Here is a 285,515-nt window from a genome sequence, read left to right on the forward strand (position 1 = left end):
TCCTCCTCCTCCTCCTCCTTCTTCCTCCTCCTCCTCCTTTGTATTATCTGACCTTGCGATGGTTGCTAAACGGTTGTCGTATTTGGAGCCAGGAAAAAATTTGCCTGCAGACAGATTGGCCAGTCTGGAGGTTTTGCCTTCCTCATAGCAAATGTCACAATGTTTGGTGGTAAATGGACGCGGGTGGTGTTGTGGGTTAAACCACAGAGCCTAGGGCTTGCTGATCAGAAGGCTGGCGGTTCGAATCCCCGCAACGGGGTGAGCTCCCGTTGCTTGGTCCCTGCACCTGCCAACCTAGCAGTTCGAAAGCATGTCAAAGTGCAAGTAGATAAATAGGTACCGCTCTGGCGGGAAGGTAAATGGCGTTTCCGTGCACTGCTCTTGTTTGCCAGAAGTGGCTTAATCATGCTGGCCACATGACCCGGAAGCTGTACGCCGGCTCCCTCGGTCAATAAAGCGAGATGAGCACCGCAACCCCAGAGTCGGCCACGACTGGACCTAATGGTCAGGGGTCCCTTTACCTTTACATTGGTGGTAAAAGACATTGGGTGGAATCCTAGCCATCAAGCAGAGCCAAACCAGTGGCACGTTCAGGGTATCCTGTTAGAGGGGTGTAGGTGGATGTCTCTGTGCGGAAGCCAAATGTGGGTCAGACAAGCCATAGAGCTTCCAGTTGTGGCCTGAGAAGAGACCATAGTCCTTGGCCCATCCCTATAGAAGTTTCAGTCTTCCGCCAGGAGGCTGAAATAGAATATACAACCAATGCTACAATAGTTGGGGCTTTTTAATAGAGGGGGGGGGAGGTAAAGGTAAAGGTCCCCTGGATGGTTAAGTCCAGTCAAAAGCAACTATGGGGTTGCGGCGCTCATCTCGCTTTCAGTCTGGAGGGAGCCGGCCTTTGTCCACAGACAGCTTTCCAGGTCATGTGACCAGCATGACTAAACCACTTCTGGTGCAACGAGACACCGTGATGGAAGCCAGAGCGCATGCAAACGTCATTTACCTTCCTGCCATAGCGGTACCTATTTATCTACTTGCACTGGTGTGCTTTTGAACTGCTAGGCTGGCAGGAGCTGGGACAGAGCAACGGGAGATCACCCCGTCACAGGGATTTGAACCTCCAACCTTCTGATCGGCATGCCCAAGGGGCTCAGTGGTTTAGACCACCCGCGTCCCTAAATATAGAGAAGAGTAAAGGGAGGCATGAAAGAGGTGTATAAATTATACAAAGTATTGAGAAAGCAGATAGGAAGAAGTTTTTCTCCCTCTCAAAATACTGGAACTCAGGGCCATCCATTGAAGTTGGAAGATTTGGAACGGACAAATGAAAGTGCCTTTTCACACAGCTCGTAGTCAAACTATGAAATTAACGAACCTGACTAAGTTAGGTCCATTAATTTCAGTAAGTCTGCTCTGATCAAAACTTAAATTGAATATCACCCAGAATGCTTCAACTAGATGGTTCCTGGCTTGATCCAGCAAAGCTAGAACATTTGTTCCGTATTTTTAAGTATCCTCCTGGTAATTGCATACGGGAATTGAATTTGTACATTAGAAGAAATTAGCAGAAAATGCTGGTGGATTTTCATGAGGACTTCTTTTTTAAAAATTGCAACCAAAGTTGAAAGTAAAGAGATGAATCTAAAATTGGAGAAATGATAAAACTGAGTGAAACTGAAATGGACAGATTCGCCCAACCCTCTCTGTGTAGATTCTCAGTGAAGGACGCACTCATCCTGGTATACTTTTCCCAAATGGGATTTGTGTCTTCCTCCAGTTTTCAGCTCCCAGGCATACTGCGTGGATTAGGCCTAGGATTTTCTAGCCCTCCATTTGTTTCACTTTCTCATATTTGTTGCGCTCAGGAGCACAAAGGAACCGCAACCCAACCCACAACCACCCACCTCTTTTGTTTGGGGTTTTCAGGCAGTTGATTGCAGAGGCAGCAAAGCAGCTGTTCTCCCACCGTGTCACAGGCTGGACCTCCAGATCAGCTGCAGAAGACAGAATTGTTCTTAGATGCATTTTCTTTTCTTTTACAAATGCACAACTCTTCTACAAATGCATGCTGTGAAAAAAGGCACATCTGAGTAAAACAAAATAGACTATTTCCACCGTTTTTACAAGACAAGGCAATACATAGCAGTTTCAGGAGTGCGTGTTCATGCACACACCTGTCGTTTAATGCTTTCATGTGGCAATACTGTTTTTTGAAAAGTGGGGAGCATGCAGACTGTAACTTTTACACCAACTCTTGTAGCGATGTTCCAAAGAAACTTCAAAAGGCTGTGGTTTTCGGCGGAGATGCAGTGGGTGGTGTTTTTATTTTATTTTATTTTATTTTATTTTATTTTATTTGTAGTGATGCCACTGAAAAATAAGCCAGTTCGTAATTTGAATGGAGCATGTATAAACCCTGACTTTGACCCAACAAACAGTGACCCAACAAACTTACGACTGTCATAATTCAGACTCAGATTGATTATGAGTTAATCTGTGTTTTCTTGCACCTGTGCAGTCTACATGTGTGTTGCGAAGTCTTTGTAAACTTACAGTAATGAAAGGTGGCTAAGGAATTTAATTTTTTAAAAAGTTTTTATTATTAAAATAATTCAGCATTAATACACACATATCGCGAATATACAAGCATACAAACATACAAAACTGTTCAAACATACCTACACTCAATCCCACAGATAATTCCTTTTCCCATCACCATCCACCACTCCTCACCCCACCTTTGTGTTAGACTTCCAATCTACTCAATTGCAATTTCTTTCCACTTCTGTTACTTTCTTTCACACACCTTTAATCTAATTTCATTCTTCTTTTTCTATTACACATTGTTATCCATCTTATTTAGTATTTCAGTATTTAAAACGGAACTTGTTTATTCTAATAGGAGTTCTGATTTTTCAATATGGTTTTGCAAGTATCCTTTAAACACCTTCCAGTCCCTGTCTATATACTCTTTTGAGATCCTCCCAATTTCTCCCATTGTTTTGGATATATTGTAACACTCCAGTAATTTGGCAAGTCACTCTATTTTTGTAAGTATAATACCACTTTTCCAATTTTTCCAATTGCGGCTACTGTTGCGTATAAATATAATGTCTTGTCTTCTTCCTTTAGACTTCCTGGTACTATTCCCAATAGAAAACCTTCTGGTGGCTAAGGAATTTTTAACCACGTTCCTCTTTATTTTTTGTAACTCCCTTAAAAGTAAATGTCTCTCCAAGAGATTAAGAAAAATAACTCTCTCTGCACACTTTAAAAACATTTTAAAAACAGCTGTGAGGTGTTGGGGCCACTCCCTGCAAGACCCTTTCCACCTGGCCTAGTGGGCAGGACCCAGACTTACCCAGCCCTGCTGTGTTAAATATGTATTCTGTAGTTGACCTCCTTTGTAATGTTTTATTTTGATATCTGCGTCCCTGAGGACTACTTTCTACTTTTGGCTGAAAAACCCCCACTGAGGAATTTCCTGGAAACCTTGTTGCTGAAGAAGCCCGGTGGGCGAAACAATGGTGTATCCTGAGAACAATTCTACCATTAGCTGCCTTTTGTTACTAATTATTTCCGTTTGCGTGTCAAGGACCCCCAAGACACCCCTGAATAAAAACACGTTCACACATCATTTTTGTTTTGGTTTTTGGCATCATTTTGGCCACACCTTTATTGAATTACAGTAAGTGAGTGTTACAGATAGGTAGCCGTGTTGGTCTGCCATAGTCAAAATAAAAAAATTCCTTCCAGTAGCACCTTAAAGACCTACTAAGTTAGTTCTTGGTATGAGCTTTCGTGTGCATGCACACTTCTTCAGATACACTGAAACAGAAGTTGCCAGATCCTTCTATATAGTGAGCCATTTCTCACCTCCTCACCCCTTGCCTTTTCCTGTAAGACCTATTACAGTCGTTAAGAGTCGTCAACAGGCTCATCTCAGCTATCTGCCAATCTCCCATTCCCACCACCCTTCTGAGTAATACCCCTCCCCACCTTCTCACTATATAGAAGGATCTCGCAACTTCTGTTTCAGTGTATCTGAAGAAGTGTGCATGCACACGAAAGCTCATACCAAGAACTAACTTAGTTGGTCTTTAAGGTGCTACTGGAAGGAATTTTTTTATTTTGAGTAAGTGAGTGGTTGCTTAGGCATTGGTTAGCGACTATCTGTTCCCACTTGGTGGTAGGAACAGAACTGACAACCACAGCCGGGCGGAAGTCAGTAATTGTAAGCAATTTTGGGGAGAGAATAAAGCTGGGCGCCAGGCTCAGACCTCTCCCCAAATGCTCCCTGGGGCTCTTGCATGGCCCTAGCCATTTGTGAGGGATACGGACAAAAGCATGGCGAGCCCCTGGATTCCTTTAACGGAATACCCTTGCAGCAGCAGCATTGGAGGGGCAGGCACAGCCTACCTCATCCCCTCCACCAACCAAAAAATTCACCAATACCTAACCGCAACTTACAAGTTGTGGCGATTTGCTACGCAGTAGGCAAAACCCAAATGGCACCAGTCAAATGGTAAAATTCCTACCAGGTCCCTGCTCCAAAGCAAACAAGCCCATGACAGGCATAGCAAGGTCAGCGCAAACAAACCCTAAATAAAGGGAGGGTGGGCGGGTAATCCGATGTGCGCAGCAAAAAGAAGAAGCTCAACGCTGCGCACAGGGAACATATGTAGCACTCCCCTCAATCAAAAAAAATTGCAACAATCAATTTTCCCCAGCAACATTGGAGGTGCCCAGTCAAATCCGTGGTCATCCAAACTAACCCGCCCAGCAACAGGGGATGTCATGGTTGCTCCTACCGCAACACGTGCTCTCCATGAAGGAGAACTCGCTTTGTCACACTTTCAGACATAGGACGATGCAGAAGGTAGTTTCGCTTGTTACACATTTAAGATGTAGGACGATGCAGAAGGAGGAGATCAGCATGGAATGGCATTGCCAACACGAACTGTGCATTGTAATCTTTGGACTTGACAATCCTTGGACGTTACAATACCAATACATATAGAAGATATGATATGCTGCCATCAGGAACTGTGCTTTTTGATATGACGATTGAAATTACAGTTTTATGACATATCATGTTATGTTACTTTACAGCTAGTTACGTGGGTGTTGTGGGGTTCAAAAGATGCTTCACGTAACGAGGCAATAGTGCTGTCTTTTGGTTAGCCTAACTGATGCCATTTTGCTTCTGTAAAAAAACCTGCCTGCTTTAGAATTTGTGAGCCACTGTTAATGGAGAAATCTGAGGGCTCCCTTGGACAAAAAACAAGGACACCAGCCAGGAATACCAGAGCAAAACAGCAGCCAGTAGGCTTGGTCTTTATTGAAGACTGTTGTGACAGGACTCCCACTTGCCACAAGGTGGAACAAGATGGAAGCCACGAACAAAAGAGCCCCCAAACTTTTATTAGCTGCTAATCCCCATGTTACACCCCCCCCCAAACTACATCACTCATACATCGCAGTTACATCATGAAAGGGGAGGTCTGGTAGCAGTAATCTGAGCATCCTGGACCCTGCCCCATGGTTCTCCTTGCCCTCCACAAAACACCCATCAAGTGTAACAAAAGAGATCTTTACATTTCCAGAGTCGGCCACAACTGGACCTAATGGTCAGGGGTCCCTTTACCTTTACCTTTAGCTAAGGTTGTGAATCCACAGCATTGACCAGAGGAAGAAAGACCGCTGGGAGGAGCACAGAAAGAAGAAATGCCATGGTGCATCTGCATGAGTACAACCGGTCGCCTTCATCTGGCCCAGCTGCAACAAAACATGTCTCTCCCATATTGGTCTCCACAGCCACAGCAGGCGCTGTAACCTTCCAGCAGTTTGACTTCACCCCCAAAGGCGCACTCCTCCTTAGTCTCCCAAGACAGATGGATGTCAGCGACAGGAGATAAAACACATATATAGAGTGAATGTTAAACATCTACGTCGGTTATCAGTTTCATTATGAAATGATTGACCACAGTGCTATAAAATGCTTAGTATTTTTCCTCACAATAAATGTGGTGGTTTGCTTGCTAGAAACGAGAGCCTGTTTTTATTTCACCCTTGAGTTAGTTTGCCACTGGCAATGGAAATAATCTATTTTAAGCTTCTCAAATGCGCTAATCATGTCCTGCCCATGGACTTTCTGTAGGCATCTGACTGGATACTGTGAGAGCAGAAAGCTGGACTTTATGGGGCTTAGGTCTAATTTTATGTTCTTTGTAAATGCACACACAGAGATGCAATTCCTAGCACCCTTGTTGTTGTTGTTGTTGTTGTTGTTTAGTCGTTTAGTCGTGTCCGACTCTTCGTGACCCCATGGACCAGAGCACGCCAGGCACTCCTGTCTTCCACTGCCTCCTGCAGTTTGGTCAAACTCATGCTGGTAGCTTCCAGAACACTGTCCAACCATTTCGTCGTCTGTCATCCCCTTCTCCTTGGGCCCTCCATCTTTCCCAACATCAGGGTCTTTTCCATGGAGTCTTCTCTTCTCATGAGGTGGCCAAAGTATTGGAGCCTCAGCTTCAGGATCTGTCCTTCCAGTGAGCCCTCAGGGCTGATTTCCTTCAAAATGGATAGGTTTGTTCTTCTTGCAGTCCATGGGACTCTCAAGAGTCTCCTCCAGCACCATAATTCAAAAGCATCAATTCTTCGGTGATCAGCCTTCTTTATGGTCCAGCTCTCACTTCCATACATCACGACTGGGAAAACCATAGCTTTTACTATATGGACCTAGCACCCTTTGCAAACTACAATTCCCAAGATCCTTGCTGGGGGGAACCATGTACTTTAAATGTGTGATGTGGATGTGACTAAGAAAAAACCAGGGAATCAGTTCAACACCTTTGCAGACCCTCCAAGTGTCCCTATTTTCGGAGAGCATTCCTGGATTTAAAGAAGCTGTCTCAGTTTCTGATTTGATCCCAGAATGTCCCGCTTTTCCTTAGGACGTCCATATTTTCATCGGAGAAATGTTGAAGGGTATGGAGTTATGTGACCCCTGAGCCAAGGAGATCAGTAACTAGACAACCTTTAGAAGACATCTGAAGGCAGCCCTGTATGGGAAATGTTCTTCAAAATGTTTAATGTTTTATGATGGAAGCTGCCCAGAGTGGCTGGGGCAATCCAGTCAGATGGGCGAGGTATAAATAATAAAATTATTTATTATTATTATTATTATTATGGAATAGGACGTCCCCATTTTCATCTGTGAAATGTTGGAGGGTATGAGTCGTGCACATGAGGTGAAGACATCCCACTCTGGTTTATACAGCAACCTGCAAATGTGACTTGAAAAGTGGGACAAGTTGGGGGGCAGTGATGACACACACATGACCTTGCTGAATTCCAGCCACTAATGTGTACATCGGGATGCGGGTGGCGCTGTGGCTTAAACCACAGAGCCTAGGACTCACCGATCAGAAGGTCAGCGGTTCGAATCCCCGTGATGGGGTGAGCTCCCATTGCTCGGTCCCTGCTCCTGCCAACCTTGCAGTTTGAAAGCACGTCAAAGTGCAAGTAGATAAATAGGTACCTCTCTGGCAGGAAGGTATACGGCGTTTCCGTGCGCTGCTCTGGTTCGCCAGAAGCGGCTCAGTCATGCTGGCCACATGACCCGGAAGCTGTACGCCGGCTCCCTCGGCCAATAAAACAAGATGAGCGTCACAACCCCAGAGTTGGCCACAACTGGACCTAATGGTCAGGGCTCCCTTTACCTTTAATGTGTACATAGCATCTGAAATGGTCTCAGTCCCAGGCGCACACCATCGCAGATTGCTCCCTTTGCAAGGCTGCAGCCTCACACCAAGAGGTTTACCTGTACCAACCCTCATGTTTAACATGTATGGTCAAAGGATGTTTTGAACTGCAAACGTCCGCTACCAGCCAAGCCTAGAGTAATCCCTGTAGGCAACAGCACATGTTTTTCTCACGAAGATGTCAGAGAGGTGTGGTAAACTGGAAGGAAAAGGCTGAGCTCTGCTCCACTGAGCTACTCCTGGAAACTTAGAAGATGACCTCCAGATCACCTTACAGTTCTGCCTTCGGTTAGCTCTCTGTTCCATCCTGTTCTACTCTGCCAGCTTTTGTGTTCCTCTCCTCTAGAATCAGGTACTTTTATTTTTATTTTGCTCTGCCAAAGAGTATTCCTCTGCCACCACATCCTGCCTATCCAACCTAGATTATAAGCAACATTATTCTGGCATATATATGTATATGTAAGGCTGGCTCATTACACAGTGGAAGACAGATGACGGGGGGAAATATCATCCATACTGGGCATTCTTCACGGGTCTTTTTTGTTTGCTTGTAGTCAGCTTGAAAGAAGAAGCTGAGAAACTTCTCTTCAGGGGTGATACTGACATCACATCCTTTCCACTCAGGAGGTCTTGCAGCCATCAAACTCGCCTCTGCTCACTTCTGCTTTCACTGAAGAAAAGAGAAAATGGCCAGATTTTTTTCTCTCCTGTGGCCCGTCGGCCTGATACTATGTGAGTATGATACCACGGCTGTGGGTCTTTTTTACTTAAGCCACAATTGGTGAGAGGGGTAGACTTTGGATGTGATTCAGGGCTGCAGTTTGTCCAGCAAGACTTTTGGATTTGTTTTCTGTGACTACACGGTTCCCATGCTGTATAGCAAAAATTGCCCAAAATTACTGTAACTTTCCAAAGCAGCCTGCTATATCTATGGGATGGTGATGGTGAAGGAGGAGGCTGCTGTTGAGAAAAATAAATCTACAGTCATGTGGAGTTTGTTGCATGGTTCTTTTAATTTTTGAAGTTAGGAAAAAGAACTTTTTTTAATAAAAAAATAAAAAACCCACACCTTTTATTTGATAGAAGTATCAAAAGACCTATGTGAAAACACAGACTTTTCTTATTTAGAACATTGCAAAAAAGTGCAGTATAAAACAAAAAAACCTAATCAGATATCAAATGATACATTCTTAACTAAACATGAGAGAAAAAGCAGAAAATAAAATGATTACGCACCATAATATATTAATAATAATAATAATAATAATAATAATAATAATAATAATAATAATAATAATAATTTATTATTTATACCCCGCCCATCTGGCTGAGTTTCCCCAGCCACTCTGGGGAATAATCCTTGAACAATCCTTGAATAATAAGAAAAGGTAATAATCAGAAAGAGGATTGCTGCAGCTTGCCAACAGGACCGTACAAATGAGAATAATGCATAGCGCATAACACATTTTGAAATGTTGTATTAAATTGGCTTCATCTCTCAAAAATGTATTTGGTGCACATCCTTCCACACTCCATTTATAATGTGAGCTTAATTAGAAAGGCTGTCTCCATGCTCCTCTAATCCCATTGCCATTTGTCAGAATATTTAGAGGATTTAGCACATGTTTGTGAGATAAAATATATGTATTTTAGGCCTGAAGGTTATCCTTTATATGGTGCTCAACCATTAAAATCAGTCATGGCCAAGGATTACAAGGAGTCATTTATATACAATAACAACAACAACAACTATCTTTATTACGGTCCAGAGACCCAACAAAACATTACAAATCAATACAGAGTTCATACATCCTACCTCCAGGTGAATCAAGCACTTGGTTTGGAATATGGGGCTCATTTGTTCTTGCAACCACCAATAAAAACTTTGCCACTGCCAACGTTCTAGCTTTTGTCCGGTCTTCCAGTAGGAACCTGACATAGTGAGCCTCTGACTTTCCCGGGAAAGGCACCAGCAAGGGTAGTATCAGTTCAGCCCCGGCTTGCTCATACTTCGCACAATGTAACAAAATATGATCTATGGAATCAATGTCTTGAGCACACGAGCAAAGTCTGTCCTGGTAGGGAACTCCTCTCAACCTACCATCTAGCACTGCAGAGGGGAAGACATTCAGTCTGGCTTTGGTGAAAAGCCTTCGACAGTTAGGCACTGTCAGGTTTTTGATGTAAGATGTTAACTCAAAGACATACCCATATTGAACTCCTGCTGACAGCGGACTACAGACTGCGTGTGACCGAGATCGCAAGTCACTGTGTGCACTGTCCCATAATCTTTGCTTTAAAACCTTTTGGGCACCTTCATAGCCCAGGTAATACAGCTGGGGGGGAGACAGACCAATAGAGGTGGCTTTTTTAGCCATGGTTTTCTGCCATTTGCTGACAAATTCCTCATTGGTCAAATGTTGGTACAGACCCTTCCCTAGATTAAACACTGAAATCCTGAGCCAATGTTTTAGGGCAGCCCACCACGCTCTAGCTGAAATTGGGCATTCACCAGCTTCCAACAGAAGTACGGAGTTGGGGACGCAGTTAGGTACCTGCAGCAGAGATCGTATAAATTTTGCCTGAAAGCCATCTAGCTTTGGCAGGTTCCCATTATGCCAGACATTTGCTGCATACAGGAGTTGGGAAACGGGCTTTGCGTTGAAAACCCTTAAGGCTGCTGGAACATATTTGCCGCCCTTTGTGAAGAAGAATCTATGTATGGCTAGCTTTGTAATCTCCGCCTTTTGAAGGGAGGTTTGCCAATGGTGCTTCCAAGATCCTGTATGATGGAATGTGAGCCCTAGGTAACTGAAGTATTTTACCTGTTCAAGGTTATGGCCATCCAGCACCCATTTAGACTGGGAGAATCTTCTTTCGAAGACTAAAATTTTAGATTTTTCATAATTAATGGATAAACCATTTCCAGAACAGTAATCAGAAAATTTCCTCAACAGATAATTCAAGCCCGGTCTGGAACGCGAGATGATGGCCGCATCATCAGCATACAACAACAAAGGGGTCCTTCTCATTCCTATTTTTGGAATGTGTCCATCTGGGTCCATTAAGTTCTCTTCTAGGTCATTTAAGAATAGACAAAACAATGTGGGGGCCAAAATACAACCCTGTCTCATCCCCCTAGTCATCTCGATGCTGTTTGATAGCTGTCCCTGTCGACCGCATCGGACCTGCAGTTTGGTTCCATTGTACAGGGCTTTTATAAGAAAGAGAAGTTGTTTGTCCTGCAAAATCAGATTCAATTTGGACCATAGCTGGGATCTGGGGATGGAGTCAAATGCTGATTTCAGATCCATAAAGGCCACGAAGAGTTTACCCTATAGAGGTCTGGTATACTTCTCAGCTAGGAAGGACAGCATTAAACAGTGGTCTGTTGTTGAATGGTTCTCACGAAAAGCTGCCTGGGCTTCAGATAGTATATTATGTTCATTTACAAAAGTTGTCAGTTTGCTACTGAGGAAACGGGCATACAGTTTCCCAATTATTGAGAGCAGGCTAATAGGCCTATAATTGGAAGGTACATTTCGGTGGCCTCTCTTAAAGATTGGAACTACTATAGCATGTTTCCAGCTATATGGTACCTTACCCGAGTTATTTACTACTGTAAAGAGTGCTGCCAGAAGCGGAGCCCACCAGTGCTGGTTTGATGTAATCAACTCAGCTGGGATATATTTATATACAGTACAGTGGTACCTCTGGTTACATACTTAATTCATTCCAGAGGTCTGTTCTTAACCCGAAACTGTTCTTAACCTGAAGCACCACTTTAGCTAATGGGGCCTCCCGCTGCTGCCGTGCTGTTGCCGCGCAATTTCTGTTCTCATCCTGAAACAAAGTTCTTAACCCAAGGTATTATTTCTGGGTTAGCAGAGTCTGTAACCTGAAGCGTAAGTAACCTGAAGTGTATGTAACCCGAGGTACCACTGTACACGAATTAACACAATCAAAGCTACTTCGAAATGTAAGGAATTCTGTTAATTTTACCAAGGAAAGGGCATCCCATGATTTTTGCAAATATTCTTGTTTCAAAGGTATCATCTTATGTTTCCAGTGACACACATAACCAAAAGTGTGCTTGATATTACTGCACTTTGGTATAAAGTTTAGAAGATAAGCAAAAGGATCCATAACTACATTGCTCGGAAAGGACCACGTGGCTTGCCCAAACATTTCCCAAAATGACAATATTTCATTTTACCAATGCGAATCTAATGTGCAACCCAAAATAAAACAGAAGCACAGGAATTTGCAAAAAAGGGAACTGATTAACCAGAAAAGAGAACCAAATAGACCGGGTGCATTATAGAGCAAATACAGTTAATAAAAGAAAACCAACAGGAGCAAATCCCTGGCTTAATGACTACCATCAGCCCCTTTGCCATGTGCACAATATATTAAGAAGACAGTGTTGTTGTTTTTCAGGAGTGTATATGATGATAATTATATTAATCTTCTTACATCTTATAGTGTGGTGGTTTGTTTGATTTTTCTGTTATTTGTTTGTTTGATTGTATATTTGTTTACTTGTGTGTACGTCTGTTTTTCAGAAATGTATTTATTTTAAATTAATAAAGATATATATTTTTTAAAAAAGTCTATGCTTCACAGTCTTTGTTGTCATTCCGTAAACGGTAAATAACAAAGCAGTTTCTTTGCTCTCCAGGCTGCTGGTGGCCCCAAGCCAACAGTATGGTGCAAATGAAGTTGACCGGTGCCGTTCCCCAAGCCTCCAAAACTCCAGTGGAACTGAAATGTGAGCCCAGCAAGATGGATGTTGGGGTGTACTGGGTCCGTCAAAACCCGGACCTCAGCACTGACTTCATCCTATATACGTCTTCAAGGCCTAGAAGCCCACAAGAAACAGTGAGAGGCTACACAGCATCAAAATCTTCTGACTCTTACCAGCTAAGAATTGTCAGCTTCGGGAAGGAGTATGAGGGCATCTATTATTGCTTTTTGTTCTACAACCAGGTGGTCTACTTCAGTTCAGGACTCAAAGTCTACCTGCCAAGTAAGTTTCATTCCAAGTGTTTAACGCCCGCGGTCAGTGGTCTGAGTTTGGTACACATTCCCTGCCACACCAGCTGTTTCCCCTGCCCCCTTTTGAGAGGCATTTTCCAGAACGTTGCTATTTTGGGGAGGGGGTGGGTGGGCTTCAAGCACATCCTGGCAATTTCAAGGTCTGCAGTTACAGTCGGCTGGGAGGTTTTGTGCAACAAACCCGCTTCGCCAAAAGATCGTGCTATATGTGATAAGGAAAATGTCAGGAAAATGATGATAATAAAAAATAAATAATACATTTTTATTTATACTCCCTGGCCAAGACTGGGCTCAGGGTAGATAACACTGAATATAAATACAGTAAAAAAACATTTTAACAAACCGAAAAACCAAACAAAAGAACAATTAATTAAAATGTAAGAAAGAATACAGTTTAAAATGCAGCTTAAAATGTAGCCTCGTTTTAGTGGTAGCCTATAGATCAAAGCCATAAGGGGAGAAAACGTCAAATATTCACCGGGGCCAATTATCCATGCTGGTCCTACATGGGCCAGCAAAAAGAGCCGAGGGAAAATTTCTATACAAATCCCATATAAGGGGGTTCCATAAAAATAAATAAATGGGGGGGGGGGGGGTTAGACTGAGTCCAGCCCAAAGGCCAGGCAGAACAGCTCTGTCTTGCAGGCCCTGCAGAAAGATGTCAAATCCCGCAGGGCCCTGATTTCCTACGGTAGGGCTAAATCCTCTAAATATTCTGACAAATGGCAATGGGGTTATAGGAGCCTTTCTAATTAGCCTTCCTGCAAACAAAACAGACTGAAAGCCTATTAAATAGTCAATGCCATCTACTCTCCCTACATACAAATCAGATTCCAGGTTGTCTGGAAGCACCCTTGGTGACTCCTATTTTAGAAAGCCTTGCAACTCTAATCTTCTCGTCCTTGACTATTTATCACTCTTCATCTGGAGAATCTTGAAGAGTTTTCCCGTTTCTTTCTGCCCTGCTCCCAAGGTTGCTTTCCTTTCCACCAGATACTACAGAATCGAGCCATTTCTGTCTGATATCTGAATTTGGTAAGGTGGGCAGCAAGGATAAGTCCCCCTCCTTCCTTCAGTGTCTGATTCAAGAAGTTCTAGTCTGGCCTAATATTAATAATAATAATTTACCACTTATATTCCACTCACCTCCACCACTCTGAGGAGCTTCCAGCACAATAAAAGCACAGCAAAACGTCCAACATCGAAAACTTCCCTAAACAGGGCTGCCTTCAAATGTCTTTGGAAAGTTGTGTAGTTATTTATCGGTTTGACATCTGATGGGAGGGCATTCCACAGGGCTGGTGCCACTACCGAGAAGGCCCTCTGCCTGGTTCCCTGACACTTCACTTCTCACAGTGAGGGAACCACCAGAAGGCCCTCAGAGCTGGACCTCAGTGTCCGGGCTAAACAATGCAGGTGGAGGGCCAAGACCAATTGGGTCTTTAAAGGTCAGCACCAACACTTTGCATTGTGATCAGAAATGTACTGGGAGCCAATGTAGATCTTTTAGGACCGGTGTTATGTGGTCCCGGAGGCTGCTCCCAGTTACCTTTCTAGCAGCTGCGTTCTGAATTAGTTGTAGTTTCTGAGTCACCTTCAAAGGCAGCCCCACATAGAGCGCATTGCAGTAGTCCAAGCAGGAGATAACCAGAGCATGTACCACTCTGGCAATTTACACTTCTCTGAAATTTACACTTCTCTGAATTTTGCATGAAAATGAAAATGCATGTGCTAAGATAAAATGTGTTGGCTATTTGCAGATTAGTTACGCTGCAGAAGGCGTGCTGGGGAGACCACACGTTCAAGAAACGCAAAGTAACTTTTGCTAGATTTTAATAACAAAAACAAAAACTCCTTTTACACTAAATTACAATATATCAATAAGCATAACCCACCCACCAGGGTACTGAGAGAGCTACATGCTGCTCTTTATATACCATACCCAACAGCTTAATTACCACAACTTAACAGCACCTGCTATACTGCTTCACAGCTGTAAAACTAGGTCACGTTATTTGCTCTGGCCTTTAAAAAAATACACATGTTGTGGAACAATAATGAACCTTCAAATTTAAAGAGACAATTCAACAAAATGTGCATAAAAATGCATATATTGGTGAAAATAACATACAGTGGTACCTCGATTTACGAACTTAATCTGTTCCGGAAGTCCGTTCTTAAACCAAAACCATTCTTAAACCGACGTGTGCTTTCCCTAAAGAGGCCTTCCGCTACCACTACCTCAGCTTCCATTCTTAGACTGAGGTAAAGTTCGCAAACCGGGACACTACTTTCGGTTTTGCAGAGTTCAGAAACCGAATAGTTCGTAAAGAGGGCTGTTCTTAAACTGAGGTACCACTGTACAGTGGTACCTCAGGTTACAGACACTTCAGGTTACAGACGCTTCAGGTTACAGACTCTGCTAACCCGGAAATAGTGCTTCAGGTTAAGAACTTTGCTTCAGGATGGGAACAGAAATCGTGCTCTGGCGGCACGGCAGCAGCAGGAGGCCTCATTAGCTAAAGTGGTGCTTCAGGTTAAGAACAGTTCCAGGTTAAGCACGGACCTCCGGAACGAATTAAGTACTTAACCCGAGGTACCACTGTACATGTGTTAGACTAGGGGAAACTGATTTACATGAATGTGTATATTGGGAGAAGTTTGTACAAAAATGATGGTGAATTTTCATGAGTGCCTTTTAAAAATACACACGTAGCAACAGATGTAGAAACGACGAGGAAAGAACTTAAGAGCGGAAAAATGAGAAACTGGGAGAAACTAAAATTGACAGATTCGTCCATCTATAGTCCTTAGGCAGTAGGGCTGCCACCTGTTCTCTTTAGGATTGTCCCATACAGTGGTATCTCGGGTTAAGTACTTAATTCGTTCCGTAGGTCTGTTCTTAACCTGAAACTGTTCTTAACCTGAAGCACCACTTTAGCTAATGGAGCCTCCTGCTGCTGCCGTGCCGCTGGAGCACGATTTCTGTTCTCATCCTGAAGCAAAGTTCTTAACCTGAAGCACTATTTCTGGGTTAGCAGAGTCTGTAACCTGAAGCGTATGTAACCTGAAGCGTATGTAACCCGAGGTACCACTGCATTTGAATATAAAATGCTATGTCCTGTATTGACACAGTTTTGTCCTGTATTTCAGGTCCCCCACTCCCCACCCCCAGTCCAAATGGATGCATTTGAAATGGAGTATGAAAGGTCATGTATTTAAGCTCTGCGAAGCCACGTGCAGTTTTACAAATTTTGTGTGTATGTGTGTGTGTTTGGGCGCGACAGATTGCAATCCTGTTAGGCTGCAATGGACCGTAATGGATTGCTCTGAAGTCACTTCAGCACCAGATTAAAATAATAATAATCACCCCCCAACCACCCAGTATTTTGCCAGGACAAAGGTGGCAACCCTATTAGGCAGGGATTGTGGAGCCCCCTTCCCAACCAAGCCCCGAGCCATTGTAAGCATGCAGGAAAAGTCTTCATCTTTGTTTTCTTTACAGAGGCTACCACCATCGCACCCCAGGTTTCAACTCCCCGTGAAGGACTTACAACAACCATGCGACTTCCACATTCCACAGCCTCAGGTATGTTTCCTTCTCCCTGCTACTCATTTGGGTCATAACTGGCCCCAAAACAAGAAGAAGTGAGTGAGAGTGAGGCCCCTGGATGTTGCTGGACCACCAACTTCCATCATCAATCCGAACTGGCCATACTGGCAGGGGCTGATGGGAGGGGAAGTCCAACAGGGCACCGCCATTTTGGCTACCCTGGTATGTAAAAAGATACAAAGCCACTTTTATAACCAGTGCCACGTACTGCTCGGGGTATGGTCCAAAAAGCGAAGGAAGCAGGGAGATTACTGAAGCTAACTACTGTATTTTTCGCTCCATAGGGCGCACCGGACCATAGGGCACACCTAGTTTTTAGGGGGGGAAATAAAGGGGGAAATTATTATTTTTTCCCCCAGCCCCAAAGAGCAAAGAAGGCAAGACAGCGAGCGGGATCCATCCCCTTCACTGTCTTGGCTTCGTTTTTAGCCGCGGGGCTGGGGTGGGGAAAGCCCAAGCTTCCCCTGACCCCAGCCCCCAGAACAGGTCCAGGAGCGGCGGCAAGATTGCACCTCACCGCCGCTCCTGGAGCTTGCGGATAGCTACCTGAAGCCCAGGCAGCGCAGCGGGAGTTGGCACTGCACTCCCCGGGCTTCAGGCTGCTATCCACAAGCCTTCGGAGCGCTCCAAAGGCTTGCAGATAGCTGCCTGAAGCCTGGAGAGCAAGAGGGGTCGGTGCGCACCGACCCCTCTCGCTCTCCAGGCTTCAGCAAAAGCCTGCATTCGCTCCATAGGATGCACACACATTTCCCCTTCATTTTTGGAGGGGAATAAGTACGTCCTATGGGGCGAAAAATATGGTAAGCAGGTCTGGTTATATTCCCCGGATACGAGAGACCATCTAGTGATCCTTGAGGTCCCCTGTGGGAGGAAGATGGGTGGAGATGCCAAAAATTCCAGCGGATCAGAAAAGAATATTTATGTATGCAACCACAGCTGCTTGAATGCTAATGGCCCAGAGAAAGAAGACAAAGTCTCTAACAGAGAAGAATGGCAGATTAAGTTGATGGATTATGCCAAAATGGCAAAAATGACCGGAAGAATCGGAAACCAGAAAGACCAAAAATTTTAATGAGGAATGGGGGAAATTTATAATTTATCTTTAAAAAAAACAACATTGTAAACAGCTAAAATCGTTAGTAGGATTGGAATGACACTAGTAGTTTAATGTTGAATTTTGAATATAATGGAGATGTAAAAGATTTGGATTATTATAAAAGATGCGGGAGGAAATGGACCTACAAAGGGGAGGAGGAAAGTTCAGGAGGTGCTTTGGAATATTGTTGTTATGTTGGTTGTTGGATAATTGACTGTAAAACTTTAAACTGAAAAACTACATAGTTTTGTTTTAAAAAAGGAAGAAAGTTTGGTGGGATGCAAATGAAGGCTTGGATCCAGACCACGTTAATAGATCTTAGGTACTGATAAAATTGTGAGGAATTATGGTATTTTGCTCATAATTCATTGACAGCTTAGGCCCAGTATTGTTTCTCCAAACTGGCCTCTCAGCAGAGTCAACACGCACAGCAGCAGCTTTCAGCGTGTAGGAAACCAAAGCACAAAGAAGAGCAAAAAATCCACACAGCATTCCAGACGTCAAGTAGAATGGTTTGTTGTTGTTGTTTAGTCATTTAGTCGTGTCTGATCCCATTGACCAGAGCACGCCAGGCCCTCCTGTCTTCCACTGCCTCCTGCAGTTTGGTCAAACTCATGCTGGTAGCTTCAGTAACACTGTCCAAACATCTCGTCCTCTGTTGTCCCCTTCTCCTTGTGCCCTCCATCTTTCCCAACATCAGGGTCTTTTCCAGGGAGTCTTCTCTTCTCATGAGGTGGCCAAAGTATTGGAGCCTCAGCTTCTGGATCTGTCCTTCCAGTGAGCCCTCAGGGCTAATTTCCTTCAGAATGGAGAGGTTTGATCTTCTTGCAGTCCATGGGACTCTCAAGAGTCTCCTCCAGCACCATAAGTCAAAAGCATCAATTCTTTGGCGATCAGCCTTCTTTATGGTCCAGCTCTCACTTCCATACATCACTACTGGGAAAACCATAGGTTTAACTATACGGACCTTTGTTGGCAATGGTTTACTACTGGCAAATTGAAGCTTAATGGTTGCAAATGAGCACTGAGTCCATAAAGGTCCACCAGAGCCCTGATGAAGGCAATCCTTAGAGTGAATCTTTCACTCTCCTTTTTTAATATACATAAATTTATTTATTTGGTTTTTCAGATTACATTTTTACAGTCACATATAGAACATACAACATAAAAAGAAGATTCCAAGGAATCTCCTGACTTCCCTCCTCCCCTTTGTGAGTCATATTGTTAATCATTTCCTCCCGCCATCTTCTATGATAATCTAAATCTTTTACATCTCCATTGTGTCCAAAATTCACCCTTAAGCTACAAGTGATATTCCAATCCTACTAACGATTTTAACTGTTTACAATGGTTTTTAAGATTTCCCCCATTCCTTATTAAAATGTTGGTCTTCCTGATTTCTGATTCTTCCAGTCATTTTAGCCATTTCGGTATAATCCATCAACTTGATCGAGAATCTTTCGCTCTCAGTCCTGAAACAGTCTTAGTCCAGATGGAAAGTGTGACTGAGAGAGTGATAAGAATCACAGTCCACAGACTCTCCTCTTAAATTCAGTTTCACTTCTTCCCGTTTCCCATGGAAACTGTGTAGGTCAAACAACATCATTTCTTTGACCTTGCAGGTGGCGGGCAACTCCCAAGAACTCGCCTCATGTAGATAATTAAGATAGATAACTGTTTTCTGAGAACAAATGACCTAGTTTTACAGCAATCCCGAACAAAAAAACAACTCAGGTTTCATATATTTCAGTGGGAACTACATAAATTTATTTATTTGGTTTTTCAGATTACATTTTTACAGTCACATATAGAACATACAACATAAAAAGAAGATTCCAAGGAATCTCCTGACTTCCCTCCTCCCCTTTGTGGGTCATATTGTTAATCATTTCCTCCCGCCATCTTCTATGATAATCTAAATCTTTTACATCTCCATTGTGTCCAAAATTCACCCTTAAGCTACAAGTGATATTCCAATCCTACTAACGATTTTAACTGTTTACAATGGTTTTTAAGATTTCCCCCATTCCTTATTAAAACGTTGGTCTTCCTGATTTCTGATTCTTCCAGTCATTTTAGCCATTTCGGTATAAACTGTGTAGGTCAAATGACATCATTTCTTTGACCTTGCAGGTGGCGGGCAATTCCCAAGAACTCGCCTCATGTAGATAATTAAGATAGATAACCGTTTTCTGAGAACAAATGACCTTGTTTTACAGCAATCCCCAACAAAAAACAACAACTCAGGTTTCATATATTTCAGTGGGACCTAATTTAGTTCGAATCCAACCTAAGTAAATAGCCAACCTCTGCAATAAACACACAAATTGTTCTGCAGTGCTTTGAATCTTCTGTCTCGCTGCTTTTAATGTGAGGATTTCAGTAAAAGCATTGGGGCAAGTCAATCCCGCCAATGAAGTGAATGGAAAGAAAAACGAAACGCTGCTTTCTGCTAGAAATGATCTCAGCACAGTGATGCCTCTAATTTGGCAACACAAAAGCTATTTTTTAAGGACCATCACGAGGGGGTCAACTCAATGGGCACAGCCTTCAAGCTTAGCCGTGGGTTGGGTTTTTGTTTTTTGTTTTGGTACGTTACTTTATTTTCTGCCGTGTTGTTGTATTACGTTGTTATGAAATTTCATTTGCACTGTTGGATTTTGAGATGCCTCCCTGTTTTCTTCGTTGCACACTGCTTTGAGCACGATTTGGTAGAAAAGAGCATGTAAATAAATCATGGCCGGCTGGGTGGATGATGGCCAACTATTGCAACCCTGCTGCTCTGATCCTCACTGCTACTGCTTTCAGTTGTCCAAGTGAGTGAGCATGAGGCATGAGACTGGCCACTATCAGAGATTTGAGGTTAGCCACTTAGTGGTTGGAAATGGGAGAGTTGATGGACCTTTGCTTGATCCAGCAAGGCATCATCTTGCAGTGATTTTCTCGTGCAGGTATAATTTCTTTGTAGGAAAAAGTGTGCACAGCATTGATAAACAGTCATGTGTGCCAAACTCAGATCATTATATCTTTCCATGTTTACACACATCCAAGTCCAGCGAGAATAGCCGCTTAAATGCTCGCTTTCTTGTGAACTCAATTGCAAATATTGATTAGAAGTATCTTCTTTGGCGATCACTCATAGCCAAGTAAGATTGTCTTCCATAAACATGGTCTTAACCGTGAGCCCATAAGTGACTGTGGAGGCCAATTCTGGATCCACACATCCTTCCACAGTGGGGACATAGGTTTCCGGGCAGGAGTTGATCATGTTGAGGGTTTGCAAAACCCTCTTAGCACCTTTCTCCCTTTCGCCCTGAGTTTGAGTGTCTTCAAAGCCCATGACACCTTTGGCAAAGGCTGTTCTCGAACTGGAGCGCTCGCAAGCCAGTGTTTCCCAATTATTGGTGTTTATACTACATTGTTTTAGATTTGCCTTGAGAGAGTCTTTAAACCTCTTTTGTTGACCACCAGCATTACGCTTTCCATTTTTAAGTTCGGAATAGAGTAGTTGCTTTGGAAGACGATAATCAGGCATCCAAACAACATGACTAGTCCAATGAAGTTGAAGAATCATTGCTTCGACACTGGTGATCTTTGCTTCTTCCAGTACACTGGCATTAGTCCGCCTGTCTTCCCAAGTGAGGTGTAAAATTTTTGGAGACAGTGTTGATGAATGTACTTAAAGCTGGAATGCTAGAATGTCCCTTACTGTGGCATTCAAGAAGGACAGTGGTCCTCCCTCCATTGCAGAAGGACTTCCCGATCAGAAGGTTGGCGGTTCAAATCCCCGCAACAGGGTGAGCCCCCGTTGCTCGGTCCCTGCTCCTGCCAACCTAGCAGTTTGAAAGCACGTCAAAGTGCAAGTAGATAAATAGGTACCACTCCGGCAGGAAGGTAAATGGCGTTTCCGTGCGCTGCTCTGGTTTGCCAGAAGCAGCTTAGTCATGCTGGCCTCATGACCCAGAAGCTGTACGCCGGTTCCCTCGGTCAATAAAGCGAGATGAGCGCCGCAACCCCAGAGTCGGCCACAACTGGACCTAATGGTCAGGGGTCCCTTTACTCTTTTTATACCAGCAGATGTAAAAATGTACTTAAAGCTGGAGTGCTAGAATGTCCCTTACTGTGGCATTCAAGAAGGACAGCGGTCCTCCTCCATTGCAGAAGGGGTAAGCGAAGGTTGAGCACCATGCTGGCAAATGGATCACAGAATAGCACCAGGGAGGGAGAGGCCCCAGTCAAAAACTGGACAGCTGTAAATCACAGGTTTGTTACTAGCTGTTGATTTCTGGTGTGCTCTTGTTTCTGCAGATCCAGATGATGATGTGATGTTCCCCTGCGAACTGTACATTTGGGCCCCCTTAGCAGGTGGTTGCTTTCTTCTGCTGGTATTGTTGGTGATCACCCTGTCGGTGTGCTGTGGTAAGATAATTTCCTTTCAACTCTGTCGGATGGCAGTACTGGGGTAGTAGGTTCACTTAAAACTAGCTGGGAACTAACTAATTCAAAGACCTTGTTTACCATAGCAGCCCTTTATAATCTCCTAGGCATTTTGTTTCATAATAACCAGGGTACCTTTTTTTTTTTTTACAGAACATGCCTGCTTTCTCTCTTAACAAGTATAGCTCTCTCATACATTGCTGGATTTGTAGGGCTCTGCAAAGGGAGGCAGCCTAGAAAACAAATCTCTCTCCATTTCTCCACACACACACCTCTTTTTCAGAATTCTGGTGAATTAGCAGACGTGTCCACAAATGGGTTACAGACTAATTATAAGCATTTTTAAAAGACTGGTCGGGAGCTGGGTAAAGGAGTCAAGCAGCAGCAGAAATAGAACAAATTTTGTGATGCATTGATACAAAAACCTACAGCTTTTCACAACACCAAAATTTGCCTTTAACAAGGCTGGGTGGAACATATGAAGTGGACACCATATATCTATCTATCTTTCTGTCTATCTAACTAATTACATATATAAAGTGGGCAAAGTCGGGCAAAGTTTTCAAGCCTTCAGTGAATCTCTTAGACCAGAGGTTTACAACCTTTTTGAGTCCACGGCTCCCTTGACCAACTACATTCTTTCTGCGGCACCCCTGTGGGGCTCGGGAGCCCAGTTATGTCACCCCTTGCCTGCAGAGCTCGCAACCTCTCACCCTTTTTCAAACATCCTGTGGAGTGTTTCCTCAGCCTCCCCAGTGTGGTGTAGTGGTTAAGAGCGGTGGACTCGTAATCTGGTAAGCCGGGTTCACATCCCCGCTCCTCCACATGCAGCTGCTGGGTGACCTTGGGCTAGTCACACTTCCTTTGAGGTTTCTCAGCCTCATTCACCTCACAGAGTGTTTGTTGTTGGGGAGGAAGGGTAAGGAGACTGTTAGCCGCTTTGAGACTCCTTCGGGTAGTGATAAAGCGGGATATCAAATCCAAACTCCTCCTCCTCCTCCTTCTTCTCTCCTCTCCCCTCTCCTTGGGAGTCCTCTGGGCAGCTGCTTCTGCCACCCCTGGTCTCTGAGCTGCCACACTCTACCCCAAAGAGAGGTGCCTCCTCACACTGCCCCACAGGGGCCTGGGACTTGTCTGTCCATTCCCAACAGCAAAGGAAGGCAGACTAGCTGGCTGGGCTCCCTCGCCCGCTCGCTTGCTTACTCTAAGGCCACCTCAGCTCCTGGCAACCAGCACCCCCTGACCAGCCCCAGAGGCACCATTCGCCTGCGGAGCTTGTAGCTAGTGCTGCTGCAACAAACAGCTGGGCAAGCCTTTTGGAGGCAGAGACGTGAGGGGGCAACAGAGGAGGAAGGGGAGGAAAGGAAGACAGGGGCCAGTGTTGCTTGCAGCACCCCTGACCATCATTCAAAGCACCCCAGGGTGCCACGGCACACAGGTTGAAAGCCACTGCCTTAGACTGATAGAAATCCCTGTCATAATGATACGAGCTGAGGCACCTAGAATCTCTTGCATGAGGAAATTCAGCAGCAGAAAGCACTCTTCCTTCTGCCTCCCTCATTCACAGCTGAAAAAAGGTGATTTTATATATACATATGGCTCAAAAATACAAAATGAAGAGGTCACAAAGCACTGCATCATTTTAAATATACTAATATTTAAAATATGGACTACTGCAGTGCGCTCTACGTGGGGCTACCTTTGAAGGCGACTCGGAAAGTGCAATTAATCCAGAATGCGGCAGCTAGACTGGTGACTGGGAGTGGCCACCAGGACCATATAACACTGGTCCTGAAAGACCTACATTGGCTCCCAGTATGTTTCCGGGCACAATTCAAAGTGTTGGTGCTGACCTTTGAAGCTCTAAACGGCCTCGGCCCAGTATACCTGAAGGAGCATCTCCACACCCATCGTTCTGCCTGGACACTGAGGTCCAGCTCCAAGGGCCTTCTGGCGGTTCCCTCCCTGCAAGAAGTGAGGTTACAGGGAACCAGGCAGAGGGCCTTCTCGGTAGTGGCGCCCACCCTGTGGAACGCCCTCCCAGCAGATGTCAAGGCAATAAACAACTATTTTACTTTTAAAAGGCAACTGAAGGTGGCCCTATATAGGGAAGTTTTTAATGTATGGTGCTGTATTGTTTTTAATATTCGATTGGAAGCCGCCCAGAGTGGCTGGGGAAACCCAGCCAGATGGGCGGGGTATTAATAATATATTATTATTACTATTACTATTACTATTACTATTACTATTATTATTATTAAAATAACTTGCACATTTCTCTCCCCCTCCAAAATGAATTGCAGGCCCAAGGAGGAGGCGACGGCATTGCAGATGTAAAAGGTGAGTCCTCTCCAGTCAGGCATCCCGTCACATTAAATCCACAATGCAATCCTAAGCACACTTGCGATGGATGGGTGAGAAGTTCACTTCACTTCGCACTTAAAGGGGAACTTACCAAATTTTCCAAAGCGATGTGCAAAGTGAAGCACCGCTCCGCTTTGAAATTCACACTTACCTGAATTTTGCGATGCAGCTCTTCAGCTAAGTATTGTGCACAAAAATTGCATATACTACAAATAAGTAGATAAATCATTGCATACCTTGACAGGAATTAAAGTAAAGGGACCTCTGACCATTAGGTCCAGTCATGACCGACTCTGGGGCTGCGGCGTTCATCTCGCTTTATTGGCCAAGGGAGCCGGCCTACAGCTTCTGGGTCAAGTGACCAGCATGACTAAGCCACTTCTGGCGAAACCAGAGCAGCGCACGGAAACGCCGTTTACCTTCCCGCTGGAGCAGTACCTATTTATCTACTTGCACTTTGACGTGCTTTCGAACTGCTAGGTTGGCAGGAGCAGGGACCGAGCAACGGGAGCTCACCCTGTCATGGGGATTCGAACTGCCGACCTTCTGATCGGCAAGCCCTAGGCTCTGTGGTTTAACCCACAGCGCCACCCGCACGCTACACTGACAGGAATTGCAGCTCCTAATTTTTCAGTTACTGGATGCTAACTTTTGGCACTGGCAAGATAAAGACCCATGCCTTCCGGATACAATACGAGGCTTGTTAGGCCAATGTATGGAAACTAATGCTTTCACCAAACCCGTTTGCTGAATCATGTCAAGACTTTGTCATAGCCTTACTGAAGCCTTTGCTCCCTCTTCTTTCTAGGCCTCTGAATGGAACCAACGGGACGGTCGCTACGTCACGCTTGATCAAATAGGACATTTCAGCCAGATTTTCCCATTGCATTCTCACTGCATCATACCTTCCAGCCTTGCCAGAAAGACTCTAGAATGCTCATAATGACTCTGTGCTCCTATCCCAAGGAGGAATGGCTTTGCAGGAAAATCTTATCCACCTGCTGTATGTTGGGATAATTTACTTTGCCTTGACCTATCTTGCACTAGGAAACTGCAACAGTTTAAGGTGGAGATCTTAAATAGATCTTCATCTCACAAACTTTGGCTGTCCTCGTTATAGAAAAGCTGCAAAGATGTTCAGCTGTACGCCGGCTCCCTCGGCCAATAAAGCGAGATGAGCACCGCAACCCCAGAGTCGGCCACGACTGGACCTAATGATCAGGGGTCCCTTTACTCTTTTTATACCTGCCAAATTTACTGCCTGAATAGCGTTTAAGGGAGGAAAATGGAGCAACTGACTGCTGCTTAGGATCTGTGCAGGTGCATTTATATACATTTTCATACTAGACTTTTTGCAGCTGTCCTCTTAGATCTTTGACGCCTAGCGACTTGGGAGGCAGGGTTGAAACCCAAAGAACTCTGACGCGTGCCTGTGTATACTAAGAAAATGTTGAATTTCCCCCTTCCCCAAACATCTCTCCCAAAGACTAAGTCCAGACAGTGTGTTAGCACCGCTGTAAACCATCAGAATGCCTTTATTTCGCAAATCCAATTGAAAACACACGTAAACGTAATAGGCCATATAGTAACAAACGCAAAGTTATTTTCTAGAACTACTTCTCAAAATCAGATACTTCTCAAGTGGTACGTAATTTTTGAGAAGTAGTTCTAGTAAAAAACCTTTGTGTTTGTTACTATAAAGGTAAAGGGATCCCTGACCATTAGGTCCAGTCGTGGCCAATTCTGGGGTTGCGGCGTTCATCTCGCTTTATTGGCTGAGGGAGCCGGCGTACAGCTTCTGGGTCATGTGGCCAGCATGACTAAGCCGCTTCTGGCGAACCAGAGCAGCGCACGGAAACGCCGTTTACCTTCCCGCCGGAGCGGTACCTATTTATCTGCTTGCACTTTGACGTGCTTTAGAACTGCTAGGTTGGCAGGAGCAGGGACCGAGCAACGGGAGCTCACCCCGTTGCGGGGATTCGAACCTCCGACTTCTGATTGGCAAGTCCTAGGCTCTGTGGTTTAACCCACAGCACCACCTGCGTCCCAGCGTTTGTTACTATACGGCCTATTAAATTTACATGTGTTAGCACTGCTGGGCACCAGAAAACAGGAACTATACCTGGCAAATAGGGACAGCTGGAGTCTATGCAGTACAAGCGAAACCACGTGACATTTCCTGTCCTCCTCTTTTGTGCTTTGCCATCTATAAGCAAACCGCGGGAGCATCGCTATGGTTGAGGTGTGCGACGTTTCCCGCATACCTTTGTTCTACAACGTTAAAAATAAAGCCTGAGAATTTCTTTTCGTCATAAAATCAAGTTGCCTCTACTTAATGTAACTGCTTCAGAACCACAACCATGAACTAAAAAGCAGAACTCCGGGCAGAGGGAAGAAAGCGTAAGTGGTGTTTATTCCACTTGTGGGCGTCTCATGGACATAGAGTTGGTCGCTGTGGGAGCAGGGGGCTGGACTAGGTGGGTCATTGGTCTCAAACTGCAGGCTCTCTTTAGGTCTATCCAGTGGGGGTGGTTTTCCGCAATCAGAGAGCTGTTCCGGCAACTCAGGTGAGCACCATTGCAGGCCAGCACTCCCCCTCCACTGCCTGTTTCTTGCCTGTACATACCGTATTTTTCGCTCTATAAGATGCACCAGACCATAAGACGCACCTAGTTTTTGGAGGAGGAAAACAAGAAAAAAAATATTCTGAATCTCAGAAGCCAGAAGAACAAGAGGGATTGCTGCACAGCGAAAGCAGCAATCCCCCTTGCTGTTCTGGCTTCTGGGATAGCTGCGCAGCCTGCATTCGCTCCATAAGACGCACACACATTTCCCCTTACCTTTTAAGTGGGAAAAAGTGAGTCTTATAGAGCAAAAAATACGGTACTTCTGAGAAGCCCAAAACGAGTATTTCATGTCAAAACGGATGCTGGCCAGTGTGCACAAGTCTATACTTTTTTTTTTTTTTTTAGATCTAGGACTCTCCACCTAGCTCCTAGCAGCTCCTTTTTTAAAAGCCTTCTCCCGTGTAGCAGCGGCAGGCGTTAAGCTTTCCAGTCAGGAACTGTCATTGATTTCAGCAGGCCTTATCAAAATCAGATTGCCTCAACCTTCCTTTGCGCCTCCTCTCCCCCACCAGCAATGCTAGTTTCATCTTCGGGTAGTAGTAGTAGTAGTAGTAATAATAATAATAATAATAATAATAATAATAATAATAATAATAATAATAATAAAAATAATAAAAATAATAAAAATAATAAAAATAATAAAATAATAATAATTTATTATTTATACCCTGCCCATCTGGCTGAGTTCCCCCAGCCACTCTGGGCGGCTCCCAATCGAGTGTTAAAAACAATGCAGCATTAAATATTAAAAACTTCCCTAAACAGGGCTGCCTTCAGATGTCTTTTAAAAATAGGATAGCTGCTTATTTCCTTGACATCTGATGGGAGGGCATTCCACAAGGCTGGCGCCACTACCGAGAAGGCCCTCTGCCTGGTTCCCTGTAACCTCGCTTCTCGCAATGAGGGAACCGCCAAAGGGCCCTCAACGCTGGATCTCAGTGTCTTAGTTATGGCTAAAACCAAGGTCATTGTATGTGGCATGCAATCCTAACATATAAATTAGGCAACGGGACATGATTTTAGGGGCCATTCCCCCAACCACACAGGAGACTCAGCTATACAGCTGCAAATAAAATGTGTTAAGTGTGTTTTAAGTGCAATATACATATGTGACACTAGATGGCGATGGTGAGCCTTATGGAAAATTCAATGTATTTTTAAGAACACTTTTTTAAAAAAAGCATTTCCATAACATTTTTTATATGTGTGTAGACTCCACCATGGTCGCATAAAAGGCCTTAAAGCAGTTGGGAAAATACACTGCAAGGTTGGAAACGCGTTTTTTTCATACAAAATATGGCGCAAACAATGAAATCAAACAAACCCAATTTAGCAAACTTTTTTTTTTTTACTCATTACCAGTAACAGTGTAACAATATACATCATCTGTAAATATAGTTAAGCCTAGAAGGCTCCACCCATTTCTCACCCCCATGCATTCATTTGGGTATGCTTTACATCTTTCCCACGATAAGCAGGGAGCTGCCGTAATAGAGTCTCAGTTAACCATGCTGAACACAGAAAAGAATTTTATCTGTGACACAGTGTCTAGAAAAGCACGCAACAATTCACTGGAACATGTTGCACACATTTAACATGTCCATTTGCATCATTTTCACGATCGCTTTCTTGAACATACCAGCTCCACGTTGCTCTAGATGCTGTCAGTCCTAATGAACGCCCTCAGGCTTTGCTCTCCCTCAGAGTAAGGAGGAAATGTTTGCAAAATAAAACCTTTATGTGTAATGGCTACTATTCTTGGGAATATTTGGGGGGTGGGCTGGGCTGGGCTGGGCTGGCAAAATTAAAGGTGTAGAAACTACACTATGGTGCCCTGAAATTCAGCTCTCACAATTCAGCTCTCAGCTGTGGTTGTGGCCACTTCTGCTTCTCCTACAGTTAACAAGATGCTATTATAGAGTCTCATTTTCAAAATCGCCAAAAGTGAAGCCATTTGCTAATCTTGAAAGAAGAAAAAGGCTCAATTCCTCCTCCTTACTGGATACAACAGAGCAAGTAGACGAGGGGTTATTTGCGTGCGCTATGCAGGAAACCCAAAACATCTCATTCATGAGTTTCCATGAATTATTAGAAACGTATGGAAGCAATCACATTGAAGTAGCTGGATTCAAATTAAATAAAATAAAAACAAGACTACTGGTTAAGAACATATCAAACCAAGAAAAAAGAACTGGGTGAAAATGTTTGGTTTGAAAATCTACCAAAAAGCAAAATACTTGGTCGTCTGGCTAACTTCAAAGAATATTAACCTATTTCATGATAATTATGTAAGAACCTGGGAGGAGATGAAAGGAAATTTGGATAGTTGGGCCAGACTTAAACTATCCTTTACAGGAAGAATCTTAGTCATAAAAATGAGCGTTCTGCCAAAACTATTTTTTCTATTCCAGTCGATCCCAATACCGGGCAAGATGGACCAGCTTAAGAAATGGCAAAGAGCTATTGCAATCACATAGATTAATAGCTTCTCACACAACCCATGCTCTTTGCTGATTTGAGGGAGAGCAAACCTCACCATCACCTGGGATGCACTAAAATCATGTCAGTCATTACATTTTGGTATGAAGACGTCAGTCGTTATAGTCTTATGTATATGGCAGGCAACCAACTTGGGCTTTGGGGAGGGGAGAATGAAGCAGACATTGTTGGCTGTAAGCCCAACAACTTAGGTACACCCAAATCCCACTGAAATTGATGGGCCCTACACATGTGTGTAGGTCCACAGATATTCTCGCATTACACAATTCAACTTGGATAGACCGTACGCTGCCGTTTTCAAAGTTTACATCACTTTGAGTACACATATGCATTTAGTATGCTGAGGTCCACAAATAATGCAATTCCCTTCCATGTTAAAAGCAATTTCACTGAGACTATAAACCTGCACAGAAAATATTACCCCTGTCGTTATTGTCATCAGTTTCCCTTAGGAGTGCAATATGGATAGAAGTCGCTTATTAAAAGGTAACGCGGTGGCGTCTTTTCCTTCCTCTGGTTTTTCTGCGTGAGTAAAATCAGCTTGCCTGAATGTATCTGCAATGGTTTTGACCCTTTGCTAGGGCCAAAAGCACATGAAAAAAATTTTTCAACATTCTTCTGTGTAGTGCATTGTGCTAGTGCATTTCTCGTATCTTAGTAGCCAACCAAAGTTTGGTGCTTTGAAACGGATCCAGCACAAAGCATTGTGCTGCCCAAGCAAAGCAGATAATACTGCCACCTCTTCATATACCAGCCTCCTCTGCCTTCACCTCCTACTTAGTATTTCATATGGGGACTCCTAATTCCCTTTGGGTTCACCTTGCCCATGCCTTCCTCCAAGGAACAGAAGGCCCTTCCTTGGAGTGAGCCCTGGAGATCACCTGTAAACGCTACTGCTTTTGCGGCAGCGATTCTGCCTGAAATTTTACCATAATAATTCTGACACTTGAAGCAGGTGTTCTCTGGGGTTACCTCACCCACAAAGGACTCGCTTTCAGGACCCGCTTCCTCGCATCAAAGCATAGGCAACCCTAATAGCCCCACTGTTAAATATTGGCAAAGTGGCAGAGCTCTGCTGGATGCCCTAGGCATCAGCCACGAGACCAGAGATGGCAGCTGGCTTGCCAATGGTAGTAGCGGCAGCTGTGGTCAGCCTGCCAGACAGCTTTGCAGGTGGGTGGAAGCAGTGATGGATGGGCTACAGAGCACTGTTCCACTGCCTCTCCCCATCTAGGACCCGAGGCAAAGGGCTCACCTTGACTAACGGGTGGGCCAGGCCTGCTTTTAAGCCACACAGCAAATAAATCTATTATTTCATCTATTGTAAGGTAGCTCCTTTGTCCTATCGCAGGACAATGTAACAAATGCGCACGAGAAATTTGTCACAGTGTGCATCAAGCTTAGAAGCGCATATTCACTTCGGATATAATCTGTATCTGTAGAAACATGTATTAGTTAATCTAGTGTAGCTTTCCCAGGAGAATCCAAAGCAATGTAAGCCGGCAACGATACTCCAAACATTAGACATTCATCCCCTCCCAGACTACGATTCTGAGGATTCTCTAGGGATGAAAGTCAAACTAAGTCAAGTGTCTCGCCTAGATTTACCCTTTGTCGTAACGAATTTAAGAAGAAAAGTAATATTAGCTGTCAGGGCACAGTCACAAGCACAATGCTCTTTACCGCAGAAGACAAATTAGTTACTAATAAGATGGAGGCCCAGTCCTGTAATCAACAGGCCACAGAGTTATTTACGATTACTGGAGGATGTTCTTTTCCCCTGTCAACAGTTTATTTGGTTCTGATAACTTTATAAATAATGTAGCTTATCATGTCTAGTAAACTGTACAGCAACATGACACGGACGTTAAGTACAAAGCTTAGGTTATAAGACTAAAAAAAGCTGGAGAGCAAGTATCCATTGACAAAGGCTTCTTTCCAGTCCAGAGTTACATTTATTGAATACTCGCAGCTACACAAAGAGCTCTCACTCAGTCAGGAAATCAGAAGTGATTTCTAAATCAGAAATGGTTTTGAACTCTGTTATATATTCATGTAGTTTATATATATATATATAAGCACATTCATTTGGAGTTCTGTTTAAAAGCTGAAAGGAAACAAAACGCTCAACAAAAAAATATCACAGCTTTGGGTTGGGGTAAACCAGTAAGAACAGAAATACAGGTATGTCTATAACCACTATTCAATTTATCAAACCTTTTTCCAAAGTTCTCTTTGAATTATTTACACGCTAAGGAAATAAAAACTTTCCCCCACACATTCCTTATGGCGACGTTCATCTAACAGGGTGATAAAAGCAGGGCAAATATTAGGCCTATATGATGCTTGTGGTTGGTGTCTGCTTTTAAAAAGAGAAGTCACCATACAATTAAGTACAAAAACCTGCATTGAATGACAACTGCTGGTGTCGTATCTTGATCGGATATGGAGACCAAGGTTAAGAGTAGAAGCCCTATAACAGATATTACTTCTGCAGATTTTTTTCCAATCTGTATGTCTGCACTAAATGTGGCAAAAATTTCTGGAGCATGAGGCTTATACAAAACACAGGAGTCCTCTTCGGCCTGTACAGCGTAAAATGGAGCCTTTGTCTGCTTCCGTCTTCCAAAACACACAGATAAAACTACATAGCGAATTGTGTCCTCAGAAAAATATCTGTTTGGCATCTCCAGGACTCTGTTCCATGGGACAATAGGGACATTTTAATCTGAAAACAAAGAAAACGTTAATTTGTTGCAGAACGTAAGAGCAGAGAAGAGTCCTGCTGGTTCAGGCTTAAGGCCCGCCAACTTCAGTATCCTGTCGTCACAATAGCCAACTGGTTGCCCGCGGGAAATTCACAAAAAGAACCTAAATGCAACATTCAGTAACTCCCAGCACCTGGTGGCATTCAGAGGCATTCTGCGGCCGGCAATGGAGACAGAACATGATCGTCATGAATTTGTCTATTCCTCTCTTTAATAATAATAAATTTTATTTATACCCCGCCCTCCCCAGCCAAGGCCGGGCTCAGGCCGGCTAACAACCAATAATAAAAGCAAGTTGACTGAAACACAACTTTAAAAATGAGATTAAAATACAACATTAAAACATTAAAATGCAGCCTCATCACAGGAGGAGAAAGGGGAAAAAGAAAGAGGGGGAGGGAATCAAATTGACTCCAAGCCAAAGGCCAGGCGGAACAACTCTGTCTTACAGGCCCTGCGGAAAGAGATCAGATCCTGCAGGGCCCTGGTCTCATGAGACAGAGCGTTCCACCAGGCCGGAGCCAGTGTTGAAAAGGCCCTGGCTCTGGTTGAGGCTAATCTAACTTCCTTAGGGCCCAGGACCTCTAGGGTGTTGCTATTTATGGACCTTAAGGTCCTCCGTGGGGCATACCGGGAGAGGCGGTCCCGTAGGTACAACGGTCCAAGCATTGTTACTTCTTGTGGGAGTCAATTTCCCTGCATAGTCTTACACATTTCTATAATGCCCCGCTTTATTCTCAACTTAAAAAACCTCCAAATGTTGTAACCTTTCCTCCTTGGGGTGTTGCCCTTTGATAACTTTGGTTGCCCTTTTCCGAACCTCCTAGCTCTAGAATATCCTTTTTGAGGCTGAGGCATCCAGAAATGTACACAGAATCCCAAGCGCGGTTGCATGTCAGGTTTGAACATCCCTGTTGTGGTATTTGTCCCTGGCGTGGAATTTGCTTTGCTCACAACTGCCGCACAGATGTGGGTGGACATCTTCCTCAATCTATCCAATATCTAAGGTCTCCATGGTCTACAAAAATCAGGCAACGTAACCTTATAAAGACGCGAGAGGTAAAACTTGCTTCCAACCATCTTGCAATTATGAATATGAAAGTTCAGTAGCAAATTTAATTTTTGTCATACTCCATGTTCCCCTCTACATAGTTCCATTCTGATTTCAGACATCTTGATATGTCGGTATACTGTGGTACCTCGGGTTACATACGCTTCAGGTTACATACACTTCAGGTTACAGACTCCGCTAACCCAGAAATAGTACCTCGGGTTAAGAACTTTGCTTCAGGATGAGAACAGAAATCGTGCTCCGGCGGCACGGCGGCAGCTGGAGGCCCCATTAGCTAAAGTGGTGCTTCAGGTTAAGAACAGACCTCTGGAACGAATTAAGTACGTAACCAGAGGTACCACTGTAATTCATTCCAGAGGTCCGTTCTTAACCTGGAACTGTTCTTAACCTGAAGCACCACTTTAGCTAATGGGGCCTCCTGCTGCCGCCGTGCCGCCAGAGCACAATTTCTGTTCTCATCCTGAAGCAAAGTTCTTAACCCAAGGTACTATTTCTGGGTTAGCGGAGTCTGTAACCTGAAGCATCTGTAACCTGAAGCATCTGTAACCCGAGGTACCACTGTATTGCAATGTTTAGCTGGTTATATATTGTGAGGTTGAAAACCAGATATTGCCCATTCCATACTTCATCTCCCAAACTGCATATTCAGTCTCAAATAAGTAAGATCTGTACTTACTTGCTGCCATTAAACATTTTATTTAGAGCATCTCTCGATATAATATGACCGCAAACCAACTTCATAGGTGGGTTATTGTCTGTTGTTTGCTGACGAAGGATGGGGCAGGCAAATATTGAATGATACCAACACTTTTTTCCAAGGTCCACTTCAATCTGTACGAAAGCAAAACATTGTCACTGCCTAGTTTACTCAATAAAATTTATATACTGCTTGACCGCAAAAAGAAAGAAAGAAACCTCAAAAGTGGATAAAAACAAGAAAAATCAAGGAAAAAAATACAATACTTTAAAAACTAAAACAGATTAAAATCCACACCAGCTTTTCTCTTTTCATTTATATCAATGGCTTACACTTGCTACCTATGAATATCTTCACTGGGAAATATCCATAGCTGTTCTATGTTGCCCTGCCACAATTAAAATCCCAATAAAGTATTGGAGGGAAGACTCACAGTAGTATAAAAAGAGTTCTTCATCATAGTCCGTGATGGCCAAACTTGGCCCTCCAGCTGTTTTGGGACTACAACTCCCATCATCCCTAGCTAACAGGACCAGTGGGCAGGGGATGATGGGAATTGTAGTCCCAAAACAGCTAGAGGGCCAAGTTTGGCCATCAATGTCATAGATACAGGGCAGTAGCGGAGAGTTCCACTTTTGAGGGTTGGGGGCTTTTGGGGGGGGTGTTTTTTTAACAATCAAGCGGTATATAAATTTCACGATATAAATAAATAAATTACAAGGACTCTGTCACACTGTTAGAAACAAATTAGAAAAACTTCTTTTTTTAAAAAAAAATATTTTTATTACATTTTTTCCAGATAAAGATATACAGTACAAGAAAAACAAAGAAAACAAGAAAAGAAAAGAAAAAAAAAGACAAATTATTTCAAAAGCTTGTTTCAATCTTCCATCGAACTTCCCCACATCTCCCACACAGTGCAATCTTGATAATAAATTTATCAGCAAATTATAACCTTGTTTCATGTGTTTCTTTTGTACTTTCAATTGCATTTTAAGTTTAAATCACTTATTATCCATTTACTCTATAAGCAAACATATTATCATTTTTAAACATTTAAACATTGATTCTTTCATTAATATTGTCTAATTTCATATATATTCCACTCTCATTGCTGGAGCTAACGTTCCAAATCATGCGAAAAACTTCTTATCACAGGAATAGGTAAAGGTAAAGGGCCCCCTGACCATTAGGTCCAGTCGTGACCGACTCTGGGGTTGCGGCACTCATCTCGCTTTATTGGCCGAGGGAGCCGGCGTACAGCTTCCGGGTCATGTGGCCAGCATGACTAAGCCGCTTCTGGTGAACCAGAGCAGCGCAGGGAAACACCATTTACCTTCCCGCCAGATTTACCTATTTATCTACTTGCACTTTGATGTGCTTTCGAACTGCTAGGTTGGCAGGAGCAGGGACCGAGCCACAGGAGCTCACCCTGTCGCAGGGATTTGAACCGCCGATCTTCTGATCAGCAAGTCCTGGGCTCTGTGGTTTAACCCACAGCGCAACCCGCGTTCCATCACAGGAATACTTTATTATTATTATTTATTAATCAGCAAGCTACTCCCAGGAGCTCAAAACATTCATTATAAGTAAATTAACATCACCACACTGCATAATGAAAGAAATGCTTAGCTTGCTTTCGTCGGTGAACAAAGTTGTTGCAATAATTGGATGACACTGGGTACACAAAGCTACTCACCGGTAGTTCATCTTTCTGATTCCAAACCCCAGTGCACTGTCTCTGTTCAATCACAGCTTTTATATTAATTAGAGCTGGCAAGGCGACACAACCTGCTGAAAAGCTGGGGACAGAACAATATTTTAATGTCAAACATTGCCTTAAAGAGGAATACTTTCACGTTTCTATTTCAAAAGTAAGGGGGGGGGAATAGGTTCATGTTTTGAAGAATAAAATGACAAAGCCTAGCACATGTGCCTTATTTACACACATGAACTATATAATTTTTTTTAAAATGTGCAGTAACACCTTAGAGACCAACTAAGTTTGTTCTGGGTATAAGCTTTCGTGTGCATCCACACTTCTTCAGATACACATGCACACAAATTTCGTGCATGCGCACGAAAGCTTATACCCAGAACAAACTTCGTTGGTCTCTAAGGTGCTACTGGACAATTTTTTACATTTTTAAATTTATTTCGACTGCGTCAGACCAACACGGCTACCTACCTGAATCTAGACACATGAACTATGTATGTACAATAGTTCACGTATGTAGAAACATGGGCAACTTTTTAGTGCCAATAACCTCAAAGAGAGCACATGGTATATGCAGATGCCAAGGATGGGGTCAGAAAACGTCACGGAATTCACTTCTGTGACAATGGTTTCCAGCACACTTTGCATAAGCTGACTATTTGGGCATCACAAAAACTTGCACTTCTAGACAAAGAGTACTGGTGAAGGCAGATCTATATAGATTGCCGGCAGCCCTCTCAAGCCATCAACTGGCCTTTGAAATAGTCCAGAAGTATATGAAAGACAGAGAACAGCATTGGTTAGAAACCACTGGAAAAGCACATGTCGCAACTTGTTTTCGTTTAGTCCAGCAATTAACTCCCAGTATGATGGGGAGCATTGGACCCCAATACTATTTCTGTTAATTTGACATGCTTAACATTAAAAGGCATCACTGGCCCGTGTATCTTGCTGCCGTTTTCCTCCTGAACTGACAAAATGAACTTCTAAAAGCGCTGATTTTTTTCCATGCGAAATGCAACAACTCCCCCTGGTGGTGCAGGTTCTTATTTGGGGGTATGCTGTGCTGATCTCTCTACACAGTACTTGTTTAGTAAAATATAATTTTTGTTCAGAAAAAAAGTGAAGACTCTATAAACAACCTTTAAGTATTGCTTCATTTGGTTTATTTGTGTATTTTATGGCCTTTCCATTCAGTCAAGCTATCAGGGCAGCTTAACTATAGTCAGCAACGAAGGAACCACAAAAGTACTTCTCTGAGCCCAAGAGAGCTTTACAGAGTAATCCCAGGCATATCCACTCAGAAGTAGAATTAAACTGGGCTTACTCCCACAACTCTTTGTATTAACAATTATGTAACATTTCCCCTTCTAAACTCTCAAAGTGGCTTTAACTATAGCAGGGATGTTCAACAGGTCGACTGCAATCTACTGGTCAATCCCTTTGAGGTTTTGGTTGTTGGAGAACGGAAGACGGAGTTTGCAAACCGAGGCTGTTTTTCCCCAAACCTTCGGTGAGTAGTTGCTGTTTCTCTTTGACCCCAGAATAATTTATAAGCTCGACAACTTTGACCTGAACCCCAAGAAAACGGGGCTTTCCCCCTCCCTAAAAAAACTCATTAACTTTGACATGACCCCCAATAAAACGGAGGTAGATCACTGGTAGTTTTTAATTCTGTGAGTAGATTGCAGTCTCTTGGAAGTTGGCCACCCCGACCTATGTTGTTGTTGTTGTTTAGTCGTTTAGTCATGTCCGACTCTTCGTGACCCCCTGGACCAGAGCAAGCCAGGCACTCCTGTCTTCCACTGCCTCCCGCAGTTTGGTCAAACTCATGCTGGTAGCTTCAAGAACACTATCCAACCATCTCTTCCTCTGTCGTCCCCTTCTCCTTGTGCCCTCCCTCTTTCCCAACATCAGGGTCTTTTCCAGGGAGTCTTCTCTTCTCATGAGGTGGCCAAAGTATTGGAGCCTCAGCTTCAGGATCTGCCCTTCCAGTGAGCACTCAGGGCTGATTTCCTTCAGAATAGAGAGGTTTGATCTTCTTGCAGTCCATGGGACTCTCAAGAGTCTCCTCCAGCACCATAATTCAAAAGCATCCCCTGACCTATAGCATTTACTTATAGGTTTTTAACCTTCACCTTGGAGGTTGTTGTGGATGCTTTAGCCATTATCCCGGCACTGCAGGGGGTTGGACTGGATGACCCTCAGGGTCCCTTTCAAATCCACAATCCTATGATTCTATAATTTCAGCAAACCTTACAACAGCCCCATAAGGTAGACCAGCCATCACCATTCCCTTTTCCAACACTGGAGGTGGGGGGGGGCAAGGGGGGATATTGGCTACCCCAAGGCTACATATAGATTTACAGTCGTTGATTTGTAGAAGAGGATTTGCATTCTTAATCTAATAAAAGGAGAAGGAATGTAGCATTGAAGGAAGCACTGTACTTTTCTGTGTATAAGACAAGGTGTTTTTCTTTAAAAAAAATTATGCTAAAAAGTGGGGGACGTCTTAGACATGGGTAGTGCATAGGGTGGAAGTTTGATTGGTTGCGCCCGCAGCTGTGAGCGGCTATTGTGCGGGTTATTGGTTGCTGCATCGATGGCAGGTGTTCATTGGCTGGCGCTGCGGCAATTTGGTGTGAGACTGGCAGCTTCTGCCAGTGAGGAGACAAACGAGAGGCGGATTTTGCGATGCGTGCAGGTGAGCAATTTTCAGCAATCCCCCCTAAAAACAGCTCGGCACCCTTGGGTAATCCCCGCCATAAAAAGCTCAACAACTGTGTGCCATCTCCCCTCATTTTCTTAAATTTGAGTCCCCCAAAATAGGCAGTGTCTTATACATGGGGGCGTCTTATATACGGAAAAATATGGTACGTGGAAGAAATCTCTGTATTCAGTGCTGCAGTCTGTCTGAAAGAAAAGTGCACCACACTGTGAATCACTGCTGGAACAAACCATTTCCAGACGCCACATTATGTTTATGTATATTTCCAGTTCTATCTCCATGGAAGGACTTTAGGCAAATCTGTATTCCTAAGATGCCAACGACTAGGTGAGGTTTAGATAGCCAAATCTTTAAAATATGTCTAGCATGAAAGCAGCCATACCTAACGCTAAGAGGCGATTCAACCGAGAGTCCCAGCAGAGCACAGGCATCCCTTGTAAAGATGTCGCAGATGTCCGCCCACTGATTTGCATCCAACAAATGGACGTACGGAGAATTTTCGATTCCTTGCCTCAGGTACACTAAACTTCCCATCAAAACTTGAATATCTGTGGAAAGTCAGAGGAGCTGTAGTTCATGTATTCCATTATTTATATATATGTCGAGGAAAAATAAACGTATGCTTAGCACATATATGCACAACCTGAAGATACATACAGAGAGGGAAGGAATATATGAATGAAAACATAATAACTGGCAATTCAGAAAGGAAGCCACATTATTTACAACCGTAAATAACCAACCGTAGTTTATCATGGCATTTGAATGAAGCCATTGATTTGTAAGGGTTCTGGTTCTGTGCCTTTACAGGGGTAAGCAAACTTTTTCAGCAGGGTGCAGGTCCACTATCCCTCAGACCTTGTGGGGGGCCAGACTATATTTTTTGGGGGGGGATGAATGAATTCCAATGGCCCACAAATAACCCAGAGATGCATTTGAAATAAAAGCACACATTCTACTCATGTAAAAACACGCAGATTCCTGGGCTGGATTGAGAAGGCGATTGGGCTGGATCTGGTCCCCGGGCCTTAGTTTGCCTACCCATGTGTGCTTGTAAAATGGATTTCAAAATTATTTTCATATTTTTAAGCCTGAACACCCTGGTGGCGGTGATCAAGTTTATACAAAAGAACATCACAAGAATATGAGCCCCTAGGTTGGGATCTAAACAACCACTTAACATCCATGCGCCAAAGTGTCGTTTGTACTTATGTTTCTTGATCAGCACCTTTCTGTCATGTTGCATGGAAAAATGATTACAAAACAGAAGAGAGTTCCAAAAATAAACTTGTGGTATTGCAAACGGGGAGCAGGGGGACATGCCCAGCGGTTCTTGGCTTGCTTAAAGCAGCTCTTTGGACCCTCGGAAATATTTCAGTGGGAGGATATTACAAACAATACAGACTGTTGAGGAAGGGCTTTTTGTATCTCATTTTTGCCTTTTTGAAGGGATGGACAAGTGTGCCTATAGCTAGTAGATAAAACCCCCTAAAAAGGATAATCAAAATACCGTATTTTTTGCTCTATAAGACGCACTTTTCCCCTCCTAAAAAGTAAGGGGAAATGTGTGTGCGTCTTGTGGAGCGAATGCAGGCGGGAGGCTCTGCTCAGTGCTCCCTTTAAAGAGCCGCGTGGAGCGTGTTTGCGGCTCTTGGGCCCTTCTCCCTCCTCGGGGAAAAGCCCCCAAGAGCCACACACACACTCCGCGTGCTCTTTAAAGTTAGTGTGGCTTTTGGGGGAGCCTTAGCCACACACAGCCTCTCCCGGGCAGATGAGGAAGGCTCCCCTTGCCCAGGAGAGGCTGCGCGCACCTAAAGAGGAAGCCAGGACAGCGAGCGGGATCCCGCTCGCTGTTCTAGCTTCTGGCTTAGCCACACGAAGCCTCCGCAGGGGAGCGGGTAGCCTTCATCCCGCTCTCCTGCGGAGGTTTCGTGCGGCTATCCCTGGCTTTTGCGGGAGGTGGGGGAAGGGACAGAGTGGGCGGCTCTGTCCCTTCCCCCACCTCCCAGAAAAGCCCCCAAGAGCCACACTCCCTTTAAAGAGCGTGCAGCTCTTCCGGGAGGAAAACCAACAGGCTTGCTTTCGCTGAAGCCAGGAGGGCAAGAGGGATCGGTTTGCACCGAACCCGCTTGCTCTCCTGGCTTCAGGGGTAGCCCCGCAAAGCCTCCTGAGCGAAGATGGAGGCGCGCTCCCTCTTAGCACAGGATGCTTTGCGTTGCTTTTTTATTTCTTGTTTTCTTCCCCTAAAAACTAGGTGTGTCCAATTGTCCGGTGCGTCTAATAGAGCGAAAAATGCGGTATACAGTGGCGTAGCGTGGGGGGTGCAGGGGAGCCTGGCTGCACCGGGCGCAACATCTGGGGGTTAGGGTTAGGGGGCGCAAATCCACGGGTTAGGGGGCGCAAATCCACGGGTTAGGGGGCGCAAATTTCTTGCCTTGCCCCGGGTGCTGACAACCCACGCTATGCCACTGGCGGTATATGAAGATAAGAAGTGCACATCGTAAATTCAGTACAATCACCATTCTTAGCCTACAAATATGAACTCGGGACTCGGGTGCATTTAATGCAGCTTACCTTTCTGATGGTTTAGAGCAAATGGCTGAAAGTTTTTAGCGTATTGCAGTGCTTCTCTCTGGTTTGTAGTTCCGCCCATTAATAAACTAATAAAATATAATCTGTGTAGCTTAAATTCTAAAGAGCTGTTCTGTGCCATAAGCATTTCTCTGTTTGATACAGCCCACCTAAGAGATAATGGAACAAAAAGGGGAAAAGGGGGAGGGGGAAGCAGATTTACCTTAATAGGAACACTGGTTTATCAATTCAACCTTTTCCCTCAGGGTGTTTCAATGTCTGTTCACAACATTTTCCCTATAGGAACTTTTAACATACTACCAATGGGGGGTGGGGGGGGGTTCAACCTGGAGACAGAATACCACGACTGTTCTTTTAATACCACTAGCTCCTTTTCAGTTTGGTTGGCTTGAGCACTACTTTTTCGCCTCTGGTCACAGAAGTCATTCATTGTCTTGAACTGAAATTTGCAGTTAAAAAATTGGCAGATCATTACAGAGGAGTTGTGGCTTAACAGGTCCTGGGAGGAAGTAACCCTGAGGGCGGCTGAGCGTCATCAGTTGCAGTCGGGATCAGAATTGAAAAGAACCGCCTCTGGCCTGTGAACAGCCACTCACCTACATTCCCGTACCAGGTATGAATTATCTCTAGGCAACTAGGCAGGGAGGTTTCCATAAACTGGAAGAATATGAGGTTCCCACCTCTCGGCTACTGATGTGCCAAAGTGACTTGCATGTGGGAAAAGGAGTTAGAAAAACATTTTATGGACTCGTAACTTGTGTAGATTTGTTTGCAATAGTTACAAATAAATATTTACCACTTGTATTTTGTGAACCAATGGAAAATATCGCAGCCTAATAACCCGCAATTAGCCGTTCTAAACGTTCCATTCAGCTTATTGAGTAAACATTAATCCTGTTTGTCACACATCCTGAAGGCTGTTTTCAATGCTCTGTTTCTTTGGAGCAGTGGTTAAAGGCCAGGGACTGCAGAGATTGGATTGCAGTGACTTCCCAGAATTACATTCGGAATTTGAAGGCAAGTTATGCAAATTTCAAGGGGACTGATTTCCATATATGTGTGTGGGATCATGGGTTGTGGACCACAACCAACTCTGAAAAATGAAGTCACAGGTGAAGAAATATTACTATTATTACTTATTGAATTTATATACCACCCTATATTTGCTGATCGATAACGGAAAAGACAGATATAGTTAACACTTGCACACAAATCAATATTTCTACTTCACTCTTTTGTTTAATGCTTGAGAAACAGGAGATTTCCTGGTATACATTTTCATTATTGCTGATGTTTACATTTTTATTAAAAATATACAAATGAACACAATAATTTTCCTTGTCTGTATTAACAGCCCTGAATGTGGGCAGGCCACCACCTTCCTCCAATAATGTATATTTATTCAGACATTTCATTCTCCTGGAAACTTTGGAGAAATGAAAACCCTAGAATCTGGCAAATACCAAGATCAGATAGTACCCTCCAGATTTTCTTGGACTCCAATTTCCATCAGCCCCAGTCAGCATGGCTTATGGTCAGGGATGATGGGAGTTGTTGTCTAGCAACAGCCACAATTTTGGCTACCACTGACCTAGATAATTAAAAAGAAAAGGCACTCTGGCCAAAGAGAAACAGCATCACACACAAATGAAAAAGGATAAGGATTGATAAATCCGTGTATCCTATTTTCAAACTTTTTATGTGTGTGCGAGATGGACAGACAGACAGATAGATGGGTCTCTTATATCAGGGCAGCTTAACTTTACATGAGCATGGCAGTTCAAAACGATATAACAAAGCTGACATAAAGTTATGAAGGGCAACTCATCAGCTGATTAATCAGAGGTTAAAACCTAAAATCACTCTGCTTGTATTTTATCAATTTTTCAGTAAATTAGTTTGATGCAAATAGGTGTTCAAATCAAGCTGCATTTTGCTGAAAAGGCAAATGCACAGTTAATTGGCGATATTCGGTCTTAGTCATTCTCGGAACAGGCCTACTGAAACCACAGAACTTAGGTTCATAGATTTCAATGGGACTACTAGCGGCATATCACCCACTAAATCTGCGCATTTGCAATCAATCCCTCTGTCCAGGGAACTCTGTGAACTGCCCCGAGACCTCTGGGTATAGGGCGGTATACATATTCAATAAATAACAACAACTACTACTACAACAACTCTGAATTGTAGCCCTGTGAGAGGAATAGGGGTCTCCTAACAACTCTCAAGGGACGCGGGTGGCGCTGTGGGTTAGACCACAGAACCTAGGGCTTGCCAATCAGAAGGTCGGCAGTTCAAACCCCCGCGACAGGGTGAGCTCCCGTTGTTCGGTCCCAGCTCCTGCCCACCTAGCAATTCGAAAGCACACCAGTGTAAGTAGATAAATAGGTACCGCTCTGGCGGGAAGGTAAACGGCGTTTCCGTGCGCTGCTCTGGTTCGCCACAAGCGGCTTAGTCATGCTGACCACATGACCTGGAAGCTGTATGCCGGCTCTCTCGGCCAATAAAGCGAGATGAGCGCCGCAACCCCAGAGTTGGTCACGACTGGACCTAATGGTCAGTGGTCCCTTTACCTTTTTAACAACTCTCAACTTCCCTTAACAAACTGCAGTTCCCAATATGCTATAAAAAAATACGAGGACACAAGTCCAAAGCGGGCTCTGTCACTTTAAATTAGTGTTAGCTCTCAGATGATGGGTTCAGCTTAGGTACCTAACAAGCTGATCACACCATTTGTTGGTTCGTCACCATTGTGGGCACAAGGTCTGCCTCACCTGAGAGCTGCCAGTTCCTGTGGAACATAAACCCACCCTGATATTGGACAATTCCTGCTGTAGACAAGCCCCATTTGACTTTTGGGATTTCAGCCCAGCTGGAACACATTTAGTGAACATCTATTCACTTGAGAATCCCCAGCATTAATGAGTATGTTAAAATAAGAGACTTTAGATGGCGTTTTATCTGAATATTAAATAATAAATAAAATAATAATAAATAAAACAGATGAGTAACTCACTCTAACGCAGGTCTCAAAACTCTAACTTTAAGTGCTTCCAATATTCGGTTGAGCTCCACAAACGGCTGCTTTTGACTTTGGTCTATCGAAAGTCCGGACTCCTGAAAAACAAGATCATATCACACATTCTTTAGTTATTTTTATAGATGGGCAAAATAGTGTTTTCGTGTCCGCGGACCACTAGAACATGGGGTGAAGACTCCACAGTCGCCTGGAAATTCAACTAAAACAATAGGTGAAAAAATTATTTTGCTTCCCAGGAACGAGGAATTCTAGCTGCAATTACCTGGCAAAGTTCCTCAGCTACGTCTAGCATTCCTTGCCGGAAAAAGTGTTCTACCATCACCTCATTCAGAATCCGCTGGCTATCAGCCTGCCAGCATCCATCTATTCCCACGCTGCTGATGTCAGAGTCAAAATTCTGTGAAGGAAAAAGTGACAATCAGTTCCAGAAAAAAACCAAGCTCTTATGTTTTTATTTTTGCATTAGGCGAATTATATAAATCTCCACTCAGAAGTGCTTTTGCCTATTTCTGAACTGCCTTGCTTCGCTTCTTCTTGTCTTTTAAGATACAGTGGTACCTCAGGTTACATACGCTTCAGGTTACAGACTCCACTAACCCAGAAAGTGCTTCAGGTTAAGAACTTTGCTTCAGGATGAGAACAGGAACCGTGCTCTGGTGGCGCGGCGGCAGCAGGAGGCCCCATTAGCTAAAGTGGTGCTTCAGGTTAAGTACGGACCTCCGGAACGAATTAAATACTTAACCCGAGGTACCACTGTATTCCTTTCACATGATTCATTACGTCCTTTATACAAAAAGAAGACACCATTTTGTTTCTTTCTGGTAACCATTAATACATTCTATATTCACAAATTTTAAGAAATTAAAGATAGGAAAGGGTGTAGTTCATTACCAGAAGGTAATGCAATACATATTCTATCAGAATATGAAGTTATTGTGCATAAGTCATGTCGGCTTTTAGAAGGTTGCTTTACACGTTTTTCTAGGCTGTCCTTCAGAGTGGTGTACAGTAAGGCCCCCCAAAACACAAGTCTCATCTATAAAACCACATATAAGCCACCAGACATAAACATCCAGCAAATCAGATAAAAGTGGCCTTGTATTTAAGCTTTAGCATGGTAGGAGATTGACTATCAGCTGACAGGGATTCCAATCAGATGACTTGCTGATCAGGTGACTGGTGGGATGAGGTCAGAGAGGGCAATTTGTGCGCACACATCCACACACCCGATCAGGGTTCTGAATTGGGATTGCAAAACGCCTGGCAAGCTGTATTCTCTTCTCCGTGACTGTGGCTCAAGATCTGCTCCTTGTGGCAGGAGGTACGGCCACTGCTTGCTCTCCTTTTTATTTTTTTAAACACATTTGGCATATTTGAGGAATTGAGGGGGTTCTATCATTCTTGCCAGCCAAAAGGTGATTTGTGTCAACATTTGAACCAGCCTCCCATAGAGTGTCTTCCCCTGACTGTGCTACCATACGAGTCCTGGTGCTGGAGCCTACGTACCATATTTTCCACCCTATAAGACGCACCAGACCACAAGACGCACCTAGTTTTTGGAGGAGGAAAACAAGAAAAAATATATTCTGAATCTCAGAAGCCAGAACAGCAAGAGGGATCGTTGCACAGTGAAAGCAGCAATCCCCCTTGCTGTTCTGGCTTCTGGGATAGCTGCGCAGCCTGCATTCGCTCCATAAGACGCACACACATTTCCCCTTACTTTTTAGGAGGGAAAAAGTGAGTCTTATAGAGCAAAAACTACGGTAATAACCGTTCTGATTCCTGCTCTTCCTTGTACATGAGGCTGTCTCCCTGGCAAAAAGCCCTTTTTTTCTTCACATAGGCATCAACAGGAGCGGTCTACCGAGTGCAGTTTTCCCAGAGGACTTTGATGCTCCTTGGGAACCTATGTTCTACTCTAGCCATGAGCTCTGGAATGAACTGGACGCTGCGACAAGAATGTCTGTCCTCCCCTTGCTGTTTGGCTCCACCTATTTGTCTGCAAAAAGAACTGTTCTTTTCAGGCTTGCCTCCAGACTCTTCGTCTGGAGGGAGCTCTGGGTGACAGTTGCTGGGCTCACGCGCACTAGGGAGAGTGCTGTGTCCCTCGACTGCTAAACTGTGCTTCGTAGATGCGCTTGAATATGATCTTGAAAGACTACATTGGCTCCCAGTATGTTTCCGAGCACAATTCAAAGTGTTGGTGCTGACCTTTAAAGCCCTAAACGGCCTCGGCCCAGTATACCTGAAGGAGCATCTCCACCCCCATTGTTCTGCCCAGACACTGAGGTCCAGCTCTGAGGGCCTTCTGGCGGTTCTATTTTTTTTTTTAAATAATATTTACTACTTTTAAAAGTTACAAAAAGGAAAGAAGAAGAAAAAAGAAGAAAAATAAGAAGAAAAAGGAAGAAAAAACATACAGTACAATATATAAACAATACACAACACAACATTAACACATTAAACAAAAGCAAAAACAGTTCAAAAAACGCACATCATACCATCTCAATATCCTCTCTTTCATTCCCTTGTTTCATCGACCTCCTCTCACCTCCCTTTTTGTATTCCATTTCTATTAATTGTTTCAGCAAATCCTTTCCATCTTTCTCTATTTTCTGTCATATGATTATCTTAACATATTTTAACCTTATTTTCCATTAAAACGATAATACTTATTTATGCTTAATTCCTTAAAACATTTCTACTAAAGCCATATAATTTCCTTCCAACATTTTCCTAACATTCCTTCTGGCGGTTCTATCACTGCGAGAAGCAAGGCTACAGGGAACCAGGCAGAGGGCCTTCTCGGTAGTGGCGCCCGCCTTGTGGAACGCCCTCCCATCAGATGTCAGAGATCAACAACCACCTGACATTCAGAAGACATCTGAAGGCAGCCCTATTCCGGGAAGTTTTTAATGTGTGACATCTTAGCTGTGAGGGTTTGATTAGCTGCTTGTGCGTGAAAACGTGCTCCCTCAGAGTTTGTGCGACCCCACAAACCTCCGTGTGTGACGGAGCTCCTCAGACATGTCTGCTCTAGTCACTAGTAGTGTCCGACAGTGGCTGTCTGCGGAAGCGTTTCCAGCAAAGAAGTTCCTTAACGGAAACGCGTCTCCTGGACTCACGGCGTGACAGTTTCCTGCGAGGTGTGGGTCTCCCTATGGGAGACTCCGATACCTCCCCACTGTTCTCGCTGGAAGCCTCCCTGAGCCCTCCCTCCTGCTCGCATTCCCTCAGAGACCCACTCCTCCCCCTGCTGGTCCCTGCTTCAGCAGTTGAGTCTCTTTCATCCTGCCTGAGTCCCTCCACCACCTGATGCTCTGATGGCAGTTCCCTGACATCCACCTCCCCTCCAGGGCCCCCCTCACCCCTCCCAATTCCTCCCCCCTGGGAGGTGAAGGGCTAAAACCCCGAAACGAATCTTCCTCATCTTCTGACGTCTCGAACAATTCTCTCCATCGATCGTCGTCCTGGCCAGCTGAATCCTCCTCCTCTTCAGAATCTGGGAACCCCTCCAACTCCTCTTCCTCGTCGGTGGTGGCAAAGTATTCCCTTCGGAACCTCGCTACAGGCTGAGGTTTACGTGGGAACCTCTGATGAAAAGTCTCTATTAAAACCTCGTCATTGACATCCTCTGCCCTAACCCAGGTGTTTTCCGACTCCGGTTCCCCTTCCCACATTACCAAATACTCTACTTGATCTCCCTTCCACCTGGAATCGAGGATCTCCGCTACATGGTAGCTGTGTTCCTTCTCCTCCATTGCTGGTCCCCTAGTGACCCTCCCCTCACTGTCTCCTCTATACGGTGACAGCAACGACCTGTGAAAAACTGGGTGCAGCTTCATGTGGTTCGGTAACCGGAGCCTGAAAGCCACTGGATTGACCTGCTGTATGACTTCAAACGGACCCAGCCTTTTGGGTCTTAATTTCTTACAACCTCCTTTGAATGGCAACCCTTGGGTTGACAGCCACACCTGGTCCCCCACCCTGATGCTTTCACCTTCCCTTCTGTTTTTGTCTGCCTGCCTCTTATATTCCTCCTTAGCCCTGTTTAAATTGAGTTGGAGCTGGCGATGGATCGCTTCCATTTCTTCCACGAACTGTTCTGCAGCTGGAACGCTCCAGTTCTCCCCCTCCCCCCCTGGGAAGGCTCTGGGATGGCACCCGTGATTAGCCAAAAAGGGGCTCATCCCCGTGGACACGTTCTCTGCATTGTTGTAGGCAAATTCTGCCAACGCCAACTTCTCCACCCAATCATTCTCTCTGTCATTAACATAACACCTCAAATATTGTTGGAGAACCCCATTTGCTCTTTCCGCCTGCCCGTTGGTTTCAGGATGACGGGCCGTCGAGAAATTAACCTCTACATGCAGTAAGCTCATGAGCTTCCTCCAGAACCTGGAAGTAAATTGTTTCCCTCGGTCTGAAACCACCCTCAAGGGGGCGCCATGCAACCTAAACACATTCTCTACAAACAATTTGGCGGTTTCTTCTGCTGTAACCGCATGTGAGCAGGCTATGAAGTGGGCCATTTTAGTTAACAGGTCTACTACAACCATGATGGCTGTTTTCCCTCTAGACCTTGGCAGATCAGTCATGAAATCTATTGCCACTGCTTCCCACGGTCTCTCAGGTGTGGGCAGTGGTTCTAATAAACCAGCCGGCGCCTGCCTCTCCCCCTTGGCTCTTTGGCATTGTTCACACCCTCTCACATACTCCCGCACATCTTCCCTGACCTTGGGCCACCAAAATTCCCTGGTAACCAGCCACATGGTTTTGTGTTGCCCAAAGTGCCCTGCTGTGGGGCTATCGTGCAGCTGCTTGAGTACCTTCTCCCTCAATTCCCCTTCAGGTATATATAACGCTCCCTTATAATACAATGCCCCATTTCTCTCCTCAAAACCACCGGATTTGTCTTCCTCCCCTCTGAGATCCCTGAGTTTCCCCTGGGCGTATGCATCCTGCACCGTACCCTCTACCAATTCCCTTTGCCCCACCAAAGTCGCCCCACACACCCAGCGGTCCTCTGGAATGATATGGGTTTCTTCGGGTGCTCCCTCCCCCTCCAAATATTCAGGTTTGCGTGAGAGAGCGTCCGCCCTAACATTCTCTGGGCCTGGCACATAACAAATCTCAAAGTTAAATTTGGAGAACTCTTGGGCCCATCTCAACTGCCTTTGGTTGAGCACTCGCGCCGTTCTCCAGTACTCTAGATTTTTATGGTCCGTGCACACTTGCACTTTATGTTGTGCACCAACTAGCAGATGCCTCCATCTCCGGAACGCCTCATGAATAGCAAGCAGTTCTCGGTCGTACACCGTGTAGTTCCTCTCGGATTTGTTCAGCTTCCGCGAGAAGAAGGCACACGGACGCCACTCTGACTCCTCCTTCCCCGGCTGCAGAAGAAGCACCGCCCCTATGGCTCTGTCAGATGCGTCTGTTTCAACCCTTAGCTTCTTTCGTAAATCCACATGCAGAAGTTGTTCTTCAGAGGCGAAGGCCCTTTTCAGTTCCTCAAACGCTCGCTCCGCCTCCGCCGTCCATACAAACTTCTTTTTACTGCTGAGACAGTCAGTGATGGGCGCCGTCAGATGGGCGAAGTTGCGGATGAACTTACGATAAAAGTTTCCAAACCCTAGGAACCTCTGCACATCCTTCTTGGTTTTAGGTGTTTTCCATTCCAGCACTGCCTGTACCTTGCCGGGATCCATGGCCAATCCCTTGTCTGACAGGCGGTACCCCAGGAATTCCACCTCCTTGGTATGGAACCGACACTTCTCCAGTTTGACCCACAGCCTGTTGGCTTGCAGTCTGCTCAACACTTCTCTGACGTCTCTCACATGTTGCTCCTCATTCTCAGAATACACCAACACATCATCTAGAAAGGCAACGCAATTCTTGTAGAGCAAAGGGCCCAGCACGTGGTTCATAAAAGATTGAAAACACGCGGAGCCTGCTTGTAATCCAAATGGCATAACGAGGTATTCAAACGCCCCCAAAGGGGTAAACATGGTGGTTTTCCATTCATCCCCTTTCCTTATGCGTATCAGGTTGTACGCCCCCCTTAGATCCAGCTTTGTGAAAATCTTTCCCTTCCTCACCCTGGTCAAAATATCATCAATTCTGGGCATAGGGAACGCCACCGGTTCAGTCACTGCATTCAGCCGCCTAAAATCACATACAAGTCTCGGCTTGTCCGCATTTTTTTTGTCCACAAAGAACACTGGGCTCCCCCCTGCTGCTTTGGACTCTCTGATGAAGCCTCTCTTCAGGTTCTTGTCAATGAACCCTCGCAACTCCTGCATTTCCCTGTCTGACATGGCATACAACTTGCCCACGGGAAGCTGTGCTCCTGGGAGTAAATTGATCTGACAATCAAAGGGTCTATGAGGTGGTAGTTGGTCAGCTTCCTTCTCGCTGAACACGTCGCTGAGATCTGCATACTGTGGTGGTACCTTCACCTTCCCCATTACTTCAGTCCCTGCTAGGGTGGCTTGGGCCCCTGCTGAACCCTTCTCCCCTTTGCAGTGTTCTAGGCAATGTGCTGAACCAAAGGACACCACTCTTTGATGCCAGCCAACCAGCGGATCATGTAGAGCTAGCCAGCTCATTCCCAAAATAATGGGAGCGCCTCCCAGGGTGGCCACATTAAACGCTATCAGTTCTGTGTGCCTTGCCACCCTCATTATCATTGGGACAGTCTGCAAGCGGACTCCTCCTCCCAACAACTCCCTGCCATCAATCGTGGTCACCTGCAGGGGGTTGCTTAAAGGGATGGTCTGTATCTGGTGTTCAGCAGCAAACTCCTTGCTCATAAAATTGCAGGAGCTGCCTGAGTCCAATAGCGCCTTTATTTTTAGGGGGTGCCCATTCTGCAGCTCTAGCGACACTTCAATCACTAGAGCAGGTCGAGGAGCTTCTGGCACGGGCACTTTCACTGCTCTTTGGCCTGGCTGCAGTGCCCCAATTGTGGCAACCAGGCGTTGGCTTTTACCTGCTCCGCTCCCCCTTCTTCTCCCCCCTCAACAGCTCCCACCATCCCTTGCCATTCCTTCCTCTGGGGGCAGACTCTGGCAAAGTGGCCTGGCTGTTGGCAGAGATAGCATTTCCGGGGGCCCTTTCCCTCCTTCTTAGCTCCCTCGCTGGTTTTTGAAAATGCGCGCGCGCGCGCTGTTCCGATTTCCATCGGCTCTGCCGGCGGGAAAGCTGGCTCAGGAATGTCTGGAATGCGGAACTCCTTCCAACGTTCCCCTCTCCCTTCCCGCCTCTCCAAGGCTCTTGCCTCCTGCCGCGCTCCTATGGTCAGCGCAGATTTGGTCAGCTGATCCATAGACTCCGCCCTGGGGCTCCGTGCCAGCTCGTCTTTCACCCCCGAAGAAAGACCTTCTTCAAATAGCATTTGAACGGGTGCCGCCGATAAATCCCAACTCAGTCTGTGAATCAGCATGGTAAACTCAGTCCAATATTCACGGACAGATCGACTTCCCTGCTTACAAGCCATTAGCTGTCTGCGCACCACCCCTTCCTCAATATCGCTGGAAAACATGATATCCATTGCACGAAAGAACTTCATTGTGTCCTTTAGTATGTCATTGTGCGTTGCCATTAGGGGTCGAACCCAGTCTCTAGCCCCTTTCTCAAGATGCCCAATTACAAAAGCAACTCGCGATTCCTCATCAGGGAACTCATCGAACTGCACATTAAGGGCATATTGCATCTCTGTCCTAAAAGCATGGTAGTCCTTGGGGTCCCCCCCAAATTTCTGCACCAATCCTGGTACCTTTCTGGGGAATTGCGTGGCTCTCCCCTTCTTGTCTGCATCCTGAGCCCTTCTCTCCTCCAACCTCGCCGTCTGCAGGGCCAGTTGAACCTCCAACGCTCGGTATCTATCTTCCAAGCTTGGACCAGCTCCAGCCCCTGCTCCTCCGGTTCCGGTTGGTTCGCTCATGATGCCTTCTCTTGCACAGGCAGCGTACAAAGACTGTCGGACTGCTGTGAGGGTTTGATTAGCTGCTTGTGCGTGAAAACGTGCTCCCTCAGAGTTTGTGCGACCCCACAAACCTCCGTGTGTGACGGAGCTCCTCAGACATGTCTGCTCTAGTCACTAGTAGTGTCCGACAGTGGCTGTCTGCGGAAGCGTTTCCAGCAAAGAAGTTCCTTAACGGAAACGCGTCTCCTGGACTCACGGCGTGACAGTTTCCTGCGAGGTGTGGGTCTCCCTATGGGAGACTCCGATACCTCCCCACTGTTCTCGCTGGAAGCCTCCCTGAGCCCTCCCTCCTGCTCGCATTCCCTCAGAGACCCACTCCTCCCCCTGCTGGTCCCTGCTTCAGCAGTTGAGTCTCTTTCATCCTGCCTGAGTCCCTCCACCACCTGATGCTCTGATGGCAGTTCCCTGACATTAGCGTATTTTTGGTCTTTGTTGGAAGCCACACAGAGTGGCTGGGGAAACCCAGCCAGATGGGCAGGGTACAAATAAATTATTGTTGTTGTTGTTGTTGTTGTTGTTGTTGCATTTGGGGCACATTCAACTGTTATGTGCATTGGCTGGTTCCTTCCTTTTATAGAAAAAGATGTATTTTGCATTTTTAATAATGTTGAAAACTACCCAGAGGACTCACTTAATGAGCATAACAACAACAACAACAACAACAACAACAATAATAATAAATATACAGATAACATGGGATGTCACTGGCATGCATGCAATGGCAGAATCACTGGCTGGTGGGATATTCACGAAGGCTGGAGCGGTGTCAGAGTTGCTACATTATTTCTTGCAGAAAGTGGTTTTGTTTTACTGCCTGCCTTGCTGCTGAAAGTCCATAGGATCTTGATTACGTTACGCTACCATAACCAATATAGCAGCTGCTGGCACAGTAGGACCAGAAGACCACTCCGTAGGACGCAGGAACTAGGGTAATAGACAGGTGCAGCTTGACGGGTGAGTTACATGTAAGGCCAAGAAACGTTTTATTTACACAACGTGTATTTATAGCCTGAATAATGGACTACAAAGGAAAACCCCTATTTAGAGACAATAATTTTTTTTAAAACCTGGGGGAGGGTTTGATCCCAAGGAATCAAAACTGGGTCAAATTGCCTCTCTGAACACGTTGGGAATGGTCTACTCTTATGAAGGCAGAAGTGGGGGTTGAGGCAGGGGCTATGTCTTGCCAAAACAGGTTTATGGGCTGAAAATTCTTCTCTAATAATAATAATAATAATTTATTATTTATACCCCGCCTCTCTGGGCGGCTTCCAAAAAATATTAAAATACAATAATCTATTAAACATTAAAAGCTTCCCTAAACAGGGCTGCCTTCCGATGTCTTCTAAAAGTCTGGTGTAGTGGTACCTCGGGTTAAGTACTTAATTCGTTTGGGAGGTCCGTTCTTAACGTGAAACTGTTCTTAACCTGAAGCACCACTTTAGCTAATGGGGCCTCCCGCTGCCACCGTGCCGCTGGAGCACGATTTCTGTTCTCATCCTGAAGCAAAGTTCTTAACCCGAAGCAATATTTCTGGGCTAGTGGAGTCTGTAACCTGAAGCATATGTAACCTGAAGTGTATGTAACCTGAGGTACCACTATAGTTGTTTTTCTCTTTGACATCTTGGTGGGAGAGCGTTCCACACGGCGGGTGCCACTACCGAGAAGCCCCTCTGCCTGGTTCCCTGTAACTTGGCTTCTCGCAGCGAAGGAACCACCAGAAGGCCCTCAGCACTGAACCTCAGCGTCTGGGCAGAACAATGGGGGTGGAGACGCTTCTTCAGGTATAGAGGACCGAGGCCATTTAGGGCTTTAAAGGTCAGCACCAACACTTTGAATTGTGCTCAGAAACATACTGGGAGCCAATGTAGGTCTTTCAAGACCGGTGTTATGTGGTCTCAGCGGCCACTCCCAGTCACCAGTCTAGCTGCCGCATTCTGGATTAGTTGTAGTTTCTGTGTCACCTTCAAAGGTAGCCCCACATAGAGCGCATTGCAGTAGTCCAAGCGAGAGATAACCAAAGCATGCACCACTCTGGCGAGACAGTCTGTGGGCAGGTAGGGTCTCAGCCTGCATACCAGATGCAGCTGATAAACAGCTGCCCTGGACACAGAATTGACCTGCGCCTCCATGGACAGCTGTGAGTCCAGAATGACTCCCAGGCTGCGCACCTGGTCCTTCAGGGGCACAGTTACCCCATTCAGGACCAGGGAGTCCTCCATACCTGCCCGCCTCCTGTCCCCCCAAAACAGTACTTCTGTCCTGTCAGGATTCAACCTCTCTGTTAGCCGCCATCCATCCTCCAACCAGCTCCAGACACTCACACAGGACCTTCACCGCCTTCACTGGTTCTGATTTGAAAGAGAGGTAGAGCTGGGTATCATCCGCATTCACATGATAACAAAGACCCCCATCTCTTCTAGTCTGATCCTGTGAACTGTCCTGTTTAGCACTGGCTAAAGGTGAGGTGGCAATAACATTATGCTGCGCATGACATAACCTGCTTGGTGCTTTGTGCAAATGGGGGGGAAGCAAGCAAGGTGTGGGGGTGTAAATCATTTCAAGAGATATGAGATGCAAGATTATCCCAGGGGTTGTTCCCGCCTGACCATGTGAAAATCAGGGAAAATTGGAGAAGGGTGATAGCTTACTGTTCCAGATTCAATCCCTGGTGTTTCCAGGTAAAGACCCTTGGCCTGAAACCTTGGAAAGGGACTGCCAGTCAGTGTAGGCAATAATGACCTAGATGGGCCTATCCCCTGACTCAGGCAGCGTCTTCTGTTGCAAAATTTGCTTGCATTGACAACTCATAATTAAAGGCAGTAACCCAGCCACTGCCTCTCAAGAGCTTATCGGTTTAGGAAACTCCCTAAAATCTAGTCACTGTGCTAAAGATTAAAAACAGGAAGGGTTTTTTTTCACTTTTAAAACAATGCTATCCAGCTTTTCCATAAAAATGCTCAACTCGCACAGTAAAAACATAGTAAGACGGTAAAATGGCAGGGGAAAAAGATAAGATAAAAACTAGGAGACAGCTGAATTTTCAGATTGGAAGCTTAGCCAGGTGGCTAGATTGCCATCAGAAGGCGAGAAATGAGGAAGTAAGATGGACCTCTCTAGGAAAGAAGTTCTAAAGCTTTGCTGCAGCTACAGAGAAGACCCTGTCCTGCATCCTGAACAATGCAATTCAGAGGCTGGCAGGGTAAGATAGAGAGGCTCTCCAGAAGATCTTAGTAAGCAGACATGGTCATATGGGAGAAGGTGCTCCCAGAAGTAGCCGGATCCCAACCCAGTTGAGGGCTTTAAAGGACATAACCAGCATTTTGAATTGAACCCTTTATAACAAACCAAAGGGCAATATTCCATTACGCACGATGCCAATTCTATTAGGAACGATACATTATTCTATAAAGAGATTCAAAATTGTGAAATTCCTCTTACGTTTTCTGCTTATTAGAAGACGATACAATCTTTATTGTCATTGTCCCATACAGAACAACGAAACTGAGAAAATCTACATCAGACATTCAAAAACCAACAAGCCTGCTATCCCAGCCTGGTTAGCCCCCTAAAAACTCTGATAGCCCATAATTAAGTACAATATACTCCCATAGAGACTACCTTACACTGCGTTTAAAACCAAAATCGCATTTGGATAGAAACTGTTTCTCAGGCGGCTAGTCCTAGTCTTTATAACCCTGTACCTTCTTCCAGAAGGCAGAAGCTGAAAGAGATCATTTCTGGGGTGCGCACTATCCTGCACTATCTCTGCAGCTTTCTTATGGCACCTGGAAGCGTAGATTTGATCCAAGGTGGGAAGAGTGCACCCAATTATTCTCTCCGCAGTCTTTACAACCCTGGACAGCATTGTTTTTTCCCTGACTGTGCAGCTCCCAAACCACACACACAGACCGTAAGTTAATACACCCTCAACAGTACAATGGTAAAATGCCATCAACAGGTCCTTTGAGAGATTATTTTTCCGGAGGATTCTCAGAAGATATAACCTCTGCTGTGCTCTCTTCATCAGGTCTTTGCTGTTATCTCCCCAGGTTAGAATCTGCTCATGAGTTGCCAAATGTAGGTTTTGCACATATTTGTCCGTGTTTGATGGGTTCCAAGATAGTAAAATGAATAATCTTCCCTGGCAATCAACAAAGCTCAATAGTACTCTCTCCCCTGTTCTTCCTCTAGCTTCTCCTTTACAGGTAACATGGCCTATTAAGACATTCACATCATCTGTCACCAGAAATTTATCTAGGACCATATTAATTCTAACTTGGACCTTCCAAAAAAGCTGCTAGGCATATTTCCTGTGGGTGATTTGCGGGAGGGGTATGGAGCCCCAAGCAGATCTAACACATCTCCTTTGGCAAAGGCCCAGTAGCTGCACCTTTTGGAAGGAGATCCAAGTTCGTATATGGTTCTAGATAAATTTAAAACACTCTGGTTTCAATGTAAAAGGTAAAGGGACCCCTGACCATTAGGTCCAGCCGTGGCCAACTCTGGGGTTGTGGTGCTCATCTCACTTTATTGGCCGAGGAAGCTGGCGTACAGCTTCCGGGTCATGTGGCCAGCATGACTAAGCCGCTTCTGGCAAACCAGAGCAGCGCACGGAAATGCCGTTTACCTTCCCGCCGGAGTGGTACCTATTTATCTACTTGCACTTTGACGTGCTTTCGAACTGCTAGGTTGGCAGGAGCTGGGACCGAGCAATGGGAGCTCATCCCGTCGCGGGGATTCGAACCGCCGACCTTCTGATCGGCATGTCCTAGGCTCTGTGGTTTAACCCACAGCGCCACCTGCGTCCTTTAGTTTCAATGTACCCAAGACTAAATATTTTGCTGCATTAGTCTTAATCTAATTATCTAAAGTGGCAATCTATTTCGCAGAAGGCCGGTTTTCAAGGTGAAGGCTACATTTTTCCTCCGGGTTCTTTATTTCACTTGGTTTCTGACGGGGTCGAAACTGGGGGAGATGGTTTTGCATACAGAAATATAGACACATCCACTGAGCTTTCTTGAAAACAACCTACAGCAGGAATGGGGAAACTGTGGCCTTTCAGATGCTGTTAAATAACAACTTACATCATCCCTGACCCTGGGCTACGTAGCTGGGGCTGATAAAAGTTTGGAAGTCTCACAACATCTGGAAGGCCAGAGATCCTTCATCTCTGTAAAAGCTAGTTGCAAAAGTCCGGGGAGTCTGCAGTGCTGACTCACATTAAATTTTAAACATACAAAGTTTTTAAAAACATCAACCAAGCATTGAGACACAACCAAACGAATGCTCTAAATACCTTGTCAATCGCTTTCCCAACACGGGAAACACTACTGTGAATGTCTTTATGATCCGAGGCCAATTTCTGAACGGTATCCTTTATTCGCTTGCAGCACTGGGTCATAACAAGTGATATCGTCCCCGATAGATCTCCATCTTGATCTAGACAGAAGAGAAGAAAAACAAATAATTAATTGCATTATGAGCAAGAAACACTAATTCCCAAGAAATGGAATTTCTGCAAACAAAGGGCCCAAGCACCATCATTTAATTTCACTTCTGAAAAGTCGTAAGTAGTTTCAAAATGGATTACAGGAGACACTGGTGGGGTGAAATCTGTGTCCCTTCAGATGTTGCTGGACTTTAGCTCCAATCATCCCTGATCATTAGCCACATTGGCTGGTGCTGAAGGGAGTTGAGGGTCCAACAGTGCCTGAGAGGCCATATACCCCCCACCTCTGGTGTCAGGAAATGTTATTCCTGTGGGATTGGCCGGCATAATTTATAGCATGCCCAGCAGGTTATATACAATCATAACTCGAAGCCAGCTTCATCGCAGCCTTGTACTCAGTGTATTATTTCAGATTATCGCTAAATGGTTGGTTGCTTACCTGGAAAAGCAGTTCTCGCAAAGCGGCCTTGTCAAGTGTACACTGTAACAAGGCACAGCAGCTACGCACAATGTCATGAGATTCTATCCAGCATCTGAATCTTTATAGAGGCAAAAGTCTTGCTTCTGCAGACCTCTCTTACATTCCCTCTGTTCGTTTCAACCCTCTCAAGACTTGAAAAGACCAAAGAGAGATGCAAACTAGGCTGGGTCACTCTGGAATGACTTTGTAGACGGTTAAGAAACCTCTGTTTCATTTCCGAGAGGTCCTGCCCGGTTTTCACTGACTGAGAAATATCCATCAGGGTTAAATGGTAAAGGTAAAGGGACCCCTGACCATTAGGTCCAGTCGTGACCGACTCTGGGGTTGCAGCGCTCATCTCACTTTATTGGCCAGCTCCCGGGTCATGTGGCCAGCAGGACTAAGCCGCTTCTGGCCAACCAGAGCAGCGCACGGAAACGCCATTTACCTTCCCGCCGGAGTGGTACCTATTTATCTACTTCCACTTTGACGTGATTTTCGACGTGCATTCAGTTACCTGTAATTCTGACAAATTTACCTGGATATAGCACAAAAATTCAGTGGCAATTCTGCCTTTAATTAGGAAAATTACATTTAGCAGAACCATACTGGGGGGGAAGCTAAAACAAGAGTGAATATAGGGGAACCTTGGTTTTCGAATGTAATCCGTTCCGGAAGTCCATTCGAAAACCGAAAATCAAAGGGCTGTAGGCAAAGTGAATGATGAAAATGGAAAAATGCATCATGGAAGCTGTTCAACTTCCAAGGCGTGTTCGAAAACAGAAGCATTCACTTCCGGGTTTTCAGCGTTCTCCTCACCGGCCCAATCAGCACCATCTCTCTAAAAACGGAAGCGCAACACTAAAAACGGAAGCTCAGGACACGTTTGACTTCCAAAAAAAAAATCGAGAACCGGAATGCTCACTTCGGGGTTTGCGACGTTCGGGTTCTAAGTTGTTTGTGAACTAGGCTGTTTGAGAACCAAGGTACCACTGTATATACAAAACAAGTGTAGCACCATGCTACCAACTTCCATTTGCCTGCACAGCAAGGCACACACTCACTCCCCAACCAAGGTCTAGGAAGTCCTTCTCCAGAGAAACACGCAGGCTCAGTTCAGAAGAACAGCTGCTACTTGCGTTGATGAATAGGAGGGAAGAATCGGAGACTTCACCCCTTTATTAATCCCCTGGTCTCTTCTCTCTGGCGAAGCAAGTAAAAGCGCTGCAAGCTCAGGTATCTGCAGAAGCTGTGCCAGACCGAGCAGTCCCCTGGCTTATGGTGCATCCCAGGAGAAGGCAGACTTTGTTTACCTCCTCTCTAAAATAAAGAACAGCATACACTTCTTGAACTCTACCCTCCGTTTTCAAACCTCAAGGCACAATAGTTTCTGACACATGCAAGAAATAAAAAAATTAATGTAATTGTGGAAAACTATGGAGCTAAGCTGCTATGGTTTTCCCAGTAGTGATGTATGGAAGTGAGAGCTGGACCATAAAGAAGGCTGATCGCCGAAGAATTGATGCTTTTGAATTATGGTGCTGGAGGAGACTCTTGAGAGTCCCATGGACTGCAAGAAGATCAAACCGATCCATTCTTAAGGAAATCAGCCCTGAATACTCACTGAAAGGACAGGTCCTAAAGCTGAGGCTCCAATACTTTGGCCACCTCATGAGAAGAGAAGACTCCCTGGAAAAGACCCTGATGTTGGGAAAGATGGAGGGCACAAGGAGAAGGGGACGACAGAGGATGGGATGGTTGGACAGTGTTCTCGAAGCTACCAGCATGAGTTTGACCAAACTGCGGGAGGCAGTAGAAGACAGGAGTGCCTGGCGTGCTCTGGTCCATGGGGTCACGAAGAGTTGGACACGACTAAACAACAACATGGAGCTAAGCTAGTCAGAGTACTACAGAAGCTAGAAAAATCTCAAGTGCTAGCATCCAGTCTGGTATTTGAAAAAAGGGAAGGAGAAACTGGTCCACCAGATCTGATTTATCTCCATGTTTATCTGTAGTGCCCAGTTCCTCAAGCACCGCTTCAGAAGAGCTGCTTCCATGCTGCAGCAAACCATTCCCATTAACTGTTTTCTCTGCCACATAAACGCAGAACTATGTTTCACTGTCTAATCAAGACGCAGCGGTGTACCTGCCTTTAAATTTACTGAGATACTGAATAAATAATTCCCTCTATCTTCTCATTTAGCTATAAAAATCTACAAGCCTCAAGGAGATTTATCCTTTGTTCAGATGTCAAGTGCCCCATGACTCACTAGTCTCTTTGTGTCAAATGACCACAGCTCTCAGCTTTCAACAATGAAAACAGCACGGGTTACGTCAACAGCCGCAACATGGAACTGACCATTCATAAAACTGGTGCCACCATGCAATTCTTGCCCCCCTGTGAGAATGTCATCAGCACTCCCTCAGGTGTGTGGGGGCTTTCAGATGTGTGTACTACGCAAGTTGTACTCTCTAACAAAGGAGTCAGCAAACTTTTTCAGCAGGGGGCCGGTCCACTGTCCCTCAGACCTTGTGGGGGGCCAGACTATATTTTTTGGGGGAGGGGGGAATGAACGAATTCCTATGCCCCACAAATAACCCAGAGATGCATTTTAAATAAAAGCACACATTCTACTCATGGAAAAACATGCTGATTCCCGGACCGTTCTGCGGGCCAGATTTAGAATGCAACTGAGCCAGATCCGGCCCCCAGGCCTTAGTTTGCCTGCCCATGCTCCAACATTTGAGATAGTTGCATTATGACCCAGTTCCAAGTTGCGAGGTCTCTTTTGTCAGCCTTCAATGATAACTTCTATACGTTCCCTTTTTAAATAAACACCCAGCTTAATCCCAGTCTAAACATATTTACTTGGAAGGAAGTGCCAATAAAAACAGTATTTCCAAATAAAATGCTTACTCCTAAATAGCCTCACTGAAATCTGGCACAGAATTACATATATGGCCTCATCATTTCAACAGACTGTGTGTGTGTGTGTGTGTGTGTGTGTACACACACACACACATATCAGTTGCACATTAGACCGCAGTTATAGGAAAGTCAGCAAACTTGTTATTGTAAACTCTGTTTACATTTGCTCTATGGGATGTTCATTTAGGAGCCACCAATGACTAATGCCATTATTACTCAGTGTGAAAGAGTAAACTTACCTGCCGGTGTGGAAATAGATTAAGGCTTCCTCTTTTTTTACTCATTACAAGAGGCCAAAGAGGGCAGGATAGATTAATCACTGCCCAGTCCTGAGATGTCAAAACAAAACATCACCTCCTGCATCTCAAAACTAAAGCCCTTTATCTTTCAAAACTCTGTAAGCAAATTAAGTTAGCTCTTTTTGCTCAGTCAATAACAAAGCCAAGCACTTGCGTCTGGGAAGAGGGAAAACTCCTCCTCCATATAATACAAGAAAGCCATGCTGATAGTTAGCTACTTAATTATAGTTGTTAGAAAATCATTTCCCAAAATACAGTAGCAGTAGTTTTGTCCACATCATCTCTTTCAATTCCCCAAGTTGGTGAGGCTCGTTTGACAACAATGAGAAATCAAGTTTTCAGTGTCACTGGTCCAAGACTTGTGGAACACAATGAGAACAGGGATTCAGTGGGTGCCTTCTATGCCAACTTTTAAATGCCTAAGGAAAACTATTCCACCAGGCAAATAAGAGTACATTCCCTACAATGGTCTACTTGTGCTTGATATTAATTTCTTTTTGTTTTTAACTTATTTTTAATTCGTCATGTTATTGTTTGGTTTGGTTTTTTTATACTGTTCTGAACTGTGGTATATTTCTATGAACTAGTTGTGTATAAATATTTCTTATAAATATGAACAACAGTATCCAAAGAAGGAAAGTCAGTCTCGCCACTGCCTTTTTCAAATTCATCTAAATCTTTAGGCAGAATAGGGGCTGGTAGCTGAGAGGCCTTCCAGCAGACAGACCGAAGGTGAAAGACTCAACAAGAGATGCATATGAGAAAAATTACGAACTGCAAACAAGCAACTGGAAGTTGAGGTGAAGGGACACCACTCCATACTCACTTCTCAAAGTGGCCCTTCAGGTAAAGTAGCTGATGCCAAGAGTGCAGAATTTGTCAGACGATGCTCATCAGACCTATGAATCACATCCTGGCAAATTAATACTACAGGGTTTGCCATGTCTGTTTCTGAACCTCCCCCTCTCTTGCAACCTTTGGGGAGGGGGCGCAGAGAAGGGAGAAAGAGATCCTTCCTCTCTAGTTACATACAAACTGTATGTTCCACACAAGCAAGCAAGCAAGCCAGCCCAGAAGGAAGACAAGAGCTATGGGAAGAGAACATAAAAACACCCTCTGTAACAGACCCCAGCCCTTTGACACAGGGAAACTAAGGCCACATGGAGCATACCGTTCTCAGGGGACAAAAAAAATATGTGTCTACAATCAGTTGTTGCAGTTGCTGATATTTGTCTCTCTCAAGAGACAATGGAGTGTGCCTCCAGTGGTGAAGTCAAACTGCTTTGCTTAGACGACAAGACCCTCCTCTTGGCCTTGCTGATGTAGTCCAAAGAAAAGAAAAGCAATACATTTGGCACCAGCTTGGCTGCAGGAGTCGACGGAAGGAGGCGTACAAGGCACCATCCAACTATCTTAGGGATTCCACTCCAGATTTGTGTAGGGGTTACTCCTCTCAAAGATGTCCTTTTCTTCTCCCAAAGATGTCCCGCAAGGCAGTGGAGGTTTAGGGTAAGAGCATGGGTAGGCAAACGAAGGCCCGGGGGCTGGATCTGGCCCCATCGCCTTCTCAATCTGGCCTACGGACAGTCCAGGAATCAGCATGTTTTTTTACATGAGTAGAATGTGTCCTTTTATTTAAAATGCATCTCTGGGTTATTTGTGGGGCCTGCCTGGTGTTTTTACATGAGCAGAATGTGTGCTTTTATTTAAAATGCATCTCTGGGTTATTTGTGGGGCATAGGAATTCGTTCATTCCCCCCCCCCCAATATAGTCCGGCCCCCCACAAGGTCTGAGGGACAGTGGACCGGCCCCTTGCTGAAAAAGTTTGCTGACACCTGGGTAAGAGTTTTCCATCTCCTAGAAGGGCTACTTTCATAGGTTGACAAGCCATCTGCCCCTCACGTGCAGAAACCACTTTCTTGACCATCGGACCCATGATTGGTCTCGTCCACTCAATCCGCAGGTGCCTGTCTTTACATGTTGGGGAAGTCCCTAACTCACCAAGGCTTCAAGACCCATAAGCAACCCTCACCTGGTTTAGTTGACTAGCTGAAGCTGTTCCCGGAGTGTGATCGCTGTCAAATGCTGACATTTTCTAGGAGCCACAGGTGAGAGCTGAGTGCAGGGTAGCGACCAAAGGTGAACAAACTACCCCAGAGGGAGCACAACGTCTGCCCCACCAGACGTGCTACCCCTCCCCTAACACCCCACATACCCATCTAGGAAACAAGCCGGATCATAGGGAACTGAATGGTGTCTCAAAACAAGAGGCAGACTACGCGAGAGCTGACCAGACACGGATAAAAGTAATATTGTGAGGCATTGGGAAGGGAAACTGAGACAGGCACGGAGTTACCATAGTTTTCTTAACAACAGCCTGGCAGTTGGAAGTTTTCCTTCACGTACAGTTGTAGGGTATCCTCCCTCCCCCCAAAAAACAATTTGACACATATTTCCCCCAAAAAACAAATACACCCAGAAATCCGGCAGTTGGAAGCTTTCCTTCAAGTAGACTTACAGGGTTTCTTTTCCCTCGCATGCTTTGTGAGCTGGGTCACATTTACATTTGATGAGGCCCTAAGCTACTGAAGCTAATGGGGCCCTTTATATACCCAGCTGTCCTTTGCCAACAACAAATTGCTGCTGTTGTTTTGTGTTGAATATATGATGTGGGAATTTGTGGACCTAATAGGTCCATACACAACACAAAACACTGTTGCTGTATGTAGGCTTTATTTTATTTGCTTTTTATCTTATATTTAGGAAATGTACATCCAGGTTGTTTATCCTTTAATTTTGAGGGGAACTCCAAGAGACTGGGGCCCTAAGATATAGCTTCTTTAGTTTATACGTAAATCCGGCACTGTAACGTAAAAAAGGTAAAGGTAAAGGGACCCCTGACCATTAGGTCCAGTCGTGACCGACTCTGGGGTTGCGGCGCTCATCTCGCTTTATTGGCCAAGGGAGCTGGCGTACAGCTTCCGGGTCATGTGGCCAGCATGACTCAGCCGCTTCTGGCGAACCAGAGCAGCGCACGGAAATGCCGTTTACCTTCCCACCGGAGTGGTACCTATTTATCTATTTGCACTTTGACGTGCTTTCGAACTGCTAGGTTGGCAGGAGCAGGGACCAAGAAACGGGAGCTCACCCCGTCGTGGGGATTCGAACCGCCGACCTTCTGATTGGCAAGTACCAGGCTCTGTGGTTTAACCCACAGCGCCACCCGAATCCAGGTTGTTGTCTATCCTTTAATTGGGGGGGGGGGCGCCAAGAGAGTGGGGCCCTAAACTATACCTTCTTTAACTTATACGTACTTAATTCGGCACTGTAATGTAATACAGTGGTACCTTCAGGTTACAGACTCTGCTAACCCAGAAATAGTACCTCAGGTTAAGAACTTTGCTTCCGGATGAGAACAGAAATCACGTGGTGGTGGCGCGGCAGCAGCGGGAGGCCCCATTAGCTAAAGTGGTGCTTCAGGTTCAGAACAGTTTCAGGTTAAGTACGGACCTCCGGAATGAATTAAGTACTTAACCCGAGGTACCACTGTATTTCCCCCCCAAAGAACAACAACAAAGCAGTGTCGGGAAACTCTGTGCGGCAGGCACTTTCCCCAAAGGGAGTCGAAATTCAGTTTTCAGACAGGATTGATGGAAGTCAAAAAATTGAATAAGATGTAAAAGTACGTTTAATTACTGTTGAAAACGATATGTTAAAAAAAAACTAATAAAAAATTATATTTAAAAAATTCAGTTTCAGTGGGATTTGGGGGGGGGGGGTAAGGAAAGCTTCACCTGCCGGATTCCTGCCTGCCTGCTGCTTAGAGAAAAGGCAAGCGCCTGGTTCTTACGGACATACTCTCGCTCTGGAGGATCTCCCGGCGCAGCCCCGCCACGTACTGGATCAGCTCCTCCAGGCTCCGCTCGCACAGCTGCCCGTAGCCCGAGAACTTCTGCAGCACCTTCTCCAGCTCGCGCTCCACCGTCACGCACTGGTCCATCGCCTCTTCCGCCCGACGCCCGGCCACCCCAGGCCCCTGCTGCCCGGCCTTGGCCCCACCGGACGACGGCGGAGGCGGCGGCCCCACCGACCGGGCCGAGGAGAACCTGCGCCGTGTGAGGGAGGGAGGGAGGCTTGTTGTTTTTGCAGGCAGCGCGCCGGACGGACCGGGGAAGGGGTCCTCCCCGGCGGAAGGTTGGAACTGCGGCGCAGGCGATTGCTCGAGGCAGCCCAGGCGGGGTCCTCGAGGAGCGCCCGCGTGATTGGGTAAGGCTTGCGCGTGCGTAGATGTAGGAAAATAGTGCAGAGTAGCTCGCATGCGCCGACGCAGGCGAGGGTGAAACTTGCTGGGTTCCTTTGCTTGGTTTTCCCGAGGCGGCAGCGGCAGCTCAGTAAGAGCTCAAGCGGAGGGAAATGAGCCGCCAGGCTCTTCCTCGCTCCTTCAAAGCGCTGCCTCTTCCAGGAATTCGCGCTTTGTAATGTAGGTTTTATTCCAAGTTGGGGGTGGGGAAGGGATATGTCGGTTTGGCGAGTTAATATATATAGAACGCTGTGTATGTGCAGCGTTCTCCGCCTTTTTTATCGACAACTGTCACTTCTGTCTCAGCGAGACAAAAAAAAAGGCGCTAAGGGGAACTCGGAAATTAGAAGCTTTGTGTAAGTCTGTATTATTATGTCTATTGTTTTTACCGTTTGAAAGCACTCGAGGTGCGTTCAGGCAGCAACTTAGACACCTCAGACTGTCGTTTCCTCTCATAAGCCTTCTTGAGACTCCTAAACAAGCATAAACACAGGTTGGGCAGGGCCTGTATGAAAGCAGCCTCTTTGAACAGGCGAATCAGGCAGTACGGTTATCGCCTTTTTGAGGGTGGGGAGAGGGGGCGGGTTTGTTTACCATGAGATGTCATAGGTAAACAGATAGGGAAAGCGGAAGTAGCGTTTTGGGGGTCCTTCTGCCATGGCTCCGACTTCCGTCGCGCGTCGGCTACGTATAGGTCATCACGTGATTATTTGTTTTTCTGTGAGTTGTTAAACTGCTGGTTCTGCGTCTGGGACTCTTAGCTGCCCAACGAGCTCCTAATTTCGTTGTTGTCGTTTTTACAAATGTATAAATGCTTGCAAAGATTGTATCTTCTTGTTATTCTTTACATGCTGTCATGACTCTTTAGAATATACGCAGAAGGGGACTGTTAATATTTTTATTATTTCTTAAATTAGTATACTGCCCTTCATCAGAAGATCACAGCGCGCATCACAGCATAAAAATACAAAATGAAAATACAAAATACATATTAAAATAACCAACAAACTATTAGCATCCTTCCCAAAAACACATCCAAGAGCCCACAAAGTGTTCATTCAGCTAAAGACCTGGGTAACAGAGAAACATTTTGGTCTGGCGTCTAAACTGATGAGGAATATCGACTGGAGGCAAAAACAGGATTGGCAAGGGATGCAAACTTCTTCTTTTTTACCATTGCAGAGGAAGCCAACGCCTTTGATTCTCCTCTGTGAAAATTCTCACACAAGGTTGGATTAAATTCTAAACCAATTTACTTATAACTTTTCCTAGTATTCCTCCCTAGTAATCTATGGATAGGATTGCAGTCTAAAGACTGCTTGTGTGAGCACTTCTTTGCACAGGTAAACCAGCTACAATAACACCTGCACCTGGTAGGTTGATCCACAGAACTTGATATTGCTGTTGGGCTGCCTCAGTCATCTGAGTCAAAACCTGCAGCTTAAGTTCTCAGGACTCTAAATAAAATCTAAAATATTTGTATCCCACTTTTCTGCCTGACAGTAGACCTCCAAACAGCTTAAACAAAATAAAATAAAATGCACAATCAGCATCTCCCCCCCTTTAATTAGAAGGCAGTTCTTATTAATGAAAGACTACTTAGGGATGGATTCATTTAAACTGTGTGGTGCAGCCACAAGAGGTGTCTTTTTTAGAATATATATATATATATATATGAGAATGATTGGGTTGAACACTCTTAGACCAACCCCTGAGTAGCATACTGAAAAACAAAAACTGAAAAGCATTGTAGGCAAGTAATCCTACCTAGCAATGTTCCTGGAATACAGGAATACAGATTCCTGGCTTCCTGAGCCTAGAGCCTGTTCTTTCAAAATGTTGATAGCACCAGATAATCTCAAGGTAAAACAGTCCATGACCCTGTCACTTGCCAATACCCAGGGCTTCCCCCCCCCCCAACTGGAACAAGCCAGAACTCAGGTGCAGCTTCTCTCAGGTGGGTACCACTGCCATTCTAAGACAATGAGGGAGGTGTTTGTGGTGATCCCCGGCACCTCTTTTTCTTGAAAAATAGCATTGCCAATATCCCAATGGGTTGGGAAACTGGGATATTGGACATTCTAGATGTTGGTGGCAAATGCATGCATCTTTTAACAGAACTTCAATGCTTCACATACCCTATAAGATAGATCTGCATTATTATCCCCATATAGTAGATGGTGCAGGTAAGGCTAGAGTGATTAGGAACCTGTTGACATTATTGTCCTTCAGTTTCCATCACCTTTTCTCACTGGCCACGGCCAAGTTGAAATACAAGATCTGAAGGATCACAGGTTTTCCCAACTCTGGCCTAAGGCGACTTGGAGAGGAAATTGAATTCTGGACTTCTTGGTTCATAGCTAACCAAGTCTACTCAGAAGTGTGTATATCAAATAAATTGTGATGTCACACTGAAAATAAATGAACATGGGGTGTGTCTGCTTTGCAGGACACCCTGTTTAGATTCAATAGAACTTAAACGACAAGTGTAATAGTTCTTATACTTGATTGTTGGCTCTGTTTATTTCTCTGACCGATAGAGGACCTCAAGGGATCTTTATGGGGAGCTGGGCTGCATAAACCAACCTCCACTTCTAAACCACAGGTTTATGTGTACTAATGTGCATAGTCTTATTCACTAAGCTGCACTACAAAATTTCACACCTTCTATAACTAGGTTTCTAAAGACAGTGGGAAGACTTCTTTTTCTTCTTGTTGTTATATTAAATGTGTATACCACCCTTCACCTGAAGACCCCAGGGCAGTTGACGTAAATGCCTACAACATGCAAAGTCTCATCCACTTAGCTGCACTACAAAATCACAGTGCCTTCTGCAACCAGAAGAGGGGGTCTGGTTTAGGTCTGATGAGGCCCTAAGCTACTGAAGGTAATGGGGCCCTTTATATGTCCAGCTGTCCTGTGTCAACAACAAATTGTCGCTATTTTTTGTGTTGAATATATACTATATGGTAATTTATGGACCAAATAAGCATCCAAAGCCATTTGCACATAACAAAACATGTATTTTATCGAAGTAATTGTTCAACTGAAATACAATTAAGAAAAACCTCAGATATGCAGATGACACAACCTTGATGGCAGAAAGTGAGGAGGAATTAAAGAACCTTTTAATGAGGGTGAAAGAGGAGAGCGCAGAATATGGTCTGAAGCTCAACATCAAAAAAACGAAGATCATGGCCACTGGTCCCATCACCTTCTGGCAAATCGAAGGGGAAGAAATGGAGGCAGTGAGAGATTTTACTTTCTTGGGCTCCATGATCACTGCAGATGGTGACAGCAGTCATGAAATTAAAAGACGCCTGCCCCTTGGCGATGACAAACCTAGACAGCATCTTAAATAGCAGAGACATCATCTTGCCAACAAAGGTCCATATAGTTAAAGCTATGGTTTTCCCAGTAGTCATGTATGGAAGTGAGAGCTGGACCATAAAGAAGGCTGATCGCCGAAGAATTGATGCTTTTGAATTCTGGTGCTGGAGGAGACTCTGGAGAGTCCCATGGACTGCAAGAAGATCAAACCTCTCCATTCTGAAGGAAATCAGCCCTGAGTGCTCACTGGAAGGACAGATCCTGAAGATGAGGCTTCAATACTTTGGCTACCTCATGAGAAGAGAAGACTCCCTGGAAAAGACCCTGATGTTGGGAAAGATGGAGGGCACAAGGAGAAGGGGACGACAGAGGGCGAGATGGTTGGATACTGTTCTCGAAGCTGCCAGCATGAGTTTGACCAAACTGTGGGAGGCAGTGGAAGACAGGAGTGCCTGGCGTGCTCTGGTCCAGGGGGTCACGAAGAGTCGGACACAACAACAGCCCAGCGCGACTTTCTCTCCCGAGGAGCCAAAATCTGCGAGAGAGCGGACGCCTCCGAAAAAGAAAAGAGGCGGCGTCGAAACCCAACCCAGGCAGGCAGCATCCTTTTGGGTGGAGAGGAAAGAGAGGAGGGGAAAGCCCGGCCCGGGCCTTTGCGCGCGCGCGCCGGCAATGGACCTTCCCAAGGTAAACGAGCGCTGAGCCCGCCTTGGGGGGAGCCGGGGCCGGATTCTTCCCCCACCCCACCCCACCCCGGCCTGGCGGAACCGTCGCGCCTCCCTCTCCTCCTCCTCCTCCTCCTCCTCCTCCTCCCTCGGCTGCCGGCCGCGGCTGCGCGACGTCACTTGTTATGTCTCCTCCGGCCCGGGCTCTGCTCCGCCGCGGAGAGGCGACGACGACGACGGCGCGCCGAGAAGCCCGAGCGCAGCAGCAGCAGCACCGCCCGCGGCGGCCCCGACACCAGTAGGGCCGCCGCCTGCCTGCCCGGGACGGGGTAAAACAAGCGAGGAGGAGGAGGAGGAGGAGGCGCCTTGGCCGGCCGAGCCCCGTCCTTGCCCGACCCCCTGAAGGCTTCCCTCACCCCCCAAACCAGCGCCACCCCGCCTCGTGCCCCCCGAATGAGATGGTTTCCTGGCTGGGGGGCGAGCCCACCCCACCCCAAATTATTTCCACCCCCCCAGCCGCCTCCTCGCCCTCCTAAGAGACCTTTGGTTCTCCTCAGCACCCCACAAATACCCAGCTCCCACCTACACACTGCCTCCCTAAAATGATGGGGTGCCCTATATTGAAGGGGTGCTTCTTCTTTTCCCCCACCCCATATCCGGGTTCCCTCTAGGCGAGTGGGTGTTATCCTCTCCCCCCACCCCACCCCACCCCACCGCCATTGTGTCTTTTCATAAGAATGAGGGGATAATGGGGAAGGGACTCTGTGACAGTAGCAACCAAACTGGGGTTTGTGTTGTTGTTGTTTTGGGGTATGTGGATATCTGCTCCCCTTTTTTTCCTTCTCTCCAGACATTTCTCTCTCTCGTTTCTTTTTGTAGGACTGACTTGACTCTCTCCGCAGAGAGTCAGGAGCCCTCCGCGCGGAGGAAAGATGTGGCTGAAGCTGTTTTTCCTGCTTCTTTATTTTCTGGTCCTGTTCATCCTGGCCAGGTTTTTCGAGGCCATTGTGTGGTACGAGACGGGCTTCTTCGCCACCCAGTTGGTGGACCCGGTGGCGCTCAGCTTCAAGAAGCTGAAGACCATTTTGGAGTGCAGGGGGCTTGGCTACTCAGGGCTTCTGGAAAAGAAGGATGTCAGGGAACTGGTTGAGAAGTCAGGTAAGAAAAAAAATGTCAGTTCGCTGGCATTTTAACTTTCGGAATAGGTCTGTTCCCCCTTTATTAAGCATCTATATTGCAATAACTTCTATTGTGTACAGCCATATAGAGTGTGCAGGGGAAAGGAGTAATACTAAATAAATGTGCTTAATAATCTCAGATGTGACCTCACGCTTTGAATGCCTTCCAACTTTTTATGGAGAATTGCTTAAATGTGGCAATGTTTGAAGAAGCACAGGGCAGCAGCAGGCTAGCATGGAATATACAACAGAACAGAGAGATTGGGGGGGCGGGGGGAGTTGTCTAGATGAAAATAATCAGGAACCATGATGTAATATCTGGCTTTATCTAAGACATGCCAGTAAGAATCAGAATTTGAAATGTGGCATGTGGTCTTTTGACGTGCACCCAAAACTAGCATGAAAGATCTTCTACATTGATCAGAAAGTGCCTGGCATTTTGTTAGGACGGGTAACAAGTTAGGTCACAAGTTTATTAAGATACTGGCTATCAGATTCTCTGCATGTTTCCTTGGTTGTAAATCCTACTGGCCTTGATGCAAGCAGGTGTGCGTAAGTAATTTAAAACAGCACAATTCTAAGCATGTTTGTTCAGAAGTAAGCCTCATTGAGCTTAATGAGATTTACTCTCTTGTAGGTGTGTATTAAGATTGTATCTTTCGTGCAACACATTGTTCAGAAAAGAAAGGATCACTGTTTTGCCGATTAATTTATTATATGCTTCAGACAAGTAGCAAGGCCTTGTTATGTGTTCAAGGAAGTAAAATAATGTCAGAGAAATGCATGGCAAAGGTTTGCCTCAGTGTTAGCTTTTGTTTGCCGAGTGAGAAGTTGAAGGTTTGGCTGCTTCAGAACAAACATCTTATTAAAAATACCTTATTGTAAGCATATTTCTGACCTGACTGTTAACACCATCAGAAAGTCATATGTCTATAAAGATAATAACAGTGGTGCTCTTTGGTTGAATAAATGCTTTGGTCCCCCAAACAGTAATAAGTGCAGCTAGGTGAGAATAAATGAGTAAGACTGGCTAATTGCTTTGTGTACCTGCTTGTACAACTCTTATTTTATGCCAGCCAGTGTGCAACCATTGAAATCCTCAGCCTTTTGAGATCATCTCAAGGAAATTTTATCTGATCTATGTTTAGCACCAGGCATAGGCAAACTCCAGGTGTTTTGAGACTACAATTCCCATCATCCCTGACCTGTTAGCTAGGGATGATGGAAGTTGTAGTCCAAAAACATTTGGAGGGCCGAGTGTGCCTATGCCTGGGTTAGCACTATCTCTGCCCCATTGCAGGGCGGTGGACTAGATGATCCTTGGGGGTTCTTCCAATTCTACGATTCAGTTTATTGGCCCTCATCCAGTCCATTACTAATCCCACGCATCGGTTCACCTGAATCTGTTTTGGTTCATCTGAATCTGGTGAAAGTGAATAGTAGATGTTTGGGGTTCTCATAAATCCACTCTACCATATTCAAAGTCCTGAAGCTTGGCATGACAGCCACACACCCCAAAAGAGGATCCATAGCTGTGCCTCCACAGATACTCAAAACGTGCAGGAAGCTGTGTTGATCCATGGTATAATAAAATGAATATACACACACAAACTGTGGTACGTAGCATAAGGTAAAGGTAAAGGGACCCCCGACCATTAGGTCCAGTTGTGGCCGACTCTGGGGTTACGGTGCTCATCTCGCTTTATTGGCCAAGGGAGCTGGCGTACAGCTTCCGGGTCATGTGGCCAGCATGACTAGGCCGCTTCTGGCGAACCAGAGCAGCGCATGGAAATGCCGTTTACCTTCCCACCAGAGCGGTATCTATTTATCTACTTGCACTTTGACGTGCTTTAGAACTGCTAGGTTGGCAGAAGCAGGGACCGAGCAACGAGAGCTCACCCCGTTACAGGGATTCAAACCGCCGACCTTCTGATCGGCAAGTCCTAGGCTCTGTGGTTCAACCCACAGCTCCACCCGCATCCGTGGTACGTAGCATAATGCCCAGTTAATTAGGATTAGATTGACTGCAATCCCGATTGCTTCTTTTCCTGGGAGTAAGCTCCGTTGATTTCAGTGGTGCTTCCCCTTCTGTCTTCATACATTCAACTGGTAAAGCACACTGAGCTTTAAGAAAACATCTTCAACCAGTTGAAATGCATCCTTGCTTGGGAAGAAAATGAAAAGTTATCTAGCTGACAGTCTTCTGTTTTGACTTGTCTTGCAACTATGGCCATACTCTTGCTTCCCATAATTCTCAGTATAATAGCACCTTCGTTCTGTACCCCAACCTCCCATCTTCCTTTCAGAGCCGAAATGTCAATGCATACACAGTCACCCTGAGGTTGGTAAGCACTTCGGTTGCAATCCTGTACTCAGCTGAGAGTAAAACCCGTTGAACTCAATGGGACATAGTTCTGAGTGGGCATGTACGGGATTGCACAGTAATGTATTGAGTTGCAGGGAAGCTCTCAGAAGACTACTGGAACAAAACTAATTTGGTCATTTAAAAGAAACTGCTCCTTTGTAGAAATGTCTAAGATACGAAGTAGATTAGAAAAGTAAAGAGAGGAAACTACTGATGATCTAAACAAAATACAGAATCCTAAAGGAAATTTAATGTTCATATTTGCAGACTTAAGCTAAATGAGAGTAGAAGGAAATCTTTTTAGTGCACATTGAGCTCTTGAAACACCATACTTGCATGTGGCGATCCCCCATGGGACTTAGACTTATTTCCAAGTAAAACAGAGTTTTGAGCTGGAAGAAGTTGCCCATGTGAACAGAAAAGAGCGACACAGTTCCTTCTATGGAAGAGAGAGCCAGTTTTTAACCAAACTGAATAGGAATTGCTTTGGTGAAAACAAGCAAAGCTCTGGTTGTGCATTTTTCTCCTTTGACTTAGTTTAAGCGTTTGCATCTTATAAAAGGTATGCTATTGTCAGAAAATAAATTTTAAAAAAGCAGAACGTCCCATATCATGAAAATAGGATATTTCAGCACTTAAGCACCATATTAGTTTTTGCTCCTACAGGTTGGTTTCTCTTCTGGAATTTATCCACCAACGTTTGTAAAAGCGTCATGGAATAGCTGGGATTGATAGGTGTGCAATAATTTTACACTGCATATTTGGCTTTGGCTCAGGCTCCTATCCCTGCAATGAAATAACCAACTGGAGCTATGCTGAATTTTCACCCCATACATTTTTAAGGCAGAAAGCAGGGTTTGGGAGAAGTTTAATGAACACCTCCTCTCTTGGATTTTTTTTTTAAAAACCCTCTTTCCTGAACAGTTTGCTGCCATTTTTAAAAGGGGGGGCGGGGCGGGGAACTTAAGTGTTCCTAACCAGCTAGCAGTTACATTGTCCCAGTGATATGATGCTCTCACCTTGATTATCAGATTGGATTACATGATTGCCTTGGAAATAAATCCTTGCTTAAAAGAGAGGAGAAGCACAGAGGCTTCATGTTGAGAAAATGGTCAGTTGTTAAATGTTGCAGGGCTTCCTATACTCACTATCAATGGGTGAACCTGTTTGCTCCATTTTGCAGGGCTTCCTGCAAAGAATCACCAAAATCACCGTATTTTTCTCTCTCTATAAGACGCACCAGACCATAAGACGCACCTAGTTTTTGGAGGAGGAAAACAAGAAAAAAAATATTCTGAATCTCAGAAACCAGAATAGCAAGAGGGATCGCTGCGCAGTGAAAGCAGCAATCCCTCTTGCTGTTCTGGCTTCTGGGATAGCTGCACAGCCTGCATTCGCTCCGTAAGACGCACACACATTTCCCCTTACTTTTTAGGATGTAAAAAGTGAGCCTTATAGAGCAAAAAATCCAGTAGGTGCGGTATATTTTTCCGGGAGAAAGGGTTTTGTTTTGTTTTGTTTTTTGCAGAATGCTCATACTGCCCTTATTTCAGCTCGGCGATAATATTCAACCCCTTCCAAGGACCTGCATGCAGATTCTTTCTTTTCCACTGCGTTTCTTAGCTTTCAGGCTAAAGAGGGAATTTCGCATTACATGCTAGGGGAATCCAAAACCTGTGTTGACTTCTCTGACTGGGCAGCCTTGGCTGCAAATGGGTAAATTGTGTCATGGACCTTGCAGACCCAAGCGACACCAGCTCAAAAGAGGGGTGGTGTAACTACTAGAAGTGGGAGAATTAGGGAGAGCAGGCTTTTTAATGGGCCAGTACCCACAATGGGAGACGCGGGTGGCGCTGTGGGTTAAACCACAGAGCCTAGGACTTGCTGATCAGAAGGTCGGCGGTTCAAATCCCCGCGACGGGGTGAGCTCCTGTTGCTCAGTCCCTGCTCCTGCCAACCTAGCAGTTCGAAAGCATGTCAAAGTGCAAGTAGATAAATAGGTACCGCTCCAGCGGGAAGGTAAACGGCATTTCCGTGCGCTGCTCTGGTTCGCCAGAAGCGACTTAGTCCTGCTGGCCACATGACCCGGAAGCTGTACGCCGGCTCCCTCAGCCAATAAAGTGAGACGAGCACCACAACCCCAGAGTCATCCACGACTGGACCTAATGGTCAGGGGTCCCTTTACCTTTACCCACAATGGGGCTTCCACATAATTGCATTCAAGTTTGAGTGCACTTTGGGTATATTATATCTCTAATCATTGCTAACAACCCTTAAAGTGTATCTACCCTGTATTTTGGTAGCAGAGGAATGGGGACTGGGGCTCTGAGATCAGTGGCCAGCGACCATCTGATGAGGTTTGAGTTGGAGACGTGCGCTGTTGGCAGTTATGCTGCCCCAGCCCTCAAGGTTTTGGATTGCTTCAGGTGCAGCAATATATTGTTTGCCTTAATTTATCAGGCATTTGCAGGAACTCTTCAGTCCTTCATAAACTGAAGGGCTGCCTATAAAGCTTTGGGCTGGTTTATATAAATGGTCTGCTTTAATTAAATTAGAATAAATATTTCTCTGCACTGTATTTTCTGGCGTATAAGACTACTTTTTAACCCAGGGAAATCTCAAAAGTCGGGGGTCGTCTTATATGCAGCTCCCGCAGCAACTCCCCACCAAATGATAAAATGACAGCAAATTAAATCAGAGGACACCAAGCTCTCTAGATAAAGCAGAAATACGCTTGCAAATTGGCCCCAGAAGCCGCCAACCACTGGGAAGTGGAGCGGATTTCTGAGCTGGACTGGAGACTGGTTTTTTAAATTTTTATTTGATGTGCGTTGGAAGAGGGGTAGTCTTATACGGCGAGTATATCCCAAACTCTATATTTTAACTGGAAAAGTTGGGGGGGTCATCTTATACGCCCAGTCGTCTTATACGCCGGAAAATATGGTAGGTGTTCCAACTACCGTAATTGTATTTTACATGACCTTCCCCCACTATGCAACTGAGTGGCATTTTAACTCAAATTGAAAGCATTGGCAATCTTTATCACTTTGGAGTTTGCTTTACAAGCAGCATATGTTGTATGTTCGTAGATTTTCCTCTTAAAAAGTAGTTAGCCGTCTCCCAACAATATCTATTCTGCTGCTGTTCCGGAATCCTTTTGGCAATTGCGACCTTCGGCATTTACTGTAATGAGTGTTCCTTTGTTTGTTTACATAGGAGACCTGATGGAAGGCGAACTTTATTCTGCTCTCAAGGAAGAGGAAGCCTCTGAGTCTGTTTCCAGCACAAACTTCAGTGGGGAAATGCACTTTTATGAGCTGGTAGAAGATACGAAGGATGGTATCTGGCTAGTGCAGGTACTAAATACATTATTTTTAACAGTGAAACGAGCCCCTGAGTTGGTTCACATTTCCTGTAGTGTACTTATCCCAAAGGCGCAGTGTGTGGTATACATGAAGATGATGCTACATTACTGCCCACTCAGATGGGCAGTAAAATTATTATTATTATTATTATTATTATTATTATTATTATTATTATTATTACACAACTAAAGCTGCAATCCAAAACACATTTTCTGGAAAGCCTGCCCCCTTGAAGCAAGACTTGCTTCGCAATAGACATACAGTGGTACCTCAGGTTAAGTACTTAATTCGTTCCGGAGGTCCGTTCTTAACCTGAAGCACCACTATAGCTAATGGGGCCTCCTGCTGCTGCCACGCTCCCAGAGCACAATTTCTGTTCGCATCCTGAAGCAAAGTTCTTAACCCGAGGTACTATTTCTGGGTTAGCGGAGTCTGTAACCTGAAGCGTATGTAACCTGAAGCGTATGTAACCCGAGGTACCACTGTACTTAAAATTGGGCTGCAAATGTCATGGCTTTGCTTTGAGTAAGTAGAATCTGTACTACTCATCTAGGATCAAAGAGGTGCCATTCTTTGTTTTCCACGAAGTTGTTGCGCATGAAAAGAGGCTAGCTGCTTGATCCTGTGCACATTTACTAGGGAGTAAGTCCCATTGAATTCAGTGAGTTTTGCTCCCAGGTAAATGTACATAAAATCGCTGATAAGGTGTTCGTCAACTCCAGTCAATCATTCAAGGCCTTTCATTTTTATATCACCGTTTGCTTGTGCTGTTTCACATTTCCCTGTGCATCCTGCCTCAGTACAGTGGTGCCTCGCAAGACGAAAAGAATCCGTTCTGTGATTCTCTTCGTCTAGCGGTTTTTTCGTCTTGCGAAGCAAGCCCATTGACGGATTAGTACTATTAGCGGCTTTTAGCGGCTTTTAGCGGCTTATCGGATCAGCTGATAAGCGGCTTAGCAGCTTAGAAAAAGGGGGGGATAAGGAAAAAAACACCGCAGGAACTCGCAAGACATTTTCGTCTTGCGAAGCAAGCCCATAGGAGATTTGTTTTGCGAAGCACCTCCAAAACGGAAAACTCTTTCGTCTAGCGAGTTTTCCGTCTTGCGAGGCATTCGTCTTGCGGGGCACCACTGTACCAGCTTTTCCTCTGGATTATTCTTCACAATCGGTTTCCCGATTTTAATGAGCTGCAAGGGGTTGTATAGCACAAATGAGCCGGTGTGAATTCGCATTACAGTGAACTTTTCCTCCTTGTCTCACATCCACTGAGTTGGAGATATGTTTGTTCTGGAATTCTGTTCTGTCCCTGTAAATGGGTATTAGCGCAAAGTTTTTTTAGCTGCTGGCTTTCAGTTGCCTTTTTCTAGGGTGGCAGCTGGGTCACACAAAATCAGTATTACCTAAAAGCATCCAAGCGCCATATTTCACTCAAGACGCTTCAAAAACATGTTTTGTCGCAAACCTTTACAAAACGTTTCTGATGGTAGTAATGCAAACACCAGCACCCTGTGGGGTATGATGCACACTTTACTCCTTCCTAAAGGTAAAGGGACCCCTGACCATTAGGTCCAGTCGTGACCGACTCTGGGGTTGCGGTGCTCATCTCGCTTTGTTGGCCGAGGGAGCCGGCGTACAGCTTCCGGGTCATGTGGCCAGCATGACTAAGCCGCTTCTGGTGAACCAGAGCAGCGCACGGAAACGCCGTTTACCTTCCTGCCGGAGCGGTACCTATTTATCTACTTGCACTTTGATGTGCTTTCGAACTTCTAGGTTGGCAGGAGCAGGGACCGAGCAACGGGAGCTCACCCCGTTGCGGGGATTCGAACCGACAACCTTCTGATCAGCAAGTCCTAGCCTCTGTGGTTTAACCCACAGCTCCACCCACGTCCCTTTTACTCCTTCCTACCTCCACCCTAAACCAGTCTTCTTCCATCTACATTGGCTAGTGGTACTTCAGGTGAAGCTTATAAAATAACCATCCTTCCCAACACCTGAACAGTGTTATTTTAAGATTCCACTGCATTATGTCATTCTGGCTATAATAGTGTAGGAAAGGTTTGTGGCTTATTGCCTTTTCCTGCTTTTCAATGTAAGAAAATTGCAGCAGCAGAAGACACAGGGCACCTGAAACACTCAAGATGGAATGCTGGCAAGGCATGATTTTTCCAGTTTTATTTCTATCTTGTCTTTCATGAAGATGAAGCAGCTGAAATAGGGAGAGGGCTTCCCGTTTTCTTACGGTCCTTTCGTCATTTACATGCTTAGAGAGACTCTTTAGTGTTATTGTGGCACATTTCCATTTTTCTTTTCAGTGTACTTCATGTGCAGATAACTTTAATTTACACTTACAGATAGGTAGCCGTGTTGGTCTGCCATAGTCAAAATAAAAAAATTCCTTCCAGTAGCACCTTAAAGACCAACTAAGTTAGTTCTTGGTATGAGCTTTCGTGTGCATGCACACTTCTTCAGATACACTGAAACAGAAGTAATACCCCTCCCTACCTTCTCACTATATAGAAGGATCTGGCAACTTCTGTTTCAGTGTATCTGAAGAAGTGTGCATGCACATGAAAGCTCATACCAAGAACTAACTTAGTTGGTCTCTAAGGTGCTACTGGAAGGATTTTTTAAATTTTAATTTACACTGTACTGGAGAGCATCTTTGTTCATAGTTTTATAAACCCATTTTTATTGCTCCATTTCCTTCTGTAGTGCATTCCTTTGCAAAAGGCCCTCTCAGACGCAGGTTGCTAGCAAAAAGTTGGGAAGTTTTGGAAATCTGGGAGATTCAGGACGGGACAAACACCTTTGCACAAGCTCATGGTTAAATTATGGAATGTACTATCACAAGATTTGGCAGTGGCCACCAATTTAAGGCAGCTTTAAAAGGAGATTAGGCAAATTTGTGTAGGATAAGTTATCTGTGGCTCTGAGTAGCGATGGTTGAGAGACCTGATGGCATGACGCTAAAATGCATGTCTTGTTTGTGGTCTTCCCATCTGGTTGGCCACTGTAGGAAACAAGATTCTGGGCTAGTTAAGCCTTTCGTCCAGTCCAGCAGGGGTTGCCTTGTGTTCTTAATGCTGTTAGCGCAGTCCCCAGTGTTCAAACAGTAATGAAAATAGCACTGAGTTCCCCACCATTCCATTCATAAAATTGATGCCACCATGCATTTGCTGGCAGGCTGTCAGCATGCCAACAGCCACTCAGGAGACAGCAAGGTGGACTGAAGCCCAGAACACTCTTCTTACGGGTTGGGGAAACACTGCAATATTTTGTTGCAGGTCCCACTATTTTTTAAAAAAAATAATTATACCTGTGTGCATAGTCGTGTTATGTGGGCCTATACCTGAAATCATTTCTACTGTGTAAGGTAAAGGTAAAGGGACCCCTGACCATTAGGTCCAGTCGTGGCCGACTCTGGGGTTGCGGCGCTCATCTCACTTTACTGGCCGAGGGAGCCAGCGTACAGCTTCCGGGTCATGTGGCCAGCATGACTAAGCCGCGAACCAGACCAGCACACAGAAACGCCGTTTACCTTCCTGCCGGAATGGTACCTATTTATCTACTTGCACTTTGCCGTGCTTTTGAACTGCTAGGTTGGCAGAAGCAGGGACCGAGCAACGGGAGCTCACCCTGTCACGGGGATTCGAACCGCCGACCTTCTGACCGGCAAGCCCTAGGCTCTGTGGTTTAACCCACAGTGCCACCCACGTCCCTTTCTACTGTGTACAGAACAGCAAAACCTCCTTGATGCTCACATTTCCCCTATATTTTAATGTGGCAGCTCTTTGCCATCAGGATAGTATAACTTTTGAGATGCTTAGAACTGGGATAGCAGCAACTGTTGAGCTTTTAGTTCTAAAATACCTTAGAAGCATTTCCCTTCACACAGCAGTGGGACGTGCTTCTGAGGTGCAAAATTTCCCAAGTTTAAAAACCAGAGAAGCATTCACTTTTGCAAAACTTCACTTCGCAATAGCGTGCAACTAGAACACTGTGTAGCAAGCTGAAAAGAAAAAGTTCTGCAAATAATTAACTGGCTGTAACAGTAGATCTGTTTTCCTCCCATTTATAAATGATGCCTTTCTGTTGGGAAACTTCATTCAGTGCAAAGAATAAAACTGCAGTGGTATTCAGTTGGCACAATGACAGTTGACTGACACCTAATGTAGCTTTTGGAATGGTGACCGAAGAGGCAAACATTTGTTGATTCTTTTTATGTTAAAACACATTGTCCTCTTAACAGCCTTGTGTTGTTGTTGTTTTCTATTCTGGAGAGAGATGTAATCATGGCTTTTCGGGATGTTGAACTTTCTGGGTGTAGTGTTGGTTTCTCTGTGTTCTGGTTTGCGTTCTCCATTCCTGCCATTTTAGCAGCGGCAGCAATTCATCCAGAAGAACTGGAGATCTAAAAGGAAGTCTTAAAATTATTACTCGACCAATCAGCTTTCAATCACGTGACACATTCCTAAAATAGTCAAAAAGTATGTGGAAACTGCAGGGCACAGTGACTCATGCATGATCAGTCATGTCATTTAAATTGCCTGTAAGGCAAAGCAAACGCCTGCCTTTCATCCTCCCCACTCTTCTGCTTTTATCAATCCACATTCCCAAGTGGATGATAATCTGTATTAATATTATACTAAGGGACAATTTAGGCAGAAGCTGCAGTTTATCGCTGTGTGAACAAGCCATTACAGCAAGCCTTGGGCTTGCACACTCCTCCTGGTTTCCTCTGGCACGTGCCAGAAATATCCACTTTTGGTTTTAAAGCAGCCTGAATTCCCCATTACGTCCAAAGTTGGGAAGCTACGGTTGGTTAGCTGGTGCCTTAGCCAGGGCTCCTCAGGCTTTTCGGACTGGCGAACACATTTTGTTGTTGTTAGTGTTGTTAGCCGCCCTGAGCCTGGCTTTGGCTGGGGAGGGCGGGATATAAATAAAATTTATTATTATTATGACTTTTATTATTATTATTATTATTAGTTTTGAGAAAGTGCTGCAAGCAGCAGTCGCAAATTGACTTCCGTGGGGAGCATGGCATAACACGGCTGCCATGGGGTGTGGCATTGCACAGAATTAAAGAAAATACCGTCATCGCTGCTCCCCACGCATCTCAAACAGCCTCAGGCTTACCAAGGGATGTCAGCTATGTCCTGATGCCCCTGGTTGCAGAGATAAAGTGTTACTGTTTTCTAAAATACTAGGTGCTTAATTTTAAAAAATGAAAAGCAAGAATTTGAGGTTTATATGGTTCATCCCAGAAGCACCAAAGAAGGCCAGAATTATAAACCAGTGTTTGATCCTGGTTTGTTTAAAACAATATAAATAATAATAATAATAATAATAATAATAATAATAATAATAATATTTATTATTTGTACCCCGCCCATTTGGCTGGGTTTCCCCAGCCACTCTGAGTAGCTTCCAAGAAAGACAAAAAATACACTAAGATGTCACACATTAAAAACTTCCCTGAACAGGGCTGCCTTCAGATGTCTTCTGAATGTCAGGTAGTTGTTTATCTCTTTGACATCTGATGGGAGGGCGTTCCACAGGGCAGGTGCCACTACCGAGAAGGCCCTCTGCCTGGTTCCCTGTAGCTTGGCTTCTCACAGCGAGGAAACCACCAGAAGGCCCTCAGAGCTGGACCTCAGTGTCTGGGCAGAACGATGGTGGTGGAGACGCTCCTTCAGGTATACTGGGCCGAGGCCAGAGCTCGAGAGAGTTTGAGAGTTCTAAACCAGACTTCTCTACCCAGCGACTCCCAACTCCCACCAGCCCCAGCTTGATCATATCCAATGGTCAAGGATAATGGGAGTCAGTGTCCAGAACATCTGGTGGGCAGCAGGTTAAGGAAAGCTGCTGTAAAATAACCACACTTCCTGAGTTTGTCAAGTCATCTTCATTGGAATCTTTTGATCTGCTCCTTACATGTGAATGGCAAGAGCATGTGAGACCAAGGCTCAGGCTCAGTTTGGTTTATGAACATAATGCTAAGCTATGTTTTAGTGTTAGCATCTGAAGTGGTCCTTATTTATCCTGCAGTAACTTGTTCCATCAGGACATCTTAAACGGTATTCCTGTATTGGTCACACAGGGTTATTAAATATTATTGCTGCTATTTACTTATTTACTTTGTAAGCTGTTTAGTGGTTTGGTAATGTTAAGCAGTCTATAAATTGATTAGAAAAACAATTTCCCCAGCTTTTCTGTTGTGTTTGCTGCAGCAATATTTTTTTTACAATGTTTTAGCTATGTGCACAGCTGTCAACAGTGCACAGTGTCTGGAGGCGGTTGGAGGATGGATGGCGGCAAACAGATTGAGATTGAATCCCGACAAGACAGAAGTACTGTTTCTGGGGGACAGGAGGTGGGCAGGTGTGGGGGATTCCCTGGTCCTGAATGGGGTAACCGTGCCCCTGAAGGACCAGGTGCGCAGCCTGGGAGTCATTTTGGACTCACAGCTGTCCATGGAGGCACAGGTTAAATCCGTGTCCAGGGCAGCTGTGTACCAGCTCCATCTGGTACGTAGGCTGAGACCCTATCTGCCCGCAGACTGTCTCGCCAGAGTGGTGCATGCTCTGGTTATCTCCCGCTTGGACTACTGCAATGCGCTCTACGTGGGGCTACCTTTGAAGGTGACCCGGAAACAACAACTAATCCAGAATGCAGCAGCCAGACTGGTGACTGGGAATGGCCGCCGAGACCATATAACACCGGTCTTGAAAGACCTACATTGGCTCCCAGTACGTTTCCGAGCACAATTCAAAGTGTTGGTGCTGACCTTTAAAGCCCTAAACGGCCTCGGTCCAGTATACCTGAAGGAGCGTCTCCACCTCCATCGTTCTACCCGACACTGAGGTCCAGCACCGAGGGCCTTCTGGCGGTTCCCTCACTGCGAGAAGCCAAGTTACAGGGAACCAGGCAGAGGGCCTTCTCGGTAGTGGCGCCCTCCCTGTGGAACGCCCTCCCACCAGATGTCAAAGAGAACAACAACTACCAGAGTTTTAGAAGACATCTGAAGGCAGCCCTGTTTAGGGAAGCTTTTAATGTTTGATGTATCATAGTATTTTAATATTCTTTTGGAAGCCGCCCAGAGTGGCTGGGGAAACCCAGCCAGATGGGCGGGGTATAAATAATAAATTATTATTATTATTATTATTATCAACGTTTCCCTTTTTTAAAGGGAAATTCCCTTATTCTGAATAGGATTCCTCGCAAGAAAATGGAAAAGTTGACAGCTATGGCTATGTGGTGGTATTATTTCACAGTTCCGTTGAAATTTTGAACGCCCTACCAACAAAATTGACGATGAAATTCTAAAATCCTAGCTTGAAATAGTTTATGTAACAGATTATACTTGCAATAGCAGGCAGTTTAATTCATGGCCTATCACAGATATTCTAGGTTTCCCCAGTTTTTTCAGACCTTCACATTTGCATACATGAGAAATCGGCTCACATGCAGTACTCGAAACTCCCATTGTTCTAGGCACATTTTGCAACAGGAATTTCATTAGCGCAAGCAGTTTCTGAGCTCTGGGTTCAGTACCTCGCCTAAGATTTCAGATTAAAACTTCAGCGTGGAAGGAAAGGAGGACCTTTTTTTGCCTCCCCACTTCCAGCTACTCTCTGAAGACTGGAGAAGAGACCCTCTTAAGGATATAGGGGGCTGGTCAGGGGAAGGACTAGACCCATGTGAAAACTGAACATCATATTTTAGCTGCAGTTCATTCATTTTCAGCTATGTATTCTTGTTATTAAAAAAGCATGCCTAGACAGTCCATTGTAGCGCCCATAACCTAGATTTAAGGTGCCATTTAGCTCCTAGCTTTCATATCTCAGTTTCTCACACTCCTCATATGCATGGAGCATTCCTGCAGCGGGCTTATGGAGAATTCTGTGAGACGTAGCTAGATTTAATAGATGGTCAAATGGCCATTCAAGAGAAACCTACATGGATAACTTGTTTGTACAAGTTGTGTTCAAATGTATGTGTGCGCAAGAATTGTGCCAGGGATTATTCCGTGGCTACAAACCATTAAAGATTTTCCAGATTGGTTCTGAATGTGCCTCGTGAAAGATTTGCAGAACTCTGCGTTTCAGTTCTTCCCGGGTTTTTGACATGATAGAGATTTATTGCTGATTGCTAGGATCACAAAGTGTGCATGTTGACCAATTGGCTTCTTTAAAAAACAAGAAACGCAAAGCAGTTGTTTGGAATCATGTGTGGCAATGTCCCGTTGGGCACAAGTATAAGGTTCCCAGATGTCTCCGTTTCCCGGGGACAGTCCCCGGATTTATTTGAAATTTGAAATACTTTATTGTCACTTGTACAACTTGTATATAGTGAGATTACACAAGCACCCCCCACTCAGATCTCTTAGTCTTAATTCCCCTCGTTTACTGATGCACACCCACCAAACCCAAAAGTCAGTTGCCCTGTTGTTATCTTTTCATTCAGCAGCCTAACAACCCATGGATAGAAGCTGTTCTTTACCCTGTTGGCACGACTAATCGTGCTTCTATAGGGCAGGAGATCAAGAAAGTGCCGGCCAGGGTGTGAATCATCCCTGAGAATTTCCCTCACTCTTCTTGAGGCAACGTTCTTCTGCTATTTCATCCAGCGGATTCACGGGACAGCCCATAATATCTTGTGCTGTATTCACTACCCTCTGTAGGCACTTCCTATCAGTTGATGTCAAACCAGCGTACCACACCGTGATGCAGTATGAAAGGACACTTTCTATTGTTGACCGGTAGAAGGAGATCATCAAATGTTGATTGACATTGTTCTTCTGCAATACTCTGAGGAGATGGAGTCTCTGTTGGGCTTTCTTAACCACCTGGGTTGTATTTATTTTCCAAGTAAGGTCTTCACTGAGATAAACTCCTAGGAATTTAAAGGAAGAGACTCTCTCCACACAGCCCTCCCCAATGTACAGTGGGGCTAGTTCTCCTCTCTTCCTCCGAAAGTCCAACACCATCTCCTTTGTCTTGCTGATATTAAGGTGCAAGTTGCTCCCTAGGCACCATGTAGATATTTTTTGGACCTCCCCTCTATACGCTGATTCGTCTCCACCTGTTATTAAACCCATTATGGTGGTGTCATCTGCAAACATAATAATTGAAGAAGACAGGTCAGATGATACACAATCGTATGTATGCAATGAATACAGGTAGGGACTTAGCACACAAATCAGTCCTCTGACAATCTCTGCAGTGGTACCTCGAGTTACAAACACTTCGGGTTACAAACTCCACTAACCCAGAAGTAGTACCTTGGAATGCGAACTTTGCCCCAGCATGAGAATGGAAATTGCGTGGCGGCAGCGGGAGCCCCAATTAGCGAAAGCGCACCTCAGGTTAAGAACGGTTTCGGGTTAAAAACGGACCTCTGGAACAAATTAAGTTTGTAACTCGAGGTACCACTGTATTTAGTGAAGTTGAAAAGTGTCCCCGGATTAATTGAAAAAAATCTGGTAACCTTACACAAGTAACTACCCATGGACTCTGGCTTTTGTTCCACAGTAATTGCGTTTCCCTGATTATTCACCCCACCCCACCCCCGGCAGAGTTACACTTAGAACTTTCTTGGGTAAACTCTAGTAATGTTGGTGATAAGCATTTTTACGGCGGGAACATACGTGTTTGGTTTTTCCACAAATGGGAGTGTTATCAGAAGCCACTGTGGTAACGTCTAAAAGTATAAAACTTGAATAGAAGTATAAAAATAAAAATAAATAATGAAAAGTCATGCACAAACCAGTTTGCTAGATGGTGCTCTTTAAATGTGCAGCTTCTCATACAAAGTTTTTTTATTACTGTTTGAAAAACAGGTCATAGCAAACGATAGAAGCCCTCTAATGGGAAGAGTCCACTGGGAGAAAATGGTGAAGAAAGTCTCGCGGTTTGGTATACGAACAGGCACTTTTAACTGCTCCAGTGACCCCAGGTATGTTCTTGAAGTTGTTGTAGTGGGTTTTGCCTCTATAACGTGGTACCACCTGTAATGTTGACTGCTTCCTGAACACCCTGTTGAAAAGCAGTATAGAAATATCATTTATTTTCTGACATAAGCAATACAGGAAAAGGAGAAGAAAACTGACAAAACGACAATATGTGATAGTAGGTCATAATATATCGGTACATATGCACGAATAAAATATTCACAGTTTCCATAAACTTATGAAGATAATTCCTATAGATTAGACAATATTAAAATATTGTTAATGCAGAAATAATTTCTCTGTTCACTGGCTTTGCTCAATAGCCAGCAATGGCAGCAGAAAATTCCTGAATGACTCACATGCTCCTTTTCCTTGCTTCTAGACCCCAATGGAATGGGGGTTGTATGTTTTCTCTGTGTCTAAATTCATGCCGTGAATTGGTAGAAGAGCAGCCCTAATTATAATTTCACGAGCAATTTCATGAGCAGCTCTGCTACTGTATTCGATTTCAGACAGTTTCGCTCGCAGTGGTTAAAAGACCGTGCTGAAATTCCTAATTGCCTGCTACGGAATACGAATTTCTCCATTTCATAATACAGTGGTGCCCCGCAAGACAAATGCCTCGCAAGACGGAAAACCCGCTAGACGAAAGGGTTTTCCGTTTTGGAGGTGCTTCGCAAAATGAATTTCCTATGGGCTTGCTTCGCAAGACGAAAATGTCTTGCGAGTTCCTGCGGGGGTTCCCCCCCCCCCTTTTCCCAAGCCGCTAATCCGCTTATCAGCTGATCCTAAGACGCTGATCCGCTAAGCCGCTTAACAGCTGATCCGCTAAGCTGCTTATCAGCTGATCCGCTAAGCCGTTTAACAGCTGATCCGCTAAGCCGCTAATAGCGCTAATCCGCTAAGCCGCTAATGGGCTTGCTTCGCAAGATGGAAAAAACCGCAAGACGAAGAGACTCGCGGAACGGATTCTTTTCGTCTTGCGAGGCACCACTGTACACAAAGAAGGTTGTGATCCCTGTTCAAGTTGCTGGATGTTTGCTGCTTCTACTGCAAACAAAATGCTTCTATATAGATGTCCATCACATCTGCAAATGTTTGCAAGACCTCTTTAATTCTGGAGTGCTTAAGTTCAGTGCGGCAAATGAGAGTGAAAACTCTTTCTTTTCCAAACATTCCTTGATTTAACCCAATGTTTTCATTGTAGATACTGCAGGAGAAGAGGCTGGGTGAGATCCACGTTAATCATGTCCGTTCCACAAACTAGTACGTCCAAAGGGAAAGTGATGCTGAAAGAATACGGTGGGCGTAAAATCGAGACGGAGCATATTTTCAAATGGATAACAGCCCATGCAGCTTCCCGGATCAAAACAATCTTCAAATCGGAACACTTGAAGGAAGAATGGAACAAAAGTTATCAGTATAGGGTGAAAATATACCTGTTTGCAAAGTTAGACCAGCCTCCAGCTTTCTTCTCTGCACTAAGTGTAAAGTTTACTGGCAGAGTTGAGTTTATTTTTGTGAATGTAGAAAACTGGGACAACAAGAGTCACATAGCAGAGATGGGCATCTATAAGACACCATCCTACATACTTAGAACTCCCGAAGGAATTTACAGGTATGGGAATAATACTGGCGAATTTATTTCCCTCCGTGCCATGGACTCCTTCTTGCGTTCCTTACAGCCAGAAGTTAATGATTTATTTGTTTTAAGCTTGGTATTAGTTAACTTAATGGCTTGGATGGACCTATTTATCACTCAGGGTGCTACTATCAAGCGCTTCGTTGTTCTCATAAGCACTTTAGGGACCTATAATTCTCTACTAATTATTTCTTGGCTACCAGTCTTGGGTTTTTTGCAGTTACCTTATTTAGACAGTTTCTATGAATACAGTTTAAAACTCTTCCGGTATTCAAATACAACAGCCCTAGCCTCATGGGTGAGAGCTGACTGGATATTTTACTCTTCACACCCTGCCTTGTTCCTCAGCACTTACCTAGGCCATGGGTTATTAATAGATTACTTTGAGAAAAAGAGACGGCACAATAACAACAGCGACGAAGTCAATGCCAACAACCTAGAGTGGCTATCTAGCCTTTGGGACTGGTACACTAGCTATCTGTTCCACCCTATCACTTCGTTTCAGCGCTTCCCCTTTGAATCTGATTGGGATGAAGACCCAGACCTTTTCCTTGAGCGCTTAGCTTTCCCCGATTTGTGGCTCCACCCCCTGATACCAACTGATTACATTAAAAACTTGCCCATGTGGCGATTTAAATGCGCCGGCGGGCATTCCGAAGAGGAGATGATGGAGCTCTCTCAAAGCGAAAGCGAGTCGGATAGCGAATGCAAAGATGCCTCGATAAGCGGCTGGGCGGTAGCCGAGGACGAGCAAAGCGCCCTTCAGAGCCCTTGCGAAGGGGAGCCCTCTTGCAATGGCGAGACCTGTTCGTGTGCCAAAGCCAGGTCATATGGCTCACAAAGCTCCACGGAAGATACGGAGCCCGACTGGTCCGTCTGGCCTGCTGGTATGTTGCACTGTACGGAATGTGTCGTGTGTCTAGAGAATTTCAGAAACGGATGCTTGTTGATGGGCTTACCGTGCGGCCACGTCTTTCACCAGAATTGCATTGTGGTGTGGCTGGCCGGGGGTCAGCACTGCTGCCCGGTTTGTAGATGGGCCTCTTACAAGAAAAAGAAGCCATATCCGCGTCAGCAGCTGTTGTCAAACCATAGCCCGTCTTAGGTGTGTGCTGATAATGTCCTTTGTAACCTTCCTACATATTTACTGCTTGCCATTTAAATGTTAGTCACAAAACAGACCTTGTGGTTTAAAAGTTTTAGTTTAAATGTTAGTGCAGTGAAGTAAAAAATAAACATGATGCTAATGTCGACGACAGAATCATTTGGTTGCCTTGTATGTTGAAATAATGAATACGTATTGTACAATGACACCTTTCCTTTTACAGCATTTGGAAGTTTTAAAAAGTTTAACATTTTCCGTTTGCTTTTTTTTTGTAAGCACAAAAATCATATATATTTGTCAACAAAAGTATATTTCAGGAAATGTTTTAACATGACAGGATAGGCTATGGGTGAACATGGAAATTTTAACATACAATAATTGTTTTATTTAAATGTTTCTTCTTTTAGAGTTTGTTCAGCACACCTTTGTTGAATAATGTATGGTCTGTGAGAATACATTTAAAAACAAATCCATGAAAATAAATTATTTTAAAAGAAGGTTAATAATTTGTCCTATCAATCGTTCCATTGGCGCTTTTGTACCTGTGCTTCACTTGGTCTTCAACTCAAAATATAATTTTACTTCTTATGCTTGCATCCTACACTTTCTTTAAGAAATCTGGAACTTATTGTAAGGTTACCAGACGTTCCTGGGGACAGTCCCTGGATTTACACAGCAGTCCCCATACAAAATCCATTGAAGTTGAAAAGGGTCCCTGGATTCATTGAAAAAAAATCTGGTAACCTTAACTTACTAAGGTTTCTCAGGCAGAATATATCCATTTCCTAAATGCTTCCAGACCTATCTCTTGATTTGACTTTCATGTACATTAATAGTGCTTTATTAATTTCAAATATGAAATACAGTAGTACATCGGGCTACATACACTTCAGGTTACATACGCTTCAGATTACAGACTCCACTAACCCAGAAATAGTACTCAGGTTAAGAACTTTCCTTCAGGATGAGAACAGAAATCAAGCTCCAGTGGCGCGGTAGCAGCAAGAGGCCCCATTACCTAAAGTGGTGCTTCAGGTTGAGAACAGTTTCAGGTTAAGAACAGACCTCCAGAACAAATTAAGTACTTAACCCGAGGTACCACTGTATAAAACTTCATCAGCCACTATTTATACATTTCTGTCCTACCTAATTAGTTCTTATTGACATCCATCTGTCTTGAGAGACAATGAAGTTCGTCTCTATGGGTGAAGTCAAACCACTGTATTAGCAGCACCGAAGTGATCTTCCTAGGGTGCAAGCCTGGGCACTTACACCCCGGGCAAGAACGTTGTTGCCTACACAATTTATTTATATTTCTTAAGGCATGCTTGTTCTATCTCCACTGTGCAGGTTCAAGGCAAAAATGTCTCTGAACAATCCACCATTTTCTCCTTATACAGGATATTGATCAGCGGTCAGTGCTGAGTCATGTCATATTATGAATGTAAAACAAATCAGAATAGGTTAGACCTTTTCAGTTACTGTCCTTTTGAAAGGCTCCAATCTGTCATGTGAATGCCCTTTGCCTAGCACGGGGCTAGAAGAATTCAAAGGCTAATGTATATGGGTGTCTATTCATTTCAATGGGAGTTCATTGTGTGCAAATTTCAAATGGACTACAGTGGTACCTCGGGTTACATACACTTCAGGTTACATACACTTCAGGTTACATACGTTTCAGGTTACAGACTCCGCTAACCCAGAAATAGTGCTTCAGGTTAAGAACTTTGCTTCAGGATGAGAACAGAAATCGTGCTCTGGCGGCGCAGCAGCAGCAGGAGGCCCCATTAGCTAAAGTGGTGCTTCAGGTTAAGAACAGTTTCAGGTTAAGTGCGGACCTCCGGAACGAATTAAGTACTTAACCCGAGGTACCACTATTGGTTAAACAGTTGAAGGGGGAGTCACAGTTGACCAAGAACAACAAACAAAAAACCCCAAGTCAAATCTGGTGAATATAATTCAAAATTATCCAAGTGCCAATATTATCCTCCAAAGCAAAATTCTAAAATAATCAATTGCCGGTCCCTATTTTAATAACGAGTGACATTTTATTTTCTCTGGTCCCTTATGTGTCTTGCACCAGCTTATGAACCTGAAACTACAATACTGCCTCCATTCATCTGGGACCTGTCCCACTGGGGCTTATATCTGAGTACACGTGTAAGCGTCACATAGGTGCTTAATGAGGTCTGAACTGGGGGGTGTGTGCTCTCCTCCTTTGGAGCTTTTTAAGCAGAGGCTGGATGGCCACCTGTCAGGCATGATCTAACTCAGAGACCTGCATCGCTCGGGGTTCGACTAGATGACCCTTAGGGGTCCCTCCCAACTCCACGAGTCTATGATTCTGTTCTATGGCATTGGGCAGCGTGGCTGCCTCCGGCGGCGGGGAGCGGCTTCCATCACCTGTCTGTCACTTGCGGGCAACCAACCAGGAAGCAGATCGGGGCTTCCGCGTCCCTAAGCTCCTCCCTGAAGCCAGCCTTTCCTGACTTCGGGTCCCCGGATGTTGTTGGCCTACAACTCCCATCATCCCCCAACGGCCAGTCCCGCTAGCAAGGGATGATGGGAGTTGTAGGCCAGCCGCTTCGGTTGAGGAAAAACGGCCTTGGACTAATCGGAGCGGCGGCTAATCACACCTTCTACCCACGTCGTCTCTATGGTGCGCGCCACTTCCTTGTTTCCCTGGGAGAGGGCCGGAAGCAGGAAGTAGCGCGTGGATGGGAGGACTTGGTGCTGCTGGCCGGAGATGGGGCTGTTCGGGAAGACCCAGGAGAAGCCGCCCAAGGAGCTGGTAAAGGCCGCTTGGAGGGAGGGAGAGGCTGGGAGAAGGGGCAGACTTTGGGAATAGGGCGCCCTGAGCGAGGACAAAGTTTGGCCTCTATCCTACTAAATATTTCTTATTTCCACAATAATTCCTTTTGGCACAGTTTATAAATACAGTGGTACCTCGGGTTACATACGCTTCAGGTTACATACGCTTCAGGTTACACACTCCACTAACCCAGAAATAGTGCTTCAGGTTAAGAACTTTGCTTCAGGATGAGAACAGAAATTGTGCTCCGGCGGTGCAGCAGCAGCAGCAGGAGGCCCCATTAGCTAAAGTGGTGCTTCAGGTTAAGAACAGTTTCAGGTTAAGAACGGACCTCCGGAACTAATTAAGTAGTTAACCTGAGGTACCACTGTATGGGCATTACTACTACTACTATTATTATTATTATTATTATTATTATTATTATTATTATTATTATTATTTGGCCTCTCGGTGCCTTGTGAGGGAGTCGTCCGCCACACCCCACCCCACCCCCGAAATCTGGTGCTGCTGGGATGAGCCGAGGCAGGAGTTTAATTTTTTTAATAATAATTTATTATTTAGACCCCCCCCCCCATCTGGCTGGGTTTCCTCAGCCATTACAGTGATACCTCGGGTTACAGACGCTTCAGGTTACAGACTCCACTAACCCAGAAATAGTACCTCGGGTTAAGAACTTTGCTTCAGGATGAGAACAGAAATTGCGCGGCGGCAGCAGTGGGAGGCCCCATTAACTAAAGTGGTGCTTCAGGTTAAGTACATGTTCAGGTTAAGAACAGACCTCCAGAATGAATTAAGTACATAACCAGAGGTACCACTGTATTCATTTATTACATTCACATGCCACCTTTATCTTCGAAGGAGCTGAAGGTGTGGTGTACGTGGTTCTCCTCCCCATTTCACCCCCACAACAACCCTGTGAAGTAGGTCAGGCTAAGACATGGGTAGGCAAACTAAGGCCCGAGGGCAGATGCGGCCCAAATGCCTTCTAAATCTGGCCCACAGACAGTCTGGGAATCAGCGTGTTTTTACATGAGTAGAATGTGTCCTTTTATTTAAAATGCATCTCTGGGTTATTTGTGGGGCATAGGAATTTGTTCTTTTTTCTTTTTCCTTTTCAAAATATAGTCCGGCTCCCCACAAGGTCTGAGGGACAGTGGACCAGCCCCCCTGTTGAAAAAGTTTGCTGACCCCTGGGCTAAGAGATGGTGACTGGCTTCCAAGGAGCTTCATGGGTCGGGTGGGGATTCGAACTCTGCTCTCCCAGGTCCTTGCCCGATGACGCTCTTAACCATTACACCACACGGGGGGGGGGGAGGCTGGGATGAGGATGGGCGTAGGGTTTGCACCTGCCTGACGGGTTGGTTGAGTAGCTGACACGCCTTCTGCGGGTCTGGGCATCAAGCCCCATGAAGGGCTTGCATGATTCACAAAACTGCAGAATTGGAAGGGGTCGGGTGGGGGTGTCATCCAGCCCAACCCCCTTGCAGTGCAGGGATCTCAGCTAATTTCCAGTCCCACATGGCAGAAAACACAGAGCGAGCCCCACTGAAATCAAAGGGGCTTCATTTAGTCTTAAGTAGATATGGTTGGGACGCGGGTGGTGCTGTGAGTTAAACCATAGAGCCTAGGACTTGCTGATTAGAAGGTCGGCGGTTCGAATCCCCGCGACGGGGTGAGGTCCCGTTGCTCGGTCCCTGCTCCTGTCAACCTAGCAGTTCGAAAGCACGTCAAAGTGCAAGTAGATAAATAGGTACTGCTCCGGTGGGAAGGTAAATGGCGTTTCCATGCGGTGCTCTGGTTCGCCAAAAGTGGCTTAGTCATGCTGGCCACATGACCCGGAAGCTGTATGCCAGCTCCCTCGGCCAATTCAGCGAGATGAGCGTCGCAACCCCAGAGTCGGCCACGACTGGACCTAATGGTCAGGGGTCCCTTTTCCTTTACCTTTAGATGTGGTTAGGATGACACTGTTAAGTCATTATCAACTGAAGTCCCATTGATGGTCTCTTCCAACTCTATGATTCTATGATTTCAACAGGTCTTCTCTAAGAATGACTGGCTGCTGTTCCCAGATGCTAAAAGCAGCAGATTCAGTGTCTCATCACTTGGCACTGCAGTAGGTTGGCTACTTATAGAATGTGGAAGTTTGGGCATCCCAGATTAAAATATAAGAGCCCTGCTGAGATAGAACAAAGGTGCAGCATCCTGTTTGAAGGCAATACCACTCTTCCATTGATGCTTCTCAGCAGTCGGTACAAACGTGTGTGTGTGTTTAATTGTTTTTTCACCTGTGTTTTATACTGTTCTTTTTTATCTATAAACCGCCTTGAGTCCTTGTCAAGGAAAAAGGCAGGGTGAAAATAAATATATAATGATAGTAATAAGGTGTGCAGGATGAATGGCAAAATCCATGCAACACTGGAGAAGCTTGAAGGATCCTCAATCACCTCACCCCACATTGCCAGGTTAACTCGAGAGATCGGAAAACATACATATCCCTGGTTGTCTTCTAACATAATAAGTGAACCTATTGAAATTAATGGGCATGTCTAACAGGGGTCCATTAATTACAGTGGGTCTACTCCGAGTAAATGGACACAGGTGGCACTGTGGGTTAAACCACAGAGCCTAGGACTTGCCGATCAGAAGGTCAGCGGTTCGAATCCCCGCGACAGAGTGAGCTCCCGTTGCTCGGTTCCTGCTCCTGCCAACCTAGCAGTTCGAAAGCATGTCAAAGTGCAAGTAGATAAATAGGTACCTCTCCAGTGGGAAGGTAAATGGCGTTTCTGTGCGCTGCCCTGGTTCTCCAGAAGTGGCTTGGTCATGCTGGCCACATGACCCGGAAGCTGTACACCGGCTCCCTCGGCCAGTAAAGCGAGATGAGAGCCGCAACGCCAGAGACGGCCACGACTGGACCTAATGATCGGGGTCCCTTTACCTTTACCTTACTCTGAGTAAATGTTAGTTGATTACAGCCACAAATGTGTTGATAATTCCAAATTTCTTCAAGTAATGTTTCACATTTATCTACATTAGGCTCACCATATACAGAGTTGCTCATTTGCCTTTATTAAAATCCTCTCTCATGTTGTCCGTCAGTAATGTTTACGTGTCAGTCAGTTTGACTATCGGGCTAATAATCAAAAGCCCTGACCCACAGATACTTGTTCTCAGGAACCAGCTACATGTTGCAGCTTTATATCAGGATCTATGGGCATGATCAATACTATCAGTTGCCCTGGGTTCAATGACCGCTATCCAAACAGCACTGATCATTCGGTTGGCGCTACCTAACTAGCTGGGCCACATCTTCAACCTCTGGGCAGGGCACAGTTTCAAATACCCTATCTTTCTTTTTCAGGTCAATGAGTGGTCATTGAAGATACGAAAAGAAATGAGGGTGATTGATAGACAGATTAGAGGTCTGTATTCTCTTGGGTTTTCTCTGAATTGCTCTTCTTTCAGATACCCCAAATAAACACCAGTAAGATTTTAAATGTTTTTAATAAACTTCAGCATATAGAACACAATTAAATGGTGTATAGCTTTTGCCCAGACACAGCTCTGATGACATATAGGAGCTGCTTGTATGGTATGGGTTTTGCTTTTGTATGGTTGGATCCCACAGCAAATGGTTAACATATCAGTGGGGAACTATGCTATATAGCTATTTATTATTCCACACACCAGCACACTTCCTTTGACGGAGGGCTCCCTGATTCGAATGTTCCCAGTGCAACCTGTGACCCAGTTAAAGGAGCCAACTCCTAGGGATTGAGGTCCCTTCCCCCCCCAAAAAAAATATTTGAGGGGCTGGGCCCCCCAAAATTGGTAGGCATTGCCATTCAAATGGTATACATGTGCCGCATCGTGCGATTGATTATATGGAGTGGGGCTTACCTGCCCCCCCATTTTATTCAAGTTGGCACTCCTGGACCCAATAATGCAAAAATCAGCACCCAAACTGTGCTGGCCTTTATCAGGCAGCCCATGGTGGCTTCTGCAGTGACCACTAAATGCATCTGCAAGGGATTAGAAGATGCTTGTTCTTTGCTTGGGAAATATGAGGGAGGGGGGGCTTATATCAAGAGAAAATATCAGTCAAAGCAGTGTTTGTATGCGGGATCTGAATATCAGTTTAAAGTTCATGTGGGATACCCTTATGCGGCTGTCGTTTTGACCTCACCTGGACCCTAATTGGGTTCTTGATGATTCCGTTGCATTTCCTTGGAACTAGAAATGAAGGGAGCAGAGGAAGCAAGCTTCGAGATTTCAGTCCAGGCACCCCCTGCCAGAAATACTGGGGGCACCATCCTCTAGAAAGTTCTCCTCTGCAAGCCCCTTTGAAATGAATGCAGGCTGTGCCAGCACTCAGCTCCCATTCATTGGAGTGGCACTTTTGCAGGGGAATTTCCTGGTGGCCCTTTGTATGGAAGGTTTTTAGTTGACTGGGCTTGAAATATTTAAAATGGAAGCAGCTGCCAGAAGGAACCTTTACACAAAGCTACATGTATAGCAAGTTATCCAAGCCTTTCAATAAGGAAATGTATACGAAGTTGTCGTAACTGTCCCCCAATGGTTGCAAACATATCATTAGCATGGTTTACTAGTACAGTCGTCCCTTGGTTCTTGAACGCCTTGGTACTCGTACACTTTGGCTCCTGAACGCCGAAAATTGGGACTAAGTGTTCCGGTTTTTGAACGTTTTTCGTCTGACGCGGCTTCCGTTTGAGTGCGGGAAGCTCCTGCAGCCAATTGGAAGCTGCGCCTTGGTTTTAGAACGTTTCGGAAGTCGAACGGACTTCCAGAATGGATTTCGTCCGACAGCCCAGGTATGACTGTAGTTACTTGAATCTACCCACAAATCACCTCTCTAGGAACACTTCCTCTTCAGTTGAATTCCTCCCATCACTCAGTGCAAGTAAGTGTACTGTGGGTTATTTATTGTTTGACATTTGTAATAAAATAAAATATAAAAATGTCATTTTCTACCCCAAGCCGTTCATTGGCAGGAATATTTGTCAGCAACTGTTGCTGAGTATATTATACTAAGATTGGAACTTACATCTGGCAAGTAGGAAATACTGATTGATTTACAATCCAAGACAGGCATAGGCAAACTCGGCCCGCCAGATGTTTTGGGACTACAACTCCCATCATCCCTAGCTAACAGGACCAGTGGTCAGGGACGATGGGAATTGTAATAATAATAATAATAATAATAATAATAATAATAATAATAATAAATTTTATTTATATCCCGCCCTCTCCAGCCGAAGCCAGGCTCAGGGCGGCTAACAACAATAAAACAGTACAAAAGTACAGCACAAACAACACTCTAAAATAATTCATTATAAAATTAATTAATTCAAGCCACTGGCAACCATTGGGCCAGAGCTCCGCGAAGATTGCCGAGGGAGGGAGTCAGGCTGTGTAGTCCTAAAACATCTGGAGGGCCAAGTTTGCCTATTCCTGATCCGAGACACGGTTCACTCAGAGGTTTGGAGCTGCCATTTGAGGTCAAGGACAAGACTTCACTTCTTGGGAAGTAAGGTAGAACCTTAGCAGCTACCAAATTTTGGTTGACTTTTGCCCCAGATGAGAGCAGCCAATATATGCATGTTCTCAGAGCCCCCCAAACATTGCCTTTCGTTCAGAAAGGTCTTCTTAAGTCCTTGGCCGCTAGTGTAGGGGGACTGAGGTGACAGGTGAGTCCCTCTCCTCCTCTCCTATGTAGTATTCACACGCCAAGGGAAATCACGGCTCATTTTTAAAGCCCCGAGCTTCCGCCATCACCATTTACTCTTGTTTGCATTGTAGATATTCAGCGAGAAGAGGAAAAAGTAAAAAGATCCATCAAAGATGCCGCCAAAAAGGGTCAGAAAGACGTTTGTGTGGTCCTGGCAAAGGAGATGATTCGTTCACGGAAAGCTGTGAGCAAACTCTACGCCTCCAAAGCCCACATGAATTCAGTGCTGATGGGGATGAAGAATCAGCTAGGTAAGGAGCTGGGCTTCCACGGCAGCACCTGTCATGGTGGAACAAAATGGTTACTTCAATTTCTCTTCCACCAAATCAGACAGGCAACTGAATACAAAAGAAAGATATCCTCTATCTATCTATCTATCTATCTATCTAGGATCTTATTCTTTTGGTATTGCTCTAACCACATGAAAGGGTAGCAGTGGGTTAGGAAATACCCATGCAATAGGCTTTGTCCACCAAGCTGTGTTTTTCAGCTATACAGTGGTACCTCGGGTTACATACGCTTCAGGTTACATACGCTTCAGGTTACAGACTCTGCTAACCCAGAAATACTACTTCAGGTTAAGAACTTTGCTTCAGGATGAGAACAGAAATCGTGCAGCAGCGGCGCGGTAGCAGCAGGAGGCCCCATTAGCTAAAGTGGTGCTTTAGGTTAAGAACAGTTTCAGGTTAAGAACGGACCTCCAGAACGAATTAAGTACTTAACCCAAGGTAACACTGTATTCGCCTGCAGCATACTGTAGGCTCACAGCTTGCAGAAGCTCTTCTCACACTGCTAGGTGCATGTGCAAAGGGGGCCCTGGACAAACATTTATCCAGAATTCTCCCACCTCCATCAATCCGTCCTGAAGCTGAGCTGTGGTGCAATGCTGCAACAGCCTATCTCTCCCGTAGAAGACTGTGGAATAAAATGATGCTTGGAAATAAAGGCTTTGAACCTCATTAGACCAAATGAGCATAAAATGATCAAGGGTCAACAATACAGAAAGAAATAGAAGACTGTTGTGAAGACTGTGTGACTAAACAGTTCACACCATAGATTTATGTTTATGCTGGGCTGTAGCAATAGTATTTATTTATACCCTGCCCATCTGGCTGGGCTTCCCCAGCCACTCTGGGCGGCTTTCAACAAAATATTAAAATACAGTGATGCATCAAACATTAAAATCTTCCCTAAACAGGGCTGCCTTCAGATGTCTTCTAAAAGTCTGGTAGTTGTTGTTCTCTTTGACATCTGGTAAGAGGGCGTTCCACAGGGCGAGTGCCTGGTTCTCTGTAACTTGGCTTCTCGCAGTGAGGGAACTGCCAGAAGGCCCTTGATGCTGGACCTCAGTGTCCGGGTAGAACGATGCGGGTGGAGACGCTCCTTCAGATATACTGGACCGAGGCCATTTAGGGCTTTAAAGGTCAGCACCAACCCTTTGAATTGTGCTCGGAAACGTACTGGGAGCCAATGTAGGTCTTTCAAGACCGGTGTTATGTGGTCTTGGCGGCCGCTCCCAGTCACCAGTCTAGCTGCCGCATTCTGGATTGGTTGTAGTTTCCGGGTCACCTTCAAAGGTAGCCCCACGAAGGTAGCAAAGGTCAGTAATGTTTGAATAAAGAAGCAAGTTGTAGGAAAGTACACCTCTTCTTTCCACATGATAGCAGTATGCAACCCAGGACTTCCCATTTAGAAAAGCGCTCTCCCAAAAGTCTTCCACCTTGCTACACATTTGAGGTCTGCGGACCTTTGGAAGGTAACTAAGGTTTTGTAGAGGATGAGCACTTTTCCTTGCAGTTCAGTGGCGTTCTGCGTGAACCTCAACTTGTAGCTTATGTCACTCCAAATAAACAAAGAGCTAGGGAGGCAAACCACGAGGTCAGGTTTGCATGCAAGCCTAGGCCATACATAGCTTGGCTCTGGCGGCAGCAGGACTAGGGTGGAGCAATGTGACTGTGATCTTTTGCTCCAGGCACCCACCTGCTTCCTCATTCTTGCAGTGTTATGTACAAATAAAGCCACCATTGGATACAGTGTCATGTGATATTGCCTTCTTGTGGTTTAATCATCACAGGTTTGTTTGGTTATTTTTACAAAAATCAAGCGGCCTTGGAAAGATTTGTATACAGTGGTACCTCAGGTTACATATGCTTCAGGTTACAGACGCTTCAGGTTACAGACTCCGCTAACCCAGAAATAGTGCTTCAGGTTAAGAACTTTGCTTCAGGATGAGAACAGAAATCGTGCTCCGGCGGCGCGGCAGCAGCAGAAGGCCCCACTAGCTAAAGTGGTGCTTCAGGTTAAGAACAGCTTCAGGTTAAGAACAGACCTCCGGAACGAATTAAGTATCGTATTTTTCTCTCTATAAGATGCACAAGACGCACCTAGTTTTTGGAGGAGGAAAACAAGAAAAAAAAAATTCTGAATCTCCGAAGCCAGAACAGCAAGAGGGATCCCTCTTGCTGTTCTGGCTTCTGTGACAGCTGTGCAGCCTGCATTCGCTCCATAAGATGCACACACACCTTTTTAGGAGGAAAAAAGTGAGTCTTGTAGAGCAAAATATATGGTACTTAACCCAAGGTACCACTGTACTTGAAAGCGTCACAAGCAAGATCCTGAGCTAGATAACCCTTGATGTAACATTGCAGGCCTCTGATCACATCCTTACCCTAGAAAATCTTTAGGGGTCTTTTTCAGAATCAGAGAGGAAGATAATACACTGTTCTTTATGCACACTCTTATTGTTGGCTTTTTATCAGGTTGAGAGAAAAGGTGGACATCTTGTAATCTTAGGTACCCTCAACTCCTCTCTGAATTGAATAGGAACCTTGAACTGATGGCAGGGAACAGCCCAAGCTGATGTTCTGCTGGTCTGAATTTAATCTAAAGTCTTCCATGCCTTCTCTCGGCAGCTGTCCTGAGAGTGGCTGGCTCATTGCAAAAGAGCTCAGAAGTAATGAAAGCCATGCAAAACTTAGTAAAGATCCCCGAAATCCAGGCTACGATGCGGGAGTTGTCCAAAGAAATGATGAAGGTAAAATTACTCTCTTAATTCTTTTTTGTATGATCTGGCTGTGTAAAATGGTAGCAAGGAAAGCAGTCTAGCATGTAAGGGATAGTACCTGCTTCAGATCACTGTTACCCTGTTGCCTTGTTTGTTGATCTCCTGGCTCCTGCCTTCTCTTTGCCAGATGAGGCCACATGAACATCAGTTCGAAGGAGATCAGTTGTCAAATTTTCGTTGTCTCTCCAGGTCTACATGTGTATGATCCTGGTCTGTATATACAAATAACTTAATTTTCCATCATCTACATTTTCTTTAGGCAGGTATTATCGAAGACATGCTGGAGGATACTTTTGAAGGTATGGAAGACCAAGAAGAGATGGAAGAGGAAGCAGAAATGGAGATCGACAAAATTTTGTTTGACCTTACAGCTGGTGAGTGGAAGTGTGCACAAGTGTCTATAGATAAACGTATGTGCCATGTCCTACTTTTTATTGTTGGCAAAACTGGCCACCTTCATTTGCAGCGCCAGCTCTCCTGTAATATTAAGTGGAAGCTTGCCTGAACAGGTGTTGCTGAGCAAATGAAACCCTGGAGTTATATGCCACAGCTTTTAAGCATTCTCTTGAGTCTTTGTTATATTTCAGGAAGTGAAGTTAAATGGCTGTTTCATCTTCCAGTTCTCCCACCTAGTCCAGTGGTGGGGAACCTCCAAAGCATGAGCCTAACTAGGCTAGACGGCAGTCAAAATTTAGCTCGCAAGGCTGTTTTCCGGACATCATATATGTGTATGTAGGGTAGATAAAGACCTGGCAGCAAATAAACAATTGGGAGTCTTGAAGTGCACTCCCAATGGTTCCTTGGCCAGCATGTCTTCTATTTGCTTGTATTTATACTGCCTTCCCAAAGCCGGGAAGGAGATATGGGGGCTATGACAGGGTCCTAGAGTCCTCCTGTCTCCTTCCCAAACCCTAGTTAGCACTTTCCCAGCTTTTGGAAGGAGATGGGAGGGCCCTAGGACCCTACCAGAGGGGATGCGGGTGGCGCTGTGGGTTAAACCACAGAGCCTAGGACTTGCTGATCAGAAGGTCGCCGGTTCGAATCCCCGCGACGGGGTGAGCTCCCGTTGTTCAGTCCCAGCTCCTGCCCACCTAGCAGTTCAAAAGGACGTCAAAGTGCAAGTAGATAAATAGGTACCGCTCTGTCAGGAAGGTAAACGGCATTTCCGTGCGCTGCTCTGGTTCACCAGAAGCGGCTTAGTCATGCTGGCCACATGACCCGGAAGCTGTACGCCGGCTCCCTCGGCCAATAAAGCGAGATGAGCGCCGCAACCCCAGAGTCGGTCACGACTGGACCTAATGGTCAGGGGTCCCTTTACCCTTTACCTTTAGGACCCTACCAGAGCCTTGCACCTCCTTCCCAAAGCCCAGCGCCTTGCTTACCCAACTTTGGGGGGGCTGAGTGATGGGTGTCAGATGTTGGCCTTGCTCTCCCCTCCACCTCCCACACGACAATACAATGTGCTGCCTGTGGGTTCCAGGTTGAAGTGCTCTTGCGGCCCACTTGGTATGAAAAGTTGGACCCTTGGCATAGTTTTGTGGTAGACAGGATGATGAAGAAGCTTAATCTGGTTCTGCTGCCATGGCCGATCCTTGTCGGCTAGGGTTGGGTTGTCTTCAGTCCTTCCCTTAACAGTGGTGGAGCCTATTGAAACAACCTACCTCTGAAGACTGGCAGATCCACATGGTTTACTGAGAAGGAATCCGTTGGCTGAGAGAGAATCTGCTGTGTCTGGCCAGTTCTATTAGATGCCTTGCTCAGCCTCTAGACTGAGGGAATGGCCTGAGTGGTTGATAGCTATCATGGCTGAATTCTCCCTGGTTCTCCAGAGAGCTCAGAGCAATGAGAAAGCGGAGCCCATTTTAGGGACTCCGTCATGGCGGCACAGAAACTTTCAGGAGCTCGTCCTACACTCGAGTAGGACCCTGGCAGAGACACATGCCCAACTGGCATGTTCTCTCCCTCCTGGTCTTTCATTTGTGGGCTTCAAAAGCTTTCTTCTGCTCAAACATCACAGCGACCGATGCCAACAGACATTGGCACACTTAGGGATCTGCAGAGTCTTCGCAGCTAGCGTGACAGACCTCAGCAAATCAGCATTTTGGCTAATCTACTTTATTTACATATAAACACACACGGAGCACTGCAACATGGCTCCCTCTCTCTCTAGCATCAGACAGCAAAGAGAGAAAGGACAATGACAATAGTCCCACTTCATGGAACACAGTAACACAAACATCTTGTCTCCGTCACTTCCCACTCCATGGAGTCAAAACATATACTGTCATGTGATAGACAAAAATCCCATGACTGCAATCATGGAGCAGGAATTCTAACAGAAACTTCATTTTCTCCCTAACATTGCGTCATTCAGAACTGTCAAGCAAGCAGAGCTCTTCTAAGCGGAGCAAGACTGTTAATATTTTGGTCCTCGGGGAGGGGATGAGGCCCTGTCAGTGGTTTCTGTGACTTATTTGCAGTTTGTGATTGCAATCACTCCCACCTACCGTATTTTTCGTCCCATAGGGTGCACTGGCCCTTAGGACGCACCTAGTTTTTTTTTGGGGGGGGGAAATAAAGGAAAATTCCCCTTTATTTCCCCCCCCCCCAAAAAAAACCAGGTCAGGGAATCCAAACCAGGTCGGGGAACAGCGAGATGGCGGCGCTCCGCCTCCCCGCTGTCCCCCGAGCTTGTGGGGCTGGCGCTGGGGAGAAGTGCACTTCTCCCCAGCGCCAGCCTCCAAACCAGGTCGGGGAACGGGGGAAGGCACGCTGCGCCTCTCCGCTGTCCCCCAAGCTTGTGGGGCTGCCCGATATCTGCACGAAGCCCGGGGCGCAGGGTTGCTTCGGGATGCAGGCTCCTATCCGCAAGCCTTGGGAGCCCGACGGGAACTCCCACGGAGCTCCCAAGGCTTGCGGAGAGCTTCTTGAAGCCTGGAGAGCAAGAGGGGTCGCTCTCCGGGCTTCGCCGAAAGCCTGCATTCGCCCCATAGGACGCACACACATTTACCCTTCATTTTTGGAGGGGGGAAAGTGCGTCCTATAGGGCGAAAAATACGGTAATCCCACCCTGCTTAGAGTTCTGGGATTGTTCTGGGTCGAGCCTTTATATTTTGGCGCTGCTTTTTCAACTGCAAGTGTGCTTTGCCTTTTCTTGCAGGAGCCTTGGGTAAAGCACCCAGTAAGGTCACCGACGCCCTGCCAGAACATGAGCCTGAAGGGGCTACAGCAGCTGTTGTTGATGAAGATGAAGAAGAAGATATTGAAGCAATGCAGTCGCGGTTAGCGACTCTCCGTAGCTAAATGTAGGCTGGCTTTGCAGTTTGGTGCATTTTTCCACAGGCTGCCCTGTCACGCCTTTTAACAGTGCAAAAGTCTTTCCTGTATATATTCCTATATCTATTTTTTTGTGGGTTTGCCTTCAGAGATATTATTTTTAACTTTTCTGTCAACCTATGCCCAACACTAAACCGCTCTTGGGGAATGGAGAAGGGATGGCATATGTATTCTCAAAGAAAAAATAAAATAAAAACCTATTTGAACGAGCTTGTGCTTTACGTACTGTCTCCTGCGGGCTGTACCTGCAACAACAGCATTATGTACATTTCTGAAACATTATGACTAGATTTTAATAAACAGTTTTTAACACTTTCCTGCAGTCCCTGGTGAGCTGGTAGTTTCTTTCAAGTATGTGGACTGAACACACAAACCTCTTGCCAGTTATTAAAAACCAAGTAGACTCTTCAGCCACAAAGTGCAGTTCTGATTAGCTTAATACAGTTGATCTCCTGCAAGTAAAAGTTATATGTAAAAGAAGAAGAAGAAGTCTATACTGAAATAGTAAAAAAGGCCTGTCAGCAAAGTACCGGGGGTGGGGGGGGGGAGATCCAAAATGGTACAAGTAAAATAAAACTCTGTGTCACTAAGCAGTTTTAGGTACATAAAACCTGTTTTTTATTTATATTCTTAAAGATTTTGTAAAAAAGCTTGCCGGGTAATCCAGTCAAAAGCTCATCAAAATGGAGATGTCACATTATAATAAGCCATAGGCACAGTGCAGTTTTAAATAACATAGGATGCATTTCCAGAAAGCTTTTTATATCACAATTAAATTACAGTGGTACCTCTGGTTAAGAACTTAATTCGTTCCAGAGGTCCCTTCTTAACCTGAAACTGTTTTTAACCTGAGGTACCACTTTAGCTAATGGGGCCTCCCGTTGCCGCCGCACTGCCAGCACGCGATTTCTGTTTTCATCCTGAGGTAAAGTTCTTAACCCGAGGCACTAGTTCCGGGTTAGCGGAGTCTGTAACCTGAAGTGTTTGTAACCCGAATAGTTTGTAACCTGAGGTACCACTGTCATGATCCACCATCCAGTTTTCCAAATCATGCTCGAGTAGCGCAGATGACAGGAAATCAATATGCAGGTACAGCAGCCCTCTTTAGGGAAGTTTTTAATGTCTAATGCTGTATTGTTTTTAATATTCAGTTGGAAGCCGCCCAGAGTGGCTGGGGAAACCCAGCCAGATGGGCGGGGTATAAATAATAAATTATTATTATTATTATTATTATTATTATTATTATTATTATTATTATTATTATATATCAACCTAACAAAAATGAGTTAAGTTTCTCAAGTTTATCCTCTTTGTAAATCAGTAGCTTGTTTTAATGTGTGCATACCAATGTATGCACTATTATGTGTACATTAATAAAGGATATTTTTATGCATGCCCTTACGTTTGTTTCTGTTGCAAAGACAAAAACATCTTATGAATGCAGGGAGAAAAACCTGCGGGCAGCCGACAGAATCCAGTTTCTGTAGTCAGTTTTAATTTGATTCGGCTGCAGGGTTGTACAGTATTGGTATGGTATTACCAGCATTCACCATGCTAATAATACGTATCATCAAATGCATTTTTTGCTGTCCTTGTCATCTAAGTACTGTAGTTGGGAGATTCCCCCGCTTTCCTGTCTAGTGCTATTTGTTCCCATACGAAAGGTATGTGACAAAGTTTCCCCCTAGTGGGGAAAAACGAAATCACCTTTGGTCTTCTACAAAGCCTTGTACTGTACTTTCTGCTGCAAGTACTACAAGCATATCTCTCAAATGAGCTCCTGGTTGATAAAGAGGTCAGCTGACTGCTATAATCAAGCAATACATTCATTAATTTCAGCATATATCTTTAGGTAGAATGTGGGCATTTCCATATTTGGGCTCGTATCTGCTCGGACAATGCAAATCAGATACAAAATACATCAGATCTGAGTCCTGGGGAACAAAGAACGTCGTCATTGTGTGAATGTCACTTATTTTCTGTTTCCACAAATATCCCCGGTCTGTTATGCAAACATTCATTCATACAAACAAACAAACAAACAAACAAACAAACAAACAAACAAACATAAAAGGGACTCTGCTTCATGAATTGCATCCTAAGAAACATCATTTTTGTGTGTGTCAGTCTGCTGCCAGGGAAGAAAGCACAGTCTACTCTACTTGCCTCTAGATCTTTGCTCCTAGTTCTGCCATCAAAGCTTTATAGAATCACAGAATAGTAGAGATGGAAGGGATCCCAGGAATCTCAGCTAAAGCATCCATGACAGGTGGCCATCCAACCTCTGGTGAAAAACCTCCAAGGAAGGAGAGTTCACAACCTCCCAAGGGAGATCACCCCACTGTGGAACAGCTCTGACTGTCACAAAGTTCTTCCTGAATGTTAGTCAGGATCTCCTTCCTTGTAACTTGAAGCCATTGCTTTGGGTCCTACCCTTCAGAGCAGGAGAAAACAAGCTTGTTCCCTCTTTCTTCCATGCCTTTGAATATTTAATAAAAGACAACGGTAAGGACTTTCCCCTTGTTTCTGCTTCTGGCAGCCTGCCGTGGGAGTTGAGTCCTCTGCTGCCTGACATATACCAATGTAATCGCAATGTCTGGCATAAGGCTGAAGCTATGTAGAGTCACTGGCTGGCTTCACGGTTTTTCAGTATCGTGATTTTTGACGTGGCAATATATCACGAATCGTGATGGGGGAGGTGTTGTGCAAAAATCACGATGTGGGGGAAACCGTGAAGTCAGCTTATGGCTCTACAGTGGTACCTCAGGTTAAGTACTTAATTCGTTCCAGAGGTCTGTTCTTTACCTGAAACTGTTCTTAACCTGAGGTACCACTTTAGCTAATGGGGCCTCCCGCTGCTGCTGCACGATTTCTGTTCTCATCCTGAAGCAAAGTTCTTAACCCGAGGTACTATTTCTGGGTTAGTGGAGTCTGTAACCTGAAGTGTATGTAACCTGAGGTACCACTGTACTGACGTAGTTCCATCGTTATTTCAATCATTGTGATATAGCGGTATATCACAATATTTAGCTGACGATAGGGGCGCAGGTGGCGCTGTGGGTTAAACCACAGAACCTAGGGCTTGCCGATCAGAAGGTCGGCGGTTCGAATCCCCACGAGGGGGTGAGCTCCCGTTGTTCGGTCCCTGCTCCTGCCAACCTAACAGTTCGAAAGCACGTCAGAGTGCAAGTAGATAAACAGGTACCGCTCTGGCAGGAAGGTAAACGGTGTTTCCGTGCGCTGCTCTGGTTCGTCAGAAGCAGCTTAGTCATGCTGGTCACATGACCCGGAAGCTGTACGCCGGCTCCGTCGGCCAATAAAGCAAGATGAGCACCGCAACCCCAGAGTTGGTCACGACTGGACCTAATGGTCAGGGGTCCCTTTACCTTTACCTTATATTGTGAAGTTGAAAACCAGCCATCACCCAGCCCTACTGTTCCCCTTTATGTAGTTTCAACATTATTTCAAGCATCGTGATATATCGGTATATCACAATATTTAGCTATCATATCTCCTCCTCCTCCATGGAGGAGACTCTTGACAGTCCCATGGAGTGCAAGAAGAGCAAACCTATCCATTCTGAAGGAAATCAGCCCTGGAAAAGACCCTGATGTTGGGAAAGGAGAAGGGGACGACACAAGGAGAAGGGGACGACAGAGGACAAGATGGTTGGACACTGTTCTCGAAGCTACCAGCATGAGTTTGACCAAACTGCGGGAGGCAGTGGAAGACAGGAGTGCCTGGCGTGCTCTGGTCCATGGGGTCACGAAGAGTCGGACACGACTAAACAACTAAACAACAATAACAATAACAACAATAATATCTCCTCCTCTCGGTCTCCTCCCCCCCAGCTAAACATACCCAGCTCCTTCAACCGTTCCTCATAAGGTTTGGTTTCCAGACCCTTGATCATCTTTGGTGGTCCTCCTCTGCACATGTCCCAGCTTGTCAACATCCTTCTTCAAGGGACTGTTTTCAGAGGAAGCACTGTGAGGGCAGAGAGACTGTTTGCCATCAAGGGACGGTTGGTTTACCTGTGCTGCTCCACCTCCAGCCAGAGGAAGTTGCTGCCTGGGGGTATCATTCATACACATATTTTAATGAGATGAATACAGTGGTACCTCAGGTTAAGTACTTAAATTGTTCCGGAGGTCTGTTCTTAATCTGAAACTGTTCTTAACCTGAAGTAGCACTTTAGCTAATGGGGCCTCCCGCTGCTGCCGCGCCGCCGGAGCACGATTTCTGTCCTCATCCTGAAGCAAAATTCTTAACCTGAGGTACTATTTCTGGGTTAGTGGAGTCTGTAACCTGAAGCATCTGTAAACCGAGGTACCACTGTAGTGTGAAAGATTATGAGTCATGGGCAGTGTTTTTATTCTAGAAAAAAAGAGATGCCGGTTCTCACCATTAAGTTGTTACAGTAAGTGCCATATTTTTAACCAGTGCTTTTCTTTGAGGGGAAAAAAAATGTCGGTAATGTGCACCACTGAGTACCCCAGAAAGAAAGAAAAAACACTGGTCATGGGATGGATAGAGAGTTTGCAAACAAAAAAGTGCTTAGCTTATTTTTCTGGCTGATGTTTTAATGCCGTTAATATCGTTGAATAGATTATATAATTGTGATGTTTAGCTTATTTTTTGCTTAAAGGTTGTAATTGTTTCACTGAGGATTTGTTAATTACTCTATATGGCTTATGATGCATATTATTATTAATTATTATTTATTGAATCTATATACCGCCCTATACCCGGAGGTCTCGGAGCGGTTCACAGAAAAAGATCACAGTACATAAAATAAAAATAAAAGCTCAGTAATATCCCCTACAAAAGAGCCGCATTTTAAAAGTGTATGGGATGTAGAATTCGTGACTAGGGAGAAGAGTCGGTGGAGGAAGACTGGAAGAAATTTAAAGACTACTTGCAGAAGCACTGAAAAATTAAGGAATGTTAAAACGATGTCTGATGGAAAATAAGTGGTATTGGTTAAAAGGTTTTTAAGAAAATGTAAATAAGGATTGATAACTGGAAAATTGATATTTATAATAGGTTAATATCTTGAGTGAGGATAAATGCTAGAGGGTAAGGACTTGCTGAATTTAATATTTGAACTGGAATACAAAATGGGAGGTGTGAGGAGGTCTAGAAACTAGTGAATGAAGTATAAGATATGAAAATACTAATCTATTTTCTGCTTTGTTTGTTTCCTTTTTTTCTTTTCTTTCCTTTTTTCCTTACCTTCTTTTGTTAACTGTTTTTTATTGTACTGTAACTGTATTTCTTATGTGTTTTGTTTTTGGTATTTTTTCATTTTTGTATTTCTTATGTTTAAATTTTGAAATTTTTCATTGTTTGTGAAACTTTAATAAACATTATTTAAAAAATAAAAGTGTATGGGATGTTGATCAGGTCAACCAAAGGCCTGGTTGATGATGAAAGAGGCTCCGCACAGAATCAGGGCAGGTGCGAAGTCCCTCGCGCGCCCGGCCCTCCCAGCCGCGCTCGTGCGGCCCTCGGCCGCTTCCGGCCGCTCCCCAGTGAGGCTGCGCGCTGGGGCTGGCATGCCGAATGGCTGAGGCGCCTGGCGCTGCTGCTGCTGCTGCTGCTGCTGCTGCTGCTCCTTCTTCCCGCGACGGCAGACGGGCAGCTCCGAGCCGGGCGGGGGAAAGCGGACCCACTCCCTGCTGCTGCTGTCACCGGAGCCGCTCAGCGCCATGGTCTCCTGGATCATCTCCAGGCTAGTGGTGTGAGTAGCCCGCGCGGGGGTGTCTCCCGCCGCGCGCCCTGCGCTTTTGGGGAACCCCCAGCCTTTTTGCAAGCGTGGTGGGCCATAGGATTGCATGGGCTTGTGGGTCTCCGTCTCTGTCTCCCGTGCGCAACGCAGCTTTCCACCCAACGCGCCCCGGGCTAAGAATATCTGCCCATCTAATTATAGCCTTTCCTTCACAGGCTGCCGCCGGTGCCTAGATTTTTCCCTTTTCTTTCTTGCGCTCAGCAGCAGGAGATCGGCGTGGGTTTGGGGTTGTTGTTTTTTAATACAGCAAAGGGAAGATGTGCATTTTTGGGTTGCTTTTTTAAAAAACACCCCACAAAATCCTATATTGGCTCGGCGCTGCCGGGTAGGGGTAAAGCCAGGACGGGTGCACGCGAAAGCGGGGTTGCTTTTTGCAGCGTTTCACCTCTGCAAATGGGGAGAAAAATCGAATATTGGGAAGGGCGGCAGGGAAATTGACGCTTTGTTGCTGGCAATACCTATTTCTGTGGGGTGGGGGCTCGCTAGAGGGCGCTGTCAGGAGACATCCCATGGGAGGTGGGAGCAGAGAGAGAGGGGGGGGGGTCCTAATTTATTTTTTGGTTAAGCACTGTTTACCTTACATGATTAAAATGGGGGCGGAGGATCTGTGGGGTTCCCCTCTCTTTGAAACCAAAACAAAAGAAAAACCTCTGGAAAAGCCTTTCTGGAAAAGTGGAGCATTCTCTTGCTTCAACATAGGCTTCACATGTCATGGGGTGTCCAGGCAAGCCGTACAGGAATCCCTGGGGAATTCTCCCCAGGAAGCAAACAATGGAGTCCGTTTCCATGACCATTTGCATCCAGAAAGGGAAGGGAGACGGCCTACAACATGTGCCCGCAACATGAAGGTGGTTATCCTCATAGATGCTGCTTTTGTAAAAGAAATGTAGCTTGCCAAAGTTAGGAGAGCAACAGAATGAACCCAAATGTGGATTTTCCTTGGGCTCCCTCTTCTAGGATGCTGAAGGCAATTTGTTGTTGGAGGCCCAGCGCCACCTTTGTCTGGAGAGATGTGCTAGGATAACACCCGGTTCATCCACCTGGCTTCTGTCTCTGCCCAGCAGTCTGAAAGATGGGAAGAGGGTGGGATTGATTTTTGGGCTTCCTCTCTACGAGCCTTTTGATGGCGGATCATGGCAAGGGTTGTAAGAACAGAAGCCGGCAAGTTATATGATCCTGACCAATCTGCAGCTGTCATTTTCTGTGGTTGAGCTTGCACTTTGCTAGGGTGAACCATGTTAAATATCAGATGGGTATTTTGCAAACAAGATAAGTCTTTTGCTGATCTTTTTTTAAAAATAAGATGGCACTTTAAGGTTTTGTTCTGAAAAGCTGTGTTTTCTCCACATAATTTACATAGTATTTCCAAGTGTGTGATTGGCATAGTATATCTAAGCTCGTGTTTAAAGATGCTGTTCCACTCTTCTTTGTTTTTGGCATAATTTCGAATATAGTCTCTCATTTGACTTTTAAACTCAGACTCATTTTTAAACGCCTAGTATTAATCTGTATACAGTATTTGCCTCCTCCCATCTTGTGAAGCTTTGTTGAAATAGTGCCGATTGGTGTGTAGTTCTGGGAAACAAAGGCAGCCCAAGGAACGGTCGTATTATGAGTGAGGTCATACATCACACAGTTTGAAAGGCGTGGGGTGGGGTGAGGAAGAGAACAGCATAAGTGCACCTACAGTTCTTTGTTGCACATGGACCGCAAGCAGAAAAAGTATGACGCAACATCAGGACTTGTAGGAATAAAACACAAAGTTGCTTGATGGTGCAGAATAGCCCTCATTAAATACTAAGTAGAGCAGGGGTCAGCAAACTTTTTCAGTAGGGGGCCGGTCCACTGTCCCTCAGACCTTGTGGGGGGCCAGACTATATTTTTTTGGGGGGGGAATGAACAAATTCCTATGCCCCACAAATAACCCAGAGATGCATTTTAAATAAAAGGATACATTCTACTCATGTAAAAACACGCTGATTCCCAGACCGTCCGTGGGCCGGATTGAGAAGGCGATTGGGCCAGATCCGGCCCCTGGGCCTTAGTTTGCCTACCCATGACATAGAGGAAATGGTTTCTTACAGTACAGACCACCCCTAGATTCCCTTTCTGAATGTGCCAGGTTGTGTGTTAATGGGGTGTGAAGGCAGTCTTCAGGTCATACAAATTTGGGTTAGGGTTTAAATGGAATTGTTCCGAAATATAAGCATTTGATCAAAGTAGCCTCCAAAGCCTGCTACCCATTACCCCATTGCAATGAACATATGGCTAATTCAGAGCATGGCCATTTGAAGCAAATGTGGAAAGTTGCAAGGGAGGAATGCACAAGAATGCTAAAAGTTTAAAGTGCTGGTTGAGTCCCAGCCAGGGTCTGTTGGCTCTGAAGCCTGATGTTGGGAATATTCTTAAAGCGGCAGTTGGGAGAAATGCAATAATCAAAGGAAACTGTAGAATCATAGAATTGTAGAGGGTCATCTCGTCCAGTCCCCCTGCTATGCAGGAATCTCAGCTAAAGCATAGCTGAGTTGCCCCACAAGAAAAACCCAACTCTTAAACAGACAATCAGCATAACTAGCACCAGAGAACAGACATCTACCATTTCTGGTTGTCAGGAGTGCAGGTTCCCAGCCTGATAACACAGTAAGCGTAGGTAATTAAAAAGGAGGATTTATTGCAAAAACAAACAGATAGCTCCGGACGGTTCTAACAAAGTCATCACTCAAGATGACCCTTCTGAAGATTTCTTCCGGTGTTGACAGAAGATATTGATCTTACGACTCTTACGTCTCTTGTTTTGCTTCCTGTCTAGTAGCCCTCCCATTCGCCGACTCTTCGGACCTATTGGTTTAGCGCCAACCTCTTCCTGTTCTGAACATGCTATCTGTGTGTTTGTTCGCTCCTGTTTGAGCTTCCTGCAAGCTTTGTGTTCTACTCTGCTCTCAGCTACTGCCTTATCAGCCTGCCCTTCAAGGTCAGGAAGAGCCGAAGTCTGCAGCTGCCGGCTCTCCCCTGCCTGTTTAACATCTAAGCCTCTCTGTTCTTGGCTGCCTTCTGCAGTTGGCTGCAAACCTTCGCTAGGAGCTGGCTCATTCCTGACACTGATTGACCTGGTGACAGTGACGTAGCCATGGTGGGACATGGGTAGTCCTGGCCTTTGTATTTCAGGTCTATCTCTCTGTTGGTTCTCAATGGGTAAACCTGTGGTCCATATGTTGGCAGACCTGGCATCAGGACAACATCTTCCCACTCACTGCTGAAACCTTCAGTTATTTCCCAGCCTCCCTTCACCTTCTCCATCCCTTAATTCATTGCACTGCTGCTATAGTCAGCTACACAGCTCTCTTTCCACTGCAGTTCCCATAAAAACGAAACCCCAAAGTGCCAGGTTAACAATGCCAGACTACGCTTCAGGATTAGCATACACTGTCTCCTCCCCATCTTCAGCAAAAGCAACACTGGGTTACTTTTCTGGGCTGGCGTAACACTCCTTCTCTCAGGCACAGTCCTGCCCTCTGCGACATGGGTATAGTAGCAGTGGACTTTTATCTGCATTGGCATTAACAGAGCAATTTATAAAATATTTATCAAGTCAAAAGGAAATCACATTTTTGGGGGGTAGGAAATAAGGCCTTAGCTGGAAAGAACAGGAGTTCTTGACTTTGCTGCTACTTTTTTGTTTGGAGTCGACACACTGCTTCCCTGTCATAGCTACAATAAAACACTGACTTGTTTTCTATGGAGCAGCTATCACTTCTCTAGTAGGGAAGACCAGCAGAATACAGTGGTACCTTGGTTTACAAACTTAATCCATTCTGGATGTCAGTTCTTAAACCAAAACCGTTCTTAAACCGAGGTGCGCTTTCCCTAATGAGGCCTTCCACCGTTTGGATTCCGTTCTTAGTCTGAGGTAAAGTTCTCAAACCAAGGCACTATTTCCGGTTTTGCAGAGTTTGTAAACCGAATCATTCGTAAACAGGACTGTTCATATACTGAGGTACCACTGTATGCTTAAAAGCAAAGCAAGGGTCTATATTGGGCTTTCCTCTTCAGCCTTCCCTAATTGGCTAGATCTGCTTTCCTAAATCTTAGTCATTGCTATGGCTTCATTCATTGGCTAAAAACACTGAAAGGTGGAAGCAGGCTGGTTTCTTGAAAAACAAACGAGGGGGGAAAGTGTCTGGACATTTTGCCTCAGATCTCAGGTTATGCAAATGCTAAAAGCTTAACTATTTTTTAAAACTAAAAAATGGGAAAATGGGGAATCACAGTTCATCTGATGGAGCAGAGCGACTGTGTCCCCCCCTCCCACCCCCATGGACATTCACGATGGCCACAGAATCCCCATCCTTGCTCTGTACAGAAAATTAGGAGACAAGCAAGGTACAGTGGTGCCTCGCAAGACAAAAAGAATCCGTCCTGTGATTCTCTTCGTCTAGCAGTTTTTTTGTCTTGCGAAGCAAGCCCATTGACGGATTAGAGGATTAGCGCTATTAGCGCTATTAGCGGCTTTTAGCGGCTTATCAGCTTATTGGATCAGCTGATAAGCGGCTTAGCGGCTTAGAAAAAGGGGGGGAAAGGAAAATAAACCCGCAGGAACTCGCAAGACGTTTTCGTCTTGCAAAGCAAGCCCATAGGAGATTCGTTTTGCGAAGCACCTCCAGAACGGAAAACTCTTTCGTCTAGCGAGTTTTCCGTCTTGCGAGGCATTCGTCTTGCGGGGCACCACTGTACTGTAACTAGAAGGAACAGGAATTTGGCAACGCAGGATGGACACAAAGCTGAACTCCTACATTGGGAGCTAGGAGCAACAATGGCCAAAACCAGACAAACTGGAAGTATTGTTGTTGTTGTTGTTGTTGTTGTTGTTAATTAAATTAATAATAATAATATTAATAATAATAATTTATATTTATATCCCGTCCTCCCTGGCCTCATTTGAGGATCACAGGGCAGTTTACAATACAAAAACACAAAAATGCATAGCATAGTAACAAACAAAAACAATATTATACCCCGAGTGGAGTTATGAGGCCTGATCTTTGGCTCTGGGCACCATATTGCCTGTCTTCGCTCCTTTTTCTTTTTTCTTTTTTTTTAAAAAAAACCTGCTAACAGAACAGCTGGACTTGCTGCAATGTATATTGCCAGGGAGCCCTCCAGTCATCATCTGAATTTGTGAAGAGGCCTCATCCTGTATCAATGAGTAGAATAAGCAAATTTTGTACAAATTTGAATCATGGGCCATGTAAACCCTTTAAATATCTAGCAGCAGCCCTGGGCCAAAGTAGGAAGTTCTGAAGGGAGGAAAGACCATTTATGTCACCCACCAGTTGATTTTGGGAGTGTCAATTCCAGCCTCCCCCACCCTGGTGTCCTCCAGATGGTTTGGTCATTGGCCAGGCTGTCTAGGGCTGAAGGGCAGCCGGTGAGGGAAGGCTGATGTAGCCCCATTCAACCTACCTAAAACTATCCAGACCCTTGGGGTGGGGGGCTTTACAGGTTTTAGGAGTGAGGCTGTACGTGGCCCACCTTTCCGAGTTAGTGGGCACACTTGGAATTTTCATTATGGTTGCCATTAATTTGATTTGAACTGATTTTATAATGAATTGATTTTAGAATGCTGTATTATTTTACTGTTGTTAGCTGCTCTGAGCCCGGCTTTGGCTGTGGAGGGCGGGATATAAATAAAATTTTACTATTATTATTTTATTAAGTGGCGTGGGCGCCGGTCACAAAATGGCTGCTATGGAAGTGTGGCGTCACATAAAATGGCTGCCTCATCTAAAAGCAGACAAGAGAGAGCCGCATATTCTCAGAAAAGGGGCAAAAAGGCACCTATTGCTGCCCTTACTCAGAGAGAGATACTCTTTTTTCAGAACAGAATAAAGGGAGGGGGTCCAGTTCTGGAATTCAGTGTCATGTGAACCGGTTTAAGGGAGTGTGTCAATGCGAGGCAGTGTCAACCATTGCATATGGTGGCTTTTTGCGGGAAGTTCACTGAGGCTACTTGCAGGTGCCATAGGAGGTTGTTGTTGTTTAGTCGTGTCCGACTCTTCGTGACCCTATGGACCAGAGCACTCCAGGCACTCCTGTCCTCCACTGCCTCCCGCAGTTTGGTCAAACTCATGCTGGTAGCTTCAAGAACACTATCCAACCATCTCGTCTTCTTTCGTCCCCTTCTCCTTGTGCCCTCCATCTTTCCCAACATCAGGGTCTTTTCCAAGGAGTCTTCTCTTCTCATGAGGTGGCCAAAGTCTTGGAGTCTCACGATCTGTCCTTCCAGTGAGCACTCAGGGCTCATTTCCTTCAGAATGGAGAGGTTTGATCTTCTTGCAGTCCATGGGACTCTCCAGAGTCTCCTCCAGACCATAATTCAAAAGCGTCAATTCTTCGGCGATCAACCTTCTTTATGGTCCAGCTCTCACTTCCATTCATCACTACTGGGAAAACCATAGCTTTAACTATACGGACCTTTGTTGGCAAGGTGATGTCTCTGCTTTTTAAGATGCTGTCTGGGTTTGTCATTGTTTTCTTCCCAAGAAGAAGGCGTCTTTTAATTTCGTGGAGGTACATAGGAGGTACTGGTGAGCATACTGGGGCCCTCAGACACCATATTGGCAACCTCTGCTCTGTGTTCACTGGGAAGAATGATGGGCTCCTAACAGGAGCCTCCTTTAAGGCGATGAAAGGCTGTGTAATGTGTACCATAGTGAGCCCCTCCCCACTCTGATTTTCCATTACTTCCAGCACAATCATTTTTGCATTTAATCACGTTCCTCTATATCTGCTTTCTGCAAATGAAAGCTAGCTTTTCAAATCTGTATCCTTCTCTGGGTTCTGCTGCATCGTTGGTCTATTCAAATATTGTGGAGACGCCGTAAGGAAATGTAGGGCAATCTGAGCCCCGTTCAGTTAAACTGCCTCTGTCTTTCTTTGTGTGATTAAATTTTTAATGTGTTCCATGTGCGCTGAGGTCTGGTCTTAACCTACACGGATTTCTGGTCTCTTCCATCCTGTAGCTGCACCCTTAATAAAACAGATCAGCTGACAGAAACTGATTTCGGAACTATGGCTAAAAATTTATGTTTGCTTTGTTGGAAGTCTTTGTTCTATCTTTCTGAGGACTGCAGATTGCTTGTGGAGCTTATGGCAATTGCGATCCTGTTCACTGAGTGATGGATTACGTTAGGTTTCCCTGAAGCATCTTTAGATTGGAAGTTGATAAGACAAGGCAGTCCCCATCATGCCATATTATGTTGACACAGCACATTCCAGCACCACGTAATAGTAAATTTAATCAAACCTACCCTCTTATGTCAAGCTTCTGTAGATAATTTCACTCGCAGCAGTGCCATTTCTTTTAATTCTAACAGATTATGTTCATTACATTACTACCCTAGTATAGATGTTAAAAGGATACAAATTTCTTCCATTTCAACCAAAGGTTTCCTGAGCCTTTGATTGATCTTGGATCTGAGTTTTCATATCATGCGAGAACCAGATGATAGGAACTGGGTAGGGGTATCATCTTTTGTCCCTTTTGGGAATTTCCTCATTCTTCATACACGCTTGTCAAAATCCTAGTCTTTTGTCAATTTAATTGCTTGGCGATGGATAGGAGGACCAGAAGGTGGAAGGAGAAAGGGGTGGTGCTTTCCTTTGTATTCTCAGCTTTGCCGCACACTCAACAAACTTCTCCTGTCTGCTTCCCTCCCCAACTCAACAGCTGCATTAATGATGGGAATGGGTTGGGGCAAAGACACCTCCTTGTTTGGGGGAAGTGAAATACCTGAAATGTTTGCCCTCATAACGTTGGCATTGTGTTTAGGAAGGACTGACTGTCTGACCTCCCAGTTGAACTATTGTGGTTCCTTATTCTCCCAAACCTAGGAGAGGGTCGGGACTAAAGGTAAACGTAAAGGGACCCCTGACCATTAGGTCCAGTTGTGGCCGACTCTGGGGTTGCGGCACTCATCTCGCTTTATTGGCCGAGGGAGCCGGTGTACAGTCATGTGGCCAGCATGACTAAACTGCTTCTGGCGAACCAGAGCAGCGCGCGGAAACGCCGTTTACCTTCCCGCCAGAGCGGTACCTATTTATCTACTTGCACTTTGACGTGCTTTTGAACTGCTAGGTTGGCAGGAGCAGGGACCGAGCAACGGGAGCTCACCCCGTCGTGGGGATTCAAACCGCCGACCTTCTGATCGGCAAGTCCTAGGCTCTGTGGTTTAACCCACAGCGCCACCCGCATCCCATGGGTCAGGACTAATGCGTCACAAATAAATGTCTTCCTTGCCAACGAAGATCATGGAATGGAAGCATATTAAATTGGGAACAGGCCGTAGCTTCGTGGTAGAGCCCATGATTTGCATGCAGAAGCTTCTAGGTTAAACCCCTGGCTTCTCCAGCTAGGAAAAGGAATATTCCCTGCCTGAAATCGTGGGATGGCCACTGCCAGTCAGTTGACAGTGCTGAGCCAGGTAGGCCGATGGTATAAGCCTGCTTTCCATCTCTTTGTAGGTTTCGGTTTCTTGCAATGACTGCAAAAGCCCCAAGGGTGACAGAGAGCAAAAATGTTGATGGGGATGGTTTGTGTGTCTATGTATTATTTATTCATAATCTAGTTAATTTGATGGACAGGGGAGAGGGGAAGAAGGGATGGGACCACCCATCATTTACGCCGCTCCGTACCCATCTGCTCTGCACGGACCATCTGTATCCCCCGCCATCGCTCCTGTCCTTGTTGCCATCCATCACTGAAGTCATTGCTGTGGCTGGGGCAAGGGAATGCTGGGAATTAGCTTGATAAATATTGCATAGCCTGAGCTCGGTAGCACTATATAGCTTTCTGAGGAAGGTTTCAGGAGAGTTTGCCTCTTCACGCCCTCCTCAAATCCTTTTGCTCCTCTTCCCTTCCCCCCGGTAATCAAGTGCTCACATTTGGATCTGACTGTCAGCTGCAAGCCAGAATCCTTCAGTGTTACGTAGCACAATTAGAGTGGGTGATGTTGGTTCAGGAGGGTAAGAAGGAAAAGAAGGTCTCCCCCCCCCCTTTTTGGAAACCCAAATGCCCTGTAAATCCACATCAGGGTAAAGTGTTTTGGTTGGGCAAGTGATGGTAGCTCCCTAATGTAGATTTCTTAAAATTTATTTTGCGCCAACCTTTTCTTTTCGTGTCACTGTTCCCAGTTGTTATGTACTGAGTGAATAGGATCCAAAATGCAGCCGTCTGATTGGTCCTAGAACAATAGGATTAAGAATGCAGCAGTCTGATTGGTCCTAGAACAATGCAGCAGTATGATTGGTCTGCAGGAGCCACCCAATCCGGCTCCAGATGGAAGTGAATCCACAACCTAATTGGCCTACAGGAGAATTCCGGAATTAGCCAATCACGTGCAGCCCATTGTGTAAATAATGTATATAAAGCAGATACTTTGAGGGGACATTCATTCCTTCTCACCACTATGAGCTGAATAAAGAGCATGAAATCCACTCTCGACTCAGAGTATATTTCACCAGGAAAGGAGGAGTACCTTCATCCATTATACGGTTATAAGTTTGGGTAGCTTTTCAGTGGTAGCCCCATGGCTGAGGAAGACAGTTCCCCAAAGGGGTTCTTCTGACCTCTTGTTGCAAGCCCATAAATTTGTTTTTTTTTTATTATTATGCCTTCTGTTGGGACTTACAGATCTTGACGGATTCCTGAACGTTCTGGGGCATCTACCCTTGGGAAGAGCAAACGATGTTGTTGAGGATCTCGTCTCATTACAAAACGTTGAGATGCAGAGGGTTCTTGATCACTCCTGAGTGCCCTCCCTGATGCCAAGGGGGCCTGCAATCCAAATTGTGTCCAAGGGAACTGTGGGTGTTGAAACAGGTTGTGTGACTGCCAAGAGTGTCGGTGGTATAGATCTCACTCCAAGGCTGACTGAGCATTGGTTAGAGGCCATAATTGCGCCTAACATATGGTAATAAGGGCAGTGAATAAGTCCTTCTTTGCCGGCTCCACTGAGGCCAAGTAATCGTCCAACGAAACCTTTGCAGTTTGTCCAGAAATTGGTCTCACCGGCTGATAGGAGGTGAGTTGAGGCCTGCTGTCATTGCCTGGTCCACCATTTTAAGGATAGGGTTGCTCTGCTCTGTGGTGATTTAGATATTATTGTGACTGTCCCAGCTGTAGTTCCAATGCTACGTCTCACCTGACAGAAAGAAATATTACCCTTCCGTGCTGTGGATAATGAGAGCATCCGTTTTTGTCTTCTCTTTACCTTTGAATAGAATTTCAGCTGTGCAATTGACATTTATATGCTGACTGAGAAGCTTGAGTGTGTGTGTGTGTCACCCTAAGAAATCTCCCCCAAAGTACCATCTGTAGGGAGAACATCATGCTCAGTGATGATCTCTGTGTTCTGAGAGAGCCATGGGTTAGTTAGGTTTTTTTAAGTAGCTATTGTGTAGGCGAGGAAGAAGCAGGGTTGTAAAAACACAGCTACGTTTCCCAAGTTTTCATTCATCCCCAAGGGAAAAAAATTTGTACGCAACAGCGGCCACGAGCGTGCTTATTGCGACAAATTGGAAAAATGGCAAACTCCCTACCAGAGTTGAATGGTTATCCAAATTGACAGAATATGCGGAATTAGCCTCCCTTTCGGAAAGAGTCGGAGACAAGCCCAGACAGGAGTTCATTCTAGATTTTCAAAAATTATTTGAAAAGCAGTTGTAATCTAAACACGGTAGTTGCCTCTGAATGATTTCTGTAAATAATACCTATGATGGAATATGATATCGAAATAGAAAAGAGAATTTTTTACAAAATAGTCATGATAAATTAAAGCAAGATGTTTAATATAAAGGAAAATACGGAGAGGATGGGAAGTCATAGGTTTGTGTAGAAAGCACATAGTTGAAGCTGTATATATTTTTTGTGATATCTTTATTTTACTGACTGAAATGAAGATGATTATGTATTGTATAATTATATGTGGAAAATGAATAATAAAGCATTTAAAATTTAAAAAGTTTTCATTCAGAAAAATAAGGAACGTGGGGAGGGGAGAGGTTGCTTTCCATCAGAATAAGCCAACAGGCTTGAGTAGCTAACTGCTGCAAGTGAAATAACCAGAATGACTGAGAAATGTATTCTTGGCAGCGCCACAAGGTTTTTTTAGTGGAGCATTAGAGGGAACATCATAACAATTACTGCCTTCCAATGTTTGTATGAGTGGCCTTCTTCCCAGGTGGCAGATGTCTCTCTGTGCCATGCACAAAACAATATCTGTTGCCTCGGGGTTGCTTTGGGGCTCTGCACCCATCTCCCTAAGAACCAGATCCTACTCCATGTGCAAGATTGTGCATGTTAGAAACTAAAACATTCCCTTTTGCCAGGGAAGCAGAAGAACTGTCTGTTACTTTACCTTTTCGCAGTGCGAGGCCCATGCAACCTTGCTCCGAAGTCCTATGCTAATTAAGGCTTACTCCAAAGTAAATTCGCACAGGATTGCAGCTTTAACCTCTCTTCCCCTCCAGAGTGCTTACATTACTCTAATTTCAGTGCTGCAGAGATAGCTTAGGAAAGAGAGTGAATATTTATGTAAAGGGGACGGAGCTTAATTGATTGCTTATGATCTCATCTTAGTGATGCTTGCTTTTGTTAAAAGCATTACTGGAAACTGCAAGGAAGGAAGAAATGGTCTGTAATTTTCTGCTACCCAGAAAAGCCTTAGAAACACCAGGTAGATGTACATTTTAGCACCAGAGGGGGAGATCTACAATGGTGTCTTTTTGTTTAAGTTCACAAACATTTGTTCTGGGGGTTGCTTTTCTGGTGTTCGCCATTGTTTTTCCTTCAAACTGGTAACGCATGATGACTTCCCTTACTGGAAAGGTATAGTGGGGAGCGTTCCGCTTCCTAAAAATGAAATGAAATGATAAATTATGGCCTTTGTAGAAAGTTCTCAAGATGGTATGAGCATGGTAGGGAAGAGGGTGTTTTTGGACCGTCTGAGAGGGTCAGGAACAATAAATCAGTAGATACCTGTGACCAGTGTTTTACTCTAAGGTAAATTCCAATATTGCACATAGTCCCAAGGGCAACACTAGAGAGGAGTCGGAACAGTCCAATGGTCAAATACAGTACAAGGAGATACAGTGGTACCTTGGTTCTCAAACGCCTTGGTACTCAAACAACTTGGAACCCAAACACTGCGAACCCGAAAGCAAGTGTTCCGGTTTGCGAACTTTTTTCGGAAGCTGAACATGCTCCGTTTTGAATGTTACACTTCTGATTTGAGCGTTACGCTGAGGTCTGTCTGTTTTTGCTATTTATTTTGCATTTTTGTTTTTGCGGCTTTTTTGTTTTTGTGACTGTGTGGAACCCAGTTCAGCTACTGATTGATTGATTGTGTGACTACAGTACATTGTTTATTGCTTTCATTTTATGGATCAATGGCCTTGTATAGATAGATTCATGTTAAATTGCTGTTTTTGGGGTTGTTTTTAAAAGTCTGGAACGGATTAATCCATTTTGCATTACTTTCTATGGGAAAGCGTGCCTTGGTTTTGGAATGCTTTGGTTTTGGAACGGACTTCCAGAACGGATTAAGTTTGAGAACCAAGGTACCACTGTAAGTTCAAAGTCAAACCCTAAGGCCAGGTTCCCATCTATGAAGAAGATCTAAGACTGAAATCCTGGGGTTATTCCTACATGGAGTAATTTAAACTAGATACTTTCAGTATTGCAGATTACTAGTGTTCTCGAAGAGAACTTGTGTGTTCTTTGTAGACTCTTCTTTCCACATCTTATGACTCTGCTGAAAGCATTTTATACAGAATTGGTAGCAAATTTAATAACAACTGTGAAATTTAATATCGAAAGGATGTAGAAACCAGTTGACGTTTTCACAATTAACCGTTTGTTGAGTAAGTCTTGGGAAGCTCTGCACACAAACAAGATAGCTATGTTATGAAAGCTACAAGTGATGTAAACAAATCTGTTGAGGAAATATAGAAGCCATTTTAAAAGAAGTTTTGCAATAGAATATATGGGGAGTAATGATATATCTGATACAAATCACAAATTATCAGTGCAAAAAGGCTTTTCAAAAGTGCATTGTCAGTCCTGAGTACATAGTTTCTAGACTTCAGTTTTTCACAGTTATCGTTGGTGGATAACACCCAGACACTCAGAAATGCATTATGGATGCAGGGGTAAACAAAGCAAATTCCTTTTTTTTTTTTTAAGGACATGTTACCACCCTCCAATGTCAACAGTATTCTTAATATTCCCAGGGGTTGTGAATGCACCAACTTAATTTTGTATCTTGTGTGTGTGTGTGTTTCATTTCAATTTTCATGGAATTGTATTGCCTTCTCTTTGTTTTTTGTTTCGGTATGTTGTTGAACTGTATGGTTTTGATTGAATAAATAAAAAGAAATATTAAAAAAAGAAAAAGAAGAGAGCAGGCAGGCAGCCAGGCTAAAGCTGTCTGTGTATATCACGCCTGCACTGCTTTGACCTACTGAGCTGTTAAAACCTCTTGATTTTGCTGCCAACCTTGGATAAGGAAAAGACAGCAGTTGTTATGCACCTGGCAAGGCCACATTGCTGCTGTAGGGCTGCATTGACTGAATAACAAGTTGTGCAGGTCTGCTATTGATTAAACGTATTCTGAAGGACGCCACACACAAAAATGAATGCGGTGGCATATGGCTTCTTTAGCACAAGCTAAGCTCTGTGGAAATTGTAATATTTGCTGCTGGAAGTGTGGAAAATGCTGGTATTATTATTATTATTATTACCCTGCCCAGCCACTCTGGGCGGCTCCCAACAGATTGAAAACAGAATAAAACATCAAATATTAAAAACTTCCCTAAACAGGGCTGCCTTCAGATGTCTTCTAAAAGTCAGGTAGTTGTTTAGTTCCTTAGCACAGGGGTCAGCAACCTTTTTAAGCGGGGGGCCGGTCCACTGTCCCTTAGACCTTGTGGTGGGCCGTACTATATTTTGAAGGGGAAAAATGAACAAATTCTTATGCCCCACAAATAACCCAGAGATGCATTTTAAATAAAAGCACACATTCTACTCATGTAAAAACACCAGGCAGGCCCCGCAAATAACCCAGAGATGCATTTTAAATAAAAGGGCACATTCTACTCATGTAAAAACACGCTGATTCCCGGACCGTCTGTGGGCCGGATTTAGAAAGCGATTGAGCTGGATTCGGCCCCTGGGCCTTAGGTTGCCAACCCGTGCGTTAGTATCTGATGGGAGGGTGTTCCACAGGGTGGGCGCCACCACCGAGAAGGCCCTCTGCCTGGTTCCCTGTAACCTCACTTCTCGCAGTGAGGGAACCCCCAGAAGGGAGAGCTGCTGGACTGTCAGGTTAGGTGGATCGGTAGAATTGTCTGACCTGGATAAGGCGACATTTTCCCCAGTTTGCTTCCAGTTGTGGTCTCTGTTGCTAATGTCTGGAAGCACAGTGAACACAACAACCGTAATAAATGTGCTAGCAACGATAATGCACTCCGAGACATTTTGATTATAAGTGAGATTCATTTTGCTTAAATGTTGACTCTCTTGAAAGTTCTGCCTAGGGTCCTTGGAACAAAAAGCAGAAACTGATGAGGACCCTCGAACCCTGTGGTTTCCAATGTGGGGCAATTTGATTTTTAAGGGGGGCAATTCAAGAATGAGTTATTAACAGTTAATGGCCTTTTAGGCTTCCTCCACATGAATAGGAGTTCACTTTTTGAATACAGTGGTACCTCAGGATAAGTACTTAATTCGTTCCGAAGGTCCGTTCTTAACCTGAAACTGTTCTTAACCTGAGGTACCACTTTAGCTAATGGGGCCTCCCACTGCCGCCGCGCCGCCGGAGCACGATTTCTGTTCTTATCCTGAAGCAAAGTTCTTAACCTGAAGCACTATTTCTGGGTTAGCGGAGAGTATAACCTGAAGCGTATGTAACCTGTGGTACCACTGTAATAAGAATTGTATTTCACGGGGGGTGGGATCAGGATTTTAGAGATGCTTAGGTGGGGCATGGCCAAAAAAGGAAAAGAGCTGTCTGGTAAAAACAAAGAATGTTTACTAGTCTCCTGAAGACTGAAGATACAGACTTCTGAGGAAGGAGAGCACTTATGGGAAGCTCAACATTATTTGGAAATTCTGTTCACAAAATGCTTTTTTTTTAACCTTTCATCTTATTTAACTTTCAGGTTTTCTTTTTAAAAAAATGCTTTTTATTGAGTTTAACATACACAAACAAAATAAATACTCTAAAATTCAACAATCATATGTCTACTTATTTTCTAAATACTCTGTTGTGCACAGACTTCCCTCCCTCCCTTCAACTGGCTTTCATATTGAATTTCCTCTTTTTTCGCAGGTTCTTAGTAGCAGCCTATACACATCACAAAATTTATTTTAATCCTACTACAGACTTTAAGCTTCTATGGTTATTGCCTATATACTCAACAAATTTACTCCATTTTTGAACTTTGTTTCCTCTTGGTTACGGATCCTGTGGGTCAGTTTTGCTAATTCTACATATTCAGCCATTTTTGTCTGCCACTCCATTAGTATTGGTATTTCCTGAGTTATCCATTTTTGGGCTACTAAGATTCTGGTGGCAGTCGTAGCAGACATACCGTATTTTCCGCCCCATAGGACGCACCGGCCCATAGGACGCACCAAGTTTTTTTGGGGGGAAATAAAGAAAAAAAATGTATTTCCCCCCAGGCGCTTGTGGGGCCGGCAGTGGGGAGAAGCGCTCTTCTCCCCGCCACCCGCCTGCAGACCAGGTCCGGGGACAGCGGGAAGACGCGCTGCGCCTCCCAGCTGTCCCCGGAGCTTGTGGGGCAGGCGGCGGGGAGAAGCGCTCTTCTCCCTGCCGCCCGCCTGCAGACCAGGTCCGGGGACAGCGGGAAGACGCGCTGCGCCTCCCAACTGTCCCCGGAGCTTGCGGGGCTGGCAGTGGGGAGAAGCACGCGTCTCCCCGCCGTCAGCCTCCAAACCACATCGGGAGACAGCGGGATGGCGGCGTTCCGCCTCCCCGCTGTCCCCCGACCTTGTGGGGCTGGCGCTGCGGCTCTCCTGAAGCCTGGAGAGAGAGAGGGGTCGGTGCGCACCGACCCCTCTCGCTCTCCAGGCTTCAGCGAAAGCCTGTATTCGCCCCATAGGACGCACCCCGATTTCCCCTTCATTTTTTGAGGGGAAAAAAGTGCGTCCTATAGGGCGAAAAATACGGTAAATAGTCTCTGATCTGCTTATTTCACCTCCCATCTCCTAGGAAGGAACTTTCAGGTTTTCTAAATGACTGAAATGCAAATCTTGTCAGGATTCTCTCCTACCTTTTCGGTTTTATATTTGGATTTATATTCCTATTATGATTTTTACGACGCGTTCAAATTTTGTATTTTTATGTTGTGAACCGCCCTGTGGTCTTCGGATGAAAGGTGGTATTCAATTTTAATTAATTAATCATAATAATATTAGTAATGAAAGAGAGTTGCTGTTTCTTTCAGAGAATTACTACTACTACTACTACTACTACTACTACTACTACTACTAATTTATTATTTGTACCCCGCCCATCTGGCTGGGTTTCCCCAGCCACTCTGGGCGGCTTCCAACAAAAACAAAAAATACACTAAAATGTCACACATTAAAAAGTTCCCTGAACAGGGCTGCCTTCAGATGTCTTCAGAGAAATCTAAACAACATTAATTTATGTGTGACTATTGCTTTCCTGAAACATTTAAAGGAGGCTGTTTTTTTTAAAAAAAAAAGCTTGGGTGACGAAGAAGATGAGTCTTGTTTCAGATTTGCTAGAGGCAGCCCTTTCCAGCAAAGAGGCTCTTCATCAGCTTACTTTTAACCATATGTGAATTCTGGGGAAGGGTAATTCAATTCTCTGCGCCTCATAAAAGGCGTTGGGATGGGTGGAAGCTAAGACGAGAAGCTTAGCTCTCAGCTGGACTGGGAAGAACGGGGTAGGCTAAGGTCATTTCAGTGTCTATAACCTCTGAATGGACAATCTCACCTGTTCGCCAGTGTCCAGCAACTGATGTCCAGTCACTCAAGTCAGAATGATGCAGAGACCCCTTCTAAAAGACAGGTCTTGCTTCAAGACAGCCGTGGCTGCTTAAATTAGAAACAGGTTTCCCTTTCAGCTCTAGATGTCTGAGCTTCTAGGGGCTAGGTGTCTAAAGCAGCTAAAGATTGTGAAAAGTAAAGGCAGATTTCTTAATTATTTTCAGAAAAAGACATAAAATTCCATAGGGGTAATTTTTTGTGTAGAACAACTGCTTTAGAGTATTGGTTTTATTTTCAATAAATATACATCCCCCACCTTATTTATCATCACATCTTCTCTGAACTTCCTCCAGAGATTTTTATTGTGACTGCCATGAGGAATTACTGTAATTTTTTTTAATCCTGTAATTAATTAAATGACACAGCTTTCTCCCATGTCCACATTGCTTTACAAACCATTTCATATTAGTTTTCTTTTACATTCTGTTAGGGTTGCAAACTGATTTATGAAATATTAGTCACCATAATGTTAGTCAAATGATTGATCTATTTATATTTGCAAATATTCACACATTCACTAAACAGGTAATCCCCTCCCCCCTTTAAATAGCTCCCACGTGCATATCTTGGAACATCATTTACTCACACAGACATATACACACACTCATATTTTAAAGCAAAAACTTAATCTGAATATTCACATTCCAAAGCTAAAGCAAAAGATCAAAGGACGAAAACTCTGTTTTTGTAAGGTTAGCATCCTGTTTCAGTGCTTTTTGAACACTACTGTTCTCTGTTGCTGATTTTATTCTGATCTTGTTTTGATTTCCTATAAAATGTGGGTGGAACAGGAAAGAGACTGTGGATTTGAGATTTGTGGGGAGGAGGATATATTTTTATTTTATTTTAATTTTACAATTCTCATTTAGAGTGCTGAATGTTTATTGGAGGAGCCTCCACTGCATGCACATTCCAAAAGCAACTACTAGGAGCCTCGTACCTACGAGACAGCCTCTCCCAGTCTGCCCCACGGAGAGCCTCAAGGTCCATAAATAGCAACACCCAAGTGGTCCCAGGCCCTAAGGAAGTTAGATTAGCCTCAACCAGAGCCAGGGCCTTCTCAACACTGGCTCCGGCCTGGTGGAATGCTCTGCCTCATGAGACTAGGGCCCTGCAGGATCTGATATCTTTCCGCAGGGCCTATAAGACAGAGTTGTTCTGGCTGGCCTTTGGCTTGGAGCCAATTTGATTCCCTCCCTCTCTTTCTTTTTTCTTTCCCTTCTCCTCCTGCGATGAAGCTACATTTTAATATTTCAATATTTTAATGTTGTATATTAATTTTGTTTTTAAGTTGTAATCATTCAGCTTGTTTTTATTATTGCTTGTAAGCCGCTCTGAGCCCAGCCTTGGCTGGGGAGGGTGGGTATAAATAAAAATTATTATTATTATTACTTCTGCTACGAACTTCGGAATGGTATCAAAGGAACCATATCTCCCCCTGCCCCATACAAACTTGCCCAAGTTCTGAGATATCCAGGGGACACCGTTTTCTCAGTTCTGTCGCCTTCACAGGCACGTCTGGTGAATGTGGGAGAGGGCCTTCTCAGTGGCTGCTCCCTGGCTTTGAAACGTGTTATGTACTAAGCGTGGGTCCTAGAACAATAGGCAAGTAGGATCCTAGAATGCAACAACTGATTGGCTTGCAGGAAAAGACCAATCAGGCTCCAGGAGGGAAGCAGAATCAGCCAATCAGACGGGACTCATTGTGTAAATAATGTATATAAAAGCCTGAGTTTTGGGGGGCAATTAAATCATTGTTTTACAATGCATGTAATCACTACAGGACTCCGAGTATATTTTGAAACTCCTTTCCTAGAGGAGCTAGACCAAGGCTCGGCAACGTTTTTTGAGGCCAGTTCACTCCCTGGCAGACATCTCAGTGGGCAGGAGCGTGCGTGCCCATGCATGCGCTGAAGCTATTTCCAGCACTTTTCTGGGTCGGAAGAGCACTGGAAATAGCGTGTGCGCACGCGCACGGGTGATCCTCTGTCCCAGAAGTGCACCGGAAATAGCGTATACACATATGTACAGGTGCATGTGCACACGCTATTTCAGGCGAACTTCCGCGATGCAGTAGTGCCCGTGCGCACGCACACATGCTATTTCCAGCACTCTTCCAACCCGGTAGTCGGTCCCCTCAGCAAGAAAAAAAATGGTGCCCCAAAAAGAAAATCACAGAATTACCACGCCGATCCACGGAACGGCTGTGAGCCCGTTCCAGGAAGCTCATGGGCCTTAGGTTGCTGAGCTCCGAGCTAGACTAACTGCCTTCTTGTTGTCCTTTCGTTCTGGCAGGCTTCTGGGAACTGACTGCTTTTAAGAAAAGAACTCTTTAACAGTGTGCGGTACAGTGGAAACTTGGTTCCCGAACTTAATCCATTTCGGGAGTCCATTCCGGGAGTCTGTTCAATTCCTGAAACAGTTCGAGAACCAAGAGCAGCAGCTTCCTGCAGCCAATCAGAAGCCGTACCGGGTGTTCGGCTTCCAAAGATAGTTCAAAAACCGGAACAATTACTTCCGGTTTTCATTTGTTCGGGAGCCGGAACATTCAGCTCCCAAGGCGTTCGGGAACTGAGGTTCCACTGTACCATTTCTAAAATTATTATTATTATCTGCATTTTAGTATATACGGCTTTCTACACTGTTTTGATTCCATAGATAGAGTAATTACTTCTTAACAATAATCTTGTATACATGGTTAGCTGTGTGCGTCTTATCTGTATTTGTCTTAAGTTTTGTGAGCCGTGTTGAGTCCCAGTTTTAGGGGAAAGGCGAGATATAAAGAAACAAATTTAAATGGTACTGGTAATAGGAAACAGGGACTCATAGCTTGGCTGCAGCTGGCACATGCCCTCCAGACCACAAACTGAAATATTGCAGCAGCATTTGTTTAGATGAGAAGTTTACAGCTTCTCTGTGCTGGTTTTGGGGAAGCACAATTTTGTTTTGCCATGAACCTATGAAGAACTTGCTATCCCAGCAGTGCTGTAAACTTAGGAGGCTCTCAGAAGCTCAACTACCAAGAGGTTCCACCACCATGGCAACCAGGGAAGCAAAGCTCAGATGGGTTGCGGTGTCATTAGGAAAGCCATGAAACATTTCTTTTATGGAATTTACTCGGTTTAGTAGGCTGGTTTCCACCACAATGGCTATGCTGTCCAGAATTAACTACAGTGGTACCTCGGGTTACATATGCTTCAGGTTATATACACTTCAGGTTACAGACTCCACTAACCCAGAAATTTTACCTCAGGTTAAGAACTTTGCTTCAGGATGAGAACAGAAATCGTGCAGCAGTGGCGTGGTAGCAGCAGGAGGCCCCATTAGCTAAAGTGGTGCTTCAGATTAAGAACAGTTTCAGGTTAAGAACGGACCTCCGGAACAAATTAAGTACTTAACCCGAGGTACCACTGTACAGTGGTGCCTCGCAAGACGAAAAGAATCCGTTCTGTGATTCTGTTCGTCTAGCAGTTTTTTCGTCTTGCGAAGCAAGCCCATTGACGGATTAGCGGATTAGCGCTATTAGCGGCTTTTAGCGGCTTATCTGCTGATCGAATCAGCTGATAAGCGGCTTAGCGGCTTAGAAAAGGGGGGGAAGGGAAAAAAACCCGCAGGAACTCGCAAGCATTGTCGTCTTGCGAAGCAAGCCCATAGGAGATTCGTTTTGCGAAGCACCTCCAAAACGGAAAACTCTTTCGTCTAGCGAGTTTTCCGTCTTGCGAGGCATTCATCTTGCGGGGCACCACTGTATAAGCGGATTAAGCTAAAGTGTAGAGTCCCAGTCAAATTCAAAACCGTGTTATGACACAATTATTTAGAATTTCTCAATGTGGAGAGAGTGCTGGCGTTGACCATGGCTTTTTCCTTTTCTTTTTGTTAACTATATTTTTGATTACTATATTTTGGTTGAACTTTCCTCATGAGATTGCAGGGCAGTAGCCTTGCTTGCTCTTAGGTTGGCACTTGTAAAATAACATTGTGTATTATTGCTGGAGAATCTGTGAGAATGGTGGTTTTTAAGAACAGGAATTGTGCTGCTAAAGCTTATCGTTTCAGATTATTGGCTTTCTCTTCAACAAATCCTTTTGCATACATTGTGCTTCTGTATTTTGGTTAACACCCCTTTGGATACTTTCTGATTTAAAGTGCTAAGGGGAAAGTGGCTGGTGTTCCTCTTAGCACAGCATCGCAGATGCTTCCACAAACAGGGAGTGGACTTGTATGAATGCCTATTCAGTGTGTTTCAGAAACATTCCAGTAATTTGTTTAAAGCAAAACATAATTAAATAGTGAATAATTTAATAATGGAGGAATGTTTAATTAGATGACGAATGCATATTAGCAGGCACTCTAGATTGGTGTTGTGAGCCATAGTAGTAATCGACATCTCTGTTCAAGAAGGAGACAATCTCAGCATTAAGCTTGCAGCTAGAGCAGTGGTGTAGCTCTTTCACATTTGATAAAGCTCTTTGAGGAAGCACAAAACAGACACACACACACCCAGGAAAAACTGAAATGTACCCAAATCGTTTAAATTTTGTTTACAGCTTCTCTTTATTCTCCTTTGGCCCATTTTTAATTGTTTTCCTTACAAGGTGATCCCAGGCAATCGAGGATAGTGTAAATGTGTTGACATAATGGGGCCACATAACCATTCAGATACGTCTATGAGACAACATCACGGAGAACAAAACCTTCACCTTGCCATCCCTCAGAATGGAAGAGGGAATGAATGCCGGTTGCTGTGACACTTTTGGGTCTTGCCATACTGTATTTGCAGTTTAGCATCCAACAGAACAAGTGGGAGCATTGGCCTAGTTGCTTCAACAGTGGGGCCGTGTTCATCCTCTCCCTGATCACACAGTCTGTTGTGACCCCGCCAAAAGTGACTTGGACACTGACACATAGCGAGTGGGCCAAGCTAGGTTGCGGAAGCCATTGATGTGGATTGCAGAGGTGCTGCACCCAGGCCCCGATTCCAGGCTTGAACCTTCCAGTCAGATTCCCCCAAGAGGCCAACACCTTCACTGCCAAAGAGTTCACCGCAGGCCCTGCTCACCAAAGCAGGCATTGTACTTTGCGGGAAATAGGAGATGGAGTGGTAGGCTCCAAGTGACAAGGCTACCCCTTTCCATTCTCAAGAAGGAGAGGGACATAGGAGGGATAATATAAGCTCTCAGTTGAGTGGGTCTCCTTGGAACAAGTTGTCTGCTTGCTGTGAACTGTCCACGGTACTGAAGAACCTGTCTCTGGTTGACATTGTTTGTCTAGTACAGTGGTACCTCTGGATGCGAACAGGATCCATTCCGGAGCCCCGTTCGCATCCTGAAGCGAACGCAACCTGTGTCTGCGGGTCGTGATTTGACACTTATGCGCATGCGCGTGACGTCATTTTGAGCGTCTGCGCATGTGCGAGTGGTGAGACCCAGAAGTAACACGTCCCGTTACTTCCGGTTCGCCGCGGAGCGCAACCTGAAGCATATTTAACCCAAGGTATGACTGTAGTTCATGGGTAGGCAAACTTAGGCCCGGGGGCCGGATCCGGCACAATCGCCTTCTAAAGCCAGCCCACGGACGGTCTGGGAATCAGCATGTTTTTACATGAGTAGAATGTGTCCTTTTATTTAAAATGCACCTCTGGGTTATTTGTGGGGCCTGCCTGGTGTTTTTACATGAGTAGAATGTGTGCTTTTATTTAAAATGCATCTCTGGGTTATTTGTGGGGCATAGGAATTTGTTCATCCCCCCCCCATATAGTCCGGCCCCCCACAAGGTCTGAGGGACAGTGGACCAGCCCCTGCTGAAAAAGTTTGCTCACTCCTGGCTCTAGTTCATGTTTCCTGATCTAGCCTGTGCATTTATTAACTGCCTTTGGCATCAATGACTAGACCACTTTTTGGAGCTGCTTTCTCCATGTGCTCAGCCTCACCAGGATTGGGCACGGCCTAGTGCACAAAGTGTACCCTTTGTTTACTTAAAACACTTGCATGCCACATACAGTGGAACCTCGGTTGTCAAACGTAATCTGTTCCGGAAGACCGTTTGACAACAATAGCGCAATTCCTTTTAAAAAATGGAGAAACGCACCTTGGAAGCTGTTTGACTTCCGAGGCGCGTTCAAAAACGGAAGCACTCACTTCCAGGTTGTCGGCGTTTGGGTTCCGAATTGTTCGGCTTCTGAGGCGTTTGACAACTGAGGTTCCACTGTATTTTTTAACCCCACAAAACTTTGAGATACCTTACAACAATTAAGTAGCCAAATCCTTTCACGTCCTTTCACGGTACCCTGAAACAGATTGCCGGGGGTGTGGTGTGGAAATGCCCACAAAGCAAAATGTCCCCTGATTTAACTCCTTTGCATGGCGACTTACCTCAAGTCCCCCTTGCTTGAGTGCCGTCCCCTTTTACCAGCTACACTCCTTTGCACTTTCCCTCTCATGCTATATTTTCTCCCTGTCACAAACAGCATGCACAAACCACATACACTGATAGAGGAGTGGGGAACATTTTTCCTCTGAAAGACCAGTACAAATAACTCCCTCCTGAGGATGCTGTATATGACAGAAGTCGCTTTTGAGCCATTGTTACTGTTGGGAAAGCAAAAGAAAATCGCATTGGAGTTCCAGTCACAGAATTCCAATGTAACATGTAGTCTGACTCTTAGAGACATATGTAAACACAGCAGGGAGCAATCCTCACACTTCTTCAATGGGAAACAGTCCAGAGCTTTGCCATATATAACCATTTTCCACAGGGCCTATAAATCCAGCTGTCTCTGTAAGGCCAAGTTAGTTTCTGTTGTTAGGATAAACGAAAGAAGCAAATGTTAGTTGTCAAACGCTGGAGTCTTATTTTGCAGGAAACAAGAACATGAGATAGCAACAAGCCAAGCTCACGAAGGAGAAAAATGAACTGGAAAAAAGTGTGGTACAGTTATAAATAAGGAGAGGGAGAGAGAGAGAGAGAAATCTGGTCAGGCTTTTTAGAGGCCTTGTATGCTTCTTTGGGGTGTAAGATTTCATTTAAACAAATGTTTGGGATAGATATTTCACTATTAAAAAAAGGTAAAGGTAAAGGACCCCTGACAGTTAAGTAGGGCTCATCTTGCTTTACTGGCTGAGGGAGCTGATGTTTGTCTGCAGACAGTTTTTCTGGGTCATGTGGCCAGCATGACTAAGCCGCTTCTGGCGAAACCAGAGCAACGCACGGAAACACTCTTTACCTTCCCGCTGAAGCAGTACCTATTTATCTACTTGCACTGGCATGCTTTCGAACTGCTAGGTTGGCAGGAGCAGGGACCGAGCAACGGGAGCTCACCCCGTCGCGGGGATTCGAACTGCCGACATTCCAGTTGGCAAGCCCTAGACTCAGTGGTTTAGACCACAGCGAGGCTAACTGTTCTGAGCAATGTCTCTGCTATGCCACAAACCCTCTTGTGTAACTTTGAATAAGTAGAACGTTTGATAAAATGTTCTTTTATTTTATATAAATTAATGCAGTATAAATATTTTACCACCGCCATGCATCTACTGACAGTAACTGACTCTGATTAAATTCTGAACTTTACTGCCAACCAGGGTGGGAGAGAAAGATATCTTTTTGCTGAACTTGTAGCAGATTGATGTACAGCAAGGATAGCTAATCCGTGTTAAGCTGTTTTGAACATGCACCCTTAGGGGAAACTGGATGTGACAGAACTGCCACATTTGTTTGGTCAGATGTGCTTTTTCACATACCAAGTGAGGAGAGGAGTGTGCAGGAAGTAAGGAGGGGCTGATCCCTTTACCTCGGTGCATTCTGTTTAATAACTGTTCTCCTGCCTCCCTTCCCGGATCAATTTCGGTATTGGAGCCAGGCTGGCGGGAAAGTGCCTGAAATGATGGAGTATGGGGAGGTCAGGTCAATACCTTCACAGTCTTGTCAGTGCTAACCCATATATTAAAAAAAAGGTAAGGGGGGGGCGGAACGGAGAAGAGAAAGTAAGGGAGCAAATTAATATAATCCCAGCTTTCTTGGTGTGGGCCAGAGTGCCCAAATTGCAACATCAGCCACACTAGTTGTGGGAACATGGTAACCCCGAGGATAGATTACTCCAATGTGTTATCCGTAGGTCTGCCTCTGAAGACGGTTCGGAAGCTTCAGCTAATGCAGAATTCAGCGGCCAGGTTGCTTACTGGAGCAAGATGGTTTGAGTATATTACACCGATCCTGGTCCGACTGCACTGGCTACCGATTAGTTTCCGAGTCCAATTCAAAGTGCTGGTTTTGACCTATAAAGCCTTAACAGCTCAGGACCACAATACCTCAGGGACCGCCTCTTGTCATATGAACCTTCCTGGACCCTGAGATCATCTTCTGAGGTCCTTCTACATGTGCCTTCTCGAGAGGTCCAGAGGGTGGCAACACAAGAACGGGGCCTTCTCTGCAGTGGCTCCCCGTCTGTGGAATGTTCTCCCCAGGGAAGTTCGCCTGACACCTTCATTATGCACCTTGAGGCACCAGGCAAAAACATTCTTTTTTTAACTAGGCCTTTGGCTGATCTGATTGACATCCTATGCCCTTTTAAAATGTGGTTTTTTTTATGGGGGAGTGGTTATTGGTTTGTTGTTTTTATTTTGATTATATATTTTGTGGTTTTATATTTTGATTTTGTTCTTGAGACCTCCGGGAATAGGATGGTGTATAAATTCAATAAATAATAATAATAATCAGTTTCTGCCTGCTCTTTAAGGGAAGGAAGACCTGGAAACGCAAGTCCTATGTTTCCACTCTTCCTACTGGCTCTGTCCTGTTGGGGACTGTGGGTTTTACCTATTCTGTAGCTGCGGAGTGATGGCAGCAGCAGCTGACAGAATGCTTCGCTTCCACCCCTTTCTACCTTCTTCCCACCCGCAGTGCACATTCATTGTACAGTGGTACCTCGGGTTACATACGCTTCAGGTTACAGACTCTGCTAACCCAGAAATAGTACCTCAGGTTGAGGATGAGAACAGAAGTACCTCAGGTTGAGGATGAGAGCAGAAATCGCAGGGTGGCGGCGGGAGGCCCCATTAGCTTAAGTGGTGCTTCAGGTTAAGAACAGTTTCAGGTTAAGAACGGACCTCCGGAACAAATTAAGTACATAACCAGAGGTACCACTGTACTTGCTGTAACATCTAAACAAGGCTCACGGAGCACTTTAAGTGAGTGACTGCTTCTGGTAAAGTCTGTACTGTGATTTGCATCTTGCTCCACAATGCTTAGGGCGAATTCCAAGTATTAGCAACCTGCTGTCATTATACATATGTGTTTGGACGGGTTATTTGTGCAAAATTCCTTTTTCTTCCTGGTTCCTATTATAAAAATCCCCCCTTGTGTGCGCACTATGAGGCCACAGGGAAATAGCCCCGCATTCTCCATCCTGTCATCTGCATAATGGGCTCCCTGGAAAGAGTTTTCACCATGCTATAGCTGTGTTGTGATTGGCTGCAGAGTTAGTCTTGATCTTGTGTTCCATCATGATAGCATGAAGGGGCAGAGCAGTGGGTGTTGTTGTGTTTAGCTTGCTGTTGAATTCAGCGCTGTGGTCTAAACCACTGAGCCTCTTGGGCTTGCTGATCAGAAGGTCGGCAGTTCAAATCCCCACAACAGAGTGAGCTCCTGTTGCTCTGTCCCAGCTCCTGCCAAACTAGCAGTTCGAAAGTACACTAGTGCAAGTAGATAAATAGGTACTGCTGTGGCAGGAAGGTAAACGGTGTTTCCGTGCGCTCTGGTTTCTGTCATGGTGTTCCGTTGCGCCAGAAGCAGTTGAGTCATGCTGGCCTCATGACCCGGAAAGCTGTCTGTGGACAAACGCCAGCTCCCTTGGTCTGAAAGCGAGATGAGCGCCGCAACCCCACAGTCACCTTTGACTGGACTTTAACCTTCCAGGGGTCCTTTACCTTTTGCCTTGTTGTTTTTAGCTTGCTGATGAATTCAGTGGGGTCATTTTCATTTTCACATATTTAGGTACCCCCTTTTATTGGTAAACATTACACTGACGTGGTGTCAAGAGCAATATCTAAGGAAGTTTAGAATTTAGCATACGCTTGCTCCTCCCCTGTAAGACATCCAGCATGGCTTTTTGGTAGCTGCTTCTTTTTCTTTGGTGATCACTAAGTAAGATTGTCTTCCATAAACAAGGTTTTAACAGTGAGTCCGTAAGTGACTGTGGAGGCCAATTCTGGACCCACACGTCCTTCCACAGTGGGGACATTGGTTCCCAGGCGGGAGTTGATCACAGTGTGGACTGGAAATGGGAATAATCTGGGATAGCGTTGCACTAATGTATCCCTGATGATATGCTTCTGCTAAGACACTAGTAAGGGTACTTACATCAAATCCTAAAGCACTCTAGCCAGCATTACTGAACTGTAGGACTGGGCAACCCATGGCTATAATTTTTCTACAGTCAAAATTTTTGAATTTTTCATAGATTTCATGAATTAAATTTATGCACAGTTTTGTTTTTGCTTGCCTCACGTTGAAAAGAACTTCATTAATATATTCATTAATATATTCATTAATAAACCCCTGAGGGAGGCATCAACAAGAACATCTTAAACATCCTGGAATGGTAAGTTCCAGGATAATATATGGCTTTCTGCTTTATTTACCGGAGTTTGGTCATATTTGGGCATTGGGATGCTGTTTTATTGCACTTACTGCCCAGTTTTAATGCACTTGCTTTGTTACATGTCCTGTTCTTAAGTGTTCTTCAGTAATAAACTAGCAGTAGAACAGCAGATACTGAAAAACAAATACTCTTGATCATGGCCATCAACTGGATTGCTGAAAGCAGTCAGATTGTAGAGCACTCATTAGTTGGCACGGAGCCAGTGTCTTGGTGTGGAGTTTGACCCCATTAAGAAAAGGCATGTGCCTTATAGCCAGAGCTGTGACTACTCAGCCTCTATTAGTGTCTCCATTTTCCTGGACTAAGCTTACATTTACTCAGTCTGTTGGTGACCTCAGGCAGTCATTCAGAGTGATGCTGCCTTATTTGACACAAAGAGAAAGAAGAAATATAACTGTGTGTCATCAGTATGCTGACCCAATACTGAAAGCCACCTAGATAGAGATCCAGGAGACTCAACCGAGTCACACCATCCCTGCCATTACAGGTACTCTACCAGATTGATCAAGGCAGATTCGGTTGTGAATCCTGGCCGGAAGCCAGACGGAAATGAATCTAGACAATCACTTTCAGCTGAAAGCACTTGGAGCTGATTTGCCATGTCAGGCTTCAGCAACTTGGTCGGGAATGATTACTTAAAAGCTGGCCTGTAATTCCCTAATACCATGGGGATGTGAGAATGCCTTCTTTAATGGGATTATGACTCCTCCTTGAAGAACAGCTGGTCTTCCTTAGTGAAAGTCAAGTTAGAATTTGACTGATTGCCTTGGTAAGCCTTCAGAAACCAAGATGAACAGGGTCAAGCAGAACATCTGTACATCTAATATATATGTGTAGAAAAGGAGTGTTGGCAGCTTGCCAGGACAGCTTGGTATAGTAGTGTTCTTCTCCTGGTAAGTGCAGCTTTGTGTGTTATCCTTACTCTATCTCTCAGTAGCTTTTGATACCATGGTATCCTTCTGAGCCAACGTAGTGGGATGGGTATTGGACACACTGTTCTACAGTGGTTCTGATGCTATATCCAGGATTAGCTTCAGAGAATAGCATTAGGTGATGGTCTTTCAGCCTCCTGGAACTTGTGCTGTACGGTAGTTTTCTCTCCAGTGCTATTTAACATCTATATGAAGCCATTGGGAGTGGTCATTGGGAGAGAAGTCAAGCAAGGTGTCACCAGTATGCTGATGACCCCCAGCTCTACTTCTCTGCAACATTTGAATCAGGTGAGGCTATGCATTGAATCAGGTGAGGCTATGCAAAGCCTGAGCCAGTGCTTGGACTCAACAGAGAACTGGGTGAGGACCAGTATCCCGGCAAGACAGAAGCACTGTGGGTGGGTGGTTACTGAGCCGATTACTTATTTGCATGGGGTTGCACTGTCCCGGAAAGATCTGAGGATGCTCCTGAAGGCCCAGGTGACCTCAGTGGCCAGGAATATCTTCTATCCATTTCAGCTAGTAAGACGACTGCAGCGGTTCTGGACCAGGGGTAGCCTTACCGCTGTCATCCATTCACTGGAAGCCTACAGTCTGGATTACTGCAATGTACTCTATATGGGGCTGCCCTTGTGGAGGGTCTGAAAGCTGTAGCTGGTGTGAAATGCAGTGGTGCTCACTGGGGCAGGATATTGTCCACACCTTACCCCGCAGTCAATATAATTGAACTGGCTGTCAATTAGCTACCATGCTAAGTTCACTGTGCCGATTTTGGTGTATGAGGTCCTGTAAAATTTGGGACCAGGATACCCAATAAATCATCTCACCCCATATATATCGTGAGGGCCTCCTGCAGACACCATCTTTCTCTGGAGGTCCATTCTGCACAATGTAGGAACCAAGCTTTTAGTATAGTAGCACCTGGTCTTTGGAATTCCCAGCCCATGAAAAATTGGTCAGGAGTCTTTTTGGCACCTGCTGAATCTTTCAACAAGTCATTTCAGCCAAGATCTTTCCCAGTTTGCATCTGCATCTGAATTGTTTTTAAAATGATTTTATCCTTTTCACACTCATTTGCTGCACTGGACACTTGGGAGGAAGAGTGGGATGTACTTTTAAAAGATGAATGAAATGAAAGGAAATACTTTATTGTCACTTGTACAACTTGTATACAGTGAGATTACACAAGCACCCCCCACTCAGCTCTCTTATTCTTAATCCCCCTCGTTTACTGACACACACACACACCAAACCCGAAAGTCAGTTGCCCTGTTGTTATCTTTTCATTCAGCAGCCTAACAGCACACGGATAGAAGCTGTTCTTTACCCTGTTGGCGCGACTAATCATGCTTCTGTATCTTCTGCCTGAGGGCAGGAGATCAAGAAAGTGCCGGCCCGGGTGTGAATCATCCCTGAGAATTTTCTTCACTCTCCTCAGGCATCGTTCTTCTGCTGTTTCATCCAGCAGATTCACGGGACAGCCCATAATATCTTGTGCTGTATTCACCACCCTCTGTAGGCACTTCCTATCAGTTGATGTCAAACCAGCGTACCACACCATGATGCAGTATGAAAGGACACTTTCTATTGTGGACCGGTAGAAGGAGATCATCAACTGTTGATTGACATTGTTCTTCAATACTCTGAGGAGAGTATTTAATTTAATTTAATCTGGATTCTACATGTATGTAGTTCTGTTCTCACTGAAAGGAGTTAAACTGAGGCAGGAATTAAGAGTAAAATATTTCAGAGAAAATGTCCCTGAAGTGGTCATTACTTCTCAAAAAGATACATTTCCCGGTGGCAGAAAATGATCTTTGCTCTTTTCCCCCTCTTCCAGGCTTGTGTTTGGCACTCTTTATCCTGCATATTACTCATACAAAGCTGTAAAATCAAAGGATATTAAAGAATATGTAAGTATCACCTCTGGGATTATCAAGGTAAACCTAGGTTTCTGTTCACAAAATGCCTCCCAGTGGATTTTACCTGGCTCTTTAGGCAGAATGAAGAACTTAACATGCTTCAGAGTTTCAGATTTGATTTCCCTATATGTATATTTGGTGCTAAATAATCAGCGTACATCTTCCACCATTTTGCCTCACCTGAGAAAAGAAGAAATTTTTGTAAAAGCAATTTCTATAGCTAACCTGGAGACTATTTAAAAACACATATGCTAGGTATAAAGTCCCATTGAATGATGCTTTTGCGTAGCTCTTGCATAAAATCCCATTAAAAAACAAAAAGTAGTGGGAAGCCTGCATGACGTACATCTTTCTTGTATGCCTTCAACTCCCTACTTAAATGGTTAAATTCTGTATTCCCAAATTCAATTTAAATAGGGTCATCATGGTGGTTTAGGTAATTTATAGAGGTGTATTGGATGTTAACACCAGTGCTGAACACAATGTGGGCAGCCATTTTGTCATTAGTTAAAAAACAAGAACCTTTGATACAGAGTTCATGAACAGTTATTGCCGGTTAATGTTAAAAAAATATTATTACCATGGCCCTTCCCAACTACAGTGAACTTAACTGCACCTCTTAGCATACATTTGGGCTGGTATACCCAACTCTAACCTTCAGATAGCAGGAATTAGGCATTCAGTAGCTAATTTTGTAGTAACCAGGTTTTGGGGTACAGTAAAAAAAGTTTGCGAATACTGGGTGCAATGATACAAAACAGATATGGGAATTCACTGAAATTGTGATAGTCGTATTTACAAGGCAAGGCTAGATTGAGGCTAAGTAGCTAAGCTGAAATGAATGAATAGCTAAATATTCTCAGTAGTTTACAAGAGAGGGGATCATAGAAATATCGTGCAATATGGAGGTATATAAATAGCAGGCGTTATGTAATATAAGGACTTATCCTTGTAACTTTTGCATAGCTGTCATTGGAGAGGTTTGGGGTTAATTAGGATTATCATATCCATTTCAGCATAAGAGTGCACAGAGAATATTCAGAATCGCAGACGTGATCGCTTGTGGCACCAACAAATGCTGTGGCCAGAAGCCTTACTCTGTGAACACTTCTTTTGGAGATGAGTTGCCTATACTTTACTCCTTCTTGGAGGTATAAACTGTGTTCTTTTAGGCCCACATTTGTAACTGGAGATAGCTCCTAGTGCCCTCTTCCCATTCCGTCACTTAGGAGTAAATCTAAAGATAATTCAAGACTCTTGTACAACTCTTGAAACACAAGAATGGCCAGGAATGCCTGCACTTTAGTGACCCACTTGAACTGATGTATTTGTTATATAGGCACTGCATACAGTTTTTAGATATTTCTAAAAACAGTTCTAGGCTAATCATGAAAACTCAAGTTCTTAATTTTTAAACAGTGCGAACTAACTATTAAGCGTAATAATGCGTTACAAAATGAAGCCTTGGTTTGTACAAGTAACCTAGATTGAAATTTGGTGAATGGTGTGAGTTTGACCTCTCCTCCACAAGAATGTTGAAATATGATTTATAAATCTAAATGCAATTCAGTGCAATTTGAAAACAAGTTCAGAGCCTCTATTTCATCTATTTCATTTCCTATCAGTTTCTTGGGTCGTAGGACACATTCATATCATATATTTAAAGCACTGTTATACCACTGTAACAGTCATAGCTTCCCCCAAAGGATTCTGGGAGCTGAAGTTAAGGGCCCTCACGGAGGTACAATTCTCAGCACCCTTAAACTACAGTGTGGTATTCAGCTAAGTGTTGCTCACAAGTAGACCCACTGAAATTAATGAACATGACCAAGTTCCATAAATTTCAATCAGTCATCCTTACGCAATACTTAGCTGGATTCCCAAGATTCTTCATGTCTGTTAGGGGTACGAGAATGCTCTAAACGTGTGCTGTGGATGTGACCATAGTTTCTTGTGCCAAATGACCCTTGTTCAAATCACTCTTTTTCATTTATTCCTAAGAGTAGACATTTTGGTGCCCGAGGCAGAAAATCTGAAGGCACCTGTGCCTCATGCTTACAGAGTATATAGTAATAAAAACAATTATACTGGTGCCTCAAAATTTGCCGCCTGAGGTAAACCAACATGACTTGGCCCAATGGTAGGACTGGCCCTGGCCCTGAGGGAATGAGGCCTGGGAGAAAGAAGCAATACCCACAATCGTTAGGAAGTGCTAAATGAACATTTGCTTATAACCATTCTTGTGCTTTATTCCTAGGTAAAATGGATGATGTATTGGATCATATTTGCACTCTTCACAACAGCAGAGACATTCACGGACATTTTTCTTTGCTGGTTAGTATCCCTCCCAGATGCTTCCTTCCCTCCCTCCCAAAAAAAACAAAAGCAGGGAAAAACAAATGTTTTTGAAAGGAGCAAAAGTGCAAGATAATATTCAAAGTTGCTCAATGGCACCAAGTGCATCGGATGCTTATCTTTAGAAGCTGGACACTTCCTCTGTCAGAAATGCCACATTAGTGTGGTACATGAGGGGTTTGGGGTGTGTGTAATAAATTGGGTGGGAAATGCTGTGCAGGGAAATGGCTGCAAAGAGTTTAATGTGATGGGTCTGCTGCAGTGAATGGGAAGCTGTGAATCCTGCTGCCACATTTGGCTCTGAGTGGGTTAAACCACAGAGCCTAGGACTTGCCGATCAGAAGGTAGGCGGTTCGAATCCCTGCGACGGGGTGAGCTCCCATTGCTTGGTCTCCTCCTGCCAACCTAGCAGTTCGAAAGCACGTTAAAGTGCAAGTACATAAATAGGTACCGCTCCGGCGGGAAGGTAAACGACGTTTCTGTGTGCTGCTCTGTACGACTCTTAACGACTGTAATAGGTCTTACAGGAAAAGGCAAGGGGTGAGAAGGTAAGAGTCGTCAACAGGCTCATCTCAGCTATCTGCCAATCTCCCATTCCCACCACCCTTCTGAGTAATACCCCTCCCCACCTTCTCACTATATAGAAGGATCTGGCAACTTCTGTTTCAGTGTATCTGAAGAAGTGTGCATGCACACGAAAGCTCATACCAAGAACTAACTTAGTTGGTCTTTAAGGTGCTACTGGAAGGAATTTTTTTATTTTGACTATGGCAGACCAACACGGCTACCTATCTGTAACTGGAATCATATGTGGGAGAGCATAACATTTGTCTGAGGCTGAATCTAGTTTCAAGGAGAAAAACTGTACAGTGGTGCCTCGCAAGACGAATGCCTCGCAAGATGCAAAACTTGCTAGACGAAAGAGTTTTCCGTTTTGGAGGTGCTTCGCAAAACGAATCTCCTATGGGCTTGCTTCGCAAGATGAAAATGTCTTGCGAGTTCCTGCGGGGGTTTTTTCCCTCCCCCCCCCTTTTTCTAAGCCACTAAGCCGCTTATCAGCTGATCCGATAAGCCGCTAATAGCGCTAATCCGTCAATGGGCTTGCTTCGCAAGACAAAAAAAACGCTAGACGAAGAGAATCACAGAATCTTGCGAGGCACCACTGTATCAATGATAAGAATAAATGAGAATGGAACAGAGAGGATGCAGAGTGCACACAGAAGGGAGAACCCCCTCTCTGCCATCAGCAAACTCACTAGCGTTGCCCAAGAATGGTCCACTGTTGCATCTTACCATCCTTCAGTGATTATTGTAGTAGAACAAAGAACTCAAATCAAATTGTGGGGAGAAATAACCGAACCAACCCAAGCCCAGCTACTGGGAAGGAGATGCCCACCACCTTATTGCATCCCACCTGTGGCCAGAATCAGTAAACAGACAAGGTGCTCTCTTCACAGCCACCCTTCGTTCTTCTTGATCCATTGACCTCCTAGGTGGGTGGGCTGGCAGTGACAAGCGAAGTTGGAACAGAGCCAGAAGGAAGAAAAAGTTGGCTGGGCCTTAGAAACTATTCAAACCTGGTCCATGTGGTGATCAGAGTTCCCCTTCTGACATAGCTGCAATACACTTAACTTGCGTGTGTGTGCTTGTTTGCATGAATATGTGCTAAAAGTGTCAAGGAAACAGGCCATGGAGAGCGACCCTTGACTTATAGTATTAATTGGCCTTGGGAAAGTCATGGCAGGCTGTGGTGGAAGAGGAGGTGCTGGGGGGGGGGGGAGGAAAGTGGGAAGAGAACATGAAGATTATTTGATTGTTTGATTGTTTGATTATTTGATTGTTGTTAGCCGCCCAGCCGCTTTGGCTGGGGAGGGCGGGATATAAATAAAATTTATTATGATTATTATTATTAAGAATCTGAAGTGGAGAGCAGGCAGGTTGCTGGCACTCGTTTGGCTGCAGGAGTTGTCGGAGGGAGGAATACAAGGCACCATCCAACCATCTTAGGGACTCCACTCTGGATTTCTGAAGGGTTTACTCCCTAGCCTTCTCTTCTGCCAAAGATATCCTGCAAGGCAGCCGAGGTTTAGGGCCAGAGCTTTCCTTCTCCTAGATGGGCTACCTTCCCAGGTTGAGCTGGTAGAAGGAAAGATTCAGGAAAGTTTTTAATGTGTGACATTTTAATGTATTTTTAATCTTTGTTGGAAGCCGCCCAGAGTGGCTGGGGAAACCCAGCCAGATGGGTGGGGTACAAATACAGCGGTGCCTCAGGTTAAGTACTTAATTCGTTCCGGAGGTCCGTTCTTAACCTGAAACTGTTCTTAACCTGAAGCACCACTTTAGCTAATGGGGCCTCCTGCTGCTGCCGTGCCACCAGAGCCCGATTTCTGTTCTTATCCTGAAGCAAAGTTCTTAACCTGAAGCACTATTTCTGGGTTAGCGGAGTCTGTAACATGAAGCGTATGTAACCTGAAGCATATGTAACCCGAGGTACCACTGTAATAATTTATTATTATTATTAGGATAGGGCTCTTGAAGAAGGAAGCAGAGAGGAGGGAGAAAAGGCACAAACAAGGATAAATATATTGTGCTTTTTGTCTGCGTGCCCTGTTTTCCATTCCTTGTTTGCCTGTACCTATTGAGTTAGTTTGTTCTCCCACCCATTTCCCTGTTGCGATAGACGTTTGAGTTTATTGGTGTGGTGGTGGAAACAGTCCGTCAAACCACTGCAAGCTGAACAAACTGGAGCTTCCTGTTAGCCTTCTCTTTCAAGCATGAGCTGAAGGCCTCCCAGATGCTGCTGGATTGTGATATCCATCAACCCGACTATAACCATTGGCCATGCTGGCTGGGGTTGGTAGGAGTCCAACATCAGCTGCAGGGCCACATGTTACCCACCCCTGGCCTAGAGGAAGAATTTAACAGCCCTGCAGAATCTGATATATTTGTTTTTGTGCTGAGGTGCTTTGGCTGTACATTAGGATGTATGGAAATGATTTGTTGGCTTCCTAGACCTTTTAGAAATAAAATAAAAAATGTATGGCAGGTCTGCAAAGTCAGTCTTGCACTCGCAGAGGAGAGAGCTATAATTTAGATGTGTTATGAGACTCTGCAGTTGCATCATCAGCCAAGAAGGCCTGAATTGCTTAGAAGAAGAAAGAGAGAGATGGTGCTGTGAGGAACCTCATTTCGTTGTTATTTGAGTGGGGATGGAGAACAATACGAAGAGATGACTGAACTTTTGAGATCAATTAAGGGATTCTTGTCGGGAAGCGGGTGGCGCTGTCGGTTAAACCACAGAGCCTAGGACTTGCCGATCAGAAGGTCGGCGGTTCGAATCCCCGCAACGGGGTAAGCTCCCGTTGCTCAGTCCCCGCTCCTGCCAACCTAGCAGTTCGAAAGCACGTCAAAGTGCAAGTAGATAAATAGGTACCGCTCCGGCGGGAAGGTAAACGGCGTTTCCGTGCGCTGCTCTGGTTCACCAGAAGTGGCTTAGTCGTGCTGGCCACATGACCCGGAAGCTGTACACCGGCTCCCTCAGCCAATAAAGCGAGATGAACGCCGCAACCCCAGAGTCGGCCACGACTGGACCTAATGGTCAGGGGTCCCTTTACCTTTTACCTTTAAGGGATTCTTGATTTGTCTAACAGAGTTAAAGATACCAGCAAAGGGGAGGGAGAAAGGGAGTAACTTCTAAAACAGGCATGACCAACCTTTCATCAGGCAGAGGCCACATTGACCAGTGGACAACCCTCCATCAACCATGTGGGCATGGCTGAAGCGTGAAAATGGGTGCAGCCAAAACCTAATAATAGGCAACATGGAAACCATAGTTCTCAAAGCTGCCTTCTGAAAGGCTTTCTTATAAGCTGTTTTACACTATTTTAAATCCTTTTTGGGTATGTGTCACTAAATTCAGATTTTTTAAAAAAAGGACAGAGTTAGGGGTGGGGGATGCCTTGGTGGAGCAGAATTCGTGGGTTAGCTACCCCTGCTATAAATGCATTTGGTCCCATCAGCAATTGGCCACGTAAAACAACAACCGTAATGCTGCCTTTGAAAAGGAACAGGTCAGCACTTCTTCAACAAGTGTCAATGCAGCTATCCAAGAAACTCACTGGCAGTATATCCTCCTCTAGTTCCTGGCTCTCTCTCTCTCTCTCTCTTAAGTGGAAGGATGGTTGCACCAAAATGTAACTTGGCACTCCAAGATTATTGTTTTTAAAGTAATGCTACCATATTTCAAAACCAATGTAATATACTTCTATTTTTGACCTTTAAAGCCTTTCGTGGCCTAGCACCCTTGTACCTACGGGACAGCCTCTCCTGGTATGCCCCACGGAGGACCTTAAGGTCCATAAATAGCAACACCCTAGTGGTCCCAGGCCCTAAGGAAGTTAGATTAGCCTCAACCAGAGCCAGGGCCTTTTCAACACTGGCTCCGGCCTGGTGGAACGCTCTGTCCATGGCCCTGCGGGATCTGATTTCTTTCCGCAGGGCCTGTAAGACAGAGTTGTTCCGCCTGGCCTTTGGCTTAGAATCAATTTGACTCCCTCCCCCTCTTTTTTCTTTTTTCCTTTCTCCTCCTGTGATGAGGCTGCATTTTAATGTTTTAATGTTTTAATGTTGTATTTTAATATTGTTTTTAAGTTGTATTTCAATCAACTTGTTTTATTATTGGTTGTTAGCTGCCCTGAGCCCGGTCTTGGCTGGGGAGGGTTGGGTATAAATAAAATTTATTATTATTATTTTGTATATCTATATCTCTATATCTGATGTTCTAGATTTTCATCCTGGATTATACTCTGGTTGTCAAGAGTGTTGATTCTTAAATGTTGGAGGAGGCCTAAATGTACAAATTTCTGCTCTTTTCTTTTCCTGCAGGTTTCCATTTTATTACGAACTCAAAATAGCTTTTGTAGCTTGGCTGTTGTCTCCTTACACAAAGGGCTCCAGCCTCCTATATAGGAAATTTGTGCACCCCACACTGTCTTCGAAAGAAAAGGTAATTGCAACTGTTTCTCACTACTGTAGTTGGGGGTAGTGATTATTTTAGAAGAACAATTTAGGCTGTAATTCCATTCATACCTATCTTGGAGTAAGCCCAGTTGGGCTTGTTTCTGAGTAGATATGTCTAGGGCATATGTCATTTTCATGTATTATTTAAATGTTCTCTTGATAAGGTAGTTCTTTCACCTCAGCCAGTTTTTTTTATCTGGTTTGCGTTGCTTTGCGAAGCTCAGAGCTGCTGAATCCAAATCTACTCATTTCTCACAAATTACTATAAACATCATTACTGAACAAATTGTCCCTACTGAGATGAGGAAATGATGGTCAAATGTACCTGGAGCTATTAGACTTAAACACTTTCAGGTGGTCTGGTAGCTTGATTTCTAATAAAAATAAAGTATCCACAGATCGTTTTATTGGTTTAATAAATGTATAGTCCACCATTCAAAATGTCTCTATGGCAGCCATTTAATAGAATTAAAAACCACATAAAATAACATAATTATAATCCTAATAAGTCATAACATATTTCAGATCCTTGTATATCATTAATTAGTTTCGATATATCACAGCCAACCGCTAAAGCTGTAAAGAGCTTAAGGCCAGGATAGCTCAAAGACCAGCTCATTTCCTATGAACCAACCCATAGGCTGAAATTCTCTTTCAAAGTCTTGTTATATGTTCCACCACCAAAAGAGGTTCATTTGGTGGGAATCTGACTGGCTTTGTCTTGGCTATGGACTTCCCTCCCAAAGGAGGTGCAGCTAGCTCCATCCTTTGTGACATGCAAGGCAGGCGGTAAAAACATCATTATTCCTTTTGGCTTTCGATATGATTGGAGATTTTCAATTCTGCTTTTGTTTTTTTTGATGGTTTAGTCATAGTTTTTGTCACCTGAAGGTGTTTGGTTTGGCTTTATTCTTTTATGTAAACTGCTCTGGGCCCTTAATTTTTTATTTATTTATAAATAATCAAACAGCTTGGTAGATGTGAGTATCAGCTTCGCCTCCAGGGCAGGTGCCAAAACCTCTTCCTCAAGATAGGCTATAAGATTGCTCCTTCTCAGACTGGGCCTCAGCCAGGCTTGGGAGAATGCAAAGCCCCAGAGGTAGCCTTCTGATTTACCTGTATCTATACAGGCCCCAGGGACACGGGTGGCGCTGTGGGTTAAACCACAGAGCCTAGGACTTGCCGATCAGAAGGTTGGTGGTTCAAATCGGGTGAGCTCCCGTTGCTCGGTCCCTGCTCCTGCCAACCTAGCAGTTCGAAAGCACGTCAAAGTGCAAGTAGATAAATAGGTACCGCTCTGGCGGGAAGGTAAACGGCATTTCCATGCGCTGCTCTGGTTGGCCAGAATCGGCTTAGTCATGTTAGCTACATGACCTGGAAGCTGTATGCCGGCTCCCTCGGCCAATAAAACGAGATGAGCGCCGCAACCCCAGAGTCGGTCACAACTGGACCTAATGGTCAGGGGTCCCTTTACCTTTACCTTTACCTATACAGTCCCCAGGCTCTCCCTCATGGTCAGATTATTGGCAAACATGTGATTCTTATTTTTTTAAAGCCTCATTTAAAGCGTGTCGGTTCTAATTCTTACAACATATGGAAAACATTAGTGAGGAGAGCTGAATTCTTTCTCATCTTACCTTTTCCACACTCTGTTGCTTCAACAGCAGAGAAAAGAAGGTAGCTTCGGCTCCCCTCACCTGCACACCCTTTTGGAATATAAAAATCCCTCAACACTTTACGTAATAACTGGGGAGACACATGAATAAACAAGCATGGCTGCCCTTCTTGCAAGTGGTTCGACCTAGAATTGTCTCTGAAGGTGTCTGAGGACAGAGAATGAATGCAAAAGTACTTTGGAGGAGCTTGGAGGCGAAATCCCTTTCGATTGTGTTTTTATTTTATTTATCTATTTTTTTTGTCTTCCATAATAGGAAATAGATGACTGCCTAGTCCAAGCAAAAGATCGAAGCTATGATGCCCTGGTGCATTTTGGGAAGCGGGGGCTAAATGTTGCAGCCACAGCTGCTGTGATGGCAGCTTCCAAGGTAACCAGTGGGATAACGAAGGATACAGTGGTTGTGTTAACATCACAAGTCTATGTTTCTAGCCAGTGGCAATGAGTGCCTGAGACATAATGCTCGGGACAGAATGCTCTTAATTCTTTAACTTTTTATGTACAGACCTCTTGTGACTAATAAACAGAGGAAGAATATAGAAATCTGGAATTGTGCAATCTTGGCACCACCTGCACTATTTCAAGCAGGATTAACCTCTTTATAATCAGTCATGGCTTCCCCCAAAGGAATCCTGGGAAATTCCGTTAGTTAAGGGCGCTGAGAGTTGCTGGAGGCCCCCTTTCCCCTCACAGTGCTACAACTCCAAAAATTACCTGGGTAGAGGGTTTTATTGTTAAACCACACAGGGAATTGTAGCTCTGTGAGATGAACAGAAGTCTTCTAACAATTATCAGTACCCTTCAGAAACTACACTTCACAAGATACTTTGAGGGAAGCGATGCTATTTACAAACATCCCAGTCTCATTCAGACTTCTGCTGACTTGTCCTTTTGGATAACTGGCAGGGGAAAAAATGGATTTAGGGTTAAAAACACGTACAATGACTTTACTGGGCTCAGAAATTATAAAGAGATAGTTTACAGAATGTAGCCCAAATGGTACACAAATCCAACCGAGAAACACTTGGTTCTTTCAGAAACTGGAATCGATCATATGAACTATTGTCTAACAATACTGGAGTATTAGTTAATTGATGCAACTGAATTATTTTATTAAACTGCACTTATTGCACGTATTTATTAGTAATTACTTCTTACAATAATTGCAGTTAAATATGATACAACTGTGGTCCATTGAAATGGTCACCTGCTGGCATAAAGGAGAGTCTCCTCTTAATATGGCCACTTTGTCCCTTTGGCAAAGGGTGTTCACGCTTCAAGTTAAGAAACCTCAGGAAACATTAGTTTTAGCCTGAGATGTGGTGCTATTACTAGTCAATACTGTGGTACCTCGTGTTAAGTACTTAATTCGTTCTGGAGGTCCGTGCTTAACCTGAAACTGTTCTTAACCTGAAGCACAACTTTAGCTAATGGGGCCTCCCGCTGCTGCCGCGCCGCCGCAGCACGATTTCTGTTCTCATCCTGAAGCAAAGTTCTTAACCCGAGGTACTATTTCTGGGTTAGCGGAGTCTGTAACCTGAAGCGTATGTAACCCAAGGTACCACTGTATTGTCAATGTAAAACAGAGATTGTCACACTGTCAATGTAAAACAGAGATTGTCACACTGAACAAGTATTCTAGGCAAGGTTGCTTTTGTCATTTGATTTGCAGACTCTGCAAATGCAAAAAAAACTATCTGAAGAATTTATGATACGAGGTAGAGGGCCTAAGGGTTTGATATATATCAGGGTGGGGAGCATTTTTTTCAGGCAGAGGGCCACATTGCGTTCTGGGCAACCTTCCGGAGGCCACATGGCAGTGGTGGGTGGAGCCATAGTTGACAGTGAGAGGATCAACGAATGTAAACTTTGACTAGTAGGCTAGCCAATGAAGAGTGTGTCCGGGGGAGAGTCTTGAGGGTCACATATAGTAGGTCTTGAGAGCTGCTTTTGGCACCTGAGCTTGAGATCCCCCCCCCCATCCCTGTTAATAGATTCACCCCTTGACACTGTGTTTAAGCTTTTCGTGAATTGTTACGAAGTGGAATTATGCTTTCCTATAGGGAAGCAGTTTGACATTCTGGCCACTTCCAGGTTGCCACTATTTTGCGGGTGGGATTCAGTTGCATACTGGCAAATTCAGGTTGCACAGTCAAAGTGGATTTGGCCCTCCTGCTCCCTCCCCTAAAATGTGACTTCTTGTAGTAAAGAACGGGAGAGGAAAATGTGCCAAAAATTCTGTGGTGATACTTGTTTGATGTGACATCTTACAACATCCCTGCGAACAAGGTGCTTCCCTCCCTTGCTGCCTGTGTTACCCACCCCACTGCCACCACCAGAGAAGCTGCACAGACATTGGCACCGGTTTCGGGTGAGGTCTCATGAAATCGGGTGATTTCAGTGAGATCTCACCTGAAATTGGTGGTGGTGCCAGCGCCGCTTCTCTGCCAGATGTGGTGGCGGCAGGATGTCCACGGGGGCACCGCCTCGAGGGCTTCCTCTGCTGGAGTCAGTAGCCTCACCCAACCTAATGGCTGTGCCGGCCTTGCCTGTAAATAAACGAAAGTGGCTTCTCAATAAACAGGTCACCTGGAAGTGACCTGAGTCGGTCAGTGTTTGCAAAATGCCTGAAGGTCCTTAAGTACTGTAAGTAGATATAAAGATGGGGCGCCTCCAGTGTACAGTGGTGCCCCGCAAGACGAATGCCTCGCAAGACGGAAAACTCGCTAGACGAAAGAGTTTTCCGTTTTGGAGGTGCTTCGCAAAACGAATTTCCTATGGGCTTGCTTCGCAAGATGACAATGTCTTGCGAGTTCCTGCTGGTTTTTTTTCCTTCCCCCCTTTTTCTAAGCCGCTAAGCCGCTTATCAGCTGATCCGATCAGCAGATAAGCCGCTAAAAGCCGCTAATAGCGCTAATCCGTCAATGGGCTTGCTTCGCAAGACGAAAAAACCGCTAGACGAAGAGAATCACAGAACGGATTCTTTTCGTCTTGCGAGGCACCACTGTATTACGTTCAGCATTACTCTAAACCAGGCATAGGCAAACTCGGCCCTCCAGATATTTTGGGACTACAACTCCCATCATCCCTAGCTAACAGGACCGGTGGTCAGGGATGATGGGAATTGTAGTCCCAAAACATCTGGAGGGCCGAGTTTGCCTATGCCTGCTCTAAACATTCTAGTGGACTACAGATAATATTAGGCCAAGAAAATCCGAGTGCAGAGCTACGCCACTGCCACACGAGCAACAGAACCTGGAATGATAGCAGCAAGATCACCCACAGTCTCTTAGCGCCAAAGTCCATCTGTGACTTCGTTCACCTTTGCTGTGGAGTATTCTCAGAATTTCTCTGTGTCGTCATGTGTTGCCACAATGGGGTCTCTTTTTCACCTGCCAGATCTCCCAGCTCCTTCAGTTTCTCTTGTATTTGGACCTGAAAGAAGGGCAGGTAACCCTGTCAGTGTTTCTGTTAACTGCTAAACTAACCACCATGATTGGAAAATGTTGTAGCATTTATTACAAAATAACAACAACAACAACAACAACAAAAAGTGTTGTGGTCACTATTGGGACTAACAGAGTACTGATTTTGGCTTAGTTTCCCTTCTGTGGCTTTTGTGTATTCAGCTTTAAAGTCTAACTCGGGTTTTTCTAGCAAAAGCAAACCATTACTTCTATTCTGATCCAAAATACAGAGCTGGGGACAGCTTTCAATGTATGGCAAGAAGATTCATTAGAAATATTAGCTTACATTTAATTGTCTGTTGTCAAAGATGGGAATGTTCATTCTTCAACCCAGCCAAGGGTGTATTCCACGTACAGTGGTACCTTGGTTTACAAACTTAATCCGTTCCGGAAGTCTGTTCTTAAACCAAAGCCTTCTTAAAACGAGGCGTGCTTTCCCATAGCAGCAGGGGACTCAATTTACGAATGGAATGCACTCAACAGGAAGCGGAACATGTTCTGCCTCCAAGGCAAAGTTCACAAACCAAAACACCTACTTCTGGGTTTGCAGCGTTCTTAATCCAAGATGTTCATAAACTAAGCTGTTCTTAAACCAAGGTGCCACTGTATTAGATTTCCCAGGAGCACATGTGACTTAAGAAGAAATTCAAGTTTCATGAAGGTTTCCCTGCTGAAGTGACTTCAGTACTGGGAGATTCAAGCATGGATTAAACTCAGCAAGGAAGGAAGCCATTACTTCACCTTGTGCTACACATTGCATTTTTGTTTGGGGCCTCTGAGCACAATCCACCAGCAAGTTCTTTTGCAGAAGCCCCATTCAGTGCAGTGCCTGTTTTATAGGAGCTTGCATAGAAATATATATATAGGTATCTTTTGTGTTTTGTATCATTGTACCCTCAATGATCTTTGTTTAACATCAAATATCATTTTTAATCCAAACTAAAATGTTAATCTAGATAAAAACACAGATCCAGAGGAAAAGAAGAGAGAGAAAAGAAGGAGAAAGAGAGAGGTAGAGAGAGATAGAAAAAGAATTGAAAGAGATTTTTAAAAAATAAAGTTAAGAAACTGAAGAACTTCTGATTCTTCATCTGGCAGCTATATATAAACATTGTTCAACTCATTCACTCCAATATAACACCCAGCAAGACTACTTTATGTAAACCAACATTATCTTCAGCCTTCAAACCCAAATGTCATTAATTCATTTTCTTTTACAAAAATTCTATGAGAAGTTTCCAATCTTTAGTAAATATTAACAATGGCTTTTCTCTGAGTAAACATACCAATTTCACTATATCAGCTAAGCCCAATAATTTTAATAACCATTCCTCCATAGTTGACAATTAGTCTTTCAAACTTTGTGCATATTAAAATCTCACTGCTGTAATCATATATTGGAACACAACCATCTTTAGAGGTACCCCTCCTCCCAAAAAAATCACACCTCCAAATGCTGCACAAATTTTGGGCTGAATGCTTTAACCCAGCACTAATATGGCAAAGAGTTAAGTACTATCCCAGGCATAAGGAAAAATAAGTCCTGAGGAAGATGGTGTTGCTTTGTACAGCAACCATCTCAGAACTGAAACTAAAGAAATTTCAGACACCTATTTCAGATGACAAAGAGTTTTGCACACCTTGAAAACATGCTGTTTTTCAGGAACAGCCTGGTAAGATAATAAAAAGATTCAGAAGGCATCTGTGCCTGTTGGAATAATAAAGAGGAATTCATTGAACATGTTTTATGTTACCTTTTCAATTTTACCGTATTTTATGCTCTATAAGGCTCACTTTTTCCCTCCTAATAAGTAAGGGGAAATGTATTTGCGTCTTATGGAGCGAATGCAGGCTGCGCAGCTATCCCAGAAGCAAGAACAGCAAGAGGGATTGCTGCTTTCACTGCGCAATGATCCCTCTTGCTGTTCTGGCTTCTGAGATTCAGAATATTTTTTTTCTTGTTTTCCTCCTCCAAAAACTAGGTGCAACTTGTGGTCTGGTGCGTCTTATAGAGCGAAAAATACGGTAATCCAGGAAAAAATGGTCTGTCTCAGTGTAAGTCTGTATGTTGCTACTATATTTATTGTCCTCTTCATGTTCTGAAGTTGTGCAGAAATGCAATAAATAAATCGCTTAAGGTACCCCGTGTCTCTTTGTCCGTTTTCACAGGGCCAGGGCGCTCTGTCGGAGAGGCTCCGCAGCTTCAGCATGCAAGATCTCACCACAATTAGGGGAGAGAGCAGCAGCAGCAGCACTGTGAGTCCGCCACCTCCTGCCCCCTCAGTTTCAGCACGGACGAGTAGCAAGCAGAGTCACCCCAAAACGTCCAAAAGTGCATCAGAAAGTATTGGACGCTCAGGTCAGTGCAAGAGTTAATTTCCCCCCTCTCTGCATCGGTTACCTAAAAGGAGCAAGAATTAAGCACGAGAACTGTAGACGACTTATGGGGTAGTCCCCACATACCTCTGGTCTTTACCAAGGGGTTGAACTTTTTGCGTGGCAGCCCCTTCCCCGTAGAGCTGCTTGCCAATAGAGGTTCCACAAGAGTCATCCCTGTTCGTATTTACCGTATTTTTTGCTCTATAAGACTCACTTTTTCCCTCCTAAAAAAGTAAGGGGAAATGTGTGTGCGTCTTATGGAGCGAATGCAGGCTGCGCAGCTATCCCAGAAGCCAGAACAGTAAGAGGGATTGCTGCTTTCACTGCGCAGCGATCCTTCTTACTGTTCTGGCTTCTGAGATTCAGAATATTTTTTTTCTTGTTTTCCTCCTCCAAAAACGAGGTGCGTCTTGTGGTCTGTAGATGCCCCATACACACACACACACACACACACACACACACACACACACCACACCTATACCTATACCTATACCTATACCTATACCTATACCTATACACACACACACTCTGTTTTTCAGACAGGCCTTTCAAACCTGAGATTCTTTGCCAAAGAGATTTCCATTGATACACCTGCCATTTTTCAATGGTTTCCCCTGGTTTTCAGATTGGGATGTTTTAGCTGAATTGTGATGTTTTTGGTAGAATTTTACAGACTGGAATAAAGTGGACCTGGAAAGTGCAATCTCCTACCATATTCAGCTCTAGCCCTGCCATCCTCCCCCTTTTCTACCCATTAACTGAAGACCCAAACTGTTCTCAGATATTAACTTTTGTAGTAAAGAAGTCCAAATAACATGTTTCCATGTTTCCATTGTCATTCATCCCATTGTTTTTTTTTGGGGGGGGGGAGAGGGGGGTCTCGATGTTACCTACTACATAGTTGGATACAGTATTATTGCTGCCACAAACGATGTTGGGATTTTTATGCTTGCAAAATGCAAAAATTGTTTAGTTGGATAATATTGTATTGGAGAGACATAAGGCAACTCTGTGTTTCAAATGGAATCCGCCAATGGTCACCCTGGGATCTAGGGCATGGTTATAGGACTGAGGTGACCATTTGAGCACCTGCCACTTAAAATCTAATTCAATTGGAATTCATAAAAAGTAACTTTAGACTTTGATATTTACATGTTTGCTGTTGCACATTGACTTACCCTGTCTTACCACAAAATTTCACTCTATGGGCTTGCAGCCATCTATCTCAGTATGCACTTAGCAGGTCCGTAGTGTCCGTAGCAGGAGGATGTAGTGTTGGGCTTCTGCCTCCTCTTCTATATTTATCACGTTCAGGAGACCTACCAAAATACTAAATTTAATCTGGTCCAAGAAATAACATGCTCACCTGCTCTTTCTAAAATGTTATCACTGTTGTTCTGGGTCGGTTAGGGCTTTTGCTGCCCTGAGATCCTCAGGTGAAGGGCGGTATACAAATTTTAATAATAATAATAATATAAAAATTCATATAGTGCCCACATTGTGCTTAGGGTGGTTCAGAAGTTTCTTTTTGTGTGGCGAGTTCCCGCCCCCCACCAAGGATAAATAAAGACACCAGACACCAGAATTAAGGTTAAATGGGCGAATTAGGCCACAACTTTATTGAATTCAGAAATGAGAGGCATTGGCTTAGGCATTGGTCCTATCGACCATCTGGCTCCAGCCCATTTGCTGGAGACACGGGAAGGGTTAACACCATAGAGGGGGAGTCTCCTGCTGAGGCACGTCAACTGGGGGCTAGCCGGCAAAAGAGGGCGAGCCCCGGCCGTGACGGCCCTAAATAGGGCAGGCCATGCCCCCCCAGCCACCCGATTGGCTGGCTTTGTGGACGACGCGGCCGGGATTCCCCTGCTCATGTGGGGTGGGCGTGAAGCCCGCAACCCCACCTCCTGGCCAGGTCCGGAAGTGGCTTTGCCCAGAGACATCTCAACTGAAGAACTCCAGTTGCTGTGGACTGAAGAACTTGGGGATAAGGGTTGCTTTCTCTGTCCCTGGAATGAAAAGGAGCAGATGGTTTTGTGTTTGTAATGCAAGCTGCACTGGGCAAAACTACACGTAAATGGCACTTGATTTGCTAAATCCAGTATAGCTGCAAGTCTAAAGGTGACCTGAGTTGCAAAACCAAATTTACGGTAAAGCACCTAGTAATTTTAGGCACTCAGAATGTGACAAAGATGCTGACAAAACACAGACAAGTAGAATATACTCAATACTGTGCAGTAGTGACAAGCTCCCTGATATCCAGAAGTAGATTTAAAAAGTCACTGTCCCTCCCCTTCCCTGGGTAGTAATCTATCTGGAGCCACAATAATTTGCTGACCAGGCTCATTGCAGCTGTCTTTCTGCCTTTAAAGGGAGTGTTAAATGTACAAAGCAACTGCATACAGGATGCATTCAAGTACATCTGTAAACAAGACTAAGTTTCACTCAGAGCAGACCCACTGCAATTAATGGACATGACTGTTAGGTCCATTAATTGCATTGTATTTGCTCCGAGTAAATTTATAATCATAATAATTTTATTATTTATGCCCCGCCCATCTGACTGGCTTGCCCCAGCCACTCTGGGTGGCTTCCAGCATATATAAAAACATGATAAAGTGTTAAACAATAAAAGAACTTCCCCTATACTTGGTTGAATACTGTGTTTCCAAACTCTGTGGAGTGAACCCCACCTTAACAGTGCGTTGGCCATGTGTACTTTGATTTGAATGCTGATTCAGTCATTCTGTTTTGCTTTTTTGCTCCTGCCATGCTCTCTGCATCCCCTGAACGTTTATTCATTTGAATGTTCAGCTGTCGGTTTTGTTTTCTTAAAGAAAATAAAGAAAAGGGAAATCCGTTTTTTAAAAAAATTGCCAAACAACATGTGGAATAAGCAGAGGTGGAGGGTTTGTGACATTGCTGGGGCCAGCCAGTCAGCTCATCCCTCGTGATGAAATAGTTTGTCCTTCTGGGTCCTGTGGTGGATATTCTTCTACAGCAGGCCTAGGCAAACTTGACCCTCCAGATGTTTTGGGACTACAACTCCCATCACCCCTGACCACTGGTCCTCTTACCTAGGGATGATGGGAGTTGTAGTCCCAAAACATCTGGCGGGCCGAGTTTGCCTATGCCTGTTCTACAGCAGCCTGACTGCTCAGCTAATGCACGCTTTATATGGAGCCCAGGTTAACATTCGGAGGGAATAGATGCAGTGGGCTGTGAAATATTGTGCGATGATATCAATCTTCACATATCAACGCAGGCCACGTTTTATTGTCCATATGGGCAGGCAAAGATGAGCACACACATTGCACTATAAGCAGCTCATACTAGAGGTGCGTGCATTGTTCCCATCACATACATACAAAATAGGTTGTCTCTCCATATTATCTCACATTCTCCATAAGAGTAAATAGATAATAACTAGAAGCCCGTATCAAAAGAGTTGGCTGATTGAAGCATATGAATGGGTGGTGTCAGTTTGCTTGCACAGTGGGACTTTCAGTTTCTTTTTGGCCCCGCTCCGGCCCCCAAAACCTGATTCTTTAATGCCTCAGTTTTGTTACTTGCTGTAAAAAAAAAAAAGATGGCTTTAACACCCAACTGCATTTTTTCTGGTATCCTGAGCAGACATCTCTGAAGTATTCGGTGATGTAAAAAAAATACCTGTGTGTGAGATACCATACACAAAGACTGCTTGCCAATGCCTTCAGCATAATCAAATGGTTATAATGTTGGGTAAAATAGATACTCAAGCAAGCCTTGCAGTTTGTGAAAGCACAATTATAGTTTTATCAATTAGGTGTGACTCAGGGGGTCAATGAGCTTTATAGAGGCTTGCAGAATGAATTTCTGGGTGTGTTTTATTTTTGTGGCCGAATGGATGATAGAATTTGCCAGGGACTCTTCAATCAGCATTGGACAAGTCGCTCCTTCTCCAGTTTGTTTTATTTGCGATTTGGTAACAATAATACCCATTGGCCTGCCCCACTTTGATAATTAATGAGATAATAATTGTATGAGTACTTCGTTGCCTTCTGACAAATAGCATCGTATCCGTGTGCACTTAGCTATTTCCACTTTTAATTAACATGGGGCAAATGCTATGTATCCGTCTCTTACGTAGTTGAGTATATAAATGGGGCATAGCTTAACGTTTCGCCATGGTACACCATGGTTCTTCGGCCTCCAAAATGGTTTTGGGGAAAAGGAACTTAAGTGCTTTACCACCCCTCCCATCTCGGCATGATAAGCTCTTAATATATGGCTCCTTTTCCAGCGTGTGCATGTTGTTCGGTTTGCCGCATTGTCCAAGGTGAGTACTGGATTCCTCTTCTGAAATCCATGCGCCCTTTGTGAAACCTTAGTTCCTGTTCTTTGCATTTGCTGTGCCCTTACTGGGGGTTTTATTACTGACAACCAAATTTCAAATGTATGCACCTTAATGCATGTGGTTTTAATCGGTTCCCTTTGCAATGAGCTGTGTGCCTGGCCGAGACTTCGGAGTGTTGTTTTTGTGTAAGCATTGTGCAGAAAAATGGGGTTGTTTCATAAGGTATTTTAACACTGATGTTTAGTATGTGCTTTGCTTTAATTCCCGCTGAAGGAAGGATTACTCAGATTAACAGGTGCCATCACAAAGTCATGGCTGGCTTGAATTTGGATGGTTTAATATGAGCTTTAGATTTTGCAGCCTCTTTCAAATTGATCCAGTCACAAAAACGGCCCCTGATAGCATGTGCAACATGTGCATTAAGGCGCTTGTTTGCAAAGGTTTCCAGTGTTTCAAAATCTACTGTAGGGCACAACCTTTATTGGGATGAAACAAGATGTCACAAAATAGTGAGCAAGCTTTCATCTTCTCCAGAACTCTTCCTCGGGCTGGATGTTAAACAAATTGTGTATGTAAGGAGGGAGGCTGTCTTGCTGTTAAAGTCATATATCTGCATCTGCGTACACACAATACCTTTTAAAGCACAGTCTTTCCCTCAAATAATTCTGGGCACCGTACTTTACTGGCACAGTGAAGAGGCCTGGCTTAGGCCTGTTGGCATCAAGGATTGGAATCAATCCCCCAGTTTAAGGGGTTTCTGCTGGCTACTGTTGGCAGTGATACTGGCACCAGTACCTTCTAAGTAAGGATGAAAGAAGGCAGTGATGATTCCTGTTCCAAAGTAATCATCACAATCAGCCCTGCTTCTGTTCTGCTGCAGTTCAGTTTCTGCCAAACACTGTTATTCATCTCGCTGTCCACTGATATAAGTTGCGTGACGTGCATGATATGTTGTGTAACTATTTACATAACTTGCTTAACATACGTTCATTTCAATGTAAAGGAAGCACTGAAACCATAGAATCATAGAATCATAGGGTTGGAAGAGACCACAAGGGCCATCGAGTCCAACCCCCTGCCAAGCAGGAAACACCATCAGAGCACTCCTGACATATGGTTGTCAAGCCTCTGCTTAAAGACCTCCAAAGAAGGAGACTCCACCACACTCCTGGGCAGCAAATTCCACTGTCAAACAGCTCTTACTGTCAGGAAGTTCTTCCTAATGTTTAGGTGGAATCTTCTTTCTTGTAGTTTGGATCCATTGCTCCGTGTCAGCTTCTCTGGAGCAGCAGAAAACAACCTTTCTCCCTCCTCTATGTGACATCCTTTTATATATTTGAACATGGCTATCATATCACCCCTTAACCTCCTCTTCTCCAGGCTAAACATGCCCAGCTCCCTTAACCGTTCCTCATAAGGCATCGTTTCCAGGCCTTTGACCATTTTGGTTGCCCTCCTCTGGACACGTTCCAGTTTGTCAGTGTCCTTCTTGAATTGTGGTGCCCAGAACTGGACACAGTACTCCAGGTGAGGTCTGACCAGAGCAGAATACAGTGGCACCCCAGTCTCTAGTAATGTACTGTTTGCAGACTGAAAAAGGACAACGATGTGAATGAATGCCAGTTGCATTTGCCTGACTGATTTCTGTTCCTGACCACAGATGAATACACAGACCACAGACATTTCTGCTTCCTTTTTTGTTGTTGTTGGAATTCCTTTTTTCGTCTGACTACCATTTGGGTGGGCACATTGGGCGACTCCTCACTGGAGGCATTTGGCTAAGCTATGTGAGAGCTCTGTGTGTTTGAATGGAATGGGTAAGCGTGTGTTTCTTGGTGTTGGTATAAAAGTGTGGGGGTTTTTTGTGTGTGTTTGTTTTTGTGTCTGCAAGTACCGTATTTTTCGCTCTATAAGACCAGACCATAAGACTCTATAAGACCAGACCATAAGTTTTTGGAGGAGGAAAGCAAGAAAAAAAATATCCTGAGTCTCAGAAGCCAGAACAACAAGAGGGATCGCTGCGCAGTGAAAGCAGCGATCCCTTTTGCTGTTCTGGCTTCTGGGATAGCTGCGCAGCCTGCATTCGCTCCGTAAGACGCACACACATTTCCCCTTACTTTTTAGGAGGGAAAAAGTGAGTCTTATAGAGCAAAAAATACGGTAGGTGGTAAATATTCTAGGCACTTGATTCCTTGAAATGAGCTAAATTAGTTGTCATAATATGCATAATTTCCCTTGGTGTTCTACTTTGCATTGATGTTGAGTTCCCTTCCATGTATCCTCTTGGTCTGCGACTTGGTTCACTGCCTTGCATGACTTGCTTTGCATGAGTTTGAGTTCTTTGCCATGAATTCACTACCTGTTCTTTGGAATAGAAGCTCTTGGTCTCAGTGTGACCCACCTGTAAAATGGTATCAGGGGACTTGTGCAAGCACATGTGTAATTTAAAGAGTTTACTGCTGAGCTGCACACTTTGACATACCTAGGTGTCAGGGAACTGACATCAGAGCGAGAGGCGAAGGGGAGGCTCTCTGATGATGCGGGAGAAGGACCCAGCAGCAGGGGGAGAAACAGCCCAGTAGAGGGGGAAGCAATTCAGCGCAACACCAGGGATAGAGGGGGGCTGATGGGGGAATCGGAGAGAGGGCTCCAGGATTCTTCACTGGACATCAGTGAGGAGAGCCCAGGTCCTCCGCTGCCCACGCCCTCCCTGCGCAGGAGGCTCCCGCGCAGTGAGAGAAGGCGGAGACTGGGCGTCAAACAACTTTTATGCTGGAAGAGGTTCAAGAAACGCCCACTGACGGATTCTGCCAGCGATTGAGGCAGCCACTACGAGAAGGGGCTGCGCAGTCAGAAAGGTTTAACAAGGCAAATTAGCCTAGAGAGGCACCAGTTTACGCACGAGTAACTCATACCTACTACACTAGGCTTTGCCCCTGAAGCTCACCTGGATACTAGAATTTTGCCATCCTAGCTCTTGCTGTTTGAAACAGGATGTCAAATGCGATGGACCTTCATCTAATTCAGCAAGGCCATTATTATAAATGAGAAGGCTTCAAGAGGAATGATTAGATTAAATAAGGGCTGGAAAGTGAATCTGGGATTTAGCCTACATCAGTAGTGATTTTAGGAAGAGCTGTTCCAGTGGGAGAGTATTGGAAACCATTGTGCATTATAGCTGATGATTACTTCTGGGTATAATCTGAATGAATATTCAGTTTAGGAATCCATTTTTCAGTGTTCACTTGTGGCAGATATTAAGAAAATGGCCCAGCAATGTCCAAACTGACACCACCAGATTACAATATAAGAATGAGCAGCTATATGCTATAAATCTGGATCCCATCCATTGTTGTTAAAAGCCTTTATATTTGAGACAAAACTTAGAAAAGATTCATTTATGGGGAAGCAAATAGAAATATGATGACATCATTTCCAAACCTCTTTAGCCTTAAAATACTTTAGTGTTTGCTTAGTTTGTTTTGTCTAGAATCTAGTAAAGAGAAAAGATATTGTTGATAATTACGTAAAAGGGTAACATTTTTTTTTTTAAGTACCATCTCTGTTTGTTAAGTAAACACCACTTGTTAGAAGATGCTGATCTCTACAAAGCATGAAGAGTGGTTTCATTTGCTTTCTTTGCACAAAATACAAAATACGCTATTTTGTTTAAAGTAATGCTATTGACTGTACTGGTGACTCCTAACTTAAATGTTTTAGCTGTTTAATTAATCCTCTACATTTTCTGTTATTTCAAATTTTAAGGTACTGTAGAATGAGCTGATGAGAAATCTTATTGATAAGGCAGTGGCTAAAATAGTAAAATTGAGCTGACTTGAATAGTTTAAAAATGAATGCTATTTGTGGCCATCTCTAAAAAAATAAAAAAGACCATTGAGTTCAGTTGATGATGCTATTTCTGCTGCCAAGTACTTTCCATTTACTGTTTTTTCTTTCTTTCCTTATGTAAATATTTTGGGATATGGATGTAAGTGTTACTGGTTTGCATGGCTTGGACAGACTTCCAAGTAAATAGTCATAGGGTTTGCACTGCTCAACTAAGAATTGCTTCTTTCTCACTCTTAATTTTTTTAGTAGTATATAGGTTGTTCCTAATTGTGTGCAGTGTGCCCGGAAATCCTTCTCTAATCACTGACTTTCTAGATTTTATTTTGTTCTAATAGATGGGCCTCATTTCATCTGACTGCTCTGTGCTGGCTTTTTGGCTTACCAGTCAGTGGCGTAGCGTGGGTTGTCAGCACCCGGGGCAAGGCAAGTAATTTGCGCCCCCTAACCCGTGGATTTGCGCCCCCTAACCCTAACCCCCAGATGTTGCGGCCGGCCCCCCTGCACCCCCCACGCTACGCCACTGTTACCAGTAAAGCGGTTGTAGGCAAATGGCTTATGTAGTTTTCTTCTGATCAAAGTATATATTACGCTGTGTGAACTAGCAATGTTTGGGTAGCAATTGATGCTTGTTGTAGCCTAACTGAAGTGTGAAAATCTGCCTAGATTTTGTTTTTCTTGGCGACTTGAGGAGCAGAAAGCATGAGGCTTTCAAATGTGACTTACTGCTGCCTAGAAATCCAAATGTAACACCTGTTTATAGTACCTGATCCCTTTACAGCCCTTTAGCTCCTGGATATGAACTTACCTACATTCATTAGAGACTGATGACATATAAAGCAAAGTAAGTCCTTCAGCCACACACAAGTGACAATATTATATTACAGTAAATCCCTAAGAAGAGCTTTGCTGTCAAATCAAAGTTGCTCCAGCAGCTTATTCTCAACAGTGGCTAGGCATATTGTTTACATGGGGTTTATTTTCATTAAAAATCATAGATAATAACTGGTCATACACCTGTCCTCCATTTTAAAAGTCACTTAGTTTCTGCTTTGTGTGGTAAAAGAACTTTATGTCAATTTCATGGGCGATTCTGAGATCAAGTTTTAAAGAAGGAAAAAATATACCTGTCTGCTTTCTTCACCCAGTGCATAATTTAAAAAACCTCTATCAAGACCCCACTTTAATTGCCTTTGGCTTTCTAAAGCAAAAGCCCCAAGCACTTTAGCCTTTCTTCCAATAACAGTATAATTCACCCAATGTGCGTTTCTTATACTTGCACTGAATCTCATTTGCAATTTATTGAAGTTCGAAGTAGAATGAAATGATGTTTCCCCCTGAATTGATACAACACACACAGCTCCACTCTTGGTGTTCCTGGCAAATGTTCTCGCAGGTCTATGCTCCTTCTGTTTTCACAGCTTTTACACGGCAGAGAGCATTGGCAACCAAATTCTTCTTACCAGACTTACGATAATGCAAATGCGCATTCAGGCAGTTTGTGGATTCATGTCCACAAGCAACATTTTGGATTCTGCTTTGTTAACAGACACCGTGGTTCATGTACATTGTGGTTTACTTGTTTATTATAAGTCTGCCTAAACCAGTTTTGTACAGCTGTGGTTGTAAAATTTGACTTGCTGGAAACTGACATTAATGAAGAACATACAGAACATTGCTGTGTTGAAGGATAGGAAGAGAGTGGACATTAATATTGTTCACCTTTTAGAAATAATATGCAAATCAGATTTTATCTTTGTACTGTTTGTGTGTTTCATTGGATTATTTAGTTGTCTATGTTGCTATATAGGCCAATTTTGTGCCAGTTCAGTGGGTCTAGACATAACAAAGATGGGCTGATGCCAAGAAGGTTACTTGCATATTGCCAAAAAACAGGAACAGCATCACAAAAAAGGACATTTGCATGTGTGTGCTTATATGCAAATTTAAGCAATTATTACTCGTTATTTCAGTAGGAATGCAATGCATTTTACCATAACTGGATAAACTTGTGGCTAAGTGGTCTGTGTGTTCACTCAGTCTGCTGTTCAGCTGTTTGTTGATGGGCACATTCAAAGCCCTTGCTCTCCTTACAGTTTTTTCTAATTAAACTGGACGTAGATTGGATAGCTCTTCAAACAGAGGACTGAAAAGTATGGCTCAGGGCCACCCTGAGTGCTTCCCACCTCCCTAATAAGTCTAGGGACAGTGCTTCAGTGTTTAGTTTCCTTTGGATAAGAGGAAGCGTTGGACACCTACAGTGTCTTCATAAATTTGCGGGGTCTTCACAACCGGAAGCAAGCAGATTTCTAAATAGGAAAACAGCTTGTATCTAAACTCACATCAGGTTCCTGATGAACGTAACTCCACCCTAAGTATGTAATAACGCTCAGCTTTCTCTGCATTCCCTGACTCAGATTTCAATGAAGTGTTTCTTTGGTTCCTATCAGCAGAAAAGTAACACCCTCCAAAGTTAGGAGTGAAAAGCCAATCAAGGAACATCAGTGTTTCTTTGTTGAAGACTCTGACCACCCAATGGCTGTCTTCAAGACAGCCAAACTCACAGCATTATTCTCAATACCCATTGCTATGAGAGGTTAATCTTTACATTGTACGCTGAACACACTATTCAGAATTTGTTCATGCCATCAGGAACACTTTATAGCACTCTGTGTTTGTCAGCAGTGTTTGCCTGGACTATAATTGAGCACTGATAATCCATCTGGCAGGTAGTGATGGCATAAATATGCCCAGTGGCACTTTTTGTTCCACTATACTAGATTAGGCAATTATTCCTGATTAATTTTGTCAGTTCAGTAAACTATGCTCCATTTGGTTTTGTTATACAGGAACTAAAATTATTCCGATCTAGCCATCTATATGACCCCCTTTTAAATCCACAAATAAATGAAGGCATCTAACAGTTAAATCCTAAACATACCTGCTCAGAAGTAAGCCCATTGAGTCCAATGGAACTTACTCCCAAATTAGCACAGGGTGACAGCCTAAATTCATAATAATCATGGGTGTTGCATTGAAATCTTCTTAAGCAACTCAAGCTGACAACTAAAAATTGTTCCTGGTGTGTGCCTTTTAACCCCGCTTATATTATTAACCCCGGCAAATGCATGGGTGGGGCAACTGTTGGCATTAGTCCATTAGCTGACAACCATCTCTGACCTTTCCATCTCCTCTTTCTCTTCACCATTTAGATCTTAAATGGCTGTTCTAAGTGGTTGAACTAGAGGTTGAGGCAGAGAGTGAAAGGCCACCTGAGGCAAACTGTGAACCAACGGAAGTTGTGTTCTCAGATGATGAAGAGAACGACTCATTGGATGGCACATCCAAGGCTAAAACACCTAAAAAGAAGGATCCGGTCATTGAGGTATTTTCACATTGGAAATGGGATTAAGAACACAGGTGCCTGACTTCCACAAATGCTATTTTCTTTTGTGATGGAACGGTTATTGAGGCTGGCCCCGAATCCAATAGAATTATAAAACTGTATGTAGGTCATCTTAGGCCAAGAGTGAGGAACCTGTGGCCCTCCGGATGATGAAGAACTACAACTCCCATCACCCCCAGCAAGCATGCTGACTGAGGCTGATGGGAGTTGGAGTCCAGTAACATATGGAGGACCACAGATTCCCCACCCCTGTCCTAGACACATCTATCCAGAACTGGAATGTGTCCTTTGAATTATGGGAGTGGAATGTCCTCACATTTAAATAGTATAGAGACGTTTTAAAAAGGTTTTTTCTCAATCTACCTGTTATGTACTGAAGTTCTCACCCTGGCCAAGCAGGGGGATACTGTAGATAGTTATGCAAATGAAGGATCGAAAGTGACGTTCAGTGATTGGATAGTTTGTATGCAAATGAAGGATCAAAAGTGATGTTCAGTGATTGGATATTTTTAGAAAGTTGCTACAGTTACGTTCTTCTGGAGCTCTATATACAGTGGTACCTCGCAAGACGAATGCCTCGCAAGACAAAAAACTCGCTAGACGAAAGGTTTTTCCGTTTGCGATTTGCCTCGCAAGACGAATTTCCCTATGGGCTTGCTTCGCAAGACGAAAACGTCTTGCGACTTTGTTAAACCGTTAAAACCGTGCTTCGCAAGACGAAAAATTCGCTAGACGGCAAAACTTGCGGAACGAATTAATTTCGTCTTGCGAGGCACCACTGTAAGCAGGCTGACTGAGCTCTTCAGTTCAGTTCAGTTCAGGCCTCTTAATAAACAAGAGCTGTTTGAAGAATCGCTGTGTCGTCTGATATGTTCGCCCACAACTTAACACTACCAATATTCTAGGATTGGAAAACCTTCATTTTAAGGGAGAACCCTGTTTCAAATCCACTCTCCCCACCACCGAAAGGTGTGGAAAACGGTTAAGGCTCTTGCCTTTCCTTATCATCTGTGCCATGTAAGCAGCAAAGAAACTGTTCAATGTCACATATTATGCTTGGCAGCAATTTAGCCTTCATGCACTTAGGTTTTGCCTTGCTCTTTTAGCTCCAGTCTCTGCCTGCAAGCACAGTAATAAGGAGTCTGCATTTGCCCCATAAGAAGCAACCTTTTTAAAAATACAGTGCCACCTTGGTTCTCGAATGGCTTAGTCACCGAACAAATCGGCTCCCAAATGCCGCAAACTTGGAAGTAAGTGTTTGCGAACGTTTTTTGGAAGCTGAATGTCCGACGTGGCTTCCGCTTGGGTGCAGGAAGCTCCTGCAATCAATCGGAAGGCGCGTCTTGGTTTTTGAACGGTTTTGGGAGTTGAACGGACTTCCAGAATGGATTAAGAACCAAGGTACCACTGTAGTAAGCTGCAGCTGCTTCCAGGACAGGGCCTCTCATGAGGCAAAGTGAGGTGACCGCCTCAGGCCACGGGATCTAGAGGGGCAACATATCTGGTCTCCAAGGATCCCTCGCCCGCTGCAACATGCTTCTTGGAGGCCAGATCTTCCAACTTCTTGGCAGCCCCACCAGTGCCTCTTCTGTGATGGCTTCTTAGTGAATAGGAGGCACTGCTGGTGTTGCCCCACCTCAGGGGAAGAAATGGTGGTGGCTGCCCTCTGGGGTCTCCTGGGTTCCTCCCCCCCACCGCCCCCCAACATCCTTTGCTCCCCACTTCAACTGTCAGGTAAGGTTGATTTGATTCCCCCCACCTTGTTCCTGATGTGTATCTTCATTCCCGCCTCCCCTGTCCCCAATTTATTTCCCCTTCCCTTCTTCCCTGGCGCAGGGAGACAATTTTGTGGTTCTGCTCGGGGTGCCTAATTGTCTTCAGCCGGCCCTGTCTGCTTCCTATGGAAATATATAGGGGAAGCATATGCAAAAGCCACCAAGATGTCAAGAGTTCAGTTCTGTTCATGACTAGGCAGAAGTAAAAGTAGCATAGCTGCTGTTCAAGTATTATCAAGAGCAGCAAGCTTGTGGATTTGCTCTGCCCGTAATCCTTTTTAAGTGCCAGCCAAACCTTTATAAAGATTATCTTAAGGTACACAGTTCAGGCCTATAGTAGTGTCATTGCTCAGTGCTTTATCCAGACTGCAGAGGCAGAAGACTGAAAGACTAAGGGGGGAAAGTATAGGTGCCTACAGCCTCAATTGTAAATGAGCACAATAGTTGATCCTGTATAAGAAATTGATTGTACACATGTTTTATTATGCTATTATATTTGTTGGAAGCTGCCCAGAGTGGCTGGGGCAACCCGGTTAGATGGGCAGGGAATAATAATAATAATAATAATAATAATAATAATAATAATAATAGGGCAGCTTTTATGGTTGGGGGACATGGGTGAATATGCAGTAGCCTTTTCTTGTACATTGAAGGGTTTCTTAAAAACAATTTAAAAATCCTGGAATTTCCTTGATTTTGAAAAGGGAATTCCCTGCACTAAATGAGCATTTTCAGAGAGCAGGAGAGGTAGGCAACAGCAAATGTGAAGTTCACTCTGGCTCTGTAATTCTTCACATTTATCCTGAAGGTGTTAAAAGAAGTTCACATACATTATCACAATAAACGTTCAATCAACCCTGTTGGTTGGGCTGTCGTCTTCTTCTTCTTCTTCTTCTTCTTCTTCTTCTTCTTCTTCTATCATCCATGTTTTTATTGTTACATTAAGTTTGTCTAAAATGTTCAAGAGGTGTGCTGTGCATACAGTGTAGAACATTGTTTTCCCCATGTTGTTGTTTAGTCATTTAGTCGTGTCCGACTCTTCGTGACCCCATGGACCAGAGCACGCCAGGCACTTCTGTCTTTCACTGCCTCCCGCAGTTTGGTCAAACTCATGCTGGTAGCTTCGAGAACACCATCCAACCATCTCGTCCTCTGTCGTCCCCTTCTCCTTGTGCCCTCCATCTTTCCCAACATCAGGGTCTTTTCCAGGGAGTCTTCTCTTCTCATGAGGTGGCCAAAGTATTGGAGCCTCAGTTTCACGATGTGTCCTACCAGTGAGCACTCAGGGCTGATTTCCTTCAGAATGGATAGGTTTGATCTTCTTGCAGTCCATGGGACTCTCAAGAGTCTCCTCCAGCACCATAATTCAAAAGCATCAATTCTTTGGCGATCAGCCTTCTTTATGGTCCATCTCTCACTTCCATACATCACTACTGGGAAAGTAGTTTTCCCCATAATGCCCCAATAGAGTAGCCTAAAACTGTCAGAGCAGCTAACAACAAACCTGGAATGTTAGACCGTTCTTCTCTTGGTTTGCAGTCTGTGATAACTCACTGATGGATCTCAGAACAGAATGTGTTCACCACCCTTTGAGGAAATGAACCAAACCATGGACTGCCACTGAAGTCACATTATGGGTTATAAGAGTCAAATAACTACGCTGTAGGAAACATATAGGGATGCAGGTGGCGCTGTGGGTTAAACCACAGAGTCTAGGGCTTGCCAATCAGAAAGTCGGTGGTTCGAATCCCTGCGACGGGGTGAGCTCCCGTTGCTCGGTCCCTGCTCCTGCCAACCTAGCCGTTCGAAAGCACATCAAGGTGCAAGTAGATAAATAGGTACCATTCCGGCGGGAAGGTAAACAGCGTTTCCGTGTGCTGCTCTGGTTCACCAGAAGTGGCTTAGTCCTGCTGGCCACATGTCCCAGAAGCTGTACGCCGGCTCCCTTGGCCAATAAAGCGAGATGAGCGCCACAACCCCAGAGTCGGCCACGACTGGACCTAATGGTCAGGGGTCCCTTTACCTTTACCTTTAGGAAACATATATACCAGGGGTCAGCAACCTTTTTCAGCTGTGGGCCGGTCCACCATCCCTTAGACCATGTGGTGGGCCGGACTATATTTTGGAGAGAGAAAAATGAACGAATTCCTATGCCCCACAAATAACCCAGAGATGCATTTTAAATAAAAGGGCACATTGTACTCATGTAAAAACACGCTGATTCTCGGACTGTCTGTGGGCCGGATTGAGAAGGCGATTGGGCTGCATCCGGCCCCCGGGCCTTAGGTTGCCTACCCCTGATATATACATTTTAAAGGTGGGGAATAAACAAATTGGTCTAAACCCTGAAAATCTTTTTATTGGAACTCTGAACAAGGCAAAAGCAATTATCACTCGGAGACTTTATGATATCGAATTGCAACAAGAAGGCGCCCTACTCCCGGAGATGTATAGATGTTTAAAAGCTTGGCCTAATTTTGCAGCTGCCCCTTACTTAACTAACATCACTAATGAAGCTTATAGATGGGCTTTCTCTAGAGCCCACTTTGAGACAATGCCCTCAGCAGTGCTGTATGGCAAATTCACGCGGGTCCCAATGCATGCGCGTCTCTGCTCCTGTATGTCTAATAAGGTAGAATCTGTCACACACATTCTTCTATTTTGCAAATTTTATAGTGAAGAACGAGTTCAACTTATTTTACCGCTCCTATCAAAATTTATACCCCTTCAATATTATTTGGAATCCTCCCCCGAAATTCTTTGAAAATACCTCCTGGAAGATTCCTCAAGCTCAATATCATATGAGGTGGCTAAATTTTGCACTTTAGTAATTAGGAAGCGTAAATCTCTTCTGTTGAATGGCACACTGCGAAGTTCCCTTGTGTAACTTTTTTTTCCTGAGGTTGTTGTTGATTTCTTGTTGTTTGATCTTGTGGTGTTTAGTGTTACTGGCTTTGGCCGCAATAAAACTTGAAAACTTGAAACTTGGTGGGGAATAAACACAGAGATGAATTGATCAGTATGAATTCTCCCAACTCTCCTTTATACCCAGCTTTATGTTTGTGGAGGCCGTCAGCAAAGTGCTCGGCAGTCGTCCCTGCCTACATGGGTGGACTTACCTGGCAGCGAGGGTGAGAGCAGCAGGTGGCCATTGAGTTCCCTCAAATTCCTCTGGAGTGACACTATATATGCGGGGCATTGCGATAAATTAAAACGGTGACTCACAGACTCAGACATCAGGGCAAGTGTCAGGTGTTGGCGGGCCCTGCTGCCTGAGAGCTTGTGGCCTTGGCAGCTGCCCAAGAGTGTCAGGAGCTGATGCCAGGCCTGGCAGCTCCCCTCCTTCCCTTTGTCTTACAGCTCATACAGGATCCTGCCCCCTTCCCCGCCTACCGGCTTCCGCTGCTGCAGTTTCTTCAGGACAAATAGTTTTATTTTGGGGAGCAGGCTCCACGCAGCTTCCGTTTGGCAATCACACCTGCTGCATTACTTGCTCGTACAGCGGATCAGTTTGCAAATAATAATAATAATAATAATAATAATAACAACAACAACAATAATAGAAGAAGAAGAAGAAACCTCATACGCAAAGTACTCAGCCCAGCCCAGCTGCATGCAGTCTCGCAGTTTAAGGGGCGTTAGAACAATAAAACAATAAATTAAAACAACAAAAAAGAACACTGAAAGGAATTAAAAAGTAAAACGGAAGAGGGAATAAAAACAGGTGCTAAGAATTGGTTATATTATATAGCAGAGATTTGCCTTAGAGTTGACCTTAGAGCTCTAAACCCTGCTGCAAGCACTCGGCAGCCATCTTGGTCTCTGCTCCTCATATGTTTTTGTAATACAGTGGTACCTCGGGTTAAGTACTTAATTCGTTCTGGAGGTCTGTTCTTAACCTGAAACTGTTCTTAATCTGAAGCACCACCTTAGCTAATGGGGCCTCCTGCTGCCGCTGCGCCGCCTCTGCACGATTTCTGTTCTCATCCTGAAGCAAAGTTCTTAACCTGAGGTACTATTTTTGGGTTAGCAGAGTTTGTAACCTGAAGCGTATGTAACCTGAAGCATATGTAACCCGAGGTACCACTGTACAGTAGACGCTTGGGTTGCGAATGTAATCCGTGCGGGAGGCACATTCGCAGCCCACAGCACCGCATCTGCACATGCGTGGGTCGCAATTCGGTGCTTCTGCACATGCGCAAAGTGTGATTTAGTGCATATGCGCAAGTGCCGAAACCCGGAAGTAACCCGTTCCGGTACTTCTGGGTTAGGTGCGGTGCGCAACCCGAAAACACACAACCTGAAGCGTCTGCAACCCAAGGTATGACTGTATATAAAATTTTCAGCAGACCATTGATAGGATATTCTTGAATTCTGAATGTCATCATCAAATGAACCAGATGTTCATTCTCTAGTCTACTAGGGCAATGGGTGTTTCACTGTAGCCTTCTCTTTTGTCTAATTGGCTAGGTCTGCTTTTCTCAGTCATTCTAAGATGTCAGCATTGGTTAAAGACAGTGAAAAGGTGTGAGCAGCGTCCTGGTTTCTCACGAAATAAATGAGAACACTGCCTGTACATTTTGCCTCACATCTTGGGTCCCCCAAGTCCTAGCAACTTTATTTTAAATGAAAGAAAGCGGAGAATCAAGGGGTTGCGGCTTATCCGGGGAACACAGCTGCCCCTCCTTGTGAGCACTCATGATGGTGCAATGCTTCGCTAGTCTCACCTGATCTCCTACCTAATATCAGTGAGCCACAGCAGTTGTCCCTCATGTGTGGGAAAGGGAACGGAGTGTGTTGTGTGATACCATAAAAGTGTACCTGCATAGCTGCTTGGTTCCTTCCATTTGTGGGGGCATTAGAAGTGATTGTGATTATGGTGAGACTGTTGCTATGGACTTTGTAGGAGTGGCTGTGTTAGCTCTCTATTCTAGTATTATTATTATTATGCTTTGGCATTGTAGCTGGTGGGAAAGCCTACAATTTAATCATGCTGGTATAAGCCCCAGCACAGCAGCAGCTAGCTGAGGTTAGCTCATAAGATTGTCCTGCCATCTCATTCATTGGTAGGCAAACTAAGGCCCGGGGGCCAGATCAGACCCAGTCACCTTCTAAATCCGGCTTGCGGATGGTCCGGGAATCAGCATGTTTTTACATGAGTAGAATGTGTGCTTTTATTTAAAATGCATCTCTGGGTTATTTGTGGGGCATAGGAATTAGTTCTCTCTTTCTTTCCTCTCCAAAATATAGTCTGGACCCCCACAAGGTCTGAGGAACAGTGGACCGGCCCCCTGCTGAAAAAGTTTGCTGACCCCTGGTCTAATTCTTGGTTTGAATGCTTGCTTTCAATGCATCTTTAGTTTAATAACAGGCCTTCGCTGTGCAATTTACAACTTGCCAAAAAACCATGTAATATCCATAGCATGGAAAAAACCCACAGGCACCAGTATTTAAAATACCTCCTGAAAGCTCATAGTATGGGAGAAAATTTGTTATATGAGTTTAAAAATGGTAATATGTTGATGGACAGGTTCTGCTCTTTGTGTGGCAAATAGGTTCGTCTGAGGAGCCTTTCTGAATTAATATAATGCAATATTTATCAGAATAAAAGATTCTGATAAATGAAGCACCTAACCTAACCATTCAGTCTGCATCCAATTCTAATTAAGTAGCTGAAGACAGCGTTCAAACAAATGTCATATTTTGAGCCCTAAGGAACAAAACTAATTTTTTTTTTAGCTACTCAGATATTGGTCTGTTTTCTGTTAGCGAAGATGTATACAGTCGGAGATGTCAGCAAATGCAAGGTTAAGTTGTTTCAGTAACGTATATTCTGTTGTAATGACACTTAAGGAGGGAGTAGCTGTCACTGAAAGCAATTCTTGAACCATTGCTATGTTAGCATTGTTTCATGAAAAAGTCAGCAACCTGAAATGGAATTAGTGTATTATGACGCGGCCTCATCAGATATGGACGGAGAAGTTTCTGAGAATATATCCATGTGAAAGTACACTGGAATGGAGAGAGGAGAAGTAAGCAAGCAAATGGGAGTGGGGTGATGGTAGGAAACTACTACTTTTTGTACATTTACAGTGGTAGGTAAAGGTAAAGGGACCCCTGACCATTAGGTGCAGTCGTGGCCGACTCTGGGGTTGCGGCGCTCATCTTGCTTTACTGGCCGAGGCAGCCGGCGTACAGCTTCCGGGTCATGTGGCCAGCATGACTAAGCCGCTTCTGGCGAACCAGGTCAGCGCACGGAAATGCCGTTTACCTTCCCGCCGGAGTGGTACCTATTTATCTACTTGCACTTTTGATGTGCTTTCGAACAGCTAGGTTGGCAGGAGCAGGGACCGAGCAACAGGAGCTCACCCCGTTGCGGGGATTCGAACCGCCAACCTTCTGATCGGCAAGCCCTAGGCTCTGTGGTTTAATCACAGCGCCACCCGAGTCCCTTTTACAGTGGTACACCACTTTAAAAAATACATACTGCAGTTCTGGAAGGAAGCGAAGGCAGTCAATGGCAGGGAATTCATTTCTTTGGCCTGAGAAATCAATAACCCCAACTAGTTTATTATGGCTTTCACTCTTAAAGTGCATGGGGATGTTCTGTATACATGGACTGAGGTACCGGGGAAAATAAAGCAAAATAGCAATAGGGGGAAAGTTCTGTGTTCCTTTCCATGTTGTGCGATGAGGCTGAGGCTCACTATGTTGGATTCTCTGCCAATATGGTGCTCAAAGGAGCAAATTTGTTAGATAATCAACAAGCTGTTAAGTCCACTCTCATCCTTTCTTCCTTCTGCCACTGGGAGAGATCATTAGGGGGGTTGAAATGGGTGTTTATCAGTACGTGGATGATACCCAGCTCTACCTCTCTTTTAAATCAGAACTAGTGAAGGTGGTGAATTTTCTGTGTGAGTGTCTGGAGGCAATTGGAGGATGGATGGTGGCTAACAGATTGAGGTTGAATCCTGACAAGACAGAAGTACTGTTTTGGGGGGGCAGGGGGTGGACAGGTGTGGGGGACTCTCTGGACCTGAATGGGGTAACTGTGCCCCTGAAAGACCAGGTGTGCAGTCTGGGAGTCATTTTGGACTCATAGCTGTCCATGGAGGCGCAGGTCAATTCTGTGTCCAGGGCAGCTGTCTACCAGCTCCATCTGGTACGTAGGCTGAGACCCTACCTGCCCACAGACTGTCTCGCCAAAGTGGTGCATGCTCTAGTTATCTCCTGCTTGGACTACTTCAATGTGCTCTACGTGGGCCTACCTTTGAAGGTGACCCAGAAACTACAATTAATCCAGAATGCGGCAGCCAGACTGGTGACTGGGAGTGGCATATAACACCGGTCCTGAAAGACCTACATTGACTTCCAGTGTGTTTCTGAGCACAATTCAAAGTATTGGTGCTGACCTTTAAAGCTCTAAATGGCCTCGGCCCAGTATACCTGAAGGAGCATCTCCACTCCCATCGTTCAGCCCGGACACTAAGACCTAGCTCCAAGGGCCTTCTGGCGGTTCCCTCACTGCGAGAGGTGAGGTGACAGAGAACCCAGCAGAGGGTCTTCTTGGTAGTGGTGCCCTTCCATCAGATGTCAAGGAAATAAACAACTATCTGACTTTTAGAAGACATCTGAAGGCAACCCTGTATTAGGAAATTTTTAATGTCTACTGTTTTACCATTTTTAATGTGCTGTAAGCTGCCCAGAGTGGTTGGGGAAACCCAGTCAGATGGGCGGGGTATAAATAATAAAAATATTACTATTATTATTACAGTGGAACCTCGGGATGCGAACGGGATCCGTTCCGGAGCCCCGTTCGCATCCTGAAGCAAACTCAACCCGTGTCCGGGCATCACGGGTCGCGTTTTGCCGCTTCTGCGCATGCGCGTGACGAAACCATGGAGCGCAACCCGAAAATACTTAACTTGAAGCACATTTATCCCAAGGTATGCCTGTATTATTATTATTATTATTATTATTATTATTATTATTATTCTGTAGCTCTATGTTTATCAGCCTGACAAGATCCAATAAAGTACTCCAACTCCATCTTTTGGGATGCCTTGGATTTATACCAGTGCAGAGTACATTATTTTGGTGCTAAACATTAGAATCGTAGAGCTGTAGAATTGGAAGGGACCACGACCGTTCTGGGAGGTGGAGGCAGCAGTTCTGGAGCTGAAGATCCTCACTTGCTAAATTCCTCGCATCTCCGGTGGCTAAATGAATGGAAAGACTAACCAACGCTGCATTTTGTTTTCGACAGGCACCGCCTAGGAGCCTTAGACCTCGTTTCAGGAAAAAAAGTACCTCATCCTCGACCACTGAAACCATGTGAGCGTGATGAGCCATTAGCACCGAAATCCACGGAATGTCTCTCTTCTGCCTTAAAAGATCTACTCCGTTAATAATGTAGGGGGAAAAACAGTGGTGAGATGGATGTGCTTTTGATACTGCAACGTTATAAACATGGCCTTTCTCGCTTCCCTTTCCATTTGCTGTGGGTTCCCTGACCGTTTCTGTGGCATTGCAAACCCAGAAGGCAAAAGCAACCCCCTTGGATTTCTTTGCAGAGTAGCAGTTCTTTCAGCTATGCTAGTGAGGCTGTACATTTGTAATTACTCCTTACATCAGCTTAGTTTTTAGCTCTGTGAGTGCAACCAGGAAAATAATTCTTCACCTGTTCTAAATACTTGCATCCATCCTATTTATTTTGGGCTTCATAATGTATAGAGTGGCAGGGGCCACAGATTTTTCTACCCAAGCTTTCACCATCATATCTTTATTACAAGACTGTGAATGATATGACAAATCATGAATTCTTTTCACTGTACAGGTGTTAGACATGAGCTTAATCGCCCTCCCCGCCCCCTGTAAATTTTATTTATTGTAACTCAGATACTGTGTGTACTCCTGAAAAAATAGAGCCAGAGGATTTTAGAGGAGGAGGAACTCACAGATGCGTGCGCACACATACACACATGTACGTATTATCACAAGATATGGGAGCAGAGGCACTTTGGTTTTGATGACAGTGATTGGCTGAGGCTGACATCCTAAGCATATTTACCCGGATGAAAGTCATGCTGAAATCAGTCAGACTTGGTAAACAGAATTAGGATTGCATTGTTAAGTATATTATGCATAAAAGAAACTAACGTTATAACTCTTGGCCAACTTAATGAGCATGCCTACAGCATGCAGTCATAATAAATGCTAGGAGGTAAACCGGAATCACATTAGCAAAGTGTGAGTTGGCCTATGTGAAAGTCAGCCAGGTCTGCACATGGGATTTTAATCCTAACATTTTCCCACCAGGTATGTAGGCATTTATTTCAGAGAAAGATAGTGGAAGACTGTAACCAAACTCCCTCACGTAATGCAAAGATTTTGGCTGTAGTTAGCTTCTGGCAGAGTTCACAATAGTCTGTAGATCCCTCGGTGCGTTTGTAATTTTAGAGAGGTACAAAATGAGGAAACCGTACTAGGATTTGTGTATTCGTGCTTCTGATTGGTGTCTCTTGTAAGTGTTGAGCATGTAAAATCTAATTCTGTAGACAATTGTATGTGTTAATTAGAATATTTAATATTGTAGAATATAAAAGATCTTGCCACTGAGATCAGATGGGTAGATTGCAAATGATACTACTGACCTCCTAAATGTGTAGCAGGGATTTAGGTGGCTGTGTTTCAGGTTCCAAGATTAGCACTATGAAATGTCTGTTAAATATTTTTGTTTGGGGTTTAAGAATCCATATCCAAGCCTCCCTTCATGCTTCTTAAATGTTAATTTGGAACTTCTTAAATTTTTTGAAAAGCCTTAAAAATCCAACCATTGCATAAGCATGTATCAGCATGGTTACTGCTGTGCAAGAAAACAAAAAACAGATGCCTCCAACAGTTACCATATTTGGATCCGTTGCCATTTCAGTCAACAAATGAATAATTTAGATGGCAGCTAGAAAATATTCAGTTGTAGCACAAAAGCTCAATTTTGGGGGAGTTCGGCTAGCATATTTGTTGAGCAGTTTTTTGAAGTCTGTATACATTCACGCACAGAATTCAAAGTTGTCTGCGACATCAGCAAAATGACATCATCTTACAAGCAGGTAACTTTTGCCAGTATATACTGTACCGCTATGTGTGACAGAATAAAAGAGAAAGTGGCAATTTTGTATTTAATTATGCCAAAAAGACACATTTGTAAATTTCTCCTTGTATGCTCATTCTACCTAAAGCAAACCGATGTCTATCTGACCTGCTGTTTTACTGACAAGTATGACTGTTCTGGAGTTCCTGTTGTTTAGTGCTAAGGTGAAACTCTCTGAATTGCCTTATCTCTCAAATTAAATTCACTGTAAGAAAAAAAATAATCACTGGTAGTTGTGCTAATCAATCAGTTGAACTGTGTTATCTGTATATAGATCAGTGAGAAACATGAATGGCTAAATAAGTGTAGCACTTATGTTCCATACATTTTTTAAATCTGCAATACAATGGAAGCAGGTTGTTCACAGCCTTGGCTGAGACATGTGCACCAAAACATATCAGCTTCTAGCATTTTGAACACTCAAGACTTGTACTCTCTACCAATTTACTAGGGCTATCCATTTTATTTTCAGTAGAAGGCTCCTATATAATTTAATTTCATGTACACGTTGGGGATTAATACGCTCTACAGTCTTGCTCTGGTTCTCTAGTCTTACCTCCTCGGACCAATACTGGGGGTCAGCTTTGCATAGCCAACTTTAGCTTCCACAATGCTCTGTTTCTGCCAATTTTTGTTTTTGCATTACAGATGTAAAACCATAGAACAGAGGCGGACTTTGGTACTCTTTGGTAACAGGGCGTCCTGCGAGAGCCCCAAATTTGGTGCCCCCAAGTGGTTCTTGTCAATTTTGTACCCACTCAGCTCATTGCCCTATGTCGGGGAACTGCCTGCCATCACCCCAAATCCAGTGCTACATAGAATCATAAAGTTAGAAGGGACCCCAGGGAGAGAACAGTGAACCACACAAGGACTGTGGCTCTCCAGCACAAGACTGTTTCTGTTGCTACAATTCTAGTATTGTAAAACTATGGGGAGGGTTCCCAAACATGTAACTGTAAAATGTTCTTTATGGTAGGAAAATAGCCAACTTCACAAGAGAACAGGCTATTATAGTTAGTTGCGTATGCCCACGTATCAGTACTGATCTAATTACCAAAGTTTCTCACCCGTCACTATTCATGGGGATAGACCATAGCTCAACGGTTGAGCGCATGCTTCGGTTCCACCTTCTACCTGCAGAAGGTTCCAGTTTCAATCCCTGGCCCCTCCAGTTTATGTTCATGTGACATACCTCTGCCACAGACTCTGGAGAGCTGTTGCCTGCCAGTGTAGACAGTACTGAGTCTACTCTGGTATGAGGCACAAGGTCTGACTAGATGACGCTCAGGGTCCCTTTCAACTCTACAATTCTGTGAAGTCAGACATTGGCCTATCTAGCTACTGGAGAGCCAGTGTGGTGTAGTGGTTAAGAGCAGTAGTCTCGTAATCTGGGGAACCGGGTTCGCGTCCCCGCTCCTCCACATGCAGCTGCTGGGTGACCTTGGGCTAGTCACACTTCTCTGAAGTCTCTCAGCCTCACTCACCTCACAGAGTGTTTGTTGTGGGGGAAGAGGGGAAAGGAGAATGTTAGCAGCTTTGAGACTCCTTAGGGTAGTGATAAAGCGGGATATCAAATCCAAACTCCTCCTCTTCTGGTGGCAGCAGGAAAAATATTTTATTTCAGTGTAAATCAAAGAACTTCACCAGTTTTAAAACTAAAACACTGGGGGGGGGGGAATGCTGAACATAAAGTTGGGATGCTCTCTAGTCAGTTGTAAACAACCTGCTACCTTCAAGCTGTACTCTTATAATTGTACTCTTATGTAGCTGATACATGTACTTGTGCCTAAATGCTTGTTAATTAGTCTCTTTTGCAGTATTTTTTTGCGAGTACCTGCTTTGCACTTGGCACACTATTTGAAATTGTCGAGAGCACTGTATTTTAGAAAGTAACACAAGTGGCCAATATCTGAGGCTGGTAACAGGGCACTTAATATTGTTTGTTTCCACTGATCCATAGCAAAGACATGCTAGGCTAGAACGTTGAAAAATGCATTGTAAGATCACATACTACAACAGTATTCCAAAGGTCAATGTTTTGTTATAATGCTTGATATACATCTTGAAAATAAAGTCTTAAATTTTTCTTTTAAAAAAAGGAATGGGTCTTCTGTTCAAAGTAGGCGAAACTGTTATAATCACACTTCTAATATTGTAGTATTATAATAATATTGTAGTGCTCTAATTTCTGTAGTTGTTTGTAGTGTCCTAATTCTTGTAGTTGTTTATCTCCACTATATGCTATCGTTGTAATGCATGGGTAGGAAAACTAAGGCCCAGGGGCTGGGGCTGGCCCAATCGCCTTCTAAATCCAGCCTGTGAATCAGCGTGTTTTTACATGAGTAGAATGTGTCCTTTTATTTAAAATGCATCTCTGGGTTATTTGTGGGGCATAGTGTCGAGTTACAGCTCGGCATCCAAGGAAAAATCAGTCTCACACCAAGATAGGTTCCGAATTATGGCTGCTCCTAGGGAAATATGGCAGCTCCTAGGGCTAATGCAGCACAGCTTTTATTGTGTGAAATGTGTGAAATAGAAAGATACAAGCCAAGTAAGGATACAAAAAATACAAGTCAAGCAATTTGTTCTAGCCAGCAGATAAAGACCTTGGTACTAGACCATGCGAGCGATCAGACCATACTACGTTTGCCAATCATATGGGACAGCACGAGCTGTTCACGCGCTATTCATGCTCCAAGGATGCTTCTAGCTATGAGATCACCCTGTAACAATAAGAACTTTGCTCATGCTCTCATGTACAAGCAATCATTTTCCCACATGTCCTCTTTTCTTGTTTATATTGTTAGAGGAAAAAAGAGGGACCATTAGTACACTTCATTGCCTAAGCGTCTACACTTTGCAACATAAATTCCTCTTGTAACCCCTGTGGTGGGCCGTGGTCGGTACCACCATGCAGTGCATTGGGAAATCAAAGAGGGTATGCATTGAATGCAACAACACACCATGATGAAGCCAGCAATACATGCAATTACAATCAATAATATTTTTCTTAACCATAATCCATTAGGTAACCAAGAAGACAACCACTCCCATGGATCAAAACTTTCAGGTGGATTCAAAGGATTATGGGCTATCATCTGTTCCATATAATCAATAGTAGCAGAGATATTGGTCGATTGATCAGTTATATACATGCAGCAATGAGAATGAATTAAGGCACAAATTCCACCTTTAGAAGCAAGGATCACATCTAAAGCATAATGATGTTGAAGAACTACATTTCTTATTTCTGATATTTCTTTGTTAATCATTTTTAAAGCCAAAATGGTGGAATTAAACAAATTTTCTGTCCAGTTTGCCAATTTATGCAAATCACGGTAATTCATGGCTGCACCTAAAGAAGGCAGAAGGGACCTAGAAATGGCTGTCCCTGTATATTGAGAAATAGGTGATTGTACTTCCCTTCTGTTACGCAAACGGACCGCTGGGAGCTTATCTATTTTGTATATCAGGGGTATCACTATGCCTAACGTGCAGGTACCAGAAAAGGCAAAGGGGATTACTGCAAGCAACAAAACACAGGTGATAAACTTATACGATTGTCCTTCATATTATTGCTAATCTTAAATGAAGCATTTACTGGAATGCTAGAATAGCACCACCAAAACAAGCTCAAAACTTTTCAAAGCTTTTAAAATCATTTTTCTCAGCAGCTAAATGGCACTAGCCAAGAATATTTTTTTCGCTTCAAGCATATTCCACTTGCTGTAACTAAAAAGATTGCAACAAGGTCGAGAACAGAGCCCAGTGTCTTCACGGGCCTTGCTAAAGAACCATATTGCAAGTTTCATTCTGTCCGGGAACCATGCCAAAACACAAAAATGAAACAACTTGAACACACTGAAATCCTTCACCCCCTCCCTTGCCAAGAGTCCACAATAGTTCCAAGACAGCCCTCTGTACATGCTCAGAGGAACACATCATAGGGCAGGACTCCTGAGGGAGGAGAAAAAAAGAAGAGATCTGGGGGGTAAAATCCAAGTGATGTCAATAAGGATGAGAATGGTAAATTAGTCCAATGGCCACTTCCGAGCAACCTGTGTGATATTTCTTGGTTCAATTATTGGCATGTAAAAACCACAATCCAGAAGAAGTCACACAACCATTTCTGCAGATACAGGAGCCCATTTGCTGTAAATAAGTCTGATGTATTGCTCCTTGTACTGCTGAGTCAAAAGTCCAAGCCCAATGAAGTGTGATGACACAGATGGGATGGTCGCTATTAGAAGGCAGCAAAACTGTAGTGATGTTTGGTGGTTGAAGTGGCTTCCCAGGGAAAAGGGGGGCCAATGCAGTAGGGATGAAGATGGCTTTTCAGTGTGCCAGGAAACACTGGAACAGCTGTGGAAGAGCCTCTTCCATTGCAGAGGTGATTGTGATCTTGTCCGCTGGATTCTTGTGTACTTTAAGGGCAGAAAACAGTGGAGACAAAGTGGAGGTGGGCAGGTCCAAATAACTCTTTATCCAATTCAGCTGTCCAAGAGTTTGTTGTAAATCCACCAGTTTAAGATCAGGAAACTGTAGTTGAGGCGTGACTGGAATGGCTGCAGATGCTGTCAGCTCATGTCCCAGGTACGCAATGGGTAAGGTCCGCTGGATTTTCTCCTTAGCCACTGTCAATCAAACAGGTTTTATCCTTAGCAGGATTTTGGGACACGGCGGAGGACAAGGCCGTGGCTAGCAGGCCGTGGCTAGCAGTGCCCACTGACTGGCAGGCTTTAAGCATATCAGCAATGGCTATATTTGATGTTGCCATTAGAAGGCGCAGCACTTGCTTACAGTCCTCATGATCAAACGCAAGCTGGCGTACAATCAGTTCTTGTGCTGCCAGGTCCTGAACTTGCCGCTTGAAGGTATTGTACAAGCGATCAACAAATTGTCCATAGGGCTTTGCAGGACCCTGTCTAACGCTTCCCCATCGGCCATCACGCTCATTCCTGTCATCAGGGACAGAGGCCAGAGTCTCTTGGGCAGAGGCTGAGGTGGCTGCCCAATACCGAGGGTCGAGAGTTGGCTGTTGGGCAATGGTAAGAAAATTGCCTCCTCCCGTTAACCCATCGAGGACATCAGCTTGGGTTAACATGACGGGGGCTGGGGGTGGGGCGGCACCAGCAGCCAAAGCAGCCAAAGCAGCCTGATGATTAGCCAATGCAACATTATTAAGATTATTCCGAATCCCATCAACACGACGTTGGCAGGCCCAGTGCCAAGCTTGTATAAACAAAATCATTTGATGAGGCTGCATTACAGTGCGGGCCAACAGCTTAGCATCCTCTGGTATCAAATTTTGTTGAAAAATAGTGCCAAACAAGCCCAGGGTGTAAGGAGATTGTAAACCATTGTCCTTGACAGAGGAATGTAGTTCCTTTATGAATCTCAAATCAAACTGTTCGTGCCGGGCTGGGCCTCCCCCTGGCGCGGCAGGAGCAATCACAGGGAAGAGATTAGGAGTTGTACAATCAAAACCCAACAATGGGGCAGCGGCACGGAGAGATTCTTGGAGAGGCGTAGTAGGAGCGGTGCCAAATGCCTTGGGCGGAGGAGGTGGAAGAGCAGGGGGTGCTGCAGAATTTGAAGAATGCAGGGGAGTGACAGGAGGAGGCGGCGGTTTAGGAGGTAGGTTTGAGGCAGGCAAAGCGGGAACCGGGGGGGCGTTTGAAGAAACTGTTGCAGCAGCCAGTAGAATGTTTGAAGGAGTTAAGCACGACATAGCTTTGTAGACGTTACTCCAGGCATGCAAAACCTTTACATCAATCTGCGGATGATTTTGAAAGAAGTGTCCAATTTTTTTCCAATCGTCTAACTCCCAGTTTCCGTCCTGGGGGAACCACGGACAGTGAGTGTCCAGGGCTTTTATAAGGGACTTAAGGTCAGCTTTCCGAACAGCAAGGTTGTTACTGGCCAAAAGGAATTTAAGGTCTTTTAAAAATTTTTTCTGTGGTGCAGAGAGAGATTTTCCCATGATTGCAAGAGTTGCAAAAAGAGCAGGGAGCACTTACCGAGGGATCCGTAGGAGGATGAGAGAGAGGCGCCTTTTTGCCCTGTCCGGGCGGAGATAAGTGCTGATAAGTCCGTAACGTAGTCCAGAATCACATTCACACGGGAGCTCTCACCGGGGATCCACTACGTGGATGAACGACGCGTCTGCAGCCCTTGCGGGGCGAGGTGAGAGCTGAACGTTGTACACACGGGAGCACTCACCAGGGATCCACTACGTGGATGAACGACGTGTTGGTGAGTGCTGAATAATGAAAAACAGGCAGTCACACGGGAGCACTCACCAGGGATCCACTACGTGGATGAACGACGTGTAGGTGAGTGCTGAATAATGGAAAAACAAACAGTCACACGGGAGCACTCACCAGGGATCCACTACGTGGATGAACGACGTGTTGGTGAGTGCTGAAAAACAACGTGAAGTTCGAAGGCAGTCACACGGGGCACCAATTGTCGAGTTACAGCTCGGCATCCAAGGAAAAATCAGTCTCACACCAAGATAGGTTCCGAATTATGGCTGCTCCTAGGGAAATATGGCAGCTCCTAGGGCTAATGCAGCACAGCTTTTATTGTGTGAAATGTGTGAAATAGAAAGATACAAGCCAAGTAAGGATACAAAAAATACAAGTCAAGCAATTTGTTCTAGCCAGCAGATAAAGACCTTGGTACTAGACCATGCGAGCGATCAGACCATACTACGTTAGCCAATCATATGGGACAGCACGAGCTGTTCACGCGCTATTCATGCTCCAAGGATGCTTCTAGCTATGAGATCACCCTGTAACAATAAGAACTTTGCTCATGCTCTCATGTACAAGCAATCATTTTCCCACAGCATAGGAATTCGTCCGTCCCCCCAAATATAGTCCGCCACCCCCAAGGTCTGAGGGACAGTGGAATGGCCCCCTGCTGAAAAAGTTTGCTGACCCTTGTTGTAAGGGGAATCTTAACAGATTAGCAAACTGATGGTCTGCTACTACGACAGTGTTCTACAGTAGTGAGATTTTGGTTCCGATAACCCTCACCTCAAGCCAACAAGGTTCACTGAGTGATTTTGCACCAGTCATTCTCTCTCAACCTAGCCTGGGGAAAGGAAAATCATGTATGTTAAATGGAACTCCTTGTGAATAATTGCAAGGATACTTGAGGAAATGGCTGGGATTTGTTTGTCTTGATGGAAAGAAGGAAGACTTCATTAATCAGTAAAAGCCTCGAGCTGGTAAGATGACTGAAGATTTCTACTGTGGTAGATAAACCTAGTATCTTGAATGGTTCTGATACATCATTTGAAACAGATATCAAGTACATACATTCCCACATTTTTGTGTGTGTGTCTATTTGTGTTCTCACATATAAATAAATGAACTATTAAACAGAAAATTATAATACGAGACAACCATCAGTAGTGGAAGTATCATCATTTCCACGACTGCCCAAGGACTTACAGCATCTCTCTTGTCATTTAAAAGTAGTAATTACTGCAAAGCTGAAATTTTTTATAAGCCAGCCATTAATTACTCATCAAAGACTTTATCAGCTTGCCTTCTTTAAGACAATCCATGTGCTTAAATTTTGCACTTCTATTCAGCAGAAATAATAAATGTACCATGGCTGAGCAAGGCTAAATGCTTATTTTATATAGTCCCAAGATTTAAAACCGTAGATATAACTATTTAAAACAGTTTTGAGGCATATAACTTATATTCCACAATCAAGGAAAGTATATTTATACATTCTGCAGCTATCACCCTTTGCTAATAAAACAAAAGAATTATGCAATCAGTCTTTAGAGTAATCAGATCAATGGTTTATTTTGCACCAGTAATTTAACATAAACTGTTCATTTCCTTGTTAGACAGATGTATGGAAAAGCAATCAACCTGAACCATTAATATTTGGACTGGCATACAAAGATCTGCAGGTGTGCATTTGACAATTTATAACTTCAAGTTTGTACGATCATGGTATTTTTGGTAGGGGTCATCAATGTACCAGTTTCTTCTTTTCCAGAAGGAAGATGTCATTTTATCAAGGAGCTTAGACTGTGTTTTATTGCAGAACACATGTTCCCTCAAGCGCCTCCTCCGCCTATAATTTTTTTTCCACAGCCGTTTCTTGTAACCAGCCTGTCATCAAAGAGTAAAAGATTTAATTCTTCAAACGTATGAATGGGTATCCACAAAATAAATACATAATCATCACGCAAGTAGATTTTCATATAGCCTGTTCTGTCCTTCATTTTTTAATTCTTGCACTTTTCTAAGCTACAATTACAAAAGCAGCCTCTCTCCCACACACTGGCATATCATGCTGTCAAGACAATAACATTCAATGAAGAAAATATTACCCTTCTCCTTAGCCAAAGGCCACAGTGCAATCTGAGAAATCTGTGAATCACAGGTTTTACAGTTTTCCTTTTTCCTTTTCGCAAGCCGAATTTGATGAGGGTCCTTACTTGCTGATGAAGGATACTTGGGAGCAGTGGTGTTACACTGAAATTTGTAGAAAATCAAGAAAATATGAAGTTAGATCTAATAGCTGTGACCTGTTTAATTTAGCAGTGTCTCAATAGCACAGAAACCTTATCCCAAGATCCTTGAAAAGACAAAAACTAAAAACATCTCAGCAATGCTCCATGAATAGCAGAAGTCACAAAAATGTTCAAATATCTCCTTAAAATTATTTCTGTTATATAAGAATTCAAACTAGTGCACCGTGGATGAAGAGGATGTAATATGTGCTCACCTCCAAAGTATGTTTGTATGATCACACCACAATATTGTTGTTGCTTCCATTACCTTACCAAAGTGGCAGACTTTGGTACCCTGTGCAAAGCCAACATTTGCCCGCTTCTCTGTGACCAAACACAATCCTGTCCCATGTTGTTACTCTCATGTTCCTTGAACAGTATAAATGGGGGAAACTGCCTGAGATATGGGAGGTGGGAGCATCCCCATAACGGCTCTAGCATGCACATAGGGGAGAAGGAACTGGGATCTTACTTTGTTAATACTCACACTAAGCCTCATCAATACCTGCTTCAGAATGCAAATTCGGTGCACTAATACATCATCATAATAATAAAAAATATTTTTTATTTATACCCCGCCCTCCCCAGCCAAGGCCGGGCTCAGAGCAGCTTACAAGCAATAATAAAAACAAGTTGAATGATTACAACTTAAAAACAAAATTAAAATACAACATTAAAATATTGAAACAGTAAAATATTAAAATGTAGCCTCCTCACCGGAAGAGAAGGAAAAGAAAAAATAAAGAGAGGGAGGGAATCAAATTGGCTCCAAGCCAAAGACCAGGCGGAACAACTCTGTCTTGCAGGCCCTGTGGAAAAAAATCAGATCCTGCAGGGCCCTGGTCTCATGAGGCAGAGCGTTCCACCAGGCCGGAGCCAGGGTTGAAAAGGCCCTGGCTCTGGTTGAAGCCAATCTAACTTCCTTAGGGCCCGGGACCACTAGGGCGTTGCTATTTATGGACCTTGAGGCTCTCCGTGGGGCATACCGGGAGAGGCGGTCCTGTAGGTACAAGGCTCCTAGGCCGTGAAGGGCTTTAAAGGTCAAAAGCAGCACCTTAAATCTGACATGCCTACCAACGGGCCAGTCCTACCCCCAGAATTGGCTTCTGGCACAAATAACAACCCAGTGGGCAAATGGGAGGGAAAAGAAGAAAGAAAATGGACTAATGCGTCCTTCCTTGTTTATGTGGCTTTGGCAGCTGCAGTATGAATAATATTGGAAAATGTACTTTTCCCAAGCTCCAGAAAGCAGGGATGGAAGGGGGGGGGGGAGAGGCATCCTGGGGAAACAGCGTTAGCCCTACCCCAAACGACTGAGGAACTGCAGTCACAAGCTTAGCAACCACCAGGGCCTCTTAGGTAGGAGGTTTGAAGACTTGCCAGTACACTTAGAACTCGTAAGGGAAAAATATTTTTTGTCAAAGTGTGTTGTAGTTTCACGCAAATTACTAGTCCCAAACTGAATCAAGCTCAGAGGAATCACCTCTAACTACTGTTGATATTCTGACATCTTAGCCAAAGTACGCATATAACCTAATACGTTCTTAAACACACCAGCAATACACTAGGAATCCTGTTACTACTACAGGGGTACCTCTGGTTACATACTTAATTTGTTCCGGAGGTCCATTCTTAACCTGAAACTGCTCTTAACCTGAAGCACCACTTTAGCTAATGGGGGCTCCTGCTGCTGCTGCGCTGCCGCTGCACGATTTCTGTTCTCATCCTGAAGCAAAGTTCTTAACCCGAGGTACTTTTTCTGGGTTAGCGGAGTCTGTAACATGAAGTGTATGTAACCCAAGGTACCACTGTATTAGTAAGGAAACTGAGGCAACAGGGACCTATCCCAACATTTTACACTATTATTATGCCTATATAATGGAACACATGGTGCTTTTACGGACAATCAAGCAAATATTAGCTCCAGCTCAAAATCTGTAAAAATCTAAATTTCAGCAGTGAAGAGGGGAGAACATGCAGGATACAGTTACACATACTTTGACTTTTTTATGGTTGGGGACCAGGTAGAAAGGTTTATAACAAAATCTGTATGCAGGACAGGATTAAATTTTGTTAAATTGTGTCTACCTGTTCAAAATTGAGACTGAATGCCCATAAGACCCACTTCCAATGGAGAGAAGAGGTTTTCTGGTGGAGATTGTTGATATCTTCCTGTGGCTGATGTGAATTGAAGACAACCAAGAAATTGGGCGGATGCTGTAAGAAGTATTACTGGCCAAAGGGACCAAAGGGCAGAAGGATCTTAAAACCCCTAGAGAAATAAGAGAAAACATTATGAAAAGCAAGCAGACCATGTATCAAGAAATGGAACCAGGAACTGCCTTCATCTGGCTTCTCCCTGTTCTAGACTTCTCTAAGTGAGTGTTGATTATTATGAGACTGATGGAGCCAGGTGAAGACCTATCTCAGAGCTTACCAGCTTAATTTTCCTCTCACCAAGAGAGAGAGCAGGAGGCAGGCAAAGATTACCTCAGAAGTCAGACCTCACAGCCTGCTTCTCCTACCCTGCTGCCCTAGAAGATTGTCTAAGGCAGTGTTTCCCAACCGGTGTTCCGCGGCACACGAGTGTGCCGTGAGACGTTGCCTCGTGTGCCGCGAGATGCCTGGAGGGAGGCGGGCGAGTCGGGCGGCGAGAGGCGGGGCGGCGGCGGCGAGGAGAGGCCGCGCCTCCTGCTGCTGCCTGGCGCTCCTCCTCGCAGCCGGCAGCGCTGCCTGGGCGCCTCCGCGCGACTCTGCCTCGCTGGGTTTGGTCTCCCAGCAGAGACGGGTCACACGCGCCCCTCCCTCCCTCCCTCAGCCTGCGCGGAGGGAGAGCCAGAGAGAGGCATCGCTCCTGCGCTCCGAGGCGGATTGAGCGCAGCTGAGAGGAGCTGCCGAGGGAAAAAGCTTTCACTTTTGTGCGTCCCTCCCGGCGTGACGCTGCCCGCTGACGTCACGGGGCGGGGCTTTACTGGTGGTGTGCCGCGAGATTTTTTTTCAGTAAACAGGTGTGCCGTTGCCCAAAAACGTTTGGGAAACACTGGTCTAAGGCAATCTTGGGTCCCCAGATGTTGGGCTACAACTCCCATCATTCCTAGACAGCATGGTCAGGGATGATGGAAGTGGCAGTTCAATAACATCTGGGGAGTTCAATAACATCTGGGGACCCAAGGTTGAGAAAGGATGGTCTGGGGCTGTCAACTGTCCTGTGGAAAGGATCCCAATGGCTTTTAATGGTTCATTGTGGGGGTTTTCTTTAATGTAGTTTAATGTTTCTTGTAAATTGCCTTGGAAGGATTAGTATCATGGAAGGCAAACTATAAATAAATTGATGAAAATAATAATAATAAATATATATTGGGGGTGAAGAGTCAATGTGGAAGGGCAATCAACCAAATGAGTGCGTGCTAATAGGACTTTATTATTTAAATAATAATAAACCCACTATAAGACTTCATCAGATCAATGCCAGTTTTCTTTTGTAATCGTTAATAATATGACTCAAAGTTGGTGAGATTTCTTGCTTACAGCATTTCACATTAAGCGAACTGCTATGATTAGTCAAAGCACTAACACTCAGACGCAAGGAAAGTGATGGTCAATTTCCAAAAGCAGCATTGCGTCGCAGTTATCTTGCAAGATTTCATCACAACCCCCATTCCTGCTTGAAACAGCAGCAACCTTAAGATGAAAGTCTTCAGGTCCTACTTTTATTGCTGCTCATCATTTTAACCTACTTCAGCCTCTGCTGGGAGCCAATGCTATTATACCTATGGCCTCCGTTTCTTTTTCTTTCCTTCTTTTTGCAGTATCTAGTTTAGGGTGATCTAGTGACGGCCAGCCTTTCTTCCAACTTTGGACCTGTGGAGGTAGCTCCAAAATTGGTTGGCAACTGCATGGTCCGAGCAGGGTCAAACCAACAAGTCCCCCATACCACCCTTTAAAGCCCTAAACGGCCTCGGTCCAGTATACCTGAAGGAGCGTCTCCACCCCCATCATTCTGCCCAGACACTGAGGTCCAGCGCCGAGGGCCTTCTGGCGGTTCCCTCGCTGCGAGAAGCCAAGTTACAGGGAACCAGACAGAGGTCCTTCTTGGTGGTGGCACTCACCCTGTGGAACGCCCTCCCACCAGATGTCAAAGAGAAAAACAACTACAGTGGTATCTCGGGTTAAATATTTAATTCGTTCCGGTGGTCTGTTCTTAACCTGAAGACCACTTTAGCTAATGGGGCCTCCTGCTGCTGCCGCACCACTGGAGCACGATTTTTGTTCTTATCCTGAAGCACTATTTCTGGGTTAGCAGAGTCTGTAACCTGAAGCGTCTGTAACCTGAAGTGTCTGTAACCCAAGGTACCACTGTATCTGACTTTTAGAAGACATCTGAAGGCAGCCCTGTTTAGGAAAGCTTTTAATGTTTAATAGACTATTGTATTTTAATATTCTGTTGGAAGCCGCCCAGAGTGGCTGGGGAAACCCAGCCAGATGGGCGGGGTATAAATTTTATTATTATTATTATTATTATTATTATTATTATTATTATTATTATTATTATTATTATTATTATTTCCTAACCAGGAGCTCCAAGTCCCACTGCCAAGCATCATCTGCAACAAAATAATCCGAATAATCAAATAGGGCCAACGATTTATTATAGGCTCTCTCTCTCTTCCTGCGTGTTCCTCGCTCGGTGCTAAAGCGAGGCATCCGTTAAAGCGGTCAGGCCAAGCGGTCAGGCCAAGCGGGGCTACAGAATAATAATAATAATATATTTATTCCCCGCCCTCCCCAGCCAAGACCGCACTCAGGGCGGCTAACAGCCAATAATAAAAACAACTTGATTAAAATACAATTTAAAAGATTAATCTACAACATTAAAACATTAGGGTGCAATAGCTTCATAGGAGGAGAAAGGAAAAAGAAAGAGGGGGAGAGAATCAAGCTGATTCTAAGCCAAAAGGCTAGAGGCGTTGACTCTCTCCCCGCCTGTCACTCACACGACGACACCCGCCCCTCCCCCCCCCCCCGTGCGACCCTCAGTCATTCCCCCGACCCCGATCACTGACCTGGGAGCCTCCGCGCCGCAGCGAGCGCCGCCATGTTGGCTCCTCCGCATGCCCGCTACGGCATCCACGGAGGGTCAATGCGGAGCAGAAAGCAAAGGCGCGCGCGTAGAGCCCCGGCCCCGCCCCTGCCCCTTCGCTGCCTTATCAAGGGAGGATCGGCTGGATCTGCAGCGACGCTTCCTCGCAAGCGCAAAGCGGCGTTCCTGGTCGTCGCCCGCCAAAGGAAAGCGTTCCCGGCTTAGCTCAGAAATGCTGACTTTTTGCGGTTTTAGTTTGGGAAACAAATCGAGTTTTGCGCGTGGCAAATTTGCTTCTTTCCTCCCCCCCCCCAATTTTTCCCAATTGGTTTTCACAACAGTATAAACAAACAAACAAACAAACAAACAAACAAACAAACAAACAAACAAACACATAAGACAAACAAACTTAAATCATAGCCTTATTGAAAATTACACTTATTAACATGGTTAGGTGACATCCTCTCTTCCCCTTGGTTGAATTTCATTGCATATCCCTTTAACGGTTTTCCAAATCTTATAAAATTTAACTTAAACATTAACATCCTTAGATCTTCACATTATGAAATTAAACATATTAATTCATCCCTTAACATAAATAAAATCCTAAGCCAATTAAGTAGCTCTGCAAGCTGTTTTCAATTAATTCAACTTAACATGGCAACTTCCCCATAACCAGCAGCCACCGCCCCCGTCCAGCAGCAGGAGAAAGAAATAACACGGCCTCTTTTTTCCTAAGGACCCAGAAACACACAGACAACGAAAGGCTGCGCCTACTCTACCATTGTTGTTCTATATGCTGCCTAAGTAGGCGGGCTGATGGCGGCTCGCCTTCCGATTGGCCGCGGCGGCACAGAAGCGCTCCCTCGCGCCCCGCCCGCCCCCTCCGTCCGGATTGGTGAGCCGCAAGCCCCGCCTCTTCAGGCTCTCGGCCTCAGGGCGGTTGCGCGCAAAGCGGGGCGGGGAGGAGACAGACGCGCATGCGCGCAAGCACGCACGCAGCGCAAGGCCCGAGGCTCGCTTTGCCGCCGCTTTCCGTCGAGCGCCTCCCTCAGCGAACCGGCGTCATGCTGCGGGCCTGTCACCGCGCGGGGAGCACAGCGGCTCAGGTGAGGGGAAGGAGAAAGGGGGAACGGAGTGAGGGGGGAACGAACGGGCGGCGGGAGCCTCCTCGCGCGCGTGACGGAGGCGAAGGGCGACCATGAGCCCGCGCCTGGCCCGTGAGGAGGAGGGAAGACCCGCGAAGGAGCCCATTGGCTGCCCATATTGGGGTGGGGGGCAGCCGGGGGCGTCGGCAGCCGGGACGACTCGCGTGGTTTGTCTTATTTTCATGAATAAATTCAAAACTACATTTCCCATCATGCACTGCGGGACGCTTGGGTCTTGTCTCTATATCTATATTTCTACCCGTATCTCTAGCTAGATGCGTGGCTGCAAGTCTAACCGGGGCTTTCGTAGTTCTTCATTGCCTCAGAGGCGGGCGGAAGAGAGCGAAGCCGGAGTCTATGAAACGCTCGTGAGAACGCGTGCTCGCGTGCAGAGGCGGTGCTGTGGATGGGCGCTCCCAGTTGCCGTAGGGTCGCCACCGGAGAGAGGGCTGCTGGGTCTTGTAGGCTCCTTGGATGTCACCTCTAAACCCAGAAAGAGGGCCTCGGGCTCCACGGGTTTCCCTCACCACTTCTTGGGGTTTTCACGTGAAGCAGCGAACTAGGGGTGTGTCCTTTGGCAAGCAGTGCTGATCCATTTTTTTTTTTAAAGCCGGCAAGTCCCTTCTCATAGCTGGTAGAAGGACATGACCTTGCTTTAATTATTCTGTGTCCTAAAGATTACACTGTTTAATATCTGCGGCGAGAAGTGTGCCGGAAAGTCCGCTTCCTCATACATATTAAGCAGGCTTTGGTGGCGGAAAACATTATGCACTTACTCTTGAGATGTTCGTTTGTTTTGCAGGCCACAGTGTCAAAAAGAGATTCTAGGGCTGAGCCTAGTTGCAGAGCAAGGCCTGGTTGCCTCACCTTCTTCTGTCATTATCCATTTAGAGACCTTGAAACTACTATTCCAATTAACTAGTAACAGTTTTGGAAAGTGTAGTGGCTTTGGAGCTTCATACTTGCTGGGTTTTTCTTCAAAGCTTAAATTATTTTTTTGCAATCAGGTATACCTACCATTTCTATCATGGAACTCAAGGTGGCTTTCAATGATAAAATATACAATGCAAACAGCCCACGTTTATCATTTAAGAAGCAGCATCCAAAAATGCCTGTTGAAACATAGACTTGCTGGAAAGTGTGCAGCAGTTGGGCCAGATAAACTTCTGTCAGGGTAGGTTCTAGATTCTGGACAGCATAACAGCAAAAACAAAACAAAACCCCAATATTTTCTTGTGCACACCCACCACATTTCTAATGTTTGTGGGGGACTCGGAGCAGGGCCTCAGAGGTAGATCTTAATGCCTGGGGAGTTTCCTTTCTGATGAGGTGATTGTTGAACTAAACTGGTCCTAGACTTATGCCTTCAAAAGTTAATAATAATTGCACTTTGAATTCAGCCCAGAGACAAATTGGTAACCAGTAAAGATGACACTGGATCATTATAAGATCACACACACACACACACATTTTCTGCGGTAATGTGAATCTAGAGCACCTTATAAGCTTTAAGGTAATGGTGAACAATAAAACAATGTACCTGTATTAAAAGGGGAAAAACACATGAAAAAACATGCATCAAAAAGAACAGCTTAAAGTGGTAGTGAAAAAAGACACAATGTCATACTTAAAACTTTCCAAGGTGTAAGCCCTGCTGAGTATAGTGTCATTAACTGCTGAGTAAACATATGTAGGATTATGCCGATAAAAGACCTTACCATAAGAACACCCCCTGAAATCAGCCCTGTTTTTAACATTCTAAAAATGGACAATGTGGTGCTTGCATCAAGCAGTCAGGGTGCCACAATTGAAGAGCCTCACTTGCTCGTTTATTCCTGCCCACTGAGTTCTGATGTTTAGATGAGTGAAGGAAGAGCTTTGGTGGGTGTTCTTAATGAGTTCTTTTTGTGAATCCTGTTAGAAAAGGGACTCAAGGATGAAGTTGGAATGGAGCCCCAGATTGCTTATTACAGAGTTGTTCTTTTTGATTTATTTAGAAAGAAGGCAAAAAGGGAAGTTCAAAGAGACAGCTGTGAAAATGTCTGGGACTATGACCAAGGCTGTAATCCTATATGCGCTTAGTAGCAGTGAGCCCCATTGAGCATAATGGGTCTTACGCCTGAATAAATATGCATGGGATTGTACTGTAAAACATAGCCAGTTTATACATACTTGGTGTAACTCAAGTTAAATGTTAGTGGGACTTCTGTAAATGTGCATGTGGTTGCATATGCCGTTTTGCTGAATTTTCTGACCTTCTCTAGAAAGTACTCAAAATATGTTTTTAAACACCATAAGTAACTTTCATATGTTTTCTCTTGCTGTTCAATGACGACGATCTTACCATCTGGTCTATAATCATTTGTACAGTTCAGCAGAGAGGGAAGTTCAAGCCTGTGCACTATAAAGTTGCATATAACTGAATGAATTGTAAAGTGAGATTATTGCATTTCCGTATGCTAGGTTTCTGGGGCACCCTTGGGGTACATTGGGCTGGAAAATACAAGCTACTAAACAACAGAGCTTAGCATGCAGAGTAAAACCCTTCACACAAATTGACCAAATACTTTATTGTGTGACTATTTTGAAGCCATTGAAGTCTCACAACTGTATGCCAATTCTGACCTTTTGAGCGTGGGTGTTCAAATTCTGGATGCCAATCTGTCTGGCATTTTCAAAGTTATGTTTTCAATTGATGGAAACTCCTGAGCTAGGGTGTGTCATGGAACACAGACTTCCAGAGTTTTCTATTTCCTAACTTCACATATGGTTTTAATGAAGGTTTTGGGCATCTGTTCTTCCTGTGGAAAAACAGAGTTATGCCAACACTTTTAAAGCAGTATTACAGTACTGTGGGGATTAAAAAAAAAATTCCACAGAAAGATATTTGCTTGTTAGTGGCAAACCTTTTTAGATTGGTATATTAAAAGTGATTGCCAGAATATCACAGGCACGTGTGAATATTCTATATAGCATTACAGCAGCTAAGTGAAGAGAATTCTAATTTCAGTAAGTTGTTGTAGTTTTTAGCTAATTAAGTTTTAAAACTAACCTGTGTCTGACTGAATTTAATATTGCTATTAATATTTAGATGCCAATATTTACAACCCACAACCCTGCAAGCTTTTTTTGTGTGTGTCAATTTAGGTTCTATAAACTGATACAATACTGTTCAGAGTGACTCAATTTATCAATCGTTTTGAAAGAGATCTCTTGAAATGAGTTAATGTTATATCGTGATTGCAAGACTTTCTCTCAATTGTAAATAAGGTTCGTAAGCTTTTTAAAATCGTGAAATGAGGGATAAAAGGTAATCTGCTTTGTATAATTTTCAGTTAGTGTGTCTGGATCTGAGGTTATAATATTTCATAATCTTGCAATGGAGTTAGTTAGATAAATACGCTACAGTGGTGCCTCGCAAGACGGAAAACTCGCTAGACGGAAAACTCGCTAGACGAAAGAGTTTTTTGTTTTGGAGGTGCTTCGCAAAACGAATCTCCTATGGGCTTGCTTCGCAAGACGAAAATGTCTTGCAAGTTCCTGCGGGTTTTTCCCCTCCCCCCCTTTTTCTAAGCCGCTAAGCCGCTTATCAGCTGATCCAATAAGACGCTAATAGCGCTAATCCGCTAATCTGTCAATGGGCTTGCTTCGCAAGACGAAAAAACCGCTAGACGAAGAGAATCACAGAACGGATTCTTTTCGTCTTGCGAGGCACTACTGTACTCAGTTTGTTTAAGTGTATTAATGCAACTGTGTCAGTAATCACTTGCTTGATTACCTGTGGCAAATAAAAATGGCTTCTGGATGACCAGACAAGGTAGTTTTATTAAATAACAAGGACGTTAATGGTTGGTGTTCCTTCAGAGTGGGCCACAAATTTTCTGTATGGGTATGTGTTGGGAGAAGGGATAATGAGATAATGTTATTTGCAAGCCTCCTCTTAACAAAAAGCAAAGCCGTCGCAACAGAACAATGATTCCGTGGTTCTTTTTGGGCTACGTGGAATGGGTTTGTTAACCACAAGTTTCTTCTTTTTCCTTTAGACTTGTCTGTGTGGGAGAAGTTCAGTCCGTCCATTACGTCTGGGTCGTGGATATGCTACATCTGGAGAATCTGGGTAGGTAGATCCCTAATTTATTTATTTTTTAAATAAATCCTCAGTGGGGTATTCCTTTTGCTAGATAAACCAGTGCTTAGCTGTAATAGGTATGAGTTACTCGTGCGTAAACTGGTGCCTTTCTCGGTTAATTTGCCTTGTTAAAACTTTCTGACTGCGCAGCCCCTTCTCATGGTGGCTGCCTCAGTCACTGGCAGAATCCGTCAGTGGGCGATTCTTGAACCTCTTCCAACATAAAAGTTGTTTGACACCCAGTCTCCTCCTCCTCTCACTGCGCGGGAGTCTTCTGCGCAGGGAACGCGTGGGTAGCGGAGGACCTGGGCTCTCCTCACTGATGTCCAGTGAAGAGTCCTGGAGCCCTCTCTCCAATTCCCCCGTCTGCCCCCCTTTATCCCTGGTGTTGCGCTGATTGGCTTCCCCCTCTACTGAGCTGTTTCTCCCCCTGCTGCTGGGTCCTTCGCCAGCATCATCTGGGAGCCTCCCCTTCGCCTCTCCCTCCGATGTCAGTTCCCTGACATTAGCAAAACATTTTTTTTGTTCATTGAGTCAAAAAAAAGTGAACAAGTGTGAGACAGTCTTTTGCTACATAATTGTGCCCCCTCCACATAGATCAGCTAAACCCATTCTGCACATCACGTCACCAGCTGGTGTGAATGTGTGAAAGGAATTTATGTGTGGTAGCTAGACTGCAGAGCTGTGTGGTTTCTGCCCTGATGGTGCTTTGACAGTGGCTGGCTACTATACCATTCTTATTTTAATTCCCTTTATTTGTATCCTGTTCTTCCTCCCAAAGGAGCCCAAGGTGTTAGAGCGAGCCCTTGGGCTTATTAAATGTACAAGGCTAAACATTACTATTTTATTTATTTATTCAATTTATATACCACCCTTTATCAAAGAATCTCTGGGTAATGGAATAGAAACTGTAATAAGATCTTTGTCTTATTTACAACTGTCCTGCCTATTTTAGTGTCTTGTATTAAATCCCTTTCTGCATATCCTGATTCAGTCTCCTTAATTAAAGGGCCAACATTATTTTAATTGGCTCAGAAAATATTAGACAGCTGTAGCTCTAGGTACTGAACATCTGTAATCCTTGATGCTTTCTGACTTGTACTATAAATTTATTGTTGTATATCAGCATGGACTTTCTTTTTAAACAGTGTCTCTGCAGGCAAAATCATAGGAGCCAGTGTTTTGTTTGTTGGTGGAGGAGTAGGCGGAACTATTTTATATGCTAAGTATGATCCACGCTTCCGAGAAAATGTAGAGAAGACCATCCCTTATTCCAGCAACGTCTTTGACATGGTACTGGGTCCTTCTTTTAGTATTCCAACACCAAAGAAGCCAGTAAGTTTCTATCTTTGCTTTAATACAGTGGTACCCCGCAAGACGAACGCCTCGCAAGACGGAAAACCCGCTAGACGAAAGGGTTTTCCGTTTTGGAGGCGCTTCGCAAAACGAATTTCCCTATGGGCTTGCTTCGCAAGACGACAGCCCATAGGGAAATCTCAGGGACAGCGGGGAAGCGCAGCGCGTCTTCCCCACTGTCCTCGGACCTCCCCCCGCCCGGCATCGGAACGAAGCCCCGATGCCGGGCGGCGGAGGGGGAAAGCCTCCTGCCGCCGCGCGGCATCGGGACGAAGCCCCGATGCCGGGCGGCGGAGGGGGAACGTCTCCCGCCGCCGCGCGGCATCGGGACGAAGCCCCGATGCCGGGCGGCGGAGGGGGAACGTCTCCCGCCGCCGCGCGGCATCGGGACGAAGCCCCGATGCCGGGCGGCGGAGGGGGAACGTCTCCCCACACCGCGCGGCATCGGGACGAAGCCCCGATGCCGGGCGGCGGAGGGGGAACGTCTCCCGCCGCCGCGCGGCATCGGGACGAAGCCCCGATGCCGGGCGGCGGAGGGGGAAAGCCTCCCCACGCCGCGCCGCATCGGGACGAAGCCCCGATGCCGGGCGGCGGAGGGGGAACGTCTCCCCACGCCGCGCCGCATCGGGACGAAGCCCCGATGCCGGGCGGCGGAGGGGGAACGTCTCCCCACGCCGCGCCGCATCGGGACGAAGCCCCGATGCCGGGCGGCGGAGGGGGAACGTCTCCCCACGCCGCGCCGCATCGGGACGAAGCCCCGGTGCCGGGCGGCGGCGGGGGAACGTCTCCCCCCGCCGCGCGGCATCGGGACGAAGCTCCGATGCCGGGAGGGGGAGGGGGAAAGCCTTCTCCCGCCGCCCGGCATCGGATGGCTGTCCTGAAGACTTGGGGTGGGAGGAGGGTTTTCCTTCCCACCGCCAACATTCAGAATGCTGTTCTGAATGTTGGCGGTGGGGAGGAAAAACCCTCCTCCCACGCAAGCCCCAGGAACAGAGGGAAAGCGCTGCGCCCCTTCCCCTCTGTTCCCGTACCTGTCCTGAAGGCTTGCGGTGCGGAGAAAAGCCCTTCTCCGCACCGCCAGCCTGGCAAGCGGTTTCCCTAGGAACGCATTAATTGATTTTCAATGCATTCCTATGGGAAACCGTGCTTCGCAAGACGAAAAACCCGCAAGAAGAAAAAACTTGCGGAACGAATTAATTTCGTCTTGCGAGGCACCACTGTAACACATCTGTCATTTTTCCAATTCTTAGGTTGTGCTATAGATTTTGCATGCTTAATGCCACTGAGAAACATAATTGATTAGAAAGCTGGATATGCTATTCACTGTCCTCAGGCTTCATAACTGTGATTCAACTGCTGGGTCAGAGTTCTTGTTGTAAGCTTTTCATGGGTATACTGAAAGAGGCTGTGATTGCATGGGTTATGAAGGTATACTGCCATTTTACTTAAAATGTATGCTGTTTAAAGCTGCATTTGCACACTTCTATTCCTGATTACTCCTATCAAAATATATTGGTTAACTGCCACACTTTATAGCATTATACACTTTTTCATTGGGATAAACTGGCGAATTGTCAGATTCCAGTTCTGAGAGAGTGCTTGCTTATTAGTTTCAGAGAAGACAGGATTTCACCAAGTGCCTTCTGTTCCCCTTGTAGTCTCGTGTTGACAATGAGTGCCCTTTGTGAGTGCCTTCACATGTGCACACGACCTTTCAGTGTGTTGACATGCTGCGCACTGAAAGAGATAATCTAGCCTTGGGATATGTTGTCACTTTGAAATGTTGTTTCTCTTCTTCTGCTTTTCTTACACTGCCCCAAACTGCTTCTTCCATCTTGCGCAGGGTGGGATTGATGGGAGCTGTAATTCTGCAATGTCCGGAAGGCCACAAGTTATCCACCCCAGTCTAGGAGTTTTGCATATTTAACTGGTATATCTGTCTTACAGGCATTCTTCATAGTATGCAATTCACTGAGATTTCCCCCCCTACTCACAGATACAGTCGGGTCCATTGAAAATCTCCTCTGTAACAGAGGTAATGAAAGAATCTAAACAACCTGCTGCCAAAATTGCAAAGAGTAAAACAGAGGAACCTTCAGCTGCTAGTGAGAAAAAAGAAGGTAAGATATGATAGCTATGGACCTTATAAAAATATGCAGGATAGGGCTGACTTGTTTATGAGCAATTTATGTTTTGGAACTTGAAACTACAGTCATACCTTGGAAGTCAAACGGAATCCGTTTCGGAAGTCCGTTCAACTTCCAAAACGTTTGAAAACCAAAGTGCAGCTTCTGATTGGCTGCCGGATTAAAGAATGTTTCTTTGCAACCTTTCCTTCCAAAAACTCACATATAGTTGCAAAATTCTGCGTTGTGTTCATATGGTGCAGAAAGCATGGCAATCTAAATTACTAAATTTTATATCTCACCCTTCCGCCAAAAGAAGCCAAGATGGCCAACATCTGCAATAAAAATACAATTTTTTAAAAACCCACATAAAACATTGTAAAAGTATTAAAAACTTCTAATAACACAATGAAACATGCAACCAAATCATCAGTCTGGATAAGCACACTGAAACAAAAACGTTTTCAGCAGGCAGTTCTTCTTGATACCTGTATTAAATAATCCATCCTTCTACAGTATTGACTCAGTATAGAAAATGAGGCCTGTACAGTACTGGTGTAGGGACTCCTATATCACCACCATCCACTTATGGAACAATTGAGGGAGAAATAAGCCAGTTAATTTGGACATTCACTTTTAATTTATGCCCAGCCGATCTGTTTATAGCCTGGTGAGATTGACATGTGCTTGGCAAAATTGGAAGGGTTCTGGTCAGCATGGCATTTATCTTCATTTGAGGTGGGAATGCCCATGGGTAGAATTTTTTTGCGATGAGATACTAAAGAGATCAGCGTTGTAACTGGACAAACAACTGTTGAAACAGGAAAAATAATCCTTTTTCATTTTTTTATCTGTGGGTGTGTGTTTATAGTACTTGCAGATTTGATATTCATACCTGTTGCAGCCAGACTTGTGATAACATAACTGTGGAAGTGAAGTAGATCCCCTACTGTAGTTCTTGGGTATAGTGAACTTTGGAAAATAGACACTGGGAAGCTTAGACATCAAATCCACATATTTGAAGGGCAAGTGGAATGAGATGTCTTTTTTGCAGAATGAATTTTTTTATTTTTCATGCAAATAAGCCTGATAGTACAAGGATGATCCCAGCACCACATGACACATTTTGGAAAAATAATTAATGATTGGAGTGTCCAGGAAGGTACGACCATCTCATGTTTGCATATTCCTTACACATCTTTGTCTGATGAATACGATACTGATGGATTCCTTCTTCTTTATTATACCTGCAATGGCAGAGAATATTATGTTTTCTGGGTTGTCATATAGTTCTTGTTATTTTTTTGTTTATTGGTGTTGCCGTTTGAATCACACAAACTGTGTTTCTGAATAAAGTTTTTCAAAAACCTCAAGAAAGAAGAGCAAGGACCAAATAAAAGAGGTTTAGAATCTTCAAATCGTTTCCCTTTTTCTTTTTTCAAAAGTTACTCCATTCAGATGGTATGTCAGTTTATAAAATTTTTGCCATGGTTTTAATTTCTGTTTGCATGTGGATAATTACAGCATGTTCAGAAGCGGCTCAGATAATTTCAGCAACAGGTGAAGCTGTTTCCGTTCCAGCTCCAGGCATGCAGGAGACAGAACAGAGCAAAAGTCTTGAAGGAAAACACAAACCTCCTGACCTAGGTATTGTTTGGTTCTTTTTGCAAACTCCCGGCTTCTTTACTTTTGAAATTCTGAAAGAAAAGAACTTTGCAAAACTAGAGTTAAGTTCTGACGAATCCCTTTGTTTGTTCCATTGTTCCCTCTGGTGGCCTTATCAAATTTTAATTAAGATACATGAAGGAAAAGAGAATATATTTGTAAGTGATGATAGAATTCACCAGGGGTCCAGACATTTTGATTGGCTTCAATAGCCTTGCCAGAATCTCTGTTATAAGGACCTTCCTCCTGCCCTTCAAACAATCTTAATACAGTACATGTTTCTCTGGAAGAAAGTCATTTTTCTTTGCCCAATAAAGCTTACTCCTAGGTCAGGAAGTGACTGTAGCGTTGAAACCACAGGTGACTTCCTCATGCTGTGCCTCCATGGGATATTGAAGACAGTTTCTTCTCAGGTCCATGTCTTGGAGATGGGAACAGGCAATCATTTTGGGCATTGACTAACCAATGTGCCCTCAGCATCTTGGCTGCCCACCACACTCAGGTCCAGTTTGCCTTCTGGGGCCAGAGGAAAACCCACCACCAAAATGGGCAGTCTCAATATACCCCTCTACCTTGAAGTGGGCAGTGATTTTCTCTTGTTAGAGCAACCCTTCAAAGGTCTGAATTGGTGCAGAGATGACCCCATTTTCGAAGCTAGAGAGGAAGGCTGGGGCTCTTTGTATTACACTTGTTAGAAGGCGAACAGAAATATGGAACATGGGTGGTTACGTTGTAGCGTTAAGTTCTCGCTGATTTCTGAATGTAATATCCTGGCTGAGCGCATTGCCACCTTTCTGAATTTATTATTGCTACCGTATTTTTCACTCCATAAGACGCACCAGACCATAAGACGCATCTAGTTTTCGGAGGAGGAAAACAAGAAGAAAAAAAAAATTCAGAATCCCAGAAGCCAGAACAGCAAGCGGGATCGCAGCGCAGCAATCCCGCTTTCTGTCCTGGCTTACGGGATAGCTGCGCGCAGCCTCTCCTGGGCAGGGGGATGAAGGCTCCCCCAAGCGCCGCACTCCCTTTAAAGCAGCTCTTCTCCCTCCTCGAGGAAAAGCCCCCAATAGCCGCACACACGCGTCACGCGGCTCCTTAAAGGGAGCGCTGAGCAGAGCCTCCCGTCTTCATAAGACGCACACACATTTCCCCTTACTTTTTAGGAAGGAAAAAGTGCATCTTATGGAGCGAAAAATACAGTAGGTGGATTGGTTTAATCATGGAGCATGACCAGCCAAGGGATCAGTTTGTTGCCAAAATACACTTCTAGAACACTGACCTCTCGGCTGCTTCTTAACAGTGAAATAGCTGCCTCGTGAACACACTTATATCAATCTTGGTTTTAGTTTTCAGTGTTTTATTAAAATGCAAACCTTTATATCTAGGTGAAAAACGTGTAAAAGAGAGGCCAGCTGATGAAGTTGCTGCTCGTCTTGCAAAGCAAGATAAAGAGGAACAAGCAAAGGTTTCTGGTATGTAGGCAAACAGTATACCTTGGCAGTTTCAAGTTCGGCTTGCTTTTCAGCTGCAAGAGTAGCTGTGTAATAAAGGTGGCTAGTTTTTTTGAAGCATTCTATCACTGAAAGCTGTTTTCATAAAATTTCACTTTACCTTGTCAGCTTTGTTTTGGCATGAAAATGATCTACTTGGGGAGGGGTATACTTTGCCCATGTTTTCAGAAAAACCCTATGAAGAATGTCTGAGTTGCAGTAGTTTAAGCATTTTCCTTTGGAGCGGAAGCGTCTCTAACCATTTTTCTGCCCTCCCAGAATATAACTGCAACTTATTTTAGTGTATAGATTTACAAATTATTCAATTCCCGCCCTTACCTGCTATGCCATGTAAGCAGTGGAACCTGTTTTACAGTTTCACACCTTATATTCACTCACAGCTTAGGCTGTGTGCAGTAATGCTTTTCCCCAGGTCCCCCAGGTCTTTCATTTGAAAGCCCATCAAAGCAAAAATGTCTTCAATTGTTTCTGGAAAGTGCAGGTAGTGGGCACATGTCATATCTCAAAAGGAATGCTGTTCCACGTAATAGGAGCAGCTGCACTGAAAGCTCTTATCCAAATTGCTGTGGAGTGGGTTTATCGTATTTTTGGAACTTGTGGGAGAAGTTCTCCTGCAGACTGCAATGACCTGGGTATATAGGAATAACCTGGTCTCTTAAGTAACCTAGTCCTTAGCTGTACATGGCTATATGTGTGGCTTAGGACTATACAGTAGAACCTCGGTTCCCGAATGCCTCCGTTGTCATACGTTTTGGTTCTCAAACACCAAAAAACCCAGAAGTAAATGCTTCCGTTTTCAAATGCTTTTCGGAACCTGAACATGTGATGTGGGTTCTGCTGAGTGCAAGAACCTCTTGCAGCCAATGAGAAGCCATGCCTCATTTTTCGAATGTTTCAGAAGCCAAACAGTCTTCTGGAACAGATTTTGTTTGGGAACTGAGGTACCACTGTAATACATAAACTACCTTTCCCCATATGAACCAACCCAGACCCTGTGATCATAATCTCAGCCCCTTCTTCATGTGCCTGCTCCATGAGAGGTCTGGAGGGTGGCAATATGTGAACGGGCCTTTCCTGTGGTGGCTTCCCATTTGTACAATGCTCTTGCCAGGGAGGCTTGCCTACTGGTTTCATTACATATCTTTAGGTGCTAGGCAGAAATGTTCCTCTATAACTAGGCCTTTGTCTGATTAAAAAATCTGTGGCCTTTTTCAAAGCGTGGGAGTTTGTTTCTTTAATTTTGATTTTGCATTTTTATGCTGTAAGCCGCCCTGTGATCTTCAGATGAAGGGTTGTAAATAAATTTAATCAAGAAAATATGTTATATGTTAGCTCCAGCATCTTGAACTTGGCTTAGTAGCAGATTGGGCAGCCAGTGCAAATCCCACAAACTGGTGGTAGTTTGCCCCCAAAAGCACCCTCGCTGCCATAATCTGAGCCAGTGGCGTGGACCAGACGCGTATGGGAAGAAAGAAATACAGTGGTACCTCGCAAGACGAACGCCTCGCAAGACGGAAAACCCGCTAGACGAAAGGGTTTTCCGTTTTGGAGGCGCTTCGCAAGACGAATTTCCCTATGGGCTTGCTTCGCAAGATGACAGCCCATAGGGAAATATCCGGGACAGCGGGGAAGCGCAGCGCGTCTTCCCCACTGTCCTCGGACCTCCTCCGAAGCCGGGCGGTGGGGCGGGAATGCCTCCTCCCGCCGCCGCCGGGCTTCGGAACGATGCTCCAAAGCCGGGCGGCGGGGAGGGAACACCTGCCCCCGCCGCCCGGCTTCGGAACGCTGCTCCGAAGCCGGGCGGCAAGGAGGGAACACCTTCTGAAGGCGGGCGGGGGGCGAAAGTCTTTGTCCCCCCTGCCTGCCTTCCCAGGGGCTTTTAAATCGCCCCGGACAACGGAGAAGTCCTCCGCTTTCCCGGGGCGATTTTAAAATGCCGCCCGCCAGCATTTTAAGATCGCCCGGACAGCGGAGAAGTCCTCTGCTGTCCCGGGGTTTTTTAAAATGCTGGGGGTGGGAAGAAAAGCCCTTGTCCCCCCCCCCCCAGCCTTCAGAAGAGGTCCGGGGACAGACTGTCCCCGGACGTGGTCTGAAGGCGGTTTCCCTAGGAACGCATTAATTGATTTTCAATGCATTCCTATGGGAAACCGTGCTTCGCAAGACGAAAAACTCGCAAGACGAAGAGACTTGCGGAACGAATTAATTTTGTCTTGCGAGGCACCACTGTACAAAACTCTACTATGCAAGGTGAGAAGTGGACAAGCCAAATTGTTTTACTTCTTCTCTCACCAGCTCTTGCAGCGACCTTGGAAAGTGCTTTGAATGGCACTGCTCGTTCAACCGTGCATGCGATTACACTCCAGGAGGCTGCCGTGCAGGCTGTCAATCTTCATGCCCAGAAGTTAAGAGAGGCTATGGATAATTCTGAGGTGTGTGTGTTTGCTTAATTAATTACTTTAAAATGTGACATAATTAAATACATCCAAAGCTACTTGGCTTTCTAATAGGAAAGTGAGGTAAATGTCATTGTTGTCATAGTTATTTGTAATATAGGAAAGGAATTTTGCCAGGACTTCACAAAAAAAGAAGTGTGTGTGTGTGTGTGTGTGTGTGTGTGTGTGTGCGCGTGTGTGTTATTTAAGATCTGTATGAATCTGCCAGGATAAGTCATCCAGAGTTTTGGAATTGTGTATGATCTGTACGCAGGCTTCATCCAGCTCTCCTTTTCATCTGACCCGTGTAGTTGTGCAATGAGTAAACGGCTGGATGAAATCTGACCCCTCTTTGCCAAGATTGCTCACAAGAGACCTGTCATTCGCTTTACCATACCACTCGCCCTTCACGGGATTAGGAACATGACTGTCAGGAAGCCCTTATTTATTGCAGCGATCAGGCCTGAAGGAATCAACCCTACTTTGCTGTTACTATGATGTTTCTCCATGGGACAACTGTTGCCAAGAGAAGGCTTTTCTTGATAGATACCTATAGATAGGTGTCAAGTTGTTTACTGGCAGGATTCCTATTATCCATGCTGCTACAATCACCCATGCTCCCTTCCTTCCTGTGTCCACTGTCTGACAATCCTGGGTATCTTCTGTCATCAACACTTGAGGATCCCCTCGTTATTTTGGTTCCAAGGACTGATGTTATGGGTAGTTCTTAATACTGTATTTGTGTCTTTATTTACCTTGATTAATACTAGCTTTTACTCAGTATAATGGCCTTCCACCTGGTGCTGATCCCAGCCTCCAGTCTTTGCCTCAAGTGCCTCCATGACTACCTTCCATTGAAGGGTTTTTGGAAAACCTGCACAGTACCTGTGGGACATTAAGAACGTTCAACCTCAGGACTCTCACTCTTATTTGCTTTAGTGCAACTTCTCTGACAAGACCTCAGCACCATCTGCGGATGAGCAGCATGTCTCATATGATGAGAATATGATGTTCTTTGAGAGAGAGGAAGATGGAGAGGTCTGGATCCATCACAGTTGCAGACATGACCTAGTGTCCTAGCCAGAATGATTGGTCTCAGCCATTAATGGATGTGGGTGCTAGTTAAGCCCTGCTGTCTTCCTATGACAGTTTTCTGTGATTATGATGGTTTCATTTTGATATTTTCATATAGTGGTGCCTTGGTTTACAAAACATAATCCGTTCTGGAGGTCTGGTTGTAAACCAAAATAGGTTGTAACCCAAGGTGCGCTTTCACCAATGGGGCCTCCCAAAAAATGGGGTGTAATTTTTTTTAAAAAGGGTTGTAATCCAAAAAAAGGGGCACACACTTCCGGGTTTGACGTGGTTGTAATCCAAAGTGGTTGCAAACCAAGGTACCACTGTACTTGGTTTCTTCAACTATATCTGAGAAGGTGACTCTCATGATAACTGGAAATTTTTACTCACTGATGGATGGATGGAGTTACCTGTTTCTGTATATACTGCTTCATCAGAGCATGATGTAGGTCTGATCTTCCTTTTCTGCTGCTTGTGTTACATCGTGCAGACTTATTTTCTGCTTCTGTAGAGAAACGTTTGTAGAAATGCATGTTGCACAACAAATTTGATGGCAAACTACTCTAATCATTTTCCATGTTCTTTGTAAACGTGTAGAATTTATCAGCTGAGGAGGCATCTGATAGATTTTTGGCAACTTGTGTAAGTGTGTGCTGATTTCTTAACAAGCAGTTAGAAACCTGAGAAATTGAGGACGATTGTGCATTTTGCTAGGTTCCAAGTGATAAAAAGGCAACTCAGTGGAGGACGTTGGAGGAAGCATTGAAGGATCGTAGAAGAGCTGTGGATGAAGCTGCAGATGTCCTTTTAAAAGCCAAGTAAGAGTTCTTAGCTTCAGCAGTAATCCGGTAGAAAGCAAACAATGGGATTTTATGAAATTAAGATGATAAAAATAATAATAAAATGTTTAAATGTGACTAATAGAGCCTAATATGGGGCTACGCACGTAAAATAGCTTTTTATGCAGACATCAAGCTTGATGTTCAGTGGTTAGGAATGGTAGGCTCAGCCCTCACCCCAAAATCACTCCCAAACATGCCATGGACTGACAGATTTTATATTTCACGTTTTTCTTTTAACAGACAGTGAATATTAATATAGCTAATTGGTGGCTTCTGATTCTGTTTAGAGAAGAATTGGAGAAAACGAAGGAAGTGATTGATGGTGCCAAGAAGTCTCAGATTCCTGGGGCCAAGCCTCACATCCAAGCTGCAGAAGAGAACCTTCGTCATATGATTGTTGATCTGGACAATGTGGTCAAAAAGGTAAACTTTGGCCAAATTAGCTTTAATGATTTCCAATTGGATGCTTATGACTATCCAGTTGGATGCTTATGAATATGATTTCCAGTTGTATGTTTATTCACATTATGAATATAACAGAGCACTTAAGTACTTGTGAGATTGTCTTTGGGATACCGGAGCATCTGAGAACTAACCTCATCTTCTAAACTGCTGTATTTGAACCATAAGGAAGTAGAGAGTGGTGAAAAAGTCTTATGACTTTTTTACGTTGGCAGAATCTGTGACTTTGATATGAGTTAGTTGTACAGGGCTTGAGACAATGCTAGTCATTGGGTACAGCCAGTGCTCCCCCCCCCCCAAAAAAAATGTTTGGGGTACTCTCATTTTCCTACTCATATTGAAATACTGCCCCTCAATGAGGCCAAACTTAGATTCACAAAATGTTTAGGGGTATGTGTCCCCCCAGAAAAAAATCGTTGGGTACATCACCTAAAGGCACGGCTATACTCAGAGATGGCACTATGCTGCTTTTTCTTGACCTCGAGCCTAAGATTCAGGGAATCTTTTTGAGTACAGGCAACCTCCCATTTACGCATGTTCAATATGTGCGCAACTGTGCACACACGTATTGCGCCAAATTTGGAAGCGACTCCAAAAGGGGCGTGGTGGGGGCAGAACAGGGTGTTTGCAGAATTTTTCAATTATATTTCATATATACGCAATTTCACTTGAATGTGTGGTGCCTTGGAATTAAACCTCTGGATAAATTGGGAGTTACCTGTATTTGCTCAGCTCTTTGTCGCTCTCCTTAAGATATTTCAAAATCAATGTTGTGGGCTGTGGCTTTTACAGCTGGTTGCTAATGAAGTATTAGTAACCAGTTGTGATCAGGCACAGTAGCTCTCTGTGCATGTCTCTCTTAAGCTTCTGGAAACAGGAGAGACTACATCTCTTTTTAGAACTGCTCTTTGTGATTTAACTTAGTAAGCTTGTTCGGGTAATCTGTTTATTAAGCTGAGAACAGCACAAGCCTTTTGCTTGTGCGTGGAGCCGCTTTGCTCCTTCCTCTGCGCCAAACATGTAGGAAGCCTCTAATTAACCGTAACCCCCCATTCACCCAAATTGGAAAACTATGGTTACCAGCTTTGGAAGAAGCTAATAGTAAACATTAGTTGAATATCCTGGCTTGTTTAGAAGCCAGTTAATCATTGTTTCCTGGTTTGGATGAAATGGGAAAATGTGGCTAATTTTGGATTTCCTTGTATTTTCACTGCCAAAGTATGCAGGCAAGACTTCTGCCAATTTTGTTTTAGCTGCTCTTATTTTGTAACTTTTTAAAAATGTGTTTTGGTTTTGATTTTTGTACTGTACGAAAGAGAGTAAAAATGTTTAAACCAATGAACCAGTTAGTGGCTATGCAGTAATTTAATGTCCCTGTTCCTTATCTCCTCTGTCTTCAAGAGGGATAACATGTCTGCCTGTATAGGCTTTCTGTTGAAATGTGATTCCTCTGCCTTTCTTTTATTAGATTCTGTATGCAATGCAAATGTAGTTGTCCTAGTTTAGGTCTTTCAAGTTAGGAAATATCAAATATTTTGTTTCTGCTCTGAACATTAAGTACATTCAGATGAACTACCCCTCCCTGCTTTAACTACATGTATGTACAGTTAGACCTTTGCCCTCATTTCCAGCTGAATATATAATGCAGTGACTTCTGGTATCTGCAAAGAGTGGTTAATGAATTTGGATGAGTATTAGACTATTATTTCATTTTTAATCTTCATTGTGTTGCCAGCTAGAAATATTTGGAGTGCCTGCCTTAAGAATTCTTTTCTTTTCTCTGTTTATTCCTTAGGTGCAAGCAGCCCAGTCAGAAGCTAAAATAGTAACTCAGTACCATGAACTTGTAACCAAAGCAAGAGAAGAATTTCAGAAAGAGCTTGATAGTGTTACTCCAGAAGTTCAGTCTGGTTGGAAGGGACTAAGTAAGTAATATGTTTAGTTGTGGTCCTGACCATCTACTGGTACGCCAAAGTTTAGAGCACTAAATAAACTTTCATTGATTTCCCAATTTGGCCCAGGAGCCCATTCCTCACAAAACACACCTAACATAATATGTGATATCAGGTGTGGGGGCAGGTACAGACAGTTACAAAGGAATAATTAGGAACTTAAAGGGAGCTCTTGATTGTTCGTTTGCAAGCAGGGCTCTCTTGTCACTTTGATAAACTATATTATAGTGGTCCTTGTTTAGGAACTTACGGGTTTGGTGCACAGTCACACATATATTGGGCATGGCTAAAACGTTTGCCGCCTTATATATTTGAGCTTTCAATAAGCAGAGGGGGTTAGGGTCAAAAATTAAAATGGGGGAAAGCTAAAAGCATTTAAAAACCACAAATTAGAAGTAAAAGAAAAGGTGTGTTTGTTAACCTAGAAAAAGTCTGATTGTTTTACAGAAAAAAGGGAGGCAGGATGTACATTTCCTTAATAAACAGAACACATTGTTGTTGGAACAGTAGTTATGAGAGTTTGTTTCCTTCACTCTGCTCTCATCTAAGTATTTAATAGAAAGGGTAAAGGAATAACAGATAAACTATGGCTGAATAACACATTTGAAGGGAGTGTGTGCCTGTGCTCTCAGTTTATCTGAACTGGGGACACTAAGTTGTACCCTCTCAGAAGGGAGTACAATAATTTTAAGGTGGATATCAGCATGCACACTCTAGCACTGTTTGCACTTTTTAAAAAGTGCATGAAACCTGGGCTTTTTGAGTTTGGTGGGGTCTGATAAAGCTTTTCTGAAGGACAGAAGACCTTTTGAGGGGGGAAAAACACCAGGCGCCCTTCACCCTCTCCAATTAATGGCTGTAATTGACCTAGATCATTGTAAGCCTCCACACTTCAGCATGGCCCAGATGGTTTTATGAAATGAACCATTCCATGCTGTAAAGGTAAAGGGAGGGAGGGAGCTGGCGTACAGCTTCCGAGTCATGTGGCCAGCATGACTAAGCCGCTTCTGGCGAACCAGAGCAGCACAAGGAAACATGCCTTTACCTTCCCGCCAGAGTGGTGCCTATTTATCTACTTGCACCTTGACGTGCTTTTGAACTGCTAGGTTGACAGGAGCAGGGACCGAGCAACGGGAGCTCACCCTGTCACGGGGATTCGAACCGCTGACCTTCTGATCGGCAAGCCTTAGGCTCTGTGGTTTAATCACAGCGCCACCCGCATCCCTTTTTTGAAAGTCCCTTTTTTGAAGGTCCATGCTGTACTTTCAGGTGTATCCTTTATTAATGATTGAATTGTCTGCTTGCACCTGTGCTCTTCCACTCCTGCATGCTTCTAACAGCTCGTTGATCTGCTTCTGTGGACATGCTTTAATTTTTCCAAACCTTCATTTTCTCTTGCAGAGATAACTGATATCGGTGAGTTCTTTTCTCATTTCTGCTTTCTGTAAACGCTGTGTGCCTTGTGCATTTCTTCTTGGGAATGGGATGGCAAGTACATGTATCCAAGTTGCATCAATTGTTTGGATTTTTTCTTCTAAGAGTAACTAGAGGCTCTAGTTTGGTGTGTTACTAAAAAGAAGATGATCTGTTTTGACAGTCACAAGGCTGTGAGTGTAGATAATCATCAGTGCACCTCTAGTCATATGTGATGGTGACATGAGTAAAAACATATCCCCTAAGCTGTCTGCAGATGACTGTTTTACAGATGGCTGGAATGTAGGACTGAACGTAAAAAACGGTCACTGTTATACCTATTCCACCAACCTTCATTCCCTTTGAGAAAATCTACTATAGCAGAAGAGTCAGCTATTAAAGCCCCAAGAGCAAAACATCTGTTTCTGCTTACACCAACCCCTCTGTAGACTAAGCAAATTGACCAGTGGGGATCATGTTGCAGTAAATACCAATCTTGTATATCACGCATGCACATACTACACAAATACTATGCATCGGGTGGTTCATGCTTCTCAAAGTTAAGTTATAGCTGACATTGGAGAGAGGCTTGCTTAGGATAAACTGTGTGCTGTAAGAACCTCCAATATCAAACCAGTTTTAACATGAATGCGTTTGCCAGCAGACTTCATCCTTTATATTCAGCCCAAAATATTTGCTGCAGCATTCTTTGCAGCTATTCCAGTGTTTCATTTGGCTCTTTGAGAAATAAAAATACAGTGCACAAATCTACTTCTTAACATTATCGCTTTAACGGTAATTGGTTGACTCCATGAGACCATTCAGAAATCCCTGATTTAAGCTCCCTCTGCCAATGCAATTTTTGTCCTTTCTTTTTCACGTGAATCCACAAAGCTCACTGTATATGCTATGTTTTTTGTTTTGTTTTGCTTGAGATGATCTTTGGGTAAGAAAATATACTTGTAAAGTATATATTTGCTTTTATCTGGTTACGTCAGTGGGCATCACTTTTTTCCTCCTTTCATTTAATACTAGTCCTAGGCCCTAAAAGGTGTCCTGAAATTTTAGACTCAGCACAGATGACATCTTGCTTCTAGGTATAAGAACTATAATGAGAGAAGCTTAATTTGGTGAACATTTTCTTTGAAAAGCACAGAAACCCCTCTTGGGTTTCAGACCTGGCAGCTTTCTTTTGAATGAACAGCATTATCCCGTGTTCTGAACCAAGGGGAATATGCAGTCATTTTTGACCAGTCACATCAGTTTAAAATATTGTCTATTGCCTGCTTTGCTCATGCAGATAATTAGATTATAAAGGTCTGATGTTCTTTTTACAGTTTGCTGTATCTAACCGTCTTCTCTCTTCAGCTGGCAAGCTGACAACAGACGACTTGAACTCTCTCATTGCTCATGCTCACCGACGTATAGACCAACTCAACAAGGAGCTGGTGGAGTTGAGAGTCCGAGAACAGCAGCACATTGAGACAGCCCTGGAAAAGCAGAAACTGGAAGATAAAAAAGCTTTTGAGTCAGCAGTGGCAAAGGCCCTAGAACGTCATAAGAGTGAAATCCAAAGTGAACAGGAAAAGAAGGTAAGCACTGTGCTTATTTTTCAGTCTTGTCATGAACATTCTCTGCATGTATGCATGCAGCTGCACACACATTTTTAGTCGTTTGAAAGGGAACAACACAGAACATTAATTCTGCTGAGTAATATGAGCAGATCTCTGTATAGCTTTGTATACTGTGGATCTCGTTCTCGATAGGTTTTTAGTACATACTTTCAGTTACTCGGTTGCACTGCCCAGGGACCCAGCTTAGACACAAGATCCATCTACCAGCAGACACAGTCAAGGGAAGCATTTGGACCAATTAATAAGTGGAGCTGGCTGCAGCAACTGAGACAGCTAAGCAGTTGCTGTGATGCGGGTTGTTCAGAAATACATTTATGGGAAAAGGCCATACTCTGTGCATCATCAAACCAGTATGACCATGCACCCATCTAAAAACTCTTTTTTAACTGTCTTCTTCAGTCACTAATAAGTCTTGTAAAAATCCTGAAAAAGCTGCTCCTTTAAGAAAATAATGTACCTGCATTTTATTGTAAAAGAAGGAAACATAAGAAAGTGCTCAACAGGTTTTTTTGTATGCACTCCCTTTAACCTCCCCAGCGTATTCACAATGAGACACCTTTTTTACCTTTTGCAACTTTTTAAATTAGACTTCAGAGGACAGGTTCATTTTAAGCCTGTTTTGCTTTCAAAAGCACTCTTAGCTCTTTTTAAAGATGGGGAAGGCAGTCAGAAATTTCAAAATGGTTGTTGTGGCGATGTATTAGTTTACGTGACACAGCACTGTTTACCAGGGTTTTGTAGATCTCTTAGGGAATAGGTCCCATTTCTTAGATAAAATTGCGTCTTTGTCCAGTGGCTCAGGTGTGGGTATCTGTTCTTGTAAAACCAGCTAATTACATTGGCCCCTAATAGGCTACAAAGTGGTGACTGCTAGTGACTTTTTGGCAGGTTGAAGAAGCCAGAGAAGTAATGGAGACTGAAATGAGGACTCAGCTCCGCCGGCAGGCTGCTGCACACGCTGATCACTTGAGAGATGTGCTCAAAATCCAAGAGCAAGAACTCAAGCTGCAATTTGACCAGGTGGGGTTTGGGATATGATTGTGAAGGGTCCGTTGGCTTTGAGTGCAGCATTTTGCTTCACTAGTCTCAAAAGACTTGCCTTTTTAATGTATTTTTAATGCTTTTTTAATCTTTTGTTGGAAGCCGCCCAGAGTGACTGGGGAAACCCAGCCAGATGGGTGGGGTATAAATATTAAGTTGTTGTTGTTGTTATTATTATTATTATTATTATTATTATTATTATTATTGCCTTCTTAAAATCTTGATCCCAGCCATGATAATGCAGAAGTTCCATTGATCTAAGCTGAAGTTGTTTCTATGTAAGTGCTTAAGATTGTGCATTTGTGGAATTATTTCCACTGACCTCAGCAAACATGATTTAATTTCAAGTACGGTATATGTGGGACAATATGTTTTATTACATACTCGATGTCCTAAATCCAATTCCAGGCACAAAGGTGGCAAAAATTATTTGTTGTAGCGTGGCTTTTTCTTTTCTCCATCAGGACAGGCTCTATCATAAATCATTTTAAATATTGATGGAAAAAAGACGATTTTTTGATGCTACAAAGTGCACTGCCCCGCTCAAATAGGCACTAAAAATCTGACATCTTTAGAAATGGTTCTTAAGAAGATGATCGCTGGTGTAGCGGCGTTCGAAGCTCCCATTGTTCTAGGCACGTTTTACGACAAGGAATTTCATTATTGTGAGCCGTTTCTGAGCTCTGGGCACAGTACTGCACTTAAAATTTCAGAAAACTGCCACTGATGGAAGTAAAGAGGACCTTTTTCTGTCTTCTCTTCCAGCCACTCTCTGGAGACTGGAGAAGGGACCCTCATAAGAATATTAAGGGGGCGGGCAGTGGAAGTATGTTTTTTCGCAGACTTACAATGAGAACTAGACCATGTGAAAAATGAACATAAGATTTTAGCTGCAGTTCATTCATTTTCAGCTTTGTATTGTTATAAAAGAGTGCACCTAGACACTCCATTGTGGCACCCATTACCTAGGTTTAAGGTGCTGTTTAGCTCCTAGCTTTCATATCTCAGTTTCTAACACTGTGGTGTACTCACCTTGGGAAGATGATAGCGTTCATGAAAGCTTATTTTGATACTGTGTTTGGTTTCAGGACTTGTCGGAAAAACTCAGTGAACAAGAAATGCAGTATAAACGCCTTACTCAGGAACAGCTTGACAATTTCACTCTGGACATCAACACAGCCTATGCCAGGCTGAGGGGAATTGAGCAGGCCGTTGAAAGTGAGTATGGGAAATCTGACAGGAGTGTGCTGTCTGGCTAATTTCGTTTTCTGATTGAGTAACCCTGATCTAGGGACGCGGGTGGCGCTGTGGGTTAAACCACAGAGCCTAGGACTTGCCGATCAGAAGGTCGGCAGTTTGAATCCCCAAGACGCGGTGAGCTCCTGTTGCTCGGTCCCTGCTCCTGCCAACCTAGCAGTTCGAAAGCACGTCAAAGTGCAAGTAGATAAATAGGTACCACTCCTGCAGGAATGTAATCGGCGTTTCCGTGCACTGCTCTGGTTCGCCAGAAGCGGCTTAGTCATGCTGGCCACATGACCTGAAAGCTGTACGCCGGCTCCCTTGGCCAATAAAGCGAGATGAGCACCGCAACCCCAGAGTTGGCCACGACTGGACCTAATGGTCAGGGGTCCCTTTACCCTTTACCTTTAACCCTGATCTATCATACTAGCTCCAAGCATGCCAAAGCCCTGGAACCTGGATGGTTGGTTGGAATGGTGAGAGGCAGTCCCTGTAGCTGATCCCTTTGTTGTACACAAAGAGGCAGATGCAACCGCTTGCACTGATTGTGGGAACAAATTGTGATCTCCCTCTGCTTCATGCGCAGCTCTCTGCTGCTGATGGTATTCAACTACAGTGGTACGTCAGGTTAAGAACTTAATTCGTTCTGGAGGTCCGTTCTTAACCTGGAACTGTTCTTAACCTGAAGTACCATTTTAGCTAATGGGGCCTCTCACTGCTGCTGCGCTATTTCTGTTCTTGTCCTGAAGCAAAGTTCTTAACCCGAGGAACTATTTCTGGGTTAGTGGAGTCTGTAACCAGAAGCGTCTGTAACCCGAGGTACAGTGGTACCATTTAATTATTTAATTCAGAATATATACAGTGGTACCTCGGGTTACATACGCTTCAGGTTACAGACGATGAGAACAGAAATTGCACGGCGGCACAGCAGCAGCAGGAGGCCCCATTAGCTAAAGTGGGTACCTCAGGTTAAGAACAGTTTCAGGTTAAGAATGGACCTCCAGAACGAATTTTACTGAATACACCACTGACCTTATTGGACCAAACTTCCTAATTTCAGAGGGTCTGCTCCACACCAAAATTCTGGCATGACCCTTTGTGAATTGGGAGCGGGCTGAAGGACTTTGCAACGATGTGATACACTCAAGCTGAAAATGCTAGAGCTGGATAACTGGTTCTTTTTCATCGTATGTGATGTATTTAGGGGAGGCCTCAAGAGTTACCGTATTTTTCGCCCTATAGGGCGCACCGGCTTTTCACCGCTTAGCGCGCCCCTGGCTTCGGGTTGCAGGCTGCTATTCACAAGCCTGGGGCGACCGGCGGGAACTCCCACGGGCTCCCAAGGCTTGCAGATAGCTTCCTCAAGCCTGGAGAGCGAGAGGGGTCAGTGCGCACCGACCCCTCTCGCTCTCCAGGCTTCAGCGAAAGCCTGCATTCGCCCCATAGGACGCACACACATTTCCACTTCATTTTTGGAGGGGGGAAAGTGTGTCCTATAGGGCGAAAAATATGGTAATCTCCAGCCACTAAAGAGAGAATTGCCAGACCAAATCAGCAGAGGCTCAGGCACACTTTCCCCCTCTTCTCTATGACAGAATGTGGCGGGAAGGTGCTTCCCTTCTGTAGATAACATGCGTAGGTCAACTTGGAAAGGCCAGATCTCAATAGATGCTTTGCTTGCTCCTGCAGGCTGCCAAATGACCAGTCTGCACAGCAGGATTTGCCAACCTGGTTCCCCCGGGCTTTGGACTAGAACTCCCATCAGCCACAGACAGGTTGGCGGAGCCTGCTATACATAAACAGCTTTAAGCAAACTAAGGCCCACCTTAATTTGAGAGCTGGTGCAGCGCATGGGATATGAAATTTGAGTTGTGATGTCACTGGCTCAGGTGTATCCTGTTGCAAGCCATCATTCTGTCCGAGCCATGCACTGAAGTACAGTGGTACCTCGGGTTACATATGCTTCAGGTTACATACGCTTCAGGTTACAGACTCCACTAACCCAGAAATAGTGCTTCAGGTTAAGAACTTTGCTTCAGGATGAGAACAGGAATTGTGCTCCGGCGGTGTGGCGGCAGCGGGAGGCCCCATTAGCTAAAGTGGTGCTTCAGGTTAAGAACGGACCTCCGGAATGAATTAAGTACTTAACCAGAGATATCACTGTACTAATCTTGCCCTATGAAGTTACTTCTGTTGGGGTTCTTGAGCTAATGTATGAGCCACTTAATCACTGTTTAAAAGTGGACTTGCTGTTAAGCCACTGTGGGATTTTATGTTACAGGCCATGCTGTTGCTGAGGAGGAAGCCAGGAAGGCCCATCAGCTGTGGCTTTCGGTTGAAGCTCTGAAGCAAAGCATGAAAACTGCTTCTGGAGACAGCCCCACCGAGCCCCTGGAGAGTGCAGTAGAAGCCATCCAGGCCAGCTGTTCTGACAACACGTTCACACAGGCCTTAACAGCTGCGCTTCCGCGGGAATCGCTCAGTCGAGGAGTGTACACAGAAGAGGCACTAAGGGCACGCTTCCACACTGTCGAAAAGCTGGCGAAGAGGGTGGCCTTGATAGACGAAACGAGAAACAGCTTGTATCAATACTTCCTCTCGTACCTTCAATCCCTTCTCCTCATGCACCCTCAGCAGCTGAAGCCGCCTTCTGAGCTAGGCCCCGAAGACCTGGACACATTTAAGTTGCTTTCTTACGCATCCTATTGCATCGAACATGGAGACCTGGAGCTGGCAGCTAAGTTTGTCAATCAGTTGAAAGGGGAATCCAGGAGAGTGGCTCAGGACTGGCTGAATGAAGCTCGGATGACGCTAGAGGCAAAGCAAGTGGTGGATATCCTGACTGCCTATGCCACTGCTGTGGGTTTAGGAACAACTCAGGTGGACTGATGCAGATGAGCTATGCAAGGCTGCCGTATCTTCAGAACCACACAAATGCAAGATTCGTTAACAGTGCCGGGGAGGAAACCAAAGGTTTAGATCTAGGAGGTTTGGAAACCGTACCAGAGTTGTGATGTCACTTGGCAAGACGTGGTGTTCTGTCTCTAGTTTTCTTCTCACTTAGCACCGGTTGCATTTGTATCTCCCCTCCCCCCCCTCAGCCATTTATCATGTCTGGAATGTTTTTTTTGCAACTTGCATAACAAAATTTTATGTTTCCAGGTAACCGATCAGGCTTGTGAGCCAACCAAAATAATGTTTATAACCTCTATTACTGATTCACCCACTTGGTGCACTTAAATAAATGGTGTTAAACCCACCATCTTGCTTTTCCTCCCCCCATTTCTGCTTAGATAAGTAATATCCTGAAAGAAAATAGTTGCTCTTAGAATGTTTACTGGGTTGGTCTACTCCTTATAACTCTTAATAAGGTGGAATGTGATAACAGGACTGTGAATTCTGAAGTTCTCAGGAGTGCAGGAAATGTCAACTTCTGGACAAAGTACTGTGAATAGATACTTTGAAGTGTGTAGTCAATCCTTGCAGAAAGCTAAAGGCCTGGCTGATTAAGATTCCTGATAAGGTCAGCAACTTTTGATTTCTTTTCTACCTAATGTAAATACTGCTCTTTGATAACTTGTCAGATACATCTTTTAAGGGTAGCATGCCAGAGCATGGTGCAAATGATGCTCTTGAGCACCTCCCCAATAAGGAAAGGTTACATTAGAGGCACTTTTTTTGTTTAAACAGGCATGATAGAGGTTATACTGGGTGTAGAAAAAATACAGTTGACTTGCAGAGTGCACAGGGGTTACACTCCAGGAACTATGTGCATAACCAAAATCACATATAGTCAAAAGCAACCCTGGAACTGCCCCCATGTGAGCATCTCTACATTTTTGAAACTGATGCACTGAGCAGACCTCACATCCCCCCCCCCCAAGATCTTGCTTACTGGGCGCTGGGAGACTCCTGTGAGATCCCAGTGCGGAAAGTGCTTTTGCACCTTGCAAGTGTTAGCTTCATGCAATTTCAGCTGGTGGCTGGCCACCAAGCTTGTAAAGATCATGCAAATTAAATGCACGTAAGTTGCAAGTCGACTAGTTTATTTTTACCCCACCCTTTTCATCTTACGAAGCTGAAAGTTATCAAATTAGACAGATTCATTAAGGATAAGGATATTAATGGCTATGCACTACCTCCTTTAGCAGAGACCACGTGCCTCTGAAATCCAGTTCTTGGAACACACAAGCAGGGAGGAGCTCCTTGCCTTGTTTGTGACTTTTCATAACCAACAGACTGGCCACCGAGAAAGTGGGACTACATTTGGCCAGATGCAGCATGACTTTTCAGCATGGCCCAGGAGCTATCCCCTTCCCAACATTGGCAGGGAGATGCTTCATGAATTGAACATTAGAACATAGGTGCTGGAAAAACACCGAGGGACACCCCCCCACCAAAAAAAAAAAAGGGACAGAGAAAGAGCAAGGGGGAAGTACTAGAATAAAAGTAGTGGAAAAGGCAAGGAAAATAGCAAATTAAAACCAAAGCACAAGTCAGATCGAAGACAGCAACATTCACATCTCCTTTAGGCAGGCGACTAAAGCAGCAGGAGGAAGCCTATACAGATTTCCAAGACATGTCCCCACCTTGAGGAAATGAGCACAAAACCCTGGATGTCTCATACACCAGAATCCCCACCAGGTACGTATTGCCGCACATTCTGTCAAGATCATAATCATAAATAGGAAGCAAGAAAACTGTATTATGCTTTATTTTTAACCATTTTTGTAGAGGCAATGGAATTACTGTCTTTTTGGTCTGCTCCTCTGTTGCAGGTAGGAAATTCTAGCTTTCCAGAGTAAGGTGACATGCAAAGGGGTCAAGTCTCTCCAACACAGGACATGCATGAGTACAGATGCCCAGTACAGATTAGTCAGCAATCAGGACAGTGAATGTAAAACTAGCAACCAGGCAAAGTCCAGTATAGCCATTTTGACTGCCACATGCCAGATCAGAGGCATCCCTTTTTTCAGGAAAGAGAAAGGGGTCCCTTCCTGGCATCTATTCACCATCACTGTTGTCGCTGCTTTCTGCTGTCATATCAGCCAGAGCTTTCCTGTAAGGAAGAAAGTACAGAGCTCAGAGATAAAATTGTTAAGTGGGTATTATAAAGCCCCATCAAATTACTGGCGCAACCCTCCTGTTTCTGGCAGAGCAGTGTCTGATTAAAAATGGTTAGAGGCAGGAGCAATATAAGAGGCAGTTGGGAGTGAAGACTGGACATTGCTTTGAACTCAGAATTGTTCATCCACGGTTCACCCATTTCTTGAAGCTCACCTTTGCTCTTCAGAGAGCTGAAATTCTTCCAGCGCTCTCCTGGCAAGCTTTGAAGTTGATTGTAAGCTGAAGTCTGCAGCAAACTTTACCAGGTCAAGGGCCTGACTTGGCTCTTTGCTTTGCTTGATGCAATTCAAGACTTCATCCATCACCAAATCACTGCATGAGAGAGCAAAAGAAGCATGGATGCTCCGATGGTATTCATGGTAAGGCTGCATTTAACACGCCATTTTATTCCCAGAACTACAATCTTAACTGGGGGTGGGGCGGGGGGGAAATAAAAATTTCACAATTGTTTCTGACCCAGGGACTTCAGCCAAGTTTTTTTCATTTATTTCTTGACATATTTATATGCAAGTACCATTTGCTACCAGTACCAAATGTACCCCTTTGCCCCTTATGCAAGCAGAGGTTTGGTCTATCCAACCAAACAAAATGACACCTTCCTTTCTTAAGAAGCTCTGTATGAAAGCTGGGACAAAGATTATACAGCAAATCTGCTGGCAGGAACTCCCAGCTTGAGCTACGCTACTCTTGCACGCAAAGCTCGCTCATACAGTGCTAAGACATTCTTGCTTCAGCGCTCAGATGTTTTGGTCTATACTATTGGCTGGAGCTAATGGGAGCTGGTAGTCTAGAACGACTTGAAGGCACCAGATTTAGAGAAAGCCAAGATCAAGGCTACAAAAACCCTAGGCATGAGGAAGTGGTTAGAAGAGCAGCAACAGTACGTAATGGAATTTAGCTCTTTGTGCAGAAGGTGTTGGGACAAGAGTCTACTCTAGCTTTCACTGCAGTCTACTCCAGCTTTCACTCCCCTACGTACAGGGATTCTTAAATTCTTTTACAATTAAGTACTGGAAATAAGAGCTCACCAAATGTGCACTGTTTCAGATCCAAATATGTCTCTGCAAAGCACTCAAGATGCAGAAGTCTCTGCCTATCTGGTTTCAAGGCATTTAGGGGCAGATGCTAATCAAGGTGCAACATACAATTCTTCATACTCTTTAAGTAGACATGTCAATTGCTGTTTTCACTTTCAGTTTGCACCACAAGCATACCAGGCAGTCAACGTAACACAAGAAACGTGTAAAGAAATACAGAATTTTTTTGATGCAGCAGCTGCAAACACCTCATTATAGTATGCTTATGAACATAACCCAAGTCAGGAAAGCCCTTGATGGTGGGGTTTGTCCACCACATGTGGCGGAGCCCAGCAGAAAGCACCATTTGGAGTTGCTGAAAGAGTTAACTAAGGGGAAAAAGGGCTGGGGGGTTTTAGGTCTTTTTGTGGGGCAGAAATAATGAAAGGGAAGAACAGGGACAGATTTAAAGTATCCCCTCTTTTATATGGTAAACAACAGTAGCATTTGGGCATTTAGGCAGTAGATGAACTTACCTGGGGATTCGATTGTGTTTCTTAAACAGCTCCAGCATGTTCCTATTTGGAGAGAAAAGTTCTGAACTGCACTGATTTTTTAAAAAAGTTCTGTTCTTAATTAAGGGCAGGATATGAACTGTTTCAGTCCTTAGATCAGACCTAACCCATTTCTCATCAACCCCTACTGCAAAAAATGCATTCGGTCAAAAAGGAACTATGCCTGTAAAACACAAGTTCTGAACCTAATGCCCACAATTGTACACATCTTGAATTTAGCACTCAAGTCAAAAGAATGCAAAAGTCATACTACTAAAGTAAAACATGATGCACTGAAGGTCCCTTCAATGTATGCAACATCCTTTTAAGTACTGAATCACATGGGTGGCCATGGCTTTCCCAAAATGGCCTAATATGTGTAAATAAACCATATCTCATAAAGACACTGCAGTCCCCGCTGTGCCTAGTTGTTCAAAAGGAAACACAAGTGCCTCATACTCCCTGGTATCTTTTCACCGCTCTGCAGATTTTGGGAGGTGGCAAAATCCAAGTTACCCAAGTTACCGACAAATTCTCAAGCTTGCAAAACTGCTACATTAGTCTCATATTTCTAAACCAAAACAAAAAGCATTTAAACTACCTGTGACATACTTCCTGATTAATTTTTGTAGGGAAAATCAAGGCAGATGTCACTGGAGTTAAATATTAACTGAAACCTGAAATATGATACAAATAAGCTTACAAATGTTACATTGGTCACCAATGAATTACCCTTGCTTTACTTACCAGGCTTCCTGCATTCGCCCAGCCCTGGCAAACAATATAGTACAATTACCCAGTGAAGTGGCTGTCCATTCTAGGGTTGATTGTCTCCTTTCCTGTGCCTCACAGAAAGATTTTATATCTGCAGCACAGTCAGCAAACGCTACTCGAGTCTGAAAAATATTAGACAAACCAAAATGTTTAAGCTCACAAAGGCAGAGGAAGCTACACAAGGATCTTTTTATACTGTAGCTTTTAGAAACTGACGCATTCAAGTAAATTCACTTTTTACCTAATGAATAAGTAGGGGGAAAGTTCCAAAAGTACTGGGAATACTGCAGAAAACATCTTCCATTAAGCTTTTAGCAATAGTGACTAGCTGAGAGAAGCTACTGAAATATACCAATGGTATATTGAAATATATCCAGAGTTGCATTTCTCCCAGACTCTGTGATAAAAACCCACCTTTTTTGCTGGGCTTTTAGTAGCTGATTAGCTGAGTAACTTCACTGTTTTTACTCAAGCTGCTTACGCAATTTATGAGAACTGTTTTAGTGCTTTTATTTTGTAGTATGTTTCAATACAGTGGTACCTCGGGTTACATACGCTTCAGGTTACATACACCTCAGGTTACAGACTCCGCTAACCCAGAAATAGTACCTCAGGTTAAGAACTTTGCTTCAGGATGAGAACAGAAATCGTGCTCCGGAAGCGGTGACAGCAGGAGGCCCCATTAGCTAAAGTGGTGCTTCAGGTTAAGAACAGTTTCAGGTTAAGAACGGACCTCCGGAACGAATTAAGTACTTAACCCGAGGTACCACTGTATTACAATATGCTATTGTAAATTACGCTGTGACTATTGTTGGTCCAGATGAACCAACTCTCCAGACCGCAAGAGCCTCACCTAGACTCACCTCTGGAGGCTGCGTATCTCTGGCCATGAGGGCCAGAACCTCTTCTGTCATAGCAGGTCTGTGGCCATGTCCAAGCTGCTTGATATCTGTGCAGGGGTAGGGTAAAAGGCAATCAGAAATGAAGCCACGCAAAGCGGCTTCCTGCCCATCAATCCCAGTGGTTTGGCTGTAGGCCACATTTTTAAACTTCTATTATTCTAGCAGTATTTGCATCCCGCTCTAATAACAGAGAACAGATGAACTTTAGCAATAAGCTAATGGTAAATTTTGAAGGTAAAGGGACCTCTGACCATTAGGTCCAGTCATGACCAACTCTGGGGTTGCGGCGCTCATCTCGCTTTATTGGCCGAGGGAGCCGGCGTACAGCTTCCGGGTCATGTGGCCAGCATGGCTAAGCCGCTTCTGGCGAACCAGAGCAGCGCACAGAAACGCCATTTACCTTCCCACCGGAGCGGTACCTATTTATCTACTTGCACTGGTGTGCTTTTGAACTGCTAGGTGGGCAGGAGCAGGGACCGAGCAACGGGAGCTCACCCAGTCACGGGGATTCGAACCGCCAACCTTCTGATCGGCAAGTCCTAGGGTTTGTGGTTTAACCCACAGCGCCACCTGTGTCCCATAATGGGAAATTTTGAAACTACCACCCAACTCATCTGAAAGTGCAGGAGCATCTGGGAGCAGGGATTTTTCTTTTCTTTTACATTACTATGCACAGTGTGGATAGAAATGTAGAAGTAATCCTTTTCGCTGCAAAAAATGTGACTGGAATTATCTTAAGGAGAAGCAAAGGGGATAACTTCCCCTCATCAGGCTGGTGACACCAAACAGTGGCTCTCATCAGATCAGATCTTCAAAGTTTGGTGACTGTAGAAAAGTTAATACCAACTAATGTATATTGAAATAAATAGAACACAAAAAAGTATTAACCTTTCCAAATCTGGGGAATCATTTCCAAATGGTTTGCTGTGTCCAGTGCATAAAGAAGATCCAGCATCCCTTGAGAGTTTGGGTAAAACATCTGATGAAACAAGCAAAATATTTTGGTTCACTGCAGTTTCAATGTAACTTTTTTTTAAAAAAAGCTGTAAAGTCAACACACTAACACTTACTGATGGGACCATTTCTTTATACCACTTCATTACAACGTCAAGCTGTTCCATCATGCACAGCAAGGTAAAAAACCTTCCACTGTAGTGAGAGGAGAAAAATAAAATAAGCAAAAACCCAGCACAACTTGAGATTTCAAAAGCTTAAAATACAGGATATGTAACAACCTCAACACTTAATATTAAGCTTATGTGGTTTGCCTATCCAAGTTAAAACGGGCAGCTCATATAACCTGAACTATTCAACTGGCTTGGTGGAACCAGGACAGCTACTTTACTTTCTAGAAACTGTCAGATCAAGTCAGTTGTGATCAGGAGTGTTCCATGAGAAAGGGGATTCAAAAGACAACACTGTTCAACATTTCTTCTTCCCTGTTACAATTTCACTCTCTCAAAACAGAAGAGACTCAAAGTATGGCCTCTCCCATACATCGTAGGAGATGTAAAAGGTAAAGGGACCCCTGACCATTAGGTCCAGTCGTGACCGACTCTGGGGTTATGGTGCTCATATCGCTTTATTGGCCGAGGGAGCCGGCATACAGCTTCCGGGTCATGTGGCCAGCATGACTAAGCCGCTTCTTGTGAACCAGAGCAGCCTACGGAAACGCCGTTTACCTTCCCGCTGGAGCAGTACCTATTTATCTACTTGCACTTTTATGTGCTTTCGAACTGCTAGGTTGGTAGGAGCTGGGACTGAGCAACGGGAGCTCAGCCCGTCGCGGGGATTGAAACCACTGACCTTCTGATCGGCAAGTCCTAGGCTCTGTGGTTTAACCCACAGCGCCACCCGCGTCCCTCTCTTAGGAGACGAACTGGTTCCTATTATGTCCCCCAACGTATTATGCCCACATAAAATGCTTTCATTGCAAAAGCGAACATCTTCAGCTGAGCCTAGAAGTACAATTGCATCCGGACTGACAGCACATATTCTCATCTTCCTGTTCCTGTAACCCCAGGGAACCCCAAACAATAAATACCAGTAAGTAGTCTGCTGGCCAATGTCTCCCAACATTTTCCTGTTCTCTGCTGTCTCCAGCACGTTATGTAGCTCATAGGCGAGCTGAATATCCTTGAGGTCCAGGCACTGCAATCAAGACACATAGCATGAGCACTCATATTAAAGACATGCAGCAGCCTGCCACACAAAAGCTCCCTGCACTTTCATCAGCAAGCAGAGAAGGGTATTCCCAAAGCAAAGTTTTGCAAATGATCATGAAACGGCAAGACGTAACAGCCACCCCAAACTGCTAGGGTAAGAAAGAAGATTCAGATGAGCTACAAGGAGCTATCTTTTTATTTCTTTGGATCAGCAGGGCACCAGTAGTCTAACAGGAATTTGGGGGGTATATTACCATCCATTTCCCAATCTTAACGTCGTACATCAAAGGGGGAGGAACCCATATATATTTATATTTGGTTCCCAAGTGCCCTGCAGTTAAGGGCAAATGATTGTGTTTGAAAAGCAAGTGTGCGCCCACATCAAATGTGGAACATCAAAATATTTGTCAATTGTAAACTATATGCTGATCTCCGCCACCAATTTCTAGATCAACTCTGTATCTCCAAATGGAAACCAGAGTCAGAGGTCATACAATTTCTATTGCTGGGGAATCATCAGGAGCTCACCAGGTTAGTGGCTAAATATCTCTATTTGGTTTTTTGTCGTCGAAATACACTGCAGATGTCTGCTGTCCCTGGAGACCAAGAGATGTGATGATAGACTGCTCTGTCTCCTTTCTTTTAGCAAGTGTTTTGTGCCATTGGGGAAGTGGTAATTCTGTAATGATTTGTTTTGTTTTGGATGTTGTAAAACGTAAAGGGACCCCTGACCATTAGGTCCAGTCGTGGCCGACTCTGGGGTTATGGTGCTCATCTCACTTTATTGACCGAGGGAGCCGGTGTACAGCTTCTGGGTCATGTAGCCAGCATGACTAAGCCGCTTCTGGCAAACCAGAGCAGCGCACAGAAACGCCACTTACCTTCCTGCCAGGGTGGTGCCTATTTATCTACTTGCACTTTGACGTGCTTTTGAACTGCTAGGTTGGCAGGAGCAGGGACCGAGCAACGGGAGCTCACCCCGTCACGGGGATTCAAACCGCCGACCTTCTGTTAAGCAAGTCCTAGGTTCTGTGGTTTAACCCACAGCGCCACCCGCGTCCCTTTTGGATGTTGTATGTGATGCCAATAAAAGGTTTTGATCCCAATTCCCACAATCCCCTTAAAATCAAACTCTGCTACAACGCTCCTCCATCCAACGTTTGGAAGCTGAATCTGCTCCATGTCCATTTGTTCCAATACGGTAAGTTAAAGAGCATGATGGAGCATCACAAGGAATAATGGATTGTAAAATCAAACCAACAACTTGAAGGAACAGAAAGAGGTCTATGTGGAAGAATTGTGCAGCTGTGGATAAAGAGGAATCTGAGTAGTGGAACAGATTTAGAGGTTTTGCTTTTTTACTATAAACTATTCAAGGGAATTCACAGGTAGCTAGAAAGCCATTATAGTAGACAATTAAGTGTTAGAAAGCAGGAACCAAATCCACTTACTATTTTCATGGCACTTGGAAAAAAGTTGCCTAAAAAGAAGAAATAGCAAACAATGTTAATGTTCAACATCTAGCAGTGCGGAAGAAAAGCACATCTGTCAGGCTTCCTAGCATTACTGAAATAAATTTGAACAGCTAAACAAACTGCTGTCTAAACCAATAGAAGTCTGGTAAAACTGTTCTTTAAGCCAAGGTAATATCTAAGATCATATCTACATGGCAAACATACAAGCTTTATACTATTTTACGGCTTTGACCACAGAATACTGTCCCATCGTAGCTTGGCCAAGTGCTGAGAAATCAGTGTAAAAGAATCCTAGTCCTTGCTCTCAACTACTACTCCCAGGTTTTCCTGGGAAGAGGAGACAACTTAAAACTAATTTGATCATAGCGTAGACACCCCCCGCCGCCATGAGATATATGACAACCTGTTAACACTTAACAGAATAACAAAGGCACAGTACGTATGCAACTGCTACCCACCATGATGGCCCTTTTAAAATGAGCAGCCTTCAATTAAGCTGGGTGAGCCAAGCCAGCAATAAATCGCATGTGGTACGTGAAGTTGACTCTTCATTAGGAGAAACAAGGCCTGCTTCAGGGGAGCCAGGCCTAATGAGCACAGCAACTCTTCTTGGTAGGTCCTGCCCCTTTGGGGCAGCAGTTGTGGAGTCTAAAGATCCCTGCATTCCCACAGCTGTCCAAGTCTCCTCCTCTCCCGGGTCCTTTGCAAGAAACCTGAGACTACACCGCCTGTTCCTGCACTTCCCTCTTCTTCCCTCTTCTGGTCCTGGGAGACTGGGGGGAGGGGAGCTTGTCAAAGTAGGAGACGACCCCTGGCTTCTTCACTGGCCCGGCTCATCTGCCTCTGAGCCTCCCTCCTTTCCTGCTTCAGCTTCTGAACTGCTCTCTGCCACAGACTCTCCCCACTCACTAAACCCTGTTACCCCTTCAGCTTCCATACCTCTTCTTCCCAGTTTTCTCCCCCTGACCACTCACTGTCATCCCACCGCCACTTCCCAGGCTCTGAGACTTCTTCCCTTGGGGGTTCCCCAGCTGGTGCCACCCACAATTCTTCTGGGTCCAGCCAGTCCAGGACAGATACTATGCAGAGTAAAGCAGGCAAGATGACCTAGATGAGGGCACCACAATCCCACCAAAAAATCATTGCATGTTTTTGTTGTTGTTGTTTAGTTGTTTAGTCGTGTCCGACTCTTCGTGACCCCATGGACCAGAGCACGCCAGGCACTCCTGTCTTCCACTGCCTCCCGCAGTTTGGTCAAACTCATGCTGGTAGCTTCGAGAACACTGTCCAGCCATCTCGTCCTCTGTCGTTCCCTTCTCCTTGTGCCCTCCATCTTTCCCAACATCAGGGTCTTTTCCAGGGAGTCTTCTCTTCTCATGAGGTGGCCAAAGTCTTGGAGCCTCAGCTTCATGATCTGTCCTTCCAGTGAGCACTCAGGGCTGATTTCCTTCAGAATGGATAGGTTGGATCTTCTTGCAGTCCATGGGACTCTCAAGAGTCTCCTCCAGCACCATAATTCAAAAGCATCAATTCTTCGGCAATCAGCCTTCTTTATGGTCCAGCTCTCGCTTCCATACATCACGACTGGGAAAACCATAGCTTTAACTATACGGACCTTTGTTGGCAAGGTGATGTCTCTGCTTTTTAAGATGCTGCCTAGGTTTGTCATTGCTTTTCTCCCAAGAAGCAGGTGTCTTTTAATTTCGTGACTGCTGTCACCATCTGCAGTGATCATGGAGCCCTATAATTATTGTGGTGTGTGTGCGTGGACTAGACTGCTATTTTTATAAACCCACAACAAATTGTGAAGAACACAGACCTAATATTTTATTTTGCACGGAAAACCAATCATTAGCCCACCACTCACACAAAGTTTTAAAGGCAATTATTTTCCATTCACGTTAGTCCCACATAACGCAAGATCACCACAGAATATAGGAGGGAATTCATACCATCGTCTGGGTCCTGTGGGTAAAAACGCTTTCCCTTAATCTCATCCATTACTTCATAGATCATTTCTGTTTCGCCTCGAGAAGATGCCGCTGTAGAATAACAAGACACGCCATGGCACCATTAAGAACACACATTCAGTAGACAGATTCTACAACACGTAATCCGTATTTGGTGCTGAGGACTGCTGCAGGGCCCAGCTGGCCAAGAAGGCAATACTACACTTTCAAAATGTCAAATGAGAATGTGACTGCCGTAGCAACCAGTCATTCCACCTCACAAGGTTTTGGGACAGTCAAATGCCAAGAACCAGGCAGAGGGCCTTCTTGGTAGTGGCGCCCTCCCTGCAGAATGCCCTCCCACCAGATGTCAAAGAGAACAACTACCAGACTTTTAGAAGACATCTGAAGGCAGCCCTGTTTAGGGAAGCTTTTAATGTTTGATGTATTGCAGTGTTTTAGTATTTTTTTGGAAGCCACCCAGAGTGGCTGGGGAAGCCCAGCCAGATGGGCGGGGTAATAATAATAATAATAATAATAATAATAATGGCCTTAAGAGTTGCCAAAGTGCCTAGCAATCTCCTGTTAATAAGAGGGGCCGAATTATCAACAGCTTTCCCACTACACGCTAGTAACACACATAATAGTTTTATACCTTAATTAACAGTATTGGCCAAATCCTCTAGAGAAACTAGTCTTCAGGAAGATTCCAATAAGACTCCAATTAGTGGTACAAACACCATACATTTTGGATGCAATATTTTTATTTTAAAAATTCAGCCTTGCGGCAGAGCAGCATCACTCAGATGCCTTTTCGGTCAAACAGATCTATGCTGTAGCTTAGGAAGAAGGGTCAGAATGCAGGAGTCATGCGGGGGAAGATTCCTGTGTTTAGCGCAAAGCCAGAAGGAGATTCCAGTGCACCACCTTGGAGGGCTGCGGTTCAAACGTCAAAAGACTACAGAAACAAATTGACTAGATATTGTTCTAATTTAGGAATCACATACCTGGTTTATAAAAGATGCCAAGAAGATGGTCAAAGGTTGCAAGGCTAGGCTCTAAAAACAAACAAACAGAGAGGCATATACTGAACCAGCCAATTCTGACGATGTGGCCAAGATACAAAAATCCATTAATTCATATTCTGCTCACTTGAGTACCCCCTAATAGAAACTGAAACTGCTCCCAGAATTCCAGTTTTGTTGAGCAGGTAGTGTGTGTGAGGGAACTACATGAATTGCGTATATGCAGTCTCTATATCAGGGGTCACCAACCTATGGCCCAGGGGCCAGATAAGGCCCGAGGGACTCGCTTATCCAGCCCGTGGCGAGCCCCGCCACTGCCCGCTGTTACCGGTGCGGCGCAGGGACCCACTTCGGAGTCGGAGAAGCACTGGAAAAAGCTTGTGCGAATGGGCCTCCTCTAACCCAAAAGTGCGATGGAAATAGCGTGTGCGCACGCATATGGACGCGCTCCCCCGCCCTCCGTGCGATCGTCGCTCAAGACACTGGCCCAAGGCAAGGAAAGCTTGGAGACTCCTGCCCTACATATTCACCACTTGAGAAGCTTTGCTGGGACAATCTTAACAGACAGCTGAGAACTTACCTATATTTAGTGCCTTCATCTCATTTAGTGTGCGAAGGGCCATACTCTTGCCAAAGGCACCACACCACCTTAGAGTCTTCAGGACAGAATTAAAAGTGAGCAGATTTGGCTGTATCTTCTGTTGAGCCATTTGGTTCAGCAAGTCCTATTAACCAAGATGAAACAAAGCAAGCACTGGACTGAAGCTTTTATGAAGATGCAGGGATTTCTCTCCACTGCCACCCGCGCGCACACACACCAAGACTGGAAATTTAGGCCTCTTTATAACCCACCCTGAGTCCCACAACCACCCTGAATATTGTCTAATAACGAAAAGGCGGAATATAGTAAAGGTAAAGGGACCCCTGACCATTAGATCCAGTCGTGACCGACTGGGGTTGTGGAGCTCATCTCGCTTTATTGGCTGAGGGAGTCGGCGTACAGCTTCCGGGTCATGACTAAGCCGCTTCTGGCGAACCAGAGCAGTGCACGGAAACGCCGTTTACCTTCCCGCCAGAGCGGTACCTATTTATCTACTTGCACTTTGATGTGCTTTTGAACTGCTAGGTTGGCAGGAGCAGGGACCGAGCAACGGGAGCTCACCCCGTCACAGGGATTCGAACCACCGGCCTTCTGATTGGCAAGTCCTAGGCTCTGTGGTTTAACCCACAGCACCACCCACGTCCCTACTAAGGTGGGATATAAATTCACCTAAATAAATATTTGGCATGGCGAATATACATTAAAAGCTCCTGAATTAGTTATTACTTCTTACTTCAACAAGTTCCCATCTTTCAGTGTACTTTTCCCGTACTTCTGAAGCTGCTACAATTAACGCATTGAAGGTGTGCACATCAGCTGGAAGAAATGAAAAGTTTTGTTTTAAGCAACTGTACTGAACAGCGTGTGCTTTCTTCGTATTTGGCTTTACACCCCACCCCCCGATTATTTGTAAGGCAGCTCAGTGTAAGGCGAAATTCTCTTGCAAGCCCGTTTCCAGGAAGCCAGCCACACGCCAGCGACGCCGGAACGCAGATAGCTCACAATCAGCTCCCATGATCTAGCTGAGGTCCGTACCCCTGCGCCAATCATCATTGCTGCAAACGGAAACCCAGTGTGTCAGAAAGGCAGGCGTCCATCCAAGCACCACCCAAAGGGAGAAAAATGTATGTGCATGAAATATGGCCATATATTTCGGTTAACATGCCACGACACACAGGGGGAAGGGAATGAGAAGGAAAGTCCCACTCATAATTAAAAAAATTAAAAATTATTTGTACCCTGCCCTCCCCGGTCAGAGCCAGGCTCAGGGCAGCTAACATCATAAAACTAACACAGTATACAAAGAACATAAGAACAGGCAATCAATTAATTATAATATATCTTAAAATTAGTTCAGAGCAAATTAAAATCTCGATGGCAGTCCATGGGTAAAATTGAGAGTGGTTAATATTCTCCAGGGCCAACTGTTACCACTGGTCTTATAAAGAAAGGACCTGTGAGCGGGCCAGGAGGCCTCTTTAATGCTTGTTCTTATACAGAAAGAAAAGAATCAGACTGAACCCCGACCCAAGGCCTGGCGGAACAGCTCCGTCTTGCAGGCCATGCGGAAAGATGTCAAATCGCGCAGGGCCCTGGTCTCTTGTGGGAGAGCGTTCTACCAGGCCAGGGCCGATAAGCCCCTGGCTCTGGTCAAGGCCAGTCTAATCTCCCTGGGGCCTGGGATCTTCAGGGTGTTATTATTTGCAGACCTTAAGGTCCTCCGTGGGGCATACCAAAGCACAGTAAGCTGGAAACTGAGGCCCAGCTCTGAGGGCCTTCTGGCGGTTCCCTCCCTGCGAGAAGTGAAGATACAGGGAACGAGACAGAGGGCCTTCTCGGTAGTGGCGCCCGCCCTGTGGTGCGCCCTCCTGTCAGATGTCAAGGAGATAAACTTTTAGAAGACATCTGAAGGCAGCCCTGTTTAGGGAAGTTTTTCATGTTTGATGTTTTATCGTGTTTTTAATATTCTGCTGGGAGCCGCCCAGAGTGGCTGGGAAAACTCAGCCAGATGGGCGGGGTATAAATAATAAATTATTATTATTATTTTTAAGGTAGGAGTATGGTTGCTCACAAAGATAACAGCCAGGACTCCTGCCTCTCTTTACAGGTTTTAGTGAGTGCAAAACTTATGTACAGTCCAGAAGTCCAAAAACCATGTCTGCCTTAATCACTAGCAGATTCCGGAAGTGCCTTCTTCCTGTTTGCCCTCCAGCATAAAAGCCCGGGAAAACCCCCTCTCCTCCTCTTTTCCTTACGTGAAATTCCCTGGCGAAAGCTATGCAACGAAGAGGCACATCCACTTCCCTGGGAGTGGTGCCTTGGCTCCCCTCAGCCTAACCGAGCCTTTGCCTCATCCCCCCCTTTCTCTCGTCGTCCGTGTCTCCTGAAAGCTCCCCCTCCCCAGACTCTGACGAAGTGCAGCTGCTCAACAGAGAAGCTGTCTCTACGTTCCTGTCTCTCCCCCCTCTCCTGAAAGCAGACCCCGACATCATCATCATCATCATCATCATTAAAATAAAAAAATTCCTTCCAGTAGCACCTTAAAGACCAACTAAGTTAGTTCTTGGTATGAGCTTTCGTGTGCATGCACACTTCTTCAGATACACTGAAACAGAAGTTGCCAGATCCTTCTATATAGTGAGAAGGTGGGGAGGGGTGTTACTCAGAAGGGTGGTGGGAATGGGAGATAGGCAGATAGCTGGGAGAGCCTGTTGACGACTCTTAACGACTGTAATAGGTCTTACAGGAAAAGGCAAGGGGTGAGAAGGTGAGAAATGGTATAGTCATGTATAGTGAGATAATGTGAGATAAACATCATCATCATTATTATTATTATTGACTTAATATGGGGTCCTGCTGGATCAGAACAAAGACCTATCTTGTTAGGATTTTTAACCACCCGTGCTGCTCCAGCAGTGGCACAACGTTTGCTTATATCATTTGAGTGTCTGAGAGCGTGAGACATGGGTAAGAAAGGTTTCAACACGTATGGAAAGTTCTCCTTTTGAGAAACTATTTCAGAGAAAATCTTTTGTCAAGCACAGGTTTTCAGGTCTCAGATGTGGGTAGAAACACCACAAGTTGCAAAAGGTGCACAGGGCATTTTCATGGGCTATGAGGAAGGTCAGCACAGAGTTTTATTGCCTGATTCTGACACAGTGATTCTTACTAGGAATGTAGAATGCACTACACGACAGGAGAGAGTGGTTCTCTGCAGTTTCCCCATCAATGCCAACACAGATGTAGATTCTGACATTGAGAGTGACGCTGGAGGCACCACTGAAAGTTCTAGTACAGATGACACTGCTGGGCATCCTGAAGCCAACCAAATGCCCATTTGTTGTTGTCGTTTAGTCGTGTCCAACTCTTCGTGACCCCAAGGACCAGAGCACGCCAGGCACTCCTGTCTTCCACTGCCTCCCGCAGTTTGGTCAGATTCATGTTTGTAGCTTCGAGAACACTGTCCAACCATCTCGTCCTCTGTCGTCCCCTTCTCCTTGTGCCCTCCATCTTTCCCAGCATCAGGGTCTTTTCCAGGGAGTCTTCTCTTCTCATGAGGTGGCCAAAGTCTTGGAGCCTCAGCTTCAGGATCTGTCCTTCCAGTGAGCACTCAGGGCTGATTTCCTTCAGAATGGATAGGTTGGATCTTCTTGCAGTCCATGGGACTCTCAAGAGTCTCCTCCAGCACCAGAATTCAAAAGCATCAATTCTTCGGCCATCAGCCTTCTTTATGGTCCAGCTTTCATGGACCATAGAAATGCCCATGGAAAGCCCCCAAAAGGCATTCTCCCCACATAGGAAGAATACTGCCTTCTGAAAGTCCATGAATTTGTCCAATCCTCTTTTCATGGAATCATAGAATTTGTAGAGTTGGAAGGGACCCCAAGGGTCATCCAGCCCAGCCCCCTGCAATGCAGGAATCTCAGCTAAAGGATCCTTTTAAAGCCATCCAAGCTGGTGGCCGTCACTACATCTTTTAGGAACAAAGTCCATTATGCGAAGTACTTTTGTCTGCCCTGAATCTTCCAGCGTTCGGCTTCAGTGGATGCCCCTGGGTTCCAGCATGAGATGGAAAAGTGAGACAGAGAAAACGTCTCTCTGCCTGATTTAAGGTGCTGCTTTTGACCTTGAAAGCCCTTCACGGCCTAGGACCCTCGTACCTACGGGACTGCCTCTCCCGGTATGCCCCATGGAGAGCCTCAAGGTCCATAAATAGCAACACCCTAGTGGTCCCAGGCCCTAAGGAAGTTAGATTAGCTTCAACCAGAGCCAGGGCCTTTTCAGCTCTGGTGAACGCTCTGCCTCATGAGACCAGGGCCCTGCAGAATCCGATTTCTTTCCGCAGGGCCTGTAAGACAGAGTTGTTCCACCTGGCCTTTGGCTTGGAGACAATTTGATTCCCTCCCCCTCTTTCTTTTTTCTTTTTCCTTTCTCCTCCTGCGATGAGGTTTCAATATTTTAATGTTGTATTTTAATTTTGTTTTTAAGTTGTATTCATTCAATTTGTTTTTATTATTGCCTGTTAGCCGCCCTGAGCCCGGCCTTGGCTGGGGAGGGCGGGGTATAAATAAAAATTACTATTATTATTATTATTTCTCCACACCATGCCTTATCTTGCACCGCATGTACTACAAAGGCAGGACTGAGTCATTAGGTGTACAGTTTCAACAATGCGATGTGTGGAATATATGTATATTTAAAAATCCTAGAACTTACCCTTAAGCCTGTTATTCAATAAGTCAGTGTACATGTCAAAAGCTTTTGCAGCTGCTCTATGCTGAAAGGATATGGAGGGGAAAGAGTTAGATTTTTAAAATTAGAATAAACTTAGGAAAACCGATATATTAATCTGGAGAAATAACAGAAGCAAGTGCAGAATAATGTTACAACTGTACCTTCACCATTCCTCTGATCATTGTACAATACGAATGTGCATTTTTTTCTGGCATTAGATTAAATATTCTTTCAGCGTTATTGTTCTCCCTGTTAATTGGAAAACATTACTTGTATCAACGTGATTTATATCAATATACTTTTATACCTTCTCAAAAGCATGCACACTGTGTATTTTTATTTTTTTGTAAGCGATATCAGTTTTTTATTAAAATCCCAACTTAGTTGGATTGCACCCATTGTTGTGCAACATACAATACGACCTTAAAATCAGGAACTGCAAAGACTATATATTTCAGGCAACATGGATAAAAATCTGCAAATACATGGCACCAAATCTGCAAATTTAGACACCATGGCACAGATGGTCAATCAAGTATGAGTATAGTCATTCTTCTGTTGCTTTACCATGTACCTGAGGACATGAAATGGCTGTCCTGCTGCACATTCAGTATACACATTTTTATGAGTATATGCCAAAAAGTCTTTCACAATTTCCCCAGAAAAGTATCCTTAATATTCAGCTATCTAGGGCATTTCAGGAATGTTATACATGATATTTTTAAAAGTCTGCTCACATTTTGGTCACAGTTCCGTGCATCAGAATTGCATCTGATTGCTTGGAAATCAAAAAGACGTTTGCAAAACTTGATGAATCGTAGCATGGATTTTATAGTTTTTACTTGCTATGGATTTTCCAATTTAAATGAAGTTGTATTGTTCCCACGCCATGAGATCTTTGGATAAAGGGAAGACTATAAACATTTTAAATAAATAAAATTGAGAATTTACTCTGAGGATTAAACAGTACACCATGCTTATACTCAGCTACCTACCACTATGTGGTCTGAATATTCCTTGCCCCACAGTTAATCTTTTTTTAAAAGGGCTAAATGGCATAGAAAACATATTCTGGACTACCTAATACAAGTACAGATAAATACCGTATTTTTTGCTCTATAAAACTCACCTTTTCCCTTCTAAAAAGTAAGGGGAAATGTGTGCACGTCTTATGGAGCGAATGCAGGCTGCACAGCTATCCCAGAAGCCAGAACAGCAAGAGGGGTTGCTGCTTTCGCTGCGCAATGATCCCTCTTGCTGTTCTGGCTTCTGGGATTCAGAATATTTTTTTTCTTGTTTTCCTCCTCCAAAAACTAGGTGCGTCTTGTGGTCTGGTGCGTCTTATAGAGCGAAAAATACGGTATATACCAAGGAACTGGTGTCATTTTTCATACCTCCACTTAAGCCCACGGTTCCCATTCTGCCAGTTTCTCCTTTTTTTCCTTTCTTCTGAAGCTTCCTCCTGCAACAAGATTTCCAGGATCAGTCTTACTAGCATGCCAGAATCACCTCTGCATTCAAAAGCTTAGAAAGCATTTTATCTAAGTTAGCATGCAGGACTCGCACAAAGAGTAATCAGAGAGCTAGATATATTGACAGCAGCTTTAATATTCCCCCCTCAGGTGAAAGCTCACAGGAGTTCCTATGGAAACGCGTGAAAAGGTGGGCGCTTTCTTCCCTCTCAAGCACTCCATCTCTGAGATTACAGACACATCACAGTAATTTAGAAATACCTTGATCTTATTTCAAGTCCTATTTTCTGTAATGTTATATACCGTATTTTTCGCTCCATAAGACACACTTTTTTCCTCCTAAAAAGTAAGGGGAAATATCTGTGCGAATGTGTGGTCGATCGCTGGCTCCCTTTCTGGCCCCGGCCCCTTGCCCAGACCTCCATTGTTAAATGTTCTGCAGACGGAGGCTGTTTGTTTCCCCAGCGACATGTGACTGGCTGATTAGATTATCTGTCTTTAAGCTGTAGAAACAGCTCCCTTTCCAAAAGAAGCTGCAGAACTGTGAGTTGAAAACCATAAAAACTTGGAGCTGATCTTCCAAAAAACGGGGCTTTTCCCCTTTGCAAAAGAAGCTGCAGAACTTTGAGCTGATCCTCAAATAAGGGGCTTTTTCCCCTTTGCAAAAGAAGCTGCGCAACTTTGAGCTGATCCTCAAATAAGGGGCTTTTCCCCTTTGCAAAAGAAGCTGCGCAACTTTGAGCTGATCCTCAAATAAGGGGCTTTTCCCCTTTGCAAAAGAAGCTGCGCAACTTTGAGCTGATCCTCAAAAAAGGGGCTTTTCCCCTTTCCTCCTCTAAAAACTAGATGCGTCTTATGGAGCGAAAAATACGATACTATCTGGGTGAAACAACATCCACCCTCTACCATACTTGCTTACCAGTTGTTCCAATTTGCTGTTATTTTCAGTAGAGTTCAGCTGATCAGGTTCTCTATCGCCATAAAAACATAGGAGATCAAGAAGGCTGTTTGATGTCTCCAGAGATACAGAAGTTCCTGCAGATGGGGAGGAAAGTAAAGTGGAAGCCAGGTTTCTAGCTAGCTCACATGTGCATTACATCACTTGGAGCTTAATGTCTTTGAGCAGAACGTGTGAACTGTCTTTATGGACAAGTATCATTTTTTTTTTGTATCAGGCAATATAATGTCCTGTGATGTAATAGCTGCAAATACGATGCATTTATCAAGATATGGACATGTGTGTGAACTATCCTTCAGAGAGTGATTTTGGTAATACTGCTCAATATAAAATCTAAGCAGTTTACATAAGAATAAAAGTACAGCAACGTTTAAAAATTGCCCTAAATCAGTAATCATTTTTAAATGCCTCTTATGGATCTACCCAAGATTTCCTGGACTCTTTAACTTTTTTTTGTCTTGTACAGTGCTCAGTTTTATTTGTGACATCCAGTCGCGTTGTGTTTTTATCTCATGTTAAATCTAGCTGTTAGGAAATTTTATTGAATATTGTTAAATTTTTACTGTTTATGTAAACCACTTAAGAGATTACAGTGGTACCTCGGGTTACATACGCTTACAGACTCCGCTAACCCAGTTACAGCGGTTACAGACTCCGCTAACCCAGAAATAGTACCTTGGGTTAAGAACTTTGCTTCAGGATGAGAACAGAAATTGTGCTCCGGCAGCGTGGCAGCAGCAGGAGGCCCCATTAGCTAAAGTAGTGCTTCAGGTTAAGAACAGTTTCAGGTTAAGAACAGACCTCCGGGACGAATTAAGTACTTAACCCGAGGTACCACTTATTATATTAAGCAGTATAATCTTTGTTTATAAAACAGAGAAACATGCATTTCCACCTAATTATCAGATGGAACTGCATCTCTGCTGCAGAAGAGTTTAGCCTTTTTGTCAGACCTAGTGTTTTGGAGAAGTTTTAGCAGAGAATAGTTCTACACCTCAGTAATAGGAAACACCAACCACATTTCATAACAGCTTCAGCCAAGTGCTCTAAGTAATTTCACGGTGCAATCCTATGGAGTTCAGTAGGCCCTTCTGCCAAGAAGGGTGTATAGGATTGTAGCTTTAGCTAGTACCTGCTTGCATGAGTTGATCATACATGTCCACCGAAGCTTTTAGTTTTCTGAAACAGATCTGATACTTAAGTGCATCCTCACACACTTCTTCAAGTTGCAATGGCAATTTTTCTGGCATGAGACACTAAAATAAGGGGGAAAGAAGGCAATTGTTTTCAGATGATCTAAAGAGAAGGGAAATATTGTAAAATTAAGGAATGTTAGAAAAATGTTGGAATGAAATTATATGGCTTTAGCAGAAATGTCATAAGGAATTAAGTATAAATAGATTAATAGAAAATTAAAGGAAAAGTATGGCAAGAATGTGTTAAGATAATTATAGAACAGAAAACAGAGTAAGATGGAAAGGAATTGCTGAAACAAATAATAGAAGTGGAATACAAAAAGGGAGGCGGGAGGAGGTCGCTGGAAATAAGTGAATGAAATATAAGATATTGAAAATGTTGGAGGTGTTTTTAAATTGTTTTTGCTTGTTTTTGTTTGTTTTGTTAGTCCATGTAGCGTTTTTGTATTGTATTTGCATTGTTTTTCTTTTCTTTCTTTTTGTTTGTTTGTAGTGTTGTGTTGGAAATGTTAAAAAAGTAGTAAATATAATTTTTAAAAAAATAAAGAAAAGGGAATTCATAAGTGTTTCCTCTAGTGTCTAATAAGCATTTCTTTGGATCTACAACAAAGGTGCAAAAAATCCACTCCACCTTCCACACACACCAGCCCTTTGTCTGTCTTGAAAAAAATGGAGGAGTGATTGTGCCCTTTATCGCCTTTTAATAGCTTTGTTTTCCGTTTAAGTCCAGATTAGCATTTATAGCCAACACAGCAATGCAGTGGTACCTCCGGCGCTCCGGTAGGATCCTGAGGAATTCGCAACCAAAGTTTCCTGTTGTGCACATGTCTGCGGCGTGGTAGAGAAGAAGAGGAGTTGGGATTTGATATCCCGCTTTATCACTCCCCTTCAGGAGTCTCAAAGCTGCCAACAATCTCCTTTCCCTTCCTTCCCCACAACAAACACTCTGTGAGGTGAGTGAGGCTGAGAGACTTCAGAGAAGTGTGACTAGCCCAAGGTCACCCAGCAGCTGCATGTAGAGGAGCGGGGATGCAAACCCAGTCCACCAGATTACGAGTCTACCGCATAGAGCGCTTCTGCACATGCGTGCACGGTAAAACCCGGAAAAATACTTCTGGGTTTGCCACGTTCGCATCCTGAAGGATATGCAAGCAGAGGTGTGCGTATCCAGAGGTACCACTGCACTTGATCAGGCAAAGGCCAGGGCAAGGGTGTGCATGATGCTCTCTATCGTACTCCTGTCACAACTCATAGAAAAAGGTTTGTCTACGCAGGATGCTTCTACAGCAGATTCAAGTTCAGTTCTATTAACTGTGTTCAAAACAATGGAATAATTTTACAAAATGCTCAGAGGACACAGACGTTTTTCTTAGTAACAAGAATTAATGTGTATGATGATAATAAAACCACAAAGCTTACCGGTACATGAGGTTCAGCTATGTCAATCTCAAAAAGGTTAGGATGTTTGTCAAGAATATATCTGGCTGCATTTTCCCCAGATTCTTTTGATAAGGAAAATAAACGCTAGAAAAAGAACGTATCCATATTATTTTCTTTACTAAAAGTAGAAGTTACCATTCACGATACTGCAGTTTCATAAAACCTACCAAAGGGCCTCAATATTTAGTCCTTTTCCTCTCTCATTCTTACTTCCATCAAGTCAAATTTCCATTTTAAAGCTTTTACCATCACATTTCAATCATTATATATATTGTTTTGCAGGAAGCAGCAGTGAGGTGCTGCTGGTGCTTTTTGCAAAAGCAAAAGAAAGCACCTCTCTTTTTCTCCCCAGAAACCAGGGACAGTCAGTTTAATATGAGCAGGGCTTTTGATGAAAACAAGTGGTGTTGCTCAATTTATTTATGGAGGGGCTTGCCACTAGGCCTTGAACCCTGAGCCAGGGAATTTCTTTTACATTTGTCGATAATGTTAAGAAAGAGTCCGTATGAGAAATGGGTTGGGTGCAGGGGGGAGAGAAGTGATAAATATTTCTAGGTAGGGAATTTATAGAGAGCTATCTCCCCACTGCCTCAATACAAAAGCAGTAATTCTGGTTTTGTACCCAATGAAGCTGTCCTGTTACATTCATGGGCTTCTACCTGCACAATGAAACTTTCTCTCCCTCTTCTCTGCTCCAGAGGGTTGAGGGAAAACCCAGAACAGGTTGGGAGGAACGTGGAGAAAGTCCTGTTGTACAGGCAGAAGTTCTTGTGTTAACTTTGGTGGATACAAGCCTCTGAAAATATATCACAGATGTTTAAGGAGTATGACTTAATACACAAATATTAGATATAATGTGCAGGACAGGCAGGCAGGCTGTCTACTCCATGCACCTGAGACCCCAAAACAACTTGTGCTGCCGTGTTTTGTTACATGAAGAGTATTTTGGGGTGGGGAGTAATCTATGAAGTGATCTGTCACAGAATTCAACACAAAACCAGCATTTCATCTTCAGACACAGCCTTAACAGTCCCCTTACTGTCAATTTGGCTGACAAAACGGGAAAACCCTAAAAACACACTTACAAGAATATAAGTGGCAACGGAATCTTACATGCATACTAAAGTGCTTTTAACTGTGGACCAGCCCACTAAACATTTTTTTCTAGCAAAATCAGTTTTAAGAGCGTTACTTACAAACTCAGTAGTGGTTCTAGGAATAAGATACGGGTCGTCTTGAAACATGTAGTTAGGAGCTGTGGGATCCTGAATAAAGGAGGATGAAGCGTTTAAATTGTAGCTTTTGCACCGACAAGATACATGACAGATTCATCTTCCTGCACTGCTGAGGTTAAAAATTGTGTCTAAACATTTTGCTTCAACACACACCAAAAACCCCTTCAATAAGAAAAGACTACTTTTACTATGCATTAACCATACATGCGTTACACCAGAGGTTTTCAACCTTTTTGAGTCCACGGCTCCCTTGACCAACTACATTCTTTCTGCGGCACCCCTGTGGGGCTCGGGAGCCCAGTTATGTCACTCCTTGCCTGCAGAGCTGGCAGCCCCTTGCCCTTTTTTGAACACCCTCCCTTGTGGAGTGTTCCCTCAGCCTCCTCTCCTCTCCCCTCTCCTTGGGAGTCCTCTGGGCAGCTGCTTCTGCCGCCCCGGTCTCTGAGCTGCACCCCTGCCCCAAATAAAGGTGCCTCCTCACACTGCCCCATAGGGGTCTGGGAAGCACCCCCTGGCCAGTCCCAGAGGCACCGTTCGCCTGAGGAGCTTGTAGCCAGGGCTGCTGCAACAAACAGATGTGAAAAGCCTTCGGGAGGCAGAGACACAATAGAATATCAGAGGAGGGAGGGAAGGAAAGAGGGACAGTATTGCCCACGGCACCCCTGACCATCATTCAAGGCACCCCAGGGTGCCATAGCACACTGTTTGAAAACCACTGCATTACACTATTTAGGGTGCCTTATTCATCCATTAAAAATGCACCAATGCAGCAAGAATTTTTCCAGTTGGCACTATTCAAGGATTATCCTTGTATGCTGCTCTGTTACTGATTTTTGCAGGAGAGCAGAAAATACAGTGGCACCTCGGGTTAAATATGCTTCAGGTTACATACGCTTCAGGTTACAGACTCCGCTAATCCAGAAATAGTACCTCGGATTAAGAACTTTGCTTCAGGATGAGAACAGAAATTGCGTGGCGGCAGCGGGAGGCCTCATTAGGTAAAGTGGTGCTTCAGGTTAAGAACAGTTTCAGGTTAAGAACAGACCTCCGGAACAAATTAAGTACATAACCAGAGGTACCACTGCATGAGCTCTTGTGTGCTCCAAGCACATCATTCTAAACTGGTGCAAAAGTCCATTTGAGGTCACTTTTGCACTCTTGATCTCAAAATTACTTCGTTGGAATAATATGCTTACTTCAGTTTTGATAGAATAATATGCACACATCATGCCCTCTATCAGACAGTAGCATTAAAATCAATATTTGAAAACTTGGTGGGTGGTGGGGAGTGATTTTGCACTGTTGGGAGAGTTTTACATGGGGGGGGGGACCTAGCATTGTATCATTTCAAAAAAGCACTTACCCTCTTTACAGTTGATGCAAGAGCTTGAAGAACTGCTAACTTATCCCTAAATTTAAGAAAATTAAATATTCAGTTTTCAGTATATAACTTATCATACTAAAGTGTTTCCACTATGAAGTAGTGAAGCACAGTATATGTTCTGCAGTTCCAGAAGGTGGTGCCTCCTTGGCTTGTCTCCCCCTGCTTTTTAGTATCTATGTCAGGGTTGGGGAATTTTTCTGACTCCACCGGCCATAACCTTTACAGACTCTGCCTTGTGAACCAAATGCAACAGATGGGCATGACTCTGTGAATCTTCCCCTTCCTCCAGTCCCCAATCTCAAGAGGCTTAAAAGAAGAACTGGAGGAGGCTCACAAAACCTTTTCCAAGGCACCTTGTGCTTCCCTTTTTAGCCTCTGAAATCACAAACTAAAAGCGAGTAGGGGGCAGACTTGGGAAAGGTTTTGCAAGTCTCCTTCCGCTCCTCTTTTAAGACAGTGATGTCAGCTGAAGGGCAGGTGGTCATGGTTTGCAGGGGGCAAATGGTCTTGCGGGCCAAACTGGGAACCCCTGGCAGGCCAAGATGGTTCCCATCCGTTTTACAATAGCACACTCTGGTCAGTGACCGAAATAAATCAATTCATTTTACAATAGCTATACTTGTTTCCTCTTAACCTCCAATAATAAGCGCTGCTTATTACCTTTGACTCCTTAAATGGTTTGGGAACAGGATACCCAAGAGATTGTCTCCTCCCATACAATTCTCCCAACTTGTTAATACAGGGATGTGTAATGGGTTTAGGGGTTGCTCGTGTGTAAGTTGCCGCCACTCCTGGCTAAGTTACCTGGTTAACCCTTTCTGACTGAACAGCCTCCAGCATCGTGACTGTCTCAGTCGCTGGAAGAATCCGTCAGTGGGCATTTCTTAAACTTCTTCCAGCATAAAAGTTCCTTGACGCCAAGTCTCCTCCTACTCTCCCTGCGCGGAAGTCTTCTGCGCAGGGAGGGTGTGGGCAGCGGAGTACCCGTACTCTCTCCGCTGGTCTCCGGCGAGGAGTCTTGGAGCCTCCTCTTCGATTCCCCCATCTGCCCCCCTTCTCTACTGGTGTTACGCTGATTTCCTTCCCCAGCGGACAGGCTGCCTCTCTCCCTACTGGGACCCTCTCCGCCATCCCTCTGGAGCCTTCCCTCCGCCTCTAGCTCCGATGGCAGTTCCCTGACAGGATGGGAACCTGTGGCTCTCCAGATATTGATGGACTGCAACTTCCATCATTTTCTGGCCATGTGGCTGGGGAAAATGGAGCCGGGGTCCAACAGCATCTGAAGATTCCTCATCCCGTCTTTAAATTTCTCTAAATTTCTCAAATAAAGCATTAAACGAAACTACTCACCAGGTTTTCTTTCTTGGAAGAGAAATAATTCCTTCGTCAACTTTGAAAAGAACATTATTACAACTACGTTAGTAAGGGATACGCATATTTGAATAGACTGCAACTATGAAAGCTTTAATTCGGCAAACAGTTATTCATATGCATAGCCACTTTAGCTGAAACATTGCCTGTAACAAAATCAAACTTTCTACAAATAGCCTTATCCTAATTGCATTTACTCAGATAGAAGTCCAATTTTTTTTAGTGAAGACATTTCCCCACAGAAATAAGCTTTAACTCACACACTTTTCTCAAGGAAGCACAGTAAACTTTTCGCTATCGTGAAGCATTGTTTTTATGAGCTCAAAATTAGTGACAAAAATACTTGTACCTTCAAGATTAGGTGATTTTTTCTGAAGGGCTGCATTTCCTGAGCAGGGCCTACGGAAATCAAATGCATCCATGAAACATGGATTCTTAAAACCACACACAGAGTCACTAACATTTTTGGACAAGTAGGCACATTTCAAATCTTCAGAGAGTGCTGGAGTACCAGGCACAAAATGACTATCATGAAGGGTGTGTGGCATAACACAAAACTACAGAGACAACCACCCCAAACCTCATGCTTACTATGGGAAGTCAGCAATGTCTTGTTGGTCTTTATTATGGAGATGACTCTCTCTCTCCGAAACACAGAGACACACACAATGATCCTAGCAACAGGGAGTTCCTCAGAACCCAGAAAAATATACAAGACATATTTTATAAGATATATATATATATATATACACACAAGATATATATACAAGATATATTTTTCTCATTTCAGAAATCACTGGTAAAGTACCTGCACCTTATGCCCCATAACTTTCTTTCCAGGAGGGCTAGAGACTTGGTTCGAAGTTCTTACCGACATCAATTTTTGTATCAGCAAAAGTGTATTGGATATTGCAGAGTTGGACTATATTAACCTCAGGGCTCCTTCCAACTCTGCAATTCTATTATTCTAATACAGTGGTACCTCAGGTTAAGTACTTAATTCGTTTTGGAGGTCCGTTCTTACTTGAAACTGTTCTTAACCTGAAGCACCACTTTAGCTAATGGGGCCTCCTGTTGCTGCCGCGCCGCCGGAGCACGATTTCTGTTCTCATCCTGAAGCAAAGTTCTTAACCAGATGTAATATTTCTGGGTTAGTGGAGTCTGTAACCTGAAGCGTATGTAACCCGAGGTACAAAGAGAGAGACCCCACCACAGAAAATACCCACACCTTTGAAGTTACAGCAAAGAAATAAAATATCGTTCAACTGCCCACTTCCTCCGCCCCTTCTCAACCCCAAAGCCAGCTAGATAAAGACGCACCTTCTCCCTGCATCCAGACACTTAGGGTGGGGGTGGCCTTATTATTTCAACATCAGAGCGCTTGCCTTGCACGCAGCAAGGGGGGTGTCAATCCAGGGCATCTCCAGACAGAATCATAGATTCGGAAGTGACCCCAAGGGTCATCTAGTCCAACCCCCTTGTGATACAGGAAATCCCAACACACAGTCCTGCACCCAAGGTGAAATCACACCGGACCCTGCTCAAGTTTGCAAATACCCTAGCCTAGTAGTAGTTTTATTAATGGGTCACTAGGGGGCTAAAGGGACGCGGGTGGCGCTGTGGGTTAAACCACAGAGCCTAGGGCTTGCCGATTGGAAGGTCAGCGGTTCGAATCCCCGCGACGGGGTGAGCTCCTGTTGCTTGGTCCCTTGCTCTTGCCAACCTAGCAGTTCGAAAGCACGTTTAAGTGCAAGTAGATAAATAGGTACCGCTCTGGCGGGAAGGTAAATGGCGTTTCCGTGCGCTGCTCTGGTTCGCCAGAAGCGGCTTAGTCATGCTGGCCACATGACCCGGAAGCTGTACGCCGGCTCCCTCGGCCAGTAAAGCAAGATGAGCGCCGCAACCCCAGAGTCGGCCACGACTGGACCTAATGGTCAGGGGTCCCTTTACTTTTACGGGGGCCAAGGAGAGACTCCTGCCTGAAACCCTTGGAGAGCCACTGCCTGTCAGAGTAGTAGGCAATGATGAGCTGCGCAGGCCAGTGGTCCGATTCAGAATAATAAAACAGCTTCCTGCGCTCCTATGGGATTGCGGGTTCGAGCCCCACGTTGGACAAAAAGAATCCTGCATCTCAGGGGGTTGGGCTAGATGACCAACAGGGTCCCTTCCGACTCTATGCTTCTGGAGCCTGAGACTCTAAATCTCAAGGTCACGGGTTCGAGGATCACGTTGGGCAACAAGAATCCTGCATCTCAGGGAGATGGGCTAGGTGACCACCAGGGTCCCTTCCGACTCTACGTTTCTGGAGCCTGAGACTCTTAACCCAGGCATCCCCAAACCCGGCCCTCCAGCTGCTTTGGGACCACAACTCCCATCATCCCTAGCTAACCGGACCAGTGGTCAGGGATGATGGGAACTGTAGTCCCAAAACCAGCTGGAAGGCCGAGTTTGGGGGCGCCTGTCTTAACCTCAAGGTCGCGGGTCACGTTAGGCAAAAAGATTCCTGCATCGCAGGGGGTTGGGCTAGATGACCACCAGGGTCCCTTCAGACTCTACAATTCTATGAGGGGGCGCTCCGGCCTCTCCACCCTCCCCGGGCGCTTCGTCCTCGCCGTTGCTAGGGCGGCCTGTCCGTTGCCAAGGAGGCCTGTCCGCCTCCACTTCCACCCCCTGCCCGTTTGCTTCCCGCCTCACCTGGCGCCCCTTCCCGCCCCCGAGCCCGGCTGGCCCGCGTGCGGCAGCGGCCTACGGGGCGGAAAGCCCAGCCGCCTCAGGCACCGCGCCGCCATGTCCACGCTGCGCCGCCCTTCGCGGGGCGGAAAGGGAGGAGAAGCCGGGGAGGAAGTGGCGCTTCGCTCCTGCTCCTCCTCCTCCTCCACCTCCTCCTCCCCTCTTCACACGTGCGGCCCTCGCCCTCAGGCTCCTTCCCGTGTCTCTCCTCCTCCTCGCAGGGGCGGCGACCCCTCTTCCCGGGGCCATGGCGGCGGCGAAGGAGGCGCCGTGGCGGCGGCTGACGGGCCTGTCGTTCGGGATGTACACGGAGGAGGAGATACGGTACGCCCCGCGGCTGGGTAGCAAGACTGTTAAGAGAGTTGGAAAGGGGCCCCCGAGGGTCATCTAGGCCAACCCCCTGCGAGGCAGGATACTTTTTTTGCCCATCGTGGGTCTCGAACCTGCGAGCCTGAGATTGAGAGTCAAGGGTTGTAGATGCACACGTGCTACGCGTGATCTGAGCCGAAAGGCCGAGAAGCGAGGATTGGGGGGGAGCACGAGGGTCATCTGATAATAAATAATAATAATATTATTTTATTTATACCCCGCCCTCCCCAGCCAAGATCTACTCCAATCTCCCTGCGATGCAAGAATCGTGTGCCCAACAACGTGCTCAACTATGGGGTGCTAGTAGCATACCTGACTTTTTTTGTGCGGTGCTTTTGGGGCCCCCGCTCCCCCTTTGGTTATTCTAGATCACTTTGTTTGTGCCACTGCAGATGTGCCAGCAGAGCTGTTGATGCAGATATAGGCATTCTTTGAATGTGTTGTTTGGTCGTTTAGTCGTGTCTGACTCCCCATGGACGAGAGCACGCCAGGCAATCCTGTCTTCCACTGTCGCCCACAGTTTGGTCAAACACATGCTGGTAGCTTCGATAACGCGGTCCAACCATATTGTCCTCTGTTGTCCCCTTCTCCTTGTGCCCTCCATCTTTCCCAACATCAGGGTCTTTTCCAGGGAGTCTTCTCTTCTCATGAGGTGGCCAAAGTATTGGAGTCTCAGCTTCAGGATCTGTCATTCCAGTGAGCACTCAGGGCTGATTTCCTTCAGAATGGATAGGTTTGATCTTCTTGCAGTCCATGGGACTCTCAAGAGTCTCCTCCAGCACCATAATTCAAAAGCATAAATTCTTCGGCGATCAGCCTTCTTTATGGTCCAGCTCTCACTTCCATGCATCACTACTGGGAAAACCATAGCTTTAACTATACGGACCTTTGTTGGCAAGGTGATGTCTCCTTTTTAAGATGCTGTCTAAGCTTGTCATTGCTTTGGCGTCTTTTAATTTCGTGACTGCTGTCACCATCTTTGAATGTAGTTCAAGCCAATTCAGTTGGGGAAAACGTGTACCATAATTTGTGTATAATACTACTCAGCTATGGGAGAGGTACCTGTTAAAAAAATTCTCACCTATACAGTTGTGCTGCTGTTAACAGCATATGTGTGTGTGTGTGTATATATACACACACACACACACACACACACACACGCGGATGTAAAACTGGGTTGTTAAAATTCATATGTTGCCTTCTTTGAGGCAATTGAAGAATAGTTCTGTGTCACATATCTTGTTGTAGTCTTCCAGCTGGGAGTGTTCCAGTAAAAAAGGCTATTGAATGGACAATCCCCTCTGTGCAAGCAGAATTCCACTTGTGCAATGGGTCTGCTTCCTCTCCTACCCCCTGTACCCTCAAAATCTTCTCCAGAGCATTGGGGGACATTAATGTGTGATACAACCCAAAATCTTTGATAGCCGTTCTTATGGGTAAAAAGGTTTGATACAGGCAACACTAGTACCATTTGCAAAACCACAAACATGTAGTGAGTTCTCCTCTCTCCTAACTTCATGATTTAAAAAAGTTGTTATGGAGTTCAGGGAAATGCAATCCAAAAATGGCTTTTATGCTACATGTCTAACTTTGTTTTTGTGTGTAGGAATCTGAGTGTAAAATCTATAACCAACCCCCTTTTCCTGGATAATGCGGGTACTCCGTCACCAAATGGACTGTACGATTTGTCTTTGGGGCCAACTGACAACAAAGAAGTGTGTGCTACTTGCACGCAGGACTTCAACAACTGCCCAGGTCATCTGGGTCACATAGAACTGCCCCTCACTGTCTACAATCCTCTCTTTTTTGATGTAAGTATATTCGTGACATTCCTGATTTCTCATATTCTAGATTCTATGGGATGGGTGGTTGTGCTGCTTCAGTGTTGAAGTTACGGCAGTATGAAGAATAAATGTATGGTGTGAACACTTCACATTGGCGCAGTGCCCCTTCAGTTAAGCGGGAGGAGAAATGGAAGGGGCTCCATTTCTCCTCCCGCTTAACTTAGCTGAAGGGGCGCTGCGCAGAGAGGGGGAGATTTTTTTTTTCTTGTTCTCCCCCTCTAAAACAAGGTGCGTCCTATGGTCAGGTGCGTCCAATAGAGTGAAAGATACGGTATAGTGTTCTACCTTTCCGGGTTTTTGGAAGGATTTAAACAAGATTAAATATGAAAAGTGCTTTGAAACTTTAATGAAATCTTTAGTAGTGTGATAATAAACAAACTATTTTATCTTCTTCAGAAATTATTCCTTTTGATACGAGGTTCCTGCTTGAGCTGTGGCCACCTGACCTGTCCACGGGCTGTGATTCATTTACTGCTTAACCAGCTGAAACTTCTGGAAGTAGGGTTGCTTCAAGCAGCCCATGATCTTGAGGCCGTCCTAAGCAGGGTAAGTTTGGCTCCTCTTGGTTTTTGTCTGAGAGCATTCAGCATTTTTCTAATTCAATCTTTATTTTAGTTTTTAGATGACAATGCAGACGCACCAGGTGCAGATGTGGAAGAAGTGCTGAGTTTGCACACAAAGGAATTGCTCCAAAATAACCAATTCAGAGAACATGGTGCACATGTAAGTAAGACGAAACCGTATTATAGACCACTATTTATGGGGCTTTGAATAAGCAGTCTGCTCTTGCTTCCATGTCTGAGGTAAAGGTAAAGGGACCCCTGACCATTAGGTCCATTTGCGGCCGACTCTGGGGTTGCGGCACTCATCTCGCTTTATTGGCCGAGGGAGCCGGCGTACAGCTTCCGGGCATGTGGCCAGCATGACTAAGCCCCTTCTGGCGAACCAGAGCAGCGCACGGAAATGCCATTTACCTTCCCGCCAGAGCGGTACCTACCGTATTTTTCGCTCTATAACACGCACCTGACCATAACACGCACATCGTTTTTAGAGGAGGAAAACAAGGGAAAAAATATTCTGAATGAAACAGTGGACGTATCATTTTTGTGATTCATGCTGTGGCCACAGACATGTGATCTGATGGTGAATTTGGGGTGACCCAATGCAAAAATCCTGAGAATCCCTGTGGATCCATGCTTTGTAACCACGTTTTTGCACCATTGCAGCCCCAGGCAACAGTGGGTGCGTGATTTTTTTTTGGGGGGGACAGGCTGTAGCCATGGACATGCTATGTGCTCTGATGGTGAATTTTGGCTGACCCAATGCAAAGATCCTGTTTCCTGCTTGGCAGGGGGTTGGACTCGATGGCCCTTGTGGTCTCTTCCAACTCTATGATTCTATGATTCTATCCATGTGGATCCATGCTTTGTAACCACATTTTAAGTGGGGAGGGAAGGAAAAACACAGAAGGCTAAGAATGCAGGAGAGGGCTATAACGTGAGGAAAGGAAGGCAAAAGTTTTCCCCCACCCACCCACACAAGCCAGCCACTGTTTAAGGATTTCATCCTTTTAAATGGAAGAAAGCATATTTGAATGCTGTGTGTCTCCAAAAACAAAAAGCAGGAAGTCAAATCAGAATTTTAAGCCGAACCTGTAATCTCTCTTCCCTTCACAAACATTGTTCCCTCCGGAGCAGGGACAGGATAGAGCGACGCTCTGCTTTCCTCTCTACTTGCCTGGAGGGGAGGGGCTTTCCCTGCTCTTTGTTCCGTTTGAGCAAACACAGCAACGAAACAGAGCAGGGTGGGCAGTAAGACCCTGAGGCAGAATGCAGGGAAGCTGCCACTTCCTCTCTTCAGGCTTCCCTTCTCCCTGAAGCGCGGTTTGATTTTTGCCTTATTTTTCGGCTACAGGGACCACACATTCGCTGCATAACACGCACAGACATTTCCCCTTCCTTTTTAGGAGAAAAAATCTGCGTGTTATAGAGCGAAAAATACGGTATTTATCTACTTGCACTTTGACGTGCTTTCGAACTACTAGGTTGGCAGGAGCTGGGACAGAGCAACAGGAGCTCACCCTGTTGCGGGGATTCGAACTGCCGACCTTCTGATTGGCAAGTCCTAGGCTCTGTGTTTAACTCACAGCACCACCCACGTCCCTTTCCATGTTTGAGACAAGCTTGCAATTCCTTTTTATTAAAGTGCCTGCCGTTTTGAGGTTATCTTAGAGTAAACACTCTTCTGGACTAGTTCTTGAAAAATTTGCAGTGGCAGATTTACTCAAATTATGTTAAATAGGAAATGAAATTAATAAAAGCATTGCTTTTTTTCTAACTTCCTACATCACATAGTAATGCAACATAACGGCCGGCTAACAACTGTAGGAGAACATATCTTGTTGCTTGTTTAAAGAAAATTAGCTTTTAGTAGAAGCCAAGTGAATTTTGGATGACTGTATCTCTTTCTCCAATTAACTCAGGTGTGGTTATAAAAATCTATTTCCATACCATTATCTCTTGTATAACTTTCACACCATAAGATCACAACATATTAAAGTGAAATATAGTTCATCTGAATTCTTATGCACACTTACCTGGCACTTGCAGAGGATTGCATTGTTAGTAGGGCAGGTGAACAGACACGGGCTAAATCACTACAAACCTACAGGTAAGGATATACAAATTTGATGTTGCAGGGGCTGAGTTGCTTAGCTAACCATCAGTCAAATTGTATCCTTGGGTAAAATGATGAGGAAGGGGATAGTGAGCAGAAGAGCTACTGCTTTTGTTATATCTCTGTAGTCAAACTGAGAAGATGTTGACCTCCCAATCTGGACAGCCTAGATCAGGCATGAACTCTGCAAAAATGATATACCTGGGAGACAAAATGTTGACAACAGGAAAAAAGGCACCTTGGGTCCATTGACAAACCAGCGCATCAAAGAGAATTTAGTATATACAAAATGCACTATGTAGCTAGTCTTAGTCTACTTAGGTAATGTCTGAGTATGTGTCAGTGCAATACATTTTTATCCATCCTAGTCTTGTATTACTGTATAAGACTAGGTTTTTTTAACCAAAAAATTAGGTTTAAAATTGGGGCTCGTCTTATACACGGGTAGTGCTGAGAGGTGTTTTCTTAATTTTCTTCCAAAAATAGTCTTATACGTGGGGGCGTTTTATACACGGAAAAATACGGCATAGTCTTGGCTCAGCATTCCAAACATTAAAAGAGTCTTCTGCATAAAAATTGTTTGGATCAATGTACTCGAGTGTAGTGACTGTGAAATGTTGAAACTTCTTTTAACCCAAGAACAAAAATGTTTAGTACGGTGGTACCTCGGGTTACAGACGCTTCAGGTTACAGACGCTTCAGGTTACAGACTCCGCTAACCCAGAAATAGTACCTCAGGTTAAGAACTTTGCTTCAGGATGAGAACAGAAATTGTGCTCCGGCGGCACGGCAGCAGCAGGAGGCCCCATTAGCTAAAGTGGTGCTTCAGGTTAAGAACAGTTTCAGGTTAAGAACGGACCTCCGGAACGAAGTACCGTATTTTTTGCACAATAACACTCACTTTTTTCCTCCTAAAAAGTAAGGGGAAATGTCTGTGCGTGTTATGGAGGGAATGCCTACGGGTGGCATGCCTACAGATATTCCTCCTCTAAAAACTACGTGCGTGTTATGGTCAGGTGCGTGTTATAGAGCGAAAAATACGGCAAGTATGTGTTTTGAAACTTTTAAGTGCAATGAAATAAGGAAACTTGTACAGTCAAATATAATGTGTGAACCAGGTGATCACAGGTATGGTCAGTAACCATCCTGTTATGATGGTTAGAATCATATTTGCAATTGCACTAAATGGCTGCGACCATGATGGTCCAATTCTACGTTACATTTGCTGGTGTTTGTGGAAGACTGCCACCACCTACGTGAATGATGAATGTTTGAATTGAAAGTGATTAATATGTAGGCTACTGGGAGTTGTGCAAGCCAACAGTGAATTATGAAGCTGTTATTTTTTTCCTCTTTTAGGTAAAAAACGTATGCGAGTATAGAAGCAAACTTATCTCCCACTTTTGGAAATCGCACATGGGCTCAAAGAGATGTCCAAACTGCAAGTAAGTATATCCATTTGATCAGAAGCCAATTAACCTTATAAGGGCTGTTTCTTTCCCCTCCCCAGCAATAACTGCTGGAATTCTGTATACTGGTTTTAACAATTGCAATGTTGTCCTTTTTTACTCTTTCTCCAAGAGCGGGAAGATCACTTGTCCGAAAAGAGCACAATAGCAAGCTCACTGTGACTTACCCCACCACAGTAATCAAGTCAGGCAAACAGATGGTAGTGGAGGAAGCAGCAAGTATGTATGTCGTTGCATTGAAATGTATTTTCAGAGAAAGTATAACTTCTCATTTACTTCTCATTTACTTTTAAATTTATTTTTGTAAAAAATATTTTTATTAGCAATTTCAACATAACAAATTTTCAAAACATACATATTCATTATTTTCCCCCATCAAACCCTCCCCCCCGAGACTTCCCTCAGCTCCTCTCTCTGATTTATCAGCACATATTATTCTCTGCATGTTACAAAATTATACATATCCTTACATTATCTATCTACCGTGTTATCAACCAATAAATTTGTGTATGTTTATTCACAACCTGCCAAAGGAGTCCAGTTCATTTTGTTGTCTTTTTAGATAATTTGTATAAAGCTCCCATTCTTCCTTAAAGTCACAGTTGTCCTTGTCCCGCAATTTGTATGTCAGCTTAGCAAGCTCTGCGTAGCTCATCAATTTTTTCTGCCACTGTTCTTTTGTCGGGGTTTCCTCGTTCTTCCATCCTTGTGCTATCAAGACTCTTGCCGCTGTTGTAGCATACATAAATAAGTTCTTTGTTTTCCTTGGCAGGTCTTGTCCTACAATCCCTAACAAAAATGCTTCTGGTTTTTTTTTTTACAAATGTCATTTTAAACATTTTTTTTTCAATTCATTGTATATCATTTCCCAAATGTTTTTAACTTCTTTACATTCCCACCACATATGATAAAAAGGCCTTTCTTTTTCTTTACATGTCCAACATATGTTTGACCCGGTTTTGTACATTTTTGCTATCTGTACTGGTATGGTATACCATCTATACATCATTTTCATATAATTTTCTTTCAAAAGAGAACAATCTGTAAAATTCAAATTTACTTTCCACAATTTTCCCCATTCCTCAAATTGTATACAGTGGTGCCTCGCAAGACGAAAAGAATCCGTTCTGTGATTCTCTTCGTCTAGCGGTTTTTTCGTCTTGCGAAGCAAGCCCATTGACGGATTAGCGGCTTTTAGCGGCTTATCTGCTGATCGGATCAGCTGATAAGCGGCTTAGCGGCTTAGAAAAAGGGGGGAGGGGGGGAAAACCCGCAGGAACTCGCAAGACATTGTCGTCTTGCGAAGCAAGCCCATAGGAAATTCGTTTTGCGAAGCACCTCCAAAACGGAAAACTCTTTCGTCTAGCGAGTTTTCCGTCTTGCGAGGCATTCGTCTTGCGGGGCACCACTGTATTATGTCCTATATCCTGTGCCCATTTGCTCATAACTGATTTGACTTCCTCGTCTTTTGTTTCCCATTCTAGCAGAATACTATATGCTTTCTTCAACAGCTTCCCAAATACTTCTTTTTATTTACTTGGAGCTGTTCCTTTGAGACTGGCTATATCAAAGACCCAATGGGTGGATGCATAGCTAGAATATTTAGAAGTTTAGCTTACCATTTGGGTGTGCAGCTTTCCACTGGGATTGGCTGTAGCTGACTGCTGCTGGTATTGAACAAGTGCAGTTTTTATTAGTTTGTGTTTCAATTGTATGAAATTCTACAAATAACTTACGATGGAATTTTTATGGTTTTTTCCCCAATCCATAAACTTTAACTCCTTAGCCATAGATGAAACCCAGCTGGGAAAACGTGGCTATATGACACCTGCTATTGCCAAAAAACATGTTGAAGCCTTGTGGAAGAATGAAGGTAAGTGATTGGTCCTTATTTACCGTATTTTTTGCACCATAACACTCACTTTTTTCCTCCTAGAAAGTAAGGGGAAATGTCTGTGCATGTTATGGAGCGAATGCCTGTGGGTGGCGGGGGGGATCTGCTGCAGTCATGAGCAGAGGATCCATGGTTCCCCTTCCTTCCCTCCTCCATGGTTACAAAGCATGGATCCACATGGATCCTCAGGATTTTTGCATTGGGCTACTCCAAACTCACTGTCAGATCACATGTCTGTGGCCACAGCATGAACCACAAAAATCATATATCCACTATTTCGTTTAGAATATTTTTTTTCTTGTTTTCCTCCTCTAAAAACTACGTGCGTGTTATGGTCTGGAGCGTGTTATAGAGCGAAAAATACGGTGTATTTGGGGTGTGTGTTGTGTCTGTCCATATTTATGGATACAGCAGATAGAATAATTCCTGTTGTGGGTTTGATTTTTGTTATGTTTTGAGAATTCCTTGCTCTTGGCATCGAGACATCTCAGATGGTTGAGAGGTGCTACGTTTGCCTCTTCCAAATACTGCGAAAGGGTGTATCCTGTGACATCAGTATCTGGTCTTTTCTGTGGGTAGAAAGCGTTGGCTGTTTGCAGTTTAGTAGCGCTGCAGAGAGCTTGCTGGGGAGACCATGCATGACGAGGAACTCAAAAATAACTTTAACAAGGTTTTAATAACAAAACAGAAACTGCTTTTACACTAAAGATAACAACAACAAACATGAGCCAACCACCAACCCATCCCCCAGGGTAATGAGAGAGCTAGGTGCTGCTCCTTATATACTATGCCCAAATGCTGACACAGCTTAATTAACACAACCTAGCAACACCTGCTATGTTTCACAGCTGCAAGACTGGGTCTCGTTATTTGCCCTGGCCCTTAAAGACATACACAACTTGTGAAACAATAATGAGCCCTCACATTTTACAGTGACCATTCAACAGAAAGAACTGAAAAAGTGTCTCACTTCTCAAGTGGAGGAACTTGTGCTATATCTAAATTATTTACAGTGTACACCAGGGCTCAGCCCAGATGTCGTCGTGCCCGGAGTAGAAAGTTCAAGAACTGCTGCTAGTTAACATGGCACACAGTCCAACAAGATGCTTTCCTGAGCAGGCATCATTAAAATACTTGGGGGCTGTGCAAAAGTTGTGTTCCATGCAGCTTCCGTTTATTTCAATCCCAATGGATATTGTCTTGTGTGCTAGATTTCGGTGTTCCCCAGTCTGCCACCCATCATCTTATTTCATAGTTGCATCTGACCCTGTTGCCTTTTGGTTGTGGGTTTTTGGGTGGCACTAGAAGATTTATAATGGCAGTTTCAAAGGTTGTAAAGGTAAAGGGACCCCTGACCATTAGGTCCAGTCGTGGCAGACTCTGGGGTTGCGGCGCTCATCTCACTTTGATGGCCGAGGGAGCCGTCATACAGCTTCCAGGTCATGTGGCCAACATGACTAAGCCGCTTCTGTCGAACCAGAGCAGCGCACGGAAACGCTGTTTACCTTTCCGCCGGAGCGGTACCTATTTATTTACTTGCACTTTGACGTGCTTTCGAACTGCTAGGTTCGCAGGTGCTGGGACCGAGCAACGGGAGCTCACCCCGTCGCGGGGATTCGAACCACCGACCTTCTGATCGGCTCTGTGGTTTAACCCACAGCGCCACCCGCGTCCCTTCAAAGGTTTCAGGAGGATATAAATTATGTCCGTGCTCACAGCCATGAATACACAGGAAACTATCAAATGGATTTGTTGGAAAACATACCTTGTAGGTGTGTGTTCTGCGAACAATTTGTATTAACACCTGTTTTTGTGTGTGACAGCTCTGACCTAAATGTAGCAAGGTGCTAATGCTTCTTTTTTCTGTTTTTAGGTTTTTTCCTTTGCAAGCTTCTCTCTGGCATGACAGCCATTGGTGATTCAAGTTTCAATCCTGATATGTTCTTCCTCGATAAACTTGTTGTTCCACCTTCCAGGTAACGAAGCACTTATGGACTTAATTTCACAATGTGATCCTGAAAGGTTTTACTGGTTTACAGTTGTGATTTGTATCAGCTCTAGAAAGAGGGCATTGTTTATCTCTGGTTATAGATATCGTCCCGTGAATCGCATTGCAGACCAGATGTTTGCAAATGGTCAGACAGTGAACTTGCAAGCTGTGATGAAGGATGCTCTTCTGACTCGGAAACTTCTGGCTTTCATAGCTCAGGAACAGTGTCAGTCGTTGCAAATTGAAGAAGGAGACCTGAAGACGGTAAGGTCAGGAGGACCTGTTCAGTGTCTGTTGTATCAGTGGAAAACACATGCGGTTAAAACCCAATGAGGCTTATATTTATACGCAACAGTAGCCGCAAGGCTATTGATTGCAAAAAACTGGAAAAGTGGTACTGTACCAACAAAAATAGAGTGGCTTGCCAAATTATTGGAGTACTACAATAATATATCCAAAACAATAGGAGAAATTGGAAGGATCTCAAAAGAGAAGATAGATAGGGACTGGAAGGTGTTTAAAAGATACTTGCAAAACCATATCGAAAAATCAGAGCTCCTGTTAGAATAAACAAGTGGAAAGAAATTGCAGTTGAGTAGATTGGAAGTCTAACACAAAGGTGGTGTGGTGAGGGGTGGTGGATGGTGATGGGAAAAGGAATTATCTGTGGGATTGAGTGTAAGTATGTTTGAAGACTTTTAAGGATTGTATGAAATGTATGTTTGTATATTTGTAATATATGTCTGTTAATGATGAATTATTTTAACAATAAAAACTTATTAATAATAATAAAAAAACTCAGTGAGGCTTTTTGACCTCAGTAGTTTTGTTTTTATGTTTCACAGATAAACACAGATAAACAGCCTGTGGAGCCCCTGGACCGTTCTGTCTTGGTGACAATCCCAGGGCAGACTACTGCAGATAAGCTGTACAACATTTGGATTCGTCTTCAGAGCCATGTAAATATTGTGTTCGACAGCGACATGGATAAGTTAATGTCTGAAAAGTACCCTGGTGTACGTCAGGTGAGAGCTGCAGAAATATTCAGTGTTTGGTTGAGTATTCTGAAGTTGTTGGAAGGGGTTGATACCTTGTGAACTACAGTCGTACCTTGGTTTTCGAACGGCTTAGTTCTCGAATGTTTTGGCTCCCGAACGCCACAAACTTGGAAGTGACTGTTCCTGTTTGTGAACTATTTTTGGAAGCCAAACTCCCAACAGGGCTTCTGATTGGCTGCAGGAGCTTCCTGCAGCCGATCAGAAGCTGTGCTTTGGTTTCCAAACGTTTTGGAAGTCGAACGGACTTCCGGAACCGATTCCATTCGACTTCCAAGGTACGACTGTATTCCTGACACTTATTTATTTTGCATATTTTAAAAATGCTCTTCAGCGAAACAGCTCCCAGCACAGGTCACAATGAAATACAAAGAACAGAATATCAAGACACTGTAGCAAAACAAACCAGTCCTAATAAAGCCAGCAATCAAGCAGCAATTAAGCTAAATTAAGAGACAGAAGTTTAAAAGTCTGGGAGAATGAAAGAAAACAGTCATTTGGAGCCAAAAAAGATAGCAGAGAAGGCCTAACCAGGAGGGCCCAAGGAGTGGTGAGGGATTGTCATAAATGAGGTAACAGCACCAAAAATAGGTCTGTCAAGTCACTACCCATCTCATCTCAAATATATTGGGGAGCCCACCTAGATGAGAGTTCTCCACCAGTTCTCCTTCAGGTGGGCAGGCTGATACGGGACCAGACTTCCTTCAGGTATCCAGGTCCCAAGCCGTGTTAAGGCTTTGAAGGTAAGCAGCAATGTTTCAAAATGTGCTCTAAAACGAACAAGAAGCCAGTGCAGTTCTTGTAAGTGCTGGCGTGATAGGGTTCCAACTTTCAGTCCCAGTTAGTTTAGAATACAGCTGCTAGGCTTAAAAGTGTAATTCTCAAGCAGCTTTTGAAAATAATGCATTGCGATATCCAATTCTGGATTTTTCCAGAGCATGGATTTCCACAGCCAAGTTATCTTTGCCAGGAGGCTACAGGCCACCTGAATCTCTAGTGACAAAGTTGGGTTTAGGAGCATCCCCAGACCATAAACCTGATCTTTAAGGACATGGGAATAGCCAATATGATGCCTCCGGGTGTTGTTGGGCTCCAACTCCCACCATCCCTGACTGCTGGCTGGAGTCCAAGATTTGAGAGGCCAGAGTTCCCCCTATGCCTGCTTTAGGGGGAGTAAATCCTCATCTGCTGAACACCATTTCCTTGAGCAGACAAACCACATATCCACCGAATGTCCATTTTGTAAGGACTGAGTTTTAGATTATTGGCCCCCATCCAACTGTTCAGAACTTGCCCCATCTCACCTGACTTGAATGTAAATGAGAAGTTGAGTTAGGTGTCATTCACATATTGAGGGCACCTCACCAGATGACCTTCCCCAGCGGTTTCATGTAGATTTCCTTGGACTTTGATGCTGAAAACCTAAATAGACAAGAATGAACTGATCCACTGGGTCTTCTCCTTTTTTCGTTGAACTTTTATGAGCTGCTTCTGTTGAAATCTACAATTCAGTACAATGAATAAGTATATCTTAATTTTTCAAACGTACAGCCGGTTACGTCTTGTGTGTTTATTGAATATGTTTCACATAACCAGAGGTTTGTTGTTGTTTTTTGAAAACCCAAATAGGTCAAAATAGTGAAAATGTCTCTGTCTCTATCTCCCCCCCCCCCCAACATTTGTGATAAAGTTTCTGGAGAAAAAGGATGGCCTGTTCCGCAAGCATATGATGGGAAAGCGAGTGGATTATGCAGCTCGGTCAGTCATTTGCCCTGACATGTACATTCGGACCAATGAAATTGGCATTCCTATGGTAAGAGAAGCCTACTTAGTACAGAAGGTGGTTTATCATCGTGGAGATTTTAGGGGTTGGCATTTTTATACCCTTCCATGATTTTGGAAGATGTTATCCTTTATAATAATAATAATAATAATAATAATAATAATAATAATAATAATAATAATAATAGTTCTTGTACCCCACCCATCTGATTGGGTTGCCCCAGCCACTTTGGTGGCTTGCAACGGAATATACAGTGGTACCTTGGTTTACAAACTTAATCCGTTCCAGAAGTCTGTTCTTAAACCAAGGCATTCTTAAACCAAGGTGTGCTTTCCCATAGCAGTGGGGGACTCAATTTACACTCAACAGGAAGCGGAACATGTTCTGCTTCCAAGGCAAAGTTCACAAACCGAAACACCTACTTCCGGGTTTGCAGCATTCTTAATCCAAGTTGTTCATAAACTAAGCTGTTCTTAAACCAGGAAAAAGCAGCAATGCGAAAGCCAGCTGCAGGTGTCTGGAATGCAAAACAGGATGTTGGTGTGTGGGACTGTACTATTGGAAAAAAGGGGCAGTCTGTTCACAGCACTGAGCACCGGATGTTAGCTCAGAGTGTGACCTGTACTGGAAGTACAGGGGTGGAGTTTATGTCTCTCTACGGTTGGAGACTGGAGAGTACAGACACGTTTCTCTGTACTGCTGGAATGACAGAAATAAAGACATGTAAATAGATTTCTGTCTGTCTCTTTCCCCTCCCTGGGGGAACCAGGGAGGAGGGGTGTGTCCCTCTCACGTTGAGTGGGATCGCCGATAGAGACCTTGCCTGTATCCTGCCGGGAGACGCAGACGGGGAGGTTAACAAGGATCTCAAGCCGAATGCCTGGAGTGAGGCCAGTTACCTCTGACTGCGGCTTGATTTCCGACAGGTACCACTGTAATAGAACACAACAAAACATTTAGCATTCAAAGCTTCCTGAAACAGGGCTGCCTTCAGATGTCTATGAAAAGTCATATAATTGTTTTGCTCTTTGACATCTGATGGGAGGGTGTTCTACAGGGGGCATGTAACTACAAAGAAGGCCTTCTGCCTGGTTCCCTTTAACTTCACTTCTTGCAGTGAGGGAACCGCCAGAAGGCCCTCGGAGCTGGACCCTAATTCTAAAGCTGAGAATTTGTGTCTTCTAATCTATTTCCTCTGAAACATCTTGCAGTGATGATTGGTCAGGTAGGCTTCATTGGGAACACATAATTTTCAATGACTATGTGCGTATCACCACCAATATACACAGCACTTTGCAAAGTAACATCAGCCAAAAAAAGGACCCACATGGAGGCAACAAACTAAATGTACAGAGAAGGATGGACTGAAAGAGGAAGAAGAAGGAATGATAAAAGGGAGGGCCAGCTTATTTTGACCTTGCTGCAGTTGTGGGTGAGAGTTAAAGGCCTTTGACAGTGAATAATATTTATCTCGCTAGTACACTGACTACTTAGTCTTCTGGAATCGGGCAACAAGAATAAGGAGAATGGAAGTGAATCTCTGCTCTTGTGATACCACGGACAAGAACTTGACCCTTGCCTTTGATTTTTCTTCATTGTAGGTGTTTGCTACCAAGCTGACTTATCCTCAGCCTGTAACTCCCTGGAATGTCCAAGAATTGAGGCAGGCGGTCATCAATGGTCCCAATGAACACCCAGGTGCTTCCATGATTATCAACGAAGATGGGTCTCGGACGATACTGAGCACAGCCAGTCAGACCCAGAGGGAAGCCATAGCCAAGCAACTTCTGACTCCTTCCACAGGGGCACCGAAACCAGGGCTAAAAATTGTGAGTAGAGTCGCTTCACACATAAGGGCACTTCAGGGCAGCCAACATGGTGCTCTCCAAATGGTTGGAGGTCCAGTGGTCAGGGATGATGGGAGTTGTAGTCCCATCATCCCTGACCATTGTAGGTGGAGGGCATCATATTGGATAATGCCCCTGACCTAGAAGTTAGGATGATGAGGTTAAAGACTTAAAACAAAAAAATCCACAACCCTCCCTGGCTAGATGACTCATCTTGCATCATTGAAGATTACAGGACTTCTAGCAATCCACCGCCAAGCTGGCTCCATCAGGTCCAAAACTTAGGGTGCAAGATAATCTGGTCCCCTCTCAACACCTTCCCCAGTCGAGGGAACACACTTCTCTCCTTAGGCAAATGGAACATTGCTTTCTGAAGCCCCAGTATCTGATAGTCTGAACAGAAGGTACTGGACCACTAGGTGAAAGGCAGATTCTGGGTTCTCCTTACTTCTCTGTGAATTCTCCTTCCACTTTGGCTGGCTGTGTCCTTTTAAACATGCTTTGGGGGGTGCTTTGTTGTTTTGTTTTCATTTTAATTGTGTATTTTGAGTTATCTTGTTGTGAACTACCCTGTGATATTCCGATGAAGGGTGGTACAGTGGTACCTTGGGTTACATACGCTTCAGGTTACATATGCGTCAGGTTACAGACTCTGCTAACCCAGAAATAGTACCTCGGGTTAAGAACTTTGCTTCAGGATGAGAACAGAAATTGTGCTCCTGTGGCGCAGCGGCAGCGGGAGGCCCCATTAGCTAAAGTGGTGCTTCAGGTTAAGAACAGTTTCAGGTTAAGTACGGACCTACAGAACGAATTAAGTACTTAACCTGAGTTACCACTGTATACAGATTAAACAAACGAAACAAGTAACGGACCATGAATAAAAAGAAGATTTCCTAGGAGGTTGTCATAACAAGACTCCTTCCTCCCCTTCCCCTGTATCCACTGGCTCCAATCTCACGTAATTGCTCAGGCCTGCAATGGATTCCATGAGAGTCCTGTGCCCCATTAGTTTTAGTCATTTGATGTTAGCCGCTCTGAGCCCGGCTTCAGCTGGGGAGGGCGGGATATAAATAAAAGTTGTTATTATTATTATTATTAGTAGTAGTAGTAGTAGTAGTAGTCAATGGATTCCACCATCAAGGAAGAAGAAGGGAGAGACACAGGTTGCAGTTTCTTAGCCTCTAGGAGGGAAGAAAGGCTCTGTGTCTCCTACTGTGTATTGAGAAAGGATCTTAACTCCCTTGGAAAGATTTCTTAATATGTGGCTGAACTTGAACCTCTTGCAGGTGTGCCGCCATATTAAAAACGGAGATGTCCTTCTGCTGAATCGGCAGCCTACCCTTCACAGACCTTCCATCCAAGCTCATCGAGCCAGGATCCTGCCCGAAGAGAAGGTCCTGAGGCTTCACTATGCCAACTGCAAAGCCTACAATGCTGATTTTGACGGCGACGAAATGAACGCCCACTTCCCTCAGAACGAACTGGGCAGAGCTGAAGCCTACGTCCTGGCGTGTACTGACGAACAGTATCTTGTCCCCAAGGTGAACCAGGGAGCAAATTGTGTTGGACGTTGCTTGATTTCCCCCCCCCCCCTGCTTCCTTGGCGTTTTCCTTCTCTGTTTTTCAGCCGTGCGGTGGTAGGAAAGATAGGTGCTGCATAACTCTTGATCTGCCAGTGGAGGAAACAGGATTGTGAACTTACAAAAAATATTGGCGGGCATGCATTGCCAGTCTTTGGAATTCCCATTGGATGCTCTGGGAGGTCCAGCTGCAATCAATTTGCATGCCAATCAATGGAGCACAAGGCCTCTGAATGCAATTCAGGCGCTGGCTATGCACTGGGAGGGAGCCAGGGTGGTATAATTTTGTAACCGAGCTGTGGTACAACTCGAGGTAGGGTGGTTTTTTTGGGGTGGAGCTTTTGAAAATAAAATCTAAGGTAGCGACTGGCAAACTGACCAGCTTTGGGATGGGGGTCTGATAATAATGACCACCATGGTCTTTTAAAGCATGGTTTTGTTGTTGTTTAGTCGTTTAGTCGTGTCCGACTCTTCGTGACCCCATGGACCAGAGCACGCCAGGCACTCCTGTCTTTGTCCAGGGAGTTTTCTTGGCAGGGATACTGGAGTGGCTTGCCGGTTCCTGCTCCAGGTGGATCACGTTTGGTCAAAACTCTCCACTATGACCTGTCCATCTTGGGTGCCCTGCTCGGCATAGTTCATAGCTTCTCTGAGTTATTCAAGCCTCTTCGTCACGGCAAGGCAGTGATGCATGAAGCGGAAAGCATGGTTTAGCAATTGTAAAAATCCAGAGGGTATATGTGATGTCTTGAAGGGAGGGGATGGCAAAGTTTATTGCAGTGGCATTGTGCGGGGTGGCGGTGGGAAGAAGAGCAGTTAGCCCAGGCTTCCTTAACCTCGGCCCTCCAGATGTTTTTGGCCTACAACTCCCATGATCCCTAGCTAGCAGGACCAGTGGTCAGGGATGATGGGAATTGTAGTCTCAAAACATCTGGAGGGCTGAGGTTGAGGAAGCCTGAGTTAACCCTTTTGCTGCATGACATTTTGAGGAGCAAAATTCCCTCTCCAAGGTGCGTTGCAGTCTGGAGAGGCCTTTCACCTTTTTCCACGTCAGGGAGAAAGTGGGTGGTGGTGCTTATTGCAGAAGCAGCCTGTGGGGAAAGGTCTTTTCCTCAGCCTGCCTGCCATTAACTTTACAGCCTGCCCTGATGCTTATTTCCTTAAAGGGTCCATGCACCTTCCTGCTTCTAAGCCCCAGGATGGTTGCATTGCCTCACACTTGTAAGCCCCTCTGAGCCACAGTCTCCCAGCCTGTAGCATGGTGATAATAACAGTGGGCTGTTGGTTTTGTCCAAGGTCTTTTCCAAGTTAATTTGTAACTTAATCCTTTAAGTGCAGTGTTTAAAGGAGCTAATAGAATTTCCCACTGGACCTGCTAACATACTGCTTGACGCTTCCTTTTCTGTCTGGTGTATTTCTCAGGATGGGCAGCCGCTGGCAGGTTTGATCCAAGATCACATGATCTCTGGTACCAGTATGACCACACGGGGCTGCTTCTTCACTAGAGAACAGTATGTGGAACTTGTGTATCAAGGGCTGGTAGACAAAAAGGGAATGGTGAAGCTTCTCCCTCCAGCCATTATAAAGCCGCAACACTTGTGGACAGGGAAGCAGGTAGGTTAACCAGTACTCCTTAAATAAAATAGTCTATTCAGAGTTGAGCAGTATGATTTAAGGCTTGTCCTGTCACTGAAATAATGGGCACATATTTGGTGTGTGTATGTGTACCCCCTGGTTGCGGACGGGATCCATTCTGGAGCTCTGGTTGGATCCCAAGGTTTTTGCAACCAGAGGTGCCTGTTCTGCGCATGCGCACGGTGCAGCAGAGCGCTTCTGCTTATGTGCGTGGTGCGGTAGAGCGCTTCTGTGCATGCACGCGCGGCGAAACCTGGAAAAATACTTCCGGGTTTGCTGCGTCCATATCCCGAAGGGATATGTGTGTACACACACACACACACACACACATCTATCTATCTATCTATCTATCTATCTATCTATCTATCTATCTACATCTCTGGAGTTATTGGATTGTGGTTTTTGTTTGTTTGTATAATGCAGTTTCCTCTTGATAGTGTGAAGGAGCAATCTGTTAGCTATACACCTGATACTTGGATAGAAACAAGAGGAATGAGTCAAGCTAGCTAAGAATATGCCCCATCCCTCCTGCTGCTCTTGGCTGTGTTGCTGCCTGCTGAAACGGGATTGGAGACTCCCCAGTTTTCCTTTTAACATGCTGGGCTTTTCCATTATGTTTTTCCCCACCCGCCCCCATTATGTATTAAGTCCAGCCTCCTTCCGTATTTTTCAATCTTTTCTTCTCTCCCCCGCCCATCACGATTTTCCCCATTTTCCTCCAGCTCCCCTCGCCTCCCCCCCCCCTGGAATTTGATTCTGTGAGCAGGGCTTGTTTGTTGTTGTTTTTTATGCAGCACCTCCCTTTAGAGCATAATAGGTGCTTTCTAAATATATTTCCAACTATTTTCTTTTATAAACCGCGCTTCATCTGAAGATCTCAGAGTGGTTCACAAAATAAAAATACAGGGCAAAAGCACAAAATGAAAAAGTGAAAACACGACAATACCCCCCCCACACACACAAAAAAAACAATAAGATGGGTGAAGATGGCTAAAACACATAGATCATTTTGATAGGTTGCCTGCATCCAAGGCCTTGCTGTTTTTGTGCAGTTCAGCGTTGTATGTATATGCTTCCTGTTGTTCTATCCACAAAGGTGAATGCACCTTTTGCCAACACGTAGGGGTAGGTCAACGCCTTGAAGGGACCAACTGCACATCAGAACGAATTCCTGTTCTATTTGTAATCAAACTTTGTATTCCATCGCAGGTTGTTTCTACATTGTTAATAAATGTAATTCCAGAGGATCACATTCCACTGAACTTGCTTGGGAAAGCCAAGATTGATGGGAAAGCCTGGATGACAGGCTCTGCCAGTAGAATTCATGGATCAGGTCTTGCCTTTATGTGCGAATCGCAGGTATGGTTCGATGTTTAATAACGTACAGGGTCGACAAGGGTCCCAGAGTTTTGGCTGGCCTTACTGGCCAGACAGGACAGTCCTTATTGACATATGAGTATATCCTGATCAATACAGGCAACTCCCCATATATGCAGGGGTTATATTCCAAAGCACTGCACGTTTAAGTGAAATTGTGTATATTTGAAACATCATTGAAATAGCCTGCAAATCCCACCTCGCCTCTGCCCTGTGCTGCCCCTTTTTGTGACGTTTTTGGGTCACTTCTGGGTTCAGCATGATGCAAATATGTGCAGTCGCACACATATTGAACATGAGCAGATGGGGGTTGTCTGTACCTCTGAGGCTCCAGGCCCTGTCTGTCCACCCTGGAATTTGTTATTACTACAGTGGTGCCTCGCAAGATGAAAAGAATCCGTTCTGTGATTCTCTTCGTCTAGCGGTTTTTTTCGTCTTGTGAAGCAAGCCCATTGAAGGATTAGCGGATTAGCGCTATTAGAGGCTTTTAGAGGCTTTTAGAGGCTTATCTGCTGATCGGATCAGCTGATAAGCGGCTTAGCACTATTAGCGGCTTATCTGCTGATCGGATCAGCTGATAAGCGGCTTGGCGGCTTAGAAAAAGGGGGGGGAAAGGGGAAAAAACCCAGCAGGAACTAGCAAGACATTTTCGTCTTGCGAAGCAAGCCCATAGGGGATACGTTTTGCGAAGCACCTCCAAAACGGAAAACTCTTTCGTCTAGCGAGTTTTCCGTCTTGCGAGGCATTCGTCTTGCGGGGCACCACTGTATAATGAATTAAATTTCTATACCGTTCTTCATCTGAGGATCACAGAGCAGTTTACAGTATAAATGCAGGTCAAGGATCTGTGCTATTTTGGTAAAACCAAAATGGGCATCTAAAAGTGCACTAAAAGAGGAAGTTTTGGAGTGGGTGTAGTCAAGTCTTGACTTGGAAGTCTTTTATATCTGCCAGGTTGTCATCAGAAACGGAGAGCTGCTCTGTGGGGTGTTGGATAAGGCACATTATGGTAGCTCTGCCTATGGGCTGGTCCACTGCTGCCATGAGGTCTATGGTGGTGAGACCGGTGGAAAGGTGCTCACAGCTCTGGCTCGGCTCTTCACTGCCTACCTGCAGTTCTACAGAGGTTTTACAATGGGTGAGTAATCCAGTTCTCTTTCCTGTTCCTCTTAAAAAGAAGCACACAGTTGTTTCAGCACCCAAAATATTAATGAAAACATCTCCTAAAATGACACTTCTTCTCTGATCCTTTGTTTGAAAGTAATCTGCATTTAAGGGACGTGGGTGGCGCTGTGGGTTAAACCACAGAGCTTAGGGCTTGCCGATCAGAAGGTAGGCGGTTCGAATCCCCGCGACGGGGTGAGCTTCTGTTGCTTGGTCCCTGCTCTTGCCAACCTAGCAGATCGAAAGCACGTTTAAGTGCAAGTAGATAAATAGGTACCACTCCGACGGGAAGGTAAACGGCGTTTCCGTGCGCTGCTCTGGTTCACCAGAAGTGGCTTAGTCATGCTGGCCACATGACCCGGAAGCTGTACGCCAGCTCCCTCAGCCAATAAAGTGAGATGAGCGCCGCAACCCCAGAGCCGGTCACAACTGGACCTAATGGTCAGGGGTCCCTTTACCTTTACCTTAAGCCAAGCAGAGCAGAAAGTCTGTCTGGGTTTAGCAGAGAAGAGCTTCCTTTCAGGGGGAAAACCCCCTGAAGAAACTGTTGCTGAATCTCAAGTGGGAGAGGGTAAGCACTCAGTTCTATCTTCTCATTCTAGGAGTTGAAGATATCTTGGTCAAACACCGGGCAGATCACAAGAGGCGCAAGATCATTAAAGAAAGCACCCGGTGTGGTACAAAGGTAAGCTGATACTTTTTTGGGGGGGGGGTCTCACTTCCCCAACCGCCTTGCATTGTTATACCTGGCTTGGCCCTTAACACCGCCTTGTTCTTTTCAGGCTGTTCAAGCTGCGTTTAACTTGCCTCAAACCTCATTGGATGAGGAGGTCCGAGGGAAGTGGCAAGACGCCCATCTTCACAAAGACCAGAGAGATTTTAACATGGTCGACCTGAAATTCAAAGAGGAAGTCAACCATTACAGCAATGAGATTAACAAGGTTTGCATCAAGAAATTTGAGATCATCCTAACATAACGTTGGTTCATGTATTGGACTTCTTATCTTTCCTGTGCAGTCTACAGAAATACAGATATAGATGCTTAAATACATTTGTTTGAGGAGCTCAGGGGCATATAATATACGAGTTCTCCCATTTTATGATTGGAGCAATAAAGTGGCTTAGGTTAGACGCAAGCCTGCCCAGTGGGCAAGGGGAGTGGGGGACTTGACCTTTCCTAGTCGTAGTCCGGGTTCCTGCCCACTTCACCACACTACCTCTTAACAGAGTAATTCATACTGCTTTTTCTCTAAAGAAATTGTAGTTCCAGTAAATAGAAAAGAGAGTTGGTTCTCTATTTTCCCCAATGGTTTCTTATTTCCCCCCTGTTTTTTGGTAGTGTCATCCTGGTTTAAACAGTGACTTTGTTTCTTCTTTTATTCCCCAAAAACTGTAGGTGTGCATGCCTCTTGGACTTCACCGGCGTTTCCCAGAGAATAACTTGCAGCTGATGGTGCAGTCAGGAGCCAAAGGTTCTACTGTGAATACTATGCAGGTAGTGTTTTCAGACAGTGCAATTTAGCTGTAATCTGCAAAGCTAGATCAATATACCTTCCACGTCGTCCAGAATCTGACCCAGGAGTGCTGTGCATAGCCAAGTGATAGCAGTGATTCATTTTGTCACCATTCATTACTACAAATTGTTCTGCTCTGAACATTCTTATTTTAGGACACCAGTGAAGATTAGCTAGCCACCACTCCTGTCTAGATGTTTTCAGTTCCTCTTGTTGGTATTTAAATGCATAAATATCAGAGAGAAATGACAGGGATCTTTTTAGATTATTCTAGTGGGATGAAAACTGCAGGTTACATGACAGAACTTGAATATAAGGAAAATAATAATAATGCTTTAACTCAACATATTTTTAAAGAGCTATAGTTTTATTTGAAGAAGTCAAAGAAGTAAGCTAGTTAATTCTGCTCTGATCTTGTTCTTATATCTCATTGTGTCTCTCTTGGCTTCTTAAAGATTTCTTGCTTGCTGGGCCAGATTGAGTTGGAAGGGCGAAGGCCTCCCTTGATGCCATCCGGCAAATCGTTGCCATGTTTCCAACCTTATGACTTTCCCCCCAGATCAGGGGGGTTTGTGGCTGGCAGATTCCTCACTGGCATTAAACCGCCCGTAAGTTCTTCCGCCTTGACTCTTTCTCTCTGGGCTACATTTCTCTCATGTGATTTAAATGTACCTTCTGTTGGGATACTGCCAGGGAGACAAAATCCATCATGGCCCCAAGCCGTCTGCCGGACGATCCATCGATCTCCCATAGGCACGCAGTATCAGCAATTAGCGACATGAGTTTCTAGAAAATATCTTTCCACATTCCAGAGCTCATGCACACTCTATCAGCAGATAATGCACAGCAAAAGTCGCACTCAGGAGAGCATTATTTACAAGTTTTATTCAGCGTTGATCAGAACAAAGAAAGACATGACTGCCTGTGTCAGTGTCTCCAGACACAGAGAGAAAACGAAAGCAATAGGAAACATAAACATCCTGTGAACAGGAAATACGCAGACTCTGTGACTCTCAAAGCCTGCTCCCTTTTAAGGTGGAACGGAAATATCCTAACACCTTCAAGCTGACATAATCTAATACCATTTTGTCTCTGTTCTGTTGGATACTGCTTTCTGGAAGGCCAGTTTTAAGCAGAGCCTTAGGTAGCGTGCTGCTGCCTAGTTACGTGGGGCAAGAGTCCTTTTCTTACAGAGGTTCTATTTGTGCTTTAGGAGTACTTCTTCCATTGTATGGCTGGTAGGGAGGGTCTAGTGGACACAGCTGTCAAAACCAGTCGGTCTGGATACCTTCAAAGGTAAGAGCTGCTTTATTACAGTGTTTCTGTTTTTACACTTACCGATGTTACTGCCTCAGTGAGTGGCGTGCAGTGAAATTCTTCATAGGGGAACAGTTAGGGCCAGGGGTGCCAGCTTGCAAGGGCGATTGGAACAGGGGGCAACATTGCACACGTGAGCAGCACATCTCCCTCCCTAAGGCTTTGGGAAGAAGGCGCCAGGATGCTGGAATTCTGCTGCATCCTTCCCAAAGTCTACTTGGCTTTGGGAAGGTCTGGGAGGGCTTTTGGACCCTGTCGGAGCATCGTGCCTCCCTCCCTAAACCGGGCAGAAGCTTCCTGGGCTTTGGGAGGGAGGCACCAGACTTTAATACTCTAATTTACTTGGTTCGAATCCCCACGACGGGGTGAGCTCCCATTGCTCTGTCCCAGCTCCTGCCTACCTAGCAGTTCGAAAGCACACCAGTGCAAGTAGATAAATAGGTACCGCTGCAGCGGGAAGGTAAATGGCATTTCCGTGCGCCCTGGCTCCCATCATGCTGTTTCCTTGTGCCAGAATGCTGGCCATATGACCCGGAAAGCTGTCTGTGGACAAACGCCGGCTCCCTCGGCCTGAAAGCGAGATGAGCACCGCAATTCCAGAGCTGCCTTTCACTGGACTTAACCATCCAAGGGTCCTTTATCTTTTACCTTTACCGGGAACATTTAGGGGACTAACCTAGTCCCCCTAGTCCACCACTGTACTGCCTATTTCTAATCAGCAAGGAGCAAATTATTTTGCCGTCTTAAATATAGCCTCTTTCATGTCAGATTGATCATTAGCAAGCTGGCATTGTGCTGTGTTGTATCCAACGGCTGCATTTCTAAAGTTTCTTAGTAAATCTTTTAAAGACACTGACTTCAGGGTCCCCTAACATTCTCCTCCTCTTGTCACGCTAATCTTTGTGCAGGTGTATCATAAAACATTTGGAAGGGCTGATAGTTCACTATGACCTGACTGTGCGAGACAGCGATGGCAGCCTAGTACAGTTTCTCTATGGAGAAGATGGCCTAGACATCCCCAAGACACAGTTCTTGCATTCCAAACAGTTCCCTTTCATCACGGATAACCACAAGGTAGGGTTTTCTGCCTCCATTTATTTCCGTAGACTTTGGAGTGTATCTTCTTCTAAAAAGGACTTATTCTGAAAATGGCATGTTGCAGGGTTTTTTGGAGAAATGAAATACCGTATTTTTTGCTCTATAAAACTCAGTTTTCCCTCCTAAAAAGGAAGGGGAAATGTGTGTGCATCTTATGGAGCGAATGGAGCCTGCGCAGCTATCCCAGAAGCCAGAACAGCAAGAGGGATTGCTGCTTTCACTGCGCAGCGATCCCTCTCGCTGTTCTGGCTTCTGAGATTCAGAATATATTTTTTTTCTTGTTTTCCTCCTCCAAAAACTAGGTGCATCTTGTGTTCTGGTGCGTCTTATAGAGCGAAAAATACGATATGTGCAATGGCTGCATAGCGCTGTCTATCAGAAAAGGCCCTTTCATGGTAAGTGGCCAGTGTTCCATCCCCGTCAACTGCTTTTGTATATTTCTCACAGGTGATAGAGAAATCAAAGCATTTGGATGAAGTGTTGCCGAAAATGGACCCCCAGCAAGCAGACAGCCAGTTCAGATCCATCAAGAGATGGCAGAGCAAGCAGCAGCCGTCTTTGAGGAGGGAAGGAGGCTTTTTGCTGTTTTCTCAGGAAATGTTGGCTAGTGTAAAAGCACAGATCCCTGCAGGAGAACTTGTGAATGGGCGAGATCCTGCAACTCTGCAGGTAATTTTCAATACAGGTGGGGCTTGTCAACCTAGGAAGGTAGCCCGTCATGTTAGGATATAGTTCCGTTCCACCTTAAATGGTCAGGCATGATTGTTGTGTGTCACATGCCTGTTTACTCCCAGCACTGTTCTCTCGGGGAACTTCCGTTTTGTATATAAGTTTTTGTTCCGGCTGTTTTCCTGGACACGGATGCAAGCAGTCATGTTTTCCCCTTGTTTTGATCTACGTTGAATAAAGCTGTAAATATGCTCTTCTATCTGGAGAAGGAAAATTGATCCTAAACTTCCAGTGCAGGCTTCCTCAACCTCGGCCCTACAGATGTTTTTGGCCTACAAATCCCATGATCCCTAGCTAGCAGGACCAGTGGTCTGGGATGATGGGGATTGTAGTCCCAAAACATCTGGAGGGCCGAGGCTGAGGAAGCCTGCTCCAGTGCCTTGCAGGATATCTTTGGAAGAAGAAAAGGCTAAGGATTAAACCCTACACAAATCCAGAGTGGAGTCCCTAAGGTGGTTGGATGGCGTCTTGTATGCCTCCTTCTGGCAACTCCTGCAGCCAAGCTGGTGCCAAATGTATTGCTCTGCTTTCCATTGGACCACATCTGCAAGGCCGAGAGGGAGGTCTTGTCATCTGAGCAGCCCAAGACCTCCATACACGCTGCCCAGGCTTGCACCCCAGGGAGGTCGCTTCAGTGCTGCTAATGTTGCGGTTTGACTTCACCCCCAGAGGTGCACTCTATTGTCTCTTGAGATGGATGCCAATAATATTTATATATTGTCCAATTGTCTGGGTGGTTTGCCGTTGATTGTAACGATTCGTGAATGCAAAGGTTTGCGTGGTTTATGGTGTTTGTAGTTATAAGGGAAATACCGTATTTTTTGCTCTATAAGACTCACTTTTTCCCTCCTAAAAAGTAAGGGGAAATGTGTGTGCGTCTTAAGGAGCGAATGCAGGCTGCGCAGCTATCACAGAAGCCAGAACAGCAAGAGGGATTGCTGCTTTCACTGCGCAGCGATCCCTCTTGCTGTTCTGGCTTCTGAGATTCAGAATATTTTTTTTCTTGTTTTCCTCCTCCAAAAACTAGGTGCGTCTTGTGGTCTGGTGCGTCTTATAGAGCGAAAAATACGGTGATTTGCCTCTGTGCCATGTTTTTTAAAAAATTGTTCTTTCAAGTGCAGAAAATCTGCGTACAATACTGGGGGGGGGGAACTTGTGCTGTCTTTAATTCTGCTACCCATTTCAGTTGTTAAAGATGTGGTATGAATTGAGCGAGAAGAAGCGGAAGAAGTATCAAAAGAAGGCAGCGAAATGTCCTGATCCTAGCCTTGCTGTCTGGCGGCCAGACATCCATTTTGCATCGGTATCGGAAACATTTGAAAGAGAAGTTGAGAATTTCCTCAGAGAGTGGGACGCTCGGAACAACACGAGCTACAGCAAATCTGAACTTTCTTCTCAGAGGTAGCAATTTTTATTTTAAGGCATATGCAAGCACTGCTGCTTCTGTCTTAGGGTCCAGAATGCCTCGTCTATGCATTTAAGTATCTATTAAGCGACATCTTAGGTCTCTACTTATTGTGAAGAGACAATTGATTGCATCACAAAGTTGCTGCAGATTCTGAACAGGTTGTCAACATGTGACTGTCCTTCAGAATGCTACAATAGTTTCCCGGTGTGGGGCTGAAATGTTTTTATAATCCTGAAAAAGAGAGCCTAAATCTTCAAGATTAACAGTGCTCTAATTCACAAATAGGGATGCGGGTGGCACTGTGAGTTAAACCACAGAGCCTAGGACTTGCTGATCAGAAGGTTGGTGGTTCGAATCCCCGCAACGGGGTGAGCTCCAGTTGCTCGGTCCCTGCTCCTGCCAACCCAGCAGTTCGAAAGCACGTCATAGTGCAAGTAGATAAATAGGTACCGCCCCAGCGGGAAGGTAAACGGCGTTTGCGTGCGCTGCTCTGGTTTGCCAGAAGAGGCTTAGTCATGCTGGCCACATGACCCTGAAGCTGTACGCCAGCTCCCTTGGCCAATAAAGCGAGATGAGCGCTGCAACCCCAGAGTCGGCCACGACTGGACCTAATGGTCAGGGGTCCCTTTACCTTTACTAATTCACAAATAATAAACCTAATACATTTTTTGTTGTTGCTTACTTGCCACCTAACACAAACCAGTGGTCTAGGACAGGAGTGAGGAATGTATATGGCCCTCTGGGTGTTTCTGGACTCCAACTCCCATCAGTCCCAACCAATTGGGCAATTGGGGATGATGGGAGTTGTAGTCCAGCCACATCTGGAGAGTGACAAGTTTCCTATCTATGGTTTAGGGTTCCCTCTTTGCTGTCTTTACTTGTACGACTGGCTGTTTATCTTCCAAGAATTACTTCTTTAATAGTAACAGAGGAGGCTTTAGGAATCATTAATGCTACACTTGCCAGGTAACAGCTGCAGAGAGAGTTAAGACGCTGGCACTGAATCTTATGTGGAGCTGGAAAATATGTGCGTATTTGAGAGAGAGGCAAAGAGGGATAGAGGAATGTGCAGCCTGATACTGTGTAGGTCTGCTCAGAAGTAAGTCCTTCCAGATTCAATTGCACTTAAAGGTAAAGGGTCCAGTCGTGTCCGACTCTGGGGTTGCGGCGCTCATCTCGCTTTACTGGCCGAGGGAGCCGGCGTACAGCTTCCAGGTCATGTGGCCAGCATGACTAAGCCGCTTCTGTCGAACCAGAGCAGCGCACAGAAACGCCCTTTACCTTCCCACTGGAGCGGTACCTATTTATCTACTTGCACTTTGACGTGCTTTTGAACTGCTAGGTTGGCAGGAGCAGGGACCGAGCAACGGGAGCTCACCCCGTCGCGGGGATTCGAACCGCCAACCTTCTGATCGGCAAGTCCTAGGCTCTGTGGTTTAACCCACAGCACCACCCGCGTCCCCCAATTGCACTTACTCCTTGGTAATTGCGCATAGGAGTTGTAGTCTTAAGGAAGGAGGTGGGACAGATGAAAACAGGAATTGCTATTTGAATGATGCACCAAGGCCTTTTAAAGCCCTTACGCCCGCATAGGATGTGGGTGGGTGCCATTTGACTCTGCTTTGGGCATCAAAATCAGAGCACCCAGATTATGAAATAGAGGACAGTGAAGGCTTTGCTTTTCCAGGGATTTTTGTTAGAATGGTTGCCTCCTTGAAAGGTTGGTCCGGTGCAATTTGTCGTTTTGACATTTCTGTTTTATTGTAAGTAACTTTTGAGCACATCTTATACAGAAAGGCAGGATACCAAATTCATAAACCAGCTCCTTACTCGGGTGTCCTCAGGTTAAAAGACTTGCTGCATTTGAAGTGGCAGCAATCGCTCTGTGACCCAGGAGAAGCTGTTGGTCTCCTTGCTGCTCAGAGTATTGGAGAACCCTCCACGCAGATGACTCTGAACACCTTTCACTTTGCTGGAAGAGGCGAAATGAATGTCACACTCGGTATCCCGAGGTAAGATAATGTTGTTTTGTTTTGTACTTTCTTCTAACCACTTCTCTCTCTAAGCTGTGCTGCACTGAATACAGAAGAAGAAGAAGAGTTTGGATTTGATATCCCACTTTATCACTACCCGAAGGAGTCTCAAAGTGGCTAACATTCTCCTTTCCCTTCCTCCCCCACAACAAACACTCTGTGAGGTGAGTGGGGCTGAGAGACTTCAGAGAAGTGTGACTAGCCCAAGGTCACCCAGCAGCTGCATGTGGAGGAGCGGAGACGCGAACCCGGTTCCCCAGATTACGAGTCTATCGCTCTTAACCACTACACCACACTGGCTCTCAGATAGAAAAAGGCAGAGACTTGCCTTATCATGAAAAATTGAATATGCTAATTTTTTTATTCTTGCCTTTATGGTCCAGTCCCCCCACAATAACTTTAGTTTTCATTGGGAAATGAAAATAATTGCTTTCATTTTTTTCACTGCTCTGCCATCTTGAGTACTTCCTGCCTTCTGGGGAAATTTCAGCCTTTCCCTCCAGTCCCCAGAGGGCAGGAACTAGCGCAATGTTGAGTGTCTGTTCCACTTATAAAGAGAGTAGACTTTCAGCAGGTAAGAACTCTCTTTTTTAAAAAATATTTCTTTAATATCTGTGTGTCTAAACGTTCAATAATTCTTTGCTATAGGTTGCGGGAGATCCTGATGGTGGCTAGTGCTAATATTAAAACCCCAATGATGAGTGTTCCTGTACTTAATACCAATAAAGCTCACAAGAAGGTGAAGAGGCTGAAGAAGCAGCTTACCAGAGTATGCTTAGGCGAGGCAAGTCATTCTTTATATGGGTTGATTGGTCGTGGAGACACTGTCATGAGCAGAGACTTTGGTGGGTGGGACATTGCAGTGTGTATCTTTGCATCTAAGTCTTGGACCTCCCCTCTCCCTTCCTGAAGCCTTTCCTTTCTGGTACAGTGGTACCTTGGGTTACAGACGCTTCAGGTTACAGACACTTCAGGTTACAGACTCCGCTAACCCAGAAATAGTACCTCGGGTTAAAAACTTTACTTCAGGATGAGAACAGAAATCGTGTGGCAGCAGCCCGGCAGCAGCAGGAGGCCCCATTAGCTAAAGTGGTACCTCAGGTTAAAAACAGTTTCAGGTTAAGAATGGACCTCCAGAATGAATTAAGTTCGTTCTGGAGGTTAATTCTTAATTTGAAATGAATTAAGTTCTTAACCAGAGGTACCACTGTATTTTAAAGTAACAAAGGGATCATATTTGGAGCTGGTTGCAGACCTGAGCATGAGCACTTGATTACTATATAGTGCAGCAAGAGAAGTGGTGTGGTTTTTTTATTTCCTCTACCCCGTTTTGAAAACTCAGAATGTGTTTTGGATTTTAAAACAACAACAACATCATCATGACACATATCCTTCTCCAGTGGACTGTAGAGGAGGTTTTTGGAGAGCGGGAAAGTGAAAATAGTTACTTTTTCCTTCCTCCTGAAGCCATCTTGTAAAGGCAGGGAGGGAGCTTTCATGGTGTGCAACTCACTAACTGCAGCTGTAAAGGTAAAGGTAAAGGTAAAGAGACCCCTGACCGTTAGGTCCAGTCGCAGGCAACTCTGGGGTTGCAGCGCTCATCTCGCTTTATTGGCCAAGGGAGCCGGCGTACAGCTTCCGGGTCATGTGGCCAGCATGACTAAGCCACTTCTGGCGAACCAGAGCAGCGCACGGAAACGCCATTTACCTTCCCGCCGGAGTGGTACCTATTTATCTACTTGCACTTTGACGTGCTTTCGAACTCCTAGGTTGGCAGGAGCAGGGACCAAGCAACGGGAGCTCACCCCGTCATGGGGATTCGAACCGCCGACCTTCTGATCAGCAAGACCTAGGCTCTGTGGTTCAACCCACAGCGCCACCCGTGTCCCATAACTGCAGCTGTAAGGCACTTTCTAAATTCTCAAGACAATTGCTTTCTGTGCTGTGTGGAAGTTCAGAATCCCAATGGCGCTTCAGATTTGAAAGTCTGCTTTTTTCCGTGTGTGTGTTTTCCTAACGGAACGTTCACATTCTTGAAAACGGAGCAGGCTAAAATTATTTAGAAAAAAAACTTCAGTTTGAAAGAAGGCTAACCCTAGGGAAACTTCAATTGTACTGGCAGCAAGATGGCTTACAAAGATACAGACATCTTCCTAATAGGGTGTTAGAATTTAGACATTCTTCTTACTGTTTCAGGTTTTGCAAAAATTTGACATTGAGGAGTCTTTGTGTTTGGAGAGGATGGTAAGCAAGCACCGTATCTACACCATCAAATTTACTTTCTTACCATATCAATGCTACCAGGAAGAGAAATGTGTGAAGCCCAGGGACATATTGCATTTTATGGAGTCGAGGTGAGTCCTTTTGCATTCTTTCCTTCTCAAGACTTTTATCTTTGGACTGTAGAGATCTTAAACCTCAGTGATGTACTTTGCTAATTGTTTAAACATGATTAGGCGTTAATGAGAAGGAGATTGCTTTCCTTCATTCCAATATTTGACCAGGCATTGTCTGTACACTCTCACTTGAACTGGATTTTCGCATTTCCCCACGCACTGGCTACCCCTAGTTCAGGAATTTTTCACTAGCCCTATAACCAGATTCTGCATTATTTGAGGCTACCCTCCTACTTATGAAATGAAAACTATAGGTTTCAAAATTACAATAGCTATATTAATTTTAATTATAGAAGGAGAAGAGTTTGGATTTGATATCCCGCCTTTCACTCCCTTTAAGGAGTCTCAAAGCGGCTAACATTCTCCTTTCCCTTCCTCCCCCACAACAAACACTCTGTGAGGTGAGTGGGGCTGAGAGACTTCAAAGTGTGACTGGCCCAAGGTCACCCAGCAGCTGCATGTGGAGGAGCGGAGACGCGAACCCGCTCTTAACCACTACACCACACTGGCACAACATGGCAGGGAAATTCCCTTTGAATTTGTCCTCTGACTTGTCTGGATCCAGACAGGAAGCATGTCTAGCATTGGTTGCAGTGATGCACAGTCTGGAATCCAATTTGAGGCTTTAATTGTGAATGTATTACTCCTTACTCCAGATTCTTTAAAATTTTACTTGAAACAATTAAGAGGAAGAGTTCTAAGTTGGCATCTTACAATACTGTGAGCGCTCGAAGAGCAATGCAGAGGGACTTAGAAGGTGATGGGGAAGATGGCGTATCCCAAGAAAACCAGGTAAAAGTCTAGTCCTCTTGAGTCTACTAGTACTGTGAATGCTTGGTAAGGTACCCCTGCCCGTACGGGCCAGTCGTGTCCGACTCTAGGGTTGCGCACCCATCTCACTCTGTATGCCGGGGGCCAGCGCTGTCCGGAGACACTTCCGGGTCATGTGGCCAGCGTGACAAAGCTGCTCTGGTGAGCCTGCACCAGCGCAGCACACGGAAACGCCGTTTATCTTCCCGCTAGAAAGCGGTACCTATTTATCTACTTGCACTAAGAGTGCTTTCAAACTGCTAGGTGGGCAGGAGCTGGGACCGAACGACGGGAGCTCACCTGTCGCAGGGATTCGAACCGCCGACCATACGATCGGCAAGTCCTGGGCTCTGAGGTTTTACCCACAGCGCCACCCGCGTCCCACGTGAATCGTTGGTAGGCTTTGTAAAAAAATCAACTCATTTTTATTTGCATAGTTTTGCTCCTGCAATTCATTCTTTCACGTATTACAGTGGTAAACTGCTATCTTAAGTACGCAGGAGTTATTTGAAGTGTCCAGGAATCATTTGTGTAGATATGTTATACAGTATAAGAATAGTTCCTTCTGACCTTCAATCAAAGTCTTTTTTTCTTGAGCTTTTCCCCCTTGGAAATGTTTCATGCTGCTTTTAGGCACTCATACAGTTGTGCCCAAGGTAAAAACCGATTTAACAAAATGCTGGTCTCGGCCTTGCAATTGATGAGAATGACCAGTTGAATTGTTGGTGATTTAAGATTGTTTTCCAGACCTTCGAAGGATCTTAGCTTTACTGCCCTAAGATTCTCCTAGTGGGTCAGCTTCCTCAGGATATTCTACAAAGCAATAGAAAGCCTCTCAATTGCTTCCTGTATGATTCTGTTAAGTCATTAGACTGTTGAAATACCGTATTTCTCACTCCATAAGACGCACTTTTCCCCTCCTAAAAAGTAAGGGGAAATGTGTGTGCATCTTATGGAGCGAATGCGGGCAGGAAAAGCGCCCAAGAGCCGCACGAAAGCTCCGCGTGGCTCTTGCAGGCTTTTCTACGAGGTGGGAGAAGGGCAACGTGTCACTGACGGGCTGTCCTTCTCCCACCTCGTAGAAAAGCCCGCAAGAGCTGCGCACCCTTTAAAGAGCATGCGGCTCTTGGGGGCTTTTCCAGGAGGTGGGGGAAGGGACAGAGGGCAGCCCCAAGAGCCGTGCTCCCTTTAGAGAGCTGCGCTGAGCGTGACAGGCTGCCCTTCTCCCTCCTTGTGGAAAAGCCCCCACACACACACTCCATGCGGCTTGTGAAAGGAAGCGCTGAGCATACAGGCTCTGCTCAGCACTACCTTTAAAAATATATTTTTTTCTTGCATTCCCCCTCTAAAAACTAAATGCGTCTTATGGCGCGAAAATTACTTAGATCTACCTTCTAGACCTTAACAGCGCTATCAAGTGTGAAATTAAGGAAGCCTTGCCCAGGGGAAGCTTTGTTCTCTGTGGATGCAGAGCATTCTTATGCCTAGTATTTCTTTCAAGCCTCTCAGTGATACGTCCAAAATAACCCGTGTAAAAGTGTGAATCTCGAGGCCGTTCCCCCTTGCAGCTTTTCTCTTTGTTTAGGGTGACGATGAAGCTGTAGGTGAGGAAGGAGGAGGTGGAGGTGCTCCTGATGCTGAAACAGGTGAAGGGGATGATGATGCTACAGATGCAAAAAGAAGAGCAAAGCAGGAGGAGGAGGTAATGATATACTATTAGGTCCCAGTAGGCTCTGCTTGTTTCAGTAAGAGCCAGCTAAGAAAGGCCTTCTGCTCAGGTCAGTTTCTGAAGCAGAAGGAAAGGGAGGTGGGATAAAGGGAAGGGTCAAAATACTTAAGGAGCAATATTTTGACCAAGTAATAAATCCGCTTCATTAAAGATTTGGCTTGCAGTCTTCTGTAATGAGTATATGTTGTCTAGAGAAGTATATGACTCAAAGCAGCTTTATAGGTAAAGGTAAAGGGACCCCTGACCATTAGGTCCAGTTGTGGCCGACTCTGGGGTTGCGGCGCTCATCTCGCTTTACTGGCCGAGGGAGCCGGCGTACAGCTTCCGGGTGATGTGGCCAGCATGACTAAGCCGCTTCTGGCGAACCAGAGCAGCGCACGGAAACGCCGTTTACCTTCCCGCTGGAGCTGTACCTATTTATCTACTTGCACTTTGACGTGCTTTTGAACTGCTAGGTTGGCAGGGGCAGGGACCGAGCAACGGGAGCTCACCCCGTCACAGGGATTCGAACCGCCAACCTTCTGATCGGCAAGTCCTAGGCTCTGTGGTTTAACCCACAGCGCCACCCGCGTCCCATCTAAGCAGCTTTATACTGGTTGCCAAATGACAGCCTGTGTAAGTCATGTTTTTAAACAAGGCTTCACCTGCCTGCTTTTACTTTGGAGGGAAAGCATCCATAGGACCCTGATCCAGAACCTGCTATTGTCTCACTATTTTTTTCCTTCTGAAAATCACCCCCCAAAGGTGCTGTTGGTTTTTAAGCAGAAAACAAGTGTGGGGTGCCGGTTGGGATCAGGACATTAGTATCAATGGAAGATTCTTTTCTATGGCCTAGCTGAAAGTGCAATTTGAAATTATCCTTGTACACTGGTTCTAGTACTTAGAGATGCAAAACTTGTTTAAACATTTTCCCCTCTCTTTTTTTTTGTTGGTTATGGTTCGCCTCTGACTGAAGTGTATCTTTCTTGCAGGTTGATTATGAGAGTGATGAGGACAACGAGGTGGATGATGATGATATTCCGGATGAGGAAGAGACACAAGGGTTAGATGAGAGGAGCCCAGAGGGAACGGAATCTCAGGATGAGCATTATGCGCCTTCCTCTAGTCAACAAACTCGAAACAAGAGGAAGAACTTGGATGAATTAGCACAGCAGAGAATTAATGCTGTGCAGGAGAGCAGCGATTCCATAGAGAGTTATGCCTACGACATAAAAAATGAACTGTGGTGTAAGGTAAGGTGGTGGAAGTGTGTGCGTCCAAAAACTGATGTGTTCAAGCTGCGGAACACAAACCATAATGTTGCAATTGACCTATTTATTTGGTTATTTAACATTTTAGCCCACTTTATCGCAGAGCCTTTAAAGTGGCTTGCAAATAAGAAAAGGTAAACATTATTTACCAAATACAAACAAATATAGGCATAAAGCAGCAGCTAAAGCTCAAAAAGAAAATGACTAGCTAGTAGAAATCTTATAGAAAAATACTTACACGCTATGATAAAATAATAGGAGGGGAAGTGGCCATTTGCTTTGTGCAATACAGTGTTCCCACATCAATTTGTGGGGACCTCCTACTTTTGCCACGATTCCAAAAGAGGGTGAATCTCCAGACATATTTGCTCTGAGCTGTTTCAGGGGTGGAAGCAGGTCACAAAGTGAGGTGTTCACAAAGTAAAGGAAGGATTGAACTCTGATTAATAAGAATACACACAGAGGCTTGAACCAGCAAGACTCTGGGAAGGGTGCCTATAATAATCTCTCTCCCTCTACCCCTCGGCCCAGGTCGTTTTATTCACAAAAGAACTTTTACAGAGTGTTCGTAAGAACCAATCAGATTTCTTCTGAGCATTTCAACAAACCCCACGTGGGGACAAAGTTAAACTACAAACACTAGTTAGGCATGCATACTTTTGGAGTAAATGAATGAAAACTATAAAGGAGTGCATTCAGCGACCCCGGAGGTCATGAACAATCAATACACATGATAAGAAGGATGGCTAGGAGGACAGCGATCATTATCACCTTTATGTGAAACCTGTTTCCTGGCCCTAAGATTAACATATCAGAAAAGCTACATCAAAGAAACTGCCCACTGTCTTTGATGACCCAGGATGCCTGCCTGGTGAAGAAGCAACTGGCGGTGTACGTGACTGGTCAAGAAAGAGAAATGGAACAGGGATGCAGAGGTGTGGATTGATCAAGAATTATATCAAAATCGTTTAAACCCAGTCAACGCAATGCTTTCATTGCTGACACAGATGGCTTACTCTATATTTGTTATAATTACTCAGCAATCCCACCTGATCACTACACCAAAGCTCAGCTCACCGACTGCTCTAGCTCATCGGGAGGTTTTTAAATCACTGTATTAAGAAGTGGGTGTTAGGTTTGCTCTTCTCAGTGGATCGAAAAGGCTGCCTTTTAACACATTGTGCCCCCTTCTAGGTCTCACTGAAACTTCCTTTAACGAAGCAGTACTTTGACCTTGCCTCACTTGTGACAACTCTGGCAAACAACACTGTTGTCCAGGAGACGAAAGGGATCACACGGTGTCTCTTAAACGAAACCAGCAATAAGAAAGGAGAGATGGTGCTCACTTTGCAGACCGAAGGGATAAACCTCCCTGAGCTTTTCCGATATGCTGACGTATGTAACGAGGAGCTGCTCTGTGTTTCCTATAGGGTGTCAAAGAAGGAAAGCAATGGGGGAGTCTGTCATGAGAATGGTCTGATATTTTTTTTAAGCTTACCTTACAGCATTTTCCTGGTGGCTTGAGAAGCTTATGCAGATCTCGGTCACACCAAAGCGAAGCTGATAGTTGTGCCGCTGATTTCAGTGAGAAGTCCCAGCTTTTGCTTTTGAGTAGAGCATTGTGATTTTGCCATTGTCAAAATAAAACCGCTTTTGACCTATTGCTTCAGTAGCTGTGAGCAGATTTGAGGAAACGTTTCCTTTTGTGTTTGGGCAAAGTGCCCTGGAAATTGAGTGCCTGATATTTGCAAAAGCTACTGTCAAAGGATAGTAAGAAGCCACAGAAATCCAGTGGAAAGTGGCTCACACTAGTCGAGAGGGGAACAGCACTGTCCATAAGGAGTTCAACCAATATGTGTTAACATAACTCCAGCGGGTGCAGAATGCCGCGGCGAGACTCCTTACAGGGTC

The 285,515-nt window shown here is 44.6% G+C and overlaps 8 protein-coding genes across 26 annotated transcripts in view; 5 read left to right on the forward strand and 3 right to left on the reverse strand.

The window, feature by feature from the left end:
• Positions 1–7,946: 7,946 nt before the first annotated feature.
• Positions 7,947–26,651, forward strand: CD8A (CD8 subunit alpha). 5 transcript variants are annotated; one of them, XM_083470300.1, is made up of 8 exons: positions 7,947–8,118; positions 8,391–8,498; positions 12,448–12,795; positions 16,330–16,413; positions 21,842–21,952; positions 24,274–24,310; positions 25,143–25,485; positions 25,604–26,651. In XM_083470300.1, exons 2-7 carry the CDS (start codon positions 8,453–8,455, stop codon positions 25,192–25,194), a joined length of 678 nt encoding a protein of 225 aa, XP_083326426.1. In that variant the 5' UTR covers positions 7,947–8,118; positions 8,391–8,452; the 3' UTR covers positions 25,195–25,485; positions 25,604–26,651. The 5 variants fall into 5 exon arrangements, with proteins under 5 accessions (XP_083326426.1, XP_083326425.1, XP_083326427.1 ...); XM_083470299.1 differs by having other exon boundaries at positions 7,950–8,118; positions 8,321–8,498; XM_083470301.1 differs by having other exon boundaries at positions 7,968–8,118; positions 8,394–8,498.
• Positions 26,652–28,289: 1,638 nt separating this feature from the next.
• Positions 28,290–65,439, reverse strand: RMND5A (required for meiotic nuclear division 5 homolog A). The gene is made up of 9 exons (XM_083469966.1): positions 65,067–65,439; positions 57,367–57,509; positions 44,340–44,474; positions 44,054–44,154; positions 41,017–41,183; positions 38,825–38,990; positions 35,697–35,799; positions 33,977–34,131; positions 28,290–32,188 (listed from the first exon to the last, which is right to left on the reverse strand). The coding sequence occupies exons 1-9, from the start codon at positions 65,206–65,208 to the stop codon at positions 32,125–32,127; spliced, it is 1,176 nt and encodes a 391-aa protein (XP_083326092.1). The 5' UTR covers positions 65,209–65,439; the 3' UTR covers positions 28,290–32,124.
• Positions 65,440–65,493: 54 nt separating this feature from the next.
• On the forward strand, positions 65,494–104,279 carry LOC310690566 (charged multivesicular body protein 3). 6 transcript variants are annotated; one of them, XM_083469779.1, is made up of 8 exons: positions 69,689–69,833; positions 70,384–70,662; positions 76,264–76,403; positions 95,282–95,342; positions 97,741–97,920; positions 100,582–100,703; positions 100,993–101,107; positions 103,894–104,279. In XM_083469779.1, the coding sequence occupies exons 2-8, from the start codon at positions 70,437–70,439 to the stop codon at positions 104,034–104,036; spliced, it is 987 nt and encodes a 328-aa protein (XP_083325905.1). In that variant the 5' UTR covers positions 69,689–69,833; positions 70,384–70,436; the 3' UTR covers positions 104,037–104,279. The 6 variants fall into 6 exon arrangements, with proteins under 6 accessions (XP_083325903.1, XP_083325901.1, XP_083325900.1 ...); XM_083469778.1 differs by lacking the exons at positions 69,689–69,833; positions 70,384–70,662; positions 76,264–76,403 and adding an exon at positions 91,745–91,902; XM_083469777.1 differs by lacking the exons at positions 69,689–69,833; positions 95,282–95,342; positions 97,741–97,920; ... (1 more) ...; positions 100,993–101,107; positions 103,894–104,279 and adding exons at positions 65,494–65,688; positions 86,254–86,369; positions 87,572–89,614.
• Positions 104,280–109,570: 5,291 nt separating this feature from the next.
• Positions 109,571–180,969, forward strand: REEP1 (receptor accessory protein 1). 6 transcript variants are annotated; one of them, XM_083470204.1, is made up of 10 exons: positions 109,571–109,812; positions 140,382–140,454; positions 142,721–142,797; positions 147,703–147,823; positions 149,769–149,882; positions 152,912–152,962; positions 155,149–155,338; positions 159,641–159,676; positions 166,774–166,925; positions 176,988–180,969. In XM_083470204.1, exons 1-10 carry the CDS (start codon positions 109,781–109,783, stop codon positions 177,057–177,059), a joined length of 918 nt encoding a protein of 305 aa, XP_083326330.1. In that variant the 5' UTR covers positions 109,571–109,780; the 3' UTR covers positions 177,060–180,969. The 6 variants fall into 6 exon arrangements, with proteins under 6 accessions (XP_083326330.1, XP_083326335.1, XP_083326331.1 ...); XM_083470205.1 differs by lacking the exon at positions 159,641–159,676 and having other exon boundaries at positions 109,590–109,812; XM_083470206.1 differs by lacking the exon at positions 152,912–152,962 and having other exon boundaries at positions 109,594–109,812.
• A 5,705-nt stretch (positions 180,970–186,674) lies between these two features.
• Positions 186,675–192,598, reverse strand: MRPL35 (mitochondrial ribosomal protein L35). The gene is made up of 4 exons (XM_083470350.1): positions 192,483–192,598; positions 189,508–189,691; positions 187,237–187,381; positions 186,675–187,015 (listed from the first exon to the last, which is right to left on the reverse strand). Exons 1-4 carry the CDS (start codon positions 192,514–192,516, stop codon positions 186,827–186,829), a joined length of 552 nt encoding a protein of 183 aa, XP_083326476.1. The 5' UTR covers positions 192,517–192,598; the 3' UTR covers positions 186,675–186,826.
• Positions 192,599–193,380: 782 nt separating this feature from the next.
• IMMT (inner membrane mitochondrial protein) lies at positions 193,381–219,789 on the forward strand. Of its 5 annotated transcripts, XM_083469668.1 has the most exons (15): positions 193,381–193,608; positions 197,691–197,764; positions 198,925–199,111; positions 201,129–201,252; positions 202,783–202,905; positions 204,312–204,398; positions 206,730–206,866; positions 208,661–208,764; positions 209,076–209,211; positions 211,046–211,175; positions 212,604–212,618; positions 213,984–214,207; positions 215,138–215,269; positions 216,379–216,508; positions 218,811–219,789. In XM_083469668.1, exons 1-15 carry the CDS (start codon positions 193,480–193,482, stop codon positions 219,416–219,418), a joined length of 2,340 nt encoding a protein of 779 aa, XP_083325794.1. In that variant the 5' UTR covers positions 193,381–193,479; the 3' UTR covers positions 219,419–219,789. The 5 variants fall into 5 exon arrangements, with proteins under 5 accessions (XP_083325794.1, XP_083325795.1, XP_083325796.1 ...); XM_083469669.1 differs by lacking the exon at positions 212,604–212,618; XM_083469670.1 differs by lacking the exon at positions 212,604–212,618 and having other exon boundaries at positions 193,472–197,057; positions 197,375–197,764.
• A 1,438-nt stretch (positions 219,790–221,227) lies between these two features.
• PTCD3 (pentatricopeptide repeat domain 3) lies at positions 221,228–248,735 on the reverse strand. The gene is made up of 24 exons (XM_083469773.1): positions 248,602–248,735; positions 246,257–246,306; positions 245,887–245,926; positions 244,516–244,561; positions 243,114–243,182; positions 241,897–242,001; positions 240,414–240,537; positions 239,243–239,358; positions 238,246–238,313; positions 237,013–237,100; positions 236,834–236,894; positions 232,851–232,933; positions 232,097–232,241; positions 231,499–231,549; positions 230,495–230,584; positions 228,519–228,547; positions 226,947–227,053; positions 225,973–226,051; positions 225,791–225,881; positions 224,864–224,949; positions 223,974–224,122; positions 223,209–223,250; positions 221,810–221,968; positions 221,228–221,588 (listed from the first exon to the last, which is right to left on the reverse strand). The coding sequence occupies exons 1-24, from the start codon at positions 248,694–248,696 to the stop codon at positions 221,534–221,536; spliced, it is 2,028 nt and encodes a 675-aa protein (XP_083325899.1). The 5' UTR covers positions 248,697–248,735; the 3' UTR covers positions 221,228–221,533.
• A 96-nt stretch (positions 248,736–248,831) lies between these two features.
• The window catches only part of POLR1A (RNA polymerase I subunit A), a 40,965-nt gene continuing 4,281 nt past the window's right edge, over positions 248,832–285,515 (forward strand). The window contains exons 1-31 of the mRNA XM_083469427.1: positions 248,832–248,961; positions 250,613–250,817; positions 251,247–251,396; positions 251,466–251,573; positions 254,886–254,971; positions 255,108–255,214; positions 256,782–256,868; positions 258,763–258,865; positions 258,981–259,143; positions 259,725–259,904; positions 261,625–261,747; positions 263,319–263,546; positions 264,851–265,105; positions 266,567–266,758; positions 267,989–268,138; positions 269,111–269,294; positions 269,923–270,005; positions 270,103–270,261; positions 270,717–270,815; positions 271,290–271,442; positions 272,048–272,130; positions 273,060–273,225; positions 273,697–273,918; positions 275,165–275,379; positions 277,231–277,398; positions 278,068–278,203; positions 279,616–279,773; positions 280,472–280,607; positions 282,211–282,327; positions 283,326–283,586; positions 284,799–284,999. Of these exons, the coding sequence (XP_083325553.1) occupies positions 248,885–248,961; positions 250,613–250,817; positions 251,247–251,396; positions 251,466–251,573; positions 254,886–254,971; positions 255,108–255,214; positions 256,782–256,868; positions 258,763–258,865; positions 258,981–259,143; positions 259,725–259,904; positions 261,625–261,747; positions 263,319–263,546; positions 264,851–265,105; positions 266,567–266,758; positions 267,989–268,138; positions 269,111–269,294; positions 269,923–270,005; positions 270,103–270,261; positions 270,717–270,815; positions 271,290–271,442; positions 272,048–272,130; positions 273,060–273,225; positions 273,697–273,918; positions 275,165–275,379; positions 277,231–277,398; positions 278,068–278,203; positions 279,616–279,773; positions 280,472–280,607; positions 282,211–282,327; positions 283,326–283,586; positions 284,799–284,999 (4,755 nt within the window). The 5' untranslated portion in view covers positions 248,832–248,884. The remainder of the gene's footprint in view (positions 248,962–250,612; positions 250,818–251,246; positions 251,397–251,465; positions 251,574–254,885; positions 254,972–255,107; positions 255,215–256,781; positions 256,869–258,762; positions 258,866–258,980; positions 259,144–259,724; positions 259,905–261,624; positions 261,748–263,318; positions 263,547–264,850; positions 265,106–266,566; positions 266,759–267,988; positions 268,139–269,110; positions 269,295–269,922; positions 270,006–270,102; positions 270,262–270,716; positions 270,816–271,289; positions 271,443–272,047; positions 272,131–273,059; positions 273,226–273,696; positions 273,919–275,164; positions 275,380–277,230; positions 277,399–278,067; positions 278,204–279,615; positions 279,774–280,471; positions 280,608–282,210; positions 282,328–283,325; positions 283,587–284,798; positions 285,000–285,515) is intronic.

This window comes from Podarcis liolepis, assembly GCF_965112155.1.
Source record: "Podarcis liolepis genome assembly, chromosome: 13".
Lineage (NCBI taxonomy): Eukaryota > Metazoa > Chordata > Lepidosauria > Squamata > Lacertidae > Podarcis > Podarcis liolepis.

Bases quoted from the DNA above. Each gene is read 5' to 3' on its own strand.
- REEP1 (XM_083470204.1), top strand. From the start codon at position 109,781: ATGGTCTCCTGGATCATCTCCAGGCTAGTGGT. The intron at 109,813-140,381 runs GTGAGTAGCCCG...CCCCTCTTCCAG, and splicing joins ATCATCTCCAGGCTAGTGGT to GCTTGTGTTTGGCACTCTTT. The intron at 140,455-142,720 runs GTAAGTATCACC...CTTTATTCCTAG, and splicing joins CAAAGGATATTAAAGAATAT to GTAAAATGGATGATGTATTG.
- LOC310690566 (XM_083469777.1), top strand. From the start codon at position 70,437: ATGTGGCTGAAGCTGTTTTTCCTGCTTCTTTATTTTCTGGTCCTGTTC. The intron at 70,663-76,263 runs GTAAGAAAAAAA...TTGTTTACATAG, and splicing joins GGAACTGGTTGAGAAGTCAG to GAGACCTGATGGAAGGCGAA. The intron at 86,370-87,571 runs GTATGTTCTTGA...TTTTCATTGTAG, and splicing joins AACTGCTCCAGTGACCCCAG to ATACTGCAGGAGAAGAGGCT.
- CD8A (XM_083470300.1), top strand. From the start codon at position 8,453: ATGGCCAGATTTTTTTCTCTCCTGTGGCCCGTCGGCCTGATACTAT. The intron at 8,499-12,447 runs GTGAGTATGATA...TTTGCTCTCCAG, and splicing joins GCCCGTCGGCCTGATACTAT to GCTGCTGGTGGCCCCAAGCC. The intron at 21,953-24,273 runs GTAAGATAATTT...AATGAATTGCAG, and splicing joins CACCCTGTCGGTGTGCTGTG to GCCCAAGGAGGAGGCGACGG.
- IMMT (XM_083469668.1), top strand. From the start codon at position 193,480: ATGCGCGCAAGCACGCACGCAGCGCAAGGCCCGAGGCTCGCTTTGCCG. The intron at 193,609-197,690 runs GTGAGGGGAAGG...TTTTTCCTTTAG, and splicing joins CGGGGAGCACAGCGGCTCAG to ACTTGTCTGTGTGGGAGAAG. The intron at 204,399-206,729 runs GTATGTAGGCAA...TTCTCTCACCAG, and splicing joins GGAACAAGCAAAGGTTTCTG to CTCTTGCAGCGACCTTGGAA.
- MRPL35 (XM_083470350.1), bottom strand. From the start codon at position 192,516: ATGGCGGCGCTCGCTGCGGCGCGGAGGCTCCCAG. The intron at 187,382-189,507 runs GTAGACACAATT...TACAAATTTCAG, and splicing joins TCAGTCTCAATTTTGAACAG to TGTAACACCACTGCTCCCAA. The intron at 187,016-187,236 runs GTAATATTTTCT...CTTTGATGACAG, and splicing joins GCCTTTGGCTAAGGAGAAGG to GCTGGTTACAAGAAACGGCT.
- RMND5A (XM_083469966.1), bottom strand. From the start codon at position 65,208: ATGGACCAGTGCGTGACGGTGGAGCGCGAGCTGGAGAAGGTGCTGCAG. The intron at 44,155-44,339 runs GTAATTGCAGCT...CTTGTTTTTCAG, and splicing joins TAGCTGAGGAACTTTGCCAG to GAGTCCGGACTTTCGATAGA. The intron at 38,991-41,016 runs GTAAGCTGCATT...GACTTTCCACAG, and splicing joins TGCTCTAAACCATCAGAAAG to ATATTCAAGTTTTGATGGGA.
- PTCD3 (XM_083469773.1), bottom strand. From the start codon at position 248,696: ATGGCGGCGCGGTGCCTGAGGCGGCTGGGCTTTCCGCCCCGTAGGCCG. The intron at 232,934-236,833 runs GTAAGTTCTAGG...CATTTCTTCCAG, and splicing joins ATTGAATAACAGGCTTAAGG to CTGATGTGCACACCTTCAAT. The intron at 227,054-228,518 runs GTAAGTGGATTT...TCTTGATTGCAG, and splicing joins TTCCAAGTGCCATGAAAATA to TGCCTGGACCTCAAGGATAT.